The sequence below is a fragment of the Thamnophis sirtalis genome, unplaced genomic scaffold (assembly GCF_051295495.1).
Source record: "Thamnophis sirtalis isolate CommonGarterSnake01/CBP01778 unplaced genomic scaffold, rThaSir2_p1.2 scaffold_13, whole genome shotgun sequence".
Classification (NCBI taxonomy): domain Eukaryota; kingdom Metazoa; phylum Chordata; class Lepidosauria; order Squamata; family Natricidae; genus Thamnophis; species Thamnophis sirtalis.
Genome location: NW_028261393.1, coordinates 46,567,785 through 46,827,200, shown reverse-complemented (window position 1 = coordinate 46,827,200; position 259,416 = coordinate 46,567,785). Strand labels below are relative to the sequence as shown.

Here is a 259,416-nt window from a genome sequence, read left to right as displayed (position 1 = left end):
CAGCGGTTAGTATGTGTAATGTTATATATTGATATTTCTTATCCATCTCTGGGTCTAATGTACCTAATAAGCATAATTCTGGTTTCAATGCTATCCTCTGTTCCGTGATTCCTTCCAGCCAATCCTTAATTTTAAACCAATATTTCCTGGTGTGGGGACATTTCCCCCACACATGATAAAACGTTCCAGATTTATGTCTACATCTCCAACAATCCGCAGATAGGTTTGCAAGATTCTATTTATGTAACCTTTTAATGAAGTACTTAGAATAACTTGATTGTCACTTTGAATGTACACGAATCGGCGTACCTTGACCTGAAATTTTGTTGCATTCAGCTCTCGAAAGGTCTCCACCTCCAATATACACTGCATAAACATGACAAAATAAATAAATTTAAAATTATGCTTATACCCACATGTATGATATGACACACAGAAACAACAGTTCGGATATATATATGTACATAGTCAGAAAAACGAATCCTGTGAGTTTACCAGATGGATGGCTGTTCTGACCCCCCTCTTCGCTCATTCACAAACGACAGTCAGACAGAACTTCAAAGGAAATATCTTTATCAGTCCTGGCTCAAGCTGGCTGCGAGCCCAAAAATAAATGTAGATAAAGTCTCTGGCAAAAAGTTACACAACAAAAAGCAAAAACAAAAAGCTCTTACAGCAAACCAGGTTTACAGAAAGCAAATCACTTATCCAAGTGCCTCTTTGAATCTCGAAACTGAACTCACGAACAAATGAACGATGAACCACGAACGACGAACGACGTTGACTTCTGCAACTAAGGCGTGGCACCATATCCGTCTTTTATCTGCAGGAGACGACCCTAAAGAGCAACAGCTGCTCATTATTCCTGCATCCCAACGCAACTCACAGCAAGCTTCTGCTGAGTCACAACAGATGGCATAGGGAACAAAGCTGTTACAGAATTGGGCAGTCCTGCTAGAAATACTTAGAAACCTCCTCCTAGAGGGGAGCAACAGAAACAGACAGTGAAGTGGGTGTGTGGGTCTCTAACAATGCTTTAAGCAATAAGCTCATAGTGCTTATAAGCCAGCTTTCTATAATCTTCTCGGCTGTCCTCCCCACTCTCTGTATGGACTTTCTATCTCAGGCAGATCTAGTAGTTTAGACTGTACAGCTCCTCGGCTTGCGAAAACAACTGAGCTCCTAATTTCTGTTGCTAAATTGTTCCATGAGTTTTGCCCCATTGTATGACATTTTGTGCCAAAATTGTTAAGAGAGTCACTGCCGTTGTTGAGTTACCAGCATGGGTTTTGAGTGAATCTGGCTTCCCCGTTGACTTTGCTTTTCAGAAGGACACAAAAGGAGATCACATGATCCTGGGACACTGCAACCCATCATAAAAACTAGTCAATGGCCAAGTTTTTGAATATTGATTATGTGGCCATGGGGAACTGTAAGAGTCATAAGTGTGAAAAATGATCATGTCACTTTTTCCAGTACTGTTGTAAGTTGGTAAAGCAACTGTTGTAAGTCAAGGACTACCTGTATTTCTTGTTTGGAACACCTCGCAAGGTTGACATTCCTTTAGCCTTACCTTCTTCATCCAATCTTTTGCTGATATTTTTGATGATGATATTTTTCTTTTTCTTTTTCCATTCTTTATTATTACTGCTGATAAATTGACCCATGGTGAGTTGTCCCATGGTGAGTTGGCAATGACGAGTTGGCCATGATGAGTTGACCATGGTGAGTTGGCCATAGTGAGTTGGCCATGATGAGTTGGCTATGATGAGTTGGCCATTATAAGTTGGCCATGTTGAGTTGTCCATGATGAATTGGCCATGCTGAGCTTGCCATGTTGAGTTGTCCATGATGAATTGGGGATGGTGAGTTGGCTGTGATGTGTTGGCTATTCATTGGCCATGATAAGTTGGCCATGATGATTTGACCATGGTGAGTTGGCCATAGTGAGTTGGCCATGATGAGTTGGCCATGATGAGTTGGCCATTATAAGTTGGCCATGCTGAGTTGTCTATGATGAATTGGCCATGATGAATTGGCCATGTTGAGCTGGCCATGTTGAGTTGTCCATGATGAATTGGCGATGGTGAGTTGGCCGTGATGTGTTGGCTATGCATTGGCCATGATGAGTTGGCCATGATGAGTTGGCCGTAGCAAGTTGACCCATTCACTTGACAGTAGATGCTATTCAGGATGGGATTTGGGAGAGGGAAGGATAGGCAGGTGAGATTCATTCAAATAATATTGTCAGGAAACTAAATAGAGATGCTCAGGTCCTGAGGTAACTGTTGGCACTGCCACCAAGGGCACTCCATGGACATATTCAGGTAGTCACCAGGAGTTAAGATGGACTTGAAAAAGCCTTATGAGTCTTCATTATACTCTGTGAAAAGAGGGCACCCAAGGCAAGACCTGGGCGATCTATTTCCTATACATTATGAAATGAAATCAAAGGACTCAAGCCATTTTGGAAATGATTGACATGAGCAAAAACTGGGCGTGGAACCTAATTGATTGATTATGTGCCATTCAGTCATTGTGGACTCAGTGACTAAGTAGATGGATTTTCTCCATTACATTGGGTTTCAGGCCAGAGTAATCATCAGTGCCAACTCTTATCATGGCGATTTGTGAGAAGAAGGCCCATTATAGATACACATGCCAACAGATTATCATTCTAGTTCCAGCCCCTTCATGGAATTATCAGTGGTAGAATTCAAAATGTTTTACTACTGGCTCTGTGTGGCTTGGAGGGTGTGGCTTGACACGGGAAGGATACTGTAAAATCTCCATTTCCACCCCACTAACCTGTTTTTCAGCTCCGTTCTCCTGTGCAAGGCAACAGAAGAAGTCCCAGCCGATCAGCTGGGACTCCAATCAGCTGGGACTCAGGAGGCAGCAAATAAATGAGGGTGGAGCGAGACGGAGGTGGTATTTGCCGGTTCTCCGAATTACTCCAAATTTTCACTACCGGTTCTCTAGAACTGGTCAGAACCGGCTGAATACCACCTCTGGTCCGAATGAGCTATCAGATAAGGAAGCAGAGCTCTACGATCACGGCAAAATGGTCTAGTTAGAAGCATCAGAGTCCTTCTTGGTAAAAAGACAATTTTGGAAACAAGTCAGGCGGATGCAGCCATGGGAAAGACTCTGGAAATGGGAACAAGGAGATGCTTGAATTTTATTGCTGTAAATTGCTTTGCCAAAGACTTTTCGCTCCACTCTCCACTTTGATCTCTGCATAGCAAAGGGGGCTCCCAAGAGAACTCTTCTCTCTTGCTTTAAAGAGAATCTCTTTATTCAAGGGTCAATAAAGCAGCTAAATCAATGGGAATCCACTGGAAAGGGAGGAGAGGACCAAAGGACTAGAAAGTTTTTATGGACTTTTTTTCCCTTCTGAAAATGGTCAAAAGTTAACTGCTGATTCTGGAATTTACTGGTGAAAAGGAGTTATTTATGGGAAGAAGTTGATCCATATGATATTGTTTGGGAAGGCATAAATGGCAAATAATCATGTTAATAAGGGTTGAAAGGAATATTGGAAATAGAATAGAATAGGAGTTGAGTTGCAAGGGACTTTGGAGGTCTTCTAGTCCAACCCCTTTCTTAGGCAGGAAACCCTACACTACTTCAGACAAAAGGTTATCCAAAATCTTCTTAAAAACTTCCAGTGTTGGAGCATTCGCAACTTCTGGAGGCAAGTTGTTCCATTGATTAATTGTTCTAACTCTCAGGAAATTTCTCCTTGGTTCTAACTTGCTTCTTTCCTTGATTAGTTTCCACCCATTGCTTCTTATCCTACCCTCAGGTGCTTTGGAGAATAGTTTGACTCCCTCTTCTTTGTGGCAACCCCTGAGATATTGGAGCACTGCTATCATGTCTCCCCTAGTTCTTCTTTTCATTAAGCTAGACATACCCAGTTCCTGCAACTGTTCTTCATATATCTCTGCACTCTTTCTAGAGTCTCAACATCTTTACATCGTGGCGACCAAAACTGAATGCCGTATTCCAAGTGTGGCCTTACAAAGGCATTATAAAGTGGTATTAACACTTCACGTGATCTTGATTCTATCCATCTGTTTACGTAGCTTTAAAAAAATCTTTCTCTATTTTTCACTTATTCTTCTATCTTTTCCTGTCTTTTTTCTAATTTTCTTATGTTTCTGTTGTTTTTAATCTTGTATAAAATTCTTTTTGAAAGGCAATTATACAGAGAGAGAGAGAGAGAGAAAGAAAGAAAGAAAGAAAGAAAGAAAAAAGAGGCAGAGAAAAAGAAAGAAAAAGAAAGAAAAATGAAAGAAAGAAAAACATTAAGAGAAAGAAAGAAAGAAAGAAAGAAAGAAGGAAAGAAAGAAAGAAAGAATATGTTGTGGTAGGCCTATGTAGAATAGACTGCAATTTTTACTGGTCATATTACATGTTTAAACAGGAAGATTTCATGGCCTTTCTTAACTTTTAGTTGTTGACTGCCCAATTGGGTCTCTTGTAAAAAAAGTTCTCAGGGGGAGAGATTCAGACAGTGCAGGGTTTCTGCATCTCCTCCTCCTCCTCCTCCTCCTCCTCCTCCTCCTCCTCCTCCTCCTCCTCCTCCTCCTCCTCCTCCTCCTCCTCCTCCTCCTCCTCCTCCTCCTCCATCACCACCAGCAGCAGCAGCACCACCACCACCACCATATCTTTCTGAATAAGCAGCTTCAGCTGTTCCCTCAAGTACTTTTCGCCCATTGGATGCCATGGCAGAGAAGTTGCTCCTTGATCAAAATTGGGAGCAGATGCTGCAGGCTGCGCTGCCATCACCTCCGAGAGCTGAATCACACGGAGACGGTTTGGAGCAGACGCTGCCAGCTAAATGCTTTTTTGGAAAACACTGCAGAAGAAGGTGGCGCTGGTTGATTTCATGAGGAATTAAAGCTAGCCGAGACAGGCCCTGTTGTTTGAAGATACAGATTAACAGAGCTGGAAGGGACCTTGTAGGTCATCTAGTCCAACCCCCTGCCCAAGCAGGAGACTCGACACCATTTCTGACAAATGGCAGTCCGGTCTCTTGAAAGCTTTCAGGGATGAAGCTCCCACAACTTCTGAAGGCAACTTCTGTTCCATGGGTTGATTGTTCCCACTGTCAGAAATTTTATCCTTATTTCCAGGTTGAATCTCTCCTTGTTCAGTTTCCATCCATTATTCCTTGTCTGGCCTTCAGGTGCTTTGGAAAATAGCTTGACTCCCTCCCCTCTCTGGCAGCCCCTAAAATATTGGAAGATGCTTCTGATGTCTTCCCTGGTCCTTCTCTTCACTAGATAAGCCAGTGGTTCCCAAACTTGGCCAAGTTTGGGAACCACTGAGATAAGCCATGCCCAGTTCCTGCAACCGTTCATCGTATGCTTTAGCCTTCAGTCCCCTAATCATCTAATCCTCTTTCCCTAAAATGTCAAAAGGAGCAAAGAAGGCCACCAAAGTCTTATTTATATCACAGAATTCTGTTGCTTAATTGATTAATAGTTGAATAATTGTTGAACAATTATAGGAGGTGCGACCACAACTGAGCCCAGAATTTACATTGAGAAGTGAAATATTCGCTAAGTGAGTTTTGTCCCATTTTAAGACCTTTCATTGCCACAGTTGTTAAGTGAATCACTGCAGTTGTTCATTTAGTAATACGGTTGTTAAATGAATCGGGCTTTCCTGTTTGACTTTGCTCGTCAAAAGGTCACCACAGGGGATCACGTGACCTCGGGACATTGCGACTGTCGTAAATATGAACCACGTATGTGAATTTTGATCATGTGAGCATGGGCATGCTCCAAGAGTCGTAAGTGTGAAAAATGGCCATAAGACACTTTTTTTCAGCATTGTCGTAACTTTGAATGGTCACTAAATGAACTGTTGTATGTCAAGGGACGCAGAGGCTCAGTGGCTAAGATGCTGAGCTTGTCAATCAGAACAATCAGGCAGTTCGGCGGTTCGAATCCCTAGCGCCGCCTAACGGAGTGAGCTCCCATTACTTGTCCCAGCTTATGCCAACCTAGCAGTTCGAAAGGATGTAAAAATGCAAGTAGAAAAATAGGCACCACCTTTGGTGGGAAGGTAACAGCGTTCCATGTACCTTCGGCATTGAGTCATGCCCGCCACATGACCACGGAGATGTCTTCAGACTCTTTGGCTTTGAAATGGAGATGAGCACCACCCCCTAGAGTTGGGAACGACTAGCACATATGTGCGAGGGAAACCTTTACCTTTAATTCAAGGACTATCTATAAACAGTGGAACAGAGGTTGGTTTCTGCTGGTTTGGCCCAGATTGGGCGAATCAGTAGTGGCGGTGGCAGGAGACTCCGCCCACCTGCCCGGATGCTTCTGCGCATACGCAAAAGAGTCGCACACGAACGAACCGGTAGTAAAAAAAAACTGGAAACCCACCACTGCAGTTGAACTGTTTGCCTTCAGAAGTTGTGGGTGCTCCATCCCTGGAGGTTTTTAAGAAGAGATTGAACCACCGGCTGTCCGAAATGATATAGGATCTCCTGCTTGAGCAGGGGGTTGGACTAGAAGGCCTTCAAGGTCCCTTCCAACTCTGCTTTTCCGTTATTCTGTTAGGCTTTCAAGTCGGAACTGGATTCTAGCAAACAAGACATCCAAGCCCATGCATTTACCTGGCTGGGAGTTATGGGACTGGAACCCCATGATTATCTAGAAAGCACCCATCCAGTTTGAAATGAGAAAGAGAAGGTGAGCTACAGGACTTCAAGTTGCTTTCCAGTTCAGTGATTCTAGGATTGCACACCTGAATGCAGAAAGATTAAACAGGCCCAGTTTCAGAAGGGGGAGAAAAATTGAAGTTGCTTTTCAAGGGCATTTACCGTTGAGCCTCTCTGGGGGATTCAGGGTTTAATTTCCAACCTATAGATAAAATGAGGTCATTAGGTATTGGAGGAAGAAGCTGGAAACTTCTAATAAAGCTGCAGAGGCTGGAGCTGTGCAAAATTAGGATGCACTTCGGATTTTTGTAGGGCAGACACAGCCCTGCCATCTCTCTGGGAAGCAACATCATCAGCATGTTAATGACATAGCTTGACCAGTGCGTGCACATGTAAAAAGAAAAGGCAAAAAAATTGCATTACTCTATGCGCAATTCAGCTGGTTTGCTTGCTCCGTAATGCAATGACTGGACCCTGTCATTAGGGGCTTGTCAATTATAGTGCATGAGTTAATATTATGTGTGAACTGGACCCCAGCTGAGTACATGGTACAACATGGTCATTTTAACAAATCTGCACAAAGTACACGTTTCTCTCCGGCAGGTGTATTTGGAGTTGCTAGATGGTTTACTTCCGATTTCTTTCTCACAATGCACTTTTGTGCATGCGCAGAAGCGTCTGGGCTGGTCGGGGGAGCCTCCTGTCGCCATTACCGATTTGGCCGAACTGGGAGCAACCCACCACTGTGTTCATTCTTTTGGGCTGTGGACAATGGGGTTTGCAGTTCAAACAAGCAAGACGCAAGATGATTAAGGGACTGGAGGCTAAAATATACGATGAACGGTTGCAAGAACTGGGCCTGGCTAGTCTAGTGAAGAGAAGGACCAGGGGAGACAGGAGAGCAGTCTTCCAATATTTGAGGGGCTGCCACAGAGAGGAGGAGGGGTCCAGCTATTTTCCAAAGCACCTGAAGGCCAGACAAGGAATAATGGATGGAAACTGATGAAGGAGAGATTCAACCTGGAAATAAGGAGGAACTTTCTAACAGTGAGAACATTCAACTAATGGAACAGAAGTTGCCTTCGGAAGTTGTGGGAGCTTCATTAGTAGAAGATTTCAAGGAGACGTTGGACTGTCCTCTGTCAGAAATGGTGTCGGGTCTTCTGCTTGGGCGAGGTTGGACTAGATGACCTCCAAGATCCTTTCCAACTCTGTTAATCTGTAAAAAAGTGGCTGAGGAAAGCTACTTTGCTGGATTCCATTCCTCTACCACCTCCTTTTTAAAGATCTTAGGCATGCCATTTTTCAGCAGAGAAGTTCTGAATTCAAGTGTGTGTGTGTGTGTATACAGGCAGTCCTCGACTTACAACAATCATTCATTTAGTGACCGTTCACAGTTACAACACAGAAAAAAGTGACTTATGACCGTTTCTCACACGACTGTTGCAGCATCTCCGTGGTTATGGGTTCAAAATCCAGATGTTTGGCGACTGGCATGTAGTTATGATGGTTACAGCGTCCCGGCGTCATATGCGATCCCCTTTTGCGACCTTCTGACAAGCAAAATCAACGGGGAAGCCAGATTCACTTAACAACTGAGTGATTAACTTAACATAAGAGCCGAGGTGGCGCAGTGGTTAGGGTGCAGTACTGCAGGCCACTTCAGCTGACTGCTATCTGCAGTTCGGCGGTTCAAATCTCACCGGCTCAAGGTTGACTCAGCCTTCCATCCTTCTAAGGTGGGTAAAATGAGGACCCAGACTGTGGGGGCAATGTGCTGACTCTGTAAACCGCTTAGAGAGGGCTGAAAGCCCTATGAAGCGGTATATAAGTTTTAAAAAAAACTGAGGTGATTCACTTAACGATGATAGCAAGGAAGGTAGTAAAATGGGGAGAAAAAACTCACTTAACTACCGTCTTGCTTGGCAATGCACATTGGGGGCTCGATTTTGTACCTGAATGTGATAGTAAACCATGATTTTCTTTTTTTCTTTCTAGTTTTATTTTATTTTATTTTGATTCAAACATCATCTTTCATTAAACAGTGGGTCGTCTGGGTACAAATATTTTATACAACAACAATTTACAGCCATATTTATTATTTTATCTATTCTTAACTTAATACTAATACTAATATATACCATACCTAATACTATAACAACCCTCTTCTTAACTTATTTAACTTTGTAAAAACATTTTCTCTATTTCATTCCTCTGCTTTTTTCCACTTTTCATATTTATTCTCTAACCATTGACAAAATAATTCCCATATGTCATAATAACCAGATCGTTCCTTCTCTTTCATCTCAAGTGTTAACCTATTCATTTCTGCGCATTCTAATATTTTCCTGATTACATTCTCACCAGTAGGGATATCTTCATTTTTCCAATTTTGTGCAGATGCAATCCTAGCTGCGGTGATTATGTGAATTATCAAATGCACATTTCCTTTAATGTAAGTTTCTGGTAAAATCCCCAACCAAAATAATTCAGGTTTCAGATCAATATGCTGTTGTAAGAAATCCATGCATTTTTGATGCATGATAAAAAGGGACGGGTCTTTCATCAGCTATGGGCAGCCACCATCCTTGATTTTTTTTGTCACTTCCTTCCTCTCCCTGAACGCTCTTCCCTGCATTGTAATTTTTGTCTTTCAGAATTGGGTACTAGTACCAGTTTCCACGCGAAAGCTAATTAGAGGAGCCGCAATTCTAGACAATGTTGTAGATAGCTGAGAACTGGAGCTTTTTCATCTACCGGTTTTAAACTTGCCAATGCGTTAGCAGTTCCTGCTTTGGAGAAGGATGCACCTGTCAAGAGAACTGAGTTAGTAACTGCAAGGAAGCTGACCCAGTGGACTTGCTTGGCAGGTGTGATATTAAATTCCCCAGCAGTTTCTGAAATGGGCTTGTGAAGCTCTATTATTCCCCTGTTTATCAACCTTAGCAGCTTCGAAGACGCGATGGGCTAGCTGGGGAATTCTGGGAGGTTGAAACCCACACAGCAATCGTCATTAAGCTGTGGGGTTTTTAATCGTGGTTTATTGAATAAATCACGCCTGGCTTGGGTGCTCGGCCTGTGATGTTGGAGCGTGTTGGACCCTGTGATTTTCCAGGGAAAGATTTAGAACAGGGGTGTCCAATCTTGGCCATTTTAAGACTTGTGAAGACTTCAATTCCCAGAATTCCCTAGCCAGCTGCTAAAGGAGGGTCAATTTTGTGAGGTGTTCCGAACAAGAAGTTCATTTAGTGACTGTTCAAAGTTACAATGGCACTTACGAGCCATTTTCCCCCCACGCTTCATAACTCTTGCAGCCTCCCTGTGCTCAGCTGATCCAAATTCAGACGCTTGGCAGCTGTTTCATATTTATGACAGTTGCAGTGTCCCGGGGTCGTGTCGTGATTCCCTTTTGCGACCTTCTGACAAACAAAGTCGATGGGGAAGCCAGCTAGCGACCGAGCTACTCGCTTAACAACTGCTGTGATGCACAACTGTGGTAAGAAAGGTTGTAAAGTGGAGCAAAAGCTCACTTAACAAAGATCTCACTTAGCAACAGAAATTTTGACCTCAGTTTGGGGGTCGCAAGTCAAGGACAAGCTGTAATTTCCAGGAGCCAAGACGGATTCCAGGCCAAAAAAACAAAACAAAACTGATGCTACTAATATTATGGGATGGAGGTTGGGCTTTAAGGTGGCTTACTACAGGATGGCATTTCCTGTAGGGAAACGTGGGAGGGTGGGATGTATATTAGGCTTGACGGGGGGTGTGTGTGTTAGATTTTAATGTAATATGATTGCACATGTATACTGTCTTCTCTTATTTTTTTCTTTAAAACTAAGATATGTTAAGTATATTGATATGGAAGCATAAATACCATCAACATAGAATGGAGTTTGCTCAGAAGCGGAAATACACCAATGAGAGGAAGAGTGGGAAACAGAGGAGAGAAGAAAGATGGGAAGAGAGCGATAGGAGAGAGGGTAAGGGGGGAAGATGAGGAGGATAAGGTGAAGTGGTATGTAGAGAGAGGAGAAGGAGAAAGGAAGGGGAAGTAGAGTAGGAAAGGATGCTGGAGGGAAGAAAGGAGGTAGGAGAGAGGTAGAAGAAAGAGGTGTATGGAGAGCAGAAGAGCTAATAATGGGTTTTTATCTTTCTGGGTGTTGATGACAAGAGGAACTGATATAATTACTACTTAATACAATAGGATATTGGCTATGTAATAGTATACATGTGATTGTATGTTATGAAAATGGAAAATAAAAAAGTATATTTTGAGGATGGCATTTCCTGTTTGTGTACTGCATCGAGAAGAGGATTAAATATCACCGGTAATTGCGTAGCTAGACATGTGGATTCAATGTTGATAAAAGGCCTTTTTCTTTTTTTTTCTTTAAGCCACCACAAAAGGCCGCATTGTATATTCTCTCCTTTCCATAATGTATACAAAGTTTAACTTAGCTTAAACGGCACGAAAGCAAACCCACAGCATTTTAATGGTCGTGAACTTTATCATTGCATTTCAGACTCCGAAGTAAATAAACAACTCCAGGTCCCGGCTTCCTATAAATGTTATTTTCTCAGCTGTTTTGCTTGCTTTTGTATCTTTTCTCTGGAGCTTCGTAGCTTTTTGCATCTTTTCTCAACTTTGTCCAATCTTTTGCTGCTTCTTTCTTTGAAGGTATTTCTTTTTTCTCTTCCAGAGGAAAGATGCTTTTCTGGAAAATACGTTAACGACTCTCTTTCTCACTTTCTGACATTCTGTGACTTCCAAGTCCTCACCTCCTTGGATCCCATGTGTTAAAAACAGAACTTCCTACTCCTTTGTTGTTGTTAGTTGCGAAGTCGTGTCCGACCCATCACGACCCCATGGGCAATTTTCCTCCAGGCCTTCCTGTCCTCTACCGTCCTCTGGAGTCCATTGAAGTTCACGCCGACTGCTTCAATGCCTCCATCCAGTCACCTCCTTCTCTGCAGTCCCCTTCTTCTTCTGCCCTCCATCTTTCCCAGCATGAGGCTCTTCTCCAGTGAGTCCTTCCTTCTCATTAGGTGGCCAAAGTATTTGAGTTTCATCTTCAGGATCTGGTCTTCTAAAGAGCAGTCAGGGTTGATCTCCTCTAGGACTGACTGGTTGGATCGCCTTGCAGTCCAAGGGACTCGCAGGAGTCTTCTACTCTTTGGAGTGGGCAAAAGATAAAACAGGGCATTGAAAAGCCTAGAATTTGTTCCAAAGCAGCTAAAAAGCCAAGGAACCATCTCCAGCGACGCTCCACCCATTTGGCAGCCTCAAACACGGTTGCTGGCCACTGAATCTTTGCTTATCCTTCTTCTCAACAAGCAGCCAAGCTGTTTTGCCGCATTGTAGGGAATTTATTGAATAAGCTGAAAACCCATAATGGCTTTTTACTGGCCTGCGTGGATCTTTCTGAAACCCAGTTAAAACAAGGAGGTGAATATAGTCGCATGCATATTGAAACATGCTAATTGGGGTATTCATAACTAGAACAGTTGTTTTCACCATTGTAAACCTGCTGGCAATTTACAGGCTTCTAAAAATACATTTACTGAACCAGCGTACTCTAATCTATGACCTCAAGTGGCCCCAGACTTCAGCTCCCATTTTGCCCAATTAGGATAGCACTTGATATTGTAGTTCCAGCAGTTGAAAGGCACAGGTGTGTGTGTGTGTGTGTGTGTGTGTGTGTGTGCGAGCGAGCGAGCAAAGGTACAAAACTTGGAGGACCTACAGAGGCTCAATTAAAATGGGATTAAAGAGAAAGGAATTTCTGCATTTTGGACCAGCGTTCCTTATCTCCACTGCATTTTAAAAGGACCCCTTTCTCTCTTTGCTCGTCCGCAAACTACAATTTGCACGTCGAGCCATTTAAAATATTTAAATATATTATGGAAAGGTGTTCAATTATTTAGAAGATCATTAAAATGTGCGGTGGAAAAGGGATGCCAAGCCAGGCGAATGCTCGCAGGGAGAAAAGGAACCACACAACGCTCTCTTCCTATTCATTATGAGGGATACTCCCAGCGTGAGCATATCAACAACTCCAACATCCTCTGACTTCCCGGGACTTTCTGGCTGATTAATGGTTGAATGTGAGAAGCAGCTGCCTGGGGGTGGGGTGGGTGGGGAGCAGAGGGTCAAGGCAAGGCCACGGCTCATTCCGAGGTGCCTTGAGGCCCAGGAATGCTTGTTAAACAAAACAGATCGATTTATGGAAAGGCAAAATACCTGACACCCATCACTAGAAAGTCTTTGCACCTCTCCTGGGTGGTAGTGGTGGCGGGGGCCGGGGAGGGCGGGGAGAAGGTGTCCTTGTAGGATCTCCAGCGCTATACAAATGTTTGTTTGGATTTTATACTTGCATCTGATAGAGGTGAACGTTTGTAAGTTGGGGTTGAAATGAGGAGTCCTTGGTGCTCTCTGAGTTTTTTGGGGGGGTTTCTTCCTTCCAGATGTTTCATAACCCAACTAGGGAACGTCATCAGTGCTAGAAGGGACTGAAGTTTGGGGGTGGAAGAAGAGGAGAACTGTGGGGTCCTTGGTGCTCTCTGAGCTTGGTGGTTTTTTCCCCCAAACATTTCACGATCCAATTAGGGAACATCATCAGTGCTAGAAAGGACTGAAGCTGGGACAGGGAGGGAGAGGAGGACTGTGGGGTCCTTGGTGCTCTCTGACTGGTTGTTGTCTTGCAGACGTTTCAGGACCCAGCTAGGTAACATCATCAGTGCACCATCATATTTGTCACCTTTGAATTAAGGCAGCTTTATAAGACTACCAAGATCCAGTTTACCTATCGCACAAAATCAGGGTTTGTGGAATGACCAAGTCACAATAGCTGAACCGCCCAGCAGCATTGAGCTTCTGAACCGAGCAAAACATGTTGCGATTTAGCACAGGTTTAAGGCTGGATATTATATGATGCTGGGTGTTATATGATATACCTAAACCATGGATTGCTTTGTTTATGGTTCATCAAGCAGGCCACCGTGGCTGCCTCCATACAACACACCAAGCCAATACTAAGCAAGACATATTGTGATTCAGTACACTGGGCTAGAGCTGGGTTCACACACCGTAAGTCAGGAAATACAGACTGTTTTGATAGAAGGACCTTATGATTTAGCCCTTTGTGTGAACCAGGACAAACTAAAGATTGTATGCTCTTGTTGTTCGTTGCGAAGTCGTGTCCGACGCATCGCAACCCCGTGGATGACGTTCCTCCAGGCCTTCCTGTCCTCTACCATCCTCTGGAGTCCATCGAAGCTCACGCCGACTGCTTTGGTGACTCCATCCAGCCACCTCCTTCTCTGCTTTCCCCTTCTTCTTTTGCCCTCAATCTTTCCCAGCTTTAGGCTCTTCTCCAGTGAGTCCTTCCTTCTCATTAGGTGGCCAATGTATTTGAATTTCCTCTTCAGGATCCAGCCTTCTAAAGAGCAGTCAGGGTTGATCTCCCCTAGGACTGACCGGTTTGATCGCCTTGCAGCCCAAGGGACTCGCAGGGGAAGTTCTTATCACAGTCAGCGATGAACAAAAGTTGGTGATTCCAGCTTTTCAGTTTTTTTCCTCCCTTTTTCTTAGTTTTGAAATCTGGATTTCTTTAAATAAACCTCCATTTGAAGCAGCAATCTTATTGATGACCCAGATTTATCCAATAAATTCCCTGAATTGGATTTAGCGGCGCCCAACATATTTGCTCGCTGGCCAACATGAAAATATAATCTCATCCTATTTTCTGAGAGGCTTATTGCAATGAAATTGAATTGCAACATCCATTTCGCCACTGGTGAATAATAAAACGCTTTTATGAGGCTCATTTCTGAAGCCGGGGCGTGACACAGGTAACAAGATGCTAAGGGCCGCCTTGAATATCACCTTGGGAAGGGGAGGAAGTCTTCTGAAGCCTGGGGGTGTCCGCCCAATACAGTAGACCCCATCTGAGCTAAAGGCTGGCAGTCAACACATTTGAAAGACCCCAACCCTACGAACGGTCTACGGAGATCCCTCGACCCCCTTTCGGCGTGATGATTAGAACCCATAAAATCCACTGGGGATACGAAATATTTCTGCTTTGGAAATCGACTTGGTTGTGTTTACCTATTCCATCTCATCTCTCTCAATGGGCAACCTTTCCTTTGATGCTTCAAAGGCCTCTAAAAGCTTTAATTGCATGTGTGAAAGAAAACGTCAGCTGCTTTGCTAGGTAATGAGGTTAATATATACATCCTCAGCTTCTCTTACTCTCAAAGGCTGTTTGGGAGCTGGGTGGGTGGGAGACATCCTTTTAACATGGCAGAGTTGCCTGCAAGGGGTAGCTCCATTTATTTATTGCTTACACACACACACTATCCCCGTGATGGCAAACGTATGGCACCTGTGCCACAGGTGGCATGTGGAGCCCTCTCTGTGGGCATGCGAGCCATTGCCCCAGCTCAGCTCCAATGCACACCTCCTGACGGCCAGCTGATTTTCAGGTCTCTGCCACGCATGCGCGAGGGGTGGGCTTCATGTGTGGCGGGGGGGGGGGGGTTACGCACGCATGTGCAGGGGGTGAAGAGAGCACAGGGGAGCCAGCGCTATCAAAAGATGTCTCGGTGCTCATGTGGCCGGCCTGACTAGATGCTGAAGGCGCATGGAACGCTGTTCCCTTCCCACCAGAGGTGGTCCCTATTTTTCTACTTGCATTTTTACGTGTTTTCGGACTGCTAGGTTGGCAGAAGCTGGGACAAGTCACGGGAGCTCACTCCGTTACGCGGCGCTAGGGATTCGAACCGCAAAACTGCCGACCTTTCTGATCGACAAGCTCAACGTCTTATCCCCTGAGCCACCGCGTCATAATGAATCAGATGTTAATTCAGGTTTTAGAATTAAGGTGGGATTCCCCCCCCCACCCCCTTCATCAGGGTGTCACTGTTTTCATTGCAACTTCAAAACCAATAGTCGTAAGTGGAGAATTACCTGTTAAGGTATCCATACCCCACAGCACGCAGCAGGTGGCAGCATCTGGCTTATCTTACTTGCGCTGGGAAGCAAAGCAGGAGGAAGACTGGATGGTCCATGGACGGGAGACCACAAAGAAATCTATGGATTGTAAAGTAGGGCAATGAACCTCTATACAGTGAGCAGGAAAACAACCCTCATTAGGAGTTAAAACTAATTTAAATAAGACTTTACTGGGTTTTTTTAAAAGATGGCATTAAAAAAACAACAACTCAAATTTTCATGCAAGGGAATAGTCAGCTACTGACTAATGATTTGCAAATAGCTGCCAGCATGATTATTTATTTATTTATTTATTATTTTTCATTATTTATTATTTATTTATTATTTATTTATTATTTATTTATTATTTATTATTTATTTATTTATTTATTATTTATTTATCATTATTTATTTATTATTTATTATTTATTATTTATTTATTATTTATTTATTATTTATTTATTATTTATTATTTATTTATTATTTATTTATTATTTATTTATTATTTATTTATTATTTATTTATTATTTATTTATTATTTATTATTTATTATTTATTATTTATTTATTATTTATTTATTATTTATTTATTATTTATTTATTATTTATTTATTATTTATTTATTATTTATTTATTATTTATTTATTATTTATTTATTATTTATTTATTATTTATTTATTATTTATTTATTATTTATTTGCATCTGTCTGGTCTCGCTACGACCTTCCCCCAAGGTCAGAGAGGGGCCCGAGCTAGCGACCCCCAACGTCTGGGATCGCGCGCTTTTATCATCGCCGAGAGAGAAAAGATTAGCGAGGGAATTTCCACCCACTCGCAACCACGGTCTCCTCCTTCTAAAGGAAAGGATGGAAACGATCGATATTCTGCAGGGTTTTTTTTTTTTTTTTTTTGCAGCCGGGCGCTGCTCCGGCTCTGTCCACGCCTGGGGAGGCAGCGCACGATCCCCCCCAAACGGCGGCTTGTAGCTGCGGCGATCCAGAGGGAGGGGGGAAAAACGCGCAAGGGTTCGAGCGGCTGTTTCCAAAGGCCAAGAAAGTCCTTGTAGGATCCGCGCTTCCCTACGGCGGCCCCCACTTGCAACCCACCGTGGACCCCACTTGCAACCCACCGCGGCCCCCACTTGCAACCCACCGCGCCCCCTACTTGAAAGCAGACTCGTCTCTTTCTCCCCCATCCCCTCCTCTTAAGAGACCCCCCCGGAAAGATCTTGGGGTCCCCAGGTCCGTTTTTGTCTTCCTGCTGGCGGGAAAGCGCTGAAGCTGGCTTCTGCCCTGTGATGCCCTCCGGGGGCACCAGTCGCCTCCTGCCCCGGGGATCGCGCGCTCGGGATGCGCCCGCGCAGGAGATGCGCCTTGCGCTTTCTAAGCCCGGAAAGCAGGCTCTCCAGCCAAGGGGTGGCGGAGGAGGAGGTAGAGGAGGAGGCGCGGCTCCGACTTCGGGTCCTGCCCGCCTTTCTCCTCCCCTCGCCCGGGCCGGCCGCGCCTCTTCCCTCCCTCCCTCTTCCTCCTCCTCCCGTCTCTCTCCTCCCTGCGAGCCTCCCGACCGGCCGACAGCTTCCACGGCGTTCGCCTGCTCTGCCGCCACCGGCGCCGGCTCCTCCTCTTCTCGCCTCCGAACAAGATGACAGCCGGGCGGCGGCGCTGGGGCCGGCGGTGGCGGCGCGGAGGCTCCTCGCTCCGGCTGGTGAGTCTGGGGGAGAACTGGTGGGGGGGAAGGCTGCGGCCACCGCCCCGTGGAAGGGACCCGGCTGGGGGAAGCTCCCGGAGAAGGTGGCCTTTGCGCCCCCCGGGAGAGAAGCAGGCGTGGGCTGGGGTCTTCCTTTAGGGCAGAGGGGAGTCGCTTGGCTGCAGGCAGGGGGCTGGGCTCCCCGGGCGAAAGGAAGGGGAAGGGTGAAGGGCAGAGCTGCGGGAAGAAAGGCACGCGGTAGCCGGAGTGGGGAGGTGGGGGAGAGCCGGCAGGGTGGGCGAAGAGCAGGAGGGTCACATGCCGCCCGGCCCTTGGCCCCTTCTCTCCCCCCCCTTCCCTCTCCCGCTTTCCGGAAGGTGCGCAACTCGAGTGGCATTTGCTGTGCGGGGGCGGAGGGAGGGAGGGAGGGGGGGAGAAGAGCGCAAGGGGAGCAGAAGGCAAAACGGGCGTCCTCCCCCTCCCCGCCCGCACATCTGTCCCCTCTTTCCAAACTGGCTGGGCGACCCGCTTCGTCGCTGCCCGAAAGTTCAGCTGGAGAGCGCCTCTTTCCCCGGATCTGGGAACCCCCGCGAGTGGGTTGGGGAAAGCACACGGTTGCGTGGACGCCGAGACCCCTGCATACCCGTGAGGGTCCCTTTGCCCCCAGCTGCTCTTGCGACTCTCCAGCTCCTCCATCACGGCTCTCTCTCTCTCCCTCCCCGGGGTAGCGGTCTTGGGGTGCCCCCCTCCCCCTCTTACAGGGAAGGCTGAGAGTCGCTGCCAGCCGGAGCGCAGCGGAGCAGGCGGGAAGTGCCCAGCCTGGGAAAATGCCAGTCGAGACAAGTTCTTCTTTCTCTCCCAGGTGTGACTGCCGGCCTGAACGGCTGAGTTGGGAAAGGTAGAAGCAACGCCTGGTGGGTAGTTCGTGCTCTCATCCTCCCGCCTTTCAGAGAGTCGGGGATGGTTTAATTGCAGATCACCTGCTTAGCGCTGCTGGAGAGAAATGAGAATAGAATAGAATTTTTTTGCTTGGCCAAGTGGGATTGGACACACAAGGCATTTGTCTCTGGTGCATAAGCTCTCAGAATAGAATAGAATAGAATAGAATAGAATAGAATAGAATATATTTTTTCTTGGGCAAGTGTGATTGGACACACAAGGAATTTGTCTTTGGTACATAAGCTCTCAGAATAGAATAGAATAGAATAGAATTTTTCTTGGCCAAATGGGATTGGACACACAAGGAATTTGTCTTTAGTGCATAAACTCTCAGAATAGAATAGAATAGAATAGAATAGAATAGAATTTTTTATTGGCCAAGTGGGATTGGACACACAAGGAATTTCTTTGGTGCATAAACTCTCAGAATAGAATAGAATAGAATATGATTTTTTTTCTTGGCCAAGTGTGATTGAACACACAAGGAATTTGTCTTTGGTACATAAGCTCTCAGAATAGAATAGAATAGAATAGAATAGAATTTTTTATTGGCCAAGTGTGATTGGACACACAAGGAATTTGTCTTTGGTACATAAGCTCTCAGAATAGAATAGAATAGAATAGAATAGAATAGAATAGAATAGATTTTTTCTTGGCCAAATGGGATTGGACACACAAGGAATTTCTTTGGTGCATAAACTCTCAGAATAGAATAGAATAGAATAGAATAGAATAGAATTTTTTATTGGCCAAGTGGGATTGGACACACAAGGAATTTCTTTGGTGCATAAACTCTCAGAATAGAATAGAATAGAATAGAATAGAATATGATTTTTTCTTGGCCAAGTGAGATTGGACACACAAGGAATTTCTTTGGTGCATAAACTCTCAGAATAGAATAGAATAGAATAGAATAGAATAGAATTTTTTATTGGCCAAATGGGATTGGACACACAAGGAATTTGTCTTTGATGCATAAACTCTCAGAATAGAATAGAATAGAATAGAATAGAATTTTTTATTGGCCAAGTGGGATTGGACACACAAGGAATTTCTTTGGTGCATAAACTCTCAGAATAGAATAGAATTCTTTATTGGCTAAGTGAGATTGGATACACAGGGAATTTGTCTTTGATTAATATGCTCTTGGTGTACATAAAAAGACAAGATACATTCGTCAGGAATCATAAAGTACAATACTTAATGATAGTCATAGGTTACTAATAAGCAATTAAATCATGCTAGAAAACAAATAAAACAATATAAATTGTAAAGCTACAAGCAACATGGTTATGGTCATAAGTGAGAAGAGAGAGGGAGTAGGAAGGAAGAGAAGAAGAATAGTAATACAGTCTTAGTAAATTATTTGACAGTGTAGTGGGAATTTGTTGTTTAGCAGAGTGATGGCATTGGGGTGGTGGTGGTGGAACTGTCCTTGTGTCTAGTTGTTCTGGTGTGTAATGCTCTATAATGTCGTTTTGAGGGTAGAAGTTGAAACAATGTATGTCCGGGATGCGAAGGGGTCTGTAGTTATTTTCACAGCGCTCTTTTTGACTTGTGCAGCATAAGAGGCATACATGTCCATGTGCTGTCTGCAACATGTGGCATGCCCTCCCTCCTCCTCCTCAAACAGGCCCTGGAATGGCAGCCATTGGTTGGTTCTTGCTGTCTGGAATTGGCAGTCGTGATGCCCCTTCCCTTGTCTTTGCAAATTCCGAATTGGGTCAGTCAGCAGCATCATTTGGTCCGGTGGCGGGGGGGGGAGCTTTCTCTTCTCCTGGAGGTCAGAGAGAGCCCTCCCCCTACCACAAGGGTGCTCTTTCAAGAGAAGGAGAAAGTAGAGATCAGGATGAAGGGAATTGGGCTGGACAGGTGTGGCCACAGTGGGCAATATGAGTTTTAATCCAGTTATGGGGCTGGCCTGGTCTTGCTGAGAAATTTTTTTAGTTGCAATGCTTGTTGCTGGTGTTAACACCCTCCTGGGAGTTTTGTGGGAGGTGGGGAACTGAAGACCCTTGCAAAAATGGGGAGCTTTCTGGGGTTCACCAAAGAATGACAACACCTGTTCAGGTATATATCAGGTTAGTTACTGGTTTTATGTTCTGCTTGGCTATTCCGGGATAAGTATTTTCTAACACTGCTTGCAGCTTGGTTGACTTCTGGATAATTGAAGCCGAGAAGCCCCCGAAAGAAAGATTTGGATTGTGGGATTTGGTTCTTGCCTGTTGAAGGCAAAATAAAATAAAGAAGAAAAAAGTTGAGGAAAAGCCAAGCTTGAGTTCACATTTGGGACAGCTGGTCCCGGCTTGCAATTGCCCTCGACAGCTTTATGCAGAGAGTAAAAAGTCCAGTTGCCTCTTGAAAAAGGAGATCTTCAGAATAACAGAGTTGGAAGGGACCTTGGAGGTCTTCTAGTCCAACCCCCTGCTCAGGAAACTTGCTGTCCCACTGAGGTTAGTCACCATCTCTTAGTGCCCCAACTCCACCCCTAACTCTCTACTTTGGCTACCTTGCCTAGGAGAAAAAAGCAATCTAAGATCTTTGAGGCTCAAGGCCCAAGGCAATTAGGCCCCCATCCTTCGATGCTAGGATGGTACCCTAGAGGCTGTTTCAAGTGCTGAAGGGCATTTCTGAAGACAGACTTTGAAAAGAGGGTGGCTAAGCTCAGAACCAGCCATGCCGAGATTTCAGAGTTTCATTTCATTTCATTTCATTTATTGAGCTTGTATGTCGCCCACTCCCGAAGGACTCCGGGCGGCTTACAATAAAACAAGGGAGGGGGATAATACACAAGACAACATATTAAAATGTACAACAGTCACAATTTCCGAGGGGCTGGATATTTCGAAAGCCCCCCGGCCTGCTGGAGCAGCCAGGACTTAACGGCTTTGCGGAAGGCCGGGAGGGTAGTGAGGGTCCGGATCTCCACGGGGAGATCATTCCAGAGGGCTGGAACTGCAACAGAGAAGGCTCTCCCCCGGGGAGTCGCCAGCCGACACTGGCTGGCAGATGGGATCCGGAGAAGGCCTAACCTGTGTGATCTAATCGGTCTGTGGGAGGTAATCGGCAGGAGGCGGTCTCTCAGGTACCCAGGTCCGATGCCCAATGTCCGATGTCCGATGAGTTGTTTATGGCCAGAGTAAAATGCTTTTAATGCCTCTCCTTTTGATACTCCAACATGGGGGGGAGAAGAGGAGAGGAGAGGAGAGGAGAGGGGAGGCTAGCTGTCACTTCTGTAATGTGGCCACCACATTACAAAAAAGATGCTGAGATTTTGGGGAAAGCGCAGAGAAGAGCAACTAAGACGATGAAAGGCAGTGGTGGGATTCAATTTTTTTTACTACCGGTTATGTGGGCATGGCTTGGTGGGCATGGCTTGGTGGTGGCAGGGGAAGGATACTGCAAAATCCCCATTCCCTCCTGATCATCTGGGACTTGGGAGGCAGAAAATACATGGGGGCAGGGTCAGTCAGAGGTGGTATTGACTGGTTCTCCGAACTAATCAAAATTTCCGCTACCGGTTCTCCAGAATACTGTTAGATCTCCATTCCCTCCCCACTCCAGGGGAAGGATACTGCAAAATCCCCATTTCCTCCCCGATTAGCTGGGACTCGGGAGGCAGAGAATACATGGGGGCGGGGCCAGCTAGAGGTGGTATTTACTGGTTCTCCGAGCTACTCAAATTTTCTGCTACTGGTTCTCCAGAACTGGTCAGAACCTGCTGAATGAATATCACCTCTTATTGAAGGCCTGGAGACTAAAAACTATGAAGAACAGTTGCAAGGATTTGATCGTCCCAAAGGTTCTTTTTCAAGAGGCAATTGGACTGTCTGTTTTTATTTTGAAGATGTTTCGTTTCTCATTCAAGAAGCAGGACTGAAGAAGCTTCTTGGATGAGAAGTGAGGTTCTACCACAAATGCGCGAACGACAAAAGCGCAGCTGACTAAACCGCGGTGACAAAACCGCGCCGACGAATGAGCGCTGAAGTGCGCCGACAACAGCGCGCCAACAGAAGCGCGCTGTAACCCTAACACTAAACCAAACCCTAAACCTAAACCTAACCCTAACCCTAACCCTAACCCTAACCCTAACCCTAACCCTAACCCTAACCCTAACCCTTACCTTAACCCTAACCCTAACCCTAACCCTTACCTTAACTTAAATCGCACTTCTGTCGGCACGCTTTTGTTGGCACGCTGTTGTCGGCGCGCTTTTGACATCGCAGTTTTAGCGCCGCGGTTTTGTTGGCGCGCTTTTGACGTTCGCGCATTTGTCGGGTCACGGAGAAGTGAAACATCTTCAAAGAAAAATCAGAAAGTCCAGTTGCTTCTTGAAAAAAAAACACCTTTGGGACAACCATGACCTGGATTACTGAGATTCTCCATAGACATTTGCAGGATTTGGGTTTGGCCAGCCTAGAGAAAAGAAGGATTAGGGATACGACAACGATGATAGCAGTATTCCAGTATTTGAGAGGCTGCCACAAAGAGGAAGGAGTCAATTTTATTTCCCAAAGCCCCCTAGGGCCAGACAAGAAACAGTGGATGGAAACTAGTCAAGGAGATACTTCCTATCAGAACAATTAACCAGTGGAACAACTTGCCTCCAGAAGTTGTGAGTGCTTCATCCCTGGAGGTTTTTAAGAAGAGACTGGACAGCCACTTGTCTGAAATGGTATCGGGTCTCCTGCTTGAGCAGGGGGCTGGACTAGAAGACCTCCAAAGTCCCTTCCAGCTCTATTCTGATTCTGGTTGCCTAGGTGTTTTAAAGGCAATTAAGAGTTCTGTGTGAGAATGATCTCAAGTGGCAAAATGATTTTTGTGAAGCAAGGCAGGGATTCAGAGACTCAGGAAAGTGATCTTGTAGAGCCACTTAACATTTAAGGCAAGAGGTGTGTTGCAAATGCACGGTTTATTATGATTTTTAAAAAGCTGTTCTTGCTCCAAGGGTTGAAATGGAATGCCTAACTCCACCCTTACATTCTGACTGATTGTTCCGTAGGGTAGTTGACAGCTAAGAGTTTGTTCATGCCCTTGTTTGTTTGCATGTATGTATTTTTATCTTGCCTTTATTATTTTTATAAATAACTCAAGGTGGTGAACATACGCAATACTCCTTCCTCCTCCTATTTTCCCTACAACAAGAAACCTGTAAGGTGGCTTGGGCTGAGGGACTGGCCCAGAGGTGGGTTCCTACCAGTTTGCACCTATTCGGTAGAACCGGTTCGTCAAATCTACCGAACCAGTTAGAAGAGGTTCCACCAGGGGACCCGGAAAGCAGGCCACACCTACAGAAGAGGTTCCAAAATTTTTTGAAACCCACCACTGGACTGGCGCAAAGTCAGCCAGCAGGCTTTCATAAAGGCGGGACTAGAACTCACAGTCTCCTGGTGATTGGCTCAAAGTCATCCAACTAGCTTTCATGCCCAAAGCAGGGCTAGAACTCACTGTATCCTGGTGATTGTCCCAAAGTCACCCAACAATTTTTCGGAGTTCAAGCAGGACTAGAATTCATCGTCTCCTAGTGATTGGCCCAAAGTCACCCAGCTGGTTTTCATGCCTAAAGCAGCACTAGAATTCACCCTCTCCTGACGATCGTCCCAAAGTCGCCAAGATGGATTTCGTGCCTAAGGCAGGACTAGAACTCACAGAACCCCTGTGATTTCTAGCCTGCTGCCTTAACCACTAGACCAAACTCTTCCCTCCAGTTCTTCCATACACAACTCCTTGCACGCTTGTGTCTTGCAACCAGTGGTGGGATTCAAATAATTTAACGACCGGTTCTCTGTCCTAATGACCAGGTGGGTAGGTGGGGCTTAGTGGTCATGTGACCGTTTGGGCGTGGCCAACTCAACATCACTCGGGTCAATTGGCGCTTCGCCTTAGCTGTTACAATGTAATGAGGGTTAACCGGAGAGGCAGTTTCTGTAAGCAGGGCAAGAAAGATTAGGCTAGAAACAACACCAGAATGTTTCCTTCCTGCCTTCCTTACAGGATTAGCCCTGTAAAAGCGGAAAAAAACCAAAAGAAGATTTCTTCCAACAACCGGTTCTCTGAACCTCTTAGAAAGTTAAGAACCGGTTCTCCAGAATAGGTGCGAACTGGCTGAACCCCACCACTGCTTGCAACACACTGGGTGGCCACCCAGCGGCTTGTAATTCAGAGGGGCAGGGATGGCAGATGGGGTAGCATGCCTGGTTTAATTCTGCGGCAGCATGCCCAGTGCAAGGACAGACAATTTGGCAAAAAGGTCAGACACGATTTCCCGTTTTCCTGGGGGGAACTCTTGGATTGCTTTGAAGAGGTGGTGGTGGTGGTGGTAAGGAAGAAGATTTGAATTATTCCAGGTGAGGGAGCACGAGTAATATTGACAAGCCTCCGGCAAGATTTCCTGATGGCTCCCTTTTGCTCTGCGGTTTAGAGGAGCTGAATTTTTTCAGGAGAAAAACAATGCTTTTGAGATGTGGCATTTATCTGAAAAGGACGGTTACTTTCCTTCCCCCTAATAATTTATCGTGCACGCGAGAAAGGGTATCTTTAGTTTACAATACAGTAATAGAAGCAGACAAATCTTGTTTTTTTCCCCCCTGACTAATCTTACTTTGAAGAAGAAAAGATCGGCCTTAAATTTAGGGTCAACTTCTATGGGGGTAAATATGAACACATACTGTAGAAACTTTCCTTTTCTGCAGATGACTAAGATTTCAAATCAAGCCTCAGGGGAAGAAAGGATGGGGCTGTTGCCCCGGATACGGGTATCCATTTTTTTTGAGTCAGCTTGACATGTTTGATCTTCAGCTGCCAGCAAACGTTTAGATTTCAAATTCACGTGAAAGAGATGTGCCCATCCGTTCCGATGTTAGCAGTTCATCGTTCGCTTTTTAATCCCGTTCTTTCTTTCTGTGCCCCTCCGCGCCCCCCCCCGCCTCCTCCTTTCTTGCCATTAAGTGTTGGCACACTGCTAGGATTTAAAAAAAAAAACTACATACAACTAAGCCATCAGTAATTGCTGATCACAGTTGCTGGGTTCATACATCACGTGAGGCCATCAACATAAACCCCAAACCCTCACATTATGGCTTAGCATTATCTGTCAATCAAGCCTCACGCCTTCTTTAGCGTCGATCCCACGAACCCTTCTTAGAAGGCCCCGTTTCAAAATATTTTTTCCTAAGGGGTAGCTCAAACGACATTGTCTCTCAAGATCGACACTGAGATGGAACTGAATCAGAATCGAGCTGGAAGGGACCGTGGAGGTCTTCTAGTCGAGGTGGCACAGTGGTTAGAGTGCAGTACTACAGGCCACTTCAGCTGACTGCTATTTGCAGTTCGGCGGTTCAAATCTCATCGACTCAAGGTTGACTCAGCCTTCCATCCTTCCGAGGTGGGTGAAATGAGGACCCAGACTGTGGGGGCAATATGCTGATTCTGTAAACCGCTTAGAGAGGGCTGAAAGCCCTATGAAGCGGTATATAAGTCTAACTGCTACTACTAGTCCAGCCACCTGCTCAACAAGTGACCATAACTTGGTTCCCTTATGGTCATAAGTTAAAGACTACTTGCCATTGGAAATACTGTCCTGCAATCTCCTGATGGATGCATTAATTTATTGGTTTGGGGTGGCTGGGAGTTGTAATAGTTCAGTAGCCTTAGCAATAGCTTTTAAACTTATATACCGCTTCAAAGTGCTTTGCAGCCCCCTCCTTTACAGAATCAGCCTATAGCCCCCCCAAACCAGGGGTGGGTTGCTGCTGGCATTACGGCTGGTTCAGCATACAAAAATACAGTCTAGCTCGTATGTACATGTACAAGAGAAACAAATCTTGCGAGTTTACTAGATGGATGGCATGGGGAACAAAACTGTTAGAGAATCTGGTAGTTCCTTCTAGAAATACTTTGAAACCTCCTCCCAGAGGGGAGCAACAGAAACAGATCGTGAAGTGGGTGTGTGGGGTCTCTCACAATGCTTTAAGCTCTAAGCTCATAGATGAGCAGCATCCTGAATAACGGGAAGTGAGCTTCCTAGAATCTTCTCGGCTGTCCTCACCACTCTCTGTAGGGACTTTCTATCTAAGGCACTGCGGCCACCAAACCAAACGGGGAATGCAGCTTGTTAAAACGCTCTCCGTCATGCCTCTGTAAAAATGTGGCCAGGACAGAAAGAGAAAGATACGCTGTCCTCATCTGACACAGGAAATGCAGACGCTGGTTTGCACACTTCACTAAGGATGACCTGTGGAGAGACTGGTTCAGGTTGTTAGTTATCTGCACCCCCAGATACTCAATACTATTGACTGTGGAGAGGGCTACATGTTAAAACATCTCATCAGAGGTGGGTTCCTACCAGTTTGCACCTATTCGGTAGAACCGGTTCGTCAAATCTACCGAACCGGTTAGAAGAGGTTCCACCAGTGGACCCGGAAAGCAGGCCACACCTACAGAAGAGGTTCCAAAATTTTTTGAAACCCACCACTGCATCTTGTGGAGTTCAAGAAGTCTCCAAAACAGTGGGAGAAGCTTAGCCTAGTCCCATGATGGCAAACCTATGGCAAGTGTGCCAGAGGTGGCCTGCAGAGCCCTTTCTACTGGCACGCGTGCCGTCGGCCCAGGTCAGAACTCCGTGGTGTTTCTTCCGTGCGCTTCTGTTTCCCTGCAAATGACAAAACAGAAGCTCACGAAAGAAAAAGATCTTACCACTTGCTGCGCTGCTGGTGTTGGGATGCCCTCCCTCCTGCTGGCCAGCTGGTCTTTGGGTCTCTGCTGCGCATGTCCGTGCACATGCCCACGCACATGTATGTCCATATCTGCACATGCACATATCCACACATGAACACACACGTGCGCCTTTCAGCTTGGGCATGCGTCCATGCGCAGTTTGGGCCTTTGGTATCTTAAAAGGTTTCCCATCACTGAATTAGTCAATTGGAGGTGGGTGAGTATTTTTTTTTACTGTTCTCTTGCCTGAAATTCGGGGGGGGGGAAACGTGGGGAATTTTGCCAGCGCAAAGAACAATTTGGCAGTCAGAAGTACCCGGGTATACCTCCGCAAACCATACGCTGCTCGCATTCTTTGGAAGGGTAAAAAAAAAAAAAAAAGGAATGCTGAAAAGAAAGAACACCGCTTTCATTGAGTTGGAATGAGGAAGCAGCCTTATCTGCTCTTTTAAGTGGGGATCTTTTAAAAAAAACCCAACCTCTTCTTTCCTTAGAAGGATATAGCTTGACTTGCTTGCTTGGGTTACCTACAATTGTTGTTTGGCTAGCTTCTGGCCATTCTTGGGGTAGGCTTTGGTTCTCACTACTTATGGCGATGTGTATAGACTGGAGGAATGTCCTTGTTTGGCCTTGGACATCAGGATGCTTTCAGTGCCCGAGTAAACATTTACTTGCACATAGCTTTTAATTCCTGTTTTCTCTAGCCACCACACCTTGCTAAGGAAAGAGGCAAATACAATACAATAGCAGAGTTGGAAGGGACCTTGGAGGTCTTCTAGTCCAACCCCCTGCCTAGGCAGGAAACCCTATGCCATTTCAGACAAATGGCTAACCAACATCTTCTTAAAGACTTCCAGTGTTGGAGCATTCACAACTTCTGGAGGGAAGCTTGCTGGAGTGGAGGCAAATCTTTTTGTGTCATGTAGGAGTTACAATTTTCTAAATTTGATTGCAGAAACTTTCTTTCTCTCTGTTTCTCTTTCTCTCTCTTTCTCTCTCTGTCTCTCTCTGTCTCTGTCTCTCTGTCTCTCTGTCTCTCTGTCTCTCTGTCTCTCTCTGAATTTCTCTCTATACCTCTCTGTCTTCTATCTGTCTGCCTCTTTCTCTCTCTCTCTCTCTGTATGTCTCTCTCTTTGTATCTATCTATCTATCTATCTATCTATCTATCTATCTATCTATCTATCTATCTATCTATCATCTATCTATCATCTACATATATATAAGCTTCCTCCCATAATTGGGGCATACCAGGGGTTGTGACACTATATATATATATATATATATATATATATATAGTATATATATATATATATATAGATAGATAGATAGATAGATAGATAGATAGATAGATAGATAGATGATAGATGATAGATAGATAGATAGATGATAGATAGATAGATAGATAGAGATAGATAGATAGATAGATATAGATATAGATATAGATATAGATATAGATATAGATATAGATATAGATATAGATATAGATATAGATATAGATATAGATATAGATATAGACATAGACATATACATATACATATACATATACATACATACACATACACATACACATACACACATACATACATACATACATACATACATCTGTATCTCTCCATCTTTCTCTCTTCATCTCTCTGTCGTTCTCTCTCAGTGCTTCTCTCTCTCTGTATCTCTCCATCTTTCTCTCTCAATATCTCTGTTTTTCTCTCTCAGTGCTTTTCTTTGTCTGTCTGTCTGCCTTTCTTTCTCTCTCTCTCTCTCTTTCCCTCTCTTTGCCCCCCCTTCTCTCTGTTTGCATAGCGAAGGCCTTTTTCATCAGGGGCTGGTTCATTTTTTCACCTAGAAAGGTCAAGGAAGCAACCCGTGACTCTCTGCATACAGAATGTGTTCACCACCACCCGAGCTGTGAGCGCTTCCCCCAAATCTATTTGCTTTTGCATAATTCAGCCCCGGCCAGCTCAGGAACGCCTTCCCGGTTCAGGAGCAGCTCTCTGATTGAGAAAAAAATATATCTTTCTTCTCCATTCTGGTTTTCTAAAGCCAGCAGGCCCTGAAATTCAGGATCTTTGCCTCTTTTGAATCCCACCTGCCCCAATAAAATCTCGGAGGGAGGCTGTAAACAGTGTTTCCCAACCTTGGCAACTTGAAGATGTCCGGACTTCAACTCCCAGAATTACCCAGCCAGCGAATGCTGGCTGGGGAATTCTGGGAGTTGAAGTCTGGACATCTTCAAGTTGCCAAGGTTGGGAAACACTGCTGTAAAGAGACTTCCTCGATCGGTGAACTTGGCCGCATCCCGAGTTGATATTTTGGTTTTTAAAAACGGTTTTGCTTCCCAGAAAGCTTGGCATACTTCTCTGTAATGGGGCTACCGGGTCCCCCCGCCCCCTTCTGTTTGAGCGAACGGCTCCATTAAAGCTACATTGATTAACGAGCAGAAAAACCCAGTAGGGGAGGCGAAAGGCTGAGCTTTCCAGCCCTGGGTTGTTTGTGAACGGGCTGCATCTTTGTATGCGAAGCATGAAATTGTAGGCTTGGAAAGGGAAACAGGCTGCGAGGGGAAACAGAGGTCTGCCAGCTTGGAGGGAAGGAAATCAGAACCTCTGGCTATCCAAAGCTTCTTTTCAGGGCTTCCTTTCGGCTTCTGGGCACAACTTTTTTCTTTCCTGCCTGGCAGACGTGGCAAAGCTTAACCCATGCTGATTTCCGGAAGCTTTAAATTCCTGGCAGGGTACTGTTCACGCTTGTTGCCTTCTCTTTGGTGTGTGTGTGTGTGTGTTTGTGCATTCCAACAGGTGGCTGTCTGCGACTCTTGGGACTCTTTGAAATGCGCTGGCCTTTTTGTATGGCTTCCACCCTTGTGTCTGCCTGCTGGCAGGAGAGATTTAACAGAAATAACGGAATAACAGGGCTGGGAGGGACCTTGGAGGTCTTCTAGTCCAACCCCCTGCTCAACCAAGAGGCCCTATACCCTTTTTGGCACCGAGTTCTGGAAAAGGTTGTGCAGAAACGTTGTGTGCATGCATTTGTTGGGGCCACGCTCCGGAAAAGCTGATATTTCGGGTTCTAGCACATATTCGTTGTCTGTGTCTACTGTGTATATACGTACAACGGCAATAAAGTACAGTTAATATGCGCCCCCAACAATCAGCTGGCTGCTTTTTGGCACTGCCACGTGTCCAAAGGGATCGTGCTCTGGAAAAGCCAAACTTCTGAGTTCTAGCATGTATGCCAGGGGTGGGTTCCTGCCAGTTCTAACCTCTTCTATAGAAGAGGTTCCACAAATCTACAGTGCTGTTTAGAACCGGTTCCAGCTCCCTCCCCCCACCCGTCGGCACCACGCTTGCCTCGCCTGCCGCTCACTGATTGGCAGGCTTATCAATTGCCCGGCCCAGTTTTCCTATCTAAATCTTAAAGCCTTAAAGCTGTCAGGTTTGAACACCCCTGAGGTTTTTTTTCCTAAAGGGTTAGTGGTGCAAGGGTCTTGTAACTTGACAGCTTTAAGACTTGCACACTTCAATGCCAGAGTTCCTGAGCCAACATGACTGGAGGAGGAATTCTGGGAGTTGAAGTCCACAAGTCTTAAGGCTGTCAAGTTTTGAACACCTTTTTTATCTAAAGGGTTAGGGGTGCAAGGGTCTTGTAACTTGGCAGCTTTAAGACTTGCATGCTTCAAATGTCAGAGTTTCTGAGCCAACATTTTGGTTGCTACGCAAGAGCGTTGTTAAGTGAGTTTCACCACATTTTACAAGTTGGCCATGCCCACCCAGTCACATGGCTGGCAAGCCACTCCCACTCAGTCACATGGCTGGCAAGCCACTCCCACAAAGCAGGCTACACCTACAGAAGAGGTTCTAAATTTTTTTGAAACCCATCACTGATGTATGCTTGCCAATGATCAGCTGGCCGACATCCATGTGCAGACCAGTTTTCGGCACTGCTGCACACAAAAATGGGTTGCACTCCAGGAAAGCCGAATTTCCAGGTTCTGGTGTGCAGGCACACCCGGCAATCAGCTGGCCAGCACGCATGCACACACTGATTTTTGGCACTGCCACATGTGCAAAAGACAGCTGATTGTCATGCGTAGATGCACGCCAGAAACCCAGAAGACCAACCACGGGTGCCGGGTGACATGGTTTTGTGTGCCACTTTGGACACATGTGACAAGCGGCTGTCCAATCTCTTCTTGAAAACCTCCAGGGATGGGGCACCCACAACATCTGGAGGCAAGCAGTTCCATGGGTTAATTGTCCTCGCTGTTAGGAAGTTTCACCAGGTTGCTTCTCTCCTTGGTTAGTTTCCATCCATTGTTCCTTGTCTTGCCTTCTGGTGCTGTGGACCTGGTGCAGGTTCAGCCATTGGTGAAGAGAAGTCTGTTTCGGCATTCTTTAAAGGTGAATGAGTATCTTCTACACAGGGCTGGGGTGTTGAAAGAGTTACGTAAGGCCTTGGGGGTGGCCTGCCAACTCTCCCCAAAGTCATGGGTGAGGCCGGGATGAAATGTTATTCTTTTCATGTACAGTACATAAATCATTTCAAATGGCAGAATGATTCTACAGTCATACGTGGAATCGTTTCTTTGTTTCCATTATAATCTTTGGAGGCATTAGAGCTGGCACTCAGTGCTCTAGGGAGTTAGATGTCATCCTTTTTATTGTATTGTATTTATTAATTAAATGTATATGCCGCCCATCTTAGAAGCTGAGGTGGCACAGTGGTTAAATGCAGCACTGCAGGCTACTTCAGCTGACTGCAGTTCTGCAGTTTGGCTGTTCAAATCTCACTGGCTCAGGGTTGACTCAGCCTTCCATCCTTCCGAGGTGGGTAAAATGAGGACCCGGATTGTTGTTGGGGGCAATATGCTGACTCTGTAAACCGCTTAGAGAGAGCTGAAAGCCCTATGAAGCGGTATATAAGTCTAACTGCTATTGCTATTGCTATCTCACTATTAAACCCTGTTCTTGATTTTTACGACCTCTTACCCTGCATACCTGTCCAGGCTTCATGTTAAACAATGGTTTAGGGTTTATTGGAGAGCCTCAGTGGCGCAGTGGTTAGAAGGCAGTACTGCAGGCTATTTCTGCTGATTGCCGGCTGCCTGTAATTTGGCAGTTTGAATCTCACCAGGCTCAAGGTTGACTCAGCCTTCTGTCCTTCTGAGGTGGGTAAAATGAGGACCCAGGTTGTTGGGGGCAAAAGGCTGACTCTGTAAACCGCTTAGAGAGGGCTGTAAAAGCCCTGTGAAGCAGTGTATAAGTCTAAGTGCTATAGCTACCTTCCTTCCTTCCTTCCTTCCTTCCTTCCTTCCTTCCTTCCTTCCTTCCCTCCCTCCCTCCCCCCTCCCCCCTCCCCCTCTCCTTCCTTCCTTCCTTCCTTCCTTCCTTCCTTCCTTCCTTCCTTCCTTCCTTCCTTCCTTCCTTCCTTCCTTCCTTCCTTCCTTCCTTCCTTCCTTCCTTGTGGTTAGAATGCAGTATTGCAGGCTGACTCTGCATTCCCACTGCCAGCAGTTCGAATCTCACCAGCTCAAGGTTGACTCAGCCTTCCATTCTTCCGAGATGGGTAAAATGTGGACCCAGATTGTTGGGGCCAAGAGGCCGACTCTGTCAACCACTTAGAGAGGGCTGTAAAGCACTGGGAAGTGGTATATGTCTATTGCTGTTGAATTGTCCAGGCAACCTCTGCGAATTGAAGTTGAATGAAAGGAAACATGAAAGGAAATGACAGTCGAATGAAAGGAAATAAAAACCTGATATTAAGATTTGTCAGGTTCTTCCTACTTCCCATCAATTTCCTAGGCATTTCTGTCCTAGAGATGATTTTATGGCAGCCGTGTTAGGCAGTGATTGACTCTTCCCTTATCTCTTTTAATTTCTCCAGGGGATTAAATGTACCTGCCTGATTCTCCCATTGGCATCTGAGCTTCTCAGTAATGACTGGATCTCGTTTTTTTAACAGCAGAGTTAATTGCAGAGACGTATCCCCATCGGTTTGCTATTTTACGGTTATATTAACTGGGCTGTGGTCGTGCTAATGTTCTAGAAAATCTCTTTTTAATAAAGCAAATCCACTTTTGCATTAGTCAGGCAGAAACCGAGGGTTGCAGGGAAGAGAAAAATCTCTCATGTTTAGGCCAGGGTGTCTCGGTTGCATTTTTTAAAAGAATGGGAAAAATAACCGGCAAAAGTATACAGGTAGCCCTTGAATTATAACTTTTGGTTTAGTGACTATTTTGAAGTTACCATGACACTGAAAAAGGGACTTGTGACTGTTCCTCACACGTACGACTATTCCAGCATTCCCATGGTTCTGTGATCCAAATTCAGACACTTGATAATTGGATCGTATTTATGATGGTTGCACTGCCCAGTGGTCATGTAATCCCCTTTTGCCACCAAGTGCCACTTTATAATGCCCTGGTAAGGCCACACTTGGAATCCTGCATCCAGTTTCGGTTGCCATGATGTAAGAAAGATGTGGAGACTCTAGAAAGAGTGCAGAGAAGAGCAACAAAGATGACTAGGGGACTGGAGGCTAAAACATACAAAGAACAGTTGCTGGAATTGGGTATGTCTAGTTTGATGAAAAGAAGGACTAGAAGAGACAGTGTGTTCCAATATCTCAGGGGCTGCCACAAAGAAGAGGGAGTCAAACTATTCTCCAAAGAACCTGAGGGCAGGACAAGAAGCAATGGGTGGAAACTAATCAAGGAGAGAAGCAACTTAGAACTGAGGAGAAATTTCCTGACAGTGAGAACAATTAATCAGTGGAACAGCTTGCCTCCAGAAGTTGTGAATGCTCCAACATTTTAAGAAGATGTTAGATAACCATTGGTCTGAAGTGGTGTAGGATTTCTTGCCTAGGCAGGGGGTTGGACTAGAGGACCTCCAAGGTCCCTTCCAACTCTTGCTTTTCTATATTCTATATTCTATATTCTATATTCTATATTCTATATTCTATATTCTATATTCTATATTCTATATTCTATATTCTATATTCTATATTCTATATTCTATATTCTATATTCTATATTCTATATTCTATATTCTACTATATTCTATATATTCTCTATTCTCTATTCTCTATTCTCTATTCTCTATTCTCTATTCTCTATTCTCTATTCTCTATTCTCTATTCTCTATTCTATATTCTATATTCTATATTCTATATTCTATATTCTGTTCCACTCCACTCCACTGTCAATGAGGAAACGAGATTGACTTAACAACTTTGTTACTAACTGAAAACTGCAGTGATTCCCTTAACAGCTTTGACAAAGAAAGTCATAAAATGGGGCCAAACTCACTTAACAACAGAAATTTTGGCTTCATTGTGGTCATAAGTCAAAGGCTACACCAGTATTGGGATCAACATTCAGAGGCTCTGAACGTCTCTATTCAGAGACTACAGTTATACTTGTTGTTAGTTGGGAAGTCGCGTCCGACTCATCGCGACCCCATGGACCCCATTCCTCCAGTCCTTCCTGTTTTCCGCCATCTTTAAAGTCCATTTAAGTTCATGCCGACTGTTTCAGTGACTCCATCCAGCCACCTCCTTCTCTGTCATCCCCTCCTTCTTTTGCCCTCCGTCTTTCCCAGCGTTAGGCTCTTCTCCAGGGAGTCCTTCCTTCTCATTAGGTGGCCAAAGTCTTTGTGTTTCCTCTTCAGGATCTGGCCTTCTAAAGAGCAGTCAGGATTGATCTCCTCTAGGACTGACCGGTTGGATCTCCTTGCTGTCCAAGGGACTCACAGGAATCTTCTCCAGCACAGAGTTCAGCAGTTATACTAATCGTCTGTTTTATAGTTTTGCACTGGGTTAGTGGTGGTATTTATGTTTGGGCTTGGTTCCTTCTATTCTTCTTTGTTGGCACTTGGATACCTTGACAGGAGCTTCAGATTAAAATGAAAGCATTCCCATTTGGTTTCTAAGCTGAGACTCAGAGATGCTGCTTGGTGTGGTTTTTCTATGTTTTGGAAACATAAACCTTGGGGTTGGGGAGGGAGGGAGAATCTCAAAATAGTTTGCTCCCATGCAAAAAAAGAGAGAATTTTTAACTTTTGTTTCAGTCCATACAGCCCAGTCTTCTTTTTAAAAGAAAACTGAGATTCTCCCTCCCCTTGCCCTTAATAAAAATACAGTATAGAATATATTGAACAGTGGGTGAGTTTTTGCAGTAATAAGCTTGTGCAAATGAAAGCTGCATGGAGCTAAAAAGCAAGGAAAGTCATTTTGGATTAAAGTAGTAATATAGATTCTGGGCTTTCATTATTTCACTGTTTGCACAATCATATTTTTCTGCATAGCCTTCTACAGAACGCACTGAAATGTACAATCCAATTATCTTATTTAAGCTGACTATGATCCCTATGAAGGCCTGAAGAAACGTTGTCCATGGGGTCAAAATGGATTGGACAACGACTTCGCAACTAACCACAACAACAATGATCCCTTTGGTGTAGTTAGCAATAGCAATAGCAGTTAGACTTATATACCGCTTCATAGGGCTTTCAGCCCTCTCTAAGCGGTTTACAGAGTCAGCACATTGCCCCCAACAATCCGGGTCCTCATTTTACCCACCTCGGAAGGATGGAAGGCTGAGACAACCTTGAGCCGGTGAGATTTGAACCGCCAAACTGCAGATAGCAGTCAGCTGAAGTGGCCTGCAGTACTGCACTCTAACCACTGCGCCACCTCGGCTCTTTAGGTTAGTTCAGGTTACAAATCTTTATAACTAGGGCTGGTGCCAAAGTGTCCAGGTTCAAGGTGACCTCTGAGTTTTTGATGGCCCAAGAAGGCACATCAGTTTGGGCTGCAGGATGTCCTAGCTGAATGAGAAGAACCCTTGCAAACAGCTTACTGCTATGTTGAACTAAGGCAGGGGTCGGCAACCTTAAACACTCAACAGACTCACAAAGATCCTAACCGGAAACCCCTCATTCAATTCTGGAGCCGACCAGAAGTCCGTTTCCCCCATCATAGAGTCTCCTCCTAGCACGGCATCTTTTCCCCTCTCCCTGTCCATACCGAAAGTCCTATCAATTGTGGAGCTGACCAGCAACAGGGAGCCGCAGCAGGGGGATGAAAGAGCCACATGCGGCTCCAGAGCTGTGGATTGCCAACCACTGAACTAAGGGATCTGGAATTGGAGAACTATTTGGATATAAAAGGAATCGTGTTATATATCTTGAGTTTGATTGGCAGATGTATCCGAACTAGCTTGACGTGTTCTATGGTTGGTAATCTTTTGGCGTCATTACAATGTAGTTTTTTGAAATCCCTAAAAAAAATTCTTCATTTCTTTTGGGGAATATTTAGGCTGAATATTTAGGTTAGACCTAAAGACATGTTCCAAAGGTGCTTTTATTTTAAAGGCAATGGGAGTTTCTGATCTTTCTTTAAGACGCTTCACTTCTCATCCAAGAAACTTTTTCAGTTCTAATTAACTGGTGACGAGTGGAAGGGATTTATACTCTCTACAACCAGCCCATCATTAACATTTTGAGGGTTGTTGAAACTACCTAAGGACAATTTATATATCTAGACCCAGATAGATACCCCAAAACTACTAGAACATAGTTTTTGGAGGTCCTGTGGGCAGTACCTCTCCTCCTTAGGTGAACATTTGCGACTGTGGCTGCATCTCGCATTAAACCATGACTAATCTAGACCTAAATTATTGAACAAACCGCAACTAGCAGGTCAAAATATATGGAGTGTCGATTCAATTGGAAGAACACATTGTGCCAACGTGGCCCGGGAAAATGGAAACTCTTTGGAAATAACTTTGAATTAGAAAGCATAGTAACAATGGCTGGGATGTGAAGATGGCCGAGACCATATTTATGCCTGACTTGATTCCCAGGGTGGGCTGGAGTGATTTCAAATTATCCGCCAGGCCTAGCCCCCGTCTGAGCCGTTGCAGATTTACGACTGCTGTCTGCAAGAGAGAGCCTTGCCTCCATTCTTAAAGCTTCCATTGAAATGCTTCTCAAATTCTTCGGATGCGTCTCTGTCTCTCTCTCTGTCTCTCTCTCTGTCTCTCCCTCCCCCACCCCTCCCTCTCTCCAGAGCAGGGGCGTTCTGTGGCTTCTGCACTTTCTGCGAAAATATGAAGAACTCTTTCAGACCCAGGGGCCTTCCACATTTCGGCTGTAGTATTTAAGGTTCAGCTTTTGCGTTTTTGCTTTGCTTCGTTTGTCTTGGAAGACATGTCCCTCTGGGTTCAGTTCCAAGTGGGGAAAAAAGACCCTGAATTCACGGAGGTTGCTTGGGAAGAAGGTTTATTGATGATGGACAGGATCACATGGCTTGAGATGGTGGGCAAAAAAGGGGAGAGATGCTGAGTGGGTTTTATGCCCTCTCTGGGCTTTTGAATTTGAGCTTGTGTTCTGATTGGTTGTCAGACGCCCATGGGGCCATGCAGGAGTAATTTTGTAGGTTGTTTTTTTGAACCCCAAGCTTGGTTGAGCCTTGCTGGGTGATGATGTAATGAAAGGGCTTTGGGCAATTCCTACTATGGCTCTGTTCTGACCCAGGCTTCCTTTAAAAGCATGAAGCAGAGTCTTGGTCCTGGCAAAACCTCTTTTATTTACTTGACTGTGAATTCCTTTCATTCACAGTCCGCAAGGCTTAGCAAACAGTCTTTCAGAGGAACGTTTATCAACACGAACCTTATCTCATTTGGCGAGCTGCCAAATAACTAGTTTCCAAACGCAGGGCAAGGCAAAACTTGGCCCAAAGTCTCTTATAGTCACAAACAGAACTTTCCACTCTTGAAACAACCAAAGGAACAAATTGTTTCCTGCAAAAGCCCCCTCCCTATTCACTCCTCTTTTGTTTCCTATGGGAGGGGCCAATCACCTCCAAGGTGTGGCTTTACTCCTAAGTCAACCCTGCTTTCTTAGTTGTTCTTGTCTTCTGGCAGCTCTGCACATACACACACTGGGAACAGGCTCCAGCTGTACCTCTGCCTCACTGCTGTCTAGCTCCCTCTCTGGCTCCGACTCTGCTGCCAGCTCCACCACAGGCTTGGTTGACTCATGCTGGGTGATGATGTAATGAAAGGGCTTTGGGCAATTCCTATCATGGCTCTGCCTGAAGGAGGTAGATCTTTGTTATGTAGAATAGACTGGCTCAGACCTTGACAAAAGTGAGGGGTGAGTCTCTGCCTCCCTTTTAGGGGAAATATTCTGCCCTTTTAATATTTCCTAAAATATTTCCTTTTTCTAGGAGTCGGGTGGGTGATAACTCCCCACATTTGTTCTTGGGCCTTCCCGAGGCCAGTGTTGGATTAGAGCCGAGGTGGCGCAGTGGTTAAATGCAGCACTGCAGGCTACTTCAACTGACTGCAGTTCTGCAGTTCGGCTGTTCAAATCTCACCGGCTCAGGGTTGACTCAGCCTTCCATCCTTCCGAGGTGGGTAAAATGAGGACCCGGATTGTTGTTGGGGGCGATATGCTGACTCTGTAAACCGCTTAGAGAGGGCTGAAAGCCCTATGAAGCGGTATATAAGTCTAACTGCTATTGCTATTGCTATTGCTAGTTTAAAAATCTTGGGGCTTCCTAGGGTTGAGGATGATCGCGGGTGCCAAGATTTGAAGTTGGCAAGCGGAGAGGGTCAAGAGAGGCTCCTTGTCTGTTCCTGCCCTCGCGCTGTGGCAGTGCGCTCGCTCTGTGGCTCTCAACAAGACGAGGCTTGCCTTGTTCAGTCATCGGGTGAGAACACGCTCGGAGGAATTCCACTCACCAAGCCAAATTGGCTCTCCTCTCGTAAGGGAGGAGAATGGCTGGCGAGGCAATCTGGCACGGTTTCGGCCTACTTGTTTTTCTCCGAAAACATCTTCTGACTTTCTTTGGAGCTCGGGCTCAGCCCGACACACACACACACACACACACACACACTTTCTTCGACTCCGATGAAATGGAAGCTTTCTCTCGCAACGTGCGTGTGGGGCAAGCGTCCCAAAAAAAGCACAGCAAAAATAAAATAAAAATAAAAGTCTGAAATTGCATTTAGGTGGCGTCCAGCTGTCTATACGAAGCATGCTCGGAATACGGGAACAGAGAGCTGACCCCCCTCTTTTTTATTCCAGGGCTTAACGTCTCCTTCTGGATCTTCTCAGATGCCTTTTGGGTTTTCCGTTCCAGCGAGGAGAAGCCTCGCCTGGCCACACAAGGCTTCTTGTTGACAGGCAGATGTCTCGGCTTCAGGAATTGATTTAGCAGAAGGCCGTGCCAGCAGATTTCTTGTTTCTCTTCTCGAGCGTACGACTCTCTTGGTGTCTCGCTCTAGATTTCCTTGCTCGGTTGCCTGGTCTCCTTCACAGCAACTCGAGAGGCTAGTCCAGATGATCTACCGTCTTTTCCCAAAAATAAGACAGGGTCTTATTTTCTTTTGACCCCCGAAATAAGCGCTTGGTCTTATTTCTGGGGGGGTCTTATTATTTTTGAGGTGCAGGAGGTGGCGAAATGGTCACCCTATGGCTGCTGTGTGTTGTGATATTTTTTGGGAGGTCTTATTTTCAGGGGGGGTATTTTAGAGTATGCGCTCAAAAGCCCGATTGGGCTTATTATCCAGGGAGGTCTTATTTTCGGGGAAACAGGGTATGTCAATGTGTTTCTATCCTTTAGGGCACCATGAATGGGAGAGGGTGGGGAAATTTCTAGTATATTTGAAACAGATTATTTCAAACCCAGGAGAGGTTAAGGAAGAGGACCTTGATAGAAGTCTGAAGGATATCTGTTGCCTGGGCAGAAGATGTGAAAGCATTTTGAAAGTCCACCAGGAGGTGTAACATCCAGACGTGTCTCAGACCGCAATTCCCCAATTCATTGCAGTGTAAGAAGGAAGAAGAAGTGCAGCACGATCGGACCTGTAAGATTCCATTATTAGAGCCAACTTTAAAAAAAAATAGTTTTGGCCTTCCTGTGGGATGGATGTCTGGTCTACCAAATGGGACTGATTCCTGAGCTAGATGTTACAATGTGTGCAAATGGGGACTATAATCCATATTGCCATGACCAATGGTTTGGCTAATGAAACATCTGCAAGAAAACCACCAAGCTCAGAGAGCACCAAGGACCCCACAGTTGTTCTCCTCCTCCTCCTCCTTATCCCTTCTTCCTCCTCCCTTCTTCCTCCTTCTTTCTATATAAAGATTTTATAAACAGAACAAGTTGTCTTCTTCTTCTTCTTCTTCTTCTTCTTCTTCTTCTTCTTCTTCTTCTTCTTCTTCTTCTTCTTCTTCTTCTACTACTACTACTACTACTACTACTACTACTACTACTACTACTTCTTCTTCTTCTTCTTCTTCTTCTTCTTCTTCTTCTTCTTCTTCTTCTTCTTCTTCCTCCTCCTCCTCCTCCTCCACCACCTCCTCCTCCTCCTCCTCCTCTTCCTCCTCCTCCTTTCTACTTCTTCTTTCCTCCTCCTCCTCCTCCTCCTCCTCCTCCTCCTCCTCCTCCTCCTCCTCCTCCTCCTCCTAGTCCTCCTCCTCCTATTGAGAAGGAGGAGATGTAGCAGTAATACCAAGGCCTTTCAACTAGTATTACAAGTCATTTCAAAGTACCCCCTGGTGAAGAATTGTTTTTCCAGTAGTCTGTTGCCTGATTTATGGAACGTCTCCTCCTCTGAGATCATTTTTCTGGAAGCAGCCTGTCATTCCTAAATTCCCTGCTCATAGTTTGGAAGAGGCCGTGCTGTTGAGGAGGGGTTTTTTTTGGACCATGAGTTGGGGAGGGTAAGGGACTCTCTCCACAAGAGTGTCCCTCTCTCTCTTTCATGTGCTAAGGAGATCCCTGTTACTTTTGAGACTCTTTCTCATTGACAGTGTCCTATATTGAGCTTTTCTTTTCTAAATTCAATGAATAACCATTGTTTGGATGTTGGATAACCATATCTGAAGTAGTGTAGGGTTTCCTGCCTAAGCAGGGGGTTCAAATAGAATAGAATAGAATAGAATAGAATAACAGAATGTTATTTATTTATTTATTTATTTATTTATTTATTTATTTATTTATTTATTTATTTATTTATTTATTTGTCTGTCTTGTATGCCGCCCACTCCCGGAGGACTCCGGGCGGCTCACAAAAGACAAGGGAAAGGGGGGAACGAGACAAAGACAACATATTAAAAACAAAACCAACATTCACAATTTCTGTGGAGGTAGATGCTTCTCAGCTCCCCCCAGCCTGCTGGAACAGCCAGGACTTGGTGGCTTTGCGAAAGGCCGGGAGGGTAGTAAGAGTCCGGATCTCAACAGGGAGCTCGTTCCAGAGGGCCGGAGCTGCAACAGAGAAGGCTCTCCTCCGGGGAGTCGCCAGCCGACATTGGCTGGCAGATGGAATCCGGAGGAGACCCAACCTGTGCGATCTAATTGGTCTGAGAGAGGTAATCGGCAGGAGGCGGTCTCTCAGGTTGGAAGGGATCTTGGAGGTCTTCTAGTCCAACCCCCTACTCAGGAAGGAAACCCTATACCATTTCAGACAAATGGTTGTCCAATCTCTTGTTTAAAACATCCATTGTTGAAGCATTCACAAATTCTGGATGCAAGTTGATTAATTAACACTGATTAATTTTTCGGTCAAGAAATTTCTTCTTAGTTTTAGGTTGCTTCTCTCCTTGATTAGTTTCTACCCAATGCTTATTCTCCTGCCCTCAAGTGCTTTGGGGAACAGCTTGACTCCCTCTTATTTGTGGCAACCCCTGAGATATTGAAACACTGCTATCATGTCTCCCATAGTCCTTTTTTTCATCAAACTAGACATGCCCAGTTCCAGCAACTGTTCCTCATATGTTTTAGCCCCCAGTACAATTAACTGGTTGGACTGCAAGACCTCCAAAGTGCCTTCCAACTGTTATTCCATTCCTCCCGACTTCCCGAAAGAAGCAGAGAAGAATTTGTCTGCATTCTTCCAGGAGGGAAAACCTTTTCCGAAGGGTCATGGCAAACTGGTAGCCAAAATGGCCCAGACTTCAGATGTCCATCTCATCCGGAGTTACGAGCTTTGTGGTATCCCAGATGATGCCCAGGGATTCTTGAGAAATGGCATCATCCAGCATTTAACCAGCCGCTGCTACTGCCAGTTCCTCTGTTGTTGTTTTTACAAGCTTGTTTGTTTTCCAAGCACTTTCTTTTCCAGCCGTGTTGCAGGAATGAGCTATGCCAGGGGTTCTTGTGATTTTCCAGAGACAGAGTTCAACAACAACAAAAAAACAGCACCTTAATTTCCTTCTGCCTCTCTTGAAGCCATAGTCTCAGAATAACCTTGATCACGGCTGATAAACTACTGGAGCATTAAAACAACAGGAGTGGACAGAGCATTAATCTTAGGAGAGGCGTCTGGTAGCATCTTTTCCAACTAAGGGGTTTTATTAAAAGGCACCGGCCTTCCTTGGCTGCAGCTCACTTCCTCAGATGCCTTAAAAAAAAAAAGTCAATCGGAAAAGGTACCACCAGATTCTTCCGGGGTTATTATTATTATTATTATTTTTTGCTACTGTAGACTAACATAGAGATGATATTTCCTACAAGAGCATTAGCCTTGTGTTCTTCACACACAGATCTCTAAATGGAGAAAGAAAAGGAAGGAAGGGAAGGAGAAAAGGAGGAACATTAAGGAAAGGAGAAGAGAAAGAGGGAAGGGGGCGAGAAGGAAGGAAGGAGGGAGAGGGAGGGAAGGAAGAAAGAAAGGAAGGGGGAGAAGAAACAGTGAGGTAGATGGGTAGGTAGGAAGGTAGGTAGGTAGGTGGGAGGGAGGGTGGGTAGGAAGGAAGGAAGGAAGGGAAGGAAGGAAGGAGGAATTGGGGGGAAGTGAGGAAAGTAGATAAGGAGGGAAGGAAGGAGTAGAGAAGAAGGAAGGAAGGAGAGGGAGGGAGGGAAGGGAAGGAAAGGAAGGGAAGGGAAGGGAAGGAGAGGAGGAATATTAAGGAAATGAGAACCGAAACAGGGAAGGGGGTGAGAAGGAAGGAAGAAAGGAGGAAGGAAGGAGGGAATTGAGAGGACATGAGGAAGATAGATAAGGAGAGAAGCAAGGAGGAGAGAAGGAAGGGAGAGGGAGGGAAGGAAGAAAGGGAAGGAAGAGGGGGAGGAGAAACAGTGAGGTAGGAAGGAGGGAAGGGAAGGAAGGAAGGGAAGTAAGGAAGGAGGGAATTGGGGGGAGGTGAGGAAGGTAGATAAGGAGGGAAGGAAGGAGGAGAGAAGGAAGGAAGGGGAGGGAGGGAAGGGAAGAAACAGGTAGTGAGGGAGGGAGGAAGGAAGGGAAGGAGAGAAGGAGGAATATTAAGGAAATGAGAACTGAAAGAGGGAAGGGGGAGAGAAGGAAGGAAGAAGGGAGGAAGGAATTGGGAGGGAGGAAGGTAGATAGGAGGAGAGAGAAGGAAGGGGGTAGGAAGGAAAGGAAGGAAAAGTAGGAAAGTAAGGAAGGGAGGTAAGGAAGGAAGAAAGAAAGAACGAATGCAGGAAGGACGGATGGACAGATAGATTATGGAGTCCTTGTTGCTCTCTAAGTTTGGTTGTTTGCTTGCAGAGGTTTCATTGCCTAAGTAACGGCTTCAGCGCCAGAAATGACCCTTGAACCCTGGAGCTCATTAAATATCTTCCTCTAAAACAAATAATAATCTTAATTTTGCTTAAAACAGAGCAGAACACAACAAAACAGCTTCTCTCTCCCCCCCCCCTGCTCTTTTCTTTTTTTGCAAGACAGGCAGCAGAAGTCGAAAAAGCACTTTGGGGCAGAGAGTTAAAAGGGGTGGCGTCCCGTTAGGTGCCCTCCCTTGGATTTACCGCAAAATCATTAATAGCGAGGTGACTGTCCAGGCATTAACGTCGCTTGCCAAAGGCATCCATTATCTGCCCCTTTCTTGCTCAGCAGGGTGGGAGAGATCTATGGGGCGCTTCTTCAGGAGTTCTGGTCCCAGCTGTGTAGCTTTTGCTGCTTTCTTTCAGTGGAACATTTAAGTACCAAAAGCCCAAGAATGAATTGGGTTTAACAAAATGAACTTCGATGGTGAAAAAAAAAGGAAGGTTCAACATTTAGGCAAGAAAAAAACAAAATGCACAGGGACAGTATATGTGGTACCTTGCTCAATAGTAGCAGAGGTGAGTTACTACCAGTTCGCACCAGTTCGGTAGAACCAGTTCGTCAAATCTACCGAACCGGTTAGAAGAGGTTCCACCAGAAAGCAGGCCACACCTACAGAAGAGGTTCCCAAAATTTTAGAAACCCACCACTGACACACACACACCCACCCACACAGATAGACAGACAGACAGACAGATTCACACAGAGAGAGAAAGAGGAGAAAGAAAGGAAGAAAGAAAAAAGAAAAAAGAAAGAAAAAGTGAGAGAGAGATGAAAGAAAAAAGGAAAAAGGGACAGAGAGACAAAAGGAAGGAGAGAGGGGGAGGGAGGGAGAGAGAGAGAGAGAGAGAGAGAGAGAGAGAGAGAGGGAGAACACATGGCCGGCAAGCCACTCCCACCAGGTCACACGGCTGACAAGCCACTCCCACAAAGGAGGCCACACCCCCAGAGTAGGTTCGAATTTTTTTTGAAACCCACCACTGAATAGTAGTAACTGTGAGAGGGATCTTGGAGTCCTAGTGGACAGCTATTTAAATATGAGCCAGCAGTGTGTTGCAGCTACCAAAAAAAAAAAAAAAAGCCAACACAGTTCTAGGCTGCATAAACAGAGAGATCACCCTGCCATCAAAAGCGCGTATAGTCAAGGCTCTGGTTTTCCCAGTTGCAATGGATGGCTGTGAAGGTTGGACCATAAGGAAGGCTGAGCGCCAAAGAATGGAGGCCTTTGAACTCTGGTGCTGGAGAAGACTCCTTGAGTCCCTTGGACTGCAAGGCCATCCAACCGGTCAGTCCTAGAGGAGATCAACCCTGGCTGCTCTTTAGAAGGCCAGAGCCTGAAGAGGAAACTCAAGTACTTTGGCCACCTAATGAGAAGGAAGGACTCACTGGAGAAGAGCCTCATGCTGGGAAAGATGGAGGGAAAAAGAAGAAGGGGATGACAGAGAAGGAGGTGGCTGGATGGAGTCACCGAAGCAGTCGGCATGAGCTTCAATGGACTCCAGAGGACGGTAGAGGACAGGAAGGCCATGAAGTGGCAATGGGTCGGACACGACTTCGCAACTAACAACCACAAATTCTGAGGAAACAAACCACTTGCATTTCAATTTTACCCATTCGGGCTTATGGGTTTTTATGACATGGCTCCTCACCCAGCTTGTGGGTGGGCTTCTGGATGATTCACCAGTCTGTTTATAAGGCAATCCCCCCCACCCTTTTTTTTGTTCAGAAGTAGCTCTGAGAGCTGCCCTCTGTTCCTCTGGCTTTCCTGACAAATGGCTGAGGTAAAAATGATCAGGAAGACAGTAATAAAAACTTGTGTTTCCTGGCCAGCCGGCAGCAATAGGAGGGCTGGGGATTCGGTCTCCAGGGCAGTGTGTCTGCGTGTGAATCCTACCCTTAGCTTTTTTTTAGCATTTTCCCCTCACACTTCAAGGTGGGCATTTGGCCACAGTCCCAGAACATGAGGCTCCATCATATACCTTTCTTCGACTTTCTTCACGTGATGATATCCAGATCTTTCTTTATTTGTGTCCAGAAGCACTTTTGAATGATAGGCATAGAACCTTCTACACCGAGCGAGTAAAATAGGTATAAAATCGGTCACAGAAACAGCACGTGTAAAAAGTATGCAAAATAAATAGGATTAAAACAAAATGACGTTATCCAGTATTGAGCCACGTTGACAAGCATTTTCCGTCACTAGCGTGAGATCTTCCCTCCATGAAATGCTTCCATCCATGTATGCACCGGAGCATAGGTGAGATGGATATGATCTCCAGATAGCTAGGACTACAACACCTATGTTCAGACGGGTAGTTAGCCAAGAGCCATGGGACTTGGTGTCCTATCAGCGTTCCAATATCTAAGGGGTTGGCACAAAGAAGAGGGGAGTCAATCTATTCTCCAAAGCACCTGAGGGCAGGACAAGAAGCAATGGGTGGAAACTAATCAAGGAGAAGAGAAACGTGGAATTGAGGAGAAATTTCCTGACAGTGAGAACAATTAATCAGTGGAACAGTTTGACTTCAGAAGTTGTGAATGCTCCATCACTGGAAGTTTTTAAGAAGAGATTGGATATCCGATTGTCTGAAATGGTATAAAGTTTCCTGCCAGAGCAGAGGATTGAATTAGAAGACCTCCAAGGTCCCTTCCAACTCTTCTTCTGTTATCATCTGGATTGGACTGAGGCTCAGGAATTGTCCACCTGAAGGTTGATGGATCCCATCCCTTTGCATTTCCCAAAGATTAAACCCTTATTTCTTTTTAAACTCTGGTTTGTTGCAGAAGCCACATTTGACTGAGTTTATCCCTCAGGTTAAATCAAAGCCAATTAAATCATGTTATGGCTCAGCGAAACTTTGAAGGTAACCATTGTTGTTAAAGAAATCTTTATTAAAATCACCAATCTGGTCTGGTTGCAGGGATCTTCAATCAAATTTGGCAAGCTGAAGACTTATCCAACTCCCAGAATTCCTCAGCCAGCCTGGCTAACTGATGAATTTGGGGAGTTGAAGTCCACAAGCCTTAAACTTGCCAAGTTTGGAGACCCCTGGTCTAATGCGTAAGGCACCAGTCTAGAAATCAAGACACTATGAGTTCAAGTCCCGCTTTAGCCATTAAAGCCAACTGGGTGACTTTGGGCCAGTTACCACAAGACTGAGTTGTAGTTCTCCCTTTGGCTATGAAAGCCAGTTGGATGTCTTTGAGTGTGTGTGTGTGTGTGTGTGTGTGTGTTCTGTCTGTCTGTCTCTCTCTCTCACGTGCACACACACCACAACTGGGTTGTTGTCGTGGGGAAAAAAGGAGGAGGAAGGTGTGTTGGATATGTTCACCTCCTTGAGTTATTTGAAAAATAATAAAGGCAGTATTTTGTTGTTAGTTGCAAAGTCATGTCCAGCCCATGGACAATGTTCCTCCAGGCCTTCCTGTCCTCTACCATTCTCTAGAGTCTATTGAAGCTCACACCTATTGCTTCGGCGACTCCATCCAGCCACCTCATTCTCTGTTGCCCCCTTCCTCTTTTCCCCTCAATCATTCCCAGCATGAGGCTCTTCTCCAGGGAGTCCTTCCTTCTCATTAGGTGGCCAAAGTATTTGAGTTTCATCTTCAGGATCTGGCCTTCTAAAGAGCAGTCAGGGTTGATCTCCTCTAGGACTGACCGGTTGGATCGCTTTGCAGTCCAAGCGACTCGCAAAGTTTTCCCCAGTCCAACCTTCACAGCCATCCATTGAAACTGGGAGAACCATAGCCTTGACTATACACACTTTTGTTAGCAGGGTGATGTCTCTGCTTTTTAGTATGCTGTCTAGATTAAGAACCGAGGTGGCACAGTGGTTAAATGCAGCACTGCAGGCTACTTCAGCTGACTGCAGTTCAGCAGTTCGGCTGTTCAAATCCCACTAGGCTCAAGGTTGACTCAGCCTTCCATCCTTCCGAGGTGGGTAAAATGAGGACTCGGATTGTTGTTGGGGGCAATATGCTGACTCTGTAAACCGCTTAGAGAGGGCTGAAAGCCCTATGAAGCGGTATATAAGTCTAACTATTGCTATAAAAAATGGCCAGGTACAGAAATAAGTGATTCTCCGAATAGTTCCCATGCCCAATTTTAATTGTTTAAAGTGATGAGTCCACTCTCTCTTATGCCTCTTTAGGGAAAAGTTTTTTCCCCCCAAGGCTTGCCTTCCTCCTAGATTTTGTTTTGAGGGAGTTGTGTTGTTTTTCATGGCATTGTACTTTGTTATTGTGCTCCAACTTTGGTTTGTTTGAAATGCCTGCCAACCTTTCAAGAAAACCTTGGTGACCTGATCATGTGCTTCATGCATATTTCATAGAAATGGAAAGAGAGACAGTTGAATCCTTGTCTCTTGATAATGGCCTCGCATTTATGGCTTCTTCTCATCATAATTCTTTCTAACCATTGATTTTTATCCCCTTATTTCAATTGCATTTTTGTTAATTGCTGTTCCTGATCTAATTTGTATCATTCATCCTCGAGGGCCGGAGTGATTTAAGGACCGAGGATTCTAGTTATCACGATTTATTTGCAAACAAGTCAGGAAAACTGGCTTTTAAGTCTTGTGTAAAATAGAGGGCATTCAAATTCAAGACGAAGAAGATTGACTGGTTGACCTCTTGGGATCAAACCAGCTGGCCAGGGATGCTGCTTATGGCTGCATCGAAGGAATGGGGAATGATACCTTGACTGAAGAATTCAGTGGGGATAAAAATAGTGTCATTTCAGAGAGGAGCACTAGTAAAGTACTTGAGAGACCGCCTACTGCCAATTACCTCCACTAGGCCAATAAGATCCCATAGATTAGGCCTCCTCTGAATTCCATCAGCCGGCCAATGTCGACTGGCAACTACCCAGAGGAGGGCCTTCTCGGTGGCTGCTCCGACCCTATGGAACGAACTCCCCGTGGAGATTCGTACCCTCACCACACTTCAGACCTTCCGCGTAGCCCTTAAAACCTGGCTGTCCCGACAGGCCTGGGGCTAAAGACTTCAACCCCACCCGAATAGTATACTGTTGTGCTTTTTAACGATGTATTGTCTTCATGTGTACAACTTGTTTTGTCCTTCCCTCCCTGTGAATTGTGAGCCGCCCTGAGTCCCTACAGGGAAAAGGGCGGCATACAAATAAAGTTAAATCCTAAATCCTAAAGTGTTAGTGGTCCAGAATTGGAGTCCTTCTGCTCCAAGTAGTAGGCTTGGTACCTACATGGCCAGCATGGCTGGCTAGGGAATTCTGGGAGTTGACATCCGTAGGCTTTAAAGTTTCCAGGAATGGACAACCCTCCCCTATTGGAAGCAGCATGTTGGAGGTAGTGGTGGGCACTGCCAGTTTAACAGCCGGTTCGGTGATCGCGTGTTTTGCTCCGTGCCCGTGCATAGTTTTAGCAAAACGTACCTTCCACCTTACTTCTGGAGAGTAACACAGCTGCTGCGTGAATCACTTGAGAGGATATAGGTAAGTAAAGTGCAGGGGTGGCCAGATGGGGCCACCTGATCGTTGGAGTGAACAGTTCGCCTGAACCAGTCCGAACTGGCTGAATCCCACCCCTGGTTGGAGGTAAGGAAAAATCCCCTTTCTGATCAGGAAGCAGCAGTAGATGGATGAAAGAGCCACATGCTGCTCCGGAGCCGTGGGTTGCTGACCCCCTGTTTTAGAGCATCTGAAAAGCTTCCTTTTTTCTTTCTTTCTTTCTCTTTCTTTCTTTCTTTCTTTCTTTCTTTCTTTCTTTCTTTCTTTCTTTCTTTCTTTCTTTCTTTCTTTCTTTCTTTCTTCGTTTGAAGCTCTTCAGAACTTTGGGCACAGCTGCCGTGGAAGTGCTCCGAATGGCAGGTTTTCATGTGGCACATGGAGAAACCGAATAAGCATATGACTGGAGGGCAATAATATTAATAACTATATTTGGTTTTAATTAAATGTAAATAAAAGCAATGTTCATTACCCTCCTGGAACAGCCCTTCCGTTTCAGGGAGCGGCCTCTGAAAAAAATTACCCCACCTCCGGTTGATCTTGATGAAAAGATTGGATTTATCCAAATTTATTGTAATTGACCCTTGCATGGAAAGCTTTTGAAATGCGTTGACAAGCGATGCTGTGTATCTTATTTTTTTTTTTAGAAGGGAGTTAATTTTAGACTGGAACCTTTAATTAACAGCATTCTTTGGTCTTGGTTCCACCCGTTTGTGAAGTGTAGCTTCCAGCAAGTAGAGACATATTTGCCAAATGTGCTTGCAAATATCCAGATTTGCACTCAGATTTGGTTTTTGTATGTCATGCACATTTTTTTCCCTCCAGGAGATTTCCTACACAGGTAGTCTTCGAGTTACCATTTTTCCTTTGTGTCTGTGGAGATTCTCTGTCGGTCAGGGTTCCAAATAGCATCCAATCAGAGTCCAAGGCAAAGGATTGCTCAAAGTTCCAATTTATTAAGAGAGCCATGTTGGCACATCTGGGAAAACCTGAATCTGAAAGCTTCCCGGTTTTCCCCACCTCGTTGAAAGTTCAAGCTCTTGCCCCCACACCCACAAGCCCATCACATGGTCCCATCTCCCACTGCCATGCTGGCAGTTCCACCCATCCAGTTCCGGTCAGGTGCAGAGGTGCAGAGACAAAGGATGACCTTGGCTTTGTAGAAAGAATGTTGTTATGGCTACATAGCAGGAGTGGGTTTCAACCGGTTTGCGGCGGTCCCTGCGAAACGGTTGGTCGGCGAACCTGGAAGTAAGTAACTTCTGGGAATGGCGAAGGGCCCACCCGCCCGCCCGCGCTCCTTACCCGGTTTTGACGAGTTCTGTGCTTCCACGCATGCGCAGGACGCATACAGCGCCTGCGCGATCCTCCAGGAGCAGCTGGAGCCTCGCACAGACGCTAGTACGCATGCGTGCACCGCGCCCGTGCATGAGGACACCGCCGGCCCCGTTCCAACCGAACCGGTTGGAATGGGGCAAGAAACCCACCCCTGCTACATAGTATGCAACTCCTTACAATCCCTGCTCCCATTTTCCCACAATAGAAAATGCATAGTAGAATAATAGAAAGTGGAGCAGCTTAAAGATCCAAAAGGAAAGATGGCTGCAGGCCTGACACCGTTATCCAAGTCACGGTGCTTTTTCAAAAGGCAATTGGACTTTGTTTTTCCCTGAAGAGGTTTCACTTCTCACCCAGGAAGCTTCTTCTGTTCCGAACTGAAGAAGCTCCTGGAATGAGAAGCAAAACATCTTCAAGAGCAGGGGGGGGAAAAGTCCAGTGGCCTTTAAAAAAAAGCATCCTTGAGACAAGTTTTCATTTAGTGAAAATTCAAAATTATATCGGCACTGAAAAAAGTGATGTAGGACCTTAAAACCTAAAACTGTGCCAGTTGGCATGGGGCCCTAATTTGAAGAGCTGTGGGATGGGAGTGGTGCAGTGATAGAGCAGGCACCACTGTGGCTCTGCTCTAAACTCATCTTTCACTCCATTTGATCTTCTGTAATATTAATAGGATTTCATCAATACAATACAATACAATAGCAGAGTTGGAAGGGACCTTGGAGGTCTTCTAGTCCAACCCCCTGCCTAGGCAGGATACCCTATATCATTTCAGACATATGGCTATCCAACATCTTCTTAAAGACTTCCAGGGTTGGGGCATTCACAACTTCTGGAGGCAACTTCTGTTCCACTGATTAATTGTTCTGTCAGGAAATTTCTTCTCAGTTCTAAATTGCTTCTCTCCTTGATTAGTTTCCACCCATTGCTTCTTGTCCTGCTCTCAGGCGCTTTGGAGAATAGCTTGACTACCTCTTCTTTGGGGCAACCCCTGAGATAATGGAACACTGGTATCATGTCTCCCCTAGTCCTTCTTTTCATTAAACTAGACCTACCCAGTTCCTGCAACTGTTCTTCAAATGTTTTAGCCTCCAGTCCCCTAATCATCTTTGTGGCTCTTCTCTGCGCTTTTTTTTCTAGAGCCTCAACATCTTTTCTACATCGTGGTGACCAAAACTGAATGCAGGATTCCAAGTGTGGCCTTACCAAGGCATTATAAAGTGGTATGAACACTTCATGTGATCTTGATTCTATCTTTATAATGGCTTTTATATCCAGAACATAGAATAATAGGGTTGGAAGGGACTTTAGAGACCTTCTAGTTACCCCCTGTTTAATCAGGATACTCTATTCCAGGGGTATCAAACTCAAGGCACGCGGGGTACTTAGATCTGGCGCATGGGGCCGCCCTGGAAACAGCGAAGGACCGGCTCACGGTGCCTCTGCCAATGAAAACGGAGTTTGGGAGAGCCACGCGCAGCCTTCCTGTGTTCTGTTTTCACTGGCAGAGGGTTGCAGGAAGCAGTCGCAGCCGAAAATGGAGCTCGGGAGCCTGTTTTCACTGGCAGGCCACCAGAGGCACCCATGGCACGAGTGATGTTTAGCTGGCCATGCCAGTTCCACCACAAAACCGCGAAGCCCTTATCCGCACCAACATAAGTGCGGAGGGCAAATCCGCGCCGTCCGAAGCGCTAAGGAAAAAGGCGACCCTACCACAATGACATAACCGCAGAGGGCAAATCCGCGCCTTCCGAAGCACTCAGCACCCTAAACCTAACTCTAAACCTAACCCTAAACCTAATCCTAACCCTTACCTTAATTTAAATCGGCTTTCTGCCGCCGCGTTGTTTTAAAGCGCCCTTCTGTCGCCGCACTGTTGTCGCGGCGGTGATGATGTCACGGTGATGACGTCGCGGCTTTAGCGATACGGTTTTATCACCGCTATTTTGACGAGCGCAGTTTTGTCGTGCCACGGGCCATGCCCCCCAGTCCTGTCGAGGTCAAACACAACCCTCAATGAAATTGAGTTTGAAACCTCTGCCCTATACCAACCAATCCAACCAAATAGTTGTCCAACCTCTTCCTCAAGAGTACCCACAACTTCTGGAGGCCAACTGGTCCGTTGATTAATTGTTCTCATTGTCAGGAAATCGGACCTCTCTTTAACAATATCTATTTTTATTTAATAGTAAGCCGCCTAGAGTCTCTCCAGACACCAAGGCGGGTGGCAATTTAAGATAGATAAATAAATAAATAAATAAATAAATAAATAAATAAATAAATAAATAAATAAATAGATAGATTAGGATTATAGAATTATCATAGAATTATTCGGGAGATGGCAAAAAGAAGAAAAGAAGATTTGAGGGTTACAGGTAACCCCTGAGTAGTGGTGGGATTCAGCCAGTTTGTACCACTTCGGGAGAACTGGTTGTTAACTTTCTGAGCAGTTTGGTGAACTGGTTGTTGGAAAAAATCATTAGCCTGTTAGCTAATTCAAAACATTTCATGTTCCTGAAATGTATATTGAAAAGGAATTATAAATACCATCAACATAAAATGGAGCTTGCTCAGAGGCTGAAATACACCAAGTAAATGAGAGAAAAGGTGGGAAGAAGAGGAGAGAGGTAAGGGAAGAAGAGAGGGATAGGAAGAGGGCAAGGGGGGAGGGAAGAGGAGGAGAGAAAGAAGGAATGGAAAGGGGAGAGAGGAGAAGGAGAGAGGAAGGGGAAGTAGAGAAGAGAAGGATGACAGAGGGAAGAAAGGAGATAAGGAGGCGGAGGAGAGAGGGAGGAGAAAGTGATGGATAGGGTACAAATATGGTATACAGAGAGCAGAAGAGCCAATAATTGTTTTTGGGAGTTGATGGTAAAATGAATTGATGTAAACATTTAACAATATAATATGATGTTGGTTATGTAATAGTACACATGTGGTTATTTGCTATGAAAATAAAAAATAAAAAAGTTTTATAAAAAAAGCATTTCATGTTCCTCATCTAAGACTTTCTAGCAGCCACACTCTTAAGTCAAGCTGGTATTATTATACAGAATAGAATTCTATTATATTATTTCTATTATAGAATTATTCAATCTCTATTATACAATTCTGCTATAGAATAGAATTCTTTATCAGCCAAGTGTGACACAGGAGGAATTTTTCTTTGGTGCATAAGCTCTCAGTGTCCATAAAAAATACGTTCATCAAGAATCAGAAGATACAATACTTAGTGATAATCAGGATACTAAAATAAGCAATCAAAACATTACTAGGAAACTAAATAAAACAATATAATCATAAAGATACAAGCAGCAAGGTTATAGTCATAAGGAGATAGGAGATAGGAAGGAGGAGGAGAATAATAGTAATGCAGTCTTAGTAAATAGTTTGACAATGTTGTGAGAATTAGTTGTTTAACAGAGTGATGGCATTTGGGGGAAAAAAACTGTCCTTGTGTCTTATAGTTCTGGCGTGTAATGCTCTATAATGTCGTTCTGAGGATAGAAGTTGAAACAATTTATGTCCAGGATGTGAGGAGTTTGTAAATGTTTTCACAGCCCTCTTTTTTGACTCGTGCAGTCCTCAGGGGAAGGCAGGCTGATATGCTTGCAGACACGGGGACCCAGCAAAATAAGATGAGTTGCATAAGATCCCTAGTTGCGCACCGCAAAGGGCATCGGGCACCACAAAGCGGAAAAATGAATTTTCAGGCCAGACATGTAAGCAAAGCTCAAGAATGCAGGAAGCAGGATTCTTTTTATTTGCAAAAGGATGCAAATGAGGAAAGAGCCATAAGGAGAGGAAAAACATCTCCCATCAGCTGTTTGAGCCGTGTTTCCAAAAAACAAAAACAAAAAAACCGTACAAAGGGTTTTGACAGGTCCCCGGGGAACGGTTGAGAGGGAATGGAAAATTTAAAAGCAGACTAAGCAACGTTTGCCCTGAATTGTCATGATCGGCAGCCGGCTTTCTGTTCTGGGAGATATTGATAAATGTTTATTATTTTCTTGGTGTGTGTTTTGGCAAGCTTTTCCTGCCCAAAGCTGCGAAGTGTTTATTGGCTGGAGCGAGACAGTATCGGCATTCATCGCCTTCGACTGAGCGGTCTCTGTCCCAATTTTCCCATTTAGAGAATCAGATTGGTGAGGTCATGGAAAAAGACCTGGAGCGGTGAAAGGTTGGAAAGTTGAAATTGTTGTTGCCTTGGAAGGATGGCTGGACAGCTGGGAGATTCAGAAATCCTGGACTGGGTCAACTACTATCCGGGGGCACCAAACTAGGACATTTTGGGGATGCCTACTTTGAAGAGTAGGGATGTGGTGGCTCAATGGCTAAGGCGCTGAGCTTGTGGATCAGAAAGGCCGGCAGATTGGCGGTTCGAATCCCTAGCGCTGCGTAATGGAATGAGCTCCTGTTACTTGTCCCGGCTTCTGCCAACCTAGCAGTTCGAAAGCATGCAAAAAATTCAAGTAGAAAAATAGGGACCACCTTTGGTGGGAAGCTAATAGCGTTCTGTGCATCTTCGGCAATAAGTCATGCCGCCCACAGGACCACGGAGACGTCTTCGGACAGAGCTGGCTCTTTGGCTTTGAAACGGAGGTGAGGGCTGCCCTCTAGAGTCGAGAACAACTAGCACCTATGTGCAAGGGGAACCTTTACCTTTACTTTGAAGAGTCATTTTCAGGCACAAAGAACCAAAACCATATGTTAAGTTCAGAATAGCAGAGTTCCACCTGTGAACTACAGTAATACTTTAAGACACTGAAAGTTGTCTTTTATCAAGCCCAACTCTTGCTCCATCGTTTTACGCTATCTGAGATACACCGGCCTTTTAAGGAGGTTTTTTCAGCCTTTGCTGCAGATGCCAAGGATTTAAATAGTGACCTAATGAATGGAGGAGGCCAGCTTTTATATGTGGGTAGCAATAGCACTTACACTTATATACCGCTTTGCAGTGCTTTACAGCACTCTCTAAGCGGTTTACAAAGTCAGCATATGGTCCCCACCAATCTGGGTCCTCATTTTATCAACCTTAGAAAGATGGAATGTTGAGTCAACTTTAAGCCAGTGAGAGTCAAACTGCTGGCAGGGGGCAGAATTAGCCTGCAATACTGCATTCTAACCACTGAGAGGGAGGGAGGGAGGGAAGGAAGGAAGGAAGGAAGGAAGGAAGGAAGGAAGGAAGGAAGAAAGAAAAATAGCAATAGGACTTAGACATATATAGCACTTTACAGTGCTTTACAGCCTTCTCTAAGTGGTTTACAGAGTCAGCCTATGGCCCCCAACAATGTGGGTCCTCATTTTACCAACCTTGGAAAGATGGAAGGTGGAGTCAACCTTGAGCCGGTGAGAGTAGAACTGTTGGCAGTGGGCAGAATTAATCTGCAATATTGCATTCTAACCACTGAGAGGGAGGGAGGGAGGGAGGGAAGGAGGGAAGGAAAATAGCAATTGTACTTAGACTTATATACCGCTTCACAGTGCTTTACAGCCCTCTCTAAGTGGTTTACAGAGTCAGCCTCTTGCCCCCAACGATCTGGGGAAGGAGTCTTGCACCTGAGTTGCAATAATGTCAGAATTATAGAGTTGGAAGGGACCTTGGAGGTCTTCTAGTCCAAACTCCCGCTCGGGCAGAAGACCCCACACCATGTCAGACAAACAATAACTTGTTAAAAACCTCCAGTGATGGAGCATCCCCTACTTCTGGAGGCAAGTCATGAATTTCAAGCACAGAAGATTCATTATTGCAGCCTATACACAAGAATCTAATCAAGTAACGGTCAGCGCTAAATTTTCGCTAGGTAAAGGTGAATAGAATTCAAGAGGGGCTTTTGTGGCAATGCAAGGATTCTAAACTGATGACTTGTTTAACTCCGCCCTCCAGCTCTGCCTGCTGTTCCTCTTACAGTCCTATGTGACTCATTGTTGAACCCGCTGCTTAGGTTGCCACAGAAATGTAGGAGTAATTTATCTCTGTTTTGGAACTCAAATCGGAATACACTGCACTTCCCCAATCAACAGGCAAGCTGGAACACAACTATCTTGTTACGGCAAGTCTCCAAAGCAATAAGTGTGCATTGACGAGATAGGCACAAAAATTGTGCTTGTAAGTGAATAGACCTATAAACATCATAAGAGAATGATACAGTGGTGGGATTTTACTACCAGTTCTGTCACCGTGGCTTTGTGGATGTGGCTTTGTGGGTATGGCTTTGTGGGTATGGCTTTGTGGGCATGGCAAGGGAAGGATACTGTAAAATCCCCATTTCCTCCCCACCCCACTAACCTGCTTTCCAGCTCCGTTCTCCTGTGCAGGGCAACAAAAGAAGATCAGCTGGGAGGCTGGGAGGCAGCGGGGGCGCGGCCAGCCTATTTGCCGGTTCTCCGAACTACTCAAAATTTCTGCTACCGGTTCTCCAGAACCTGTCAGAACTGGCAGAATACCACCTCTGGAACGATAGTATATTTTAGAACAGTGGTTCTCAACCTTGGCAACTTTAAGGCATGTGGACTTCAATTCCCAGAGTTCCCCGGCCCTCCATGCAGGCTGGGGAATTCTGGGAGTTGATGTCCACCCGTCTCCAAGTTGCCCATCTTCTTCTCTCCTCCTCCAATTCCTCTGCTGTAACTTTAAGACACTTTCCCCTCATCAGGTTTCTGCCGTGGTTGATTTCTGGTGTGTCTTGCACATGTCCCAGCCTTGTAAGACTTGTTAAATATTTTATCATTTTGATATACAGGGAATTAATTACTGTCAACAGAGCAGATTTTAATCTAATCAGCTATTCTGCACGCAGCATCCATGGCAGACATCAAAGTCAGCATCAAAGAGAGCTCGGAATGAAAGCACGCCCTGTGCTGCTTTCTACGTGGGGCACAGCCCCTTTGCTAGGATACCTGCCCTATAGCTATCCTTTGGCGTGCCCTGCTTCCCTGTCCTTGCTCAACTGCTGGAGTTTTGAGAAGCCTTTCCAGGACTAATGGGGTGCATAAGACTTGGCAGGCTTGGTTTCTCCTCCTCCTCCTCCTCCCCTCTCCCTCTCCCCCCCCTTTCTCCTCTTTCTCCTCTACTTTCTCCTTCTTTCCTCCTCCTTCTTCTCCTCCTCCCTCTCCTCCTCCTCCTCCTCCCCCCATATCCCTCTCCTTCTTCTCCTTCCCCTTCTCCTCCTTCTCCTTCTCCTTCTCCTCCTCCTCCCCCCTTCTACCTCCTCCTTCCTACTACTACTTCTATCCTCCTCCCCCTTCCCCTTCTTCCTCTTCTTTCTTCTCCTGCTCCTCCTCCCTTCTTCCTCCTTTCTTCTTCTTCTTCTTCTTCTTCTTCTTCTTCTTCTTCTTCTACTACTACTACTACTACTACTACTACTACTACTACTACTACTACTTTCCTGCTCCTCCTCCCCCTCCTCTTTTTTTCCTTCTCCTCCTCTTCCCTCCTCCTTTATACTACTACTTCTTTCCTCCCCCTCCTCCTCCCTCCTCTTCCTCTTTCTCCTCCTCTTTCTTCTCCTTCTGCTCCTCCTCCCTCCCTCCTTCCTACTATTATTTCTTTCCTCCTCCTCTTCTTCTCCTTCTCCCCCCTCCTCCTCTTTCTCCTCCTCTTCCTTTTCCTCCTCCTCCTTTCTACTACTACTTCTTTCTTCCTCCTCCTCCTCCTCCTCATTCTCCTCCTCCTCCTCCTCTTCCTCCTCCTCCCCCTCCTCCTCCTCCCCCCCTTTCAACTGTGCCTGATTCTCAGACTGGACAAGTCCCTGTAGTTTTCTCAGCAAGGTTTCCCAGAAGTGGTTTGCTTTTTTCCTCAAAGTCACTCACCCAGCTGGTTTTATGCCTAAAGCAGGACTAGAACTCCCAGTCTCCCGTTTTCTATCCTGATTCCTTAATCACAATACTAATCGGCTCTCTACTTCGTTCTTAGCAAATAAAATTTAAAATGCAGGTGAACTCTGGTAGATTATTATTACGTTATAACTACATTTGGCATTTAAATATCTAGGGAAAAAAATTTGAATTATTTGAAGCAGCCCCTATGTCACTCTGCCCAGCTCTTAGCCTCTGAAATGATATTTATAGACTTGATTTCAAAATCCATTATATTGGAGAAGATTAAAGAAAGAACCTTCTCATCTGTGGCTCCCCCTTTGCAAGGAATTCTTCCCCTTTGCATTATTTTTAAAACCGGAGTTGAAAATCCCATTTTTTCCCCTCATGCAGCTCGCGGTTGAGATCGCTCAGGGTGCTTTTGATTATTTTAGTAGTTTATATGGCAGCGAGGTTTACATTGTTCTCCCCCCCCTCCCTGCCCCCCCGCCTTTCTAATCATTCAAATTGTTTTTTGTATGAACGTGTTGAGCTATGTGATGGGTTTTTTTAGACTGCTGTTTTAGTGTTCCAGTTTTACTGGAACAAGATGTTTTAGTTTAGCTTTTTTTTGTAATGCCTGTAAGCTGCCTTGGCAGAATTATTCTGCTTCCTTCAAAGAGCGGGACGTGAATACTCAAAATAAGCAAACTATTGATCTTAACTAATTGCTCTTGAACTGCTGTATCCACCCTTTATTAAAAGGAAAGCATTTCTGGTTTTAACCCCAGCTTCTCCTATTAACTGAATGCAATCTGTATTTGCTATGTATTTGAAAAAGGGGAAAAAACATATTTGCGAAAGGGAAAAATTACGGAATTATAGAATAATAGAGTTGGAAGGGAACTTGGAGGTCTTCTAGTCCAACCCCCTGCTTAAGCAGGAAACCCCATTAAGAGCCACGGTGACATAGTGGTTAGAATGCAGTACTGCAGGCTACTTCTGCTGCCTGCTGGCTGCCAGCAGTTTGGCAATCTGGGTCTCACCAGCTCAAGAATGACTCAGCCTCCCATCCTTCCGAAGTGGGTAAAATGAGGACCCAGATTGTTGGGGGCAATAGGCGGACTCTGTAAACCGCTTAGAGAGGGCTGCAAAGCAGTGTAAAGCGGTATATAAGTCTAAGTGCTATTGTTATAATTAGGGAAGGGGACAAAATATGGAACTGAAGCTATGCAGAGAAAGAATGGATGTCTATTTCTGAACATTAAGAACATTTAAGAACCTAAAACAGTTACAATGTGGGTACGTTTGTGCGTGCGTGTTACAGAGAGGAATGAATAAGTGCTATTGCTATTGCTATGCCATTTCAGACAAATGGTTATCCAACATCATCTTAAAAACTTCCAGTGTTGGAGGATTCACATCTTCTGGAGGCAAGTTGTTCTGCTGGTTTATGGTTCCCACTGTCAGGAAATTTCTGCTTAGTTCTAGGTTGCTTCTCTCCTTGATAAGTTTCCACCCATTGCTTCTTGTCCTTCTTTCAGGTGTTTTGCAGAATTTGCTTGACTCCCTCTTCTTTGTGGCAGCCCCTGAGATTTTGGAACACTCCTGTCGTGTCTCCGCTAGTCCTTCTTTTCAAAATAAATTGCAGAAGTTTATAAGATCGCCTTTGGACCTTTAAATATCTCCCCCTTCCAATTAACTAAAATTGTTGGCTCTGCTCACTCTAGTATAGGTAGTCTTTAACTTACAATAGTTTGCTTAGTGACCGAAAGTTACAATGGCACTGAAGAAAGTGACTTATCACTTTTTGGAAGGCTGGAAGGCTGAGTCAACCTTGCGCTGCTCAGGATCGAACTGCTGGCAATGAGCAGAGTCAGCCTGCAATACTGCATTCTAACCATTGCACCACCAGGGCTCCTAACAGCAATAGCACTTAGACTTCAAGGCGCTAGTCGTCACTTATAAAGCCCTTCATGGTATTGGACCTGGGTACTTGAGAGACCGCCTGCTGCCAATTACCTCCAATAGACCGATTAGATCCCACAGATTAGGCCTCCTCTGAATTCCATCCGTCGGCCAATGCCGACTGGCGACTACCCGGAGGAGAGCCTTCTCTGTGGCTGCTCCGACCTCTGGAACGAGCTCCCCGTGGAGATTCGAACCCTCACCGCCCTCCAGGCCTTCCACAAAGCCCTTAAAACCTGGCTGTTCCGACAGGCCTGGGGCTAAAGAGCTGTTGCCCCCCGCCTCGAATGGTATGACTGCTGTGTGTTTTTAAATTATGTATTGTTATGTTCCGTCTTTTTTATTTCTTGTCTGTACCCCCCTCCCCTGATTTGAATTGTGAGCCGCCCTGAGTCCCCTTGGGGAAAAGGGCGGCATATAAATGTAATCAAATCAAATCAAATCAAACTTATGTACTAATTCAGCCCACTCTAAGCGATTTACAGAGCCAGCATCTTGCCCCCAACAATCTGGGTCCTGCTTTTAGCCACCGAGCAAGGATGGAAGGCTGAGTCAACCTTGAGCCTGGTGAGAATCAAATTGCCAAACTCCCGGCAGGCAGTCGTCAATCTTCAGAATTAACCTGCGATACTGCATTTTAACCGCTGCGCCACCACAGATCTGCTTCATAGCTGCCCAGAAACAAGCACAACAACACAAATTCTTCCCAGCCTTTGTGGTTGTTGATGCCCTTGTTTGCATTTTCCCAAGCCCTTGTTTACATTTGTCAACAATTGGGCCCTTGATCCTGTAGATTAGCAAACTTAACAACAGGGGTTGTTCAGGCCATTTGGTTAGATTGTTTGCAATACTGTCTGATGCTTTCCTGGCAGCTGGTTTCAAGCTTTGATGGCCTGGGCAAATAAAGAGATGAGAGTTAAATCAGGCATTACCCCTTACTCAAAGAGAAGAGGGCTGTTCTCTTCTAATTGGTGACACAAGTGGGAAAAAAACCGGGGCCAAATGGTGCCATCAGGATTGGAAGTTAAGTCAACTAAGCTTAGCGGTTAGGTAACCTGAAACTCCCCTTTAAGCTAGTATTTGTGTTGTTTTGCCTCCTACAACACGTGACAAGCCAATATCCTGTTTGGGCATCCTTGTTTGTTCTGCCTCTTTCCCCACCTACTTATGCAAAGAAAGTTATGAGCTCTTGTAAGATGGTTGGGTTTTATTTGACAGATTAAGTCTTATGGATTAACAGAGTTGGAAGGGACCTTGTAGGTCATCTAGTCCAATCCCCCCCACCCACCTCGTTGTTGGCTTCTGCAGAAATGGCACCATGGAAGAATTGAACTCGCTGTCTCCGGTTTTGCTGAGCTGTCGGTTCACTTCCTCAACTGAAGGCTTCGTTCACTGCCCTGTATCCTCCTGCCTCGCAGTGACAAATTTGAAGACGTTCTGTATTACGCTTTTATTCGATTGATGGCCTTGGGCAGTCTCTGTTTTATTGTTTGCCTGGCTGGGTAGCCCTTTGATGGGACCGAGAACAACGTCCCATTAAGTGCCGAGGGCTGGCACCCATTAACTTAAGACTCTTGTGATCGGCTGGCGCAGGGATAAAATTGGACTTGCACATTTCAGAAAGAAAATTCTCCCCACTCCTTATTCATTTCCCCTGGACGGCTGTGGGAAGGGTCCTTCTCTCCGTCCTTCAACCTTTCCCAATCTGGCTACGGATGATGGATGTCCTGAGCCAACTCCCCTGTAGGGCCCAGCTTGGAGAAAGCGTGACGGGTATGGGCAAAGGCAGCAGGATTAAACCAGATCAAAAAGTGCCGGCCAGTTATTCTTGTTAGGTATAATTACAGACTGTACAGTTATAGAGACTAATTTGATTCTGAACTTAACAACGGCAGCAAGACTGTTGGTGGCGCAGTAGGAAGAATTGCCTACAATTCAAGAATGGATGTTAAAAGTAACAAACTTAGCAGAGATGGCTAAAATATCAGCATACCTCAAGGACCATTCAGATGAGAAATACAAGCTGGAATGGAGAAGATGGACTGATTGCATTCAAAATAAATATGCGACTAAGAAACTCCAGATAGCTTATGAATGAATGAGCAGGGAATGTCACAACTTATCCAAAGTTAGCCTTAGAAAAGGGGAGTTAAAGTACAAGCGAGGGATGATGCTAAAGTTAGTTAGTTTATTTTAGTATATGGTTGCTAAATGTTTATACCCTGTATTTGCTCTGGTAGGTTGTAGGGGGGGGAGGGGGGGAGGGGATGTGGGGTTGAGGGGGTGAGGGAGGGAAGGTATATAATTGTAAAACTTATTAAAACTTTTAATTAAAAAAAAAGTGCTGGTCGGGTCAAGTGATTAAGGCATCCGACGTGAAGCTGGGACAGTGATGGTGAACCTTTTTGGCACCAAGTGCCAAAAAGAGAGTGGGGGGCTGAAATCCAAAACAGGAGCCGTCCAGGGGACATACACATGCTGGAAAATGCATTTCCGTTTTCCGGTGTGTGCATACCTGTGCATGCAATGATCAGTTGCCTGGTGCAGATGCTCACGCCGGAAAATGCAAGACCAGCATTTCCGGTTCCTGGCACGGCCGCACGCATGAAGGCTGATTGTGATGCGTGCATGCGCACAGAAACCCAGAAGAGGAAGGGGTGATGCAACACCTGCCAGGCGCCGTGCCTCCGTGTGCCACTTCAGGCATGCGTGCCATAAGTTCGCCATCATGGAGCTAGGATAATGAGAATTCTAGTCCCACATTAGGCATTGTCAGGGGGAAAATCGAACCATGAGCAGAGTTGCACTCAGACGTGGGTTCCTACCAGTTCGCACCTATTCGGTAGAACCGGTTCGTCAAATCTACCGAACCGGTTAGAAGAGGTTCCACCAGTGGACCCGGAAAGCAGGCCACACCTACAGAAGAGGTTCCAAAAATTTTTGAAACCCACCACTGGTTGCACTTAATAACAGTTGAACAGACAGCTCAGCACAAACATCTTGCTTTAGGATCCAGAGGTTTATTAGAATTTAAAGCACGGCCACCATAAAGCTTTGGCTATTAAGGCACTTTACATCACATCGCAATGAGATTCAGTTGGAAAGCTGGCTGGGTGATTTTTGCGGTAATCACTAGGAAATGGTGAATTCTAGTCCCGCCTTGTCCATGAAAGCCAGCTGGGTGACTCTGGGCCAATCACTAGGAGACTGAATTCTAGTCCCGCCTTGTGCATGAAAGCCAGTTGAATGACTCTGGGCCAATCACTAGGAGACTGTGAATTCTAGTCCCGCCTTGTGCATGAAAGCCAGTTGAGTGACTCTGGGCCAATCACTAAGAGACTGTGAATTCTAGTCCCGCCTTGTCCATGAAAGCCAGTTGAGTGACTCTGGGCTAATCACTAAGAGACTGTGAATTCTAGCCCCGCCTTGTCCATGAAAGCCAGTTGAGTAACTCTGGGCCAATCACTAGTGAATTCTAGTCCTGCCTTGTGCATGAAAGCCAGTTGAGTGACTCTGGGCCAATCACTAAGAGACTGTGAATTCTACTCCCGCCTTGTCCATGAAAGCCAGTTGAGTGACTCTGGCTAATCACTAAGAGACTGTGAATTCTAGTCCCGCCTTATGCATGAAAGCCAGCTGGGTGACTCTGGGCTAATCACTAAGAGACTGTGAATTCTAGTCCCGCCTTGTCCATGAAAGCCAGTTGAGTAACTCTGGGCCAATCACTAGTGAATTCTAGTCCTGCCTTGTGCATGAAAGCCAGTTGAGTGACTCTGGGCCAATCACTAAGAGACTGTGAATTCTAGTCCCGCCTTGTCCATGAAAGCCAGTTGAGTGACTCTGGGCCAATCACTAGTGAATTCTAGTCCTGCCTTGTGCATGAAAGCCAGTTGAATGACTCTGGGCCAATCACTAAGAGACTGTGAATTCTAGTCCCGCCTTGTGCATGAAAGCCAGTTGAGTGACTCTGGGCCAATCACTAAGAGACTGTGAATTCTAGTCCCGCCTTGTCCATGAAAGCCAGTTGAGTGACTCTGGGCCAATCTCTAGTGAATTCTAGTCCCGCCTTGTGCATGAAAGCCAGTTGAATGACTCTGGGCCAATCACTAAGAGACTGTGAATTCTAGTCCTGCCTTGTGCATGAAAGCCAGTTGAGTGACTCTGGGCCAATCACTAAGAGACTGTGAATTCTAGTCCCGCCTTGTGCATGAAAGCCAGCTGGGTGACTCTGACCCAGCCCCTCTCTCTCAGCCCAACCTGCCTCACAGGGCTGTTGTGGGGCAAATAGGAAGAGGAAGGAATATTGGATTTAATCATCACCTTGAGTTATTTATAAAAAATAATAAAGGCGGGATAAAACATGTAACAAAAGGGCCAATACTGCCTCGGATGCTCAACTTGTAGCCTTGCCAGCTGCTTCTTGAAAGCTGCCACCAGCACTGAATAGGGAAGAATAATTAACTACAGGATTAGCAACTCTATTGCCAACTTCTGCTACTTAATTCAAATGGAATTCAATTAAATTCTGCCAAACTTGGAGCATACTTCTGCATCCTTACTGTATGTATGAGCTTTTGCATGCTTTCTAGAAACAGGGTATACATCTCCTTTTAATGAAGCCATAATCCCTTGGGGGATGTGTGTGAGTGTGGAGTCTGGACAACTGACTATTTTACTGGCCAGATGCCCTTCCTGTCACCAATGTGGAGTTTTGTTCAGCAGATATATTCTCGATGTGCCCAGAGAGAGAAATATCTGCCCCTGCCTAGAATCGAACTCACAGCCTCTTGTGTCACCTTCTAGAAACTAGGTATAAGACAGGAAAGAGTTGTCCCCTCTTGATTTAAAGCATCATTAGATGTGTTAACTCAAAACAAGGGGAACTGAAATGGCTCATCCTTTTGAGGAGAAATTGTTAAGAAAATAAAATTTGGTGGGAACTAGCAAGCTTCTCTTCTGTAGTAGGGAAGGCTGTCTGCTGTTAAAAAAAACAAGAACCAGCCACTACTCAAACTAATAGCAATAGCAGTAGACTTATATACCGCTTCATAGGCCTTTCAGGCCTCTCTAAGCGGTTTACAGAGAGTCAGCATATTGCCCCCAACAATCTGGGTCCTCATTTTACCCACCTCGGAAGGATGGAAGGCTGAGTCAACCCTGAGCCGGTGAGATTTGAACCGCTGACCTACTGATCTAGCAGTAGCCTGCAGTGCTGCTTTTAACCACTGCGCCACCTTGGCTCTTAGGACTGAAACTAAGACTGAAATTCATCCTAAAATTGGAAAGGGATTTAGAAATAACTCATAACTCTTTGCTGATAAGGTCTTAGCTGGCAGTGAAGTCTCCTTATAAGTAAAAAGTATAGGTTTGTTTTATACTTTTTATAGCGTTTGCCCAATCCTGTAAACAAAATAATACCCCCTCGGATGAATTAGTGATAAAAAAACCTTTGGATTGTGCAGAGATGGACAAATTAACACTGAAATTAAAAGATAAAGAAGAGTCGGAATATTATGAAATTTGGAACAATTGGTACAAATGGCTGCAAAACAAGAATAAAATTAATTAAGCCAAAAAAACAATATATATAAATATATATAGAACTGTGTATAAAGGTGTGTAAATATAGAAGCGAAATATTATATACATGTACAGGTATGATGACATAACAATGTTGATGTAATGACTGTAAGGTGTTGTAGAAGGGAAAAATAATTTAAAAAATCTGCTAATAAAAAAAAAGTATAGGTTTACTTTCAGCATAAACTTAGTGTAAGCCAGGGGTGGGTTCCGGCTTCTATTGCTGCCAGTTTGCTCAGGGACGGGCTTTGGGTCCATGTGCGCTTGATGAGCGCTGCATGCACATGCGCAATAGTGAAAAAATTGCTTCTGTGCATGCGCAGAAACAAAAAACAAGATGGTGGTGCCTACGGTGCTGCTGATAGAACCAGTTCGGGGGTGTGTCCAGCCGAATTCCTACCTACTTGGCCAAACCGGCTCGAACCGGTAGGAACCCACCTCTGGTGTAAGCTGAGTGGTGCGGTGGTCTAGAGGTGGAGTGCTCGCCTCACAATCAGGAGGCTGTGAGTTTGATCCTAGATAGAGGCAGATAGTTCTGTCTCTCTCTGGGCACAATGAGAATATATCTGCTGAACAAAACTCCGCATTGGCAACAGGAAAGGCATCTGGCCAGTAAACATTCAGCTCCATTCAGTTGTCCAGACTTCACCCTGCAAGGGATTATGGGGTTATTAAAAGGAGATGATGATGATGATAAACGTAGTGTTAGCTCCATTTTGGAATAAGTTCCAGGAGTAATGTAACTCATCAATATCTAGATAGAAATTAGCATTTGCTTCCTTGTTTTTTAGATCAGTGGTTCTCAACCTTCCCAATGCCGCGACCCTTTAATACAGTTCCTCATGTTGTGGCGACCCCCCAACCATCAAACTGGTGTCTCGGTTCCTAAGACCATCAAAAATATGTGTTTTCCGATGGTCTTAGGCGACCCCTATGAAAGGGTCGTTCGACCCCCCAAAGGGGTCCCGACCCACAGGTTGAGAACCACTGCTTTAGATCCTCCACTGTACCATCACTGAAAGCTTCCGCAGATTGCTATGTAAACTAGAGGACAGTAACAATGGAGCAGCGTGCATAATTCCCCTGATAGCACTTGTAGACTCTCAATGAACATGTAAGAGTTGAATGCTTATCAGAGTGTAAAATCTTATGACGTGTTTGCTCTTGTTTGAAAGAGGGTGGATTGAGAACACCAACATCTCTTGAGAAAATCAAGGCTTGGTTTTAAAAACATACTTAAATGGCCTTCCTCCTGAGCTGAAGCTGGCTGCAACCCTGTTTCCTTCCATGAAAGCTCTTAAAATATGGTTTTGTCAACTGGGCCTGGAGATTCCATGGAAGAATGATAGGGAAAATCCAGGAAAAAAGATATAGTACATATAAAAGGGGGAAAAAAGGAAAAAAAGGAACTCAAGTGTAGGGGATAGAAGGACGAACAGAAAACTGATGAAAAAAGAAACATCCAAAAGCTCAGCAGATGAGTTAAGAGAAAATGGTTAAGAAAGGAGGAAGGGAAAAGAAGAGATGTATTAGTAGAAAATGAAATATGTTAATACTGCCAATGATATAGCGTTAAGTAAAATAACACTGTTAATTGTGGATAACCAATTAAGTAAAATGCTTGTTATATTACAATTGAATTCGGTGATATATGCTACCTATAGAAATTAGAATAGCAAGTGGAAAATGAAATGATAAATTGGGTATATTTTTCTGAAAGGGCGAAAAAGGTTGTGTTAAGAAAAATTTAAACTTGAGATGGAAATATGGGAAGAAAATAATAAGGCTGAAATTGGAATGGTAATGTGATGTAAAAGAAATTATGTATAAGAGAGAATGTAAAAGGGGGGGGGGGGGAACCCGGACGACGTTTTGTTTGTAAAAAGAATTTAAAATTTGTAACAAAAAAAATATCTGGGGAAAAAAAGGCTCTTGAAACATGGTTTTGTCTCTTAGGAATGGGGTGAGGTCAATAGTAGACAATTTAAGGCTAAAGTTATGGGGATTTGAGGATATAACAACAGAGTTAGGTAGAGCATTTCAGGCATTTACCACTCTGTTGCTGAAGTCGTCTTTTCTGCAATCAAGTTTGGAGCGGTTTACATTGAGTTTGTATCTGTTGTGTGCTCTTGTATTATTGCGGTTGAAGCTGAAGTAGTCATTGACGGGAAGGACGTTGTAGCGGATAATTTTATGTACTACGCTTAAGTCCAACCATAGGCAGCGTAGTTTTAGGTTGTCCAAGCCCAAGATTTCAAGCCTTGTGGTGTAGGGTATTCTATTGTGAGCAGAGGAGTGGAGTACCCTTCTTGTGAAATACCTCTGGACTCACTTAATTGTACTACTGTCCGATAAAAAGTGTGGATTCCAGACGGACGAGCTGTATTCGAGAATTGGTCTAGCAAAGGTTTTGTATGCTCTAGTTAGCAATACAATGTTACCAGAGGAGAAGATTCGTAAGATTAGGTTAACAACTCTTCCATAAACTCATATCAGACTCGGAATCTTAGATTTGGTGGTAGAGAAGGTCAGATTTGAAGGCACTCTGGGAGTAGTCTCTCGTCCAACTATTTCAGGAAAGTTGCAGAAATCCAAATGCTGCTCTGGACTTACTCTTCTCTGGGGAACTGTGTGGGAAATGCCTGGCTTTAAACATGTTCCTTTCTCTCCATGCCTCCCTTTTCTTTTGCAGATGACTGACCCGCGTCCCTCGTTTCTAACACTGAAGCCAGGTTGTTTTAACTAAAGATGGAAACACTGGAGTCGGAACTGACTTGCCCAATTTGCTTAGAGTTGTTCGAAGACCCCCTCCTCCTGCCGTGCGCTCACAGCCTGTGCTTCAGCTGCGCCCACCGCATCTTGGTTTCCAGCTGCTCCTCTGGCGAGAACCTCGAGCCCATCACTGCCTTCCAGTGCCCCACCTGCCGACATGTCATATCTCTTAACCACCGGGGCCTAGAAGGCCTTAAACGGAATGTGACCTTGCAGAATATCATTGACCGATTCCAGAAGGCCTCTTTGAGCGGGCCCAGTTCCCCCAGCGAGAACTACTGTCAGCGATCCTATCGCCGCAGCCCGACCATGTCGACAGTGGTGGACCGGATAGCTTGCCAGTTCTGCGAGCAGGACCCTCCCCGCGACGCCATCAAGACCTGCATTACTTGCGAGGTGTCCTACTGTGACCGCTGCCTGCGGGCCACCCACCCCAATAAGAAGCCATTCACCAGCCACCGGTTGGTGGAGCCTGTGCCGGACACTCACTTCCGGGGACTGATGTGCCTTGAGCACGAGAATGAGAAGGTGAACATGTACTGTGTGGCTGATGACCAGCTCATCTGTGCCTTATGCAAACTGGTGGGGAGGCACCGGGATCATCAAGTGGCATCCCTGAGTGACCGGTTTGAGAAGCTGAAGGTAAGTCGAGGTGGGCAGGGGACGCAGGGGTGGGTGGCATGTTAAAAATCCAGATCATATTTTTGGGGGTGGGGGGGGTACCAGGTAGAGTTTGGATATCATCCAGCCTCCGGTTTTAAAAGTGGCAGATTGTGCGAATGAGGAACGGGAAAATGGACGTGATTTGGATGGAATCATCCTCATAAAACTTCTTTCATCCTCTCCGTCTTTTTTAGGGGGGAGGGCTTAAATCAACACTCTTACTTGAAATGACTTTTGGGGGACAGGGGAGATCGTTAACAATCTTGTTATTGTGTCCCAGACTAACCGAGGTACAGGATGAATGCAGGGGTTGGCTTCAAAAATTGCACCAATGGGTTCACTGCCCCATTGCTGGGTGGGTGTGGCCATGGTGGGCGTGGTCTAGTCACTACCGTGGCAGTGGAGGGGGCATTTTCTGCCCTCCCCAGGCTCCGGAGGCTTTTCTCGAGCCTCCGGGAGGGCGAAAACCTCCTCCCTGAGCTCCGGAGGCCCTCCGGAGGCTGGAAACAGGCTGATTTCTGGACTTCTGGAACCTCCAGCAAGCCTGTTTCCACTCCTCCCTAAGCCACACGAGCCTTGCACTTACCTGGCATAATGAACGGGATGTGTGAAGACTCCTGGGAGAAGCAGGGTGGTGGGCGTGGCCAGCCAAGGGTGGCATTTGAGGGTTTACCGAACTGGGCAGAATCCTAGCTAGAGGATCGCTCGAACCAGTGCAAATCCCCCAGCAGCTCACCTGTCAGCCTCTGCTTTGCTGCTGCTTTGGCTGCCATTGAAACGTGGAGGGGGGGCATGGTATTTGGGAGGGGAATACTAATTGTGCTGGAGGAAGATTCTGGAGTTTCTGCTGCCTGTCTTACTGCGCATGCGGAGGAGGTTTCCCGCCAAGGCCAACGGCACCGACATTCCATCTGGGTGATGCCTTTCGAAGTTATCTCACACCTGACACTTGGGAGAATTATGATTGGACTGTAACTGGGATGCCAAGGGGAGGGGAATGGGTTATTCTATATATCATTTGCTTTCGCGGCTAAATAATCAGTCTTCGCTTTGCTACGCTTCTAATCATTTATAATTAGTAAAAGTACACTTGATTTCTATCAATGGAGTCTCGTGGTTTTCTTTCCTAATTATTCAATGGAGGAGTGCTGACATCACCCCCGGATGATTGGGGGCTGTCAAAATCAGGACTTTAGTTTTTGGGTAAATGCAGCACTTTGGATTCCAAGGGAAGAAGAGGTTCCAGAATGCAATAGGGTGTTCAGCTCTTGGTGGCTCTTTAAAGCAGCTGCATCTTGCTCTTTCTCCAACAACTGCAGAGCCATTCTGCAAGAGGACACATTTGGTGCAAGGCATGTCCAGAAGATAATAGTGTGTGTCCACCTGTGTAGCACCTTTCATGTCTTCCTAGCTGTCCTGCACAGCTGGGATAGTTTGACAACAGCTGTATCTTGAGGCATATTGTAACAAGTGCTTACTCACGTTTCTTTCTGTACTGTTAACAGTGTAAGATTAGGGGGTTCGTGTCTTCCACATCAGGCTGTTTATTCACGTTTCTTGGTTATGGTTTTCCCTGGCAGTGGCTCTCAAGAGTTTCAGCCTGAAGCCTTTCTTAATGTATACTCCAAGAGAAGGCAACTGCTAAATGGCTACAAGATTGACTTAGCCTCAGAAACTTCTGGAGGGCTGCATGAAACCGTTGGGTGATGCAGTCACTGTGGGAAAGAGGTATAATGGTGTGTTTTTTTGTGCTGGTTTTGTATGGTAATTCTAGGTGCATTTCTGCTGGTGGCCACCTTTCAAGCCCTTCATGGCTTGGGACAAGGTTATCTGAGGGACCGTTTCTTGCCGGTCACATCTACCTGACCCACTAGAGCGGGAAGGCAGGGAACGTTGTGGGTCCCATCCCTAGGGAGACACAACTGGTGGGACCCAGAAGAAGGGACTTCTCCGTGGTGGCTCCTTCTCTCTGGAACATCATTCCCCCAGAGATGAGATTGGCCCCCACTCTAGTAGTCTTCCAGAAGGTGCTGAAGACCTGGTTCTGCCAAAGGGCCTGGAGAACACAGAGCAGGATGGAGCCCATTAAATGGATTGCATCAATATGTGTTGTTGCTGGGATTTGAGGGTGGGGGGCTATTATTTTATTATTCTACTTTATTATGATTTATATTTTCTTTTATTATTTTACTTTTGATATGTTTTTATACTCATGTAAGTTGCCTTGAGTTGCCATGGACAAGTAGGCGGCAATATAAATTTTCATTACTTTCTTTTTTATTATTTTTTTCCCTTCTACAACACCTTACAGTCATTACATCAACATTTTTTCATAAAAGAAGGAAGGAAGGAAGGAAGGAGGGAGGGAGGGAAGATAGGTAGGAAGGAAGGTAAGAAGGTAGGAAGGAAGGAAGGTAGGAAGGAAGGCAGGAGGGAGGGAAAGTAGGTAGGTAGGAAGGAAGGAAGGTTGAAAGGAAGGTAGGAAGGTAGGTAGATAGGTAGGGAGGAAGGAAGGAAGGAAAGTAGGAAGGAAGGTAGGAAGGTAGGTAGATAGGTAGGGAGGAAGGAAGGAAGGAAAGTAGGAAGGAAGGTAGGAAGGAAGGCAGGAAGGAAGGCAGGAGGGAGGATGGTGGAACAGGCCCACCTGACATACCTACCCTTTAAAGCCCACCTTCCTCAAATTTGAAATATATCCTGAAATCACACCACTTTTGTTGCTGAGTTTTAATGATGCAAAATGGGTGCCGGTAAGTCATCTGGAGGGATGTGGTGGCTCAGTGGCTAAGATGTTGTTGATCAGAAGGTCGGCAGTTCAGCGGTTTGAATCCCTAGCTTCGCGTAACAGAATGAGCTCCCATAACTTGCCCCAGCTTCTGCCAACCTAGCAGTTCGAAAGCACGTAAAAACGCAAGTAGAAGTATAGGAACCACCTTTGGTGGAAAGGTCGCAGCGTCACGTGCATTTTTGGGGTTTAGTCATGCCGGTCACATGATCATGGAGACGTCTTTGGACAGCGCTGGCACTTCGGCTTAGAAATGGAGATGAGCACTGCCCTCTAGAGCCGGGAACGATTAGCACGCATGTGTGGGGGAACCTTTATCTTTAAGTCACTTGGAACCTCTGGGTGGTGGGTCTGTGCCCCTTATTCTAGTGACCAATTGCTCTTTTTCATAGATTTGCACCCAACATTATTTGCAAGCCTTGCATCTCAGAGTTATGTGAGAATGGAGTTTTGATGGTCAGGATTCAGGAGCCCAGCCTCCTCCCCGAGGTCCTGGTTTTTTTGCAAACGAGAGAATGGATGTACATGAGAGAGACGGGGTGTCTATTCTGTAGGAGGTATTGGAGCCAACTTGTCCTAGGAGGAATCATCCAATAAGGAACTACTCCGTTTTCAGTGGGTTGAAGTCTGCTGCACCTTCAGTGGAACAACTGGATTTTCTTCCCTCCCTTCCCCACCCCCCTCAGCTACTTGAGGGTGTTTGCAAGCCAGATTTCAGCTGCACAAGGTAATAAATGTTTTGAGCAGCCTGCCTCCAGGAGAATAGACAACTGATGCCATTTCGGATCTAGCGGCTGTTGACAAACTGGTTTTATGCTTTGAGGGAGGTTTGATTTATGGCTGTCAGGGCTGACAGCAACAGCCTTAGTCTGAAATGTGCAGAATTTCTATAGGCTCTTTTCTAGCATATTAATTTTTGACATTGCACCTGCTCCCTTAAGAGCTGTTTATGCTGACGTGCAAGCTATCGGAGGCCTTAATTGCCCCTTTAAAATTTTAGGTGTACTTTCTTAGGGGAAGGTACACAGGTTCGGAGATGCTGGCCTGTGTGGTAAGGAGGGGAGCCACTAGACTGAGGTCTGCATCTATGTCTGAATGAAGCAGTTTAGAATATATACATCCTTCTACCCCCCTCTAGTTTTAACCAATTGTCAAGGAAGGATACTTGCTCTCACTTTCCTAGCCCAATCAGACCTACTATCTCGACCCAGCACTGGCAAGATTTATAGAAGATTGAGACACTTTTTCCATTGAGAACTTTCGTGAGTAATTTGTCAATGGTCCAAATTCCATTGAGGATTTCATTGGGAATTTGTCAGTGGTCCACATTCCAGTGAGAATTTCCTTGGGTATTGGTTAGTGGTCCAAATTCCAGTGAGAATTTCATTAGGTATTGGTTAGTGGTCCAAATTCCATTGAGAATTTCCTTGGGAATTGGTTAATGGTCCAAATTCCATTGAGAATTTCCTTGGGAATTGGTTAGTGGTCCAAATTCCATTGAGAATTTCCTTGGGAATTGGTTAATGGTACAAATTCCATTGAGAATTTCCTTGGGAATTGGTTAGTGGTCCAAATTCCATTGAGAATTTCCTTGGGAATTGGTTAATGGTACAAATTCCATTGAGAATTTCCTTGGGAAATGGTTAGTGGTCCAAATTCCTTTGAGAATTTCCTTGGGAATTTGGTTAGTGGTCCAAATTCCTTTGAGAATTTCCTTGGGAATTTGATGAGTGGTCCAAATTCCATTGAGAATTTTCTTGGGAATTGGGTAGTGGACCAAATTCCATTGAGAATTTCCTTGGGAATTGGTTAGTGGTCCAAATTCCATTGAGAATTTCCTTGGGAATTGGGTAGTGGACCAAATTCCATTGAGAATTTCCTTGGGAATTGGGTAGTGGTCCAAATTCCATTGAGATTTCCACAGGGATTTTGTTAATAGTCCAAATTGAAATGAAAAATGAAAACAAAACCGCATTTTAAAAAATTATTTAAACTGAAGAGCAAAAAACAACCAAGTTCATGTTTGTACTTACAGATGTTTAGAAGAAACCTATCCTGGTTTTATGCTGGGATTGCAAATGCCATCATTTTCAGCCAAAGTTCTGGGGATTTGGCACGTCCGACACTTTTGAGGATTACCAGATTGTGACAGATGGATTTAGAATCTGGAAAGCAATTTTTTTTTAATTGAATTGAATTGAATTTTATTATTTGTATGCCGCCCTTCTCCGGGAGGGACTCAGGGCGGCGAATAACTCAAAAGGGGAAAAGGGGAACATAGAACAGAATACAAGTAATTAAAATAACCAAGAATCACACAACCATACAAGTCGAGAGGGGAGGGGAACTCATCAACCACAGGCCTGCCGGCAAAGCCAGGTTTTGACGGCTTTTCGGAAGGCCTGGAGAGAGGTGAGGGTCTGAATCCCTGCGGGGAGTTCGTTCCAGAGGGCCGGAGCTGCCACAGAGAAGGCCCTCCCCCGGGTAGTAGCCAGGTGGCATTGGCTGGTAGACAGAACCCGGAGGAGGCCAACCCTGTGTGATCTAATGGGTCTTTGGGAGGTAATTGGCAGCAGGCGGTCTCTCAAGTACAGTTGCAGTTTACTAAGTTATAGAAAATGGACTAGATCTGACCTAGAAGGAGATGTGCCACTCTGTAAGAGTTTCTAGAAGACTAAAAAGAGAAACCCCAAAGACAAATAGTTGTGGTTCTTTCATCTTTGCCAAAATGGTTAAAACTGTCAAGGGAGCCAGATCAAAGCTTTTTAGTCTTCTAGAAACTCTTACAGAGTCTTTCAGTTTGATTCCCCCTCCCCCCCAATTTCAGTCAGGGATTTGGAAATTCAAAGCGTTTCTAGTTAGCGTCCCAGCCTTTAAGTAGCAAAATGCACTTCCTGCAACATTCATGATGAGGTTTTAAACTAACAGGAACATCATTTGATGCATCAAGAAGCATTATGCAGAATGCTGGATTTTCATGTCAGACAGCAGACATGTGCGCATAAAAGAGTAATGTTGATCTTTCTGACTACGGCATATGTTTCTGTTAGCATACTGGCCGGACCAGCAGGCTGTTCTGTTGATTCTACAGTATCATTCTAAACATTCCACTCATAAAAATGGGGTGATGCGTTTGGTCTAGTGGAAGATACATGATTAATTGAGAAATTAAAAGTCATGCAGCATGTATGCAAGGGGTGGGATCAGTTGGGGGGGGGATGCTGCCAGTTTAACAACCAGTTTGATGAGCGAGTGCTTTGCACAGCGCTGAAAATGGTGCATTTAGAAGCTCAGGTATGTGTGTGTGTGTGGGGAGAAATCAGCTGTGCCACATGATTGAGATGAGCTAGAAAGCAGGAAATCAAAGACAGGATAGGGTGGGTGGAGGGTGGGAGGGGGGAACTGATCGTCAGAGGTACCGGTTTGTCCGAACCGGTCCGAACCGGCTGAATACCACCTCTGGGTGTGTTGGCTCAGCAGTTATAGGAGGTTTGAGACCCAAGCTCAGTAGAATGGTTCCTGCCTCAGCTCCTGCCCACCAGTTCAAAAGGATGCAAATGCGAGTAGATAAATAGGTACCACTCTTGTGGGAAGGTAACCCTGTTGCGTGCGCCTCGGCATATAGTTATAGTGGCCACATGACCTCGGAAAACATCTTCAGATAATGCTGGCTTTCTTGGCTAAGAAACAGAAATGAGCACCAGCCTGTAGAATCGGAAATGACTGGACAGGGAAAACCTTTACCTATATTTTTAATGCATATATGCAAAAAAATTTTTGGTATGAGGAATTAGATCTTTAACCAACCAGCCACCTAGGCAATTTTCTCTGTCTCTGGCAGGATGAATTCAAAAGCATCTCATTTTGTCTAAACAAATCTCACTGCAGATGTAAACTGTTTTTGGTTGTCTTACTTGTCATTCTCCAGATAAATAAACTTTTTAGCCCAGCTCACAAAAATCACTTTCAGACATACAAATAACATACGGAGGTTTCTGAATATGAAGTTCCATTCCATTCCATTCCATTCTATTATTCCCTTCCCTATTCCCTTCCCCATTCCATTCCATTTTCCATTCCATTCTCCTCTCCTCTCCTATTCTTCCCTTCCCTTCCCTATTTCATTCCCCATTCCATTTTCCATTCCATTCCATTTGATTCTTCCCTTCCCTATTCCATTCCATTCCATTCCCCTTTCCTTTCCTTTCCTTTCCTTTCCTTTCCTTTCCTTTCCTTTCCTTTCCTTTCCTTTCCTTTCCTTTCCATTCCATTCCATTCCATTCCATTCCATTCCCTATCCTATCCTATCCTATCCTATCCTATCCTATCCTATCCTATCCTATCCTATCCTATCCTTCCACTCCATTCTATTCCATTCTTTCAGGTCGGTAAACATCCACTTAGCAATGCAAGCCGATTTTCTTCCTTTTCTCAGCCTTTGAACACTACAGCCTAAGGAAGAATTCCTTGTATTTCGGCTATAAGGGTATGTCTTTTGCTCTCCCAGGGAATTGCTCCGGCAATGCAATGGATTAATTCATATTTATAACAAGTCTATTTCTGAGGTCTGGATGCATTCAGTCTAGGTCCTGGGTCTAATTTCTATGTATGTAGGACCCCAGCCGTGGTGACTGGAATCAAAGAGAATTATTTAAAAAATTCTCCGATATACTTGCGCAATTAGAATCATATTACTGCCGTGTTATTTTAGCACACTGATTCTAGAGCTCTCAGGATTAAAATGAAAGAGGAAAAAAAATCTTCCCAGCACTTATGGAAGCTGGCAAGCTGAGCTCTGTATTCTGTGATTTTCACAGGGCAGTGGAGAAATTGGTGCCGAGGGTGGAATTCATTATGAATCTCGGAGCCTATAAAAAAAGAAACTCTTTAGAGCGAAAGGTTTTTAAATAAACTTGAAAATGTGGAGGTAATATTTCTGGATCTGACATTTTGAGCAAGCCACATGAACAAAAGTCGATCAAAGCGCAGAGGTTCTGTAACTCGTGTAATCTTTCTGGTTTCCACCACAGTTGAATGACCCAAGAACTGTGTTCCGTCTTACAGAGATTCCACAATCTGGATTTACTGGTTTAAGAATTCGGACCAACCCCTCAGTGATGGGATTCAATTTTTTTAAATACTGGTTCTGCGGGTGTGGCTTGGTGGGCGTGGCAGGGGAAGGATACTGTAAAATCTCCATTTGGTCCCCACTCCAGGGGAAGGTTACTGCAAAATCCCCATTCCCTTCCCACTACAGGAGAAGGATACTATAAAATCTCCATTTCCATCCCATTCCAGGGGAAGGATACTGTAAAATCTCCATTCCCTCCCCACCACAGGAGAAGGATACTGTAAAATCTCCATTCCCTCCCCATCACAGGAGAAGGATACAGTAAAATCTCCATTTCCACCCCACTCCTGGGGGAAGGATAGTGTAAAATCTTCATTTCCTCCTCACTCCAGGGGAAGGTTACTGCAAAATCCCCATTCCCTCCCCACTATAGGAGAAGGATACTATAAAATCTCCATTTCCATCCCATTCCAGGGGAAGGATACTGTAAAATCTCCATTCCCTCCCCACTACAGGAGAAGGATACTATAAAATCTCCATTTCCATTCCATTCCAGGGGAAGGTTACTGCAAAATCCCCATTCCCTTCCCACTACAGGAGAAGGATACTATAAAATCTCCATTTCCATTCCATTCCAGGGGAAGGTTACTGCAAAATCCCCATTCCCTTCCCACTACAGGAGAAGGATACTATAAAAATCTCCATTTCCATCCCATTCCAGGGGAAGGATACTGTAAAATCTCCATTCCCTCCCCACCACAGGAGAAGGCTACTGTAAAATCTCCATTTCCACTCCACTCCAGGGGAAGGTTACTGCAAAATCCCCATTCCCTCCCCACTACAGGAGGAGGATACTATAAAATCTCCGTTTCCACTCCACTTCAGGGGAAGGATACTGCAAAATCCCAATTCCCTCCCGATCAGCTGGGACCCGGGAGGCAGAGAATAGATGGGGGTGGGGCCAGTCAGAGGTGGTATTTACTGGTTCTCTGAATTACTCAAAGTTTCCGCTACCGTTTCTCCAGAACCGGTCAGAATCTGCTGAATACCACCTCTGAACCCCCTGCAACGTTGCAGAATTTTTCTGGTATAGATAGTTATTCCGTGTCTGTGGAATTCTACGCAGGGACCTGTTTCTGACATCCTTCCCTTGAATGACAAAGAACAATTAGCATCTTCGACGGAGGCTGACTTGAATTCATTAAGCGATTTGAGAGTCCCTTAAATCAACGGGGGCCCGTAATTCTGTCATGGCCTTAGGAACTAGGGAAAAAAAAGTTTTGCTTTTATTTTGATCTCCCGAGCTGAAAGTTTCAGACACCAAATCACCCGGTGTGTTATTTACTTATTTATTTTTTTAAAAAATGTGCATGCTCTTAAGGGTTCTGGGTGGCTTACCACAGATGGTGTAAAAGTATCCATTAACCACCCAACTAAATGCGCCATTAAAATAGAATCAATATAAAGCAGAGGTTGAAATAATGATTTCTCAAAAGGTCTGAGAAACAAATGGCATTGAGAACTCTCAGCTGAACTCCAGCAAAGGGAGGGCTTCCTTCACTTATTCCTTCATCTAGATCAGTGGTCACCAACAGGTGGTCCACGAGCAGAATTTTTTTTTTGCATTTTTTATGTTGTACTAAATTAGGGGTCCTCAAACTATGGCCCCTGGGCTGGATAAGTGCAATGTTTGTGTTGCTGCAGAGAGTCTCATTCTTCAGGGTCTTTTTGTGAGGGTCGGAGGGGAGCAGAAATTCCTCAGGTACTTTGGAGAATAACTTGACTTTCTCTTCTTTGTGGCAGGCCCTAAGATATTGGAACACTGCTATCATGTCTCCTCTAGTTCTTCTTTTAGTTAAACGAGAGATACTCCGTTCTTGCAAACGTTCATCGTATGTTTTAGCCTCCAGTCCCCTAATCATCTTTGTTGCTCTTCTCTGCACTCTTTCTAGAGTCTCCACATCTTTTTAAGTTGATGATGATGAACAGGTTTGTTTTTCTTTCTTTCTGGGGGTCGTATTTCCCGTGACCCGTCAAAAGCGCGAACGTCATAAGCGCGCCGACAACACCGCGGCGCTAAAACCGCGATTTCAAAAGCGCGCCGACAACAGCATGCCGACAACAGCGTGCCGACAACAGCGCGCCGACAGAAGCGCAATTTCATTTAAGGTAAGATTTACAGTTAGGTTTAGGGTTAGGTTTAGGGTTAGGTTGAGGGTTACGTTACAGCGCGCTTCTGTCGGCGCGCTTTTGTCGGCGTGCTTTTGGGCTAATTAGTCACTAATTCGTCGCGTGGTTTTGTCACCGCGCTTTAGACACCGCGGTTTAGTCAGGCGCGCTTTTGTTGTGCGCGCATTTGTGGTGGAACCGTATTTCCAGTCTTAGAAGCAGGTGCGGAAGAAAAGGCTAACCGGTTTTGAAGGACTGGGCTAGAGTGGCAAAACATTTTCTCGAAACCCACCCTGTGTTTTCAAAACAATCATCATCCGAGTCTTGTTTTTTTCCCCCCGTGATTGCAAGCTAACAAGGAAATGATATCCTTCCAAGTCCGAGAAGGTTCATTTCGGTCTTTTTAATGGAAGGAAAAATAAATGGAAGGGTAAGGTTGGAGGCTCGCAATGTGACAATTGCTGATTCCTTTCTTACCTCCTCCTGCCCTGGTTCTATTTTTGCCAGCTCATCAAACGAGGCCACGGGCGAAGAACCGAAGGCTGGTTACTGTTAAGAATTTAGGACTGAAGATCAAATGAAAAATGAAAGTAAATTATTGTAAAAGCCGTAGCATGACCTAGATAAAAAGTATCGGAGGCAGAGGAAAAGGGGCAGGAATCGATGTCAAAAGGAACAGCAAGAGAACTGGAAACTCTTCACTGCCAATTTTTATTCCAGGGGTGCAACATACATGAGATCCAAATTCAATAGGTGAAGCCCTGTGGATGCCCCGACTCCTCCTTATTTCCTCCTTTGATGAAATTTTAGATCATAATGTTTTCCAGGTAGAGATTTGTCTTCATGGGTTTTTTTTTTGTCATCTATATATGATGACAAAGCCTCGGTGGCACAATGGTTAGAGTGCAGTTCTGTAGGCTACTTCTGCTGCCTGCTGGCTGCCTGCAATTTGGCAGTTCATATTCTCACCAGGTTCAAGGTTGACTCAGCCTTCCATCCTTCCAAGGTGAGTAAAACGAGGACCCAAACTGTTGGGGGCAAGAGGCTGACTCTGTAAAGCACTTAGAGAGGGCTCTAAAGCACTGTAAAGCAGTATATAAATCTAAGTGCTATTGCAGGCTAATTCTGCCCATTGTCAGGAGTTCAATCCTGATTGGCTCAAGGTTGACTCAATCTTCCATCCTTCCGAGGTGGGTAAAATGAGGACCCAGACCATTGAGGGCAATAGGCTGACTCTGTAACACGCTTAGAGAGGACTGTAGAGCACTGTAAAGCAGTATATAAGTGCTATTGCAGGTTAACTCTGCCCATTGTCAGGAGTTCGACCCTGATTGGCTCAAGGTTGATTCAACCTTCCATCCTTCCGAGGAGGGTAAAATGAGGACCCAGACCGTTGTGGGCAATAGGCTGACTCTGTAAAGCACTTAGAGAGGGCTGTAGAGCCCTGTAAAGTGGGATATAAGTCTGAGTGCTATTGCTAAGAGCCAAGGTGGCGCAGTGGTTAAATGCAGCACTGCAGGCTACTGCTAGATCAGCAGTTCAGTGGTTCAAATCTCACCGGCTCAGGGTTGACTCAGCCTTCCATCCTTCCGAGGTGGGTAAAATGAGGACCCAGATTGTTGGGGGCAATATGCTGACTCTCTGTAAACCGCTTAGAGAGGCCTGAAAGGCCTATGAAGCGGTATATAAGTCTACTGCTATTGCTATTGCTATTCTTGGTGGCATAACTGCCGCAGGAAAATGGCTGTTAGGATAGAAGCTGGCATTTTGGATCCAAGATGATCCAAATAGAATGACTGCTGTAGTTGAAGGCCAGGGATTATCCCAATGACAGGCTCTTAACAGGAACATCAGAATCAGCCTAAAACACAGTTCTGCAATCTTTGGAAAATTGGAGGTTATAAAATTCCACATTATATTTCTCCTTTTTGGTGCATTTCTCCTAATAGATACCAGTTTTCCTAATAGACGCTGTTTCTCCTAATATATGCTGTTTTATACATGATTTCCTGTCATTTATGCCCCTGAATACACAATTCTTCCTAAGGGATAGGTGTGTGTGCTTTAATGTTCTTTAGTGAATCCATCATTTAGAAAATAATTGTCTTCTGGTTCACACACTAGCTCAATGTAAATTTGAGACAATTTACATGAAAATGCAAACTATATATGAATATATATAGACAAGGAATAATGGATGGAAACTGAACAAGGAGAGATTCAACCTGGAAATAAGGAGGAACTTTCTGACAGTGAGAACAATCAACCAGTGGAACAGAAGTTGCCTTCAGAAGTTGTGGGAGCTTCATCACTGGAGGCTTTCAAGAAGAGACTGGACTGCCATCTGTCAGAAATGATGTAAGGTCTCCTGCTTGGCTCAGGGTTTGGACTAGATGCCCTTCCAACTCTGTTAATGTATCTATCTGAATGTTTCTCCTGCCTTAATCCTCATGCCTTTGTTGGCTAGGAATTTTGGGAGTTGTAGTACAATACATCCAGATGTTAGCCAACTGGAGCAGACTAGCATATGATACACATTTCTCCCCAATTTTGCTACCTGTTGCAGCTTTGTCCCTTCTGTAGGGTTAGCAGCGGTGGGTTCCTACCAGTTCTGATTGGTTCGGCCGAATAGGTTGTAACTCAGCTGGACACGTGACTGTAACCGTTTCTATCCTGGGCTCCACCATCTTTATTTTCTATTCTGCACATGCGCAGAACAATCTTCATTGAAAAAATGTAACCCCCCTTTTTTCAATGGTTTGTGCATGCCAGTCCCAGAGGGGTTCCAGAGATGGGCTGTTTTTCGCAAAAATGGAGGCATTTTTGCCTTCCCCCGGCCTCCAGAAGCACTCTGCAGGCTTCAACAGGGCTGGAGGAAGGCAAACATGCCTCCGTTTTTGCAAAAAACAGCCCGTTTTCTACCCATTTTTCACAAAAATGGGGGTGTTTTTGCCTTCTCCCAGGCCTGCTGAAGCCTGCAGAGTATTCCTGGGGGCCGGAGAGGACAAAAACTGGGTAATTTGCAGGCGCTCCCTTAGCTCCAGCAAGGCTGGAGGCCCGCCCCCCCCCCCCCGTCAAAACTTTTCGCCACCATTTCGGGCATGGCTTGGTCATGTGACTGAGTGTGCGTGAGTGACGCCAAGTTGGCCATCCCCACTCAGTCACATGCCCCACATCTAGCCAAGCCCACTGAACTGGTAGTAAAAAAAAAATGGAAACCCACCCCTGATGCTTAGTCTATCTGGGATTGTTCAGAAGTATACCTCCCCTGTGGGAAGAGTCAGAAACGTTGAATATATAGATGGAGAAAGGCTGAGAATTTGCAGTCTTATGCCATGGGTCTGTTTTTGGGAAGGGGGATATCATTTCAATTCTTGTTTAAAGAATAATTGCGAAAGAAATATGATAGCACATACCTCCTGATACCTAGGAGAATTGCTGAGCTCCAGGAGACACTGATTCTTGACACGTATTTGGCTGCAAGAGGCAGCAAATGCAGAAACAGCAACTATTGTTTATTTCTACACTGCCAGGTGTGAAGAATCAGAGCCACGTGTCAAGTTCAAGTTATTGCTCCTGCCTATACCCAAAAATTTAGTCAACTAATGCTCAGCTCTAAAATGGCGTTAGGTAAGAGTTGACGGAATTCAAGACGGATTGAATTTAAACTGTCTGTGGGAACATAAATGATTCTATTTCAGGAGGCAACTGGATTTTACCAGGAAGTCCAGCTGCCTCTTGAAAAAGCACCTTTGGGACAACCAGGACCTGGATGATTGAGAATCTCCATAGACATAATATAATAACAGAGTTGAAAGGGATCTTGGAGGTCTTCTAGTCCAACCCCTGCCTAGGCATGAAACCCTACATCACTTCAGACAAATGGTTCTCCAATATCTTCTTAAAAACGTCCAGTGTTGGAGCATTTACAACTTCTGGAGGCAAATTGTTCCATTGCTTAATTGTTTTCACTGTCAGGAAGTTTCTCCTTAGTTCTAAGTTGCTTCTCTCATTGATTAGTTCCCAACCATTGCTTCTTGTCCTGCCCTCAGGTGCTTTGGAGAATAACTTTGCTTCCTCTTGTTTGTGGCAGCCCCTGAGCTATTGGGACACTGCTATCATGTCTCCCCTAGTCCTTCTTTTCATTAAACTAGACATACCCAATTCCAGCAACGTTCTTCATATGTTTTAGCCTCCAGTCCCCTAATGTTCTTCTCTGCACTCTGCACTCTTTCTAGAGTCTCAATATCTTTTTTTACATTGTGGAGACCAAAACTGGATGCAGTATTCCAAGTGTGGCCATTATAAAGGCATTCTAAAGTGGTCTTAACACTTCACGTGATCTTGATTCTATCCCTCTGTTTATGCAGCCTAGAACTGTGTTGGCTTTTTTGGCAGCTGCTGCACACGGCTGGCTCATATTTAAGTGATTATCCACTAGGACTCCAAGATCCCTCTCACAGTTACTACTATTGAGCAAAGTACCACATATACTGTACCTGTGCATTTTGTTTTTCTTGCAATACATAAACGATTCTAGGCTATGTCCTCTCTTGACGCCACCCCCAGTCTCTATCTGTCCTCCTCCTACTGTTGCACTCCAATGAATATTCCAACATGGGCAATGGATGTTGGAATGGATGACCTATCGCTGTTGGAAAAGCATTGGGTTTCAGATGATGTTGAGAATCCAATGGTTTTGCGTCGGTAGGCATCAGAGGTGGGTTCCTACCAGTTTGCACCTATTCGGTAGAACTGGTTAGAAGAGGTTCCACCAGTGGACCCAGAAAGCAGGCCACACCTACAGAAGAGGTTCCAAACTTTTTGAAACCCACCACTGGTCCTTGGATATGATTATTCTACACTATCATGCTCATATTTATAAAACTCAGTGCCTCTGTGAAAGGTAAGGATGACTACTGCGTTTGTGGTGCAATCAGAACATTGCGTGTGTTGAAGTTGTTTTAACGCAAACCAAAGATGCCTTTTAAAAAACAAGTTTACATCATATTTTTATGCATGCCAGTGCTGTGCGTGAGGTAATTTAAGGTGGTTCTGACAAGTGTCGTCGGCATCTTCATATCCGGTCACATGAGCGGCAAGCCACTCCCATCCGGTCACATGGGTGGCAAGCCACTCCCACAAAGGAGGCTATACCCACAGACTAGGTTCAAACAATTTTTGAAACCCACCACTGGCAGACATGATCGCACGGCTGCGTCCTCAGCTGTGGATGAGTTTGGACTGAACTTGGCTCGACACAAAAAGCAACTGTTGAAAAAAAAGAGGCCAAAACAGCCACCATTATGCAATTTGCATTTTATTAGAGATTCTGCAGGAGCAGTGGCTGAAGGTGACGCCAGGCCAAGCTGTTGCATAACAGGTTTTGGGTGACTAAAACCTCCTCGCTCCGCCAATACCTCCTTTGTCTCGCAATTTTGTGAGATTGTTTGAGAGTCCAGCTCTCATTTTAAAACCAGTTGGATGGCTACTTTAGCCACGTGAGGGGGAGTTGAAGGAACTGACCCCCACATCTTTGAATGACCTGGTGGAACTACGGTTTATTGAGTTTTATTTTCAAGCTCTTTTTTTTTTTTTTTGCAAAAGGAATTTTAGCTTAAATCAGGGAGGCTAGGGATGGGTGAGGTTTGCAAGGATTTGAGGATGTGCATGAAATTGCATTCTTTCTCTCTTGATTGTTGATCTAGTGGTCAGGCCTGGAAGCCATCTTTTGCACTGGGCCTTCCGGCCTGCCACGTTCAATGCAGAGGTGGGTTCCTGCCAGTTTGCACCAGTTCGGTAGAACCGGTTCATCAAATCTACCGAACCGGTTAGAAGAGGTTCCACCAGTGGACCCAGAAAGCAGGCCACACCTACAGAAGAGGTTCCAAATTTTTTTGAAACCCACCACACACACACACACACACACACACACACACACACACACACAATCACACAGAGAGAGAAAGAGAAAGAGAAAGAGAAAGAGAAAGAGAAAGAGAAAGAGAAAGAGAGGAAGAAAGAAAGAAAGAAAAAAGAAAGAAAAAGTGAAAGAGAGATGAAAGAAAAAAAGGAAAAAGGGACAGAGACAAAAGGAAGGAGAGAGAGAGAGAGAGAGAGAGAGAGAGACACACACAGATTCACACAGAGAGAGAAAGAGAAAGAGAAAGAAAGGAAGAAAGAAATAAAGAAAAAAGAAAGAAAAAGTGAGAGAGAGATGAAAGAAAAAAGGAAAAAGGGACAGAGAGACAAAAGGAAGGGGAGAGAGAGAGAGAGAGAGAGAGAGAGAGAGAGAGAGAGAGAGAGGGAGAACACATGGCCGGCAAGCCACTCCCACCAGGTCACATGGCCGGCAAGCTACTCCCACAAAGGAGGCCACACCTACAGAGTAGGTTCGAAATTTTTTTGAAACCCACCACTAGTTCAATGCTGTGGGAAACTTGGGAGGATTACATGGAGTATGGGAGATATATAGTCAAAATAACATTCCTTTCTCAGGCAGTCAAGGACATCTTGCCCTACACCTTGAAGGGTGTGACTGGGAGGCATCTCTAGTTGGGACGGTGCATTGATTAGGCCATGTGATGGACACATGGGGGTGCTGGGCAGGGACTTGGGCCTTTCATTTGGGTGGGGAAAACCTGGAAGCTTTCAGATCCGGGTTTTCCCAGACGTGCCAAAATGACATCTCTAATAAAATGGAACTCAAGCCTCGGAGTCTCCTTTCGTTGGTAGTCCTCGACTTACAACAGTTCATTTAGTGAGCGTTCTAAGTTAAAACGACACTGAAAAAAGTGACTAATTAGCATTTTCCACACTTACAACCATTGCAGCGTCAGTCACATGATCAAAATTCGGACACGTGGGAACTGGTTCATATTTATGATGGTTGCAGTGTCCTCTGTGTGTGTGTGTGTGTGTGTGTGTGTGAGTGTGTGTGTGTGTCATGTGATTTCCCCCGTTGTGACCATCTGACAAGCAAAGTCCATTTGAACTAGAATCACTTAACAACCGGGTTTACTAAACAACTGCAATGATTCACTTAGCAACTGTGGCAAGAAAGGTGGTAAAATGGGGAAAACCTCACTTAGCAAAAGTCTGACTTAGCGAAATAAATGGTCGTAACTCGAGGACTACCTGTAGAATGTAGGGACAGTTCCAGTGGTGGGTTTCAAAACCTCTTCTGTAGGTGTGGCCTGCTTGTGGGAGTGGCCATGTGGGTGCTGGCCATGTGACCAGGTGGGAGTGGCTTGCCAGGCCATGTGACTGGGTGGGTGTGGCCAACTTATAAAATGTGGTGAAACTCACTTAACAACGCTCTTGCTTAGCAACCAAAATGTTGGCTCAGGAACTCTGGCATTGAAGTGTGCAAGTCCTAAAGCTGTCAAGTTACAAGACCCTTGCACCCCTAACCCTTTAGAAAAAACAACAGGGGTGTTCAAACTTGACAGCTTTAAGACTTGTGGACTTCAACTCCCGGAATCCCTCCTCTCATTCTTCATCTTGATGTGCAGACGGGTGGTGGGAGGGAGCTGGAACCGGTTCTAAATGGCACGGTAGATTTGTGGAACCTCTTCTATAGAAGAGGTTAGAACTGGCAGGAACCCATCTCTGGATAGTTCATTAATGATAAATGATGAATGTCAGCTACAAGGAGAGACTCAACCTAGAAATAAGGAGAAATTTTCTGACAGTGATAACAATCCACCCATGGAACAGAAGTTGCCTTCAGAAGTTGTGGGAGCTTCATCCCTAGAAGCTTTCAAGAAGAGACTGGACTGCCCTCTATCAGAAATGGTATAGGTAGAGTCTACTGCTTGGACCCGGGGGGTTGGACTAGATGACCTACAAGGTCCCTCTGTTAATCTACTTTAAAAAAAAAAATCTCTAGGCTCTTCCTTTCTAACAGCATTTTTAGAACCTCATATGTTTATTTCTTGAAGCATCTTATTTATTGTGCAAAGAGTATTCCGTTTAAAAACCATCTAAACAATTCTTGTAAGTATGACTGGAGGCTAGGGACCATTTCTGAATTTTTTTTACACCTATCAGCTTAAAAAACAAATAGCTTGCAGGATGATTTTTAACCACATTGACTGGATTAACAAAACACGAGGAGCTAAACTTAAGCAAAGCACATTATGGCTTAGCATATCCTGTACTGTGGACCCAGGCAATGAACGAGGCTATTGTTCATCTCGTTTGGGATTGTCCTATATGGAAGTGTTTCCCCAGGATTTCAATTTTTCCCTCCCTCCATGGGGGAATCCCAGTTTGAGGTGGGTGCCCTGAATGATAGCCCCTTCCCCTTTTGGGGCACAGGTAAAACTTGTTTGAGATCACAAACGGGTGTAAATTGGTTGCGCTAGTTAGTAAATTTCCCGAGGGTTTCTTCTTCTTCTTAAAAGATAACCATGAAACAAAGACTGACAAATCAGTTCTGTTTATAAATGCTTTATCTGCACCAGCTGGTTTTGAAGACAATAAACCTGACACTGGGACTTTAAGCTAATTCAGTAATTTGAAGAAAGGCTAAGCTTTGGAAGGTTCAAAACGACAAAGGAGATTAAAAAAAGCATTGAAGCTGGTGTAAGAGATGCTAAATGAGAATGGGATTTGGCTCACCGTGGCTCGCTTTGCTGAGCCTTGCCATCCTAAGAGGGTCATTTGGGGGGGGGCATCTGAAAATAATATCGAAATAGGGAATGTCATGGTTTGTATTATTCTGATCCTCCTATATATTCTGATGGGGAGGAGTGAAAAGAGGCATCAGTCTAGAATTGTGATGTAGCCACAAATGAACTAAGTCCAATCCACCCTGATTGCCGTTGAACCCAGAGGTGGTATTCAGCCAGTTCTGATCAGTTCGGGAGAACCTGTAGCGCAACTTTTGAGTAGTTTGGTGGGTTGCTCCTGGTTCGGCCCGGATTGGGCAAACATGTAGTGACAGCAGCAGGAGGCTCCGCCCACCCACCCAGACACTTATGTGCATGTGTAGAAGCATTGCACGCACGCATGAGCACATGCACAAGCGCACGCACAAGTGCACACACACACACGAGCGAATTGGTAGTAAAAAAATGGAAACCCACCTCTGGTTTGGAGAACCGGTAAATAGGCTGGCCGCGCCCCCGCTGCCTCCCTGCTGATCTTCTTGTCCTGAACAGGAGAACGGACCTGAAAAGCAGATTAGTGGGGTGGGGAGGGAATGTGGATTTTGCAGTATTCTTCCCCTGTCACACCCCCAAGCCACGCCCACAAAACCACACCATGCCCACAAAGCCACGGCCCACAAAGCCACAGAACCGGCAGTAAAAATTTTTTGAATCCCACCGCTACCTTGAATGTTATCTAAAAGTAACCAGGAGCGGACTGTTGGTTGAGAAGATTCCTGCACATAGATTTTTAGCAAAAAAACCTCCCAGTTAAATTGAAACTTCAAGTTGTAGATCTGGTTTTTTTGGGGGGGGGGGGAAACCTGACAGGTACAGACACATCCTGGCAATTGATTCTCCCCCTATACACACCGCAAGGCTTTCATTGCTACTCTACCGTGTGATGATTTGCAGCATATTTCTTGATTGCTTGTTCCTTTAGTGTTGACTTAAAATGAATAGCATTCTCAGCTTGGAGCGGAGAACCTTCAGTGAGTGGCAAAGGCTGCATTTTATCTTCATTTTTATTTTACAACAGAGGGCATCCTCGGCTTGTAACGGCTAAATGGTGAAAAGGTGTCCGAGTTGCCTTCTTCCCTACCTTTTTGATAAAACATTTAAGATTCCTGCGATAACTAGAGTTAGCTTAATATTCAAGAGACCCCTTTTTTTGGCACGATGAATATTCAGCCCTTGAATTAGCATACTGCAGTGAATTTTGCATGGAGTGCTACATGTTTTTTTTTTGTTTTTTTTGTGAACCCATCTTGATAGGCGAGAAGCCTTCCCAAGATGTGGGCAGCCTAGGACTTCTGTTCACTAGAAAGAGGACCAGTCCTCATTGTTAGGCAATTCCATCTCTCTGTCACTTGTTAAGGGAGCCCATTTGTGTGTGCGTGTTGTGGCTTTGAACAGCTCTTCCTTTCGCCATTCAGGTTTGCCGATGTCGTTGTGGGACTTGTCTTAATAACGAGATCGTGTCTTTCAAAAGTGTAATTTGAATGTCACTTTCAGCGGAAACGTTGACGTGCTTTTGAAAGATTTCCCGTGCAAGGAGGGGGAGAAAAAACCCTCAACTTTTCACTCACTGGTAGGCAGGCCCCCTTTCCTCCATCTCTGTTTGGGGGTTGTTGAAGTCCACCGTTCTTCTGAACTATCCAAAACAGCATCAACATCAGTCTGGTTCATGTAGTGCAGTGGTGGGATTCAGCCAGCTCACACCTATTTGGGAGAACCAGTTGTTAACTTTCTAAGCAGTTCGGAGAACCGGTTACTGGAAGAAATCTCCTTTTGTTTTTCCCCCACTTCACAGGGCTAATCCTGTAAGGAAGGCAGGAAGGAAGCATTCTGGTGTTGCTTCTAGCCTCATCTTTATTGCCCTGCTTACAGAAACTGCCCCTCCGGTTCACCCTGATTACATTGTCACAGCTAAAGCGAAGCGCCCATCGACCTGAGTGACGTTGAGTTGGCCGCGCCCACCCAGTCACATGACCACTGAGTCCCAACTACCCAGTGGGTCATTAGGGCAGTGAACCAGTTGTTAAATTATTTGAATCCCACCATTGATGTAGAACAAGGGGTGTCAAATTGGATTTCTTGGAGGGACGAATTAGCATTGTATTTCTCTGTGGGCCAGTGGGGGGTGGAGGGAGACAGGACAGATGCCTCCTGCAGTACTTTACTGGCCAAAAATGGGCCATGTGGAGACCTCCAGAGGTGGGTTCCTACCAGTTCGCAGCTATTCGGTAGAACCGGTTCGTCAAATCTACCGAACCGGTTAGAAGAGGTTCCACCAGTGGACCCGGAAAGCAGGCCACACCTACAGAAGAGGTTCCAAAATTTTTTGAAACCCACCACTGGTCCTTGGATATGATTATTCTGCACTATCATGCTCATATTTATAAAACTCAGTGCCTCTGTGAAAGGTAAGGATGACTACTGCGTTTGTGGTGCAATCAGAACATTGCGTGTGGTGAAGTTGTTTTAACGCAAACCAAAGATGCCTTTTAAAAAACAAGTTTACATCCTATTCTTATGCATGCCAGTGCTGTGTATGAGGTAATTTAAGGTGCTTCTGACAAGTGTCGTCGGCATCTTCATATCCGGTCACATGGGCGCCAAGCCACTCCCATCCGGTCACTTGGGTGGCAAGCCACTCCCACAAAGGAGGCCACACCCACAGAGTAGGTTCGAACAATTTTTGAAACCCACCACTGGAGACCTCCCATTTTGGCTGGCAGAAGCACTGTGAGCTGGTCCTTTCATATTTCCAGGCTGACCCCATGGGCCGGATTTAAGCATTCCATGGGCCCAACCCAGCCCATGGCCCTTGAGTTTGACACCCCTGATGTAGAGGTTATTTTTGACTTGATTCTCATTCCTGGCAGTTTGTACCTAAGGTTCAATCCAGGAGGTTTATTTAGTTAAAATCTTTCTTTGGATCGACCATTTCAATCGATCTAGTGGAATTGAGGGTAGCAGTTTTGAAGCAAGGTTAGAAACATTTCTAGACTGACTGGCCAGGGCCCTGGAAATTAGTCCTTCTTTCCTGAGTGGAATTCTTCCTTCAGTGAAGTAAAAAAAATGGAACTGTTGGGAAAATATAGAAAATATTTCATATGAAATACATTATTCTTTGCAATATCCATAAAAGAACAATTGCATAGAAAAGCATCCCAAGAGAACATAATTATTCTCAGTCCCTTCCAGTTATATGTGCTATTATTTCTGGTAGCTCTTAGCAGACTTTTGCAGATTAGGACTGAACGGCAAGCTTTTATATAATTTGATGATGGATAAGGGATGAAATACGGAAAGAAGTGGTTTTTTTAAAACTGAAATATTAGAGAAGGCGTTATGTATTTGTTTATATTGGTCTGGAAGAGGGAGAGCCATCTTTTATATATTTTTCATATTTTTCTTTTTTTCTTTCTCTGCACTTCTCTTTTTCTTTATTTTTTATGTTTTCCCTGACTTGCTGAGGTGATATTTAGCAGATTCTGACTAGTTCTGGAGAACCGGTACCAGAAATTTTGAATAGTTTGGAGAACAGGTAAATACCACCTCTGACAGGCCCTGCCCACATCTATTCTCTGCCTCCCGAGTCCTAGCTGATCGGGAAGATATGGGGATTTTTCAGTAACCTTACAAATACAATAGCAGAGTTGGAAGGGACCTTGGAGGTCTTCTAGTCCAACCCCCTGCCTAGGCAGGAAACCTTATACCGTTTCAGACAAATGGCTATCCAACATCTTCTTAAAGACTTCCAGTACTGGGGCATTCACAACTTCTGGAGGCAACTTCTGTTCCACTGATTAATTGTTCTAACCGTCAGGAAATTTCTCCTCAGTTCTAAGTTGCTTCTCTCCTTGATTAGTTTCCACCCATTGCTTCTTGTTCTACACTCAGGAGAATAGTTTGACTCCCTCTTCTTTGTGACAACCCCTGAGATATTGAAACTGCTATCTCCCCTCGTTTTTCTTTTCATTAAACTAGACATACCCAGTTCCTGTAATCGTTCTTCATATGATTTAATCTCCAGTCTCCTAATCATTTTTGTTGCTTTTCTCTGCACTCTTTCTAGAGTCTCCACATCTTTTCTACATCATGGCGATCCTTCCCCTGGAGTGGGATGGGAAAGGAGATTTTACAGTATCCTTCCCCTGCCATGCCCACCAAGCCACACCCAGCAAACCATGCTCACAGAACCGGTAGTAATTTTTTTTTTTAATCCCACCACTGCTGGCTTGCATGGGTTTTTTAAATCTTACTATTGCAAACTTTAATACATGTATTATTTTTTAAAAAGAAGAATGATGTGTAGGAGGATTCAGAAAAGCAGTGTCAGGGTTCCAAATAGCATCCAAAAATAAATCTGACTCTGAGGCAAAGGATTCCTCAAAGTTCCAATTTATTAAGAGAGCCACGTTGGCACATTTGGGAAAACCCTAATCTGAAAGCTTCCAAGTTTCCCCACCCAGTTGAAAGTTCAAAATCCTGCCCCCACACCCACAAGTCCATCACATGGTCCAATCTTCCACTGCCATGTTGGCAGTTCCACCCATTCAGTTCTGGGCAGGTGCAGAGAGAAAGGATGACCTTGGCTTTCTAGAAAGAATTTTGTTATGGCTACATATCACCCAACTCCATATAATCTCCCCTCCCATTTTCCCACAATAGAAAATGCATAGTAGAATAATAGAAAGCGTGGCAGGTCTAAAGTCCAAAAAAAAAAGAAAACCTGGTTTGCAGGCCTGACAAGCAGAGGATGCTAAAGGGGAATTTAACTGAATCATTTAAATATAATGCTTAATGTTACACCCAAGTTCCCTCTCTTGCTGGTCTTCCAAAAAGCCAGAGTACGAAATAAACTTCTGAATCCAGATTTTGTTGGCTTCCAAGATCTGGGTTTGGACAGAAGGTTAAACATTTCTATCCCGGTGTAAATTCCTGGCTAGCTTAGCTGAGAAGGAGACATTACAAGCAGGGATGATTACACGGCGACGCTGAATTTGGAAGATTTTCGGCTTAGTGCTCTGCGCGAATGAGCCCTGTCTCTATCGATCTGGCACAAATCTTGCGCAAATCATGTTGCACGAAGCTCCGTTCGTCCTCCAGGACTGATAAATTCCACAACTTTTAAGAGCAATGTTTATGTTGCCTACCTTCCTCTTGGCTTTCCTTCCTCTTGGCTCTCCTTCCTCGTGGCTCTCCGGTCCCCCTAATTCAGGGGTCTCAAACTCGATTTAATTGAGGGCCACATTAGGGTTGTGTTTGACCTCAGGTGGCCGCGGTGGGTGTGGCTGGGGTGGGCATGGCCAGCATGATGCCACTCATATCGGGGTGCACCTGTGGTGGCCCCAGCACTCTGCCAGTGAAATCGGGCTCCTGAGCTCCGTTTTCAGCTGCGACGGCCTCCTGCAACCGTCTGCCAGTGAAAACAGAGCTCCGGAGGGCCGCTTGTGGCCACATTTTCACTGGCAGAGGCCGGTCATTTGCTATTTCCAGGGCGGCCCCATAGGTTGGATCTGGCCCTTCAGGCCTTGAGTTTGACACCCCTGCCCTAAGGGGACAAACTAACTAGTGTTGCTTAATTGTCAGGATGCGCTGGGGTGCTGTGAATGGGGGCATTTTGGACAGTCTCTCTCCCTCCCACTTGACCAATATTACTTTTATCAAGTGGCCACCGTGCTTTTGAGGGCCTTTGCTTGCTCTTCTCAGTGCTTCTTGATCACCTGAGCAAACTGGAAAAGGGGTCAGGAGGGGAAGGGAAGGACGCGAGAATGTCTTTATCACGAAAACGTTCCAGGGAAGCCGTGTTCTAATTTTCCAGCATGTTAGAAAACTAGGATAGGCTTTATGGTTGTCTTCTTTGCAACCGACACAGTCTTGACAAGGCGGCGTGTTTTATTTAAAGCATTTTACTCCTCGCTTCTCTGAGCGGCACACAATAAATAATGGAATTGAAGAGTTTCTCACACAGTGAAATTCGACAAGAGTTACCTGCCGATGGCTGATGCCTTTTTTTCCCTTCTTCCTCCTTTCGGTGATTTGCAGCACTACCTTTGGCATCCTGGTAATTGGTGGTGGCAGAGCTGGCAGCAGATTCGGACAGTGAGGAGGTCGGGGAGGAACATGGGCCAGTCCTGGAGTCTGGGGAAGGCTCTGATGAGGGCTCTACATCAGAGGCAGAGAGGGGGCCAGAGCCGTATGCCAGTTATCAGCTGCCTTCAGAGTCAGACATCAGTGAGGCAGAGGAACAGCTGGAGCCTGTTGCCAGTGTGTGCATGCACAGAGTTGCCAGACAAAGGGAACAAGGGTTGACTTGGGAGTAAGGCCACAGGTGGACGGTGAATGGCCCCTCCCAGAGGAAATAAAAGAGCAGCGAAAGGGGAGTGGATTTTGCAGGAGACAATTAGTTTGCTTAATTGGTTCGTTGACTCTCAGAGACTCCTTGCCAAGTTTTGCAGATATCGGCCTGGCAGCTCTCCAAGCCAGAGAAGGTCTGTGACTGTAAATCCTCCCTTGAAAGACTTTGCTGGATGTGAATGAGCAGAATTCACAGTCAGTTAATAAAAGGGTTTTTTGTCAGGACAAGGAGTTTGCTTCATGCTCTTGGGAAGCTTGGGTTAGAACAGCAACGTGGCCATCGGCTAACAAGGAGGAGAGCTCCGTCCAGCACATCTGGAGGGCTCCAATTCAGGAATGCTGCCTGGTTTTCCTTGCTGAGATTTTATTTTAATACGCAACGGCCATAAATGCTCCTCCCAACCCATTAGACCTGACTCTTCTCTCTACACTTGTGCATGGTGATGGAGAAGGCATCAGACTGTTACTGGCTCTGGTCTGCTGCCCCTTCGAAGCCTTGCAACAAACCATCATCCTACGTGTCATTTTTGAAAACGAGCCAATGAAAGCTCGGCTTGCTATCTTATTCAATTGCTATTCAGTCAAAGGAGGGTTGGGTTCCCCCCCCTTTTTTTACCCCATACAATCTAAATCATGCAAGGTGTTGCTTTTGAGTGAGCTGGGGCAGGGTAGCTGGGAAGCTGCACCGTTTGGTGCAGTGATTTATAGCCCCCTCTAGGGGGTTCTCTAAGTGGTTTGCAGAGTCAGCATATGGCCCCCAACAATCTGAGTCCTCATTTTATCCACCTCGGAAGGTTGCAAGGCTGACTTAATTTTGAGCCAGTCAGAATTAATTCGTAATTTAATACTTATATGCCACCCAATCCCGTAGGACTCCGGGTGTCTTATAAATACAAGGATAAAACAAAAAATATATAAAAAAATAGGGAATTGAATTCCTGGCAATGGGCAGAATTGGCAACAGCACTTAGACTTATATATCGCTTCACAGCCCTCTCTAAGCAGTTTACAGAGTCAGCCCCAACAATCTGGGTCCTCATTTTACCCTTGGAAAGACGGACCTCTGAGTCAACCTTGAGCTGATCAGAATCGAACTTCAGGCTGTGGGCAATGAATTAGCCTGCAATACTGCATTCTGACCACTGTGCCACTAGGACTCCTAATAGCAATAGCCCTTAGACTTATATACCGCTTCACAGTGCTTTTACAGCCCTCTCTAAGCTGTTTACAGAGTCGGCCTATGGCCCCCAACAATTTGGATCCTCATTGAATGGAAGGCTGAGTCAACCTTGAGTCACGTGAGATTCGAACTGCCAAACTCCTGGCAGCCAGCAGTACTGCATTCTAACTGCTGCGCCACCACAGCTGTGCCACCACATCAATTATAATTGTGTTGTCCACACCATCCTTTTGTCTTGATGGTCTTCACAACCGGACTTCTGAGGTGGCGCAGTGGTTAAATGCAGCACTGCAGGCTACTGCTAGATCAGCAGTTCAGCGGTTCAAATCTCACCGGCTCAGGGTTGACTCAGCCTTCCATCCTTCCGAGGTGGGTAAAATGAGGACCCAGATTGTTGGGGGCAATATGCTGACTCTCTGTAAACCGCTTAGAGAGGGCTGAAAGCCCTATGAAGCGGTATATAAGTCTACTGCTATTGCTATTGTTATAGTAGTCTGCTTTTTTGTCTCTGTCCCTACAAAATAGCCTGAAGAACAGTTTCAGTTCTTAGATAGATTGCAGATTTTAATAATGGAGCATTATTATTATGCTCAGATCATCATTGCTCTCTGAAGGGCTTTTGTAAAGTTATAGATCTTTCAGCTGACTGTTTTATTTTCAGATTTTTCCCCCCACCAATGGCCCATGTAATCAGCACAAATCAACAGAGCTCAATATGGACATGAGCATTCGTGCCTGGGTGTTTTCTGTCTCTCTTAACTGGAGATGTCAAAAAGCCAACGAACATTTGTCCCCCCACCTTTTATTAGAAAAATTTAATGTCGGAAAATATATTAAAAAAACAAGAACAAAGAGAGAAAATAAGAGGTGGAGAAACAAAGAAACTGAGGGGAAACATCCATTGAATTGGACCTTCCGTCCTTCTTTCTGTTGAATAATTGTCGTCTTGAACTTTCCTCCAAACATTTCATCTCATTTTTAATTCCCAAAATTAAAAGTCAGTGGGGAGGAAAAGGGGTTGTTGAAAGAAGAAGACTCACCTGCTGACTCCATGTGACAAGAGCAATCTTCCTCTGAAAAACGAGATTCTGCCACCAATTCATGTCCAGTACATTTTTGACTTTCTTTTGACTCCATTTTTACTAACGTGAGGGAGTTCTGAGGGTAATTATGAAAGCCCCATTTGAATTAAAGGAAGACAGAAAATTGTTTGGTAACGGCTTGATGCCTTTAAATATTGGCTTTTAATCCCTGGCTCCTTGGACACTGTTTGTTTTCCTGAACATTATGTATTAAGCTGGGCTGGAAAAAAAAACACACAAAGCTATTAGATGCCAATGCTTGGATTTTTAGAAGGTACTGGACCACCCATGCCCTGTTGGAGCATTTGTTTCAGACGTATTTCTTTTCTTGAACAGAGAAACAGAATTTCCTAGGACGGGGGGAAAAAAGCAGTGGCAGCAGGGCCGACTTCCGACTTCCAGCCGTCTTCCCCATTGACTTTCCTTGCAGGAATCTGGCAGGGAATGTTGGAAATGATGATCGTGTGACCATAACTGCATGACAATGTGGCAGCACTGAAGAAGAATATATAATAAGAGAGCTGGAAGGGACCATGGATGGAGATCTTCTAGTCCAAAGCAGCCATAGCTTTACCAAATTTCAGATTTATGGGAGTCCTGAATGCATCCTGTAAATTAGCCCATTTGAAGTAGATTTGTTGTCCTACTGTGCATCATTTCACCCAGTTGAAGGTTACAAACAGGCAGAAGGAGAGTTTTAATAGTCTCCCGAGAAGGAGGAGAGTCGCTTTGTGAGAGATGGGTGGTCTCTAAATTTGATAAACCAATAAAATGAAAATAAACAGCGTATAGATTTGAAGTTATTTCAGGACTACAAGCGTCAAGGGATTAGGAACACGATTAAGCTGAACAAACCTGCCTGGGAAGCTACTTAAGGGAAGCTAATAATTAAGACAGGAATTTAAGAACATCTACTGCAAGGCCAAAATTTTACTCTAGGCTTCATTTCCTGATACTTCATTTCATTTCATTTAATCAGTTTGTCGAACATGTACAAGACAACAGGTATAAGTATAAATATGGACATGAACAAAGGAAGCAAATACAGATAAATGAGGACAGTAGGACATGGACGGAAGGCATACTGGTGCGCTTATGAACGCCCCCTTTACGGACCTCTTAGGAATGGGGTGAGGTTCACGGTAGGCAGTTTTAAGGTTGAAGCTGTGCGGGTTTTGAGGATGTAACAATGAAGTTGGGTAGAGCATTCCAAGCGTTGACCATTCTGGTGCTGAAGTCGTATTTTCTGCAATCGAGTTTGGAGTGGTTTACCTTGAGTTTGTATCTATTGTTTCCCTGTGTATTATTGAGGTTGAAGCTGAAGAAGTTGTTGACAGGCAAGACATTGTAGCAGACAATTTTGAGTACTGTGCTTAGGTCAGACTATAGGCGGCATAGTTCCAGGTTTTCCAAACCCAAAATTTCGAGCCTGGTGTCATAAGGGATTCTACTGCATGCAGAGGAGTATAGTACTCTTCTCGTGAAATACGTCTGGACCAGGTTCTGAGTAGCGGAAATTTTGACTAATTCAGAGAACCGGCAAATAACACCTCTGGCTGGCCCCAGTGGGGAGGGAATGGAGATTTTGCAGTATCCTTCCCCTGCCACGCCCACCAAGCCACACCCACCAAGCCATGCCATGCCCACCAAGTCACGCCCACAGAATCGGTAGTAAAAAATTTGAATTTCACCACTGCTCTGGACCCGCTAGATCATATTAATGTCTGATATACAGTGTGGATTCCAGGCAGACGAGCTGTATTCGAGAATTGGTCTGGCAAAGGTTTTGTATGCCCGAGTTTGCAGTACTCACATATTCACATAGTGAGTACACATAGTCAGTAAACGCGTGTTCATGACTGCCTTTATCAAGGTCTCGTCGGGTTGATGTATGCTAAAAGTCAACATTTGTTTTGAAATGTAACCTTTTTACAAGTTAGTTAGATTTCCTCCCCTGCCCTCTGCAGCTAGCAATGTTTTTGAAGAAAGTTTTCTCCATTCGTCTAGTAATCATACGGCTAGGTCTTTGGTGTTATGGAACAAAGACCTAGCCGTATGATTACTAGACGAATGGAGCAACAAGCTAAAACGCAACAACTTCAACAATTACCTGCCATCGATCAAGGAGCTACAGCAACCAGTCCAGAAGCAGTGGGAGGAGCCAGGCCAAAGGTTAAACAGGCTATGCAGGAGGCTCTAAAAAAGCTTCAGGTAACCAAAGATGACAATTAAGATTTTAACATGGAATGTCAATGGATTGAACTCTCCACAGAAGAGAAAGAAAATATTTCACTAAGGAATGATTTAAATTATTTAAAGTTAGCTTAGCAAGAAGGAGCTAAGATCAATGTAGAGATGTTATTAATTTCTTATTCTTTTTTTCTCAATATATTTTAGACTGTGTTTGTTAAAATCTATACCGTGTACGGGTTCTGGGAAGTCGGGGGGGGGAAGGATGTGGGGGGTTGGGGGGTCGGGTGGGGGGAGGGAGAGATATATATCAGGTTAGATAAGATGTGTTAGATCTCAATGTAATGTGACTTCACATGTATACTCTTCTTTTTTAATTTTTCTTTAAAAATAGGATAGGCCAAGTATATTGATATGTAACGGAAATACACCAAGGGGAGGAGGAGTGGGAAAGAAGAAAGATGGGCAGAGAGGGATGGGAGAGAGGGTGGGGGGGGAGGTGAGAAGGAAGGGGGGAAGTGGATGTGGAGAGAGGAGTGGTAGAGGGGGAGGGGAAGTAGGGTAGAGGGGGATGATGGAGGGAAGATAGAAAGTTGGAGGGTGGTGGAAGAAAGAGGTGTATGGAGAGCGGAAGAGGTATATTGGGTTTCTATTTTGGGGGGCATTGTTGACAAGAGGAATTGATGCAATTATTGTTTAATGCTGTATGGTGTTGGCTATGTACAGTATACATGTGAGTGTATGAAAATGAAAATGAAAAAAAAATTAAACTGAAGAAAGTTTGCTGCTTGTGATGTGTTGATGAAGCTTGGTAGAGGCTTCCAGCAAACTTGAAAACTTGTTGGACCAGTTTTCAGGGCAGAAAGAGAGGGTGTGCATGAATAACTCGGGAAGGAAAGTGTCACAACAGCTTCGGCTCCAACTCCCCCCTCCTTCCGCCTCCCCCCTCCCGCCCTCGCCCAATTGCCAGTTTACAGCCTGAGGTTGCACATTTATGTATTCACAGTATTTATCCACCACCCAATATTTAAATTCTCTCGCTGGCTTGCAATCGTAATAAAACACAGCTGTAAATGAAAGCAAACGCAAATGAAGCATAAAAACTTTCCCAGCCGAGAATAAAAACAGAGTAACAACAAGCCAACAACGCTCCGGCAATAGTCAGAATTCAACCAGTTTTAGATTCTTAAAGAGTTGAAGAGGCTCGGGGGGGATTTTAAAAATGTTTTCCCCCCTAGTAATAAATAAATAAATAAATAAATAAATAAATAAATAAATAAATAATAAATAAATAAATAAATAAATGTGTGTGTGTGTGTGTGTGTGTTTTTATTTGTGCTGATAAATAAATAAAGGGAGACTAGTATAGATCTATTTCAAGCTATTTAGCTCTCATCAGCTAGCCATACCCTTACTGGGATTTGAACCTGGGCTGATTGCATATCAGGCAGAGATGTTAACCACTAAGCCATAGGCTGTCCTCCGTTATCAATATATATATATATATATATATATATATATATATATATATATATATAGATAGATAGATAGATAGATAGATAGATAGATAGATAGATAGATAGATAGATAGATAGATAGATAGATAGATAGATAGATATACATACATATAGACATAGACATAGACATAGACATAGATAGATAGATAGATAGATAGATATAGAGAGATAGAGAGATAGAGAGATAGACATAGACATAGACATAGACATAGACATAGACATAGACATAGACATAGATAGATAGATAGATAGATATAGAGAGATAGAGAGATAGAGAGATAGAGAGATAGAGAGATAGAGATAGAGATAGATAGATAGATAGATAGATAGATAGATGATAGATAGATATAGATATAGATATAGAGATAGATAGATAGATAGATAGATAGATAGATAGATAGATAGATAGATAGATAGATAGATAGAAATGGAACTGCTGAGAGCATTCCGTAAATGAGGGTTATCAGAAAAAAGCTTTACTGGATAACGTTGATATATGTCAGCAGAGAAATTGTCTAGAATGTGTTAAGGCACTTCATATTTAGGCTGAGAATGTGAGCAACAAGAAGGGAGATTTTATTACATTGGGCAGACATGTAAAAATATATATAAAATTCTGGATTCAAATACATTCGCTGATTTGGAGGAATTTAAAGATTAATATGCAATCGAGACCAGAGGCTTCCCCCCCCCCCCTGTCTTTTGGGAGTGATGGATAGGCAGTGGCAATAAAGTGATGGAATTCTGTTTTTTTACATGATAACTGCAGCGCGATTATTGAATGCACAGAAATGTGTTGGAAGAAATATCCATCTGGTTCTGTTCCCAGAGAAGAGAAAGACACTGGAAACATGGAGTCTGATTGGAAAGATGGTTTAATGATGAAGCAGAACCACATGGAGTTGAGAGATGGTTTTTTTTGTATTCCTTCTCTTGGGCTTTGCACTTGAACTTCCTGTTCCTGTGCAAGAACATGTATTCTACTGGCTGTTGAAGGGGTCATAGCAGGCTCTGTAGCTTGTCTGAGCTACGTTTGGTTGAAGTTTGGAAGGCGAGCCAATGAAGGGGCTTGTTGGACAATTCCTGTTGTGGCTGAGGGCTAATCTTACCTTTGTTCAGACCATGCTGCAGAGAGTAATGGATGACCAAATCTGCATTTCTAAAAGCTCGCCTCATCTTAGTATCTGCTTGGAGGCAGGGAGCTGGGGCTCTGAGTTTCTGTCTCCTTTAAGATTTTTATTTCTCTTTTAGGGGAAATATTTTATCCTGCCTTTTAAAAATATTTCTCAAAATATTTCATTCTTCCAAGAGAGGGATGGCTGCCAGTGGTGGGATTCAAATTTTTTTACGACCGGTTCTGTGGGCGTAGCTTAGTGGGCATGGCTTGGTGGGTGTAGCTTGGTGGGCATGGCAGGGGACGAATACTGTAAAATCCCCATTCACTCCCGATCAGCTGGGACTTGGGAGGCAGAGAACAGATGGGGGCAGGGCCAGCCAGAGGTGGTATTTACCGGTTCTCCGAACGTCTCAAAATTTCCGCTACCGGTTCTCCAGAATTTGTCAGAACCTGCTGAATACCACCTCTGGTGGATGCTAACTTTCTACAAATGAAAAGATTTGGCATTACCATTCCAAAGGTGCTTCCCCCCCCCCCCTCAAAAGGCCACTGGATTTCCTTGGGTTTTCTTTTTCTTTGCAAATGTTTCGCTTTTCATCCAAGAACTTTGTCTATGGAGATCCTCAGTCATCGAAGTCAGGGCTGTCCCCAAGCTGCTTTCTCAAAAAGCAACTCGACTTCATTTGTAAAACAAAGTCCAGTTGCCTTTTGAAAAAGCACCTTGGGGACATCCGAGAAGCTTCTATATTTCTGAAGCGAAGAAGCTTCTTGGATGAGAAGTGAAAGGCTTTCAAAGGAAAACCCAAGAAACTCCAGTTGGGACAATCATGGCTTGGATGATTGAGACTCTCCATAGACAATTTGGCCTGGTAGGGGAAGGAGATGAAACTTGCTGAGATGGCTACATTAACTTCTTTGATCAGAGAAAGGAGAATGTTTATGTTTATTGCTGACTAGGAACCCTCAGAAAGAAAATTATGTATGATTTATGGTTTTGATGATTAAACAGAATAGATTATGGAAAGTCGCGAGTTATGTTGTAACCGTAGACTAAGAGATAGATTTATAATTGTACTTATAACTGCTGTAAAAGTAGATTGGAAAGTATCGTACATTGTAGCTTTTTTCTTTATTTTCTATTTTTCTTCTCCTTTTTTTTTTACATGTTTAGCTTTCTAACATATTAACAGAGTTGGAAGGAACCTTGTAGGTCTTCCAGTCCAACTCCCCCACCCAAGCAGGAGACCCTACACCATTTCTGAGAAATAGTAGTCCGGTCTCTTCTTGAAAGCCTCTAGTGATGAAGCTCCCACAACTTCTGAAGGCAACTTCTGTTCCATGGGTTGACTGCTGTCACTGTCAGAAAATTTCTCCTTATTTGCAGGTTGAATCTCTCCTGGATCAGTTTCCATCCATCGTTCCTTGTCTGGCCTTCAGGTGCTTTGGAAAATAGCTTGACCCCTTTCTCTCTGTGGCAGCCCCTCAAATATTGGAATACGGCTATCCTGTCTCCCCTGGTCCTTCTCTTCACTAGAATAGCCATGCCTAGTTCTTGCAACCGTTCATTGTATGTTTTAACTTCCAGTCCCTTAGTCATTCTGGTTGCTCTTCTCTGCATTCTTTCAAGAGTGTCAACATCATTTTTTAGAATGTGGTGACCTAAACTGGATGCAGTACTCTAGATGTGGTCTTACTAAGGCTTTATAGAGTAGTATTAGTACCTCCCTTGATCTTGATTGTATCCCTTTGTTAATGCAATTTAGGATTGCATTGGCTTTTTTGACTGTTGCCGCACACTGCTGGCTCATATTTAGCTGGTTGTGTACTAAGACTCCAAGATCCCTCTCACATTTACTGCTATGCTCTTTGATTTCTTCCTTTCCTTCTTTTATAGGAGTTCTTATTTGTTTTTAATCTTCCATAAAGTCTTTAATTAAAAATTATATTTTTTTAAAAAGTAACAAGCTTCCCTGAGAAGATTAGAGGACACGGAGCTGTTTACAAGGGTTGGAAATGACTCTACAGGCCGCGTGGGCCTCATAAATCCGAGGAGCTTCAGGTCAAGGAAAACGGGCAGTGCACATTTCCACCAAAAGAAAGGTTGGCTTACAAGTTCAACAAACGCAATAATCTAAAATTACTTTTCTCTGCACTCCGGCTAAACCGTTCCAATAAATTGTAGCTTTGCTGCCCAGATCGCTGGAAAACAGGACTATAAATAAAGCCCAGCATAGTTTTCCCTACCTCCTCTTAGTGGTCTGTTTTTCTTGCAACTCCTGCTTTGTACACCTAATCCTTGATTTAACCACCATGGGCTTAGTGGCTCTTCACAGTTACAACACTACTGAAAATGGGACTTATAACCAATCCTCGCACTTATGACCATCACAGCATCCCCATGGTTAGGCGATCAAAATTCGGGCACATGACAAATGGCATGTATTTATGATGATGGCAGCTTCCCAGCTTCATAGTTGAGGTGGCACAGTGGTTAGGGTGCAGTACTGCAGGCCACTTCAGCTGACTGTTATCTGCAGTTCAGCGGTTCTAATCTCACCGGCTCAAGGTTGACTCAGCCTTCCATCCTTCCGAGGTGGGTAAAATGAGGACCCAGACTGTGGGGGCGATATGCTGACTCTGTAAACTGCTTAGAGAGGGCTGAAAGCCCTATGAAGCAGTATATAAGTCTAACTGCTATTGCTATTGCTATGGTCAAGGGGAGAAGATGAACAATCATGTTTCATGCAATGACTGCAATGATTTACTTAGGAAACATGGCAAAAATGATTGTAAAATGAAGCGGGATTCATTGAATAAACTGCCTTAGTGGTTTAGTGGTTTATTCGACTTGTATGCCGCCCTATTCCCAAAGGGACTCAGGGCAGCTGACAAACCAGAAGGGAGGGGAACAAATACAAAAAAGTAAAACAAAAACAGAACAACAATACAAAACAATTTAAAAGTCACAACAAGCACAACCAATTCGAGTAGGGGTGGAACCCAACAGCCCCAGGCCTGCTGGGACAGCCAGATCTTAACGGCTTTACGGAAAGCCTGAAGGGTGGCAAGGGTCCGAATCTCCACGGGGAGATCGTTCCAGAGGGCCGGAGCAGCCACAGAGAAGGCCCTCCTCCGAGTGGTCGACAGCCGGCATTGTCCGGCAGATGGAATTCGGAGAAGGCCTAATCTGTGGGATCTGATGGGTCTATGGGAGGTGATTGGCAGAAGGCAGTCCCTCAAGTACCCAGGTCCAATACCATGAAGGGCTTTATTAGTGACGACTAGCACCTTGAAGCGTATCCGGAGACCAATAGGCAGCCAGTGCAGTTCGCGGAGGATAGGTGTAACGTGGGTGTACCGAGGCGCACACACGATCGCTCGTGCAGCTGCATTCTGGACAAGCTGAAGTCTCCAAACACTCTTCAAAGGCTGCCCCATGTAGAGCACATTGCAGTAGTCCAGTCTTGAGGTCACAAGGGTGTGAGTGACTGTTGTAAGAACCTCCCGGCTCAGGTAGGGACGCAATTGGTGCACCAGGTGAACCTGGGCAAATGCCCCACTGGTCACAGCCGACAAATGGTGATCTAAAGTCAGCTGTGGATCCAGAAGGATTCCCAAATTGCGAACCCTGTCTGAGGGGCATATAATTGCCTTGCTTAGTAACAGGAATCCTGGTCCCAATTGCGACCATAAGTCAAGGAACTACCTGTCTCCCTTTTGGCAACCCTGCATTTTGTAAGAATTGTATTTGTTTATTATTTAACCTGCCTTTATTATTTTTGTAAATAACTCAAGGAGGTGAACATGCCTGATACTGCTTCCTCCTTTTATTTTCCAAACCACCACCACCGCCTCATGAACTAAGTTGGGCTGAAAGAGAGTGACTAAAGGGTTGGCAACCTGCAGCTCTGGAGCCGCATGTGGCTATTTCTTCCCTCTCTTGCGGCTCCCTGTTGCTGACCAGCTCCACAATTGATAGGACCTTCGATTAGGACAGATAGAGGAAAAAGGAAGCCATGCTAGGAGGAGACTCTATGGTGGGGGAACTGGACTTCCGGTCGGCCCCAGAATTGAACCAGGGAGGGGGGCTTCCAGTTAGGGCTTTTGTGGCTCTGAGAGTGTTTAAGGTTGCTGACTCCTGTCACTAACCCAAAGTACTTCTGATGTTCTTTTTCCAGGGAGCATGAAAATGTCCTCAAATAGTGGCATTAAATGTCTCCCTTCATTCAAACTTGCCGATATCTTTTTCTAATGTAGCTTGGGTGTTTTGCAAGATCTTCCATTCATATTTTGAGACCCAGATGGGATTGGAGATGGACAAATGCAATGTCCTTTTGCCTTTTGCTTAAGAGCTCAGCATTATGTCGATGACCCAAAGGCATGTAGGACAAAAGAACAATTAACACACCATTACCGATACAGATGAACAGAGTTGAAAGAGGCCTTGTAGGTCATATAGTCTAACCCCCACCCCACCCAAGCAGACCTTATACCATTTTTGACAGGTGGCAGTCCAGTCTTTTCTTGAAAGCCTCCAGTGATGAAGCTCCCACAACTTTCGAAGACAAGCTATTCCATGGGCTGAGTGCTCTCACTGTCAGAAAAAAATTCTCCTTATTTCCAGGTTGAATCTCTCCTTGATCAGTTTCCATCCATTATTCCTTGTCTGGCCTTCAGATGCTTTGTAAAATAGTTTGACCCCCTTACTCTCTGTGGCAGCCACTCAAATATTGGAAGATGCTCTCCTGTCTCCCCTGGTCCTTCTCTTCACTAGACTAGCCATGCCCAGTTCCTGTAACAACCGTTTATCCTATGTTTTAGTCTCTGGTCCCTTAATCATCTTGGTTGCTCTTCTTTGCACTCTCTCTAGAATCTCAACATCTTGACCATTGAACTGGTCCAGCTCCTCATTCTATCTAGAATGCATTTTTGTACGAATCCATAACATTATCCGATTCATCTCTAGCTCACTTTTTTAACCTCTTGGTAGGCTAGACCACAGTTCCTTTAATTCTCTTTATTTTCTCAGCCCAGGAAAGTGAAGATTTGAAGGAAAGACATGACAGCTGTTTTCATAGAGATGAAAGACTGATGTTGAGAAAATGGGAGGAATCAGTTGAGTTCATGTTTTAATGCACCACCTTGATTGGTGCCTTGGATGTTGTCTCTCAGCAGGACAGTAGTCTGGTTTTCTGTGGATGACAACGTATAAGCTGCAACTCGGGCATTTCAATTTCTTTATTTAAACAATTCATGTAGCCACGCATCTCCCAGTACAGAAATTTCCTGACAGTTAGAACAATTAATCAGTGGAACAGTTTGCCTCCAGGAGTTGTGAATGCCCCTACACTGGAAGTCTTTAAGAAGATGTTGGATAGCCATTTGTCTGAAACGGTATAGGGTTTCCTGCCTAGGCAGGGGGTTGGACTAGAAGACCTCCAAGGTCTCTTCCAACTCTGCTATTGTATTGTATTGTATTGTATTCTAGATGGTGAACAATGATTAAAACAGAAACAAAACATGATGTACCTTCAGCAATATCCAGAAACAGCAAAATTAACATAAAGGTGAAAGAATATTCTATTTCCAGTCCAAGAACTGGAATCAAAGAGATCAGCCAACAGGATCTGACTTAGCCTCCTGGCTCCAAAAGTGGAGGAACATCTAGGCCTTTCATGCCTTCCCAAAGATTAACAGGGTTGTGAAACTTCTCTTGGGAGAAACTTCAAAGGCAACCATTTTCGTTGGAGCCTGGAGAGAGAGTGGGAGGGGAAATCGTGAAAAAATGCAGGCATTAGAAAAAGGGTTAATTAAAATATATACATATATTTATATGGATTGTATTTGGGTATTTGACTTGAGAAGAGAAAGGTTCAAATTTCATCGGCTCAGGAACCAACACCAACTGGTGGTGGTTCCATGACTCTCAAAATTAGGAAGAAGAAGAAGGAGGAAGAAGAAGCAGAAGAATAAAATGAAAATGAAAGAAAAGAAGAAGAGGAGGAGGAGAAAAAAATGAAAATAGAAAAGAAAAGAAGAAGAGGAGGAGGAGGAGAAAAAATGAAAATAGAAAAGAAAAGAAGAGGAGAGGAAGTAGGAGGAGGAGAAGAAGAAGTAAAAAAAATCACAGGATTTGACAGCATGGAGTTGGAGACCATACACTCTAGAAATATTATTTTTCTGGGTAAATGTGTTTGAACTAGATTGACTAGTAATCATAGTTCGAAGCTGCTTTCCTTGGTTATTATATCTGGCCATTTCTCTTTATGAAAACTGGTCATTAGAAACTGGTTTCTTGATCTTTCTGGTGTAGGGCTAAAAAAGGGGCCACTCATTTAGAAAAGATGGCCTTTCCTCAAATTCAGGGAATTGGTATAACTATAGAAGAAGGTTAAGACAGAGCAGAGGGTCAACCTCAGCAGAAGACTGCTAAAAATACTTTGAAGGGAGATGAGAGATATTTCTCGGTTGGTACCTAAACTTCTTGTTGTTAGTTGAAAAGTCATGTCCCTCCAGGCCTTCCAGTCCTCTACCATCCTCTGGAGTCCATTAAAGCTCATGCCTACTGCTTCAGTGACTCCATCCAGCCACTTCATTCTCTGTCGTCCCCTTCTTCTTTTGACCTCAGTCTTTCCCAGCATTAGGCTCTTCTCCAGTGAGTCCTTCCTTCTCATTAGGTGGCCACTTGAGTTTCATCTTCAGGATCTGGCCTTCTAAAGAGCAGTCAGGGTTGATCTCCTCTAGGACTGACCGGTTGGATCACCTTGCAGTCCAAGGGACTCACAGGAGTCTTCTCCAGCACCCTAGTTCAATGTACACCAGTACCTAAACTGCCCACCTGCAAATCTGCTACCTTCTTATCTTCCATCTTTGTAGATTCATCCGATGCAAGAGAAATCCTGTAGGTCTCTTCCGTCTCCAAAAGGGAACCTGATTGAAGAGTTTAGTCCTTGGAATTGCTCACCACATGGGGGAGCAGAGAGTTGTAAGACAAGGGAACAAATAACCTTGAAGAAGATTTGGAGCAGAATCTGATACGACCTATGCAGCTAGCCATGGAAAATTTGGTATTGTTCCTCTCCTTAATTCCCCCTTTCCACTACTGTAAGATTCAAAAGGGGGCATTTTTAACATTCTCCATCCTTTGTTTCTTTTAAACGCATTCCCTCTTGAAAGTTGGTCTGATTAATTTTATATTCAGTCCATTGTACTCATTCTGGGCCAGCAGGAAAATGCAGAAAACGAGGCTCCCAAGAGTTTTGCTCTCTGTATGTACGCTTTTAAATGATGCAAGAACAATGGGTCTTGAATGTTTTGTGCTGCTGTTCTTACTATTCTAGTGGGAAACTCTGAATAAATAAATAAAATCATAGGATGGTGGAGTCCAGTCGAATTCTTTCCGTTCTTCGTCCATCCCAATTATTTCTGTTTTAAAGGCAGATAAGTGAGAGGAATTTATACAGGTCCCAAAAGCTTTAATTTGTTGGCTGACTGCTTTGTTGTAAACAATTGAGTTATGGGTAGCTGTACAGTCATTTTTCAACAGAATTATAGTTGATGTGAAATTGGTGAAGGAAACCATTTTTGTGAACCCATCTTCCTCCTGTGCCAGAACAGGAGCCATTAAGGCCATCTATCATTGTCTTGTGCGAGTGGTTTAATATGAACTCAGTTACGGTACCATTCCACATGATCTGTGCTGTTACGTAGAGAGGGAACCAGGATGGAGAGCGTCAGCAAAAGCATTGGAATCTGATTGAGATTTCATTCTGCTAGCTAGGAATTTGGTGAGTAAAATCCCATGAGTTTATTTATTCCAGGCCTCACCCTAATTTAATATGGATTTAATCTTCAGGAAGTGAGTTGATGTCTCATTTCTAAGAGCAATGCACATCTCATGTTTTAAGACTAGCATTCCAAAAGTTCCACCACAAAACCGCAGTCGACTAAAGCGCGCTCGACGAAACCGCGTACCTGACGTCATCACAGTGCGACGAAAAAAGCACACTGTGAGCGGTAAAGCTAAAATTAACGCGTAAACCTAAACCTAACCCCCCGAAACCTAACCCTAAACCTAACCCTTAACCTAACCCTAACCCTAACCCTAATGCTTAACCTAACCCTAAACTTAACCCTAACCCTTAACCTAACCCTAACCCTAACCCTAAACCTAACCCTTACCTTAACGTGAATCGACTTGCTTTAAAAGCGCTTTTTAAAGCGCCCTTTTTTCTCCGCGGTCATATTTGTCACGCTGCTGATGACGTCAGGTACGCGCTTTAATCGGGCGCGCTTTAGTGGACAGCGGTTTTGTCGTGCCACGATTCCAAAAGCCTCTCTTTTGAAGATTAACAGTAACAGAATTGGAAGGGACCTTGTAGGTCATCTAATCCAACCACCTATCCAAGCAGGAGACCCTACACCATTTCTGACAGATGGCAGTCCAGTCTCTTCTTAAAAGCTTCCAGTGATGAAACTCCCACAACGTCTGAAGACCAGCTGTTCCATTGGTTGATCGCTCTCACTGTCAGAAGATTTCTCTTTATTTCCAGGTTGAATTTCTCCTTGATCAGTTTCCATCCATTCTTCCTTGTCTGGCCTTGAGGTGCCTTGGAAAATAGTTTGACCCCCTCCTCTCTGTGGCAGCCCCTCAAATATTGGAAGATGCTCTCCTGTCTCCCCTGGTCCTTCACTAGACTAGCCCTGCTCAGTTCCTGCAACCATTCATTGTATGTTTTAGCCTCCATAGTATATGTTCATCGTATGTTTTAGTTCTTCTCTCTCTCTGTCAGTTCAGCCAAGCATCCTCTCAAGTGAATATTGGAAGAGGAACTCAAGGCTGGAACAAGATCTTGTTCCAGGATTAGACTGTGCTGGGAAATGTTTGTGTGCATTGGGGGCAGATGGTGACTTACCCTGTCAGTTCCCATCACAGACAAGCTTTGTTGGGCTCTTGGGAGATAACAAGAGTGATAAATGTAAGAAATAATTTCTCTGCAAGTCAAGCTTCCAAGAGAAGAGAACTTAAGTTAAGATGCCCATGAATCCTCCTGGAATGCTGCTGGGAAGGTCTGGTGGCATGGTGGTAGTCTGAAATGTGTTTAGTCTACAACCACAACATATCCAGGGTTCCCATCACATCCCTACTGAAATGTTATGTGGGAAACATTTGGTGAGTTTGGTCCCAGAGAAGATGCCTAGGAAAGTGTTCTGATCCCCTCCTTCGCCCAGTAACGACTGCCGAGACAAGCTTAACTGGAATGTACTTTAATAGCAAGACACCAAAACCTCGGTGGCTGAAAGCCAAGCATAACAAACAGATAAGGACCTTGGCAGCAACTCAGACAAACTCAGGCAGCAATAAACACAGATAAGGTTTGGCAGCAATCCAGCCTGCCAAGCTCACAGTAATGTCCTCTGACATTCAATCCTGAGTTGACTTCTGCAAAGAGGCGCATGTGCACAAATAGCTTTTTATAGTCTGGAGAGGAGCCTAATGACCACCAGCTGAGTGCAATCACCTCCTGTAATTGCGTAATTGTTCCTCACTACTGGCCTCTGGCTCACTCCCCCTTGTCTCCACTGGTCCAAGGCTCAGGTGCCTTCTGGTGGCCAACCAACCTCTCTGCGCCCTGCTCGGAGTCGGAGCCCTGTCCAGGGTCCTCCACATCCTCCAGAGCCGACTCAGAGGGCCCCTCACTGTTGGAGTCTGGTGGCAACTCCAACGGCACCTGCTGGGCCACAACAGGAAAGGGTCAGATGAGAGGCACCATAGTTGGACAGGAAGGTCAAGACGCTCCTTAGTTTCTTGGGTTGTGAAGAAACGCCAGGAGAATTGTCCTGTCAGACTTGCAAGATACTCTTAATGTGGATGTCTGCGGAGATTCTCAATGATCCAGGTCATGGTTATCCCAACCGAAGAAGCTTCTTGGTGTCAGGTCTGCAGCCATCTTTTCTTTTGGATCTTTGGCCTGCCACACTTTCTATTATTCTGCTATGCATTTTCTATCGTGGGAAAATGGGAGTGGGGATTGTAAGGACTTGCATACCAGGTAGCCATAATAAAATTCTTTCTAGAAAGCCAAGGCCATCCTTTGTCTACGGGCCTCCACACCTGACCGGAATTGGATAGGTGGAACTGCCACAGTGGTGGGATTCAAATAATTTAACAACCGGTTCTCTGCCCTAATGGCTATCTGGGTAGGTGGGGCTCGGTGGTCATGTGACTGGGTGGGGCTTGACCAACTCAAGGTCACTCAGGTCGATGGGCGCTTTGCCTTAGCTGTTACAACGTAATAAGGGTTAACCGGAGAGGCAGTTTCTGTAAGCAGGTCAATAAAGATTAGGCTAGAAACAACACTAGAATGTTTCCTTCCTTCCTTCCTTCCTTCCTTCCTTCCTTCCTTCCTTCCTTCCTTCCTTCCTTCCTTCCTTCCTTCCTTCGTTACAGGATTAGCACTATAAAGTGGAAAAAAACAAAAGGAGATTTCTTCCAACAATCAGTTCTCTGAACTACTTAGAAAGTTACCATCCGGTTCTCCCGAATAGGTGCGAACTGGCTGAATCCCACCACTGAACTGCCAGCATGGCAGTGGGAGATTTGACCATGTGATGGACTTGTGGGAGTGGGGGCAAGATCTTGAACTTTCAAGTTCAACTTTCAAGAAGCTTTCAGATTTGGGTTATTCCACATATGCCAACATGGCTCTCTTAATAAATTGGAACTTTGAGCAATACTTTGCCTTTACTTTTTACTTTTGGATGCTATTTGGAACCCTAAACACTTGGATGAGAGCGAAAACTCTTCAAAGAAAAACAAAGGAACTCCAGTTGCCTTTTGAAAAAGCACCTTTGGGTCTCTTAACGTAGCTTACAATAAAGTAGAATCAACTCAACTGGTTATCTTCCTTGGACAATAGCACTAAATCTCTGTAAGCCAGAATGGATACAGGTAGTCCTTGACAAAGGACCACAATTGAGCCCAAATTTTTTGTTGCTATGTGAGGCATTTGTTAAGTGAATTTTGTCCCATTTTATCACCTTCCTTGTCCTCGCTGCTAAGTGAATCACTGCAGCTGTTAAGTAGAGGCTAAATAAAATCAGCTGCATATATGTACAGTGACAATAAAGGTTATAATGTTAACATCCCATTAAGTTAATAATCTGGTTGTTAAGTGAATCTGGCTTCTCCTTTGAGTTTGGTCGCAACCCTGGAACACTGCAACGGTCGTAAGTACATGCCAGTTGCCAAGATTAGAATTTTGATCACATGACCATGGGGAGGTGTCAACAGTCCTAAATGTGAGAAATGGTCACGAGTCACGTTTTTCAGTGCAGTCGTAACTTTGAGTGGGCACTAAACAAACGGCTGTAATTCAAGGACTACAGATATTATGGAAGCCATCAATGAATTTGGAAGCAACCAATTCAAGGGTGGGTTCCTGCCAGTTCTAACCTCTTCTATAGAAGAGGTTCCACAAATCTACAGTGCCATTTAGAACCGGTTCCAGCTCCCGCCCGTCCGCACATCATCCAGATGAAGAGTGAGAGGAGGAATTCTGGGAGTTGAAGTCCACAAGCCTTAAAGCTGTCAAGTTTGAACACTCCTGGTTTTTTTTTCTAAAGGGTTAGGGGTGCAAGGATCTTGCAACTTGACAGCTTTAAGACTTGCGTCTTCAAATGCCAGAGTTCCTGAGCCAACATTTTGGTTGCTAAGCAAGAGCGTTGTTAAGTGAGTTTCACCACATTTTACAAGTTGGCCACGCCCACCCAGTCACATGGCCTGCGAGCCACTCCCACACAGTCACATGGCCAGCAAACCACTCCCACAAAGCAGGCCATACCTATAGAAGAGCTTCTAAAAAATTTTGAAACTCACCCCTGAACCAAATGGTTAATCTACTAGAGCAGAGGTGTCCAAACTTGGGAACTTTAAGACTTGTGGACTTCAATTCTGGGAGTTGAAGTCCACAAGTCTCCAAGTTCCCAAGTTTGGACACCCTTGTGCTAGAGGTATTCTTGACTGGAAAATAGGCTTGTCCCTCATCATTTCTGAAAGCCACCAGCCCAGGAAAAAATGAGAGACAAATGTATCTCTCAAAACACAATAGAAGCGCAATAAAACTTCCCAAGAGAGGACTCTCTCGAATACTGAACATTTTATTAGGGCTGCAAAAAATTTGCTGAATGTAGGGAATTAATTTCTTGGCCCAATTTCTTGCCATTGTGTCAAGTGCCAAAAATGTTGGTGGAAAACATCGACTTCCCTCTGCTTGGCAAGTCAGCTAATATATATTTTTTTGAATGCTACTTTTTTCTAGCTTACCACGGTCCCCACATTTTTTTTTCCAGCTTTGATGAGGGACATCGCTTAAAAAAAAACCGTTGAGACAAAAATGCGGAAAGCTCATGTTTAGTGCTGCCAGCTGGATTTCATCCAATTTCTAGGGTAGGAAAGGAAATCCAGGCGGGAGTTTCCAGATAAAGCTTATGTGGCAATGCTGGACATTATGAATTACTTGGAAATGAAGCCCCACAAATAAATGTAGAAATGGAAGGAAGGAAGACCACTCCAAAGGTTGCATGTTCATGGTCAGGTATGACTAATCAGATCTACGTGTAAAGAGTTCAATTAGCCACTTTATTTCTTATGCCTAATACACAGGGATGCAGTGGCTCAGTGGCTAAGGTGCTGAGCTTGTCGATCAGAATGATCGGAAGTTTGGCGGTTTGAATCCCTAGCGCCGCGTAACGGAGTGAGCTCCCGTTACTTGTCCCAGCTTCTGCCAACCTAGCAGTTCAAAAGCACATAAAAATGCAAGTAGAAAAATAGGGACCACCTTTGGTGGGAAGGTAACAGCGTTCCGTGCGTCTTTGGCATTTAGTCATGCCAGCCACATGACCACGGAGACGTCTTCGGACAGCGCTGGCTCTTCGGCTTTGAAACGGAGATTAGCAGCGCCCCCTTGAGTTGGGAATGAGTAACACATATGTGTAGGGGGAACCTTTATCTTTAATACACAGGAATCTTCCCAGACAGTTTTCACCTTGGGCCACTCTAGAGAAGGTTCATTGGCATTCAAGGGAAGATGGTTGGATATTGTCCTCCTGTCCCTGTGCAATGATTCCTGACTCGTTCCCTACTTGACTCCTCCCCATTGTTCGACCAGTCTTTTGACAGCTGACTCCTCATTCCATGGTCTGTAAATTCAGAGTCACCAACCTAATGTCCAGCAACAATGTTGAATGTATGTTGAATGTTGAATGTTGATTTTATTTATATGCTGCCCTTTTCCCCCGAAGGGGACTCAGGGCAGCTCACAACTCAACCAGGGAAGGGGGATACAAAGAAAAAATTTAAAACGACACAAAAACAATGCATAATTAAAACACAACAGTCATACCAATTCGAGACGGGGGCAACAGTTCTTTAGCCCCAGGCCTGTCGGAACAGCCAGGTTTTAAGGGCTTTGCGGAAGGCCTGGAGGGTGGTGAGGGTTCGAATCTCCACGGGGAGTTCGTTCCAGAGGGTCGGAGCAGCCACAGAGAAGGCTCTCCTCCGGGTAGTTGCCAGTCGACACTGGCCGGCGGATGGAATTCGGAGGAGGCCTAATCTGTGGGATCTAATCGGTCTAGTGGAGGTAATTGGCAACAACATGCCCAAGCCTCCTTGGTATCCAAGCTTTATCTCTTTTTATTTTCTCAGAACTTTTTAAAACATTTTTTTTAAAGTGAGATGGTATTATGCTGAAGAGTCAGCCTCAAGCATAGTGACAATGGATGGTCCAAAGGATGGAGGCCTCCTGGATATATTTGCAAATCATCAAGTGAAAATGGCTTTCAGGTGTTTTGCTGGAAATACTCTAGAACAGGGGTGTCAAACTCAAGACCTGTGGGCCAGATTTGGCCTGCTGGGTGCTTAGATCTGGCCCATGGGGATGCCCTGAATACAGTGAAGGACCAGCCCACAGTGCTTCTGCCAGAGCCCGGGGGAGCCGCATGATGGCCTCCTGCAGCCCTCTGCCAGTGAAAATGGGCTCTGAAGAAAAGGTAGGTAGGTAGATAGGTAGGTTGGATGGAAGGAAGGAAGGAAGTAAGGATGGATGGATGGATGGATGGATGGAAGGAAGGAAGGAAGGAAGGAAGGAAGGAAAATACCACTTAGATTTATCTACCGCTTCACAGTACTTTTACAGCCCTTTCTAAGCAGTTACAGTCAGCATATTGCCACCAACAATCTGGGTCCTCATTTTACCCACCTCGAAAGGATGGAAGGCTAAGTCAGGATCGAACTCTTGACAGTGGACAGAGTAAACCTGCAATACTGCGTTCTAGCCACTGTGCCACAACCGTTCTTCTATCCAGTACACAACTGTGGCTCTTACTGCATTTACCTCCTCCACACCGAACCAAGGTAATCGATGAAGAGACAGGAAAAGATTCAAAAGATATCCAATGCCTCTTTCTCTCCCTCTTAAGAGCATTTTATAAGGAGTCTCACATAAGACCCAACAGGAGCAATGCCTGGGCCACCACAGGTGCCCCCCAACATGAATGACATCGAGGTGGCCACCTCAATCCCACCCCCCTGAAGTCAAACCCAACCCTCAATGAAATCATGTTTGACACCCCTGCTCTAGAAGCTAAGGAGACAATGGTGTGGACTCTCATGATGCTACCAGTTCAAAGACAATGAGAGGTTCTGAGTTCCAATTCTGGAGTGCTGGAGATCCCAGAACCTGGCCCTTTTCTGATCCTGGAATTTATCTTACAGAAGACTTGGCCTATTAAGAGAGGTTCTTTTCCGTAGGGTCTCCTTCAACCTAACAGTTGAAGGAACATTATAACCACACGGAGAGGGAGATAGAGAAGCTCCTGGTTTTTATTTTTTACAGGAGGCCCCCTGTTTTCCCCCCCCCATGTAGCACCAATTTCCTAGACCAGCTGAAGTAGAGAAAATTGGTGCGATGGGACGCATTCCAAATGCAAGAGAGACGCATGACGTTCCATCGGCTTGCAAAAGAGAGCTGAGGATGTTTCTCCTCCGAGGACCATCGAAGCGGATTTCGGCGCAGGGGGGGGGGCACTTTGTAAAGCCTCGTTGGGCTTTCAGAAATTATTACTATTATTGCTTTCCTTAGAGGGAAAACTGCAAACCTGTTTGCCGGGGCAAGCATTAGTGTCTGCTGTTTGGGAGATTTAAAAAAAAAAACCCAAAAGAAACGGTTCCATAGCAAAGATTTGCTCTGACAGTGTGACAGCGGCTTTCGGATAGAAGGGTTCTTTTGATTGAGATCTCTGCTGGAGGATCAAATACATGACTTTTATATGGCTTCAGTGAAGAGCGTCTTAAAATGACAGCCTTTCCAGATGCATTTCTCCTAGTTTTGCACTGATGCTGGTCGGTAGCTGAACAGAAAACAGCAGTTTACATGATAAAATACTTCACCAGCTACCCCGAAATTTGGGGTGCTGTCCGGAGTCCTCAGCCCCAGCACCGGTGGCCCAAAGACTCAGGGAAGATGGAAGAGGAGATTCGGGTTAATGTCAGGCTTCGAAATAGTGAGCTGCACACTCTTATTATCAATGTAGGTAGTCCTTGACTTAACAGCAGTTCATTTAGTGACAACGGCACTGAAAATAGTGACTTACTGTCAGGATTCCAAATAGCATCCAAAATTAAATCAGAGTTCAAGGCAAAGGATTGCTCAAAGTTCCAATTTATTAAGAAAGCCGTGTTGGCACATCTTGGAAAAAACCTGAATCTGAAAGCTTCCCGGTTTTCCCCACCCAGTTGAAAGTTCAAAATCTTGCCCCAAACCCATAAACCCATCACATGGTCCAATCTTCCTCTGCCATGCTGGCAGTTCCACCCATCCAGTTCCAGTCAGGTGCAGAGACAAAGGATGACCTTGGCTTTCTAGAAGGAATTTTGCTTTGGCTACATAGCATCTCACTCTGTACAATGCCCCCCTCCCATTTTCCCATAACAGAAAAGGCATAGTAGAATAATAGAAAGTATGGCAGGCCAAAGATCCAAAAGGAATAGGGCTACAAGCCTGACAAAAAGATGCTTTCTGTTTGATGTTATGGTGTTCTTTCATCTCAGCTGTCATGTCCAGGGGTTAAATGTTTTGATCTTAAAGACAATTTATTTGAGATTCTTTGAAGTCTTCAGCCCAAGCCTGTCCAAACCTCTTGGTGAGTTTGGGTGTTTGAAACCTAGGGAAAAGCTTTGGAATGGAGCATTGTTAACTGTGAGAGGGATCTTGGAGTCCTAGTGGACAACCATTTAAATATGAGCCAGCCGTGTGCAGCAGCTGCCAAAAAAGCCAACACAGTTCTAGGCTGCATAAACAGAGGGAAAGAATCAAGATCACGTGAAATGTTAATACCACTTTGTAATGCCTTTATAATGGCCACACTTGGAATCCTGCATCCAGGTTTGCTCACCACAATGTAAAAAAGATGTTGAGACTCTAGAAAGAGTGCAGAGAAGAGCCACAAAGATGATTAGGGGACTGGAGGCTAAAACGTATAAAGAACAGTTGTAGGAACTGGGCATGTCTAGTCTGATGAAAAGAAGGACTAGGGGAGACATGATAGCAGTGTCCCAATATCTCAGGGGCTGCCACAAAGAAGAGGGAGTCAACCTATTCTCCAAAGCACCTGAGGGCAGGATAAGAAGCAATGGGTGGTAACTAATCAAGTAGAGACGCAACCTAGAACTAAGGAGAAATACAACCTTTCTTGACACAGTTGTTAGGTGAATTACTGCAATTATTAAGTCAGTAGCAGGTTGTTAAGTGAATTTGGTTTCCCCTTTTACTTTCCTAGTCAGAAGGTAGCAAAAATTGACACACTCCTACACAAGGAACTATATTACAACAATATGACCCCGGGACACTGCAACCGTCATAAATATGAATCAGTTACCAAGCATTTGAATTTTGATCGTTGGAATGTTGCAACGGTTGTGTGGAAAACTCTCTCTCTCTCTCTTCTCTCTCTCTCTCTCTCTCTCTCTCTCTCTCTCTCTCTCTCTCTCTCTCTCCCTCCCTCCCTCCCCTCTCTCTGTATGTGTGCGTAAAAGCAGAATATTTGATGGATTTCTTTTGATTGCACCTTAATCTTCCTTCTAATAAATATTTAATCAGAACTCTGATTCTTGGATTTCTAGTCTAGACTTCAGGGAAAGAGGTCCATCTGATGCAACTGAGCTTTGATAAACTTGCTTGGGAACGTACAAGAATGGAAATGTCCACATTTGGAAAGATGGCTTAATTTTCTCACTTTCTCCAGCAAAACCTCTTGAATGTTAGCAATGCCTGTTTTGCTACTGACAGCTGCTAACAGCAGAAGTTTTGTTTGGCGGGCACAGTCCATGGTTAATTTAGTCTAGCTTTGGCTGCTTGACAGAAGCTGGCCAGGTGCCACGTGATGCTCTTCAATGGTGTGTATAAGCTGTAGCGTCTTCTAGAAGTTTTGTGTTCCACAAAACTTGATTATTTTAGTGCCTCCTGCTAGCAAAATATGACATGTTTTGCAGTCCTTCACATCTCTTCCGCCTTCAGCCATGGAAAGCACCTGCCCCTTAGAGCCAGTGGTCGATGAAGATGGGGATTGTAGGCCCAAAAAAACATCTGGAGAACCTCAGATTTTGCACTTCTGCCTTTGAATGAGGTCTGCTTAGTGCAAAAGGGGAGAAACTTTGTTCTCCTATCATAGCTTGTTGACCGAACAGTTAGTTATACACAGCAATGAAGGAATTGTGTATTCCTCTTAATTCTATTGCACGCAAGTGTCATTATTTCTAGGTTTAAGAATTTCTAGGCTTTAAAGCTATTTTAAGCCTGTGAATTACAGAAGAAACAAATTCAATGGTAGTAGCAATAGCACTTATATACCGCTTTACAATGTTTTACAGCTTCTCTAAGTGGTTTTACAGAGCCCCCAACAATCTGGGTCCTCATTTTTACTGACCTCGGAAGGATGGAAGGCTGAGTCAACCTTCAGCCTGGTGAGATTCGAACTGCCAGATTGCAGGCAGCCGGCAGTCAGTAGAAGTAGCCAACAAGTAGATTGTTGAGGGAAAGATGCTGACTCTGTAAACCGCTTAGAGAGGGCTGTAGAGCACTGTGGAGCGGTATATAAGTCTAAGAGCTATGGCTATTTTCCTTCCTTCCCCCCTCCCCTCCCTTCCCTATCCATCCCAGCTCAAGGTTGACTCAGCCTTCCATCCTTCCAAGGTCAATAAAATGAGGACCCAGATTATTGGGGGAAAGATGCTGACTCTGTAAACCGCTTAGAGAGGGCTATAGAGCACTGTGAAGCGGTATATAAGTCTAAGAGCTATGGCTATTTTCCTTCCTTCCCCCCTCCCCTCCCTTCCCCATCCATCCCAGCTCAAGATTGACTCAGCCTTCCATCCTTCCAAGGTCAGTAAAATGAGGACCCAGATTGTTGGGGGAAAGATGCTGATTCTGTAAACTGCTTAGAGAGGACTGTAGAGCACTGTGAAGCGGTATATAAGTCTAAGAGCTATGGCTATTTTCCTTCCTTTCCCCCTCCCCTCCCTTCCCCATCCATCCCAGCTCAAGGTTGACTCAGCCTTCCATCCTTCCAAGGTCAATAAAATGAGGACCCAGATTGTTGGGGGAAAGATGCTGACTCTGTAAACCGCTTAGAGAGGGCTGTAGAGCACTGTGAAGCGGTATATAAGTCTAAGAGCTATGGCTATTTTCCTTCCTTCCCCCCTCCCCTCCCTTCCCCATCCATCCCAGCTCAAGGTTGACTCAGCCTTCCATCCTTCCAAGGTCAATAAAATGAGGACCCAGATTGTTGGGGGAAAGATGCTGACTCTGTAAACTGCTTAGAGAGGGCTGTAGAGCACTGTGAAGCGGTATATAAGTCAAAGAGCTATGGCTATTTTCCTTCCTTCCCCCCTCCCCTCCCTTCCCCATCAATCCCAGCTCAAGGTTGACTCAGCCTTCCATCCTTCCAAGGTCAATAAAATGAGGACCCAGATTGTTGGGGGAAAGATGCTGACTCTGTAAACCGCTTAGAGAGGGCTGTAGAGCATTGTGAAGCGGTATATAAGTCTAAGAGCTATGGCTATTTTCCTTCCTTCTCCCCTCCTCTCCCTTCCCCATCCATCCCAGCTCAAGGTTGACTCAGCCTTCCATCCTTCCAAGGTTAATAAAATGAGGACCCAGATTGTTGGGGGAAAGATGCTGACTCTGTAAACCGCTTAGAGAGGGCTGTAGAGCCCTGTGAAGCGACATATACTGTAAGTCTAAGTGTTATTGTTAGCCCTGTACTTCCCACAGTTCTTTTAGTGATGGTTCAAAATTACAACATTACTGAAAAAAAGTGAACTATGGCCATTTTTCACCCTTACGAGGCACTGCGGCATCTCCATGGCCATGTGAACAAAATTCAGAGAGTTCTATAGCAATAGCAATAGCAGTTAGACTTATATACCGCTTCATAGGCCTTTCAGGCCTCTCTAAGCGGTTTACAGAGTCAGCATATTGCCCCCAACAACAATCTGGGTCCTCATTTTACCCACCTCGGAAGGATGGAAGGCTGAGTCAACCCTGAGCCGGTGAGATTTGAACCACTGAACTGCTGAACTAGCAGTCAGCTGAACTGCTGAACTAGCAGTCAGCTGAAGTGGCCTGCAGTACTGCACTCTACCCACTGCGCCACCTTGGCTCTTGTCTCACATTTATGACGGTTGCAGGGTGCCGGGGTCGTGCGATCTCCTTTGGTGGCCTTCTGAGAAGCAAAAATCAACGGATAAATTGGATTCCCTTAACAACCATGCTACTCACCGAACGACTGCAAGGATTCGCTGAACCACGGTGGCAAGGAAGGTCGTAAAACGGGGCAGAACTCACTTCACAGAGGTCTTGCTTAGCAACCTAAACATTGGGCTCAATTGCAGTCGTGGGTGTCAACGTTCCGGCATTCACCAGGGACACAACAAGGTTCTTAGCGAAACCTGTGATAACTGGCAGGTTGAGGACTGCCCTGTATTGCAAAGGCTCTTTTCTTTTTTGGGGGGAGAATAAAAAGAGAGGCCTGACGCCCAGAAATATATATATATATATATGCTAGGCCAAATTTGCCAGGCTTTCTGTTCAAATTGCACTCGCTGCGTACAATTTAATTGAACTCTGGGTTCACCCCCCTCCTTCTTATACTGCGACTTGGCTCTCAGCCTCCGATTTGCAGTTGGTGATGCAGAAGGCTCAGTTTCTCCCGAGTGTTTTCTCCAAGCTTTGATGGCAGATGCCAGGCATTGTCGCAACCTTCGCATCGTCCAACTGCTGGCTGGGCTTGCCAGATGCAGGCCTGGCTGGGCTGCAGCCTTAGCACACTCCTGCTGCTATACATCTCTCTCTCTCTCTCTCTCTCTCTCTCTCTCTCTCTCTCTCTCTCTCTCTCTCTCTCTCTCTCTCTCTCTCTCTCTCTCTCTCTCTCTCTCTATCTATCTATCTATCTATCTATCTATCTATCTATATCATCCATATCCGTATCCATAAACGGAACAACAAATGTATAAGAATGACAAATGTAAAGAAGAATAACAATTGTGTGAATGTATACTTACAATGGTATGTAAGAGAATAAAAACTAAAAACCTAGCGCACTCTTGCTGAGGTTGGTTGGAAACCAAGGGAGTGCTGGGTCTGAAGAATCGAGTGGCTTTCTCTGCATCTCCCAATCAAAGGGAGCATTGGAAGAAATGTCCTTCTGGGGTTCAGTTCCAAGTGGGGAGAAAAGACACTGGAAACGTGGTGACTGCTTGGAAAGATGGTTTTAATGGTGGACAGGACCACCTGCCTTGAAAAAGTTGGGTGAAGAAGAAGAAAAAAGGGCAGAGATGCTGAGAGTGCCTGAATTTTATACCCTCTCTGGGCTTTTGAATTTGAGCTTGCATTCTGATTGGTTGTCAGACTCCCATAGGGCTGTGCAGGAGAAACTCTATAGGCTGTTCTGAGTCCCAGGCTTGGTTGAGCCTTGCTGGGTGATGATGTAATGAAAGGGCTTTGGGATTCCTATTGTTGGAAGAAATGTCCATCTGGGTTCAGTTCCAAGTGAGGAGAGAAAGACACTGAAAACATGGTGGCTGTTTGGAAAGATGATTTTAATGGTGGACAGGACCCCATGGTTTGAGGTCCTGGGGAAAAATGGGGGATCACATGCCTTGACGAGTTTGGGAGAAAAAGGGGAAGAGATGCTGAGAGAGCCGAGTTTTATACCCTCTCTTGGACCCTGCCTTGGAGCTTCCTGTTCCTGTGTAAGAAATGTATTCCGATTGGTTGTCAGACTCCCATGCTTGGTTGAACCTTCCTGGGTGATGCAATCTCCCCAGGTGCCATGTGTTGAGTTTTGTGGCTAGATGAGTAGAGGGCTAATCCTATCATGTCCTGAGGGCCATATCTTAATCCATCACCCTGGAGCTGAAGCGGGGGCAGAGAGCTGCAGGAAGCTGCTTTGTCTTTAAAACATGTTTCTCCATTTGTCCTCCAGGGAAATACAATATTCTGTCTTTTTAATATTTCCTAGGATATTTCATTTTTCTAGTATAGAAGGGGGTGCTAACTTCCTTCAAAAGCTTTTATCTCCTTCCTCTGCTCTCCAACCTCCCCATGAGAGGTGTGCTTACCGTACTTTTCAGAGTATAAGATGCACTCCCCCCCTTAAAAGAGGGTGGAAATGTTGGTGCCTCTTATACACCAAATACGGCCATTTTTGGCCTCCCCAAACCCTGCCCCGCGCATCCCATTTTCACCCAAAACAGACCCCTCTTCTGCAAAAACGGGGTGTGCAGAGGGTTTGGGAGGCCTGCAGAGTGCTCCTGGGGGCCGGGGAGGGCAAAAAGCAGACAAGCAGAGGCCAAAAACTATTTTTTTCTTGTTTTCCTCTTCGGAATCTTGATGTGTCTTATACTCCGGTGCGTCTTATAGTCCAAAAAATACAGCAAATTGGGCCCTTGCGACAATCTGCAAAGAGCCCAGGAAACGATGGAGCCTCCATTTGAATTCAAGGACTTCTTCTCCTGGTCTCCAAGCTACCCTTCCGACGAGACTTTCCTGCAGCAGAAAACCGTCTCCTGTCACGCGCGCATGCACGAGGGGGGAGGGACATTTTAGTTGTGTGCCTCACGCCTCTGGCAAACCTGTCCACCTGTCACTCGCTCGGTGTGCAAGGATGAGACGTGACGGCTCTGGAACTTTATGGATGTCGCGTTTTTGCCTGGAGTTGTGCCATCTGCGCAGGGAAATGGAGAAGAAAGAGGCGTCGTCTCTTGTCACAGACAGGTCCCTCGCTGCCCCTTGGGGAGGAAAGCATGTGCTTTTTTTAAATCTTGCGATTTGGAAAACCTTTGACAAGCCACGTGTCCACCCACTGGTACAAGATGGCTTGCAGTGGATTGTTAAAAATACACAGCTGCCTGATCTGGAAAACTCCTGTTGTCCTCTTCTTAAACCCATAAGTAATCTATAGAGCAAAACATGTTGCTCATTCCAGTCCAGCCCAGCCAAGCCCAGCCCAGCCTGAGGCTGTTTTGCTGAAAGATTTGAAGGGAGAAATATTTCTGCTGCAGTTGTTCCTCTGCTTGATGGATGAACCAAGCCCGGTCATCCTTACTGGAGTGACCCTCTTCTTGCAAGGCCTGGTTTGAAACTGTCCACAGGTGGTCCTCGACTTATGAACCCCATAGAGTCCCAACATTTCTGTGGCTAAGTGAGACAATTAAGTGAATGTTGTCTGTTTTCAACCTTTCTTGCCACAGTGATTACTGTATTTTTCGGAATATAATACGTTTTCACTCAAAAAAGAGGCTGAAAATCTGGGGGCGCCTTATACACTGAATACAGCATTTTTTTGCCTCCTGAAACCCCCAAATGGCCGTGCATAGCCTATAGGAGGCTTTCGGAGAGCTCCTGGGGGCTGGGGGGGGCAGAAATGGTTAGAATGCAGTATTGCAGGCTAACTGTGCCCATTGCCAGCAGTTTGATTCTGACCGTCTCATGGTTGACTCAGCCTATCCTTCCAAGTTGGGTAATATGAGGACCCTGATTGTTGGGGGCCATAGGTTGAGTCTGTAAACTGCTTAGAGAGGGCTGTAAAGCACTATGAAGTGATATATAAGTCTGTGCTGTTGCCCTTCCTTCCTTCCTTCCTTCCTTCCTTCCTTCCTTCCTTCCTTCCTTCCTTCCTTCCTTCCTTCCTTCCCTCCCTCCCTCCCTCCCTCCCTCCCTCCCTCCTAGTTAGAATGCAGTATTGCAGGTTAACTCTGCTCACTGCCAGCAGTTTGATCCTGACCGGCTCAAGGTTGACTCAGCCTTCCATCCTTCCAGGTTGGGTAAAACGAGGACCCTGATTGTTGGGGGGGGGCAATAGGCTGACTCTACAAACCGCTTAGAGAAGGTTGTAAGTCTAGGTGCCATTGCTATATTCTGGTCCTCTCCTCAATGGAGAGGACATTCCCAATTTGCACAGCAGGCTGATTTCAAAATCATCCAGCATCCTCCCTTTGTCAGACCTCCCACCCCCCATAACTGTCCAACATACTGTACGGTTGGCGTGTGCTGTACGGGAGGAGGCTGGCATAAAAGCACACATTTAAAGAATTGTCTACTTGCAGAAGTACAGGAGGAGATTTGGGTGGAAGAGTCAGCAAATTCTCCAGCCAGCCTGCTTGCCTGCTAATCGAGGAACGTGTCCAGATTCTTGAAACTCAAACGGTAAATCAAAAATCTATCCTCCTGTAAATAAGTTTGCTGCAGCCCAGACAACTGCCTTAGCTTTCCCCCGAGGAGGAGAAACCATGTAAAATAGAGTTCTTGATTGTCCTGATTTCCCCTTGTTTGTTGAAGGAGTAAACTGTTTTTGGCATCTGCACATCTAAGCCCCAAAGGTGCTTTTTTTCAGGAGGCAATTAGACTTCCTTGGTTTTCTTTGAAGATGTTTCGCTTCTCATCCAAAGAAACTTCTTCAGATCTGATGGGATAGCTGGGGAAATGGAAGGATTTATATTCCTTGCAGATAGCTGGTCGTTTACATCCTTTTAGAGGGTTGTTGAGGCCACTTGGAGGTTGATCTGTGTTCTCAGGGTCACCTGAGTGATGCTCCTGGTTCCTGTAGTCTGCAATATTTTTCCTCTGCAAATCCGTTCCTACTCCCACACCATTCGAAGGGCGTTCATCCCAAATTGCATAGCTAAAACTAGGGATTCTCAGCTGTCCAGGTCATGGTTGCCCCAAAGGTGCTTTTTTCAGGAGGCAACTGGTTTTTCTTTTTCTTTTGAAGACGTTTTTCTTCTCATCCAAGAAGCTTGTTCAGAACTGACGGGATAGTGGAGAACGGAAGGATTGATATTCCTTGCAGACAGCTGGTCATTTGCATCCTTTTAGAGGCTCATTGAAGCACTTGGAGGTTTATCTCTGTCCTCAGGGTCACCTGAGTGGTGCAAATGGTTCCTGTAGTCTGCAATTTTTCCTCTGGAAATCCATTCTTACTCCCACACCATTCAAAAGGTATTCATCCCAAATTGCATAGCTAAAAATCTGTAGTGATTCTCAATCATCCAGGTGATGGTTGCCCCAAAAGTGCTTTTTACAGGAAGCAACTGGACTTTCTTGGGTTTTCTTTGAAGACATTTTGCTTCTCATCCAAGAAGCTTCTTCAGAACTGACGGGATAGTGGAGAATGGAAGGATTTATATTCCTTGCAGACAGCTGGTCATTTGCATCCTTTTAGAGAGTTATTGAGGCTACTTGGAGGGTTATCTGTGTCTTCAGGGTGCCCTGAGTGGTGGAAATGGTTCCTGTAGTCTGAAAAACCCAAAAGTCCAATTGCCTCCTGAAAAAAGCACCTTTGGGACAACCATGTCCTGGATGACTGAGAATCTCCATTGACTGCACATCCATTGATCACATTGATGGCTCCTGTTGGGTCTCATGTGAGACTCCTTATAAAATGCTCTTAAGAGGGAGAGAAAGAGGCATTCGATATCTTTTGAATCTTTTCCTGTCTCTTCATCGATTACCTTGGTTCGGTGTGGAGGAGGTAAATGCAGTAAGAGCCACAGTTGTGTACTGCATAGAAGAACCGTTGTGGCACAGTGGTTAGAACGCAGTATTGCAGGTTGACTCTGCCCACTGTCAAGAGTTTGATCCTGACTTAGCCTTCCATCCTTTTGAGGTGGGTAAAATGAGAACCCAGATTGTTGGGGGCAATAGGTCGACTCTGTAAACTGCTTAGAAAGGGCTGTAAAAGTACTGTGAATCAGTATATAAGTCTGTGGTATTTTCCTTCCTTCCTTCCTTCCCTCCCTCCCTCCCTCCCTTCCTTCCCCCCTTCTCTCCCTCCCTCCCTCCCTTCAATACAGTATTTCAGGCTAAATCTGCCCACTGTCAAGCGTTTGATCCTGACTGGCTCAAGGTTGACTCAGCCAACCATCCTTTCGAGCAGTAGTGTGTTCCTACCATTTTGGACCGGTTCGGGCAAACTGGAAGTGGCTTGGAGGCCCGAGTCGCTGGAACTGGCAGCAACCCAGGCCTACCACACCCCCAAACCGGTTCCCTGACACCATCTTGTTTTTCAGTTCTATGCAGAACTAAATTAATTGCACCGTGCAGGCGTGTGGGATCCCACAAAGGAGGAAGGAAAAGAGCCAAGGTGGCGCAGTGGTTAAATGCAGCACTGCAGGCTACTGCTAGATCAGCAGGTCAGCGGTTCAAATCTCACCGGCTCAGGGTTGACTCAGCCTTCCATCCTTCCGAGGTGGGTGAAATGAGGACCCAGATTGTTGGGGGCAATATGCTGACTCTCTGTAAACCGCTTAGAGAGGCCTGAAAGGCCTATGAAGCGGTATATAAGTCTACTGCTATTGCTATTGCTATTGCTATTGCTATCCCACCCCTGCTTCTGAGGTGAACTAAAATGAGGAGCCAGATTGTTGGGGGCAAAAGGCTGACTCTGTAAACCGCTTAGAGAGGGCTGTAAAAGCCCTGTGAAGCAGTGTATAAGTCTAAGTGCTATAGCTACTTTCCTTCCTTCCTTCCTTCCTTCCTTCCTTCCTTCCTTCCTTCCTTCCTTCCTTCCCTCCCTCCCTCCCTCCCTCCCTCCCTCCCTCCCTCCCTCCCTCCTTCCTTCCTTCCTTCCTTGTGGTTAGAATGCAGTATTGCACGCTGACTCTGCATTCCCACTGCCAGCAGTTCGAATCTCACCAGCTCAAGGTTGACTCAGCCTTCCATCCTTCCGAGGTGGGTAAAATGAGGACCCAGATTGTTGGGGGCAAAAGGCTGACTCTGTAAACTGCTTAGAGAGGGCTGTAAAAGCCCTGTGAAGCAGTGTATAAGTCTAAGTGCTATAGGTACTTTCCTTCCTTCCTTCCTTCCTTCCTTCCCACCTTCCTTCCTTCCTTCCTTCCTTCCTTCCTTCCTTCCTTCCTTCCTTCCTTCCTTCCTTGTGGTTAGAATGCTGTAAAGCACTGTAAAGTGGTATATAAGTCTAAGTGCTATTGCTGTTGCTATTGTCCAGGAGTACCAAAGAACATGAGGTCATTATCTACTTCATTATAGTAGCCAAGATGTGCAGAGTCTTGGGGAGCAGAGGCAAGGAGACCCAGATATTCTCAAGTTCTAATTTGTTGCTGCTGGAATACATGATGGATTTCAGCTGGCACGTTGTGTGAGTGTATCCTCTGGAGGGCATTGCTGCTATCAGAACGTGGTTGGCTCCGTGCCGCGCTAGTTTAATTATCAGGTATTTTGATATTCATTAGGCAAATGTTGCTGGAAACATCCTGCATCATGGAGGAGGGGGGGAGGAAGGCAAGGGAAGGAAGGAGACTGGGAAGAGGAGGAAAGTAAAGGAGAAAGGGAAGGAAAAGAAGGGAAGGGAAGGAGGAAGGAAGAAAGAAGGGGAGGGAGGGAGAGAAGAAGGGAAGGAAAGGAAAAGGAGGAAGGGGGGAAGGAGAGAGGTAGAGAGGAAGGGAGTGAGGAAGGAAGGAGAATTGGAAGGGGAGGAAAGTAAAGGAGAAAGGGAAGCAAAAGAAGGAAAGGAAAGGAGAAAGAAAGAAGGGGAGGGAGGGAGAGAAGAAGGGAAGGAAAGTAAAGGGAGGAAGGGAGGAAGGAGGGAGGTAGAGAGGAAGGGAGGGAGGGAGGAAGGAGAATGGGTAGGGGAGGAAAGTAAAGGAGAAAGAGAAGCAAAAGAAGGGAAGGAAAGGAGGAAGGAAGAAAGAAGGGGAGGGAGGGAGAGAAGAAGGGAAGGAAAGGAAAGGAAAGGAAAGGGAGGGAGGGAGGAAGGGAGGAAGGAAGGGGCAAGTTGAAAAAGTCTCCTTCCTACCTCGCCCAGAAAGCTCAACCTAAAGTTGCTATTTATATCAATTTAATTAGCCCTGCTAATAATCTGATCAGGGTGACACAGTGGTAATTAAGTGTCTGTTTGCCGTATGCTCAGGGCCGTTTAAAAATCAGCATAATTTCACCTGCCCTTTATTTCTACCTTTTCCTTTATTTGCGAAATGGGAGAGCGAAAGCATGCGAGGCCGTGGTCAGCCACCCACGATTGACCATGGCTGGATGCAACCCTGAGCCTTATATTTTTGGTAGCCCCAGCAAGCCTCTCTGATTTCACTTGCTAAAAAGTACTGGCTGTTCCCCCCCCCCCAACCCCCATTTCCTGCCATTTTGGGTGTGGGATGAATGAAAAGGGTAAAGAAAGCTCTAGAATAGGCTTCGTAATGTGACTGGATCAATTTTGATCCCTTCTTCCATGGAAAAACTGCAGCTCCATCAGCTCTGCTTTATTGGTCTGCTGTTTGTGGACTTTGGGCCTTCAGGCACCGCAAGATACACCCCAGCATCGTGATGGCAACCCTATGGCATGCATGCCACAAGCGGCACACGGAGTTCTCTCTGCAGGCATGCCACCCATCACCCCAGACCAGCTCCACCGTGCATGTGCGCGTGCAGGGGTGGGTTCCTGCCAGTTCTAACCTCTTCTATAGAAGAGATTCCACAAATCTACTGTGCCGTTTAGAACCGGTTCCAGCTCCCTCCCCCCGCCCGTCCGCACATCATCAAGATGAAGAGCGAGAGGAGGAATTCTGGGAGTTGAAGTCCACAAGTCTTAAAGCTGTCAAGTTTGAAAACCCCTGTGTTTTTTTTTCCTTAAAGGGTTAGGGGTGCAAGGGTCTTGTAACTTGACAGCTTTAAGACTTGCGTGCTTCAAATGCCAGAGTTTCTGAGCCAACAAGACTGGAGGAGGAATTCTGAGAGTTGAAGTCCACAAGTCTTAAAGCTGTCAAGTTTGAACACTCCTGTGGTTTTTTTTCCTAAAGGGTTAGGGGTGCAAGGGTCTTGTAACTTGACAGCTTTAAGACTTGCGTGCTTCAAATGCCAGAGTTTCTGAGCCAACATTTTGGTTGCTAAGCAAGAGCGTTGTTAAGTCAGTTTCACCACATTTTACAAGTTGGCAATGCTCACCCAGTCACATGGCTGGCAAGCCACTCCCACCCGGTCACATGGCTGGCAAGCTACTCCCACAAAGCAGGCTATACCTACAGAAGAGGCTCTAAAATATTTTGAAACCCACCACTGTGCGCATGCCTCCCTCTGGCCAGCTGGTCTTCGAGTCTCTGCCATGCATGCATGAAGGGTAAGGGGAATGAATGGGGGAGGGCACTCACATTGCCTTTTAGGGCCTCATGCATCCCCCTGCCCCATTCTCTTTGGACCTGGAAGGCTCCTTCACCAACCTGGAAGCCAAAAATGGGCGGGGTGTGTGCATGCGTGGGTGGGCAGGGGAGCATGGTGGGGTCACCCGGGGGATGGGTGCGGGGGGGGAGTCAATCATGCATTGCATTCTGGGTGCAGACAGGCAGGCGATTTCGGCGCATGATAACAAAAAGCTTAGTCATCACTGCCCCAAGACATTGGATGGCTGGAGAAGCCAGTTTTATTCTGCCATTGATGTAATCTTACTGGCCATTGGTTTTCATTAGGTTAGTTAACTGATCGCCTTATATTGGTGTTCCTCGGTTCGCGGCCACAATTAAGCCCAACATTTCTGTTGCTAAGAGAGACATTTGCTAAGTGAGTTTGGCTCCATTTTGGGACCTTTCTTATATCCCGTTGTTAAGGGCATCCCCCGCCCTAATTTGTTGCTGCTAGAATACATGATGAATTTCAGCTGGCATGTTGTGTGAGTGTATCCTCTGGAGGCCGTTGCTTCTATCAGAACGTGCTTGGCTCTGTGCCTTGCTAGTTAAATTGTCAGGTATTTTCATATTCATTAGGCAAGTCAGTAGCGAGTTATTAAGTGAATCTGGCTTCTTCCCCATGGACTTTGTTTGTCAGTGGTTGTGGCCCGCCAGTGGCCAGTGGAGCTGGTGGTAGACGCAGACAGTGAGGAGGTTGGGGAGGAACATGGGCCAGTCCTGGAGTCTGGAGAAGGCTCTGATGAGGGCTCTGTGTCGAAGGCAGAGAGGGGGCCAGAGCCATATGCCAGTTATCAGCTGCCTTCAGAATCAGGCATCATTGGGGCAGACGAACAGCTGGAGCCTGTTCCCAGTGTGCGCATGCGCAGAGTTGCCAGACGAACAGGGGTCGACTTGGGAGTAAGGCCACAGGTGGATGATGAATGGCCCTTCCCCTAGGGAATAAAGAGGAGTGAAAGGGGAATGGAGTTTGCAGGAGACAATTAGTTCAATCCATTAGGGTGAAGATCTGTTCCTGAATTCTTGCCAAGTAATTGCTGCTACAGCGTGGCGTTTGGAAGATATCGGCCTGGCAACTCTACAAGCCTGATAAAGGTTTATAGTTGTGAAATCTCATGAACGACTGTTTGCCGGGACTTTGCTGGAGAGGAATTTCCTTTAACCTAAATAAAAGAGGTTTTTATGGGGACCAGGAGTCGACTTCATGATCTTGGGAAGCTTAGGTCACTACAAAAGGGGATCACATGATCTTGAGACACTGCAACCATCATAAATACGAGTCAGTTGCCAAGCATCTGAATTTTGATCACGTGACCATGGGGATGCTACAACAGTCGTAAGTGTGAAAACCGGTTGTAAGTGTCAGGCCTGCAGCCATCTTTTCTTTTGGGTCTTTGGCCTGCCCCACTTTCTATTATTCTACTGTGCATTTGCTACTGTGGGAAAATGGGAGGGGGGATTGCAAGGAGTTAGATGCTATGTAGCCAAAACAAAATTCCTTTCTAGAAAGCCAAGGTCATCCTTTGTCTCTGCACTTCTGCACCTGACTGGGACTGGATGGGTGGAACTGCCAGCATGGCAGTGGGGGATTGGACCATGTGATGGACTTGTAGGTGTGGGGGCAAGATCTTCAGCTAGGTGGGAAAAACCGGGAAGCTTTCAGATTTGGTTTTTTGCCAAATGTGCCAACATGGCTCTCTTAATAAATTGGAACTTTGAGCAATCCTTTGCCTTGGACTCCGATTTACTTTTGGATGTTATTTGGAGCCCTGACAGTAAGTCACTATTTTTAGTGCCCTTGTAACTTTAAGCGCTCAGTAAATGAACTGTTGTAGGTTGAGGACTACCTGTATTGATAATAAAAGTGAGCAGCTGAGACAATAGTGATGGGGAGTCATGGGAAAGAGTAAAACGCTTGAAAGGATGTTGGGAAGATTCAGCACCCTGAATGTTTCAGCTCGGATACCTTCATTATGGCCGTTATCTGGGATTGCACGCATTATAATAAAAAATGACAAAATGTGGGAGCGATAAATGCAAATGCAGTTAACAGTTAAAAGGTCGCCAACTTAAAACTAAGTCATTAAATTGCAAAACTACTCTGGGTGTCAGGTGCTAAAATCCTAAATACAAAGTTATTAAAATGCTAAATACATGGAAAACTTCAAAAGTCTACAAATTAGGTGATTAGGGTGTGTGGTCAAAAAGCAAAAGTATAGGAGGAGGAAATAGTTGTAACATAGAAAAAAAATATTAATGTGATTAATGGACTTCCTGAATCCCATGAAATTTTTTTTCCCCCCATTGTTTATTTTACGAGCAGGAACAGCCCCACCTGTCCTGGTATCCCAGGATCTGATTTCTTCATTTCTTTCCCTGTTTTCTGACATTTTCAAAACTGAGATGGTATTGTGATCATGAGTGACGCAGATGATCTATGACTGAATCCTTTGATGTCTTTTTTTAAAAAATGCAATAAAAAAAAGCAAAGCCAGAATCATGGGGAGCTGGCTGGATTGGAGCCCTAATGTGTGCATGATTGGAGGTGGAAGATTTTTAACCCTTTCTTCTGCAAAAGCTCCCAGTTGCAAATCCTTCTTCTCCGGAAACTACTTTTGGCTGTGGAAAAAAACCCCATTTCTGTATGGAAAAAAATGGTCATGACATGAGGTAAAACACAATTAAACAATTGTCTTGCTTAGCAACAGAAATGTTGGGCTCAATTGTGGTCATAAGTTGAGGATTACCTGTACATTGCTTAATTCAATGTAAAGTAATGTAATTAATACAATACAATACAATATAATATTTAACAAAGCATGTCATAACATAGGCAATATAATACAATATAATACATAATACAACACAATAATACAATACAATGAAATATTACAATACAATAATACAATCCAATACAATATAATATTTAACAAAGCATGTCATAACATATGCAATACAATAAAATATAATACATAATACAATACAATAATACAATACAATGCAATACAATATTACAATACTATACAATAATATAATACAATACAATGATACAATACAACACAATAATACAATACAATACAATAATGCAATACAATATTACAATACAATAATACAATACAGTACAATATGCAATGCATTGCAACACAATACAATGCAATACAGTACAAAATACAATGCAATAAATACAATACAATACAATACAATAAATACAACACAACACAATATGTGAACCCAACTAGCCTGGCTTGTCCAACAATGAGTGGCTTTGTGCTATGTATATTCCCTGGCCAATCTCAACAATATTGAGCTCAAGAAGAAGGTGTTTCTTTCTATTCCTACGATTCAACTGTTTGGCGATTCCCCTGCCACTCTGTTTCTTTAGGCTGCAGAAAATCCGATTGCTTCTAAATTATCCGGTTACGCTGTTGTCCATTTCCCGTTATAAAAGCCATAATTTTCCTTGGCGAAAGGGAGGCTTCTACTCTTTGCTCTGAGTTAATAAAGAGTCATAATGCCAAGGAGGCAGGAATTATGGGGATGCCATCAACTGCTAATTAGCTGAGGAAAGTGTAATTTAAGGTACGCAAAAAGCTGAATCCAGGAAAGGCAAACTTCAGAAGGCGGTGGCTAATAGACTCCCTATTTGCCTCCTGTGGATATTTCCTTCTTACTATCTCTGATTTACCACTTAAAACAAGAAGGAACTATTCATATTTTTTTTTGGGGGGGGGGGCTTTCTACCCCTTTGCAGCCTATCTACTTAAAATGCGTCAACGCTGTTCCTCGCGTCCTAAAATTGTGATGTTCATTCATACCATTTAGAGGACGATTGTCTTTTCTGAGTCATCTTCCAGAATTTTTTTCAATCTCTTCCTTATCTTTTTTGGAAAGGGCTGTCAGCTAATCTCCATTGAGAGGCACATGTGTGAGCTTGGGTCTTTTGGTGAATTATGTTATGAGCTGTCAGCAGAGTTGGATAGGGAGGAGGTTGGGGAGGAACATGAGCCAGTCCTGGAGGCTGAGGAAGGCTCGGATGAGGGCTCTGCATCAGAGGCAGAGATGGGGCCGAGGCCGTCTGGCAGTGTTCAGGTAGCTACAGAGCTTGACAGCAGTGAGGCAGAGGAACAGCTGGAGCCTGTTCCCCGTGTGCTCATGCGCAGAGCTGCCTGAAGAAAAGAACAACTCAGAAATCAGGGTAGACTTGGGAGAAAAGCCACAGGTGGAAGGTGATTGGCCCCTCCCATAGGAAATAAAAGAGCGAAAGGGCAGTGGGCTTTTGCAGGAAACCATTCATTCATTTGGTCGTTAGATTCATTTCAGGAGTGTGAAGATCTGTCCGTGAATCTCAGGGACTCTGTGCCCAGTCTTTCCTTGCACAGCACCACATTAGGAAAATATTTACATGGCAGCTTTCCAAGATAGATAAGCTCTGTAGTCCTAAATATTCCTTTGAAAGACTGTTTGCCAGGCCAAATGTGAATGAGAGGAATTCACATTCGTTTAATAAAGGGATTTTGTCGGGACCAGGATTCATGCTTTTTGGGAAAGCCTCAGTCAGAACAAATGGTACATGGGTGGTACATGGGAGGAATAATGAGGAAACCTTCTACTGAAGGGCAACCATGGTTTGGGGAAGGGGAAAAATGGGAAAATGTGGTTAAGTGATAGCATTTAATTAGCCAACCAGTGAGCTGATGGAGGTGCTTTACTTTGGTAGAGCATTAATTTGATTGACAAAAAAAAGTATGCAATTTTCTAAGGAGAATTTTCTCTCCTGGGAATCCAGATTCCATTCCACCCCAGGATGTTTTAACTCTGATGTCACTCAGGATAGGGTGGTGCAAAATGCATTTACACTGAAAGCATTTTCCATCATAATATCCTGGATTTATTTTGGTGGTTTCCTGTGGATTTTAGCAGGCGTCACCTGCAGTGGTCTTCTCATAGAATAAGGACGTCAAACTCACATCGTCATGGCAGCATCATGTGATATTAAAGGGGGAAAAAGGGTGTGGGTGTGGCCAGCACATGATGCATCCGGCCGATAGGCTGAGAGTTTTACAGACCTGTTGTGGCCTAGCAGGAGCCATTGGAGCTGCCACCAGACTCCGACAGCGAGGGGCCCTATGAGTCAGCTTTGGAGGATGTGGAGGACCCTGGACAGGGTTCCAACTCTGAGCAGGGCACAGAGAGGCTGGTTGGCCACCAGGAGGCGCCTGAGCCTTGGACCAATGGGGAGCAGACAAGGGAGTGTGATCTGGGCGTCAGCAGTGGGGAGGAGCCAAGGGAGTTGTTCCTAGATGCCCGGCACCGGAGAGCTAATAGGCGTAAGGAACAATTACGCAAGTACAGGAGGTAATTGCACTCAGCTGGTGGTAATAAGGCTCCTCTCCAGACTATTAAAGGAATGCTTGTGCACACGCCCCTTTTGCAGAAGTCAACGCAGGAACTAATGTTGGAGAACATTATGGTGAGCTTGGCAGGCTGGACTGCTGCCACGGCTTATCTGTGCTGGATTGCTGCCCAAGCTTGTCTGTGCCAGTTTGCTGCCAAGGACCTGTCTGTCTGTTAATTAAATGCTGTAACTTATCTTTGGCTCGGAGTGTGTGTTGGTGTGGGACGAGGGGGGTCAGAACACAGACCTGTCATAGAACATAAAACAACAGAGTTGGAAGGGACCTGAGAGGTCGTCTAGTCCAACTCCCTGCTCAAGCTGGAGACCCTATACCATTTCAGACAAATGGCTGCTCAATCTTTTTGCAAAAGCCCCCCCCCCCCCATGATGGACCACAACATCTGAAGGCAAGCTGTTCCACTGGTTAATTGTCCTCACTTTTAGGTCTAGGTTGGTGTCTCCTTGATTGGTTTCCATCCATTGCTTCTTGTCCTGCCTTCTAGTGTTTTGGAGAATAGTTTGACCCCCTCTTATTTATGGCAGCCCCTGAGATATTGGGAGACTGCTATCATGTCTCCCCTAGTCCTTCTTTTCAATAGACTAGACATACCCAATTCTGGCAATTGTTCTTCGTATGTTTTAGCCTCCAGTCTGCTCATCATGCTTGTTGCTCTTCTCCAATCTGACCTCTTCCAAATGTGTTTATCTACAGGGCTCAACATGAATCTCTGCAAAATCTGTCCTTTTTCTGGTCTTGGGCAAGATGCTAAAGCAAATAGAAAATCCAGGGTGATAGTTGATTTGATGAAGTAGAGAAAATTTAACTTCACCCGAGGAAGGAATGAACAAAACACATTGTTGGCTAATATGTCCTCAGAGGGTATTAGGAAAAAAATGCAAACATATACAGAACAATAACAAAGTTGGGAGGGGACCTTGGAGGTCTTCTAGTCCAACCCCCTGCTTAGGCAGGAAACCCTACACCACTTCAGACAAATGGTTATACAACATCTTCTTAAAAACTTCCAGTGTTGGAGCACTCATAACTTCTGGAGACAAGTTGTTCCACTGATAAATTGTTCTGACTGTCAGGAAATTTCTCCTTAGTTCTAGGTTGCTTCTCTCCTTGATTAGTTTCCACCCATTGCTTCTTGTCCTGACCTCAGGAGCTTTGGAGAATAGGTTGACTCCCTCTTCTTTGTGGCACCCCTGAGATATTGGGACACTGCTATCATGTCTCCCCTAGTCCTTCTTTTCATCAAACTAGACATACCCAGTTCCTGCAACTGTTCTTCATATGTTTTAGCCTCCAGTCCCCTAATCCTCTTTGTTGCTCTTCTCTGCACTCTTTCTAGAGTCTCAGCATCTTTTTTACATCGTGGTGACCAAAACTGAATGCAGAATTCCAAGTATGGCCTTACCAAGGCATTATAAAGTGGTATTAACACTTCACATGATCTTCATTCTATCTCTCTGTTTATGCAGCCTAAGAGAGAGCCGAGGTGGCTCAGTGGTTAAATGCAGCACTGCAGGCTACTTCAGCTGACTGCAGTTCTGCAGTTTGGCTGTTCAAATCTCACCGGCTCAAGGTTGACTCAGCCTTCCATCCTTCCGAGGTGGGTAAAATGAGGACCCGGATTGTTGAGGGCAATAGGCTAACTCTGTAAACTGCATAGAGAGGGCTGAAAGCCCTAGGAAGTGGTATATAAGTCTAACTGCTGTGTTAGCTTTTTTGGCAGCTGCTGCACACGGCTGGCTCCTATTTAAATGGTTGTCCACTAGGACTCCAAGATCCCTCTCACAGTTATTACTATTGAATAAAGTACCACATATACTGTAATATATGTGTAATGATAATGATTAAATGAAACCTCCTTGTTCATATCTAATGTAGTTGGTTGCAATCACGGAAGGAGAGCAAGCCCATCGAGAGCACAGGCCATTTCCATTTCTTAATGGTTGAATCATGAAGTCACCTCATTAAAATAACATCAAGAAAACAAAGAAAGAAGTGGCAATTTCCAAACAATAATTCCTGATTTGAATCTAGCAAAACCTGAAAGCACAGGCACAATGCCAAAATCATCTAAATAACCCAGTCATTCAATCGCCATATTTTAAAGTCAGCAGAGTTTCAAGTAGCACGAGGATTGATTAAGCTGCAGGATGTTGCTGTGGCATAAATTTATGGCAAATGTTCATAGCCGGAACATCTGGGCTGAGGATTTTTTGTTTGAAATGTCTCGGATAGAATCACACCTTTCAATTTGTGACTTTTTTTTTTGAAATATTTATGGCTCTTGGGTCAAAAGCCTTTATTACGAAGGGTGAAATGCCAGGGAACAATTTTTTTGCTGGCAACGTTGATGAGTCAGCATGGGTGAGGCTTCCAGAGAAAAAAAAATCACTGCACGCCTTCAAGCATTCGCTCAACCAAAGTGCCTCCGAGGACATGGCCAGCTACAGCTAGCTGAGAAATATCTTTGGATGGTTGGCTCATATCATCTCGGATGAATCTAATTGCTGTACGTGCAAATAATACAATGGGTTTTCTGAGTCCTTTCCTTGCAGTCTGGTGATAGATTGGAGAAGAGATGACTCTCTTGTCTGATAAAGGGAATTTGCAGTCATGAGGGTGTTGTGGCCCGCCAGTGGCCAGTGGAGCTGGTAGTAGACCCAAACAGTGAGGAGGTTGGGGAGGAACATGGGCCAGTCCTGGAGTCTGGGGAAGGCTCTGGCGAGGGCTCTGTGTCAGAGGCAGAGAGGGGGCCAGAGCCGTATGACAGTTATCAGCTGCCTTCAGAGTCAGACATCAGTGAGGCAGAAGAACAGCTGGAGCCTATTCCCAGTGTGCGCAGGTGTAGAGCTGCCAGATGAAGGGAACAGCTAAAGAAGAGGGGTCAACTTGGGAGTAAGGCCACAGGTGGACGATAAATTCAGACTCCAGGACTGGCCCATGTTCCTCCTTAACCTCCTCACTGTCTGAGTTTGCCATCAGCTCCACTGGCACAACATAAGCTCAGAGTGTTGCCAGGACATCAAAAGGACTCTCAGTTCAACCCTGGGCAACAAACATTCTCTCCTATTGGTAACAGTTCTTGAATTCAGCATATGATGAATGGTTGCAGGAACTGGGCATGGCTAGTCTAGTGAAGAGAAGGACCAGAGGAGGCATGAGAGCAGTCTTCCAATATTTGAGTGGCTGCCACGGAGAGGAGGGGGTCAAGCTATTTTTCAAAGCACCTGAAGGCCAGACAAGGAAGAATGGATGGAAACTGAACAAGGAGAGATTCAACCTGGAAATAAGGAGGAACTTTCTGACAGTGAGAGCAATCAACCCAAGGAACAGAAGTTGCCTTCGGAAGTTGTGAGAGCTTCATCACTGGAAGCTTTCAAGAAGAGACTGGGCTGCCATCTGTCAGGAATTATGTAGGTTCTGCTTGGGTGGGGGCTTGGACTAGATGACCTACCAGATCCCTTCCAACTCTGTTAATCAGTACTCTGTAGCTGTATCCCAACTGTATCGAGAACTGATGCTTAACGGCACATTGTAAAGAATTCATAATTTTAATGTAACATGAAACCCCCTTGCAAGCAATTGTGCTTTGCATTTTTCCCCCTTATGCGCACAAGCATGCGTGTCTTTCTCCCCGCTAGGCTTCAAAATTAATTGATCTGTTCCCAACTTGATAATAATAGTCTACATCAATAAACTCTGTAGCAGAGCATCGTTTTGAAGGGATTAAGATCGCCGTTTCTGCTGATAAATGCCTAGGTAGACATGCACCAGTAGGCCTTCGTTAACGGAAACATCTGCTTGAAATATTTCCCGCTTCCTTGTGCGCTGTTTCATGTTTGTTTTGCTGCTATGAAACTTAAATATTTTCTTTGCTTGTGTCCAAGCTGCCTTTTCAATCCCCCTTCGTCGTCTAGATTTTTTTTTTCCTTTCTTTTTTGGCTGTATAATCTGCTCTAAGTTTGGGAAAGAGAACACAAGGCTCCCAAATGTATTAATCAGTGGCTGCTTTCTCTAGTGAATGAATCTCTCTTTGCATGGGCTTAATTAGAACCACAGACGGCCTCTTTTCATTGCTTTAAGGAAGCCTTCAGATTTTTCCCGGAGAGGTTGATTGTCTTCAGAAGTGGGTTCCTACCAGTTCGCACCTATTCGGAAGCTTTCTAGTCCTCCTGTACTCTCCCCAAAGCCTCCTTGGATGGACTTCCTGAATAGAGTGGTAAAAAGTGATACTGGGGGTGAAGAAATGGCAAAGATTTATTCCATAAATTTCCCTGTGTTACAGATTCAGGATAAGACGTTTTAAAATGCCCTCTGATGTAATCTCCTTGAGGTTCCTTAGAAAACATTGCTACAGCTATTGTTAAGTAGGAAGATCAGAGGTGGGTTCCTACCAGTTTGCACCTATTCGGTAGAACCGGTTCGTCAAATCTACCGAACCGGTTAGAAGAGGTTCCACCAGTGGACCCGGAAAGCAGGCCACACCTACGGAAGAGGTTCCAAATTTTTTTTGAAACCCACCACTGGTCCTTGGATATGATTATTCTACACTATCATGCTCATATTTATAAAAACTCAGTGCCTCTGTGAAAGGTAAGGATGACTACTGCGTTTGTGGTGCAATCAGAACATTGCGTGTGTTGAAGTTGTTTTAACGCAAAGCAAAGATGCCTTTTAAAAAACAAGTTTACATCATATTCTTAAGCCTGCCAGTGCTGTGTGTGAGGTAATTTAAGGTGGTTCTGACAAGTGTCTTTGGCATCTTCATATCTGGTCACATGGGCGGCAAGCCACTCCCATCTGGTCACATGGGTGGCAAGCCACTCCCACAAAGGAGGCCACACCCACAGAGTAGGTTCGGACAATTTTTGAAACCCACCACTGGTTGTCTTAACTGAGGACATTTGTGCCTATAAAGCTGATTGCTCTAGCGCAGTGGTTCCCAAACTTGGCAACTTTAAGACTTGTGGACTTCAACTCCCAGAATTCTCCAGCCAGAGCTGGCTGGAGAATTCTGGGAGTTGAAGTCCACAAGTCTTAAAGTTGCCAAGTTTGGGAACCACTGCTCTAGCGTGATGGCCTCCAAATATATAGGACAGTAACGGCGAACCTATGAAACATGTATCGGAAGTGGCACACAGAGCCATTTCTCCGGGCACCCCAGCCATTGCCTGTTGCTTTTCAGGGTTCTGGCGCAGGAGTGCTGGAACTGGAAGAGCAGGTCTCTGGTGCGCATGTATGCGCCAGGAAGCTAAGCTTCCGGTTTCCAGTGCATGCATGCATGCATGCAGGGACAACTGGTTTTTGTGTGCACATGCGTGCCAGAAACCAGAAATGCATGTACGTGCCGGGAAGCTGAGCTTCCAGTTTCCAGTATATGCATTCATTTCATTTCATTTATTGAATTTCTAGACTGCCCAATCCCGAAGGACTCCGGGCGGCTTACAGAAATGAAAAATTATTAAAAAGAATTAAAACAACGAGACACAACAAAGTTAAGAAAAAGCACAACAAACACCCAATCAGAGAGGGGCCGGACCTCAATCAAGAGGTCAACGGCCCCAGGCCTGCCGGAAAAGCCAGGTTTTAATAGTTTTGTGGAAGGCCATGAGAGTAGGGAGGGCCTGGATCTCCCGGGGCAGCTCATTCCATAGGGCCGGAGTGGCAACAGAGAAGGCCCTACTCCTCGGTGTCGCCAGCTGGCATTGTCCTGCTGAAGGCACCTGGAGAAGGCCCATCCTGTGCGATCTTATTGGTCTAAGGGAGGTATGTGGCAGAAGATCATGTGCACTGGCCAGCTTTGTGCGTGCATGCATGCCCGAAATCAGAAGATGCATGTGCATGCCACTTTTTGGTTTCCGGTGCATGCATGCCAGTGGTGAAATTCAAATTGTTTTACTACCAGTTCTGTGGGTGAGGCTTGGTGGGCATGGTTTAGTGCGAGAGGCAGGGGAAGGACACTGCAAAATCTCCATTCCAACCCCACCCTGGGGCCAGCCAGAGGTGACATCTGCTGGTTCTCCAAACTACTCAAAATTTCCGCTACCGGTTCTCCAAACTACTCAAAATTTCATCACACACCGGAAAAGCTGAACGTCCCAGTTTTGGCACCAACAATCAGCTGGCCGGTGCACATGTGCATCCTGGTTTTTGTCACTACCGCACATGCAAAGGACAGCTGATCATTGCACGTCCATGCGTGCCGGAAACCCGGAAGACAAACAGGCAAGGTCACAACGTTCCGGGCGACATGGCTTCGTGTGCCAATTTGGGCATAGGCTCACCATCACAGCTCTAGGCCTATTTGATTTTTTTTAAAATGACAATCACCTTCAGTTCATCCACTTTTCAGTGTTTGGGAATCTTCTCTTCATACGAGCCTTTCTAGAAAGAATAAATTTCCCACCATTTCAATAAACACTCCAACGGGGCTTGAAAATGTTCCATGGAGGTCTGGTGGAGCGATTTTGTGTGATCTTGAAACTTTTCCACCAAGATATAACAAGGAACTCATGTAAATGAAAATATTGAAGTCCTGTTTCATGCCCCCCAAACCTAGAAATAAGTGGTGGGCTTTGTGGACTATTTGACAAATAGCTAATCCATAGGTTGACTGCTGATACCTCCTTTGCTTCCTTCTTTGATCTTTAAGCTCTTTCGAAATGTGTCCAATGTTAGGAAAATAATCTAACAGTTGGGTTAGCAATATATAAATCATATAGCAATGCTATACCTGTTTCTTTAAATCATACTGTAAAATGTGATTGTTTGCTGTTTTCCTCAACCGGCCATAAGTGGGAACCAGAATGACTGTTAGCTCTCTGTTTGTTAGATGCTGGGCTGATCTGATCTGAGTGTTTTGGAAGCTGGCTGTTAGAAAGTGCCGTGAGCTATTGTAAGTTTTGCAACTGCTAGCAAACTTTGAGTACCAGACTGTTTGTATGTTTATGGACTATGCTATTTGGATTATCCCTTAACTGAAAGACATTGATGACTGTCTATTTTATCCGTGTATGACTTGGACTGCTTGATGGACTCTGATACCTCTATTTCCGTGAAAGTTAAAGCCTATTTAAACTGCAATGTCTCTGTATGCTGGTTTGTGTGTTCTCCAACACAACTGTCACACCGCTTCTCTGAATGCACTCGCTCTTCCCAATGGGGAGCTTACCTAACATCCACCGAGTTCAGATGGTGTGTACTGGAATTAACTATCTTGAGAAATCTCAGCATTGCAAGCTGCACAGTTGTTTTCCTTAATCTGGACCTACAGCTTTTTTGGCTTACAGAAGCTAATTCCAAAATAACGATTCAGCGATGGCTGGAATATATGAAAATTATCCTCCAATGCATCTGTAAAATACCAGTTTGGGAGTGGCTCACACGCAGGCAGAAAGTAAAGCAGGTGTGATAAAATAAAGCCCTAAAGGTAACTTTGGAGTTGCCAAGCCAGTTAGATTTCAGCATCATGTTGGGAATGCATGGTGAGAAATGGCAGCATTTAGATTTGTTCCACATGATTCATTTTGTATAGTGCAAGCAGCACCCCCTTTGGTCCACCGACGGTTTCTTTAGTCTGACAGACAAATTTTAGGAACTGTAAAGGTAAAAGTTCCCCTCGCATATACTGTATGTACTAGTCATTCCCAACTCTATAGAGCTGAGGTGGCGCAGTGGTTAAATGCAGCACTGCAGGCTACTTCAGCTGACTGCAGTTCGGCTGTTCAAATCTCACCGGCTCAGCCTTCCATCCTTCCGAGGTGGGTAAAACGAGGACCTGGATTGTTGTTGGGGGCAATATGCTGACTGTAAACCGCTTAGTGAGGGCTAAAAGCCCTATGAAGTGGTATATAAGTCTAACTGCTGTTGCTATTACCAACTTCAGGGGATGGTACTTATCTCCCTTTCAAAGCCAAAGAGCCAGCGCTGTCCGAAGATGTCTCCGTGGTCATGTGGCTGGCACGACTAAACGCCAAACGTTGTTGCACAAAACCTTGTTACTTCCCACCAAAGGTGGTTCCTATTTTTCTGCTTGCATTTTTACGTGCTTTCGAACTGCAAGGTTGGCAGAAGCTGGGACAAGTAACGGGAGCTCACTCTGTTATGTGGCGCTAGGAATTCGAACTGCTGAACTGCCGACCTTTCTGATCGACAAGCTCAGCGTCCTAGAAACTGAGCCACTGTGTCCCTTACTTAGGAACTGTAGGAGTTCCTAAATTGTAGGAGCAGTGGTGGCACAGTGGTTAAAATGCAGTATTGCAGGCAAACTCTGCCCACAGCTAGGAGTTCGATCCTGACCAGCTCAAGGTTGATTCACCCTTCCATTCTTTTGAGGTCAGTAAAATGAGGAGCCAGACTGTTGGGGGTAAGAGGCTGATGTTGTAAAGTTCTCAGGGATTGCTCTAAAGCACTATAGACTGATATAAAAGGAGAGATTCAACCTGGAAATAAGGAGAAATTTTTTCTCCCCCCCCCCATGTTTCCATTTCCAGTGTGTAATTTGGATACAGTTATTTGAACAGTCATAATCCACATATTTGTTATTACATTCATCACCATAATGTTAATAATATGACTATATATTAATATAATTGCAATAATACATAACATCATCATCAGATTTTCTCTACATTTTCTCTTTTATATCTCCTCCTTTCTAACTTCTGTTTCTATTGTCTAACCATTGATAAAATACATCCCACCTCAAAAAATATTCAGTTTCTTCTTTATCCTTAATAATAAGCATTAGCCTGTCCGTTTCTGCGCATTCTAGTATTTTCTTAATTACATTCTCATCTGACGGAATCTCATCATTTTCCCACTGTTGTGCAAATACAATTCTGGCTGCAGTTAGTATATGTAAAACCAGGTATATAGTCTTTTTATCATATTTTTCGGGAAATAATGAGAAATTTCCTGACAGTGAGAACAATCAACCCATGGAACAGAAGTTGCCTTCAGAAGTTGTGGGAGCTTCATCACCGGAAGCTTTCACATAAGAGACTGGGCTGCCAGAAATGGTATAGGGTCTCTTGCTTGGCTGGGGGATTGGCTTAGATGACTTAAAAGGTCCCTTCCAACTCTGTTAATCTGAATATCTGAATAAGTCCTGTTGCTATTTCGTCAAGGTCTTCAGAACCTCCGAAAACTGTTGCAATGGTGGATTAGTTTTTCCGCTTATCACAGCTCAACAGCTTGTGTTTTTACTTCCCTCTTAGCTAATTTGGACCCCACTCCTTTGAATGTTGAATGTTGAATGTTGAATGTTGATTTTATTTATATGCTGCCCTTTTCCCCTGAAGGGGACTCAGGGCGGCTCACAACTCAACCAGAGAAGGGGGATACAAACAAGAATTTAAAACGACATAAAAAACAATGCATGATTAAAACACAACAGTCATACCAATTCGAGACGGGGGCAACAGTTCTTTAGCCCCAGGCCGGTCGGAACAGCCAGGTTTTAAGGGCTTTGCGGAAGGCCTGGAGGGTGGTGAGGGTGCGAATCTCCACGGGGAGTTCGTTCCAGAGGGTCGGAGCAGCCACAGAGAAGGCTCTCCTCCAGGTAGTCGCCAGTCGGCACTGGCCGGCGGATGGAATTCGGAGGAGGCCTAATCTGTGGGATCTAATTGGTCTAGTGGAGGTAATTGGCAGCAGGCGGTCTCTCAAGTACCCATCCACAGAGGATTTAAAGAAAACCCACAGCTCCAGCCTCAAATCCAGCGAGCCACGCTCTTCCAGAAGGCGAAAAGAAAACGTTGACTTGTCTGCAGGGAAGAGGGGAGGTCAGAAGACCTTGCTATCCAAACGGCCCATTTTGGGTAATGAGATTCTGCAAAGTGTCTTCTGGGTGTTCGGCATCCTAAAATGCGGCCCAATAAAACGAAGCATGAGCAGGCTTTAAAAAGAGGAGAATAATTGGTCCCTTTGAGTGTGCAACCAGTCAGCAAAGTTCATTGTCTCTTGAGTTAATAGATGGAACATTCCTTGCTTGGGTTAACCGCCAGAGGTATGCATTGGGGAACAAGCGCTCCACTATGTTCTTTAAACACTATCTCAGATCTTTGGGCTAAAATCCAAAGCAACTCTAATTGAAACATTGCCCAAGGTGGGCTTTGCTACCATTTTCTTAAAAGTATGGATACATTTAGGTGTTTTAGCACCTTTAGCTAACTTAAAAGACACTTGCTCCTGGGGAGGAAAGCTATGGCAAATCTAGACAACATACTAAAAAGCAGAAGCATCACCTTGCCAACAAAAGTGTGTCTAGTCAAGGCTCTGGTTTTCCCCATTGCAATGTACAGCTGTGAAGGTTCTATAGGAAAGGAAAGGTACATAGGGAGCGCCAAAGAGTTGAGGGCTTTGAACGATGGTGCCGGAGAAGACTCCTGCGAGCTCCTTGGACTGCAAAGTGATCAAACCAGTCAGTCCTGGAGAAAATCAAATGATGACTGCTCTTTAGAAGGCCAGATCCTGAAGATGAAGCTCAAATACTTTGGCCACCTAATGAGAAGGAAGGACTCACTGGAGAAGAGCCTCATGCTGGGAAAGATGGAGGGCAAAAGAAGAAGGGGATGACAGAGAAGGAGGTGGCTGGATGGAGTCACCGAAGCAGTCAGCGTGAGCTTAAATGGACTCCAGAGGATGGTAGAGGACAGGAAGGCTTGGAGGAATGTTGTCTACGGGGTCGCAATGGGTCGGACATGACTTTGCAACTAACAACAGCAAGCTAACTCCCTTTAAGAGCATCTTGAGGTAGAGGTAGAGGGGAGATGAAACTACCACTGTTTTCCTTTCTTTTTTTAAAAAAAGAGAAGAGAAGCTCTAGTCAACATCTCAACAGCTTCTGAAGACCCTCAAAGGACTGCTTTCTATGCTTCTTCTGATTCAGGTCCTTCAAGATGTAAATCAGTTTCTGATTCCTCCCCCCTCATATCTTTTGGAAAGATGACTAGGTCTCTCAACAAAGAGCCATAAGATGCAATATCCCCCAACCAGCGGCCTCCCAAGGTGAGATGAGAAACCTCAATTTGAAATAGCTTGTTTTTAAGAGCTCATCTTTCAGGTGTCCTCTGAATGCTGAAGCACATCCATGTTATCAAGTCCATACCATTATTATGCAGAGTCTTTTGCCCTCATTCTTTCCCAAACTCATCCCCAGAGGTAAAAAAGAACTTCCCCAGTGGATTTCGCTGGCAGTCAATGTTGGTGTCTCACTTCAGTCCTTGAAGGGAGAAAAAAAAGCTTGGCTGATGTTTCTCCTTTCCCCCCAAAAAAGAAACACATGAAGAACAAAGTTTTGAGATCTCTTGTAAAACATATGGAGACATTCAGAGACAATTTCCACCATTCTTGAAGCTTTTCGAAAACCAACAGCACGTTGGAGCACGTTATGGTTGGAATGGGCCCGGTGTTGTCCACATGGACATGTGCAGCACGCACATGCGTCTTAGCACCTCCGCGAGCCTCCCTGATGCTCCATCTGCTCAGGCGCTGTACGCCCCGTGCACGGAAGCATCAAAGACTTAAAAAACTGGTAAGGAGCTCGGGTAGGCTGGTGGGCCCTCCGGAGCACTGTTCCAGAACGGTATCCAGTGCTCTGGGCAGAGTCCGGTACTCCCATACCGGGGTGTACCGCCTGCAACCCACCACTGCCATGTATGGTCCAAGTTGGATTTCATCCATAACAGTAAGAGGGACATGGATTTAGAAATTAATAAATGATGGGAGATCCATCGCTTGGAGTTATTTAAGAGAAACTTAAGAGGTACATAGAGCAGAATAACAGAATTGGAAGGGACCTTGGAGGTCTTCTAATCCCCCACCACCACTTCAATGTTTGTCCAATCTCTTCTTAAAAACTTTCAATGTTGGAACACTCACAGCTTCTGAAGGCAAGCTGTGGAACAGCCTATCTCCAATTTTGGGCGGGGCCAGCCAGGGGTGGGATTTGTGGGTTCGCCGAACTGGGCAGATCCTTTCTCTAGAGGATTGTCTGAACCCATGGAAACCTGCAGCATTTCACCCCTGCTTACACAGCATCATTCCCTCTGATATTTGTTGGGTCCCGACTCTCTTCGTCTTTTGGGAGACCTTCTACCATGGATTTTCTCCCGGACATGAAGTATATATGCCCATCTTGATGGTGCAGGGATGGTTTTAGGTGAGCAAAATTGGCTTTGGCACGTTATGTTCCATTCTGTGTTTACATGGGCTTGCTCTGGTTGTAAATACAAGTCATTTCTTTTATTATGTACACTATCCTGAGCCGCATATTGATTGGATGGCTACATAAATCAATTTAACACATCCATAAATCCCAAATCTAGGTGATTTTCTTGGCTCATTATGGTCTCCTTCTACTCGGTAGATACCGAAGATTGAATTTTTTTTCTTACAAACGCAGCATGCAAAACCACTCCTGGAGTCCCTTCCCACTCATGTTCTTCGGCGGGGATGGGGGGAGATGCATTCCAGCAGAAACAACTGAGTCACACTGTGTGTCAGGCTTCCAAATAATACGTCCCATTGAATAAGAACTCCGAGGCGGACAATTTCCTCAAAGAACATTTTATTGGGACATATGAAATGGGCACGTTCCTGGTGAAAAACCAGCTCTAAGTTCCCGCCGGTTTTACACCCAGTTAAAAGTAAAGCTTTGTCCCTTCCCCCCAGAGTCTCCAGTCCCATGGTCCAATCCAGTGGTGGGTTCCTAACCGCTTTACTACCGGTTCGCTGAGAGAGGGCGTTTTGCGCACGCATAAATTTTTTGCATGTGCACTACTCGCTTTGCTTGCACGCCCCCCCGTGCTTATCCGCACATGTGCAGCTTACTGAAAACTCTTCTGCTCATGCAAAGAAACATGCCAGTGACGGGAGAAGAGACAGGGGAATTGGTTCGGGGGCGTGGCAGGCTTGGTTTGCTGCCAGTTCCAGGGATCCAGGCCACCAAACCACTACCGGTTCGGCTGAACTGGTCTGATTAGACCGGTCTCTGGTCCAATCATCATACAGTCCAGTTGCTAGGTGACTTCAGTCTCCGCCTTTCAAACACCTGCAGCAATGTCCTTGATTCCCAGGGGAAATAATTTTATTTAGGCTACAACACTCCAGCTAAAGGGACGTGGCGGCTCTGTGGCTAAGACGCTGAGCTTGTCAATCAGAAAGGTTGGCAGGTTTGAATCCCTAGCGCCGTGTAATGGAGTGAGCTCCTGTTACTTGTCCCAGCTTCTGCCAACCTAGCAGTTCGAAAGCAGGTAAAAAATGCAAGTAGAATAATAGGGATCACCTTTGGTAGGAAGGTAACAGCGTTCCATGCGCCTTCGGCGTTTAGTCAGGCTGGCCACATGACCACAGAGACGTCTTCGGATAGCACTGGCTCTTTAGCTTTGAAACGGAGATGAGCAGTGTCCCCTACAGTCGGGAATGATGAGCACATATGTGCGACTGTAGCCTTTACCTGTACCTTACCCCCACGATCTGTAGACCCCACTCCCTTGCCCCTTGACTGTGTGCTGGGTCAGCCCTGAAGCCGTGAGAAGAGAAAAACTACTAAAAAAGCAAATGGCCACCATTCAGCCAACTTCAGGGTTGACACCCTATCATTGTTTCTGCTGAAATGCACTTGTTAGATAAGCTCCCCGTTGGGAGAGTGAGTACATTCAACGAAACGTTGTGAGAGTTGTGTTGGAGAACACACAAACCAGCATACAGAGACACTGCAGTTTAAATAGGCTTTTACTTTCATGGAAATAGAGGTATAGAGTCCATCAAACTGTCCAAATCATACACGGATAAGACAGTCAGTCATTGATGTCTTTCAGTTAAGGGATAATCCAAATAACATAGTCCAGTGACATATAATCAGTCCGGTACACAAAGTTTGCTAACAGTTGCAAAACTTACAATAGCTCACGGCACTTTCTAACAGCCAGCTTCCAAAACACTCAGATCAGATCAGCCCAGCATCTAACAAACAGAGAGCTAACAGTCATTCTGGTTCCCTCTTATGGCCGATTGAGGAATAACAGTACCCAATCACATTTTACAGTATGATTTAAAGAAACAGGTACAACGTTGTTACATGATTTATATATTGCCAACCCAACCGTTAGAATTATATTCCTAACAGCACTGCTCTGATGACTCCACGAGTCAGGTGCTTGGACCCAAGAAAGCTGCTGATCAATTTTAAGAATCAGTCAATTGACTGTCTTCCAAGCACGCAGAGGTTATTGAAAGAGAAGAGAAGAAGCCCATCTCCTGGGCCCATTGATAAGATGGTTTATTGATTGAAGCCACAGTTCAGCCTCTCACAGAGCCGTAATCCTGATTCAAGAATATCAGCAACAACCAAGAGAAGGCTTTAGCTATAGAAACCATTTTCCAGTCTTGAAAGCTATCTTTGGCTCTCTTCTGCTGTCTTTGCTCTCTTCTTTGCAGTTGCAAATCCAGAGGCTTTGCTGGACTCGGAATAAAATTTAATCTGAGTTTGTTTACTGTGGTGCTTACTTATTTATAAAGTTTTCTCCCTCTGCTGTTAGAGGAGCATGCATTTCTGAGTTCTGCTTTTTTCCCCCTGAAAAAAAAGTCATGGAAACCCTTCCTTCCCAAATAATGGACAATCATTTAAATATGAGCCAGCCTTCAAAAAAGCCAACACAGTTCTAAACTGCATAAACAGAGGGATAGAATCAAGATCATGTGAAGTGTTAATGCCACTTTATAATGCCTTGGTAAGGCCACACTTGGAATCCTGCATCCAGGTTTGCTCACCACAATGTAAAAAAGACGTGGAGACTCTAGAAAGAGTGCAGAGAAGAGCCACAAAGATGATTAGGGGAACTGGAGGCTAAAACATAAAAAGAACGTTTGCTGGAATTGGGTATGTCTAGTTTGATGAAAAGAAGGACTAGGGGAGACATGATAGCAGTGTCCCAATATCTCAGGGGCTGCCATAAATAAGAGGGAGTCAAACTATTCTCTAAAGCACCTGAGGGCAGGACAAGAAGCAAATGGGTGGAAACTAATAAAGCAACTTAGAACTAAGAAGAAATTTCCTGAGAGTTAGAACAATTAACCAGTGGGACAACTTGCCTCCAGAAGTTGTGAATGCTCCAACACTGGAAGCCTTTAAGAAGATGTTGGACAACCATTTGTCTGAAGTGGTATAGGGTTTCCTGCCTAAGCAGGGGGTTGGACTAGAAGACCTCCAAGGTCTATTCCCCATCTCTGTTATTCTATTCAAGATGAAATAATGGCATCCAGCGGGCCACTCGTGGCCAAGGTCTCTTTGTCCTTAACAGCTTCATTTACAAGGGTTGCGAGGTGGCACCTCCTGTGAACGTGCCTGCCCTAAGATCAGTCAGAGAAGCCATCGTTTCCAACATAGCAGTTGACCCAAGTTTTATTTTTCAGCTATCCATCACAAAACAGCATCGTCAGCCACTGGAGAAGAGAGATTAATTGGGCCATTGTAACATTATTTATTTATTTTTGGGTCTTTGGATGCTGTAGAATTATCTCCCTGGAGCATTGAAAAAAAGCCAACGCCGAATAAGAAATCTTTGTTCAGTGCTTTGAAATGGAAGGCAAAAAAAGATGCCTTTTTCAGCACCTGGGACACTCAGAGACCACGTTTACCTAAATCTATGAAAGAGCTCTGACTGGTTGCATAGCCAGTTGCCCTCCACACCTGCATAACGAGGCCAGAAAAGATGCATTTAAAAATGATAATCTAGGTCCAAGTATGTTTGTGTGTAAACCTTTTGGATCTAGATTCATAATTTTAAATCCCATGGACCATTAATATGACCAGTCTATTAACTGGCTGGATGGGCGTGATTAGATGGTCATGTGACTGGGTGGCCATGGCCAATTTGATGTCACTCACATCCTGGGGCACCTTGCCAGCCACTCCTCGCCTGCCAAACCTGGGCTCTTTAAGTCCCTAACAGGAAGGTCATCTAGTTCAACAATCTGTACAAGCAGGAGATCCTACACCATTTCTGACAGATGGCAGTCCAGTCTCTGTTAAGAGACATTTTAGTCCTCGATTTACGGACGCAATCAAGCCCCAACATTTCTGCTGCTAACCAAGACATTTGCTAAGTGAGTTTTGCCCCCATCTCACGACCTTTCTTGCCACCGTTGTTAAGTGAATCGCTGCAAGTGAGATTGCTCAGTGCTTGCAAAACCTGGAATGGATTACAGCAGAAGCCCCTTCGTTCCATTCGGGGTGGTGCTGTCTGGAATGATGGGCAGATTAATCGGTTAATTAACAGATTAACAGAGCAGGAAGGAACTTAGTAGGTCATCTAGTCCAATCTCCCACCCGAGCAGGAGACCCTGCACAATTTCTGACGGATGTCAGTCCAGTCTCTCCTTGAAAGCTTCCAGGGATGAAGCTCCCACAACTTCCGAAGGCAACTTCTGTTCCATGGGTTGATTGTTCTCACTGTCAGAAAATTCCTCCTTATTTCCAGGTTGAATCTCTCCTTGATCAGTGTCCATCCATTATTCCTTGTCTGGCCTTCGGGTGCTTTGGAGAACAGCTAGACCCCCTCCTCTCTGTGGCAGCCCCTCAAATATTGGAAGACTGCTATCATGTCTCCCCTGGTCCTTCTCTTCACCATGCCTGGTTCCTGCAACCGTTCTTCATATGTTTTAGTCTCCAGTCCCCTAATCATCTTGGTTGCTCTTCTCTGCAATCTTTCTAGAGTCTCGACACCTTTTTAATAGCACGATGACCAAAACTGGATGCAGGATTCTAGGTGTGATCTTACTAAGGCTTTATAGAGTATTAGTACCTCCCTTGATCTTGATTGTATCCCTCTGTTAATGCAACTTAGGATTGCATTGGCTTTTTTGGCTGCCACTGCACACTGCTGGCTCCTATTTAATTGATTGTCTACTAAGACTCCAATATCCCTCTACTGATTCCTCCCCTGCCAGGCTCTGCCTGTCTTTCTCCTACAAATTCTTGGAAATCCCACACCAAAGATGTTGTTACAGGAGAGAATTCTAATTTTCCTTCTCCGCTAAGCTTGGGGATTCTCCCCCACCCCCCAAAGTCCCTATTGCAGCTAATGAAGGCAACAAATGATTGCTTTGGGCTTGCTTTTTACCAGGGACAAAACACATCATTATCGAGACTGAAGTTTATTGGCATTTGGCAGTCTTCCAAGAAGCTGGAAACCTGTCCTGGCACCAGAGAAGGGAGAGGGTTGTAGAAGAAGCCTTGTCAGGCTGACCCCTCCACCTGTGCAATTCAGACAGAGCCAAGATCAATATGTAATTTTTGCTGCTGATAATTTGGATAGGAAGACGGGAGAGGAGGGCAGGAATCGCCCAGCAATGATTTCCCAATAAAAAAGGTGAAAAGAATGCTAAAGAGACTTGCTTACTTCTCCGCCGTGGAAGGGAGAAAGAGCGATTGTCCTTCTGTGTTTTGGGACCTGCTCTGTCTAATTCTCCGAGCCCATCTGTTTTCGTTGACGTTGTTTGGGGAATTGTGTGGTTAATTAGCCACATGTTTCCATGGGGAAGGCAGGCGCTGCTGTCACGGGGGGGGGGGGGGGACAGGAAAAGCAGGAGTTCCTTCCTCCATGTAAATCTGAACCATGTTTTAGGAAAAGGCGTGGATTGCGTCTATAACTGGCATCGGAGTGCTTTCATACCCATGTTATCTGATGGAACCCTTGGTGGGGCAAGTCTCTTTGGCTTTCCTACTTATATTCTCTGGAAGTTTTTTGTTTTGGGGGGCTTTCCCCTCTGGTTCTGTATGATGAAACCCCTGAGCTTGGTTGTCCTCAACTTACCACTAAAAAGTAAATCAGAGTCCAAGGCAAAATATTGCTCAAAGTTCCAATTTATTAAGAGAGCCATGTTGGCACATCTGGGAAAAACCAAATCTGAAATCTTCCAGGTTTTCCCCACCCAGTTGAAAGTTCAAGGTCCTGTCCCCGCACCCACAAATAAATCACATGGTCCAATTTTCCACTGCCATGCTGGCAATTTCCACCCATCCAGTTCCAGCCAGGTGCAGAGACAAAGGATGACCTTGGCTTTGTAGAAAGAATGTTGTTATGGCTACATAGCATATAACTCTGTACAATCTCCCCACCCATTTTCCCACAATAGAAAATGCATAGTAAAAGAATAGAAAATGTGCCAGGCCAAAGACCCAAAAGAAAAGATGGCTGCAGGCCTGACACAATCAATCAATCAATCAATCAATCAATCAATCAATCAGAATAGAGCCTTGGAGGTCTTCTAGTCCATTCCCCCTGCTCAAGCAGGAAACCCTACATCATTTCAGATAGGTGGCTGTCCAGTCTTTTCTTAAAAACCTCTAGTGATGAAGAAGCACCTACAACTTCTGAAGGCAACTTCTGTTCCACCGGTTCATTGACTTCACTGTTAGGAAGTTTCTCCTTAAATCCAGGTTGCTTCTCTCCTTGATTGGTTTCCATCCATTGTTTCTTGTCCTGCTTTCAGGTGCTTTGGAAAACAAGGTGAATCCTCTATTCTTTGCCACAGCCCCTCAAATACTGGAACTCTGCTCATATTATATCACCCCTAGTCCTTCTTTTCTCTAGACTAGCCGTACTCCATGCCCACAACCATTCTTCATATGTTTTAGTCTCCAGGGCAATTGAAACTCACATTTCTGTTGCTGAGCAAAGCACTTATTAAATGAGTCCTACCCCGTTTTGCCAATTTTCTTGCCACGGTTCTTAAGCAAATCGCTACAGTTGCTAAGGGAATCATATGGTTGTCCTTTCTCGCCTGGACTACTGTAACGCTCTCTACATGGGGCTGCCCTTGAAGAGCACCCGGAGGCTTCAACTGGTCCAGAATGTGGCTGCGCGGGTTATCATGGGGGCACCTAGGTGCTCCCATGTTGCACCCCTTTTAGGCAGCCTGCACTGGTTGCCGGTTGTCTTCAGGGTGCGATTCAAGGTACTAATTATGACCTTTAAAGCGCTCCATGGCTTAGGCCCAGGATACCTGCGAGACCACCTACTGCTACCGGTAGCCTCCCACCGTCTAGTGTGATCCCACAGAGTTGGCCTCCTCAGGGTGCTGTCGGCCAGACAGTGTCGGCTAGTGACCCCCAGTGGGAGAGCCTTCTCTGTGGGAGCGCCTTCCCTCTGGAATGAGCCGCCCCCGGAGCTTCGTATAATCTCCGATCTCCGGTCCTTCCGATGCGCCCTAAAAAGTTGGCTTTTCCAGCAAGCCAGCCTGGCCTGAACAAAACAAAATTAAATTATTGATTATTGTTAATTTTAATTGAATTTCTTTTAAAAATGGTACTGTCAATCTAAATTGGATTTGTTTTTTTCGATATTCCATTTAATTTTTTTTAACTTTTGTAATATGTGTTTTTTTTAATGTTGTACGCCACCCTGAGTCCTTGGGAGAAGGGCGACATATAAATCCAATAAACCTAAACCTAACCTAAACCTAAATGAATCGGGCTTCCCCCATTGGCTTTCTGGTTGGAAACTCCCTAGGAAGGTTGCAAGTGACAAATCCCAAAACCCCTGGGGTGCTACAATAATCACAAATGCACGCCGAGCATGCAAAGTTTGGTCATGTGACTGAGGGGATGCTGCAAGGGTCATAAGTATGAGAACTGATCGCTTTTTACAATGCCGTTGCAACTTTGAAAGGTCATTAAACAAATGAACAACACATTCTGCTAGAGAGAAGATCCCTGAGGATGGATTCCAGCATGAGTCCCGAAAGCTCAGGAGACTAAACCTCTAGTAACTGCTGTTGTCCTTCTACCGCTGCACCATAGAGAGTATTTTAACTTACTGCACCTGTGTACAGTTTGCCAATTGCACAGTGGCAGATAGGACAGTCCTCCAGAGGGTCAACAGCCCAGAGGATCATTGGTTACCCTCTCCCCTCTTTGGAAGAGCTTAATAGCCTCTGCTGCCTTAAGAAAGTTCAAAACATCCTTAAAGATCCATCTCATCCTGGGCAGCCTTTTTTTGAACTATTACCATCTGGCAGACGGTACAGGATAATAAAAACAAGGAGAAACAGGCTGAAAAACAGCTTCTATCCCAGGGCGGGTTTTCAATTTCAATCGTATAGAATGTAAAGGATGTATGCTTGTGTTTTTATTTTTATAATTGTAATGTACACTGAAGACGGCATTTAATTTCATTGTACCATGTGCAATGACAATAAAGTAAACTAAACTAAACTGACCCAGATTGGATCCTGCATGAAATCTATAGGATAGAGACAAGGGTAAGCTCAAACAGCATTTCTTCAAAAATGAAAAAGGTCAAACCTAAAAAGGTTAAACTTAAGACTGAAAATCAGGCTTGTCAGATGCTCCATCTTTTCTATTCTGCTCTACGCAGAGTCGGTCTCTGACAGAAAGCCACTTGAAGCATTTGAAATGTGGATTTACAGGCGGCTGGTACATATAAGCTGGGTCGACAAAATCAGGAACAAGGAGGTGATAAGCTGCCTGAGAAAGCCAAGGGAGATCATCAAAATCATTAAAAAGCAAAAATTAGAATATTTCGGACCTGTGATGCGACACCCAGAAGAATGCGGCCTGCTTCACCTAATCCTGCAGGGAAAAATTGAAGACAAATGAGGTCCAGGCAGAAGAAGAACATCATGGCTTCAAAGTTGAAGGGATTGGTTTGGACAAAACTCAGCAGCACTTTTTGTGCTACTCTTGATAAAAATAGGATCGCCAACATGATCGCCAGTGTCCGATGACGGATATGGCGCAAGATGAGGAAGGTTAAACCAATGTGTCAGGGTTCCAAATAGCATCTAAAAGTAAATCAGAGTTCAAAGCAAAGGATTCCTCAAAGTTCCAATTTATTAAGAGAGCCATGTTGGCACATCTGGGAAAACCCAAATCTGAAAGCTTCCTGGTTTTTCCCACGTAGTTGAAAGTTAGAGATCTTGCCCCCATACCCACAAGTCCATCACATGGTCCAATCTCCCACTGTCATGTTGGCAGTTCCACTTATCCAATTCTGGTCAGGTGCAGAGACAAAGGATGACCTTGGCTTTCTAGAAAGAAGTTTGTTATGGCTACATAGTATGCAACTCCCTACAGTCCCCCCTCCCATTTTCCCACAATAGAAAATGCACAGCAGAATAATAGAAAGTGTGGCAGGCCAAAGACGCAAAAGAAAAGATGGCTGCAGGCCTGACACAATGGTTGTAAGTCAAGGACTCCTGGAATAGGATCTCAAAAAACTACAGCCGGAGGAATACCGCGACAGTTTAAAATAGAATTGGTAGAACGCCAGCTAAAAATCTGCTTCCTTCCACGCTCCGTGGCAGCTCTATTATGCCCTACCCCGACTGCTAGCATTTTATTTCGTTGCTGATTTTCCAGAGTAATGAACTTGAAGATCTGCATGCTAATGTTGGATTTCCAGGGCACGAGATGAGAGCATCTGGTTCCAGGCATTTATTGAAGATGCTCAGATTTGTTCTTAGCTAATGATAGAATAGCAAACCAGATGGGGAATCCCATACCTGATGTTTGATGTTCCCCGATGAATTAAAAGGTAAGGTAGAAATACAACATCAATAAATAACCTTCAAAAAAAAAAAAACAACTCCAGAATTTCAGTAGCCGAAGAGAGGCTCAGAGGCAGAACTATTTAACTCGTATACATATTAAACCACCTTCCTGTCTCTCTCAAGGAGCAGGGTAAGTGAGGCGACATCTGATTTTTTAGCAATTTTATCTTCCGCTTAATTTCTCCCAAGTTCTCCCTGTTGCAGAAAATGGCTTCAGTTTGAATCTCATTTGCGATTTTCCACTTCTCTGTCTCATATCACTTACCTTTCTCTTATGGGCTCAGGTTGATCGGCTGCCCCGTTTCGCATCCAGTGTGTTTGAGATTCGTTGTTTCTTTCCTTGAAATTCTACCAAAACAGCTTGTTTCCTTGCTGTTCCCTTGCAGTTTTCTTCCTGATTTTTCTTTAACTTGTATCACTTCTGGTCATTCACAGCTTATTCACGACGACTCCTTCTGGATGATTCCTTCCATTAGTCTCCCACTAGAAATTGGGGTGCAATTTCTGACCTAGGCTTCCCTAGCAGCAGGAAATCGAGCCCTCATCCCAATAAACCCCTTTTATTTAATTGACAGTGAATTCTTCTCCACCAAAGTCTTTCCTCTCCCACAGTCTTTCAAGATAGCTCACAATTTATCAGGCTTGGGGAGTGGCCAGCCAGACTGATATCTTTCCGACGCCGCAATACTCTCATGTTATATAGTTTTTTATTTTTTTCATTTCTTAACAAATAACCACATGTATACTCTTACATAACCAACATCATATTATATTGTTAAATGTTTACATCAATTCACCTTGCCATCAACTCCCAAAGTAATTATTGGCTCTTCTGTTCTCCATACACCATATTTGACAGTATACATGTGCAATCATATTACTTTAAAATCTAACACCCCTCGTCAGGCCTAATATACATCCCTCCCTCCCCCTCCCCCCCACAACCTACCCCCCCAGCTTCCCAGAACCCGTACACGGTATAGATATTTAACAAACACAGTCTAAGATATATTGAGGGGAAAAAAGAATAAGAAATTAATAACATCTTTACATTGAACTTAGCTCCTCCTTGCTAAACTAACTTTAAACAATTTAAATCATAGGGTTAGGGAGGCTTGCAAAATGCTCTTGATGGCTGGGGAGGGCAAAAAAGAGTGAAAAATGGGCAGTTTTTGCTTGTTTTTGCCCCCCTCCCAGCCCACAGGAGCACTCAACAGACTTCCCAAAGCCTCTGCATGCCTTTTGCCCCCCACAAAAATGGCCTGTTTTTTGCTAGTTCCCCCCATCCCCCCAGGAGCACCCCCCAAAGCCCTTTTTTTTTTGCAAAAACCGAGGCATGCAGAGGGTTTGGGAGGCCTCAGAGTGCAAACACTTTTTTTAAAATTTACCTCTTCCAAATCATGATGCGTCTTATACTCCGGTGCGTCTTGTAGTCTGAAAAATAAGCTATTTTGTAAGCCAGAATGCACACCAACAAGCTCCTAGAAAGTAGTTCCAAAATCCGGGAGCCCACCCTTGGTGGAATGGTGGCTCAGGCTCATGGTAGTAAAAGCCATTGGTCATGATTAAATAAAAGTGAAGATGGAATAGTAAGATTTCGCTGAAGACTAGCTGAATTAAAAACAAAAGCTAGGCATGTGGAAAGGAAGATATAGTAGTTGTGACTTCTTGGGCCCATCAAAAGCAACTTTCCAGGGTCTACCTTAGAACTGACAAAGTAGATAATTTGATGTGAATTAGAGGTGATGACGGTGGAAGGGATGCACGAAAACTCTGTGTAACCAATTGACACACTTTCTACAACTTTGTAATGGAGGATGATTTTATTTGTTTTTAGCTAAAAAATAAAAATTTGGGAAAACAAAAAGAACTGACAACGTCAAAACTCCTAGCTCCACTACAACTGCAGCTGGAAATTTATCTAGTAAGCTGCTAATGTTTCTTCCCCCCACCTCACTTCCCCATAGAGATAATAGTCGCGCTTCTACTTTGCCAGACGTCTCTGAGGGATACTGAGATAATGGCACTTAAATGCTTCGAGGACTTGAAATACTTTGTGGATGCTAAATACAATTGATCTGCATGAGAGGGTTGGAAAACTCTGTGACAAGGCATGTTGCCAGGCTTCCAAAAACCCAAGAAAGACACGTAAAGTTACTTCTGAATAGTTTCCTTTCTAGTTCCTCGCCCATAGACAGCAATCTTGCCAAATTAAAGTAGATTTCTTGCACCATAAATCAGGGCTCTCCAACCTTGGCAACTTTAAGCCTGGCGGACTTCAACTCCCAGATTTCTCCCAGAACTCCAGGCCAGCTGGGGAATTATGGGAGTTGAAGTCCTCCAGGCTTAAAATTGCCAAGGTTGGAGACCCCTGCCATAAATCATAGTTTCTGGGAACCATGTGTGGGAAATCAAGACTCCTGGCAGTTCAAATGAATATGTAAGCGTATTGCAAGCTTAAGCTCTGTACAAGCATTTGAACTACTAACAGTCAAAGCACATTGGTGGGAGATAAGAATCAACAGAATTCAAGGAGGGCTGGAGTTAGATCTCTTGTGGACACAAAAGAGACTCAAGACTGATGACATGGATGTATTGTTCTACTATCGCATTGGCTCTCTCTGCTGTGCAGTTCATGCTGGGATGAACCTCTGAGCTCAGTTCTTGTGTGGACCCAATGGATCTCAGGACCTCTCTCCAGAACTTGGCTGTGAACTGGACTCCGTGGTCTGAAATGATCCTCTTGGGCAATCCGTGCAGGCGATAAATGTGTTTCACAAACATTTTCGCTAATTTCTTTGTGGACGGCAACTCTGAGCAAGCAATGAAGTGTGGCTGCTTAGAAACCAAGCCCATAACAGTCCAGATTACTCTATTTCCACTGCTGTCTGGGAGTTGCACGATGAAGTCCATTGCGACCTCTTCCCATGGTCTGTTAGGGCTGGTCACCCTTTGTAGAAGTCCAGACTGGTCTGTTGGGAGCGCCAATTTCATAGCTGTCATCAGCTTATTCTGGCTTCCATTACTGTCATGCTGCGGTTTTCTCGACAAAACATCCCCCAACAAGTTTTTGGGTTCTTGTTGGACAGCTGGGTTTTTTGTCTCTGCTGCAGGTTCTGGGCTCTTGGATTCAATCATCCTTGGCTGGCCCTTTTCTTCCACTGGTGGTAGCGGCCCAACCTCTCAACCTTCAGTCCCAACTCTTGCACATCCATACCTCCAAATTATTTTGAAGCTCTGTAAAGCTCAAACTGAGCCTGGAAACACCTCAACAATCTATGGATGTTCTTGGCAATAATGCTTAGACCAGTACATCTGCAGTAGACAGCAACACCTAGCCAAACTTGGTTGATCTCCAAAAATAAGCACAGTTGGACACGGTTAGTTTAGGGCTTGGATGGGAGACCAAGAAATCTTGGCAGAGAAATTAAAAACAGTCTTGGAAGACAGCAGCGGCATTTTTTCCCATTCAATACCATTGACCAGAAATCTATAAGAATGTCCCCATCCTAGAGACTTTATTTTTTTTTCCACTTAAGTTCCTGAGCAGGCCCTGGTTTTTTATTTTCCACGTAAACTCCTAGTGCATCAGGGAAATGCTTTCTTCTCCTCTTTTTTTGCTTCCCCTGAGCATGCAGAAAATGTTTCACAAGGCTCCATCCTGAATACTCAAAAACCCCTCAGGCAGACTCCCACGCCCTACCTAAAATAATGAGATTTGAGAAATAGAGATTAGGGTTTTTTAAAAAAAAGAGAAAATGCCTCCAGGCATGCTGGAACCCTGCTTCTGAGCTTTTATCTGCAATCAAGTGAACCAGGATCTTTTAAAAACCAAAAAGGTTGACTCTCATCATTTCAGAATCTGGACTTTCTTCTTCTTCCTTTTTAAAAGAGAGAAATGCCTGGAAAAAATATGAGCATCAAAGCAATAGGAATCGACAGTTCTGATGAGAGATGCTTATGGAATTCAATCCTGGTGAAATCGGATGTGAACTGACTTATATCTCTTCAACTATTTTATAGAGGCGTGAAGATCCTTGGTTGTTGTTTTTTGTCTCTTTTTGGCTTGGCTTAAAAACAAATCCCAGAATACTTTCCTGAAAGCGTGTAATATAGAGATGATGCCTTATTGATGTTCTGTTAAGCTTCTGGTTATTTTTTTAAAAGCCATTCCCATCGGTTTGGATATGAACTCAGCGGACGTCTGGATAAAAAGTAAAATAGTGATAGGTACTGGGTAAAAGTTGCAGAAATTGTGAATTGTCAGTTGCGAAATTGACCAAGTCTGCTGTCCATTGTGCTGATGCAATTCTCAGCATTCCAGGTGTTATGGTCCTTGATAGATACACACAAATACACAGATATAGATATACACACACAAATATAGATGCACACACAAACACATAAATATATATGCAACCACAAACACACAAATATAGATATACACAAATACACAGATATAGATATATACACACACAAATATATATGCACACACAAACACACAAATATATATGCACACAAACATGAACACACACATAAACACCGATACAGAGTAAAGTGCTTTTATAGGAATGATAGCAGTTGCAAAGTCGGCATTCAAAAAAATTGGGTGGTTAAAGTGTGACGAAACTGTCGTAAACATCTTTGGATCAACTGGCATCTTTGTGGTATCAGATTACCTTTTAATAATACATAAAGTAAAAGAAAAGAAGGAAAAAATGGGCTTGTAGCAGCCAAGCTTTGCTAGGTCATAGGGGAAATAAATGAAGTTAGCAAAGTGAAAGCGGAAAGCGAGATTGCCATAGCACAAACTATTTATATTCCTGTTTGAGTCAGAATAACAGAGTTGGAAGGGACCTTGGAGGTCTTCTAGTCCAGCCTCCTGCTCAAGCAGGAACCCCTATACTATTTCAGACAAATGGTTGTCCAATCTCTTCTTAAACACCTCCAGTGTTGGAGCTCCCACTAATTAGTTGCTCTCACTGTCAGAAAATTTCTACTTGTTTTTAAGTTGCTTCTCTCTTTGATTAGTTTCCCCTCATTGCTTCTTGTCCTGCCCTCTGGTGCTTTAGAGAATGGCTTGACCCCTAGGAGCCAATCTTGATTCCTCGTAACCACATGGATAGACCCATGCAATTTTCTTGTTAACATATTTGGAAGTGATGTCCCATTGCCTTTCTCTGGAATGTTTTTCAAATTCCCAGTTTAGGGTTGAGACAGATTGCTCTAAACTCACTTGGTTTCCATACCTAAAGGAGAATTAGGACCTTGACCTGTTCACTCCCAGTCCCTCTCCTTAACTACAGCATCATACTGGCTTCCTCCACTTTTGACATACAAGTTTTGAATTAAGGATTTTGATTATTGTAGTAATAACCAATAGAGGTAGACTTAATGAAAAAAAGATGAGTTTAAAAAAAAGAATAAACAAAGAATAAATTATTTCTACACAGAATCTTTAGTCCCCTCTAGTGTCCAGTTTCTAAAACAATAAAGTTGCTTATGTTTATTATGAGCCAAGATAGCTAAAATATCTCTGATTCCCACAAGAAGCTGTTTTTTTTTATAGTTAATTCCAAAATCATATCATAAAAGTCAGTATTCCTGAATGTAAACTGGACCCTAACTTAAACCATCTGTAATTTTCCTAGATCAAGATATTATTTAGGGTTTTTGTTGTTTATTTCAAATCCTTTCTTATTCGGAGATAAACTCATCTGACGATTTTTCAAACTTGTCATACCAAACTTGTCTCTTAATAGTTTTAAGATGGTTAATCGGCAAGTTCAAAAAGTGAGATTTGCAAAATAATCCCTTTTAAAAGGCTCCACCCGATTTCAAGCAAAGTGGCTAATCCCTTTGTCTCCCGGTGAGGAGCAGCTGTCTCGAGCAGATTGAGCAATCTCCTGTCCTGTCCTTATACAGAAAAGTTCTGGAAAACTGCTTTAGTATAGTATAGTATAGAAGTTTATTTGTATGCCGCCCTTTTCCCTGGGGGGACTCAGGGCGGCTCACAACCCAAAAGGGAGGGGGAGACAAACTTTTAACATAAAGACAATACATAATTAAAAACACAACATTCATACCATTCGGGCGGGTTACAGTCTTAGCCCCAGGCCTGACGGGATAGCCAGATTCTGAGGGCTGTGCGGAAGGTCTGGAGGGTGGTGAGGGTACGAATCTCCACGGGGAGATTGTTCCATAGGGTCAGAGCTACCACCGAGAAGGCTCTCCTCTGCGTAGTTGCCAGTCGGCATTGACCAGCAGATGGAACTCGGAGGAGGCCTAATCGATGAGATCTAATAGGTCGCGTGGAGGTAATTATTCACTGGTTCTTTGGTCTTTTCCATGGCTGTTCGTTCTCAGATTTGCCATGCCTTCCCGAGAAATCTCAATAGCAATAGCAATAGCAGTAGACTTATATACCGCTTCATAGGCCTTTCAGGCCTCTCTAAGCGGTTTACAGAGAGTCAGCATATTGCCCCCAACAATCTGGGTCCTCATTTTACCCACCTCGGAAGGATGGAAGGCTGAGTCAACCCTGAGCCGGTGAGATTTGAACCGCTGACCTGCTGATCTAGCAGTAGCCTGCAGTGCTGCATTTAACCACTGCGCCACCTTGGCTCTCAGCTTCCTCCACTTTTCCTAGAGTTTAATAAATATAGACCACAACAAATAATAACAACCATTAACACCAGCATTATTATTGGGGGTATTTTTGGTGTCCTGCTTCTTAATGTTTCTCTCTCGTATGCATCACTCAGAGCAGTGTTTCTGAACTTCCACAGTTTGAAGATGTGTGGACTTCAACTCCCAGAATTCCTTAATTCTGAGCCGAGGTGGCGCAGTGATTAAATGCAGCACTGCAGGCTACTTCAGCTGACTGCAGTTCTGCAGTTCGGCTGTTCAACTCTCACCGGCTCAGGGTTGACTCAGCCTTCCATCCTTCCGAGGTGGGTAAAATGAGGACCCGGATTGTTGTTGGGGGCAATATGCTGACTCTGTAAACCGCTTAGAGAGGGCTGAAAGCCCTATGAAGCGGTATATAAGTCTAACTGCTATTGCTATTGCTATTAACCAGAATGCATGAATTCTGGAACCCCGTTTAATTGTTTGTTAAATGTACACATTGCCCATCTTGCCAAGAGGCAACTCTAGCCAGCTAGAGTGGAAGTCCACTGACTGGAGAAGTCTGGGAGTTGTAGTCCACACCTCTTCAAGCCACTGAGGTTGAGAAACACAGTTTCCAATGCAGAAACAGCCAATCAATCAATAATCAATCAATTAATTGCCCCAGGAATTTTCAGCTTTCTTCCAGGGAGCTATCAGTGGCAGGGAAGGCTAATGATTCTCTGTATGCAGAAGTTAATTAGTAGGACAGGGGTCGGCAACCTTAAACACTCAAAAAGCCATTTGGACCCGCTTCCCACAGAAAAGAAAACATCGGGAGCCACAAAACCTTTCTGACATCTCAAATGAAGATAACACTCCATAGATCCAATTTCTCAACACATATTAAGCATACTGGTAAACCAGTTTTACCAGCAGTGAAAGCAAATGAATCTTCCCTTTAAGCATTCTGTTTTCTTCTGAAACTCTTCTTTGCTTGGATTTATCCATAGTTGGCCTACTGGAGGCCCCCAAAGCTCAATAAATCAAGTACTGCCGGGTGTCACACTTGGGCGATTGTGACGCATATTTTGAGCGACAGGGAGCCACAGCAGAGGGGTGAAAGAGCCACATGCAGCTCCAGAGCCATGGGTTGCTGACCCCTGATTTAGGATGTAATTCAGTTACGACCACAGATTCCCACGTGAACCAGGAAAAAAAGAATAGAATAGAATAGAATAGAATAGAATAGAATAGAATAGAAGAGTTGGAAGGGACCTTGGAGGTCTTCTAGTCCATCCCCCTGCCTAGGCAGGAAACCCTACACCACTTCAGACAAACGGTTATCCAACATCTTCTTAAAGACTTCCAATGTTGTGGCATTCACAACTTCTGGAGACAAGTTGTTCCACTGATTAATTGTTCTGACTGTCAGGAAATTTCTCCTTATTTCCAGGTTGAATCTCTCTTTGATCAGTTTCCGCCCTTTGCTTCTTGTTCTACCCTCAGGTGCTTTGGGGAATAGCTTGACTTCTCCCTTCTTTGTGGCAGCCCTTGAGATATTGGAACACTGCTATCATGTCTCCCCTGATCCTTCTTTTCATTAAACTAGACATACCCAGTTCCTGCAACCGTTCTTCATATGTTTTAGCCTCCAGTCCCCTAATCATCTTTGTTGCTCTTCTCTGCACTCTTTCTAGAGTCTCAACATCTTTTTTACATTGTGGTGACCAAAACTGGATGCAGTATTCCAAATATGGCCTTCCCAAGGCATTATAAAGTGGTATTAACACTTCACGTGATCTTGATTCTATCCCTTTATGCAGCCTAGAGCTGTGTTGGCTTTTTTGGCAGCTGCTGCACACGGCTGGCTCCTATTTAAATGGTTGTCCACCAGGATTCCAAGATCCCTCTCAAGTTACTACTATTGAGCAAAGTACCACCTATACTTGACCTGTGCATTTTGTTTTTTTTTTGCCTAAAGAGAACTCCTTTATTTGAGATTCCCCACAACAGAAATCGGAGATATTGATGATTTGTGTAAAACACATCAGCACCTCTAGTGCACTGCGGGAGATTTATTTTTCATTGATGTGGGGTTGGCTCTCTGTTAATTGACACTCTGCATAAAAGACTCCTTTACAAAACTGAAACATGTATTAAGAAGCTGCCAGGGAAGAAAAGCTGGTTCCTTGTAGAGCAATCTTGCACATTTCTGCATGTCTGGCAACTCGCTTGCGAGAGAAATCTTCCTGCTAATTTTCCTTCATTAGCTGCATTAAGGAGAATCTTCCCCACTTCCAAGCTTGAAGTTTTTGAGCTGCCAAGCTGGCAAATAGTAGATAATTAAGGAATGAAACACTCTCTGTTTTTAGCCGAATTATGGCCTTAATAGCACTGAATTGGGAGTAAACATGATAGCAAAAGTCTTGGTTTGCTTAGATCCTGTTCAAATGAGGATAGGGGAAGTTCCTTAATTAATGAAATGTTTATGCTGACTATCTCATTAATATGACCAAATATAGCCAATTTTTGACTTACAACCAAAATTATGACTAAAATTTCTGCTGTTAGCAAGATGGTTAAGTGAGACATTCATGATTTTATGACATTTTTGCCATGGGAGTTCAGCAAATCATTGCAGTTATTGAGTGAATCATGTGGTGGTTAAATGAATCCAACATCCCCCATTGACTTTGCTTGTCTTTTTTAAAAATTATATGTGGTTAATCTTTGGTGAGATTCATAGCCTTTGGGGCTGGTTGGTAGCTCAACAGCTCGAGTCCTAACCAAGGACACTGTTAACGTAACGTTGGAGGATATAAGCTGTTCCAAGTAGGTTGTTTTTTTGTAGAATCAGAATGTTCAAGTCTGATGAATTTAAAATTTCCAAATAGCGAGGTAGCCCTTTGGGTATTGCTCCAAGGGCTCCAATTACAATCGGGACAACACACGATTTCTTTTTCCACAGTCGCTCAACTTCAATTTGCAAGTCCCAGTACTTTGTGATTTTTTCTTGCTGTTTATTATTATGTGGTTAATCTTTGGTGAGATTCACAGCCTTTGGGGCTGGTTGGTAGCTCAACAGCTCGAGTCCTAACCAAGGACCTAGGAACTGTTAAGGTAACGTCGGAGGATATAAGCTGTTCCAAGTAGGGTGGTTTTTTGGTAGAATCAGAATGTTCAAGTCTGATAAATTTAAAATTTCCAAATAGCTACGCTGGCTGGAGAATTCTGGAAGTTGAAATCCATCCATCTTCACATAGCCAAGGTTGAGAAGCACTGATCTAAGGCATCTTAAACCATCAGCAGTCAGGTCATGACTTACAGCCAACTTTCATTTATGGAACTACATTACACAGGACTTGGAGACAGGAAAGAGATGAGCAGAGAAAGGGGGGAATGACAATTTGAGCTGATTGCACCAAGCAATAAAGAGATGATGATGCCATTGTGTGCCAGCATCTTTCCTGTTTCCTTGCAGTCTAAATTTGTGACCGAAGCTTGGCAAACAGGGCCCTGGCATTTATTTGCACTGGGTTTCTTGATAAATTACACCATTGTTCTTCTCCTCTCAATGGAGATGTTGAGGTGGTCCTACTTGTACAGACGATGATTTCCTGATCCTATTTGTGTGTCTTTCAGATGGTGATGCATATGTGAGGTTGTGGGAAAGCTAGCTTCTTCATGCCTCTGCACCTTCCTGATATATGTGTATGTGTGTGCGCCCTTGTGTTTGTGCACCTGTGTATGCATGCATGAAGCCAAAGGTTCCTTCAAAAATTGGAAAATATGCTCATTTTTTAGATATGAGAGGCAATTCAGTCTAGTAGTTAAGGTATTGTTAAGTAGTTCAGTATTGTTCTAGTAGCTAAGGTTTAGTTAAGGGGCGCAGTGGCTCAGTGGCTAAGACACTGAACTTGTCAATCAGAAAGGTTGGCAGTTTGATGGTTCGAATCCCTAGCGCCGCTTAACGGGGTGAGCTCCCATTACTTGTCCCAGCTTCTGCCAAGCTAGGAGTTCGAAAGCATGTAAAAATGCAAGTAGAAAAATAGGAACCACCCTTGGTGGGAAGGTAACAGTGTTCTGTGCCCCTTCGGCGTTTAGTTGTGCTGGCCACATGACCACGGAGACATCTTCGGTCAGCGCTGGCTCTTCAGGTTTGAAACAGAGATGAGCACCGCCCCCCTAGAGTTGGGAACAACTAGCACATATGTGCGAGGGGAAACTTTACCTTTAACTTTAAGGTATTAGGGCAGAAACCAGGAGACTGCGAGTTCTAATCCTGCCTTAGATATGAAAGCCAGTTGGACAATTCACCATCACTAGCAGATGGTGAGTTCTAGTCTCATCTTAGGCATGAAAGCCAGATGGGTGACTTTGAGCCAAACACCAGGAGACTGTGAGTTCTAGTCCTGCCTTAGTCATGAAAGCCAGATAGGTGGCTTTGGGCAGTTCCTCTCCCTCATCTTACAGGGTTGTTGTAGTGGAAAAATAGGAGAAAGAAATATTAGCTATATTCACTGTCGTGAGTTATTTCTAAACACAATAAAGGCAGGATGCAATTGAATAAATAACGTACATAAATGGAAACACATGTCAGATTTTTCCCTTTTGTTTCATATCCTAGAGAGGTGAATGGATGGCAGGGTGTCATCAAGTAGGGATCAAAAGTATCTTAAGAGGATTGGAAAAGCAATGAAATACCTAGAGTGGAAGATTAGATTGTAAAGAAGAATAAACTAGAGAGTAGAATATTCTGTATCGGCCAAGTGTGATTGGACACACAAAGCATTTGTCTCCAGTGCATAAACTGTCAGGATATACACAAACAAGAAAAAGATAAATCATAAGACACAGCCAACAAGTGATAGTCCTAAGGTACCCATAAGAGTAGGTAGTAGGAAAGGTGAGAAGGATAATAGTCATAGTGTCCTACTACATGATTAGTTATCCTTAGGCATAAAATTAAAGGAATTTGCAGAAAAGGGCGAAGCTGACCAGCCTTGTCTGAGAAATAAAAATGACAAAAATATTTTTTTTTAAGAACTGGGAAGTTTTTATTTTTAAAAAAAGATGGAATTGATGATTGTTGGATTTGGGGATTGAGAAGGAATGAAAAGGATGGAGAAAAAGAATGAGGTGGAAATGATTTGATAAAAAGAAGGAAAGATGGGAGGTGTAACTGTATGTTTTCATTGCCTTTTTCTTTCTTTTCGCTTTGTATACTTTTATTGTATTGGTATACAATACAGTAACACACACATGTGCATTCGTGTATGTATGTGTGTGATACAGAAACAGATACACACACAAACAAACAAATATAGATTTAGATGCAAACAGAAACACAAATATATATGCACACACAAATACACAAATATAGATACACACAAATACAAAAATATAGATACACACAAATACACAAATATATAGATACACACACAAATATACAGCATATGCACACACAAACACACAAATATATATGCAACCACAAATACACAAAGATAGATACACACAAATGCACAAATATAGATACACACAAATACACAAATATAGATACACACAAATACAATAGCAATAGCAATAGCAATAGCAGTAGACTTATATACCGCTTCATAGGCCTTTCAGGCCTCTCTAAGCGGTTTACAGAGAGTCAGCATATTGCCCCCAACAATCTGGGTCCTCATTTTACCCACCTCGGAAGGATGGAAGGCTGAGTCAACCCTGAGCCGGTGAGATTTGAACCGCTGACCTGCTGATCTAGCAGTAGCCTGCAGTGCTGCATTTAACCACTGCGCCACCTTGGCTATACAAAAATATAGATTACACAAATAAACAAATATACAGCATATGCACACACAAACACACAAATATATATGCACACAAACATGAACACACACATAAACACCGATACAGAGTAAAGTGCTTTTATAGGAATGATAGCAGTTGCAAAGTCGGCATTCAAAAAAATTGGGTGGTTAAAGTGTGACGAAACTGTCGTAAACATCTTTGGATCAACTGGCATCTTTGTGGTATCAGATTACCTTTTAATAATACATAAAGTAAAAGAAAAGAAGGAAGAAATGGGCTTGTAGCAGCCGAGCTTTGCTAGGTCACAGGGGAAATAAATGAAGTTAGCAAAGTGAAAGCGGAAAGCGAGATTGCCGTAGCACAAACTGTATTTATATTCCTGTTTAATACACACTAAATGGAGAACGGCGAGCTGCAAAGTCCACACGCTGCTCGCTTGTGGGGGCGAGGAGGAGAGGAATAAAATTGCCGTTTGAATATTTACTGATGCAGCAAACCATGAACGCCAGGCAATTTCTGCAGCAACAAATGGGAGACCATTATTATTATTGTGGGTTTTTTCCCCCTTTCTTTCTTTCCTGGAGGAATAGAACTGCACATAATCTTTTTTTGTTAAACATAGGAACACCAGTAAGTTGGGCTAAGCAGCTTCCGAGTTCTTCTGTTTTAGTCTTCTGAACTGTTCTGTCACAGTGGGTGTTTCTGGAAGCCTTTCAGCCTCTCCCGAAGGTGCTTTTTCAAAGGTGCCTCCCTCAACACCATTGCAGCTCCTACTCTCTTTTCCCCTGGCTATGATTACCTTTTGGATCTGTTTCTTAGCCTGCATTTATACACAGACTTCCTATCGCACTTTTGGTCCCCAAAGTCTCTCGATCAAGGAGTCTACAGCTTATTTATGCAAAACCAACCACTGGCAATTCCCAAGTGATTCCCAGCAAAGCCAGTCAAGGGAATCTCGTGTGTTAGGATTGGGCCAGAAAAAAAACTCTACCTTCGTCTTGAAGGAATATTATCAATCAGAAACAGGCAAATCTGAGTTTTTTTGCCTCCAATTTGTTGATGATTTTTATACTCTTGCATTTGACCTCTTGGTTCCCTTTTCCTTGACTTTGAAGCCATGATGGTTTCCTAGATCTTTAACCATAGTTTACTTGAGCCTGTGGGGCGTCTCTTAGTCTCCCAAGGTGGCGCAGTGGTTAAATGCAGCACTGCAGGCTACTGCTAGATCAGCAGTCCAGCGGTTCAAATCTCACCGGCTCAGGGTTGACTCAGCCTTCCATCCCTTCCGAGGTGGGTAAAATGAGGACCCGGATTGTTGGGGGCAATATGCTGACTCTCTGTAAACCGCTTAGAGAGGGCTGAAAGCCTATGAAGCGGTATATAAGTCTACTGCTATTGCTATTGCTCCTCCCAGACTGATTATCAACCTTCAGGTCTGGAAAAAAAATGTAGAAAAATGTAGCTTTCTGAACCTGGTTTGCTGTGAATTGAGCTCATTTAGAAACATGCTCTTACAGAACACTAGTTCAGCCAATGATGGTAGAGGATGGCCCTTATAAGGAAAATAGAATAGAATAACAGAGTTGGAAGGGACCTTGGAGGTCTTCTAGTCCAACCTCTGCTCAGGCAGGAAACCCTACACCACTTCAGACAAATGATATCCAACATCTTCTTAAAGACTTCCAGTGTTGGAGCATTCACAACGTCTGGAGGCAAGTTGTTCCACTGATTAATTGTTCTAACTGTCAGGAAATTTCTCCTTAGTTCTAAGTTGCTTCTCTCCTTGATTAGTTTCCACCCATTGCTTCTTGTTCTGCCCTCAGGTGCTTTGGAGAATAGCTCGACTCCCTCTGCTTTGTGGCAGCCCCTGAGATATTGGAATACTGCTATCATGTCTCCCCTAGTCTTCTTTTCATTAAACTAGACAATGCACACAAATGTACACAAAAGCTACTTAACATGTGAATGGAAAGAAGCCTGCAGAGCTCTCTCTCTCTCTCTCTCTCTCTCTCTCTCCCTCCCTCCCTCTCCCTCCCTCCCTCCCTCCCTCCCTCCCTCCTCCTTCTCTTTCCTTAGAAAAAGCAAACAATCTATGGAGACCAATTACAGAGCTGGATGCAATATGTTTATTCCATAACAGTGAGTATCCTAGATTTGCTGATGTAGGAGAGAGGCTGGCAGAGTCAGGGGGGAGGCATCAAGTGGGGCACCAGTTTAGAATCTCTACATAGTCACAAGAGGACAAAGTCTTGAATGCCGTTGTAGGTGCAACTGTTTCTCTGAGCATGTTCCTGTACATGAGCAATAAATCAGTAATTTTGAAGCTTCACTCTGGCTGTTTGGTGCCTAACAATGACCCTGCATTTGAAATTGTTAGGAAACTTTGGTTAGCTTTATCCAATCTCTGTGGCATGTTGATATTTATTCTTTGTTTTTGTTTCCTTTGTCTCCCCTTTTCTTTCGATGCTGGCAGCAAACTCTGGAGATGAACCTCACCAACTTGGTTAAGCGCAATAGCGAGCTAGAAAACCAGATGGCCAAACTGATACAGATCTGTCAGCAGGTGGAGGTATGTGCGAGGGTGTGTGGGTACTCTGTATCTGGAGGGGGGTGGGTGGGAGATCAGATGGAGTGTGTGTGTGTAGAAAATGCGGGGAAGGAGGAAGTGGAGAATGAACATGATGACGATATTCTTCGCTGGTCAAGTGATTTTTGAAAGTCTTTGGTGGTGTTCATACAACATGCCAAGGTGAGACCATTGGGATAGCAATAGCACTTAGACTTATATACCGCTTTACAGTGATTCACAGCCCTCTCTAAGAGGTTTACAGCCTATTGTTTTCCCCCCAACAATCTGGGTCCTCATTTTACCCACCTCGAAAGGACGGGTGGCTGAGACAACTGGTGAGATTCAAACTGCCGAATTGCAGGCAGCCAGCAGTCAGCAGAAATAGCTTGCAATACAGCACTCTAACCACTGCGCCACTGCAATTGTGTGTGGCTTACCCTATGTGGTTTTAGTATGATGTAATGTTAGGCCATCCTTACCTATTTAGGGGTAATGAAATGCTGTTCTGTTCTGTTAACCCAACTGAATTTAAAATGTGACTACCTAGCTTTAGGCTCTTCAAGGATACCAAACATTTCTAATTACCGTATTTTTCGGAGTATAAGACGCACCAAAATTTTGAAGAGGCAAATTTTAAAAAAAGGTTTTGCACTCTGCAGACCTCCCCAAAAGGCCCATTTTTTTTTTTTTGCAAAAACGCCCCCTTTTTGTCAAAAGAAAGGCATGTGTAGCCTTTAGGAGGCTTGTAGAGTGCTCCTGGAGTCTGGGTGGTGGGGATGAGCAAAAGATGGTCCATTTTTTTGTGAAAATGCGCTTGTTCTTTGTAAAAAAAAAGGGGGAGCATGCATAGCTTTTAGGAGGCTTTTAGAGTGCTTCTGGGGGCTGGGGGAAAAAACGATTTGCCCTCCCCAGCCCCCAGGAACACTCTGGAAACCTCCTAAAGGCTATGCACAGCGATTTTTGCAAAGGGGGTGGGGTTTCAGGAGGCAAAAAATGCTGTATTCAGTGTATAAGATGCACCCAGATTTTCACCCTCTTTTTTGAGGGAAAAAGGTGTGTCTGATACTCTGAAAAATACGGTAGTGTTCTCAAGAGGGCCTTCTTTCCACCTCTTGCATTTTCTACACACCCCACAATCCTTCGCTTTCACTCACTGAAAACCAGATATTGCTTTTTTCCCTCCCTGGTTTATTTGAAGCAAGAAGAATGGAGTCCTCCTAATCACGGAGATTTCATTCAGTGCACTGGAACAGCAAGGCAGAAATATTCTGCCTTACTGCTTCCAAATGCAGAACAATTAATAGTGAATTATCTCAGTGCTTTGTTACCAAGGCGATGCCCGGGGAGGAAGCCACAGCAATTAGTTTCTTCTTAATGGCTTATTGATGCTCAGTTACTAAAATTAAGAAGTGATTCCTTGAACAAGATGCCACTTCTTCTTCTTCTTCTTCTTTTTAATAATGGAAATAGAGATCATGATTTAGGACAGCGGAAAACCGATTCAATATGCGGTTCAGCTTTATTTCTCAGGGGAATCCCACCTCTCCTCTGTCATCTACCTGCTACCACCCTCATTCTCTCATGCAATTCCTCTCCAGCCCTGTTTCTCTTAGATGCTTTAATTCTTTGTGAATGAATTGGTTGGCAGAAGCTGGGACAAGTAATGGGAGCTCACTCCATTACGCGGTGCTAGGGATTCGAACCGCCCAACTGCTGATCTTTCTGGTTGACAAACTCAGTGTCTTAGCCACTGAGCCACTACATCCCCTGATAAACGAAAATATGTTTAATTCCAAAAATGAACATGAGAATGCATAATTAACTGGGAGTAAACCCCATTGTTCACGGTTACATTGCAACCTAGAATTCACAAAGAACCGAAAAGAGTAAATAAACAGGGTGGGTCGGGGGTGTGGAACGATCCCCCTGCACCCAGCCAGGAGGACCAATCTCAGTGGTGGGTGTGGCCTGTGGCCTCCTTTGTGGTGGGTGTGGCCTACTCTGTGGGTGTGGCCTCCTTTGTGGGAGTGGCTTGCCGGCCATGTGACCTGGTGGGAGTGGCTTGCCAGCCATGTGTTTTCTTTCTCTCTCTCTCTCTCTCTCTCTCTCTCTCTCTCTCTCTCTCTCTCTTTTCCCTTCCTTTTGTCTCTCTGTCCCTTTTTTCTTTTTTTCTTTCATCTCTCTCTCACTCTTTTTCTCTCTTTTTTTCTTTATTTATTTATTCCTTTCTTTCTCTTTGTCTCTGTGTCAGTCTGTGTGTCTGTGTGTGTGTGGGTGGGTGGGTGGGTGGGTGGCAGTGGTGGGTTTCAAAATTTTTTGGAACCTCTTCTGTAGGTGTGGCCTGCTTTTCGGGTCCACTGGTGGAACCTCTTCTAACCAGTTTGGTAGATTTGACGAACCGGTTCTACTGAATAGGTGCGAACTGGTAGGAACCCACCTCTGACCAATCTGCACAGACTCCTGATCTCTTCAACGGACAAATGTCACCAAAGACCAGAAGGAGGAACAGCAAGGAAGAAGGTGAAAGTTGACGTCAGAAATAACCTTGGTTGAACAATTAAAATGGAGGAGAAAGTGCAGATTACATTAGCAGTCTGGACCTTAGAAAAAGCAAGACAGACAGAAATTTAACTTGTTTGAGCTTGTGGTGCTGGAGAAGGCTCCTGCATGTTCCTTGGACAGCAACGGTGACCAGCAACAAGCAAGTACTAGAGGCCAAAACACCAGTTGTGACCCCCAGAAGGCAAAATCACAATACTTTGTCCATGTCATGTGGGGAAATTCACTGGAAAAAGCAATTATATTTGGCAGAATTAGTGGTAAAAGGAACTAGGCCATCCAAGAACATGGTGACTAGAAACCATCAAAGCTGACACCAGCCAAAGTATAGAACAACTCAAAAAAGTAGCGCAAGATCGGAAGATTTGGAGAGACCTGGAGTAGAGAATCATCAAGAGTAGTCGGACATGATTGAATGGATTTCTCATTCCCCTTCTCCTTTTTCCTCCTCCTCATCTTCTCTTCCTCTTCCTCCTCTTTGCCTTCTCTTCCTCTCCCTCTCCTCCTTCCCCTCCTTCTCCTCCTTCCCCTCCTTCCCCTCCTCCTCCTTTTTCCCTTCCCCTTCTCTTCCTCCTTCTTCCTTCTCCTCGTTCCTTCTCCTTCTCCCTCCTTCTCCTTCTCCTTCTCCTCCTTACTTCTCCTTCTCCTCCTCCTCCTTCTCCTCCTTACTTCTCCTTCTCCTTCTCCTCCTTACTTCTCCTTCTCCTCCTCCTCCTTCCTCCTCCTCCTCATTCTCCCTCTCCTCCTCCTCCTCCTCCTCCTTCTCCCTTCTCCTCCTCATTCTCCCTCTCCCTCTCCTTCTTTTTCCTCCTCCTCCTCCTCCTTCTTCCCCTTCCCCTTCTCTTCCTTCTTCTTCCTTCTCCTCCTTCCTTCTCCTTCTCCTCCTTCTCAACTCTCCACCTCCTCCTCCCTCCTCCTCCTCCTCCTTACTTTTGCTTCTCCTCCTCTGCCCTCCTCCTCATTCTCCTTCTTCTTCTTCCTCCTCCTCCTCCTTCTTCCTCCTCTTCCTCCTCCTCCTCCCTCTCCTCCTCCTCCTCCTCCTCCCCCCTCTCCCCCTCCTCCTCCATCATCACACTGGCAGTGTTCCGTCTCCAGGTTCCGGATTTTGAATGGACTCGGAATGCAGGGAACAGACATGCAATATGGATCCCAGCTAACGATCCCCCCATCCACTTCTGCTGATGTTGCTGCCTTGGGAGAAAATATCCATCGATTGAAACCAGCGCTAGCCAATCTTGTCTTCTGCCAATGCCCTCTCTGCTGATCTCCCTGCTGGCGAAAGGATTTGATCTTTGTTTGCAGCAATTTTGTTTCCAAACACCACTCATTGTGCAAGGCAGATTGATCTCGTTCCCCTCCACCCGCCCATCGGCCGCCCACTTCTCAGCCACTAAAAGGCCGCAGTGTGTGTCCTGAGCTGGCCAGAGCGGAGGCTGTAAAGCTAAATTAATGAAAAGCCATCAGCAGCCCCAGCCTGAAGTGTCAGGAAGAGGCATAGCATTTAAAGTTCACCGAAGAATATATTGCCCCCTGGAGCCTATTGACTAGAAGATGACCATGTGCCACTGCAGTAACATGCTTTATAGAAATGCACAGGGAGAGCCCCACTGTGTTCATCCTGCTGGTTTCATATTCAGAGAACTCCATTTAGTTGAAAAGTTGCGCTGTTCTTGCCAAAGGCCATTTTATTGACTAAACTTGGTTAAACCACGCAGTTGCTGCCTTCTGAAATGGGACTCCGAATGTTTAGATGCCCTGGGTGACGTTCATTTCACAACGGCCTTTTCTCCAACTCCAGAGGAGTTTTGGTGAGCACAACTCTCGAAACATCTAAGCTTCTGGCAACTCGAGGAGATATAGTCCCCAAACTACAGAGGGAACTTAGGGGAACTTACCAAATTTGCAGATGATGCTAAGCTGGCAGGAATAGCCAACACCCTAGATCAGTGATGTCTAACCTTTTTTGGATCGTGTGCCCAAAGCTGGGGGAGAACAGGGGGGTTCTGCATGGGCGTGCCCACATCCATAATGCTATGTGCTCGACCCCAGCGCTCCCCCCACTTTTGGTGCACTTTTTTCACCTTCCCCAGGCTCCAAAGGCTTTCTAGGAGCCTGAGGAGGGCGAAAACAGCCTCCTATGCCCGCTGGAGGCCCTTTGGAGGCTTCAGGAGCTTCCCTAAAGCCCACGAAGCGTGAAAAACTGGCCCTATGGGCAAAGTGGAAGTTCGGGAACAGTGACTTCTGGTTTCTCCATAAGGCCATTTTTCACCCTCTGGAGCCTTCAAGGAAGCCTCCTGGAGGCTCCGGAGGGTGAAAAACGGCCCTACGAGCAAACTGGAAGTCCGTTCCTGAATTTTCAGTTTGCCTGTAGGGCCGGTTTTTCACATTCGGGGGGCTTCAAGGAAGCCTCTGGAGGGCAAAAAACGGTCGTAAAAGAAGGCCAAAGTCAGGTGGCCAGTGCACACATGTGCACTGGAGCTGACAGGGCAATGCCTCATGTGCCCTAACAAATGGCTCCGCATGCCACCTGTGGCACATGTGCCATAGGTTCGCCATCACAGCCCTGGATGATAAGTTCAAGATCCAGATAGATCTTGACAGATTTAGCAATAGCAATAGCAGTTAGACTTATATACCGCTTCATAGGGTTTTCAGCCCTCTCTAAGCAGTTTACAGAGTCAGCATATTGCCCCCAACAACAATCCGGGTCCTCATTTTACCCACCTCGGAAGGATGGAAGGCTGAGTCAATCTTGAGCTGGTGAGATTAGAACCGCTGAACTGCAGATAACAGTCAGCTGAAGTGGCCTGCAGTAGTGCACCCTAACCACCCTAACCACTGCACCACCTCGGCTCTTGAACACTGATTTGAACACTGGGCCCTATCTAACAAAATGAAATTCAACGTAGAGAAAAGTAAACTCTTACACTCAAGCAAGAAAAACCAGAAGTACATATATAGACTGGGTGAGATCAGGCTTAATAGCAGTGACTGTGAGAGGGATCTTGGAGTCTTAGTGGACAACCAGTTACATATGAGCCAGCAGTGTGCAGTGGCAGCCAAAAAAGCCGACGCAATCCTAAATTGCATTAACAGAGGGATACAATCAAGATCAAGGGAGGTACTAAGACCACTCTATAAAACCTTAGTAAGAGCACACTTAGAGTATTGCATCCAGTTTTGGTCACCACAATATAAAAAAGATGTTGAGACTCTAGAAAGAGTGCAGAGAAGAGCAACCAGGATGATTAGGGGACTAGAGGCTAAAACATATGAAGAACGGTTGCAGGAACTGGGCATGGTGAAGAAAAGAACCAGGGGAGACATGATAGCAGTCTTCCAATGTTTGAGGGGCTGCCACAGAGAGGAGGGGGCCAAGCTATTCTCCAAAGCACCTGAAGGCAAGTCAAGGAATAATGGATGGAAACTGATCAAGGAGAGATTCAACCTGGAAATAAAGAGGAACTTTCGGACAGTGAGAACAATTAACCCATGGAATGGAAGTTGCCTTCAAAAGTTGTGGGAGCTTCATCCCTGGAGGCTTTCAAGAAGAGACTGGAGTGCCATCTGTCAGACATGGTGTAGGGTCTCCTGCTTGGACAGCGGGCTGGACTAGATGACCTACAAGGTCCCTCCCAACTCTGTTAACCTGTTAAAACATCAATTCCCGCCTTGTTTCTTCCCTTCTAAAGAATGGCCCATTTGCTTCTCAAACCTCTCAGTGTCTCCCGTTCTCCAGCTGAATGCCTTTCACCCCATGTCACCTTCTGCTTTCAGATGCCTTCCGCAAGGTTAATCTTGCATTTTGGGGAGGCATCGGTTCCGTAGATCCAGGGGTCTCGGCCTATGAAATGCCAGTGAAAGTGGTACATTCCTTTTACTTCCTGATCAAAAGCCAGGCAGATGAAAGGGATCAAAGGTGCACTTTCCTCCCCAACCTCTCTATGAAGGCAGAAGGAAAGTCTTTCACTCTAACTGCCTGTTGGCTTTTAGCTGCGTTTCTGAAAGATCCTTTTTCCCCTGGGGAGACTGGGATTTGGTCCAGGGGATCAAAGAAAGGAGCAGACGTGACCCCAGTGAGGACTTAAATCATCAAGAGTTTGATGTTTTCAAAACTATAATTTGGCGGGGTAGTGTTTATGCGTGGATTTTCCAGGCAGTTGTTGGAAACAAAAAAGGATGGCTTTTTGGTCTCCAGATGTTCTGTGAAGCTGTCTCTACAAAGGGATCCGGTTTGGTAATATAGTATGTTGTTGTTGTTAGTTGCGAAGTTGTGTCTGACCCATCGCAACCCCATGGACAATGTTCCTCCAGGCCTTCCTGTCCTCTATCATCCTCTGGAGTCCATTTAAGCTCACACCAACTGCTTCAGTGACTCCATCCAGCCACCTCATTCTCTGTCGTCCCCTTCGGCTTCTTTTGTCCTCCATCTTTCCCAGCATTGGGCTCTTCTCCAGGGAGTCCTTCCTTCTCATTAGGTGGCCAAAGGATTTGAGTTCCCTCTTCAGGATCTGGCCTTCTAAGGAGCAGTCAGGGTTTGATCTCCTCTAGGACTGCAGTCCTTGCAGTCCATAGGAGTCTTCTCCAGCACCACAGTTCAAAGGCCTCCATTCTTTGGTGCTCAGCCTTTCTTTCTTTGGTGTATATAGAGATCAATAGGCAAGCATGCTGTGCTAATTAAAACCAACACAAGGAAAAGTAGTCCAATCTCTCTCTCTCTCTCTCTCTCTCTCTCTCTCTCTCTCTCTCTCTCTCTCTCTCTCTCTCTCTCTCTCTCTCTGTGTGTGTGTGTGTGTGTGTGTGTGTGTGTGTGTGTGTGTGTGTTTATTTCTTTCTAAGAATCGTTAGCACTAATCGCTTTAAAACATTTTTTAGAAAAAGCTAAGTCACTGCAAATTTTATCTGGACTAGACTGCCTCCTCCTTGAATCAGTTTTAATTATATATATGGGCGGGGGAGAGAGATGATAGGTAGATGACAGACAGACAGACACAGTAGATAGATGGATAGGTAGATGGATGGATGGATGGATGGATGGATGGATGGATGGATGGATGGATGGATAGATAGATAGATAGACAGACAGACAGACAGACAGACAGATAGATATAGAGATAGATGATAGATGATAGATAGATAGATGATAGATAGATAGATAGATAGATAGATGATAGATGATAGATAGATAGATAGATAGATAGATAGATAGATAGATAGATAGATAGATAGATAGATAGATAGATAGATAGATAGATATGGATGGATGGATGGATGGATGGATGGATGGATGGATGGATGGATGGATGGATGGATAGATAGATAGATAGATATAGAGATGGATAGATAGATGATAGATAGATAGATAGATAGATAGATAGATAGATAGATAGATAGATAGATAGATAGATAATGATAGATGACAGATACAGTAGATGAGAGAGAGGGGTGGGGGAGAAAGAAGGAGAGAGAGAGATTATAGACATACAGACAGACAGACAATCAGACAGAAAGAAAGACAGAAAGACAGACCAGGCAAAGGAAGCAAGAAGAGGCAATGCCTCAAAATGCCAGGAGGAAAATGGAAAATGGATTTATTTTTTGAAGTACTGAAATTGGGTCAGCCTTTGAGGGAATTCTATTTCCATCTGTTGGATTGCAATTTCTGCATCTTTGTGGTTTTAATTACAGCATGGGGGTGGGGTGGGGGGAATCACCCATACAATTTCTTGAAGCTAACCTGTACCAAAGGCTGCTGCTTCTCACCTCTGCAGCCATTTTGCACAGACATTAAGATGGGGGGCGGGGGGGGGGGCAGAGCCGGATTCACAGAGAAAGGCTCGAGCAAGGCCTGTTTCTAATATTGAAAACCAAAACGGCGAAAGAAACAGAGCTATGGATGTTGCCCTCTTGTTCAGAAAACCTTCACCTGCTTTCCAAGTTTGCGATGCCATCCAGCAATGGGCTTTTCCGACCTGGGCTTCCTGATACAGTAAAAACCACACACTTAGTCCCCCAAACCCTGTGTTCTTTTCAATGGCTGTGAATTAGGTTCATTCACAGCCTGTAATGAGTCACAAATAGTTTGTAAAGAGTCTGGCAGAAGTCTGCCAAAGTCTTTCGGGATCAGGCTGATAAGCACCCACCTTTATGTCCCTTGAAATGCTGCCAAAGACCTAATTGGCAATTAGCTTTGCACACAGAGCACTGAGTCAAAACAGAGCTTCGGACTTTAAACCAACCAGAACGAACAAAGTTGCTTCCTGCAAAGGCTCACATGCCTTTGCTCCTCCTTTAGGTCTTATGGGAGGGGCCAATCATCTCCAAGCCTTACTCCTGAGTTGCCCCTTTTGTTTTAACTGTTCTTACCTTCTGGCAGCTCTGTGAAAGCACACATTGGGAACAGGCTCCCCCTGTTCCTCTGCTTCATTGATGTTTGACTATGGAGGCTCTGGAGGCAGCATATAACTCCCAGATGGCCCTGGCCCCCTCTCTGCCTCCGATGCAGAGCTCTCGTCTGAGCCTTCCCCAGACTCCAGGACTGGCCCATGTTTTTCCCCAACCTCCTCACTGTCCGACTCTGCTGCCAGCTCTGCAGCCTGCCAGCGGACCACAACACAACAATGAGGATAGTTGCCTGCCTGCCTGCCTGCCTGCCTGCCTGCCTGCCTGCCTGCCTGCCTGCCTGCCTGCCTGCCTGCCTGCCTGACTGAGCCATTGCCTTTCTGCACTTTTTATTAATTTTGCCCTTCGAGAGCTCCTAGAGTTTAACCAAAGACATTGTTGGGATTTAACTGCAGATTTGCACAGCCCCTGAACCTGCCAACTTATCATGCGTAGGGTGGCTGCTGCTTTTTACAGCCTCCTCTCCTTTTGAAGTCGAAGAGCTATATTTGCCTTGAAGTTGCCTTGTCTGTCCTAACATTATTATTGGTAATTGAGGTTCATCTCTCGGCTGAGGCTCTTAGATCAAAGCAGGCATCTCTCCAGCTCTTAGGCGCCTTGCAATTTATTCTTTCGGTAGGGCAAGAGAGATTGATTCCTTTGTGTGCTCCTTTGCTAAGCCAGACAGACAGGGACATGCACCTGTGCATGCGCCTCTCCTCCCTGAGCTGAAGCAACATTGCCATGCCCTTTACTTTAATCCCTTGGGATCAGTTCTTGGGCCTTGAGCTGTTCAACAGAAGCTGAGCTGAGTAGATGAAAACTGAACTGTGCAACAGACAGCCGACTTTACGTATTTATGAAGATGAGTTATTTAGTTGCAGCAGCTTGATTAAAGGTAAAGGTTCCCCTCGCACATATGTGGTAGTCGTTCCCGACTAGGCGGCAGCTCTCATCTCCATTTCAAAGCCAAAGATCCAGCGCTGTCCAAAGACATCTCCGTGGTCATGTGGCCAGCATGACTAAACACCGAAGGTGCACGGAACGCTATTACCTTCCTGCCAAAGGTGGTTCCTATTTTTCTACTTGCCTTTTATACATGCTTTCGAACTGCTAGATTGGCAGAAGCTGGGACAAGTAACGGGAGCTCACTCAGTTACATTGCGGTAGGGATTCGAACCGCCGAACTGCCGACCTCTCTGATCGACAAGCTCAGTGTCTTAACCACTCACCCACTGCATGCCTTTAGCAGCTTGATTAGGGGGCCCCAAACTCTTCCACTTATCGACCCCTTCATGAAGTTTCAGATTGTTTCATCAACCCGGAAATTTTTATTACATGAAAATAATTTCATAAATAGCAATAGCACTTAGACTTATATACCGCTTCACAGTGCTTTCCTGCCCTTTCTAAGTGGTTTAGAGTCAGCCTCTTGCCCCCAACAATCTGGGTCTTCATTTTACCCACCTCGGAAGGATGGAAGGCTGAGTCAACCTTGAGCCAGTCAGGATTGAACTGCTGGCAGTGGGCAGAGTTAACCATAGCAATAGCAATAGCACTTAGACTTATATATCACTTTACAGTAGTTTACAGCCCTCTCTAAGCAGTTTAAAGAGTCATCCTATTTTCCCCCAACAATCTGGGTCTTCATTTTACCTACCTCGGAAGGATGGAAGGCTGAGCCAGCCAGGATTGAACTGTTGGCAGCGGGCAGAGTTAACCATAGCAATAGCAATAGCACTTAGACTTATATACCATTTTACAGTAGTTTACAGCCCTCTCTAAGCAGTTTAAAGAGCCAGCCTATTTGCCCCCAACAATCTGGGTCTTCATTTTACCCACCTCAGAAGGATGGAAGGCTGAGTCAACCTTGAGCCAGTCAGGATTGAACTGCTGGCAGTGGGCAGAGTTAACCATAGCAAGAGCAAGAGCACTTAGACTTATATACCACTTTACAGTAGTTTACAGCCCTCTCTAAGCAGTTTAAAGAGCCAGCCTATTTGCCCTCAACAATCTGGGTCTTCATTTTACCCACCTCGGAAGGATGGAAGGCTGAGCCAGCCAGGATTGAACTGCTGGCAGCAGGCAGAGTTAACCATAGCAATAGCAATAGCACTTAGACTGATATACCACTTTACAGTAGTTTACAGCCCTCTCTAAGCAGTTTAAAGAGTCAGTCTATTTGCCCTCAACAATCTGGGTCTTCATTTTACCCACCTCGGAAGGATGGGAGGCTGAGTCAACTTTGAGCCGGTCAGGATTGAACTCCTGGCAGTGAGTAATGAGTTAGTCTGCAATACCACTGGGAAGGAAGGAAAGGAAAGGAAAGGAAAGGAAAGGAAAGAAGGAAAGGAAAGGAAAGGAAAGGAAAGGAAAGGAAAGGAAAGGAAAGGAAAGGAAAGGAAAGGAAAGGAAAGGAAAGGAAAGACATTAGAATTAGCAATAGCACTTTGGCTTAGAAATGAACACTACCCCTAGAGCCGGAAACGCTTAGCATGTGTGTGTGTGGGAATCACCTTATAGAACTGAACCAGCTATTAAGCTCCAATATTAACCACTAGGTAGCATTTCAATTTTTGTCCCTAAGGTGCTTATCAAAAGCCATCCGGACTTTCTTGGTTTTTCCTTGAAAACATTTTCCTTTTCATCTTGGATGAGAAGTGAAATGTTTTCAAGGAAAAACCAAGAAAATTCCATTGTCCTTTGAAAAGCACCTTTGGGACAACCATGACCTGGATGACTGAGAATCCCCATAGAGACATCAATTCTTGCTTTTCTACTCCTCTTTAAAGTAATGGAGGGAGGGGGAAGAGTTGGAGAACAAGACATGCAACAGAATCCTTACCCTACAGTGGGGATAATGTAACCTCTATTGAGGCCAGAGTTCTTGTGAACCTCCCCACAACTCAATAATTTGGAAGATCCTAAGAGAGTGCAAAAGTTGGCTTGAAACTCAACATTAAGAAAACTTAAGATCATGGCATCCAGCTGTCTCAATTCCTGGCAAATAGATGGGGAAGAAATGGAGGTAGTGACAGGTTTTATTTTCCTGGGCTCTAAGATGATCACAGATGGGGACTGCAGCCAAGAAATTCAAAAACGCTTGCTCCTGTGGAGGAAAGCTATGGCAAATCTAGACAGCATACTAAAAAGCAGAGACATCACCCTGCCAACAAAAGTGTGTATAGTCAAGGCTCTGGTTTTCCCAGTTGCAATGGATGGCTGTGAAAGTTTGGCTGAGTGCCAAAGAATGGAGTCCTTTGAACTGGAGAAGCAGTGACGTGCGGTGAGCTTTATGGCTGGTGAAGCAGCAATTTTTTTTAGACTTGTGGACTTCAACTCCCAGAATTCCACAGCCAAGCATGCTCAGTTCTGATTTAAAGCGACAGCATTTTTCCCCCTTGCAAAATAAGTTTTCCTTCATTCTTTTTCTTCTCCCTCCCCCTCCTTTCTTTCTCCCTCTGTCCCTTTCTCCCTCCTCTCTCAAACAGACAGACACACAGAGAGAAGTTGGATCCCTCTCTCACTCACTCACTCTCAAACAAACACAAACACAGAAGTTGGATTGGATATATTTTCCAATGGCTTGAAAGCAGCTCCTCTGCCATACCCCACCTTCCCCTGCTGCCTTCCGATCTGAGCCTTTGATTGCAGGTGGAGCCACGTTGCCTTTTCAAACTTGTAATCAGTGAAGTTGGGCTTATATACTTTTATCCAGCTGTGTGTGTGTGTGTGTGTGTGTGTGTTTGAAAAGGCAACATGGCTTTGCATGCAATCAAACTTTTCAAAATTCCCCCCCTCCCCACACATGCACCTTTTCCAACTGTTTCCAGAGAGGATTTCAACTCTGCTCTTGCCTGCCATCATGAAAAGAAAAAAAAATGTAAAAAGAGAAAGGCAAGAGCTCTGAGGTCAGACTGAGCTAGTTGCTCCCACAGAACTCTAAAAAGCCTCTAAAAAATGCCCTCTACAGGAGGCGAGAGAACCACGTGCCTCCTTTGCATAAGGAATTTTTCGCTTTTTAACCCTTGCTTAACTTTGCTCAGGTGATCATAAAGATAAAGGAGGCACGTGGTTCTCTCGCCTCCTCCTGCAGTTAAGCACTAAGCAGAGTCATCCACTGTGACTCTGACAGCAACTACCTCAGCCTTTTTCCTTTTACATTTTTTTTTCTTTTCATGATGACAATGGTGAGGCCCTGCCTCCCCTGATTGCACGTCCCTGTGGAGAAGACTCCTGCAAGTCCCTTGGACTGCAAGGCGATCCAACCGGTCAGTCCTAGAGAAGATCAACCCTGACTGCTCTTTAGAAGGCCAGATCCTGAAGAGGAAACTCAAAGACTTTGGCCACCTACTGAGAAGGAAGAACTCCCTGGAGAAGAACCTAATGCTGGGAACGATGGAGGGAAAAAGAAGAAAGGGACGACAGAGAATGAGGTGGCTGGATGGAGTCACTGAAGCAGTTGGCATCAGCTTGAATGGACTCCAAAGGATGGTAGAGAACAGGAAAGCCTGGAGGAACGTTGTCCATGGGGTCACGATGGGTCGGACATGATTTTGCAACTAACAACAACAAAATCTTACAATGCCCCAGTTACCTAATTATCTACTCACAATTGCATGCTTTTGAGCTTCTAGGTGGTCAGGAGCTGAGGCAAGAACAAGAACTCACACCATCCTGTGGGTCTCGAACCTGAACTCTCAGCCTTCCAGCTGACAAGCTAAGCGTCTTTAACTGTTGAGCCATTGCGCCCCCTTCTTGAGACAAAAGTAGAATCCCAATACCATTGGCTGCATAGTTCTTAACAGACTGCCTGCTAAAATATCCAGCAGGGCCGTGCTTTCATTCCACTATGCTCAGCAATTCCTGTGCTTCAGGTTTGTTTTTTTTCACTCCTTAAGTGCAGGCATTCATAGAGGCATCTTTTCTTTCTCCACGCCAATCTCTTTAACTTTCCCCCTTCCCTCCTCCCACGCCAGATGCCTCTGGTTAGACCCGGAACCCCCGTAATGGTCACGTCAAATGGGATTTGCAATTTTCTTTTCAATTGGGAAGCTTCAGAATTCTCCCTTCGGGCTTGCAGTTTTCCACTTCATTTGCAAGTTTTAAGCTCTGCCGATTGCCCCTTCTAGCACAGCTGAAGAAAATGCATTTCCCCCCCCTCCTGTTTTAGCGAGCTTCCTTCTAGCCAGGCTTCAAAAGAAAAAAGAGCCAAATGATGCAGCAGGAAAGGGTTTTAGCATCAAGGAGACACTCCAGCATCTCTTCATCGATACCTTGGATAAATCACGCCCTCTTAGCAATGCTAGAAGTTCCGATACTTAACTAGCCTTGTGGAGAGAAAAAAAAAACAGCAATGGCAGAGCTGAAGAGTTAATGTGCAATTTCCCCTCCTCATCTATTTGCTTCCCCAGCTTTCCTGAGTACTGTATTTTTCGGAGTATAAGACGCACCTTCCCCCCCTCAAAAGAGGGTGAAAATCTGGGTGCATCTTATACACTGAATACAGCATTTTTGGCCTCCTGAAACCCCAACCCCTTTGCAAAAATGGACATGCAGAAGGGTTTGGAGGCTTGCAAAGTGCCCCTCGGGGTTGGGGAGGGCAAAAACGTGTGAAAAATGGGTCGTTTTTGCTTGTTTTTGCCCCCCCAGCCCTCAGGAGCACTCTACCAGCCTCCCAAAGCTCTGCATGCCCCCACTTTTTTGCCAAAAAATGAGGCATGCAGAGGGTTTGGGAGCGCTGCAGAATGCAAAAACTTTTTTTTAAATTTGCTTCCTCAAAATCGTGGTGCGTCTTATACTTCGGTGCATCTTATAGTCCGAAAAATATGGTAGTTAATTGTGCACCGTATAGGAGGATTTCCTGCAATGCAAAATGTTAACATTTTCTAAATGTTAGCATTTTCTAATTTTGTCGGAGCCCTCGTGAAAAGAGACAGAACAGCCTTTTTTTTTGTCTCCTCTGATCTTCCTTCCTCCCCAGAGGCTGCCTTTTTGTATTCGGGAGGGGAAAAAATTGAACAGATTAAAGGTGCCCATTTCAATGACATGGCATGTGGTGCCAATGACTCATGGAGGAAAATGTCTCCTGTGTTAAACATCCTTCCATCCGTTGGCTTCAAACAACTTGCCGATGCCAGGGAGATGAGCATGGCAATACAAAACAAATCAACTTGCACGCGGATTGTATAAAGAAACATAGAGCTCTTCCATTCTCCGTACATTGTGATGTTTGAAGGGGGAACAGGGATGAATGTATGCAGTCATGAAACTTTGAATCCAGACAACGTTTTTGGTTTTGGTTAAAGGCGCTGAGCTTGTGTTGGAATTCATGGTTCGAATGTATTTCTATGCAACAACTACAGTAGTATTCAGCCATTAGATGGCAGTATTTACAAGTATGCATCTATGGTATATACTCTATGCTCTTTTGTTCTAAGTAGCGTTTCCTGACTCAGTTAATATAGTTGAGCAGTAAAGCACATGGTGACTGTACTGTTTCTTTGCTTTGTGGTGCTATATACTGTATAAACAGAATTTCTAATAGTTTGTCTGCTGAAAAGCTGACAGTCCTAGTTTGAGACCCACTTGATGGCATGAGCTCCTGTTCCTGCCATACCTCCTTCCCAACTAGCATTTAAAAAGCATGCAAATGTGAGCAGATAAATAGGTACCACTTCAGTGGCAAAGTAACCACATTTCATGCTCTTCGGCATACAGTCATGCTGGCCACATGACCACAGAAGTGTCTTTGGACAATACTGACTCCCTTGGCTAAGAAACTGAGATGAGCATCACCTCCTAGAATTGGACACCAATGGACAGGGGAAACCTTCCCCTTTTCAGTTGTCAGGACACAATAGAGGATGGAAGGCAACATTGCTAAAAAACCCATCGTAAAATTGGTAAGATAAGAATTGCTCTGAGCATGTTTTAATAATCTGCAAATCTGAAGACAGGCACTGATGTGTCCTTTGAGTCTTCTCTGAGGAATTCACCATGATGTGGACTTAAATCACAAGCATCCATATGCACCCACAATCCCAAAGCCCTCTTCTTAAATTTTACCGAAAAGCTTTTTGCGTAACTCATGTCTTCCCTTTTTCCCACCCAGCCGATGCTTGGCTTTTGATGAGTAGACCAATGAGAAATAATCACCGTGGGGGAAATTACATCTGAGGCAGGAATGTATGGTGTGTGTTGGTAATGGAGCACCATTTTTCAAAATGAAAAGTAGCCTCAGGAGACAGCGGGGAGAGCAGGAAAGCTACAGGAAAGGAAGGGGATGCTTGTCGCTTTCCCCCCAAGGGCTGTTTCAATTCTCAAAATCTGCCCCACCACCTCACAGATACATCCTGAGCCTCACTTGGAAATAGAAATTAAATCAAACCTTTGTTGTCAATGCACAACATGTGTAGAATGAAATGGAATGAGCCTCCCTTGGTACAGTCGTTCCCCCCCCCCCCGCGCGCGTGCCAGGAAAGGTGCTAATCGTTACTTATAAAGCCCTGCATGGCATCGGACCTGGGTACCTGAGAGACCGCCTCCTGCCAATTGCCTCCCAAAGACCGATTCGATCTCACAGGCTTGGCCTTCTCCAGGTTCCATCGGCCAGCCAATGTCGGCTGGCAACCCCCCAGGGGAGACCCTTCTCTGTTGCTGCGCCGGCCCTCTGGAATGAGCTCCCCGTGGAGATCCGGACCCCTACCACCCTCCCGGCCTTCCGTAAAGCTACTAAGTCCTGGTTGAAGAGCCAAGGTGGTGCAGTGGTTAAATGCAGCACTGCAGGCTACTGCTAGATCAGCAGGTCAGCGGTTCAAATCTCACCGGCTCAGGGTTGACTCAGCCTTCCATCCTTCCGAGGTGGGTAAAATGAGGACCCAGATTGTTGGGGGCAATATGCTGACTCTCTGTAAACCGCTTAGAGAGGCCTGAAAGGCCTATGAAGCGGTATATAAGTCTACTGCTATTGCTATTACTGCTATTGGTTGTTCTGGCAGGCTGGAGGCTGTTGAAATATCCAGCCCCGCCTCAATTGTGAATGATGTACATTTTTAAATTCTTTGTATTGTCTTATTTATTTCCCTTTCCCTGTTTATTGTGAGCCGCCCAGAGTCCTTCGGGAGTGGGCGGCATACAAAACTAATAAACAACAACAACAAACAAACAAACAAACAAAAACCGAGAAAATAGATCTCAAAACAGAAATCTCTCTAGGTAAATAAAATGGCCGACAAAGGACAGTTAAGAATTCCACACCTGGAGAACAGTGTGTATAAGTAACTCTACTGTTAGTACACCAGGTGTTATGTGTGTAAATACAAGTCCTCCACCTTTTCTTTTGTTGGAGTTGCTGTTTCTGTCAAAGCAGTGTGGGGTGCGGGTAGCTCGCTCCACTAACACGTTTGGTATAAGTGGATGAAGCCAAGTTTCCATGATAATCATCATGGCGCAGTTGTGAATGAGATTATTTGCCACCATCAATAGCTCAAGTTAGGGGGAGAGAGAGAGGGAGAGGGGGAGTGGGAGGCATGGAGGGGGAGAGGGAGGGAGGGAGAGAGAGGGGGGGGACTGACTCAAAGTTGCCAGAATAGTTTTCATTCCTGGGGTGGCTGGCCAATCTCTTCTTAAAAACCTCCAGTCTTGAAGCACCCACAACTTCTGAAGGAAAGTTGTTCCACTCACAATCTCCTGGTGATTGGCACAAAGAGTTGGCTTTCATGCCTAAGGCAGGACTAGAACTCCCTGTCTCCTGGTGATTGGCCCAAAGATCACCCAGTTGGTTTTCATGGCTAAAGTGGGGCTAGAACTCCCTGTCTCCTGGTGATTGGCCCAAATATCACCCAGTTGGTTTTCATGGCTAAAGTGGGTCTAGAACTCTCTGTCTCCTGGTGATTGGCCCAAAGATCACCCAGTTGGTTTTCATGGCTAAAGTGGGGCTAGAACTCCCTGTCTTCTGGTGATTGGCCCAAAGATCACCCAGTTGGTTTTCATGGCTAAAGTGTTGCTAGAACTCTCTGTCTCCTGGTGATTGGCCCAAAATCAGAGAGTTGGCTTTCATGCCTAAGGCAGGACTAGAACTCCCTGTCTCCTGGTGATTGGCCCAAAGATCACCCAGTTGGTTTTCATGGCTAAAGTGGGGCTAGAACTCCCTGTCTCCTGGTGATTGGCCCAAATATCACCCAGTTGGTTTTCATGGCTAAAGTGGGTATAGAACTCTCTGTCTCCTGGTGATTGGCCCAAAGATCACCCAGTTGGTTTTCATGGCTAAAGTGGGGCTAGAACTCCCTGTCTCCTGGTGATTGGCCCAAATATCACCCAGTTGGTTTTCATGGCTAAAGTGGGTATAGAACTCTCTGTCTCCTGGTGATTGGCCCAAAGATCACCCAGTTGGTTTTCATGGCTAAAGTGGGGCTAGAACTCCCTGTCTTCTGGTGATTGGCCCAAAGATCACCCAGTTGGTTTTCATGGCTAAAGTGGGGCTAGAACTCCCTGTCTTCTGGTGATTGGCCCAAAGATCACCCAGTTGGTTTTCATGGCTAAAGTGGGGCTAGAACTCCCTGTCTTCTGGTGATTGGCCCAAAGATCACCCAGTTGGTTTTCATGGCTAAAGTGTTGCTAGAACTCTCTGTCTCCTGGTGATTGGCCCAAAATCAGAGAGTTGGCTTTCATGCCTAAGGCAGGACTAGAATTCTCTGTCTTCTGGTGATTGGCCCAAAGATCACCCAGTTGGTTTTCATGGCTAAAGTGGGGCTAGAACTCTCCGTCTCCTGGTGATTGGCCCAAAGTCAGAGAGTTGGCTTTCATGCCTAAGACAGGACTAGAATTCTCTGTCTCCTGGTGATTGGCCCAAAGATCACCCAGTTGGTTTTCATGGCTAAAGTGTTGCTAGAACTCTCCGTCTCCTGGTGATTGGCCCAAAGTCAGAGAGTTGGCTTTCATGCCTAAGGCAGGACTAGAATTCTCTGTCTCCTGGTAATTGGTTCAAAGTCACCCAGCTGGTTTTCATGGCTAAAGTGGGGCTAGAACTCCCGCTCCCTGTCTCCCGGATTCTAACCTTCTGCCTTAACCAGCAGACCAAACTCTTATAGCGTTTGCTATAGGCATGGCATAGTCCTCACTCTGCTCCATTCTTACCTGTTCCTCCTTCCTTTCCCTTCTCTCTCCTCTTTAGGTAAACACAGCCATGCATGAGGCCAAACTGATGGAGGAATGCGATAAGTTAGTGGACATCATCCGTCAGCGCAAGCAAGTGATCGCTGTCAAGATCAAAGAGACGAAGGTAGGAGGGCGATGCTGTTAAGAGGCAGAAGATGCTGATTGAGTGGGAAGTCCACTTTATGGCTCGTTTTGAGTGTTCTCTTTAGGCCAGCCATTCTGTTGTGGTGGTAGAACCTCAGTGTCCTGTGTGGCTGGCAAACTAGCTCCCTTTATGAGTTTATAGACTACTTTCCGGAAGTTCAATTCTTCCATTGTCCAATTGTTTGGTTTCAAAATGCAGTGGGACAATAAGAGCAGTAGACTTATATGCCCCTTCACAGTGCTTTTACTGCCCTCTCTAAGGGGTTTACAAAGTCAGCTTAATGCTCCCAACAATCTGGGTCCTCATTTTATTGACCTTGAAAGGATGGAAGTCTGAGTCGACCTGGAGCCCCTGAGGATCAAACTGCTGGCAGTCGGCAGAATTAGCCTGCAATACTGCATTCTAACCACTGTGCCACTCCAGCTCTTAATACTTAATAAGTATCATGGTTATGGTCAGATTTCCCCAAACCGGCCACCACAGAAATATATTCCCTAAACAAATACTATGATCAACTTAATATTCATGAACAGTTCATAAACTACCAACTTAATATATATGAACTTAGCCATCAGAGAAAAGTTAGTGGCGCTTCAGTGACCAAGTTGGCCAAAGAATAAAGGAACAGTGTACCGAGACTGTCAGTTTTCAAATGAAATGAATTGGGTGTTACAAACTTCTCTGCCTTGTGAGTCAGATGGGGAAACCTGGCCAGGTGAGTGTTACTTTTGTGCTGTGAATTGCAGCTGCTCCTGGATGGGCTCCAGCAAGGTCTGATCCTTGCCCAGCTTCGATTGCTTTAAATTCCCAAGAGTTGCTTGAAATTAAAATTATTCATTAGAAAGTAGACGAGCAGTGGAAGAGGGATCTCACTGCTTCTGGCCAGAATATAGTGTTCTCCAAGAGTGGGAATGAAAATGTTTAGCAACCAGTTCTCCGCCCGGTTGCTGGGTGGGCATGGCCACAGGGACCATGGCCTACTCAGCCTCCTGCACCACGCCTGGGGAGGGGCGTTTTCACCCTCCCCAAACTCCGAGGCTTTCCTTGAGCCTCTGGAAGGGGGAGGATGCCCAGAGCCTCCATGCCGGCCCTGTACTTGCCTGGCATGATGGATGGGCTGCGTGGAGACTCCTGGAGGGGGCAGGGTGGGTTGCAGAGGTGGTATTCAGGAGGCTCTGACCAGTTCTGGAGAACCGGTAGTGGAAATTTTGAGTAGTTCGGAGAACCGGTAAATACCACCTGTGGCTGGCCCCGCCCCCATCTATTCTCTGCCTCCCGAGTCCCAGCTGATTGGGAAGGAATGGGGATTTTGCAGTAACCTTCCCCTGCCACCCCCACCAAGCCACACCCACAGAACCAGTAGTAAAAAAAATTGAATCTCACCACTGGTGGGTTGGAAGAGGCCAGCCTGTCCTTCCAACTACCGGTTCGGCAAACCAGATGCAAAATTAGCTGAATCCCACCCTTGGTGTTCTCCAGTTCCCTGGAAGACTGACAAAAGCTAACATGAATCCTATTAAGTGATCACCTGCCCCAAAAACAAACAAGGAAAAGACAGCTAGACATTCTGATTTCAGGACTGAGTCCCTCTCCCCCTCTCCCTCCCTGTTGATGGAGAATGTTTTTAGCAAAAGTGTTTTCAAAGCTCTGGATTTCTACAACTGTCTGGGCAGTGTTTCTGCCATCTTACACTTGGCATCAAGGGAGGGTATGGGGAGGGGACTTGAAAACCAGGGTCAAAGTGTTTTGTCTCGGTTTCAGTAGCAATAATAGACCTTTTGGTTTGAGATGTCAAATGTTTTTATGGTTTATGAAATCGGATGTTTCTCAGAATAGAACAGAATAAGAGAGTTGGAAGGGGGCCTTGGTGGAACAACTTGCCTCCAGAAGTTGCCAATGCTTCAATCCTGGAAATTTTAAAGAAGAGATTGGACAGCCGTTTGTCTGAAATGGTGTAGGATTTCCTGCGTGAGCTGGGGGTTGGACTAGAGGACCTCCAAGGTCTCTTTCAACTCTGTTATTCTATTATAGACGGGAACCTTTTATTGCCCAGAAGGTCTTCTAGTCCAGCCCCCTGCTCAAGCAGCAGACCCTATTTATCATTTTAGACAAATGGCTGTCCAGACTCTTCTTAAAAGACTCCACTGATGGAGCATCAGTGGTGGGATTCAGCCAGTTCGCACCTATTCGGGAGAACCGGTTCGTAACTTTCTAAGCAGTTCGGAGAACCGGTTGTTGGAAGAAATCTTATTTTATTTTTTCCCCACTTTAGAGGGCTAATCCTGTAAGGAAGGCAGGAAGGAAACATTCTGGTGTTGTTTCTAGCCTCATCTTTATTGCCCTGCTTACAGAAACTGCCTCTCCGGTTAACCCTCATTACATTGTAACAGCTAAGGCGAAGCGCCCACCGAAGTGAGTTGGCCATGGCCACATTGTCACATAACTATCGAGCTATGCCTACCAAGCTAGTCATTATGGCAGAGAACTGGTTGTTAAATTATTTGAATCCCACCACTGTGAAGCATCCATACTTCTCTCGAGGCAAATCCTTCCACTGATGAATGGTTCTAACTGTCAGGAAATTTCAGTTTTAGTTCTAGGTTGCTTCTCTCCTTGATTACTTCCCATCCATTGCTTTCTCCACAAAGGATAAGGCAGTGTGCTTCCTTGAGGACTTCCTCCTTGCAGGATTTGACTAAAGCAGCATTTTTGAGGTGTTGGTGTGTGTGGGGGTGGTGGTGGTGCTTAAAATCTGCTTGACATTTTACCATGCTCCTCCCACCAGGTATTGGTAGCACCTTCTCTTCCTGATTTTCCCTCCCCCTCCCCCCTTTCTGTCTCCGGATCATCTTCTTGATGAGTTTGGGCATAAATGAACCATCCATCAACCCATTAAATCTCAGCAGGAGAGTCATTTCCTTGTGCAAACAGCTGTTTGAAGCCTGGTCTGCCTGCTGCTTGCTGGAATGAGCCCCTTTCTTTTGCATAGCATTGGCGGGTGACATTTTCCAGTAATGAAGAAGGAAGGTGAGCAGGAAAAGATTGGCAGGAATGGGGGCTACCTGCAGATTTTGGCAGGGTGGCAGAAAGGAGGCTGCTAATTGTTCTGCACAGCTGCATTGTACTTAACCTCCTGCTGGAGAAACTCAAAACATATATCCAAGATATCCATTTCTTAGGAGAGCAAAGCCTCTGCTAGAGGAGTAGGTTCCTATACTTGCTGGGACTGGTTCGCTGCTTATGCACTTTTTAGATAGATAGATAGATAGATAGATAGATAGATAGATAGATAGATAGATAGATAGATAGATAGATAGATAGATAGATAGATAGATAGATAGATAGATAGATAGATAGATGTAGATCTATATAGGTAGGTAGGTAGGTAGGTAGGTAGGTAGGTAGGTAGGTAGATAGATAGATAGATAGATAGATAGATAGATAGATAGATAGATAGATAGATAGATAGATAGATAGATAGATATAGAGGTAGGTAGGTAGGTAGGTAGGTAGGTAGGTAGGTTGGTAGGTAGGTATAGATAGAGATAGATAGATAGATAGATAGATAGATAGATAGATAGATAGATAGATAGATAGATAGATAGATGTATATGTATTAAGTGTTACAACCCCTGGTATGCCCAAATATGGGAGGAAGCCCACTGCTTCCACTCTCTGTCCATCGGCTCGTCACAAGAGACCATCCAGACAGAAACCCAATATTTTTACTGTTGCCTTTGTTACATTTGTGTTGTATTTGTGCTGATAAATAAATCCCAGTAAGGGTATGGCTAGCTGATGAGAGCTAAATAGCTTGAAATAGATCTATACTAGTCTCCCTTTATTTATCAGCACCAATACAACACAAATACAACACAAATACAACACAAGTACAACACACACACACACACACACACACACACGAAATGTCCTTCTGAGTTCAGCTCCAAGTGGGGGAAAAGACACTGGAGACATGGAGGCTGCTTGGAAAGATGGTTTAATGGTGGACAGGATCACATGGCTTGAGCTCCTGAACAGAAAAGGGGGATGGAATGCTTCAATGTTGGGTGAAGAAGAAGAGAGGAGAAGAAGGGGCTTGCAGGGTTTTTTTTTTTTTTAATAAAAAAGCCCAACCTCTCTGTTTAAGAAATATATTCTGATTGGTTGTCAGACTCCCATGGGGCCATGCAGAGATCAGTGGAACAACTTGCCTCTTGAAAGTTGTGAATACTCCAAAACTGGAAGTTTTTAAGAAGAGGTTGGATAGCCATTTGTCCGAAGTGGTTTTAGGGTTTCCTGCCAGAGCAGGGGGTTGGACTAGAAGACCTCCTAGGTCCCTTCCAACTCTGTTATTCTGTATTCTGTTTTTATTTTTTTTATTTTTCTTGGCTAAAAACCGAAACAAGGCGGTGTAAAATATGCTTGCCATCATATTCGGTGCTGCTTTCTTTGAATGTTTGCCATTTTATCTTTGATAAAATTCACTGAGTTTTCCTTCTCCCCTCGTTAATGGTATTGTGACAATATAGCTGACGGCTTTTTAAAAATTTATGCTATTTGTGCCTTCCCCGGCATATCCCTTTTCTGGGGATGCTTTCTTTCCTATATCAGCTCTCACTGATTTTCTCAGTGACAGTTCCTTGCATGTAAGCAAGAGACCTTTTATGCTGGAGGAAACTTTAAGGTGGGATTAGGTGAGAGTGTGATGCAGAAAAAAAACATGTATTGGAGCGAGAGAGAGAGAGAGAGCGAGAGAGAGAGAGAGAGAGAGAGAGAGAGAGAGAGAGAGAGAGAGAGAGAGAGAAAAGATTGGAGAGAGAGGAGTGAGAAAAGAGAGAAGAGAGGGAGAGAAGAGACAGAGAAAAGAGAGAGAGAGAGGAAGAGAGAAATATATTAATAGGTGAGAGGTAGAGAGAATGTTTTATCACTGACCTGCTCAACTCAGTTAGAGAGTGGAATATGACCACACAAGAGGATTGAGGTTGAATGATGGCTACTATAACTGCATGATGCAGCAGCAACTTGAAAAGCTCAGCTTCCATTTTAAAACAATGTTTCTAGTCCTTGTGGTTGCAGATTTATCAGAATGGTACATAAGGTTTCAGAGTGAGAGATATGGAAGAGGTAATGCATGTTATGTTATGGCACGCTCTTCCTACCTTCCCAGAAAGCAAGGGAACTTCCTTTTTTTGTTTAACCAGATTGGAATTTATGTTGTGGTGTTTTTAGTTATACTGATCACAAGGAGACAGTATGTGACTGATTACCTTCTTCTGGGGACTCATCAGATATACTTAGCCTGATCTTTCCCACCAGGTCTCTTCTATGAGGTCTTTTCCATGAGATCTTTTCTATGAATTCTATGAGAATTCCTTGCATGGGAATGGAATTCATAAACTATTGCACTTTAGTTGATTATATATAAAATATTAGCTTTAGGTGCTGTCTAGGTGCTGGTGCTCCATGGTGTTGCAGGAAGGAATATATAGGGAATGGAAGACTACCTCACTGTCCTAGATAGATAGATAGATAGATCAGTAGATATGTAGATAGGTAGGTAGGTAGGTAGGTAGGTACATAGGTAGGTAGGTAGCTAGGTATGTATGTAGCTAGGTATGTATGTATGTATGTATGTAGATAGATAGGTAGGTAGGTAGTTAGGTAGGTAGATAGGTAGGTAGATAAGTAGATAGGTAGGTAGATAGGTAGGTAGGTAGATAGGTAGGTAGGTAGATAGGTATGTATGTAGGTAGGTAGATAGATGGGTAGGTAGGTAGGTAGATAAGTAGATAGGTAGGTAGATAGGTAGGTAGGTAGATAGGTAGGTATGTAGGTAGGTAGGTATGTAGGTAGGTAGATAGACAGATAGGTTATGTATGCCTGTATGTATGTATGTATGCATGCATGCATGTAAGTAGGTAGGTAGGTAGGTAGGTAGGTAGATAGATAGGTAGGTAGGTAGGTAGGTAGGTAGATAAGTAGATAGGTAGATAGGTAGATAAATGGATACCTTACCACCCCATTCTCTGCTTCTCTACTCATCCATATAGTGGTATTTATTTATTTTATTACCTTCTTCTTCTTCTTCTTCTTCTTCTTCTTCTTCTTCTTCTTCTTCTTCTTCTTCTTCTTCTTCTTCCTCTTCCTCTTCCTCTTCCTCTTCCTCTTCTTCTTCCCCCTCCTCCCTCCTCCTTCCTTTATTGTAAGCTGCCTAGAGTAGCCCCACAGCCAGATAAGTGGCAAGTACATTTAACCAATAAAAATAAATGAATAAATTTATTGGGAACAAAATGGCCCCCTGCATAGCTCCCTCGAGGATGCAGCCAGTCACCTTGGATCCAATCACCTCACCCCTCCAGAGGACGTCATGCTCAGGTCAGACACGCTTCCTATACCCAGATGGCTATTCTCACCTCCCCCAAGGCCCAAAGGTTAGCTTGCTTGCTTGTTCAGAATTCTAAAATAAATCCTCCAACCAAGCAAGCAAGTTTTGTTTTAGTTTTTGTTCTCCATTCGGCAGCTTCTCTTTGACTCCCCCTCCCTCCATTGGAGACAGTAGAGGAGGAGGGGTTGGAAAGGATTGTGAACATCTGGGAAGACTCTCATGGGTGCAACACAAGATACAAGGGCTTGATGCAAAGGAGCTACAAACTTGGGAAGATTCCATTCCAAAGAAGTGGGGGGAACAGAAAGAAAGTGACAGTGGCTCAGGTTCACCCAACACTCTTCTTCTTCTTCTTCTTTTTTTGTTCCAAAGGTTTTATTTCTTTTAAAAAACACAAATATTTCATCATTCGTCAATCATTAAAACATTGAAGTACAATTTTTTTGTATGCCCCTCCCTCTCTCCACCCCCCAACCCCCCTCCTCCTCCACCCACCCACCCCCCGACTTCCCAGAACCCGTACACGGTATGGATTTTTAACTAACACAGTGTAAAATCTATTGAGAAAAAAGAAATAAAGAAATTAATGACATCTCTACATTGATCTTAGCTTCTTCTTACTGAACTAACTTTTAACAGTTTAAATCATTTCTGATCTTAAGCATAGGCTAACTGGAATTTCTTGGTCCCGTATTTATTTTGTATATAGTCAATCCATTTTTTCCAGTCTCGTTTATATCTCTCATTTGGGTGATCTTTAAGATATGCCGATATTTTAGCCATCTCGGCTAAGTTTGTAACTTTCAATGTCCATTCTTGAGTTGTAGGTCTTCCTTCTTCCAGTATTGCGCCACCAACAGTCTTGCTGCAGTTATTAGGTGCAGAATCAAGTTAGTCTCTACCACTGTAAAGTCAGTACATATACCTAGTAACCCTAACCCTAACCCTAACCCTAACACTCTTCTTCTTAAATCCAGGTTAAGAAAACACCGTGCTTGTGGGTAGAGAACAATCAATACCCAAAGAAAACAACTGCATTGTGATGGCTGGTTCACACCACATGCCAAGAAAGTGGTTAGGTTTCCACCATGCACTGAATGAACCCTTTGCTCAACCTTAGTTTAGTCTGCTGTAGTGTGGGAATCTCAGTTCACGGTGGCTCAGGGGCTAAGACGCTGAGCTGGGTCGATCAGAAAGGTCGGCAGTTCAAATCCCTAGCGCCGCATAATGGAGTGAGCTCCCGTTACTCGTCCCAACTTCTGCCAACCTAGCAGCTCGAAAGCATGTAAAAATGCAAGTAGAAAAATAGGAACCACTTTGGTGTGAAGGGAACAGCGTTCCATTGCGCCTTCGACATCTAGTCATGCTGGCCACATGACCCCAGAGATGTCTTCGGACAGCGCTGGCTCTTCGGCTTTGAAACAGAGATGAGCACTGCCCCCTAGAGTCAGGAATGACTAGCACATATATGCGAGGGGGACCTTAGTGTGGGAATCTAACCCTTAGGTTTGAGATTGTGTGGAGTGGAAGGGCTAGTTGTGATTTTTTTGCCAACAAAGGAGAATATTTGTAGCTCTCGTTGAAATGAGAAGTCTTTGGTAATTCTCTGAGCTTGGTGGTTTTCTTGCAGATGTTTCACTCGTGCTAGCAGTGATGATATTACCTACTTTGGGTCATGAAACATCTGCAAGAAAACCATCGAGCTCAGAGAGCACCAAGGATCCCTCATTTCAACCCAGAGCTACAAATATTCTCCTTTATTGGTATAACAAATGGGCATCAAACACTTTAGAAAACACATGCTAGCCTTGATGATGTTACCTAGTTGGGTAATGAAATGTGTGCAAGAAAACAACGAAGCTCAAAGAGCATCAAGGACCCCACAATCCTCCTCCTTTTCCTCCTCCTCCTCCACCTCCACCTTCCTCCTCTTCTTCCTCCTTTCTGCAAACCCCACTCCCTTCTAGAACTGATGATGTTACCTAGTCGGGTAATGAAATGTCTGCAAGAAAACACTCAAGTTCAAAGAGCATCAAGGACCCCACAATCCTCCTCCTTTTCCTCCTCCTCCTCCTCCTCCTCCTCCTCCTCCTCCTCCTCCACCACCACCACCACCACCACCACACCACCACCACCACCACCACCACCACCACCTCCACCTCCTCCTCCACCTCTACCTCCACCTCCTCCTCCCCTTCTTCCTCCTTTCTGCAAACCCCACTACCTTCAAGAACTGATGATGTTACCTAGTCGGGTAATGAAATGTCTGCAAGAAAACACTCAAGTTCAAAGAGCATCAAGGACCCCACAATCCTCCTCCTTTTCCTCCTCCTCCTCCTCCTCCTCCTCCTCCTCCTCCTCCTCCTCCTCCTCCACCACCACCACCACCACCACCACCACCACCACCACCACCACCACCACCACCTCCACCTCCTCCTCCACCTCTACCTCCACCTCCTCCTCCCCTTCTTCCTCCTTTCTGCAAACCCCACTACCTTCAAGAACTGATGATGTTACCTAGTCGGGTAATGAAATGTCTGCAAGAAAACACTCAAGTTCAAAGAGCATCAAGGACCCCCACAATCCTCCTCCTTTTCCTCCTCCTCCTCCTCCTCCTCCTCCTCCTCCTCCTCCTCCTCCTCCTCCTCCTCCTCCTCCTCCACCACCACCACCACCACCACGACCACCACCACCACCACCACCACCACCACCTCCACCTCCTCCTCCACCTCTACCTCCACCTCCTCCTCCCCTTCTTCCTCCTTTCTGCAAACCCCACTACCTTCAAGAACTGATGATGTTACCTAGTTGGGTAATGAAATGTCTGCAAGAAAACTATCAAGTTCAAAGAGCACCCAAGACCCCACAATTATAATCATCATCATCATCATCATCATCCCCCTCCTCCTCCTCCTCCTCCTCCTCCTCCTCCTCCTCCTCCTCCTCCTCCCAACACACCCTACTTTATTCTAGCACTGATGATGTTACCTGGATGGGTCAGGAAACGCCTGCAAGAAAACAATCGAACTCAGAGAGCACCAAGGCCTCCTTGCTTTGTAAGCCAATGTTTGCTTGCAGCTGTTTCTGAATGCAAGAGTATAAAAAAAACAAAACCAAGCAACACACGCGTACACACAAACACACACACACACACAGACACACAAACGTTTGAGCAGAGCAAAGGTAAAGGTTCCCGGGGGAGTAGGAATGGAGTTGAGGCTGCCATTGGGGCAAGGGTTAATCGCGCCTTCTTTGAGGGAAGTGACAGGCAGCCACAGAGAGAGAGAGATGCTGGCGCATTTTCAGCCGTGGGCGTGGGTCTCTTCCACTTTCCCATCACTTGTCAGAGAGGGGCTCAGACTGACAGCCTGCTCTTGGCAGGTACTTCAACTCTGATTTAGAAAGCTGACAAGGAAGTGTTTGGAGAGCTGCTGTCATGTTATCCGGTTCCCTGCAAAGCATAGAAATAATCCAATAATCTTTGGGAAGGCATCGGGTTGAGCTATGTACACAGTACGCATGTCTCTCTCTGGACGGGGCAGCTGTGATAAAGCAACAGCCTTCCACACACAAACTGTTTCGTTCCCATTGCTCCAGAGATGGGAATAAAGCAAGGTCATCATGTAGTATTTGTATAATGTAATGCGGAATGCGTGTACACTGTTCCTTTGGGCTCCAATGACTCGGGGGGAGCCATGGAACATAGAATAATGGAGGACATCTAGTCCAACCCCCTGCTCTATATCATTCCAGACAAATGGTTGTCCAGTCTGTTTTTGAAAGAAATGGAGCACCCACTTCTCAAGGAAAGCTATCCCATTGGTTGATTGCTCTCCCCATTAAGAAAGTTCTCCTTTTAAGTTCTAAGTTGCTTCCTCCTTGGGTAGAGTAAAGTAAAATAGAAAGAGTAGAGTAGACTGGAATAGTATAGAATAGAAAGAGTAGAGTAGAATAGAATAGAATAGAAGGAATAGAGTAGAGTAGAGTAGAGTAGTGTAATAGAATAGAATAGAATAGAATAGAAAGAATTAGAGTGGAATAGAATAGAATAGAATAGAATAGAATAGAAAGAATAGAGTAGAATAGAGTAGAATAGAGTAGAATAGAGTAGAATAGAGTAGAATAGAGTAGAATAGAGTAGAATAGAGTAGAATAGAGTAGAATAGAGTAGAAAGAATAGAATAGAATAGAATAGAATAAAGCAGAGCTGGAAGGGACCTTGGAGGTCATCCAGTTCAACCCTCTGCTCAAGCAGGAGACCCTGTATCATTCCAGACAAATGGTTGTCCAGTCTGTTTTTGAAAGAAATGGAGCACCCACTTCTCAAGGAAAGCTATCCCATTGGTTGATTACTCTCACCATTAAGAAAGTTCTCCTTTTAAGTTCTAAGTTGCTTCCTCCTTGGGTAGAGTAAAGTAGAATAGAAAGAGTAGAGTACAGTAGAATAGTATAGAATAGAAAGAGTAGAGTAGAATAGAATAGAAAGAATAGAGTAGAGTAGAGTAGAGTAGAGTAGAGTAATAGAATAGAATAGAATAGAAAGAGAGTAGAATAGAATAGAATAGAATAGAATAGAATAAAGCAGAGCTGGAAGGGACCTTGGAGGTCATCCAGTTCAACCCCCTGCTCAAGCAGGAGACCCTATATCATTCCAGACAAATGGTTGTCCAGTCTTTTTTTGAAAGAAATGGAGCACCCACTTCTCAAGGAAAGCTATCCCATTGATTGATTCCTCTCACCATTAAGAAAGTTCTCCTTTTAAGTTCTAAGTTGCTTCCTCCTTGGGTAGAGTAAAGTAGAATACAAAGAGTATAGTAGAATAGAATAGAAATAGTAGAATAGAATAGAATAGAATAGAATAGAAAGAATAGAGTAGAGTAGAGTAATAGAATAGAATAGAAAGAATAAAGTAGTGTAGAGTAGAGTAGAATAGAATAGAAAGAATAGAGTAGAGTAGAATAGAATAGAATAGAAACAGTAGAGTAGAATAGAATAGAATAGAAAGAGTAGAGTAGAGTAGAATAGAATAGAAATAGTAGAGTAGAATAGAATAAAATAGAATAGAATAGAATAGAATAGAATAGAGCAGAGCTGGAAGGGATCTTGGAGGTCTTCTAGTCCAGCTCAAGCAGGAAAAACCCTATACTATTTCACATGTGGCTGTCTACTTACTTGAGTGTTCAATGCTCCCGAGTTGCTTGACCATCAAATTAGTGCAAGAAAACCACATGCCATCATCCACAAGTCTTTCTTTAAAATCCCCTTTGCCCCTCCAAAACAAAATTTGGAATTGAGAGAACGGTAGTAGTTTTTAAAAAAACAAAAACGAAATGGGAAAATGTCTCTTTCTGGGGCTAGCTAAACAGGGCAGAGAGTGGAAATGTTTCCACGAATTCATTATGGATGCTGCTAATGATTCCGCCGGCTTCTAAGCACAATATTATCCTGCAGTCGGAAAGCCTGGTCCCCTGTTGAGAAGGTCCCTCCCTGCCTGTAGTTGCTACAACACTTCCATTCCCAGCATTGAGCTGGCCGCGAGATCACCCTGCAGGATCTGGCTTCCCATCAGCTTTCTTTCGTCTGCTGGTCATTCATCTTCTCCCTTCGCTCCCCTGTCCCTTAATTTTAAAGGGATGCCTCGTACACCTCGCTGTTTCCTCCAAACCCGATGCATGCTAATGAGATTCCGGTTGTTGCAGTAGCATCCTCTGTTTTCCTTCCCCAAAGGTGATGAAGCTGAGGAAGTTAGCCCAGCAGGTAGCCAACTGCCGGCAGTGCCTGGAGCGGTCCACAGTCCTCATCAACCAAGCGGAACACATCTTGAAAGAAAGCGACCACGCCCGGTTCCTGCAAACAGCGAAGAATGTGGCAGAAAGGTACCACTCCCAAGACAAAGGGTGGGTGGGACAGATGTTGTTTTGGTAAGAGTTCTGAGGGAACCCCTCCCCAGCTCCTGTCTTCCCAAGAGACCCCCCCCCCCATTCCAAGTTTTGTAAGTTCCTGAATGTGTTTGGAAGACTCTCTCGGTCATCCAGGTTGTCCCAAAGGTGCTTTTTTCAAGAGGCAACTGGACTTTCTGTTTTTTTCTTTGGAAGGCGTTTCGCTTCTCATCCAAGAAGCTTCTTCAGCTCTGACTGGATGGTGGGGAAGGGAAGAATTTATATTCCTTGCAGACAGCTGGTCCTTTGCATCCTATTAGAGGGTCGTTGAGGCCACATGGAGGTTGATCTGTGTCCTCGGGGTCACCTGAGTAGCGCTACCTGGTTTATTTATTTTATTTTGATTTGATTTATTTTGTCATATATATATATATATATATATATATATATATATATATATATATATATATATATATATATATATATATATATATATATATATATATATATATATATATATATATATATATATATATATATATATATATTGTTGTATTTGTGCTGATAAATAAATAAAGGGAGACTAGTATAGATCTATTTCAAGCTATTTAGCTCTCATCAGCTAGCCATACCCTTACTGGGATTTGAACCTGGGCTCCAGTAAGGGTATGGCTAGCTGATGAGAGCTAAATAGCTTGAAATAGATCTATACTAGTCTCCCTTTATTTATTTATCAGCACAAATACAACAAAATGTAACAAAAAGGCAACAGTAAAAATATTGGGTTTCTGCCTGGATGGTCTCTTGTGACGAGCCGAAGGACAGAGAATGGAAGTAGTGATCTTCCTCCCATATTTGGGCATACCGGGTGAAATCTAATATATATATACGAATAAAAAGGGACTTTAGGACAGTGACGGTAGGCATGCTGGTGCGCTTATGCATGCCCCTTACAGACCTCCTAGGAATGGGTGAGGTTAAAGATAGATAGTTTAAGATTAAAGTTTTGGGGGTTTGCAATGGAGTAACAACATAACAATGTAACAACGGAGTCAGGTAGAGCATTCCAGGTGTTGACCACTCTGTTGCTGAAGTCATATTTTCTGCAATCGAGTTTGGAGCAGTTTACCTTGAGTTTGTATCGATTGAGTGCTTGTGCATTGTTGTGCTTGAAGCTGAAGTAGTCATTGACAGGTAGGACATCGTAGCAGATAATTTTATATATTACGCTCTGGTCAGACCGAAGGCGGCGTAGTTCTAAGTTGTCTAAGCCCAAAATTTCAAGTCTGGTGGCTTAGTCTGCCATTTTTTCCCATCTGGAAATCCATTCCTATTTCTACACCATTCCAAGGGCGTTTGTCCCAAATTGTATAGCTAAAAGTCCGTAGAGATTCTCAGTCCTCCAGGTCATTGCTGTCCCAAGGGTGTTTTTTCAAGAGGCAACTGGACTTATTGTTTTTTCTTTGAAGATGTTTCGTTTCTCATCCAAGAAGCTTCTTCAGCTCTTGCTGGATGGTGGGCTCCTGCCAGTTCTAACCTCTTTTATAGAAGAGGTTCCACAAATCAACAGTGCCGTTTAGAATCGGTTCCAGTTCCCTCCCCCCGCCCATTCGCACATCATCAAGATGAAGAGTGAGAGGAGGAATTCTGGGAGTTGAAGTCCACAAGTCTTAAAGCTGTCAAGTTTGAACACCCCTGGGTTTTTTTTTCTAAAGGGTTAGGGGTGCAAGGCTCTTGTAACTGGACAGCTTTAAGATTTGCGTGCTTCAGAGTTTCTGAGCCAACATTTTGATTGCTAAGCAAGAGCATTGTTAAGTGAGTTTCACCACATTTTACAAGTTGGCCATGCCCACCCTGGTCACATGGCTGGCAAGCCACTCCCACAAAGCAGGCCACACCTACAGAAGAGGTTCTAAAAAAATTTGAAACCCACCACTGATGGTGGGGAATGGAAGGATTTATACTTCTTACAGACAGTTAGTCATTTGCATTTTTTAGGAAGTTGTTGAGGCCACTTGGAGTTTTGCCTGTGTCCTCAGGGTCACCCGAGTGGTGCAAATGGGTGTGGAGCCTTCTTGGAACCTCTGAAAGGAGTGTGTTGTAGATTGGGAGATAAATGATGTTGTATCCCTCTCCCTCTGTTGAGAGAGGGCAGAGAGGACCACCGGTTTGGAAAAGGGGTCAAAGAGGCCATCTATGTCAAAATTGAACAGCTCTCTTCTATCTCCACTCTACAACACAGTCCTTTTAACAGTTCCAAGAAGGCTCCACACCCATTTGCAAAGACACAGACAAACCTCCAGGGGGCCTCAATGACCCCCTAAAAGGATGCAAACGACCAGCTGTCTGCAAGGAGTATAAATCCTTCCATTCCCCCACGATCCAGTCAGAGCTGAAGAAGCTTCTCGGATGAGAAGCGAAACGTATTCAAAGAAAAAACAAAACGCCAGAAACCCCAGTTGCCTCTTGAAAAAAAGCACCTTTGGGATAAGGTCCTGAATATCCCTTGAGTAGCATCGCAACCAAGGCCGTCCAAGGAAGCTGACTTATCGTCGTGTTTGGCAAGGCTCAGGGAATGGTCTGCTGAAAAGCGAAAGCGCTTAATCTCATGGAACTTACTTGCCTCCAAGAACAGCTTAGAAGCTTGAAAGAGGTTTTTCCATCTACAAGAGAAATCAGCAGGCTGCTCATCCTGTTCAGAAGTCCGTGCAAAGCTTTGGATTCTATTTCAAACAACACGGAGATGGGTTTTTTTTTTTTCCTGGATGTCCACAAAAATAAAATTCAGTGCATCTTGTAGATTCTAGACCAGGTGGCATGCGTAGCCATTTCTGAGGGCATGTGAGGCATTGCCCTGTCAGCTCCAGCCAGTGGTGGGTTTCAAAAATTGTTCGAACCTACTCTGTGGGTGTGGCCTCCTTTGTGGGAGTGGCTTGCCGCCCATGTGACCGGATGGGAGTGGCTTGCCGCCCATGTGACCGGATATGAAGATGCCGACGACACTTGTCAGAACCACCTTAAATTACCTCACACACAGCACTGGCATGCATAAGAATATGTAAGCTTGTTTTTTAAAAGGCATCTTTGGTTTGCGTTAAAACAACTTCAACACACGCAATGTTCTGATTGCACCACAAACGCAGTAGTCATCCTTACCCTTCACAGAGGCACTGAGTTTTATAAATATGAGCATGATAGTGTAGAATAATCATATCCAAGGACCAGTGGTGGGTTTCAAAAATTTTTGGAACCTCTTCTGTAGGTGTGGCCTGCTTTCCGGGTCCACGGGTGGAACCTCTTCTAACCGGTTCGGTAGATTTGACGAACCGGTTCTACCGAATAGGTGCAAACTTATAGTAACCCACCTCTGGCTCCAGCACACATGCATGCACTGGCCAGCTGATTTTCAGCCTTAATTTTGGGGCATTTTTCGCCCTCTGGAGGCTTCAGGGAAGCCTCCTGAAGCCTCCGGAGGGAGAAAAACTGCCCAACGGGCAACCCGGAAGTCCGTTCCCAAAATTCCTGTTTGCATGTTAGGCCATTTTTTTGCCCTCTGCAGGCTTCAGGATGCTTTCCTGAAGCCTAGATAGGGCGAAAAAAAGCCCAATGGGGCCCACCGGAAGTTCGGGAACAAACTTCTGGGTTGCCCGTTGGGCCATTTTCCTCCCTCTGGAGGCTTCAAGAGGCTTTCCGGAAGCCTGCGGAGAGCAAAAAACAGCCCAACTCACCTGCCGGAAGTCCGGAGGTTTCAGTGGGGCCTGCGCACATGCGCGTGGGGGGAGGGCATTGCATTATGGGTGTAGGCATGTGCGTGCGATCCCCCCCACTGCCCCCCCCCTTTGGCATACCTCAACAAAAAGGTTAGCCATCCCTGTTCTAGAGAAAGGACAAATCCTGGACATTAAACCCCGTGTGATGGGAGGTTCTACAAATCTACAGTGCCGTTTAGAGCCAGTTCCAGCTCCCTCCCCCCACCCGTCTGTACATCATCAAGATGAAGAGCGAGAGGAGGAATTCTGGGAGTTGAAGTCCACAAGTCTTAAAGCTGTCAAGTTTGAACACCCCTGGGGTTTTTTTGCCTAAAGGGTTAGGGGTGCAAGGGTCTTGTAACTTGACAGCTTTAAGACTTGCGTGCTTCAAATGCCAGAGTTTCTGAACCAACATTTTGGTTGCTAAGCAAGAGTGTTGTTAAGTGAGTTTCACCACATTTTACAAGTTAGGCACTCCCACTCAGTCACATGGCAGGCAAGCCACTCCCACCCAGTCACATGGCTGGCAAGCCACTCCCACCCAGTCACATGGCCAGCAAGCCACTCCCACAAAGCAGGCCACACCTGCAGAAGAGGTTCTAAAAAAATTTGAAACCCATCACTGTCCCAAACATTGTTCATTCTCAAAACAACCCAGCATTAAGCAACATGTAGCCATCATGCACCGGTGTTACATAAAGATCAGACATTAGAGGCCAGGGACACTATCGTGGTCTTTATAGACTGATACCTAACTTAATAATTAATTCAGTGGTACGTGGTTAATGTATTCCCACCCTCCTTTCAGGCATCTCAGCTCTTGCTGAGATGAATGATCTGTCTTTGCTGATTAGGAATATTGTCGCTGTTTTGATGTTTTTTTAACTTCCACTCCTGCCGTATATTTCTTGGAGCCATTTTGGAGCTGAGCTGCATGGAAATAACAGTCATAAGTAAATAATAAATAAAGGAATGAAATAACGAACTGGATAAGGGGGCTCCGAGTGCCCTCATCTAGCTTCCACACCTTTATCCACATTTTGGGATGTCTCCATCACCTCAATCCGGCTGGTCTCCCCTCCCCTCTCTCTTTCTCTCTCCCCTTCCTCCCCCTCCCCGCTGCCCCCCCACCCCGCCCCCTCCCCTTTGCTACAAGAGTCTTACAACATGGCAAGGCTGTTTCCAGCCCTTTCATCAAAAATCAAAGCGCCGCCTGGGAAATGACAAGCCTTACCTAATGGTTAGCGATGCTCTTTTTTCTCTCTCTCTCTCTCTCTTACAGGGTTGCCATGGCAACTGCATCCTCTCAAGTTTTGATACCCGATATCAATTTTAACGATGCCTTTGAAAACTTTGCTTTAGATTTTTCCAGAGAGAAGAAATTGCTGGAGGGCCTGGATTATCTAACAGGTTTGTGCCAATTTTGCAGTCTTAAAGGTCTTCGGTGGGTTCTTTTCCCCACTTTGCTGTGGTTTTTTTTTTCCATTTTTCGTTTTTTTTTTCGTTTTTTTCCCTCCAGTCCTCTGGACTTTTGTGGATAAGTAGAGGGGATGCAATTTACTTCTGTTCCATTTGTGTCTTGTAACCTCAAGAGTAAAACCTGCTTGGTACATAAAAGTAGGATTTATTTCTGGCAAAAAAGAGAACAAGAATTGCCACGTAGGACACCAGATAGTGTTGCTTGGCTGCACCATCCACACCAGTAGATAGATTAGATAGATAGATAGATAGATAGATAGATAGATAGATAGATAGATAGATAGATAGATAGATAGATAGATAGATAGATAGATAGATAGATGATAGATAGATAGATAGATAAATAGATTAGATAGATAGATAGATAGATAGATAGATAGATAGATAAGATAGATAGATAGATAGATTAGATAGATAGATTAGATAGATAGATAGATAGATAGATAGATAGATAGATAGATAGATTAGATAGATAGATAGATAGATAGATAGATTAGATAGATAGATAGATTAGATTAGATAGATAGATTAGATTAGATTAGATAGATAGATAGATAGATAGATTAGATAGATAGATAGATTAGATAGATAGATAGATAGATAGATAGATAGATAGATAGATTAGATAGATAGATAGATAGATAGATAGATAGATTAGATAGATAGATAGATAAATAGATTAGATAGATAGATAGATAGATAGATAGATAGATAGATAGATAGATAGATTAGATAGATAGATAGATAGATAGATTAGATAGATAGATAGATTAGATTAGATAGATAGATAGATTAGATTAGATTAGATAGATAGATAGATAGATAGATAGATAGATTAGATAGATAGATTAGATAGATAGATAGATAGATAGATAGATAGATAGATAGATAGATAGATAGATAGATAGATAGATAGATTAGATAGATAGATAGATGATAGATAGATAGATAGATAGATGATAGATAGATAGATAAATAGATTAGATAGATAGATAGATAGATAGATAGATTAGATAGATAGATAGATAGATAGATAGATTAGATAGATAGATAGATTAGATTAGATTAGATAGATAGATAGATTAGATTAGATTAGATAGATAGATAGATAGATAGATAGATAGATAGATAGATAGATAGATAGATTAGATAGATAGATAGATAGATAGATAGATAGATAGATAGATAGATAGATAGATAGATAGATAGATAGATTAGATAGATAGATAGATAGATAGATAGATAGATAGATAGATAGATAGATAGATAGATAGATTAGATAGATAGATAGATAGATAGATTAGATAGATAGATAGATAGATAAATAGATTAGATAGATAGATAGATAGATAGATAGATAGATAGATAGATAGATAGATAGATAGATAGATTAGATAGATAGATAGATAGATAGATAGATAGATAGATACTTTATTTGTATGCCGCCCTTTTCCCTGAGGGGACTCAGGGCGGCTCACAATTCAGGGGGAGGGAGGACAAACAAGTTACAAACACGAAAACAATACATCATTAAAAGAGCACAGCAGTCATACTATTCGAGTGGGGTTGAAATCTTTAGCCCCAGGCCTGTCAGGACAGCCAGGACTTAAGGGCTACGCAGAAGGTCTGGAGGGTGGTGAGGGTACGAATCTCCACGGGGAGTTCGTTCCAGAGGGTCGGAGCAGCCACAGAGAAGGCTCTCCTCCAGGTAATTGCCAGTCTACACTGGCTGGATGATGGAATTCGGAGGAGGCCTAATCTATGGGATCTTATTGGCCTAGTGGAGGTAATTGGCAGTAGGCGGTCTCTCAAGTACCCAGGTCCAGTACCATGAAGTGCTTTGTAGGTGACAAGTAGCACCTTGAAGCGCACCCGGAGATCAACAGGCAGCCAGTGCAGCTCGCGGAGGATAGGTGTTACGTGGGTGAAACGAGGTGCACCCACAATCGCTCGCGCGGCTGCATTCTGGACCAGTTGAAGTCGCCGAATACTCTTCAAGGGCAGCCCCATGTAGAGCACATTGCAGTATTCCAGCCTAGAGGTCACAAGGGCATGAGTGACTGTTGTGAGAGCCTCCCGGTTCAGGTAGGGACGCAACTGGTGCACCAGGCGAACCTGGGCAAATGCCCCTCTGGTCACAGCTGACAGCTGTAGGGTGTAAATGCATAGCTAGTCCTCACTTTAATGGAAATTGGGACTGGAATTCCCGTCGCTAAGCAAATGCCCTTGTAAGTGGGAACGTGCCACGATCAGACCATTTAGCAATGGAAATTCCAGCATTTCTGGTTGCCGTTATTAAGTGAATCACGGTGGGTCATTCAACAAGGACCTCACAGGGTGGCCATCTGCCAGCTTCCCAGCCAGCTTCCGATAAGCAAATCAATGGAGAAAGACAGGTTTGCTTACTGACTGCATGATTCTCTTAATGGCTGCAATGATTTGCTTAACAACGGGAGCAAGAAGGTTGCAAAATTGGGTGCAATTCTCTTAGCAATCAACAACCCAAGTTCGACTTCGAGTTCGAGACCTAAGCATTGCAAGACAGGGTGAGCTCCTGTTAGTTGTCCCAGCTCCTCCTAGCAGTTCGAAAGCATTCAAATGCGAGTAGATAAATAGGTACCACTTCAGTGGGAAGCGCTCTGTGCACCTCGGCATATAGTCATGCCGGCCACATGATCATGGAAGCATCTTTGGATAATGTTGGGTCCCTTGGCTAAGAATCAGAGATAAGCACTGTTCCCTAGAGCCGGATACAACTGGGTAAGGAAACTTTTACCTTTATAGAACAAGGATGAATGGTTTCTCATGGGGAGGACAGAAATCTGCTCACTTCTTGTCTGCTTCTACAGCACCCAACCCGCCCGCTGTCCGTGAAGAACTTTGCACCGCCTCCCACGACACCATCACTGTTCACTGGATCTCTGATGATGAGTTCAGCGTCGGCTCATATGAGCTCCAGTATACCATCTTCACCGGCCAGGCCAACTTTATCAGTAAGTCACTCTTTCTTCAGCTGCTACTTGGTACCATGATTGAGGTAGGCTTCTACTCAACCATGCCCATTGCTGCAGCGGCAGCTATTTTGAACTAATGTATAGCAGTAGCAATCATCTTCTTTTAACGACCTCATAATCCCTTGCGGTGTAGAGTCTGGGCAAACTGATATGGAGCTAGCAGAGTGTTTAATGGCCGGATGCCTTTCGTGTCGCCAATGCAGAGTTTTGTCCTGCAGATATATTATTATTGTGCCTAGAGAGAGAAATATCTGCCTGTGCCTAGGATCAAACTCAGTAAGTCATATATATCACCTCATAGAGTTTTATAGCTGTCTCTAAGCAGAATAGAATAGAATAGAATAGAATAGAATAGAATAGAATAGAATAGAATAGAATAGAATAGAATAGAATAGAATAGAATAGAATAGAATAGAATAGAATAGAATAGAATAGAATAGAATAGAATTCTTTCTTGGCCAAGTATGATTGGACCTACAAGGAATTTGTTTTTGGTGCATATCAGTGGTGGGTTTCAAAAATTGTTGGACCCTACTCTGTGGGTGTGGCCTCCTTTGTGGGAGTGGCTTGCCACCCATGTGAGCGGATGGGAGTGGCTTGCCGCCCATGTGACCGGATATGAAATTATGAATTAGTACTTAGGTCGGTCCAAGTAGCTACTCAGAAACTCTGGGATTGAAGCATGCAAGTCTTAAAGCTGTCAAGTTACAAGATCCTTGCCAGTGGTGGGTTTCAAAAAATTTTGGAACCTCTTGTGTAGGTGTGGCCTGCTTTCCGGGTCCACTGATGGAACCTCTTCTAACCGGTTCGGTAGATTTGACGAACCGGTTCTACCGAATAGGTGTGAACTGGTAGGAACCCACCTCTGGTGCATATGCTCTCAGTGTACATAATGAAAAGATACATTTGTCACAAATCACAAGGTACAACACTTAATGATAGTCATAGGGTGCAAATAAGCAATCAAATCATACTAGGAAACAATTAGTATAAATTGTAAGGATACAAGCAACAAAGTTACAATCATAAGTAGGAGGATAGGAATGATGATAAGATTAATAGTAGTGCAGACTTAGTGAATAGTTTGACAGTGTTGAGGGAATTATTTGTTTAGCAGAGAGATGGCGCTTGGGAAAAAACTCTCCTTGTGTCTAATTGTTCTGGTGTGCAGTGCTCTATAGGGCCGTTTTGAGGATAGGAGTTGAAACAGATCATGTCTGCCCCCAACAATCTGGGTCCTCCTTTTACCAACTTCAGAAGGATGGAAGGTTGAGTCAACCTTGAGCTGGTCAGGGTCGAACTGCTGACAGTCAGCAGAGTTAGCCTGTGATATTTGCATTCTAATCACTGTGCCACACGGCTCTCTGGGATGCTCTGGAGATGGCTTGCAACTTCAGATTCATCTTCTCCGTGTCCTGACCAATTAGTTGGAGAGGAAGGAATTGAGATGGGCCCAAATATTTGCTTATCTGAAGGAAGAATCGACAGGAATAATAAATGTATGTACTTTCCCATTTCAAATTCACTAAGATATATCGACATCGCTGGAAATTGCTGGACGGAGAAAGTGTGTATTTGTGTTATGGGGTGGGGGATTTTCCCTGTTCTTTACTCAGCTGAATAAATCTGCAAATTTGTGGCACCACTTCTGGGGGAAGCAGATTAAAATCTTGGGATTGGATGTGCTTAGAACAGGCATGTCGAAAGTGCGGCCCGGGAGCCAATTTTGGCCCATTTTCAAATTTCGAGCAGCCTGCAGCCTCTTCTTCCCACCAGAGTTATTTGTTTAGTCTTTCATAAGACAGTTCGTTTGCATTTAATGTTAATGGTTGAAACAATGTCAGGCTGAATGGTCGGCCCCACACATTTTCACCTCACCAAACCTGGCCCTCCTTGCAAAACGTTTGGACATCCCTGGCTTAGAGGTTCTACCCCACCTACTTCTGTCCAACTCCAAACTAGATTTAGAATACCTCTCACCAGTGGTGGGATACGACCAGTATGCCTCGGTACGGGCGTACCGGTGCCTGCTGGGAGCACCAGGTAGTGTTCTGCTACAGTACTCCGGAGGGCCAACCCACCCAGTCTCCTTACCTCTATTTGAGCTGACTGGGGCATTTGCACACACGTCATACGGCGCTTGTGCAATGCTCTACCGAGCAGCTGGAGCATTGCAGGCGGTGGGTACGCACATGCGCACTGTGTGCGTACATGTGGTGGACGCCCAGGCCCGTTGCAGTGTACTGGTTGCAGTGGGAGCCGGAACCCACCACTGCCTCTCACCCAGTTTTCCATCAGCTCATCAAAAATGTTTAGGTCAGGCCGCAGGGGTGGGACTCTACCGGTTTGGACTGGTTTGGGTGAACCGGTCGCTCCAATAATCAGCGGGGAGCGAACTAGCAAGTGGGCTCACCCGCCTGCCCTGCGCTTTACCTACCTTTATCTTCTCAGCTGAGTCGCGCGGCAGAGTGCAATAGTTAGCAATAGTTAGACTTATATACCGCTTTATAGGGCTTTCAGCCCTCTCTAAGCGGTTTACAGAGTCAGCATATTGCCCCCAACAACAATCCAGGTCCTCATTTTACCCACCTCGGAAGGATGGAAGGCTGAGTCAACCTTGAGCCTGGTGGGATTGCCGGACCTCAGCTGTTTTCCTTCACAAGCAGCAATCCGGAAGGTCAGTCTTCTCTAAACTGCGAAGCACGCGCGCCGCGAACTGGTTGTTAAACCGGTAGGATCCCATCCCTGAATCAGGGTTGTCCAACCTTGGAAACTTTTAAGATTGGTGGACTTCATGCTGGCTGGGGACTTCTGGGAGTTGAAATCCTTAAAGTTCTCAAGGTCAGACACCTCTGATGGGTGATGGAGGCATCTCTTCAGTGGTGGGTTCCTACCGGTTCAGCCCGGCTTGGTAGTAGTTTGGTGGCCTGGGTCGCTGGAACCGGCAGCGATCCAGGCCTGCCACGCTCCCGAATCAGTTCTCTGGTCTCTTCTCCCATCACCGGCATCTTTCTGTGCATGCGCAGAACAGTTTTCACTAAATGGGTGAAGGGGGAAGATGAGGTGTATAGGGAGGAGTGGTAAGGGGAGAGAGTAGAAGGAGAAAGGAAGGGGAAGTAGAGTAGTATGGAAGCGGAAATACACCAATGAGAGGAAGAGTGGGAAGCAGAAGGGAGAAGAAAGGTGGGAAGAGAGGGATAGGAGAGAGGGTAAGGGGGGAAGATGAGGAGGATGAGGATAAGGAGGAGTGGAATGTAGAGAGAGGAGAAGGAGAAAGGAAGGGGAAGTAGAGTAGGAAAGGAAGATGGAGGGAAGATAGGAAGTAAGAGAGAGGTAGAAGAAAGTTGTGTATGGAGAGTAGAAGAGCTAATAATGGGTGTTAATCTTTTTGGGGCGTTGAGGACAAGAGGAACTGATGTAATCATTATTTAATACTATATGATACTGGCTATGTATAGTATACATGTGATTGTATGTTATGAAAATGGAAATAAAAATATGTTTTTTTAAAAAAAGAACAGTTTTCACTAAACCGCGCATGCTCTGCAACGCATGGCGGGTGCCCACGCACGATGCAAAATGCCCTCTCTCAGGGAACCAGTAGTAAACGGTTAGGAACCCACCACTGCATCGCTTGAATGCTTCACTCTTTACTTGAATTGCAAGTCTCTGAAGTCTGGCTGGCCTTTGGACCTGCCCAAACTCCAAGCCTGAGAAGATAGGTAGATGAAGAGGTCTGTCTGATTAAACGTTAATTGGTGGTTGGGTGATTTGTGGGACGTAGAGCATGAATCCATCAAGGACCTTGGCCTTCACAGTTGTCCAAGCAAGAATTATCCACGTCTCCTCAGTGCACGGTAGAGAAGGTTGATTCTCCCTCGGTCTCCCAGACAGTGGTGTGACTAATCTCTTCATCAAGCTTTCTCTGATAATCCACTGAACTCTTTCAAGGCTCTCTGAGGGAAATTTATGGATGCTTTTCTAAGAGATTTATTGGATTATTGTCCTACATAACTACTTGGCTTTAAAAAAAAAAATCTTACGACTTACTATAACGTTGTATGAGGCGTTGGAACAAACCCGGCTTGCTAGACCATAGATGCAGAGTTGAACCCATGGTGAGGCCGATGTCAGAAGTAGCTGCTTGCTCCGTGGCTACTGGATATGCTTCAGATCAATTGGTAGCTGAAACCTGTCGCTCAGGAATGCGGTGGCTCAGTGGCTAAGACGCTGAGCTTGTCGATCAGAAAGGTCGGCAGTTCAGTGGTTCGAATCCCTAGTAACGGAGTGAGCTCTCGTTACTTGTCCCAGCTTCTGCCAACCTAGCAGTTCGAAAGCATGTAAAAAATGCAAGTAGAAAAATAGAGGCCACCTTTGGTGGGAAGGTAACAGTGTTCTGTGCACCTTTGGGATTTAATCATGCCAGCCACATGACCACGGAGACATCTTCGGACAGCGCTAGCTCTTCGGCTTTGAAAGGGAGATGAGCACCACCCCCTAGAGTCAGGAGCGACTAGCACATAGCTCAGGAGTTTCAAACTCAAGGCTTGGGGGATGCAACCCATGGGGTCTTTAGATCTGGTCCATGGGGTTGCCCTCGAAACAAGGACTGGCCCACACTGCCTGTGCCAGTGAAAACGGAGCTCGGGAGGGCCACACTGGCAGACGCCTCCCGGAGGCCGTCGTGGTTGAAAAGGAAGCCTTGATGAATGACATGGAGCTGGCCACACCCACCCTGGTCCTGCTCCCCAGACCCCCTGAGGTCAAACACAACCCTGATTGGCACCCTCAATGAAATTGAGTTTGACACCTGTGCAAGGGTGGGTTCTGGCAGTCCGGTTTGCTTGTGGCTGCGCCAGTTCGGCCGAACCGGTCCTAATCGGTAGGAACTCACAACTGCACCTGAGCTATAGCTCAATTTATAGCTAGAGACTCTGACCATTCTATTTACACCCCTCCCCATTGACTCCTCAGCTGAGCCTGAACTTTCAGGTTGACCTTTAGCAAGGTCAGGAACGGTGTGATGCAATCACAGTCCAGGGAAGGAGAGGGAATCGATTTGCAAGCCTTTTAGCTCACTTCTCTGGGACCTTCTGAGTGGCTTGCTGCTCTCTAGTTTCCCTCTGATAGCTTCACCTGGAAGGCAACTCATCAGAAAGGTAATAGAGGTAAGCTGCAGGTTGTGGCAGCTACTGCTTAACTAGATGTGATAGCGAGAGAGAGTGGGGTGGGGTAGGGAAGCTGGCTTCCCGCAACAGTTATTGTTTGTAAGTAATGAGGCATGGCTGTGAAACCCCCAACTTCAAACTCTATCATTCTGCATCTCTTATCCCCCTGCTTGTATCGACTTTGAATCCTTCTTATCCAAGCAACGAAAGCCTCTGCGATTTCATGTGTGCTGGCTAAAAGCCGAGTCAGATAATCACAGTGTAATTCATTTGGGCTATGTTGGAATGCATTGTGGAGTCCTGTTAGAGAGCAAAGAGACTCTTAAGATGGCTCGAAGTAGAAGAAGGAGTGTGCAGAATCTGAGGGTGGAGTTAAAAGAGGGATTAACCCAGAATCCCTACATAATCAGAAGTAGAGTAAGTTTAACCTTCCCCTTCTTTCTCTTCCTCCTCTTTATCCTTCCCTGAAGAGAAGGGAAAGAAGGTGGGAAGAAAGAAGGAGAGAAGAAAGAGAAGAAACTGGGGGAGGAAGGAGGGAGGGAAGAAGAGAGGGTAGTAAAGAGGGAAAGAGGGAGGGAAAGAAAGAGAGAAGGAGTGTTGAAAGGAAGGAAGGAAGGAGGGAGGAAAGGAGGGAGGTTAAGAGAAAAGAAAGGAGGAGGGAAAGAGGAAGGGAAGGAGGGAAGGTATGTGTGAAGGAGGGGGGATCGAGGGAGGGAAAGGAGGGGGAAGGAAAGGAGGAAAGGAGAAAAGAAAGGAGGGAAGGCAGGGGAGAAGGAAGTAAGGGGGGAGGGAAGAAAAGGGTATGGAAAAGAAGAAATGAGGGAAGAGAAGAGGGAGGGAAGGAATAAGATACCTAACCTTTGATGTTTATAATGATTTGATAGTATGGGAATATCTCGAAATGTAGTTGTATTGTTTTTTACAAGTTATGGATGTTGTATTTTCTTTTTACCAATAAAATCTTTTTTTTTAAATTAAAAAAAAAAAGTTTAACCTTCCCTCCCCCTGAATTCAGTTGGCCCTTATTTAACTGTTATTGGTTTTATTCTTTTGGGTCATTCCATGTCAAATGGTCTGGGGGCTCCCTAATCCAGTGTTTCTCAACCTTGGCAACTTGACGTCCTGTGGACTTCAACTCCCAGAATTCCCCAGCCAGCTATGCTGGCTGGGGGATTCTGGGAGTTGAAGTCCACAGGACGTCAAGTTGTCAAGGTTGAGAAACACTGCCCTAATCAACCGTCCTGGATTTCTGTGAAATTTGGTGTGAAATTTCACACGCGTCCCCAATAAACATTGATAAAGTTTCACGTTTCTCATACCTTTCCCTCCAGAGATAGAAAAAGCCAAACTTTAACCTTTCTTTTTCCGAGCCACAGTCATTTTCAGTCATCTTTGCTTCAACTTATCTAGATGGAGATCGCTCATGAGATTGTTTTTATTATTTTGTTTAACAGAGCACAACAAGTTGTACAAGATGTTCAAGTTTTGTTTCTCTCAACAAAATATTGCCAGAGATAATATGTCTCAAAGTCGCTAAAACTTCATAAGTCAGACTGTAGAAGGCTGTACAGTAATAACTATATCTTCCCAAGTATTGCATCAGCAAATGTAACACTTATCCAGTGTTCATTGGGGACATGTGTTCAATGACAATGTTCACACCAAATTTCATTGAAATTCATGATGGTCGAGCAGGGCACTTTTCTGAAATCAGACACTTGACATGGAATGACCCTTTTTTATGTTGTTTTTTTTACTGTTTATAAGTTGCCCAGAGTCACCAAGGGTGAGTGGGCAGCTGTATAAATCCTACAAACAAACAAATAAAACTCCAAGCAGCTGCTGACTCTTTGGTTCAGAAGATTCCTGAATGTAAGCATTTTAGCAATAGTTCTGTTTGTTTTTGTTGTTGTCAGTTAGTTCTCAAGTTGTGTCTGACCCATCACAACCCCATGGACCACGTTCCTCCAGGCCTTCCTGTCCTCTACCATCCTCTGCAGTCCATTCAAGCTCTCGCCGACTGTTTCGGTGACTCCATCCAGCCACCTCCTTCTCTGTCATCCCCTTCTTCTTTTGCCCTCAATCATTCCCAGCATGAGGCTCTTCTCCAGGGAGTCCTTCCGTCTCATTAGGTGGCCAAAGGATTTGAGTTTCATCTTCAGGATCTGGCCTTCTAAAGAGCAGTCAGGGTGGATCTCCTCTAGGACTGACCAGTTGGATCGCCTTGCAGTCCAAGGGACTCGTAGGAGTCTTCTCCAGTACCAGAGTTCAAAGGCCTCCATTCTTTGGCACTCAGCCTTTCTTATGGTCCAACTTTCACAGTCATCCATTGCAACTGGGAAAACCAGAGCCTTGACTATACACACTTTTGTTGGCAGGGTGATGTCTCTGCTTTTTAGTATGCTGTCTAGATTTGCCATAGCTTTCCTCCCCAGGAGCAAGCGTTTTTGAATTTCTTGGCTGCAGTCCCCATCTGTGATCATCTTAGAGCCCAGGAAAATAAAATCTGTCACTACCTCCATTTCTTCCCCATCTATTTGCCAGGAATTGAGACAGCTGGATGCCATGATCTTAAGTTTTCTTAATGTTGAGTTTCAAGCCAACTTTTGCACTCTCTTAGGATCTTCCAAATTATTGAGTTGTGGGGAGCTTTAATGGGACCTTTACATGTATACCTGATCTTTGGTGCCTGTCACTTCCCCACCCTGTTTGTGGCAAGCAATACTGAGAAAGCATTCTAGTTTTGCCCTGACCTGCTAGCTTTCCTTTGTGATTTAGCATAAAGAATTCAGATGACCTCCCTTTCCTGATTTCGGAAATGGCACTTTCTTGAGAAATCTCGTCATTTATGATGCATTTAAGTGGGGTTTGGTAGGTAGAAGCATTCTGACAAAGCATAACCCATTGAACCTAAGGAAGAAGGGGAGAATATATCATAGATGAGTTCAGTGCAAGGAAGGAAAGGAGACAACCTCTCATGTTATGATCTTAGTGCATAAGTTGAGATGTTACACTGAGATAGGTCCTCTCCACCTAGCAATAGCAATAGCACTTAGACTTATGTACCACTTCACAGTGCTTTACAACGCTCTCTAAGCGGTTAGCATTTTGCCCCTAACAATCTGGGTCCTCATTTTACCGATCTTGGAAGGATGAAAGGCTGCGTCAACCTTAAGCCGCTGAGAATCAAACTGCTGGCAGCTGGGAGAGAGCAGAAGTAGCCTGCAGTACCGCATTCTAACCACTGAGCCACCATAATTCCTAAGCTAGCGTTCCTGGAGATGGCAACAGTTAAAGCAACAGGAGTGAAAGATTATGACATTCATGGGAAAGTCACTAAGTGGATTTCAATTGAGATAGGAATTAAAGTTAGGTTTTGTCATACCCTCCCTGCTTTTCTAAGCTTAGTCTCCAGCATGTCAGTCAAAAGCTTAAGTGGCTCTTGGCCTCCGATGTAGGGGCTCAGATCAATCCTCCCCAATTGTTGGCCTTGCAGAAGAAGGACTGTAAAGGTTGTTGATCCAACCATTTTGGGAAAAGCCAAAGTGGATGGAGAGTCAAGCTGAGAGCCTCTGGGGCAAAGATGATGGTGACATGAAGGATCAACCATCATTCATTCAAGGTCGTGAAGCTTAAAGTCTGTTGACATGGAACAAGAGGAAGCAGCAATAGGTTTGAACTGCCTTGGGGCACAAGAAGGATTTTGCATCTTTGCTTTTGACAGGGGATAATCAACTCTTATGTAAGCTTCATCCTTGAAAGCGGCTGGGCTTCTTATAGAGCCACGCCATGCTGTGTCTCTGAGACCCTTAAGCCAAGTTCAAGGCTACCAGCTGTGTCATCCCACGCTGGGAATATCTGCCGCTATTTTGCCTGGGAACCTGATACAACACAGCTCTGCCTAGAGCCTGAGGATATCTTCTCTATTTTATGCCCTTAGCAATAGCAATAGCAATAGCAGTTAGACTTATATACCTCTTCATAGGGCTTTCAGCCCTCTCTAAGCGGTTTACAGAGTCATCATATTGCCCCCAACAACAATCCGGGTCCTCATTTTACCCACCTCGGAAGGATGGAAGGCTGAGTCAACCCTGAGCCGGTGAGATTTGAACAGCTGAACTGCAGAACTGCAGTCAGCTGAAGTAGCCTGCAGTGCTGCATTTAACCACTGTGCCACCTCAGCTCTCATGGCCGGCAAGCCACTCCCACCAGGTCACATAACAATAGCAATAGCAGTTAGACTTATATACCGCTTCATAGGGCTTTCAGCCCTCTCTAAGCGGTTTACAGAGTCAGCATATTGCCCCCAACAACAATCCGGGTCTTCATTTTACCCACCTCGGAAGGATGGAAGGCTGAGTCAACCTTGAGCCGGTGAGATTAGAACCGCTGAACTGCAGATAACAGTCAGCTGAAGTGGCCTCCAGTACTGCACCCTAACCACTGCGCCACCTCGGCTCTCTCGGCTCTCTCCTCCTTGGTCTCCTGTTCTTTCCACCCCAATGAGCAAAACAATCCAATTCCTTCTTCTCTGCCATCTTTAGCCGAACCTGAGCTTCACTAGATGGAAATCTTGGAAGAAACAGCTAGCAAGATTGCAGAGGCTGTGTCTCCAGGCCGGAAAGGGACTGTTCTCCGAGTACCCTTCACTGCCCCTTTTTCACCCCCAGGTTTCCGCCCCCAGCCATTAACCTCTACCATTTCGCCTTGGCCGTTAGAACCCTAGCTTTTGCGCCAGCCAATGGGACCCTGCCTCTTTAGTCCCAGGCCCTTCCTCATGGGCCTTTGGGAGAGATACTATTCACTCTGGGCTTTTGGGCTCTGGGACTAAAGAGGCAGGGTCCCATTGGCTGGCACGAACACCTAGGGTCCTAACAGCGGCGGCGAAGTGGTAGCGGTCAATGGCTGGGGGCGGAAACCTGGGAGCGGGGAAGGGTACGAGGAGAATAGTCCTAGACCAGTGTTTCTCAACCTTGGCAACTTGAAGATGTCTGGACTTCAACTCCCAGAATTCCCCAGCCAGCGCTGGCTGGGGAATTCTGGGAGTTGAAGTCCAGACATCTTCAAGTTGCCAAGGTTGAGAAACACTGTCCTAGACACCTCCAGGCAGATAGTGGGAAGGTACAAGAAAAGGGAGGTCTAGGAAGAGAAAACAAGATCTAAGGTTTCTTGTAGAACTCCTTTGCTTTTTGAAGGCTTTCCGGGGCAACTGAACCATACGGTTTCCCCCCCCCCCCCAGAAAATCACCCCATGCAACAAAATCAAGTGTCTCAAAAAGTTGTGCTGCAGCAGTGAGCCACTATACCATGCACCACAAGAAGAATCATTCTCTCAATCCTGGGCCAACTAGCTGCTCCCTTAAGCCAATGATCAACAAGGAGACACTTATTCTGGATTTGACATGCAAGCAGATGTTAGTCTAGGGGAAAAATGCTTAGCAAGGTTGATGGAAGTAGAAGGGAACAGAGAAGATTTATGGAGAAGACAGGACAAGAGGCAATTGAGGGGCGGAACTAATCAAGGAGAGAAGCAACCTAGAACTTAGGAGAAATTTCCTGACAGTGAGATCAATTAATCAGTGGAACAACTTGCCTCCAGATGTTGTGAATTTTTATTTTTATTTTTTTATTTGACATTTATAGGCCGCCCTTTTCCCTGAGGGGACTCAGGGCGGCTTACAATTTATAGGAAGGGAGTGCAAGACAAAACACAAAAAGAAAATGTGAAGTATAATAAAGTAAAACAATAAAACACAACATTCATTCAGCATTCGGGTGGGGCGAGATTAGGGTCTTATCCCCAGGCCTGACGGGATAGCCAGATCTTGAGGGCTGTGCGGAAGGTCTGGACGGTGGTGAGGGTACGAATCTCCATGGGGAGATCGTTCCAAAGCGTCGGAGCTGCTACTGAGAAGGCTCTCCTCCGCGTAGTCGCCAGTCGGCACTGACTGGCGGATGGAATTCGGAGGAGGCCTACTCTATGCGATCTGATGGGACAAAGGGAGGTAATCGGCAGAAGGCGGTCTCTCAAATAGTCAGATCCACTACCATGGAGGGCTTTATGAATGGTAAGTAGCACCTTGAAGCGCACCCGGAGATCAACAGGTAGCCAGCGCAGCTCACGGATGCTCCATCATTGGAGGCACGAATGCTCCATCATTGGAGGCTTTTAAGAAAAGAATGGACAACCATTTGTCTGAAACGGTATAGGGTTTCCTGCCTAAGCAGGGTGTTGGACTAGAAGACCTCCAAGGTCCCTTCCATCTCTTCTCTTCTCTTTTGTTTATTATTTATTCTAATAATATCAATACCGATAGAATCCAGTACAGTTTTTTTCCCTATATTGTGTCATCCAGACATGTTGGAGCATAGTTCCAATAATCCCCAGGCTGTCTGAGAAGAATTATAACTTGATATATCAAGAGGCCCCCAGGTTTGGAGTGTGGCAACCGTGTTATACTGGTTAAAATGTTAATTTTGGGCCAACTTTTTTATATCAAAGGTTTTTATTTAGACACATTCGACCACAACTTTGCTGCCTAACTTATGTCGCAGGTTTATTGTGAACATTTATTGTGAAGGGGAGGCAGATGGGTAAAATAAATCACTGAGCTTCCTGAAAGATATTATGGTTTGCCACAATATCAGCCAGATATTCAGACTGGATTTGGCATTTTTTGTCTACCAATCGAGAGCATGCCAAGAACCTGGGATAGGCAGATGTGGGTATTTGATTACAGATATTGTCGCAGGATGGAAGCTGCTCTGAGTAAAGCCACCTTTTGCAGTTGACTGGTGGTGAATTTGTCAATGCCAATGGTGTCCAAATGGAGCTCCAGTTGTTTTGGGATTGCACCCAAGGTGCCTATTATTATTGGGACTACCTTTGCTTGCTTCTGCCACAATCATTCTATTTCTATTTGCAGGTCTTTCTATTGTATTGTATTGTATTGTATTGTATTGTATTGTATTGTACTCTACTCTACTCTACTCTACTCTACTCTACTCTACTCTACTCTACTCTACTCTACTCTACTCTACTCTACTCTACTCTACTCTACAGATCAAGATGATTGCTGAGGTGTCAATGGAAGAGCTACCAAGATGGTTCAGGCTGGCAAATATTTGTGTGTGTCTTTAGAGGCACCTGTTCATGCCACACACACATAAAGGCTGTAATTTGCAAATTGGGAATTAGCAGTTCAGACATCTCCTGTTCTTGCACAGGCAATGTTTATTTTCCTTTAGACACCCTAGAAGATCACATTCTCTAACCTCTGTTTACTGTTTGGGATTAGAGGGTGACGAAAGGAGGTGTAAAATTAGACTTCGGTGATTTGTAAGAGATGTTATCTCCAGCGTCTTGTATTAAAGCTATCCAGTGAACAGGGCTTGTAAAGTAAGCCAGATAATCCACTTCCTGCACTTAGTTTGCCCATCTTATCTCTTACTGACTTTGTTATCTCTGGACTGATTTCCGGCTATAGATCAGAAAGGAGAGGTGTGACATTTTTTTTTCAAGCCCAAGGCCAGCTGGTGGCCTCTGAGCGTCTTGCACTAAAATTGCTATAGGGAAAGCCAGAGCAGATTTTTAAAAGAAAGTATCCTCCTGTATTTAATTTGCACCTCTCCCTCCTTCTCTCTCTGTCTCTCTCTGTCTCTCTCTATCTCTCTCTCTGTGTTTCACTCTCTCTGTGTGCATTTCTGTCTCTTTCTGTCTCTCTCTGTGTTTCTCTCTGTGTGTTTCTCTCTCTCTGTGTCTCTCTCTCTTTCTCTCTGTTTCTCTCTCTGTGTTTCTCTCTTTCTGTGTGTGTGTCTTCCTCTGTGTTTCTCTCTCTCTCTGTGTGTTTTTTTCTCTCTCTCTCACTCCATACCTCCCTACCTCTGTCTGTCTGTCTGTCTGTCTGTCTGTCTGTCTGTCTGTCTGTCTGTCTGTCTGTCTATCTATCTATCTATCTATCTATCTATCTATCTATCTATCTATCTATCTATCATCTATCTATCTCTCATCTCTCAATATCTCTGTCTCTTCTCTCTCTCCCCCTTTCTCTTACATCTCTTTTGTCCGTCTCTTCTCTTTCTCTCTCTTCTCTCCCTCCCTCTCTCCCGTGTCCCTTGTGCTCTCAGAATCTGGTTGTTTTCTTGCAGACATTTCATTACCCAACCTAGGTAATGGCATCTGTGCTAGTAAGGGGTGAGTTTGCTTTCAATTTATATTTTAGTGGCTTGCCCAGCCAATGTCGGTGGGAGTGATCTTGAAGATGTTGTTCATGGTTTTGTGACTGTTAGACAAAAACCAAGGATCCCTCATTTCAAACCTAAGCTACAAATATTCTTCTCTGTCTCTGTCTCTGTCTCTGTCTCTCTCTCTCTCTCTCTCTCTCTCTCTCTGTCTCTCTCTCTGTCTGTCTGTCTGTCTCTCTCTCTCTCTCTCTCGCTCTCTCTCTCTCTCTCTCTCTCTCTCAAATCTATCATATATAGTTACTCTCCTGTCATGTTTTTCCTTTGGTCACATGAAGCATGAACTCCCCAAAACCTTTGGCTGTCCATGGAGGTCAGGGTGAGGAGATACATACTGTATGGCTCTGAAATCTCAGGATGCTGTAGATTTTTCATATGCAAAGCCTCGCCATTGATGGTCAGACTATGGCTTCACTTAATCCATACATATCCAGCAGTTGCTTCTGGGATAAGCTTAAGCAACCCTCCCCTCTCAATTTTCTACCCTCTCCTGAACACTTTTCTTCTGGGTAAAACTTATGACCTTAGTTGGGTCTTCCAAATAAATTGTTCGTGGGTGGCTTCTTTTGGTAGGCTCTGTTTGCCTTCCTGATCTTAGATTTCTATGTAAAATCTACTCCATTGGCTTCAGTAATCTCTTTTCAGCCCTACTTTCTTTCTACACATAGTTTCTCCAAGCTGCCTGGTGAGAGATTTAAAGGATCTGCTGTGATGTGTTTGCCACCTTCTGTTTCCTTCCTTATTCCTGTTCCTTCTAGGGATTGATGTAACTTCTCTCTGCATTCCACAGAGCTGTAGAAGTGGCTGTCAGGCACTGGAAGCCATCTTTTGCATTGGGCCTCCAGACCTGCTACATTCAACAGCTGTGGGGAAATGGGGAGGGGGGGATTATATGGCCTATGGGAGAGATATAGTCAAAATAACATTCCTTTCTCGGAGAGTCAAGGACGTCTTGCCCTGCATCTGGGGTGATATGATTGGGAGGAATCTCTAGCTTTGGACGGTGTTTGATTGGATCATGTGATGGACATGTGGGTGATGGGCTGGGCCTTGGACTTTCATTTGGATAGGGAAAACATGGAAGCTTTCCAATTCAGGTTTTCCCAGATGTGCCAATGTGACATCTCTAATAAAATGGAACTTTGAGGAAACTCAAGAACTCAGAGTCTTCTTTTGTTAGGGGTGTTATTCTGTTTCCCCCAAAATAAGACCTCCCTGTATAATAACCCAATTGGGCTTTTGATCGCATGCGCTAAAATAAAACCCTCCCCTGAAAATAAGCCCTTGCCCAAAATGTTGCAGCAGCAGCAGCCATGAGGTGACCACACTCGACACCTCCTGCACCTCAAAAATAATAAGACCACATAAAGGACAATAATGTTTTTAATGTATAAGAGTGGGATGATTTGAATACTTTGGTATAATTGTAAGTAGTGACCATTTCATATTAGAAAGATCTTTGTATATTAAACAGATCAAAGATGATGTAAGGAATAATTGATATATACATGAATTGAAATACTTAACGGACTATATGGACTAATAATTAATAATGGGAAACCATTCTTGGAATTCTGGACAATTGGAGACATTATGGTCAATTGAAAATATGAATGTTTATTATAAACCAATGGGAATTCTTTATTCCAATCTTCGCTTTTACTCCTTGGAGATAGGTGATACTATAATACTTTAAAGACTCATTGTTATTTGATAGATAATTATGAATTCAAGGAAATAAGGATTGTTACAAATGAAAGAATATTAATGGTAATCTGAACACATAATGCTCAATGACAGTGAAACATTTAGTTATGTTTAATGTAAACCAGTGATTTTAATCCTAATTGATGCACAAAAACTTGTAACCAAATGACATGCTTGATGAAATGGAGGAAAGTTGTTCTTCTTTCCTCTCTTGCTTTGTTTTGTATGTGTTGTTTTGTTTAAAAAGAATAAAAATATATTAAAAAATAATAATAAGACCACCCCCAAAATAAGACCAAGCGCTTATTTCGGGGGTCAAAAGAAAATAAGACACTGTCTAATTTTGGGGAAAACATGGTACGTGGAACCCTGACAGTGGCATGGTATGTCAAAGGTTCCAAATAAGCCCAAGGAAAGCTAAATACTTCAATACTACGAGTAGCAGCTGTGATAAAGAGGAGGTATTATCCTGGGTACCAGTTCCTCAGACCTTGTAAATCACCAGACATTCTAATTTTGGCACAACAAATAGCTTGTTGTGTGGCTTTAGAAACATTTTTATTTTATTTTTTAGGATAGCTGTGTTCTAAACAACGCCTTTATTTTCCAGGTCTCTACAATTCTATGGACAGCTGGATGATTGTCCCCAACATCAAGCAGAACCATTATACGGTGCATGGGTTACAAAGTGGCACACGATACATCTTCCTCGTCAAGGCGATCAATCAGGCTGGCAGCCGAAACAGTGAGCCTGCCAGACTGAAGACTAACAGTAAGCGTTTTCAGAGTTGTGACTTTCTTCCTGGCCTGAAGATGGGAGGGCAAAGAGCAAATGCATGGGGCATAGAAGCAGAAGCATGGAAAAAGAATGTCTAGAACCGTGTTTCTCAACCTAGGCCACATGAAGGTGTGTGGACTTCAAGTCCTAGAATTCCTCAGCCAGCATTGCTGGTTGGGGAATTCTGGGAGTTGAAGTCCACACATCTTCAAGTTGGCCAGGTTGAGAAACACTGGTCTAGAAGAAGATCTCTACAAGAACAACTTGCAGTTCCTACGAAGGTGTGGTGATGGATTCCAGTCCTTCATATTCCAGAATGGAGTTAAGTTTAAAGGGAGAATCCTAGACTGTCTATGAAGGTTGGCTAACACTAGCAATAGCAATAGCAGACTTATATACCGCTTCATAGGGCTTTCAGCCCTCTCTAAGCGGTTTACAGAGTCAGCATATTGCCCCCAACAACAATCCGGGTCCTCATTTTACCCACCTCGGAAGGATGGAAGGCTGAGTCAACCCTGAGCCGGTGAGATTTGAACAGCCGAACTGCAGAACTGCAGTCAGCTGAAGTAGCCTGCAGTGCTGCATTTAACCACTGCGCCACCTCGGCTCCACTAGCTGGGTTTGCACACCAGGTTACATTAAAATATAATGGAGTTAAGCACTGTGTAGTTTGGGGTGTTGTAGGAAGCTTAGCTATCCCCTTAGGTTTTGCAAAATGGGTCATTATGTTTACAGATTACAGATTAACAGAGTTAGAAGGAACCAAGCAGAAGACCCTACTTTCCTCTACACTGAATTTCATTTCCTTAGATAGGGCCCAATGTTCAAATCTGTCAAGATCCATCTGGATCTTGAGCCTATCTTCTAGGGTATTGGCTATTCCTGCCAGTTTAGAATCATCTGCAAATTTGGTAAGTTCCCCTTCTATTCCCTCATCTATAGGAATATATTGAACTGGGCCTAAGACAGAACCTTGTAGTACCTCACTGTTTACTTCCCTCCATGTAGATGTAGACCCATTAAGGACTCTTCGTTGAGTATGGTTTGTCAACCAGTTATGAATCCATCTGGTGGTGATGCTAGGTATCCCAGTTTTTTCTAGCTTACCAAGAAATAGCTTGTGGTCTACTTTGTCGAATGCCCTGTCGAATGATAAGCCATGGTTGAGCACTCCACAGGATCATGACATGTTGTGGCGTGCAGTGGCTCACATGGTTATGATGCTGGTTTGGAGGTTAGCAAGCTTGTGTTTGAGACCCAAGTGCAGCTGTATGGCAGGATGAGCTCCTGTCATTTGCTCCAGCTCCCTGATGGGGGCATTAAAGGAGTTCCCCACCGGCATTTCTCAGGCAACAGTGATGTCTTAAGATACTATGAATCTGAAGATTCTGGACTACCAATTTGCATTACTGCTAGCTAATTAAGTAAGAAGATTGGCTCAATCTTCCTCAGTGGTGGGTTTCAAAAATTGTTCGAACCTACTCTGTGGGTGTGGCCTCCTTTGTGGGAGTGGTTTGCTGCCCATGTGACTCGATGGGAGTGGCTTGCCGCCCATGTGACCGGATATGAAGATGCCGACGACACTTGTCAGAACCACCTTAAATTACCTCACACACAGCACTGGCATGCATAAGAATATGATGTAAACTTGTTTTTTAAAAGGCATCTTTGGTTTGCGTTAAAACAACTTCAACACACGCAATGTTCTGATTGCACCACAAACGCAGTAGTCATCCTTACCTTTCACAGAGGCACTGAGTTTTATAAATATGAGCATGATAGTGTAGAATAATCATATCCAAGGACCAGTGGTGGGTTTCAAAAATTTTTGGAACCTCTTCTGTAGGTGTGGCCTGCTTTCCGGGTCCACTGGTGGAACCTCTTCTAACCTGTTCAGTAGATTTGACAAACCGGTTCTACCGAATAGGTGCGAACTGGTAGGAACCCACCTCTGATCTTCCTACTTAACAATAGCTGTAGCAATGTTTAGGACGAAGTCCACACACCTTCATGTAGCCTAGGTTGAGAACCTCAAGGAGATTACATCAGAGGGCATTTTAAAACGTCTTATCCTGAATCCGTAACACAGGGAAATTTATGGAATAAATCTTTGCCATTTCTTCACACCCAGTATCACTTATTACCACTCTATTCAGAAAGTCCATCCAAGGAGGCTTTGGGGAGAGTACAGGAGGACTAGAAAGCTTCCTTTGGTGAACATCTCAAATCTTAACCAATCTTAGAGGTCCACTCAGCAGTGAAATCTAGATTTTTTTCACGCCTGTGGGTGTGGCTTGGAGGTGGTCATGTGACTGGGTGGGCGTGGCCAACTTTTGTTCATCTTTTAAAGCATTTTTTTTTCTGCCAGTTCAGGCGAATAAGCTGAGATGTATAATCCTTGGAAGCTTTTTTTAAAAAAAACCTACCAGTTTGCAGAACCAAGAACGTTTGTCCCTACTGGTTTAGCCAAACTGGGCCAAACCGGGAAGATTTCACCCCTAGGTCCACTGGATTTGAACAGTTGCATGAGATGAAGGAGATGGGCCAGATATATGGGAAGAAAGGACTCAGAGATAGGAGAAGGATATTGTATCCAGAGACCCATTATCACAAAAACCCATTTTAGTGGATATTTAGACTCAACTTCATTTGGCCTGTTAGAAAATGGGTTTTAATGGATTCCGGGATCCTTCCCACTTTGATATTTCAATTTTTCCTATCTTTAGTGTTTGCCTGGATGTTTAAAATGATTTATTGCCTCCACTGCGTCCATCAGCTCCCTGGAAAGCAGAATGTACGCGAAAATAAAAAGCAAATCAAATCTTGTCTTGCGAGTTGAAGAGAACAGCTCAGCTTTGATGAAAATCTTTTCTTTTGCCTTGCTTGCTTTGTTTGTTATGAAAATGCACCGCTCACAGATTTGTGAGGATTTATTTTTTTTTAAAAAAAAGGGGGGATGAATTGCTGGCTGGCTGGATAATCCAAGCCCTGGCAAAAGCCTCTGCTTTTGGGGGGTATTGACTTGTGTCAATAAATTGCTCACAAGAAAAGAGTTATAGGGGAGAGGAGGGTGTGAGATGCACTGACCTTGTCTGCCACTCAGCCGAGTGATTGAGAGGTGGCCCAAGGCTTCGCATTGCACTGGAAGTCCATTTGTTAAATTAACTAAATACCCAATTGAGGATTCATTCACCTGTTAGCCAATGCATGTCAAAGAGGAAGCATAAACTGGAAAATGAGATGAGGCGGGGGATACTGATTGTGCCACAAATTTGTAATCAGAGTCTCTTAAAGTAGACTTCAGCATCTCTCTTTCCTTGATTTGGATAGATTGCTTCTGTTTTTTAAACCACTTGCCTCTTTCAGCAAGTAATCTGTCTGTCTGTCTATCATCTATCTATCTATCTATCTATCTATCTATCTATCTATCTATCTATCTATCTATCTATCTATCTATCTATCTATCTATCTATCTACCTACCTACCTACCTACCTACCTACCTACCTACCTACCTACCTACATACATACATACATACATACATACATACATACCATCTGTCTGTCTGTCTGTCTGTCTATCTACCTACCTACCTACCTACCTACCTATCTGTTCTTATCTATTCCTATCTCTCCCCCCTCTCTCTCTCTTTATCCATCCATCAATCCATCCTTCCTTCCTCCTATCTCTCTCTCCTTCCTTCCTTCCTTCCTTCCTACCTACCTACCTACCTACCTACCTACCTACCTGTTCTTATCTATTCCTATCTCTCTCTCTTTCTCTATCCATCCATCCATCCATCCATCCATCCATCCTTCCTTCCTTCCTCCTATCTCTCTCTCCTTCCTTCCTTCCTTCATTCCTTCCTTCCTTCCTTCCTTCCTACCTACCTACCTACCTACCTACCTACCTACCTACCTACCTATCTGTTCTTATCTATTCCTATCTCTCCCCCCTCTCTTTATCCATCCATCCTTCCTCCTATCTCTCTCTCCTTCCTTCCTTCCTTCCTTCCTTCCTTCCTTCCTTCCTTCCTACCTACCTACCTACCTACCTACCTACCTACCTATCTGTTCTTATCTATTCCTATCTCTCTCTCTCTTTCTCTATCCATCCATCCATCCATCCATCCTTCCTTCCTCCTATCTCTCTCTTTCCTCCCTCCCTTTCTATCTATCTATCTATCTATCTATCTATCTATCTATCTATCTATCTATCTATCTATCTATCTATCTAATCTTCTATTCTTCTACATAAAAGGTATATGTATGTACATTCCAGCATAATTCTGGAACACGTCGAGCAATTTCAACCAAACTTGGTACATATATGACTTACTCTCTGGAGAAAAATATTGTGGGGGTAAGACACCCCTAACACCCCTCGGGGTGTGTGTTAAGATACAGCCTGTTGTGCCTTTCAGTGACTTCTACTGTACTGCCATAACTCGGGAATACCTTGAGCAATTTCAGCCAATTACAGGAAGATTACTGTGCAATGTTAAGAATGAGTTACCCAGAGCAGGGATGGAATCTCTTTCTGTGAACATGTCCGGCTAAAAGCTGGAGAGATACTTGTGACGAATGGTTTAATGTGGACCTTTGTAGGTCCTCAAAGTGTCACCTCCCCTAACCTTGATTCTAGGAAACCATCTGAGATTTTGGGGGTGAGATTGCCAAAACCTTGTAATATTTCCCACATGTACATAGCTAACTATAGCTATATAGCGTATAGCAGGGGGGTGCAGTGGCTCAGTGGCTAAGATGCTGAGCTTGTCGATCAGAAAGGTTGGCAGTTCGGCAGTTTGAATCCTTAGCGCTGCATAACAGAGTGAGCTCCCGATACTTGTCCCAGCTGCTGCGAAAAAAAAATGCAAGTAGAAAAAGAGGAACCAGCTTTGGGCAGAAGGTAACAGCGTTCCGTGTGCCTTCAGCTTTTAGTCATGCTGGCCACATGACCATGGAGATGTCTTCGGACAGTGCTGTCTTTTTGGCTTTGAAACGGAGATGAGCACCGCCCCCTAGAGTCAGGAATGACTAGCACATATTTGTAGGGGAACCTTTACCTTTTTATAGTTAGGCTTCAGTACTACTGAGCAATGTTCCCATCTGTTTGCAAAACATAAGTTCTCCTGCACTCCAGGCAGTTTCTAACCACACTTAGAAAATCTGGAATATTATAAAAATGCAATTAAGGGAGAGGGGGTGGGGGGGGGAGATGAATAAAGATGCAGGAGCTGTCTTGCCCAAAAGCTCCTTCAGAGCAGAGAGCCTGACAGCCTTCCTGAACTCCAACAAAGATGTGCTTTGACAGACTTCAGCTGAGCTCTGCTTCTGCTGGGGAATAACAATTGATTGGTTATGTCATTCCTCTCGCTTCTCAGCACACATGTTCCCGTCAAATACTGTTCAGAATTTCCCTAAACTTGGTTGAAGCCAACTCTGGAGAGCCTGTAGGATGAACTTGGTTCACTGCAGTTTCAGCCAGGACCATTGTAACCTGCAGGGTATCCAGAATTGATTTTCAAGATCTCCCTACTGCAGCCAGAGATTCTCAAAACCAATTGTGGGGATGCATCCCTCAAAGAGGCTCTATTGTTTTCGGGGTTCCAAATAGCATCCTCAAGCCAATAAGTGTCTGAGGCTAGGGATTCCTCAAAGTTCCAATTTATTAGTGAGCCGAGGTGGCACAGTGGTTAAATGCAGCACTGCAGGCTACTTCAGCTGACTGCAGCTCTGCAGTTCGGCTGTTCAAATCTCACCGGCTCAAGGTTGACTCAGCCTTTCATCCTTCCGAGGTGGGTAAAATGAGGACCCGGATTGTTGTTGGGGGCAATATGCTGACTCTGTAAACCGCTTAGAGAGGGCTAAAAGCCCTATGAAGCGGTATATAAGTCTAACTGCTATTGCTATTGCTATTATTAATTTTTAAAAAGCGATATAATGGAAAAGTATACATATATAATCATTGTGCTTTTAACACCCCCCTCCCCCCCAAAAAAAACCTAATTTTGGTCGAGCTGCAGACCTGGTTACAATTCCCAGCTATTCTCATCATTATCTTTATATAGTTATAAATCCTTACATGCTCCCAATTTGTGATTCTGTCTTTTTATCACAATAGCTTCCCCTTGTAGGTATATTTCATATTCCCTCTCCATTTTTCTATATCTTGAATTAGATTACCCTTAATTATCTCTAGATGGCAACCTTCACTGTTCAGTGTTCATTACACTTCCCTTAATGTATTATATAAAGTAACAAGCAGTAAACATCTCACTTTGTTCATCATCTTAAAGGTTCTATATATGTCCATGTTACATAGATTTTGACCCGTGCTTAGTTGTCCTATTGTCATATTCACAACTCAATTTAATTATCATGTTAAAAAGGTAAATCACGAACCTCTGCTTTACAAGCTCCCCATATCAGTTTCATATTTATCCATATCCCATATATTTTAACTTTTATTTAGTTCTCTTTCCATTATCATGTTTAACCAGATAGCAACTCTCTTGATGTCCAGGAGAAGTTGATTGACAGTGGATTTCAGTTCTCTGTACTTCCTTCTATCAACAACGATGCAAAGAGTCTTGTACCGTTGAGAAAACCTAGCAGCACATCTAAGAATTCCTTGCACAGATTATAGCTCTATCTGGACTTTGATGATTCAATAGAGCTTGGGCTGTTGATGCAGTTAAGTAGCATCAGAGGATGATGGATGGCTTTGAGGAGCGGGAGAGGATCTCCCCAGGCAACCTCAAGTTTTCCCAGCCTTGGGAATCATGCGCTTTGTTGAACGAAGGTAGCATTTCATCGCTGTTTCATCGTCAGCCATGGAACAAAACTGATTTTCAGCTTTTGATTGGGGTCTGCAGCCAGAGCCCCATCCATGCGGGGAGAAGGTCCTCAAATCCAACCATCCAGCAATGGTGGGAAAAAAGATTGGGGAGCCAAGAAGGCATGTTTCCCTACAATATGTAATAACAGTGTTTTTCCTGTGTGGAAAGACTGGCGTTGGCTGTGGGGAAAAAGACTCTAAACAATATACGGATATTTTCTGCACCTCTACCAGATTATTATACCAGCACTTAAGTGGAGTTAGCTTTCCTCTACAGTATGCCTGAAAAATGCACATTTAATACGAAGAGAGAATAAAGGCTGCACAGAATTAGATTTTGTGATTGTCTTTCCTGCTTCGCAAGATCTTATCCTTCCATTTCTGCCTCTTCAAAACGTCACCTGGGTTGTCTTCGAGCAGAGAACAAGGCACAATAGTTAATTTGGAAATTAAACCCATTTTCCAGTGGGACTGTTTCTGCAGAAATCTCAAAGGGTTGCTTGCCCAGTTAAGTTCCTTTTTTTTTTTTTTGGCACCAGTGACTTTAATTGCATAATTTTTTAAAAAGTGTTGAATTTCTCTCTGATTCTTAGGGGCTTTTAGGAATATAATTAGCCTTCAGTCCACTTTTGTACCTGCTGAGTCCTTTCATCTAGGTATACCTGTCAGGACCAGCTGCATCTCCACCTGGAAGACGTTGGGTCAGGAACCACTGAAATTAAATGTTCAGGCATCCAAAGGAGCTCCCTGGCATAACGGAAGCCCAGAACAGCCCTCCCTGCTTCCTTCCGCCTCCCTCCTTTTTTTTTTTTTTAATGATCTTTTTTGTGTCAAATATTTATTTTATTTCTTTAAAAAAAAACACAAATATTTCATCATTTGTCAATCATTAAAACATTGAAGTACAATTTTGTGTGTGTGTGTGTGTGCCCCTCCCTCCCTCCACCCCCCCAACCCCCCTCCTCCTTCCCCCCCCCCCCCGACTTCCCAGAACCCGTACACGGTATGGATTTTTAACTAACACGAGTTAAGTTCCTTTTAATTGCACATTGCAGTGGTTGGATTCAAATAATTTAACAACTGGTTCTCTGCCCTAATGATTTCTTCCAACAATCAGGTCACCAAACTGCTCAGAAAGTTAACTATCGGTTCTCCCAAAGTGGTGCAAACTGGCTGAATCCCACCACTGGCTACCTATATTCCCTGTCAGACTCCGAGGAGAACACAATGATAAAATTTGGGAGGTATCAAACAGCAAAATACTATATTAGTAGCTGTAATTAATACACAAAAACCATTGCAGATCCATTTCACATTAAAACAATATAAAGTATTTATATTGTATATAAAGTACTAGCTGGGTGCCTGTATGCTTCGTGATGAAACTATGTGATCAGGCAATGCAGGAGAAATCCACTTCACTCCGGTTCAATCTGTTGCCTCAGTGGTGGTCTGTGATTGAAACACATAAAGTAATATCGCTCCTGCCGCATTGAGTCCGGAAGCAGTTCCATAGGTAGAAGGTGTAGACATTTTGGTGAGGTACCGACGTTTAGTACTGTAAGGAGCCCCAGGCCATTCCTGAGTGAAGGAGTGGAACATCTGCCAGTTTGAACTGAGATAACGGAATGTGAGGCAACTGGCAGTTGGAACAGAGTTCTTTTCAGATGGGGAGGGGGAGTAGAACTCCTTAGCATCAGAGTGTGTTAATTACTGTATAAGAAATACTAATGATCTGATGGTCATTTCAACAAATCCTTTCTTAGCGAGCACCTAGATGCCAAGAGGAACATACGTGCCAAATTTCAGCTTTGTAGGCTTTATAGTTCTGGAGATTTCGTGATGAGTGAGTGGTATTTGGCTTTTATATATAGAGAGATTTATATTGAAATATATTTCTATTTCTCCTGAAGGAATTCTAAAGCATCCTGAGAAACAAGGTAGAAAATCAGAAACCTATTTTGCAGAAGAACAAAAATTTGGAAAAATGCAAAGGCAGATTTTGATTCCTTGGGGTTATTTAAATAAAAATATTTATTAAATATTTAGCATTCCCAAAACACCATAATCATCAAAAATGAATATATTCTTGATGATAGAAAGTATTTGGAAACTTCCTGCCCTCTACAGCTCATTTAAACCCCTCTTGCCTGCAGCAAAATAGTTAACATGGATTTTGGCCAGCTGGACTTCGTTGGCGAGAGCCCGATTCACAGTGCTTATTTATGTCACTTCTATTTTTGTATGTTTTCAGATGGTTTAATTATTACTGTTATTGTTAAGGAGTCAGGCTCCTTTACAGAATTGAAAAAGAATGACAAATCATTGCACAGGAAGCTGGGAAACTATTTTTTGGGGAAATAAATGATTTGAATTGGGTTGATTTTCAATCTTGGCTTTCTTTTCCTGTAGGCCAGCCGTTCAAGTTGGACCCTAAAATGGCTCATAAGAAGTTGAAGATCTCCAATGATGGACTTCAGATGGAGAAAGACGAAAGCTCCTTGAAAAAGAGTCACACCCCCGAGAGGTTCAGTGGAACAGGCTGCTATGGGGTCACAGGGAATGTGTTCATTGACAGTGGATGCCATTATTGGGAGGTAACCCTAGGAACCTCCACCTGGTAAGTGGGTTGCGTTGGGTAAGAATGGGCTCCCCTAATGGGTTGCGTGGATAGGTTGAGGTTGTGTATTCTCTTCTTTCCCCATCATAAAACAAAGATAATTCAAAAGGGTTCACAAAACCAGTGCAATGCAAGAGATTCAAAGTCATCAGTGGTAGGCCCAGTGGTACCTCTGTTTTCTATCACCCAAATGTTAGAAGAGGGACCCACAACCTGGGTGTTCTGACCGAGGCTTCCCAAGAGCATGAAGCAAACTCCTTGTCGCGGCAAAAAACCCTTTTATTAATTTACAGTGAATTCTGCTCATTCACATCCAGCGAAGTCTTTCGAGGGAGGATTTACAGTCAGAGACCTTATCTGGCTTGGAGAGCTGCCAGGCCGATATCTGCAAAACTTGGCAAGGAGTCTCGGAGTGCCAGGAACCAATTAGCGAACTAATTGTCTCCTGCAAACCCCATTCCCCTTTCACTCCTCTTTTATTTCCTCTGGGAGGGGCCATTCATTGTCTACCTGTGGCCTTACTTCCAAGTTGACCCCTGTTCTTTAGCTGTTCCCTTCGTCTGGCAACTCTCCGCATGCGCACACTGGGAACAGGCTCCAGCTGTTTTTCTGCCTCACTGATGTCTGACTCTGAAGGCAGCCAATAACTGGCATTTGGCTCTGGCCCCCTCTTTGCCTCCGACACAGAGCCCTCATCAGAGTCTTCCCCAGACTCCAGGACTGGCCCATCTTCCTCCCCAACCTCCTCACTATCTAAATCCGCTGCCAGCTCCGGCCACAACACTGTGAGCCACAGCCCAATACTGGGACATGGCCCGTTTGCAGCAGGACTGTGTGAGCAGCAGGCTGAAGCATGCGCGCACGTGCAACATGGCTCACACAACAGTGGGCAGCCCCACCCACAAATGAAGCTGTGTGCATGCAGGCGCCTGTCTCTGTCACTGGTTTAGTCATGATAAATCAAATTAACTCTACACTAGGCTAAAATAGAGTTGGCCGCTTTGTGGTTCAGTATGTGGTGTAAATAACCCTTGAGAAGTGACATAGCATTTATACAGTAGATACCTGCAGAGCCAGATTATTTCAGGACCACGGAAAGCTCTTTGTATGGAAGGGTATGCAACTGTAATTTAACTTTTAAAAAGCTGTTGTTTTAGTATTGGCTTTTGACCACAAAGGTCTCAAGGAAGCTGAAGATTCTAACTCCGCTCCTGCTGGCTGCTGGTTCAGGATAAAAGCTGTGCCCCTTTCTGAAGTCTTAAAGTTTGCCCAGGTTAAACATAAAGCATCTAAACATCTAAAATGTCTAAAACATGTGAAGAACAGTTGCAGGAATTGGGTATGTCTAGTCTAGTGAAAAGAAGGACCAGTGGTAATATGATAGCAGTGGTCCAATATTTGAGGGGATACCACAAAGAAGAGGGAGTCAAACTATTCTCCAAAGCACCAGAAGGCAGAACAAGAAGCAAAACTAATCAAGGACAGAACCAACTAAGAATTAAGGAGACATTTCCTAATTGTTGAGAACAATTAATCAGTGGAACAGCTTGCCTCCAGAAGTTGTGGGTCTCCAACACTGGAGGTTTGAAGAAGAAACTGGACAATATTTTGTCTGAAATAGTGTAAGGTTTTCTGTTTGAGTCAGAGGCTGGACTAGAAGACCTCCAAGATCCCTTCCAATTCTGTTAGTTTGTTGTGAAAATGGCATTCTTGGAATCTAAGCTGTTTTATAACAGGATGGCTATGTCTGGAAACTGGATTATTCAAAAGAGGGTGATGTTGAGTGCTTCTCTTGAATTGGGCAATCTAGAGCTCATTTTCCCGTAGGCTTTTTCTGGGCTCCTGAATTTAAGGATGGACCCTTTGATAGCCAAGATCCTCTTACAGAGTTTTTAAGGGGAAGAAGCAGCTATTGAATCCTTGCCCAGTAGAGTAACGGGAAGAATCTGTCCCACATTCATGGCAGCAGAATTAGTTCTTCAGGAAGAGCTTCTCTCTCTCTCTCTCTCTCTCTCTCTCTCTCTCTCTCTCTCTCTCTCTCTCTCTCTCTCTCTCTCTCTCTCTCTCTCTCTCTCTCTCTCTCTCTCTCTCTCTCTCTCTCTCTCTCTCTTTGTGTGAGTTTGTGTTTCTCTCTCTGTATGTTTCTCTCTCTGTTTCTCCCCCCTTTCTGTCTTTGTCTCTCTGTGTGTGTTTCTCTGTCTCTTTGTTTCTCTCTTTCTCTCCCTGTTTTTTTTCTCTCTCTCTGTTTCTCTCTCTGTTTTCCCTCCCTCTCCCCCCCTCTCTGTTTTTCTCTCTTTCTGCCTGTGTTTTTCTCTGTGTGTGTTTTTCTCTCTCCTTGTTTCTCTCTCTCTCTGTTTCTCTCTCTCTGTTTCTATATATGTATATGCTTCTCTCTGTGTGTGTTTCTTTCTCGCTCTCTCTGTTTCTTTCTCTCTATATATATATGCTTCTCTCTTGCTCTCTCTGTTTCTTTCTCTCTTTCTGTCTGTGTGTTTTTCTTTCTCTCTCTGTTTCTATCTCTCTGTTTCTCTCTGTTTCTCCCCCTCTCTCTGTTTCTCCCCCTCTCTCTGTTTCTCTCTCTCTCTGTTTATCTCTCTGTTTCTCTCTCTATATATATGCTTTTCTGTCTCTCTTTCTCTCTGTTTCTCTCTCTCTATTTCTCTCTATATATATATGGTTCTCTCTCTCTTTCTCTCTCTCTTTGTTTTCTCTCTCTGTTTCTCCCCCCTCTCTGTTTCTCTCCCTCTCTCTGTTTCTCTCTCTGTTCCTCTCTCTATATATATGCTTCTCTTCCCCCCCCCTCTGTTCTCTCTCTCTCTGTTTCTCTCTCTCTCTGTTTCTGTTTCTCTCTCTCTTCCCTGGAAACTCGTGTTTCTCTGAGACCCATTTCCATTCAGCCTCTTCCACTGGAGGGCTTCATTTAAAAATCACGCACTGGCAGCAGGAGTGGCACACGGGCCGTGTGTACTCTTCCCAAGGTTCATGGGCAACGCACCCACTCGCTCTGCGCTGCAGGGAAGGAGGGCAGGAATAATTGAGCTGGGCTACGGCTGCGATTCAAAGCGGCCCTCGGGCGTGTGTCATAGAGAAATGGACTGATCAAAGGCACAGCGGGGACCTGCGGCTTTCAGTGATTGCAATTGAAATGTCATCAGCCCCCATCTCCTGCGGGAAGTAGCTGTGGCTGCCCTTCTCTAAGCCAATCTCCATTCTTCTTTTGTCTTCCTCCCACAAAGCCATGGACTTCAGTTTAAAGAGAAGGCTGTTTTGGGAGCCCACGGAGTCAGGAAGTTATTTTCAAACCAGGTCTTCACGAAAACACGTTATCAGTTCCTAATGTCTTCCATTATGTTTTCAGCGTGTTATTAGTGAAGAGTCTCTTTCGTTGGAAGAGCGGAGTAGCGGATCAAAGGTTGAGCTACTTTGCTTTGCAAAGCAAAGCTTAGAAAGGACTGTGAGGCTCGATAAACACAAAACTTTTACTAATTGCCAAGTCGTGATAACTCTATTTTTCACGGTGAGCTTCTTTAAAAAAAACAAAAACAAAATAGGCCTTTGGGATTTTTTGGGGACATTCAGGGCTTGAAATTCTCTTGTTATTGTAGTAATAGTTGTAACTATTGTTGTTGTACAACAATCGTGGTAACTATTACTAATAGTGGTAATTAGCTGTAACTAATTATTACTATTAGCACTAGAAATAGCACTTAGAATTATATACTGCTTCATAGTGCTTTACAGCCCTCACTAAGCGGTTTAAAGTCAGCCTCTTGTCCCCAACAATTTGGGTCCTCATTTTACCCACCTCGGAAGGATGGAAGGTTGAGTCAACTTTGAGCCAGTCAAGATCAAACTGCTGGCAATGGGCAGAGTGGGTCTGAAATTCTGCATTCTAACTAGTGTGCCACCATGGCTCCTTCCGTCCGTCCTTCCTTCCTTCCTTCCTTCCTTCCTTCCTTCCTTCCTTCCTTCCTTCCTTCCTTCCTTCCTTCCTTCCTTCCCAATAGCACTTAGCTTATATACCACTTTACAGCCCTCTCTAAGTGGTTCACAGACTCAGCCTATTGCCCCCCAAAATCTGGGTCCTCATTTTACCCACCTCGGAAGGATGGAAGGCTGAGTCAACCTTGAGCCTGGTGAGATTTGAACTATTGAACTGCAACTAGCAGTCAGCTGAAGTAGCCTGCAGTACTGCACTCTAACCACTGCGCCACCTCACTCTTACTGTGCAACTTACTATGCAACTATTACTGTAGTAATAGTGGTAACAGTAGTTGCGGAGTGACACAACCATTGCTGTAGTTATAGTTGTAACTATTGTTCCTGTAACAATAGTTGTAACTAGTTATAACAGGTAGTCCTCGACTTACAACCCTAATTGGACCACAATTTCGGTTGCTGAGCAAGATAGATGTTAAGTGAATTCTGCCCCACTTTACGACCTTTCTGGTCACAGTTGTTAAGTGAATCATTGCAATTGTTAAGTTAGTATCAGGTGGCGAGGTGGCGCAGTGGTTAAATGCAGCACTGCAGGCTACTTCAGCTGACTGCAGTTCTGCAGTTCGGCTGTTCAAATCTCACCCGGGTCAGGGTTGACTCAGCCTTCCATCCTTCCGAGGTGGGTAAAATGAGGACCTGGATTGTTGTTGGGGGCAATATGCTGACTCTGTAAACCGCTTAGATAGGGCTGAAAGCCCTATGAAGCGGTATATAAGTCTAACTGCTATTGCTAATTGTTGAGTGAATGTGGCTTCCCCCATTGACTGCTGTCCGAAGGTCGCAAAATGGAACCCTATCATGTGACTCTGGGACACTGCAACCGTCATAAATACGAGTCATTTGCCAAGTGTCTGAATTTTGATCATTGTGACTGTGGGGGTGAGGGCTGTGGTTGACCTTGGGGGGGAGAGCGGGGAGGGCGACTGGGTGGGCATGGCCACCTTGATGCCACTCTCCAAACTGCTGCCATGTTTCCTCTTCTGGGTAGACCTGGCCGAAGCTGTATTGGGTAGACAGGGCCGAAGCCGCACCGGGTAGACTGGGCTGAAGCGACATGAGCTGGCCCCCTACATTTTCCAGGATGGCCCTGTGGGCCTTGTGGATTCTGGACAGCATCCCATAAACCTTCCCTATGCAGGAGTAGACTGCATAGACCAGGAAACATAGTTTGTTCCATTTAACCGAGTTATCATTGATAGGCTTGCTCGCCATCTTCTCCAGGATAGTAACAATCACTACAATAAACAGCTGTCTGTATACGGTATTGCGTATCAACACCAACTCTCCTTTAGCTATGTCTGGTATAACCTGGGCCCATAACCAGTGTTAGGTAAGCTCCCCGTTGGGAGAGCGAGTGCATTCAGAGAAGCATTGTGAGAGTTGTGTTGGAGAACACACAAACCAGCATACAGAGACACTGCAGTTTAAATAGGCTTTTACTTTCATGGAAATAGAGGTGTCAGAGTCCATCAAACAGTCCAAGTCATACACAGATAAGATAGTCAGTCATCAATGTCTTTCAGTTAAGGGATAATCCAAATAACATAGTCCATAATCATACAAACAGTCCGGTACTCAAAGTTTGCTAGCGGTTGCAAAGCTTACAATAGCTCACGGCACTTTCTAACAGCCAGCTTCCAAAACACTCAGATCAGATCAGCCCAGCATCTAACAAACAGAGAGCTAACAGTCATTCTGGCTCCCTCTTATGGCCGATTGAGGAAACAGCAACCAATCACATTTTACAGTATGATTTAAAGAAACAAGTACAACATTGTTACATGATTTATATTTTGCCAACCCAACCGTTAGATTATATTCCTAACAATCCCTGTTATAGGCTCTCCCTTATAGAATTACAACCCTTTTCTGCTTCACCTGATGTATGCAGTGGATGAGAAAGGTGGGAGGAGCTTCGGTGCAGGTTTGGGGGACTGCAAAGAAAGATCCGACTTAGCAAGGCAAGAGCTAAAGAGAGTGAAATGCACCATCCTAATAGCTGGACTGTGAAATAGGAGTGCACACTTCACCGTTCTCCCATCATTTGCATTTGACGCAGCATGAAATTAAGAATTCTACACACCTGCTTTAACAACAGCCAGAGGTCGATGGGCATAGCTGGGCGATTAGCTTTTTTGTGATGGGAGAATTCTCTGCCCTCCCTCCTTCCCCCCACCCCACACACTTACACACAAACACACACAGACACATCCCTGCCTCTGTATGTGCATGCCCAACCATACTTCGTTTTGTTTGATCAAGGTAGAAATTCCCACGGCAGCTTGGCAAGCATTACACTGGGAGCAGAACTAATGCAGGGACTTTGAAGCCCAACGTAAAAGGGCTGTAGAATGAGAAACCCCAAACCATGCAAAAATTGGGTTGGGTACTTTAAAAGTCTGGGGAAAGTAAAAGTAGGGTTTCCTTCCACAATTTATTTGATTTGGTCATTTTTACTCCCGTAAAGTGAGGATGTCAGTGTTCCAAGTAATGCGCCCATTGAAAGCACCTCTGAGGCAGGAAGATTACTCAAAGAACAATTTATTGGATACGTCATATCTGCACAATTGGAGAAAACTGACTGTAACTAAAAAGCGAAAGTTCCCCTTTTCCCCTTCCCCAGGCATCAATCATATTGTCCAATGCAGTAGAGTTATTCTACTCCTCCTCTTCCCCTCCACCTGTTGAAATGTCCTTGGTTCCCACAGAAAAACCTTTTATTTTGACTACAAAACCCCAGCTATTCCCCCGCTCTTATGGCAACCCTGAAGCCATAAAAATGGCCTCAGCTAGGTTCACTTCAGGGTTGACAGAGGGTGGATATTGCTCACTATGATCTGCAAAACAATTCTGTCACTCTCTCAGACTGATGAAGGGATGCTGCTTTTCTGTGTCAAGCTCAAACCCCGAAATGAGCCAATGAAATATATTTGACTCCAATCCTTTATTTGCTTGTATCTAATGGACAGAATCTTGCCAGATTAAAGCAATAATCTTCTAGCCCACTGGATACATCCTGAGAGATTCTAGTCTGAATATTCCCCCCACCCCGACCCACCCAGTTTGGCACTGCACATTCTCTTGATCTGGGCTTCTTTCTGGGAAGGCTGTCGTCCTCTTTTAATGACCCCATAATCCCTTGCGGGGTGGAGTTTGGGCAACTGAATGGAGCTGAGTGTTTAGTGGCTGGATGCCCTTCCTGTCACCAATGCAAAGTTTTTTTCAGAGTGCCCAGAGAGACAAAAATATCTGACAGGGCTTGGCAACCTTAAACGCTCAAAGTGCCACAAAGGCCCTAACCGGAAGCCCCATGTTCAATTCTGGAGCCAACCGGAAGTCCGGTTCCCCCACCATAGAGTCTCCTCCTAGCACGGCATCCTTATTCCTCTACCTGTCCTAAGTGAAAGCCCTATCAATTGTGGAGCCGACCAACGACAGGGAGCCACAATAGTGAGATGAAAGAGCCACATGCAGCTCCAGAGCCACAGGTTTCTGACCCCTGACCTAGGATCAAACTCACAGCCTCCTGAGTGTGAGGCGAGAGCTCCACCTCTAGGCCATTGCACTATTCTTCTTTCTCAGAAGACTGTGAGTTGGTCCAATCCTCCCCCACTGTTGCTACAGGGGTGCATTCCATTACATTTTGCCTCATTTCAACCTGTAAATGACTCTTGGTCCCCCTTCCTGTTTCTCCAGGTACGCCATCGGCATTGCCTACAAATCAGCCCCTAAGAACGAGTGGGTCGGCAAGAACTCCTCCTCTTGGGTTTTCTCCCGCTGCAACAACAGCTTTGTAGTGCGGCATAACAACAAGGAGATGCTCCTTGACGTTCAGCCCCAGATGAAGCGCTTGGGCGTCCTCCTGGACTATGACAACAACGTCTTCTCCTTCTACGATCCTGCCAACTCGCTCCACCTCCATACGTTTGAGATTGCTTTCATCCTGCCTGTCTGCCCTACTTTTACCATTTGGAACAAATCATTAATGGTCATCACGGGTCTCCCTGCTCCAGACTTTATAGACTACCCGGAACAGCCGGAATGCAACTGCCGGCCTCAAGAGTCTCCGTATGTATCAGGAATGAAAACCTGCCATTGAGGACTCAAGAAGTCCCTGTCTTTCCAGCCAAGCCTCTGGAGCAAACTGTGCAACCAGATGGGGGCAATGACCTCATGTGTGTTTTGGAGGCAGTTGGCAGCCTGCAAGCCTCCCCTCTTACTGAAAGTCCACCGCTTGTGGTGCATCCCTCGTGGCGCATCCGGTGCGGGTGGCATTTCATGGACCGGATTTTTAAAACTTTATTTTTTTTTTTTTTGATAGCACTACTGAATTGTCTCCAATGGAGTTGGCATGTCTTGTTTGTTCCTGACAAGAGGAAGGGTACCATGGCAGGGTATGGAGAGGGGTCGTGCCATCTCAGCTGCATGGGAATCCAAAGCGCAACGTGGGTTTGGTTTTGTAAAGAGACAGAGGAGTCTGAGGGGAGGGAGGGAGGGACCCACCGGGTCTCTAAGATGTCATTTGGGGAGAATTGGAACCCAACGAAATTGGAACCCAAGCCATTGCCTAGAAAATACAGGTCCGGGTGCTCTATTGCCCCATAACAATCGCACATGGGGGAGGTGGGAGGGGGCAACATGAATTTAGCACTCTGCAAATGTTCCTCTTGCACATTAACAGACATATGACCAAGGGAGTTAGCCCATTTGTAATGGCCCTTTCCCAAAGCCCCATCCCCAGATTTTGTCGTCAGCCATATTCCTTCCAAATCATATACCCTGTTTCCCCAAAAAGAAGACCACCCCAGATAATAAGCCCAATCAGGCTTTTGAGCGCATGTGCTAAAATAAGCCCTCCCCTGAAAATATTGCAACACAGCAGCAGCCATGAAGTGACCATGCTCACCGCCACCTGCACCTCAAAAATAATAAGACCTCCCCGAAAATAAGGCCAAGCGCTTATTTCCAGGGTCAAAGGAAAATAAGACCCTGTCTTATTTTGGGGAAAACACGGTATTCTCAAGCACAGTGGCTGTAAACAAGGATTGGCCCATAGACCTCTGCATGTACTGTAGATCAGTTCCACTTGGCTGGTGTTTAACACTGAACATGTAGAGGCATGAGGAGAACATTTGGTGCTCCATAAGTGCAGCCCGCTTTCTTGCAAACCTGGTCTGAATGAAAGGCGATGAGATCCATGCAGACCTCTTCTATGCACCCAGTGTGAAGATATTGCAAAAGCTTGGCTGAAGCTTTATTTGTGCATTTTGACACAGAGTGGGAGCCCACTGCTGCTAGCAGACTAATTGACCTTCCTACCCAGAAGCGCCTTCTGGGCAGGGAATTTTGTAAACAAGTGGAAAGTCCAAGAGCTGTAAGGAATGTATTTTATTCGGAAATGGGTGATGTGGTGCTGGCCTAAAAGCTAGAATAATGTTGACTTTTGAGATGCAATAGAGTCTCTTCCTTAAGTCATAGATTTCATTAGAGGAAAAGAGGCCAGTACCCAACCCAACCCAAAACCAACCCAACCTAACAACCCAAACCCAACCCAACCCCAAACCTAACCCAAACCAACCCAAACTCAATCAAACCCCAACCCAACTCAACCCCAAACCTAACCCAAACCAACCCAAACTCAATTGACCCCAAACCCAAACCAACTCAACCCCAAACCTAACCCAAACCAACCCAAACTCAATCGAAACCCAACCCAACTCAACCCAAAACCTAACCCAAACCAACCCAAACTCAATAGAACCTCAACCCAACTCAACCAACCCAAACCCAACCCAACTCAACCCCAAACCAACCCAAACTCAATCGAAACCCAACCCACCCCAACCCAATCCAACCCCAAACCTAACCCAAACCAACCCAAACTCAATTGAACCCCAACCCAACTCAACCCAAAACCTAACCCAACCCAACCCAAACTCAATCGAACCTCAACCCAACTCAACCAACCCAAACCCAACCCAACTCAACCCCAAACCAACCCAAACTCAATCGAACCCCAATCCAATCCTACCCAAACCAACCAACTCAAACCCAACCCAATCCAACCTCAAACCTAACCCAAACCAACCCAAACTCAATCGAACCCCAACCAACCCAATGCAGGAAATGTAAGAGGAGGGATTTCAGTTTAGGACCCTTTGGGAAGCAACAATTTATTTGGTAAAGTTAGCATCCCAGACTGGTGGTATCCAAAAGGATTATTCCATTCTATTTGCTGGTGTTCGATTTGTCCCACCATCTGGTTCAGATCATTTGATCTGAGGTTGGTTGCTCTTCCTTTCTTCTGGGACAAATCATCCTTGCTGCTTCCTCTTCTAGAGCTTTCCATCCTAGTGGAAGCAAGTCAGCTGATTGAGTTACATCCCTGGAGGGGCAGACTAAACTTCAGACTATTGGAAAGGTGAAGGGGGGCATTGCAAGGGTCCAAAATGAATACAGGAGACCTCCAAGAGATGTGACACTTCTGTTTGGCCTTTAACTTAACCCCGCCCCATTAAATCGTTAAATATTGCACTGCAGAACGTAGGCTGTTTTTAACTGCTGAATTTCTTGGCATGGCTTGGATACCTGAAATGATAGGCTTCCCATGGAATGCCTGCTTGTGATGTAGGAAAAGAGGGGAACTGGAGTCCCCCAACTGTCTACCCCAGACCCGGGGAAAGCTGTTTCAGATTGCAGCCCATTGCTGCGGCTTCCAGAAATGTCATACCAGACCATTCCGTGTCTGGTGACGAAGTGGCACTAACTGCCCTATGGAAGAAAGCTTGAAATGTCTCGGTTTTCTTCTTGGTTCAGTATGCTCAACATTTGGGCATTTTTCTTCCTTGGGGGAATGTGGTTTCTGTTGCTTTAGGGGAGGGGGTTCAAAGGAAAAACATGGGAGAGCATGATATTATTCAGGTTTTGTATTGTGTTTGCCCTCAGGTAATGTCCTACGATGCAGGGAGACGTTAATTGAGATGTTGGCAGATCAAATGTATTGCCTTTGGAAGTTTTGGGTGGGAAGCCATTGTTACAAAGAAGTAGCCATCACACCACAGTATTTGATGTTCTGTATCTATGGGTGGGTGCCCTGCAGGGTTAACTCTACAGCAGGGGTGTCAAACTCAAGGCCCACAGGCCAGATCTGGAAAATGTAAGGGGCCAGCCTATGTCTCTTTGACCCGCTCTACTTGTGTTGCTTCAGCCCAGTCTACTCATGTCACTTTGGCCTGGTCTTCCCAATGCAAAGATGAGACATGCCAGCAGTTTGGGGAGTGGTGTCAAGCTGGCCACGCCTACCCAATTGGTCATGCCCCATGAGTGGCATCAAGCTGGCCATGCCCACCCAGTTGGCCACACTCACCCAGTCAGCAATTCCTGAAGTAGCCCCCAAAGTCAACCACAAGCTGTGGTGGGATTCAATTTTTTTTACTACTGGTTGTGTAGGCATGGCTTTATGGGTGTTGTGTGGCCTGGTGGGCATGGCTTTGTGGGTGTGGCAGGGAAAGGATACTGCAAAATCCCCATTCCCTCCCTATCCCACTCACCTGCTTTCCAGCTCTGTTCTCCTGTTCAGCGCAACAAAAGAAGATCAGCTGGGAGGCAGAGGGGGGCATGGCCAGCCGACTTGCTGGTTCTCCAAACTACTCAAAATTTCCGCTACTGATTCTCCAGAACCTGTCAGAACTGGCTGAATACCATCTTTGACCACAGCCCTGATGCGGCCCTCAATGAAATTGAGTTTGACACCCCTGCTCTACAGCAATGGTCAAGACTTTTATGATTGCTGCTAAATTTGTCACCTCCTCAACCTGTAAGGTCAGCTACAAAGATTGATTTCCTTCAAGTTGCATGACTGAAATGGCTCATTGTTTTAGAGCGAGGGTTGTTTCTTTTTTAAAAAAAATAATAATAATTGGGTCAGTCCAAAGGAGTGGCCTGGAATAAATGAGAGGGCATCCTCACCATCAATGAGCTTGTGCCCAAATATCAAAGTCCAAGAGCACTGTGATGTGGTAGTGGTGTCCCTGTTGTATTTCCTGCTAAATTGTGTGCACATTATTGCACAAAATTCAACAGCCCATCTTAAACCTCCAAGAATCTCATTTTTAAAAAGTAAGCAAACAGTAGCTTAGATCACTAGCTTTTCTTTATAGTTGCAGAGTGACTTAAAATTGTAGAAGCAAAGGCATCTTCAGAGGGCCCTGCAATTAAAAGTTGGAAAATATGAGCTCTTCATAATTTTCCTTCCTCTGATGCACAAGACTCCATGGTGTCCTGCACCCATGATAACCTCTTCTCATCCCCATGATCTCACCTTCTATCTCCAATCCAGATCTGTCACGGTTTCTGTTTCGTATGAACCTGCCTCACCTTCCTCATTGCCCTGCCACAGTGCTCAGGTTCAACCAGTAGAGAGGCAAGATGGGACATTATGCAAGAGGGAAAATATGGCCGCAATCTATTTTGATGATTTGCTCTCCTTTCAGAATGCAGTTTCTTGATGTTGAGTGGGAGGGGAGAAAGATACTCCTACAGCACAGAGAGAGACTGAAGAAGTTTCATTGTTCTGTTTTCATTAGTTTGTCATAGATGCCTTCTTCTGTAGCATTTAAATCCTCTCTCTCCTCCCCTCCCCTTCCCTCCCTTTTCCCCTCCCCTTCCCTCCCTTTTCCCCTTCCCTTCCTTTATCTGACCTCCCCTTTTCCCTTACCCTTACCAGAGGTGGGTTGCTCCTGGTTTTACCAGGAGGCGGCGCAGTGGTTAGGGTGCAGTACTGCAGGCCACTTCAGCTGACTGTTATCTGCAGTTCAGCGGTTCTAATCTCACCGGCTCAAGGTTGACTCAGCCTTCCATCCTTCCGAGGTGGGTGAAATGAGGAGCCGGACTGTGGGGGTGATAGGCTGACTCTGTAAACCACTTAGAGAGGGCTGAAAGCCCTATGAAGCGGTATATAAGTCTAACTGCTATTGCTATTGCTATTACTACTGGTTCGCTGCACGCACGTGCGCAGCTCAATGTAAATAGTTCTTTCCGCATGCACAGAACAATTTACAGTGAACTGTGCATGTGTGTGCACTAGTAACAACATGCCAGCAAGGGCAGTGGTGACCGGGGAACCGGTTCGGGGCGTGGCCAGCCTGGGTTGCTGCCAGTTCTGCGACCCAGGCCTAAATTCCACTATTGGTTTGGCTGAACCGGGCTGAACCAGGAGCAACCCACCTCTGCTTCCCACCCTTTTCCTTTCTTTCCCTTTCCCCTTATCTTCCCTTCCCTGCCATTGTCCCTTTTCCTTCCCTTCTCACCCTTTCCCCCTTCCGTTCCCTTATCTTCCCTTCTCTCCCCTTTTCCCTTCAGTTCCCTTCCCTTCCCAGTTCCCACCCTTTCCCCCTTCCCTTGCGTTATCTTCCCTTCCCTGCCATTTTCCCTTTCCTTTCCACCCTTTCCCCCTTCCCTTCCTTGCCACTTTTCCTTTCCCTTCCCTTATAAGAGCCAAGGTGGCACAGTGGTTAGAGTGCAGTACTGCAGGCCACTTCAGCTGACTGCTAACTGCAGTTCGGCGGTTCAAATCTCACTGGCTCAGGGTTGACTTAGCCTTCCATCCTTCCAAGGTGGGTAAAATGAGGTCCCAGACTGTGGGGGTGATATGCTGACTCTGTAAACCACTTAGAGAGGGCTGAAAGCCCTATGAAGCGGTATATAAATTGAACTGCTATTGCTATTTTCCCTTCCCTCCCCTTTTCCCTTTAGTTCCCTTCCCACCCTTTTCCCCTTTTCTTCCTTTCTTTTCCCTTCCCTTCTCTTATCTTACTTCCCCCTTTCCCTTTCCTTTCCATTCCATCCCCTCCTATGAGAACTACCTCATTGCACACACTTCCAGATGGAGATAAAACAGGGAGCTTAGATTATGGTTAGGGGTTGGGTAACTTGATGCTTTCTAGCCACTATGAGATTCATTGCCCATAAACCTAAACACCAGGGATTATGGGAATGGCAACCCAAAATATTGGAAGGGCCCCAGGTGTCCTTCCTCTGATGGGGGAGAACGGCCGCTTGCCCTCCGTTCTCCTCCTCTAGAGAACCCACCAGCAACTCTTTTGGTTTTCCTGCTTCTGCAAAGCTGCTCTACCATGTATGTCAGCTTGGCAATATTCTGCCCCATCACCTGTGCTCTTATTTCCCCCACACACACATACACACACACCTTCTACAAGCATATCATCCTCCAAATGGCTGGGCCTGGAAAGATATCATGTAAGTCCTAAAGGCCAGAATTAAAAGAGGCAAACGAGGAATTAAGAATTGCTCTTTTCCAATCGGTCTGGCCTGGCTTGTCTCAAGATACACATGTCTACCCAAAAAAAAACGGGGGGGGGGTGTCCGGAGGCAAAACTGGAGCTTGTCCATGGGTTAGAATGATGTTTCAAAAGTCTGATGAGTCCAGCTTTAAACAACCTGCCAAGAAACTGTGGGTGTTTGGAAGAGAATGGCATGAAGTCTTGTTTAGAGAGCCATGGCATATTCTGCTAAATTTTTATGAGCTGAATAAATATTATGCAGCATGAAGTCTCTCCAGGCAGTGACCTTAATGATGGGAGAGTGAGGCATCTCTGCACAGAAGCCCTTCCAGGGGTTTAGAGGACAGCTGCTTCCATCTCTTTCTCTGCTCTAACATCTCCAGACGATGTCCTCGCGTCACCCCCATTCAACCAGCCAGGCTGATTTCATATTATCTGTTTTTCTCCTCTTGTGTTGACCTCTGATTCCAGCTGGCAGATGTTTGTGCCAGGCCTCCAGCCATCCTCTCATATTCCTTCCACTTGTCACATCGTCCTGACTGTGCGGGCTGCTTCAGGGATTTTCTCCTGGGCCTTTCTGTAGGAAAACGGAGTGCTTCCCCAGGGATCACGGATCTGGCTTTGAAAGGAGAGAATCGACTGAATCCAGCTCAGGCAAAAAGCAAAGAGGTCCCAGCAGTGAAGGAATGGTTATCATCAACTGAACTGCTTTTCTAGCTACACTCGTGGGAATGGTTGACCAGGAAGTACCCCATTTTCCCAAAAATAAGACCTAAGTGGAAAATAAGTCCTAGCATGGTTTTTTTCAGGATGCTCATAATATAAGCCCTAACCTCCCCCAATATAAGCCCCAGTTAAGCTCATCAGCCAGATGGATGCATTTAGTACCATATTTTCCCCGAAAATAAGACCTAACCAGAAACTAAGCCCTAATGCATCTATTGGAACAAAAAAATAATATAAGACCCAGTCTTATTTTCAGCAAAATATGGTAGCAGAGCTGTTCCTTCTCCTACTGTCTGTTGCTTTACTTAAGGAAGGCACAGTCAGATGTTATAACCTCTTAGGAATTATAAAATTGTATACCTGAAGGAGAGAGAACGAAAACATGCGCACTTGGGGAAAGGGAGAAGCATTCTGCTTTAGTTAAAGAGCATCAGAGTTGACTTCTGGAAGAGCCACGGTGCTTAGAGTGAAGTACTGCAGGCTACTTTTGGTGTCTGCTGGTTGCCTGCAATTTGGGAATTTGAATCTCACCAGATTGACTCAGCCTTCCATCCTTCCAAGATCAGTAAAATGACCCAAATTATCAGGAGCAAGATTCTGACTCTGTAAACCGCTTAGAGAGGGATGTAAAAGTACTGTGAAGTGGTATATAAGTCTAAGTGCTATTGCTATAGTTAACTCTGCCCTCTGCCAGCAGTTTGATCCTGACCAGCTCACAGTTGACTCAGACTTCCATCCTTCTGAGGTCAGTAAAATGAGGATCCAGATTGTTGGGTGCCAGATGCTGATTCTGTAAACTGCTTAGGGCTGTAAAGCAGTATATAACTCTAACTGCTTTTGTTATAATTAACTGTCCACTGCCAGCAGTTCGATTCTGACCAGCTCAAGTTTAACTCAGCCTTCCATCCTTCCAAGAGAGGTAAAATTGTCGGGGGCAAGATGCTGACTTTGTAAACCGCTTAGAGAGGGCTGTGAAAGCACTGTGAAGCGGTATATAAGTCTAAGGGCTCTTGCTATAAGGTCCTCATAATGGACACTGGCTTCTGCTCTGCCAATAGAGCAAGTGGACTTCTATGAAGTGTTGGATCATGGTCAGAGATCCCAAGTTGCATAATTAACTACGCCCATTGCCAAGCAAAATATTGCTGTGCAAACCTCACAGCAATCTCAACTAACCTCATAAATGATGGTAATCATTTCAGGTAATGCTTAATGGATTTTGGCTGATTCAAGTGTCACTTGAAGACCCATTCAATGGCAGAACACTAACTCTACATTCCAAACAATTCTAACATCCAACATCTGGTTCTTTAATTTAAAAAAAACCTGGTGGGGTGTGTATGATGGTAAGCATCCATGCCTAAAATGCCAAAGGGCTGCTGTGGAAGTAGCGGAAGGGAAGATAGAGGAGAGTAGCAAGATCTCTAACCATCTGGACCCAATATGCACATCTGGGATGTGAGGTGTGACTTTCACCAAATAGTTGGTGTTTAAAGAAATGCGGCAGAAACATTGCAGTACAGATTCTGCCTGAACTTAGCGCTTCAAATGCATTCGGGGAATTTAATAGATGATAATAGTGTTTGGGTAACCCTAAACCACCAAGCTAGCTTTCCTTGTAATCCAAAATTACAACTCAGAAGGTTCAGAGTTCAATCCTAGGTAGTGGCAAGTGTTTCTCTCCTAGGGTGCAAAAAAAAAAATTCCTGCGAACTCCACATGGCATCAGGAAAGGCATCCAGCCAGTAAATTCTCACCTCCATCCATTTGCCCAGGGAGGTATTAGGAGGTTCATTGATCTTTTGTCCTTAAAGAACATTTGAACTGAGTCATGAATGAAGTCTTGGTTAGGGTAGATACAGTTGACATGTGGAAAAGTTACATAAACTTGGAATCTGTGAAGCATATATAGATCCTTCCAATATGTAATAGCCATAGCAGTGGTGGGATTCACATTTTTTTACTACTGGTTCTGTGGGCGTGGCTTGGTTGGCATGGCAGGGGAAGGATACTGTAAAATCTTCAATCTCTCCCCACTCCAGTGGAAGAATACTATACAATCAGGAGCCGAGGTGGCGCAGTGGTTAAATTCAGCACTGCAGGCTACTTCAGCTGACTGCAGTTCTGCAGTTCGGCTGTTCAAATCTCACCGGCTCAGGGTTGACTCAGCTTTCCATCCTTCCAAGATGGGTAAAATGAGGACCCAGATTGTTGTTGGGGGCAATATGCTGACTCTGTAAACCGCTTAGAGAGGGCTGAAAGCCCTATGAAGCGGTATATAAGTCTAACTGCTATTGCTATTGCTAATCTCCATTCCCCCCCCCCCATTCCAGGGGAAGGATACTGCAAAATCCTCATTTCCTTCAGATCAGCTGGGACTTGGGAGGCAGATGGGGACGGGGCCAGTCAGAGATGGTATTTACCAGTTCTCTGAACTACTCAAAATTTCTGTTACTGGTTCTCCAGGACTGGTGAGAACCTGCTGAATACCACCTCGTGAGCGATAGGTACAACTGGGGTGCACCTACCTTATCAAGATCCCAGTGCATTCTTTCAGTGAAATGTTGGGGGGCATTTTCAACCCTTCCTACTGTGAACCCTTAAGCTCCGTGGTAAGCTTCCACCCGCTCACTTCAAGAGCCCCATTAGATTAAACCAAAGATTTCCTAAGTCCAGTATTCTGTTTCCACTCTGTAGCTAGCCAGTTGCTTCTGGGAATTCAAAGCCGGCTGCGAAAAACATCTCCACATCCTTTGTTTCACATTAGCAACTCGCCTTGTTCAGAACGGTGTATATCAACCTGCGATTGCAACAGCCTCTTTTGAGTTGCAGCTTTTGAAAAGGAAATGCTTCCCTCGGGCGATATGTTTTTTGCATGTGCTATCCGTAGTTGAATGTTGATTGTGTACAATCATCTTAAAAGGTCTCCGAAAGCTCAAAAGGTTTTTTTCCCGCTGAACGGTCTGGTACACATTGATACAACACAAGGGGGAAGTTCAGAAATCCCTCGGAATCTTAGTGGAATCTTATTCAGCGAGCGAGGCACACTCTTTGGCCTTCTGCCAAGAAAAGTATGGGAGAGAAACTGAGGGTAGGAATTATCCTAGTGTTCTGACCCAGCAGCACGAAGCCGAGTCCTTGTCCCGATAAACCCCTTTTATTTAATTTACAGTGAATTCCTGAGCTGAGGTGGCACAGTGGTTAGGGTGCAGTACTGCAGGCCACTTTAGCTGACTGTTATCTGCAGCTCAGCGGTTCTAATCTCACCGGCTCAAAGTTGACTCAGCCTTCCATCCTTCCGAGGTGGGTGAAATGAGGTCCCAGACTGTGGGGGCGATATGCTGACTCTGTAAACCGCTTAGAGAGGGCTGAAAGCCCTATGAAGCGGTATATAAGTCTAACTGCTATTGCTATTGCTAATTCCTCTCCAGCAAAGTCTTTCCTCTCCCACAGTCTTTCAAGACAGTTCACAATTACCGAACTTTAGCAGGCTTGAAGAGTGGCCAGGCCTTTAACTTTCAGACACCGCAATACTTGGCAAGAATGCAGGAATGAACTAATTGTCTCCTGCAAACTCCACTCCCCTTTGGCTCCTCTTTTATTCCCTATGGGAGGGGCCATTCACCGTTCACCTGTGGCCTTACTCCCAAGTTGACCCTTGTTCCTTAGCTGTTCCCTTCCTCTGGCAACTCTGTGCATGCGCACACTGGGAACAGGCTCCAGCTGTCCGTCTGCCTCACTGATCTCCAACTCCGAAGGCAGCTGATAACTGTCAGATGGCCCTGGCCCCCTCTCTGCCTCCGACACAGAGCCCTCATCAGAGCCTTCTCCAGACTCCAGGACTGGCCCATGTTCCTCCCCAACCTCCTCACTGTCCAAATCTGTTTCCAACTCTGCTGGTAGACCACAATACCTAGAAACAAAGATGGGAGTTTTGCTGTATTTTCATTTTCCACATCTTTGCTCCAGCGATAGCCCCAGAATCTTGCAATTCAATAGGGCTTCTATCTACTCTTCATTGCCTCTGTTTATACTTTAAGGGGGCTATTTTCAACGCTGCTTAAGTGATTCCCACTGTTTCTGCTAATGTTTGTCTGGGTAGTGGCGAAACATGGCATGCATCTTACAAATGTAAGCATTGCCTTGTTATCCCCGGTTTGCTGTTGAAATGTATGTTAGCTATTTGTATATCCTGGGCTGGTTTTCTGCCGGGATGAAACTGCTAATAACCAAAGCTGACGGCACTAAAAGCATTAAGGCTTTAGGATTCTTAAAAGTGTCAAAAGATGCCTGCCACCAACTCTGTAATAATAGCTGCACTTAAAACAGCTGCCTGAGTGCGCTCTCTTTCTCATTCAAGAAGCAACTGGGTGTCTCCGCAGTGCTAAATCCTCTGCTTTGGTTCCTGAAACTCCCAGATCCGTGATTGGCACAAGAACATCTAATCCCTCTGGTTTTAGACAGAAGTACCCAGAAGGAGGTCAAATTGGAATGAAAGCAAGCATGGTTAAACATGTGCCCGGGTTAAGAATGGCTATATTTTGAATCTGTAACTTGCTTCTTGAGAGGAGAGAAAGTTGAATGACACAAGAGCATTGCTTTCTCCTGGATCTGAGATTTCCAAATGAAGATTGGACAACTGTCTGCTTAGAACACTAAGCTCTAGGTTTCATGAATCAAGTTGTTGAGATGCTAGAAAAAGTGCAGAGAAGAGCAAACAAGATGATTAGGTGACTGGAGGCTAAAACATATGAAGAACGGTTGCAGGAACTGAGTATGTCTAGTTTGATGAAAAGAAGGACTAGGGAGACATGATAGCAGTGTTCCGATATCTCAGGGGCTGCCACAAAGAAGAGGGAGTCAAACTATTCTCCAAGGCACCTGAGGGCAGAACAAGAAACAATGGGTAGAAACCAGAGGTGGGTTCCTACCAGTTCGCACCTATTCGGTAGAACCGGTTCGTCAAATCTAGAAGCAGGCGACACCTACAGAAGAGGTTCCAAAAATTTTTGAAACCCACCACTGCCCCCCCCACACACACATACAGAAGACAAACAGACACACAGAGAGAGAGAAAGAGAAAGAAAGGAAGAAATAAATAACAAAAAAAGAAAGAAAAAGAGTGAGAGAGATGAAAGAAAAATAGAAAAAAGGGACAGAGAGACAAAAGGAAGGAAAAAGAGAGAGAGAGACAGACAGACAGACAGAAAGAAAACACATGGCTGGCAAGCCACTCCCACCAGGTCACATGGTCGGCAAGCCACTCCCACAAAGGAGGCCACACCCACAGAGTAGGTTCCAAAAAATTTTGAAACTCGCCACTGGTGGAAACTAATCTAGGAGAGAAGCAACTTAGAACTGAGGAGAAATTTGCTAACAGTGAGAACAATTAATCAGTGGAACAGCTTGCCTCCATAAATTGTGAATGCTTTTAAGTTTTTAAGATGTTGGATATCCATTTGTCTGAAGTGATGTAGCATTTCCTGCCCAAGCAGGGGGTGGATTAGAAGACCTCCAAGGGTCCCTTCCCACTCTTCTATTCTATATTGGGTAAGATGTGAGAGGATTCCAAGTCAGTCTTGTCATGTTCAGCTTGCCAACTCTGTTCTTCATTTCATTCTGTCCGTTCCCCCCCCCCCCCATCCTGACTTGGCAGACCCAGGTATGAACTATTAAACTGGATATTGGGAAAGTAGTTTAATTGGCTCTCCTTCTATCTTAGCCCACTATTGTAGGAGACCATTCCCAAGGCATTGCTGGAGACATGGTGATATTTATGTATCCCAAATGAAGGTAAATATACGTGTCCTAAGATAATGTTGCAGGATCCAATCTCAGTCGATCACCGGGACCAGAGATTTAATCTTCAAAGCTTTCATGCTGGAGCCCAGCCTCTTTAACAGATTAACAGAATTGGAAGGGACATTATAGGTCATCTAGTCCAATATCTCCATTCTGGAGAAAAAAAAGAAAAACATTCTGGAGAGAGAGAGAAATTCCCTGAGAATGGACTCCAGAACGAGCCCGAAAACTTGGGCTTGGAGGACTAAACCTCTTCTCCTGGTGCCTGACTCAGATTGGATCCCCCATATTTATGTATCTTACCCATCCATCCAGAGCTCAAGGTGGATTATGGTACATGGTACTCCCTTCTCTTACTTATACCTGTAACAACAACTGCAGGAGGTAGATTGGGTTGAAAGAGTGGCCCCGAAGGCATATTAGCTTCTAAAACTAGAACCTGGATCTCCCAGGTCAACCCCTTCACCAATACATCACGTTGAATGTCAATGATACCAATAAAAAGAGCAAACTGTGGTTCTCTTTTATCTCTCCAGAAAAGGAAGCAAGAGCAGAGTTGATGTAGGGGCTGTCATGAGGAAAGTAGATTCTTGATGAAACATGAGCCTCGTTGGGGCACACATTTGTAAAATATTCATGGCAGAGAAAACACGACGCAAGCCAATACTATAAAGTTGAACGATTTATTTTAATATTGTTTTACTTGGGGCTTTTCCCCCATCAGCCGTTCATCTTGACAATCGGATGAACTTTTAGCATTTTTTAAAGCTTGCGCATAATGCTGAAATCAGGCCAAGAACAGACTACGTTTGCTTAGTCTTGATAGATATGACCCACCAATGTTGAGTGAAGCTAATAGGAGATGGATGTCCAGTCTCGCATTTTTAGATGGACAGGCAAGGAGAAATAAATGCGTCTCACGGTAGTTTCATAGTATTGTAGAGCTGGAAGGGATCGTTGAGGCCATCAAAACTGACCCTTGCTTTGTGCAGGAATCTGTACTAAACTCTCCATGAAAGATCCAGGTCTAGGCTCTAGTAGAGCCGTGGTGGCACAGTGGTTAGAATGCAGTATTGCAGGCTAATTTATTGCCCACAGCCTGAAGTTCGATTCTGATCTGCTCAAGGTTGACTCATTGTGCCAAAATGGGTAAAATGAGGAGCCAGATTGTTGGGTGACTCTGTAAAACCACTTAGAGAGGGATGTAAAAGCACTGTGAAGCAGTATATAAGTCTAAATGCTATTGCTATTGCCCTTCCTTCCTTCCTTCCTTCCCTCCCTCCTTCGCTCCCTCCCTCGCTCCCTCCCTCCCTCTCTTTGCTTCCAGTGGTTAGAAGGCAGTTTTGCAGGCTAACTCTGCCCACTTCCAGTAGTTCGATTGTGACTGGCTCAAGGTTGTCTCAGCCTTCCATCCTTCTGAGGTGGGTAAACTGA

At 44.8% G+C, this 259,416-nt stretch overlaps 1 protein-coding gene across 1 annotated transcript; it reads left to right on the top strand.

Annotated features, from left to right (window-relative positions):
* Positions 1 to 17,213: 17,213 nt before the first annotated feature.
* MID2 (midline 2) lies at positions 17,214 to 249,419 on the top strand. The gene is made up of 10 exons (XM_087727829.1): positions 17,214 to 17,383; positions 68,456 to 69,177; positions 171,957 to 172,052; positions 191,167 to 191,274; positions 203,408 to 203,556; positions 208,591 to 208,718; positions 211,637 to 211,780; positions 227,528 to 227,689; positions 236,947 to 237,154; positions 244,850 to 249,419. The coding sequence occupies exons 2-10, from the start codon at positions 68,512 to 68,514 to the stop codon at positions 245,250 to 245,252; spliced, it is 2,064 nt and encodes a 687-aa protein (XP_087583955.1). The 5' UTR covers positions 17,214 to 17,383; positions 68,456 to 68,511; the 3' UTR covers positions 245,253 to 249,419.
* Positions 249,420 to 259,416: the final 9,997 nt, after the last annotated feature.

What these genes read in the sequence shown, in the direction of transcription:
- MID2 (XM_087727829.1), top strand. Translation starts at nt 68,512, where the DNA reads ATGGAAACACTGGAGTCGGAACTGACTTGCCCAATTTGCTTAGAGTTG. An exon ending in ACCGGTTTGAGAAGCTGAAG is followed by an intron (nt 69,178 to 171,956) that starts GTAAGTCGAGGT and finishes CGATGCTGGCAG; the next exon opens with CAAACTCTGGAGATGAACCT. An exon ending in AGATCTGTCAGCAGGTGGAG is followed by an intron (nt 172,053 to 191,166) that starts GTATGTGCGAGG and finishes TCTCCTCTTTAG; the next exon opens with GTAAACACAGCCATGCATGA.